Raw genomic sequence first — 288,358 nt, forward strand, 5'->3', positions numbered from 1 at the left:
CTTACGATTCACAGATTTTAAAAAAGCAAAATTACAGTACATAAAGAATTGAAGATCCTTCCTTTGACATGTGGAGTAAGCAGCCTCAGGGACAGTGTATTTGCAACCACCCAGTTCCCGAGATAGTCAAGATGAGTATCTAAAAGTGTGAATAGCAGTGTGGACTGAAAGCACAAGATAAATCAATTTTTCTGATAAAGTATCTTGTGAAAAGTAAAAGCCTCTTTTAAAGACTTGATGAGCAGTTATAAAACTTGATGTGTGAATCACTCTGACAGACCTATTTATATGGTAGCTCACACAGTTCGACATGCTGTGGTTTTGCAATCTCCAGCCGTTTCCCCCATGTTGGTGACTATTGCACCATATGGGAAAACAGATTTTCCCCTCCATGATTTAGTGAGGAAACAAGCAGGGATGGTTCGTATTTGTGAGTCTGTTCCTCACCTGAAGCGATTTGTGTGAAACTAACACAACATTGCAGTGTTCAGCAATCCCAGAGCAAGCCATCATCTTAACTCTTCATAGAGTAGCATGAGGCAGTACTTCACTGCTCCCAGTATACTGTCTCTCCCAGTACAGTGTCTCTCCCAGTATACAGTCTGTTCTAGTACATTGTCCTTCCCAGTACACTGTCTTTCCCAGTACATTGTTTCTTTCAGGACACTATTCCGCCCAATATACTGTCTCTCCCAGTGCATTGTCCCTCCCAGTACTGTCCTTCCCAATACAGTGTTTCTCCCAGTACACTATCCCTCTCAGTACACTGTCCCTCCCAGTACAGTGTCTTTCCCAGTACACTATCCCTCCCAGTACACTGTGTCTCCCAGTACAATATCCCACCCAGTACAGTGTCTCCCCGGTACACTGTCCCTCCCAGTACACTATCTTCCTGAGTACACGGTCTCTCCCAGTACAGTGCCCCTCCCAATACAATGTCTCTCCCAGTACACTGTCCCTCCCAGTATAGTCTCCCTCCCAATACACTGTCTCTCCCAGCGCAGTTTCCCTCCCAGTATACTATCTCTCCCTGTAGATAGTTTCTCGCAGGACACTGTCTCTCCCAGTACAATGTCTCTCCCAGTACAGTCTCTCCCAGTACAGTGTCCCTCCCAGTCCACTGTCTCTCCTAGCACAGTGTCCCTCCCAGAATGCCATCCCTCCCTGTAGATAGTCTCTCCCAATATAGTGTCCCTCCCAGTTGACAGTCCCTCTCAGTTTACAGTCTCCCCCAGTACACAGTCCCTCCCAGTACACAGTCCCTCCCAGTACACAGTCCCTCCCAGTACACAATCCCTTCTAGTAGGCAGTCCCTCACAGTATGCCTTTCTTGGGAGTTTCCTGTTCATGAATGGTGGTAAGTGAATTTTTTATAGTATCAACCTTGCCACGGTCGAGAGTGAATCTCATGCATAATCTTCTGCGTTTACCTCAATCATTTGCAACCATGATGCAGGTCTCATTACTCAATGAATATCGAGGTGAGTGAAATGTAAGGTCTCACCATTTCTGCACTTTCCTAGCTTTGTTTCTGGTACTATACATAAGCAGAGCCGTGGAGCACTTCAGATAGCCACTAATCCCCAAACCACCCTCACACCCCAACATCCACACCCTATACCCCATCAATTGTAATTTTGGACATTTAGTTTATAACATTTGGACTTTCTGTGTGTCTGAAAATAATGACTGTAAGCGTTCTGTAGCATTGGTGTTTTCTTTTGAAGCAGTTTTCGAGGACTTGCCTTTAAATGGATGGGTTTGTGTATACATAGGACTTCACAATAAAGTGAGATAAAAAAGTTCCAATTTGGAGTGTTGCTAGAGGTGTTGTCCAAAGCACAAAGGAAACACCCATAGCTTCGAGAAGGAGAGTGATTTTTCCTTCTTGCTGTGTTTTAAGCATTTGATTAGATTCCCTACAGTGTGAAAACAGGCCATTTAGCCCAACAAGTCCACACCGACCTCCGAAGAGTAACCCACCCAGACCCATTCCCCTACCCTGTATTTACCCCTGACTAATACTCCTAACACTATGGGTAATTTAGCATGCCCAATTCACCTGACCTGCACATCTTTGGATCACGGGAGGAAACCGAGGCACCTAGAGGAAACCAGCAGACACAGGGAGAATGTGCAACCTCCACACAGACAGTCTCCCGAGGCTGGAATCAAACCCGGGTCCCTGTCACTGTGAGGCAGCAGTGTTAACCACTGAGTCACCGTGCTGCCCCAAATAGCCCTGTGAAGACTTTGGTTGAAGATTGCTGTATAGCTCAGTCCTCCTGAAAAGAAACAATCAGAGTGAAACTAGATGACCTTATAGTGGTAGCGACAATCTCAGACCAGAAATAAGAAAATTAGTTTATTCAACCCATCAAGTGTGTTCAGCCATTCGATCGTGACTGATATGTTTCTGAACACCATTCTCCTGCCTTCTCCCCATAACTTTTGTTCCCTTTACTAATCAAGAACCTAACTATCTCTGTCTTAGAGACCCTCAATGACTCAGCCTCCACAGCCCTCTGTGGCAATGCGTTCCACAGACTTACCACCCTCTAGCTGAACAAATTCCTCCTCATTGCAAGTCTAAAAGGTCATTCCTTCATTCTGAGGCTAAGGTCCTAGTGTCGCCTACTAGTGGAACAATCTTCTCAATGATACACTCTACCCAGGCCTTTCAGTATTCTGTACTCAATCAGATCCCCTCCCCATCCTTTTAAATTCCTTGTATGACTAGCTCTTCATCCCCGGGATCATTCTTGAAAATCTCCTGTGGAGCACCCCCCCCCCTCTCCAATGCCAGCGCATCCTTCCTTAAATATGGAGCCCCAAACTACTCATAATATTCCAAAAAAATGAAAAACTGCGGATGCTAGAAATCTTAAACACAAACATAAATTGCTGGAAAATCTCAGCAGGTCTGGCAGCATCTGTTGAGAGAAAGCAGAGTTAATATTTAGGTCTAGTGACCCCCATCTTGAGAACTGATATTAGCTTGGAAAAGGTTTGTATAAATATTAGAGAAGGGTGGGGGGAGTGGTGGGGGGGTGGGGGGAGGAAGAATAAATGATAGGTGGAGATGGAGCCCAGAGAGTGTAAGAGAGAGGGAAACGGAGTTGGGCAAAGATGTGGGTAAAAGACAGCCTGCAAAAATGAATAGCTACTAATTCTCCAAATGCAGTCTGACCAGAGACTTATACAGCTTCAGCAGTACATCTCTGCTCTTTCATTCTAGCCCACTTGAAATGAATGCTAACATTGCATTTGCCTCCTTAACTGCCACCTGAACCTGCATGTTAACTTTAAGAGAATCCCAAACTGGGACTCCCAAGTTCCTTTGGGTTTCAGATTTCCAAAGCCTTTCTCTGTTTAGAAAATAGTCTGTGCCTCTACTCTTCCTACCAAAGTGCATAAACTCACACTTTCCCACATTTTGCTCCATCTGTTACTTCTTTGCCCACTCTCCCAGCCTGCCCAAGTCCTTCTGCAGCCTCCCTGCTTCCTCAACACTACCTGTCCCTTTTTGTTAGGAGAAAGTGAGGACTGCAGATGCTGGAGATCAGAGCTTAAAAATGTGTTGCTGGAAAAGCGCAGCAGGTCAGGCAGCATCTAAGGAGCAGGAGAATTGACGTTTCGGGCATAAGCCCTTCTTCAGGAATGAGGAGGGTGTGCCAAGCAGGGTAAGATAAAAGGTAGGGAGGAGGGACTTGGGGGAGGGGCGTTGGGAATACGATAGATGGAAGGAGGTTAAGGTGAGGGTGATAGGCCGGAGAGGGGGCGGAGGCGGAGAGGTCGGAGAAATCTGCAGATTTCTCCAGCTTTCTCATTTCCCCTCCCCCCACCTTTTCTCAGTCCCAACCCTCAGACTCAGATCGCCTTCTTGACCTGCAATCTTCTTCCCGACCTCTCCGCCCCCATCCGCTCTCCGGCCTATCACCCTCACCTTAACCTCCTTCCACCTATCGTATTCCCAACGCCTCTCCCCCAAGTCCCTCCTCCCTATCTGTCCCTTTTTGTTCCCTTGCAAACTTAGCAACACTGCCTTCAGTACCTTCGTAATGCACATTGTGGTCCCAATACTAGTCACCAGCTGTCATCCTGAAAAATACCCCATTATTCCTACTCTCCGCCTTCTGCTAGTCAGCCAATCCTTTATCAATGCCAGTATCTTGTCCCTAACACAATGGACTCTGATCTTATTTGACAGCTTCCTGTGCAACATCTTGTCACAGGCCTTCTAGAAATCCAAATAGATCACGTCCTCTGGATCTCTTTTGTCTCACTTTTTCATTACCTTCTCAAGGAATTAGAATGTAGAACATAGAATATAGAACAGTCCAGCACAGGAATGAGTCCTTCGGCCCATGATGTTGTGCCAAACATGAAACCAAATGAACATGATCCTTTCTGCCTGCCCTTGGTCAATACCTACCAATCTCTGGTAAAAAGCTTGCCCATCACGTCTGCTTTGAACATTTCCCCCTCACCTAAAATGTATGCCCCCCCTAATATTAGACATTTCAACTCTGGGGAAAAGATACTGACTGTCAACTCTATCTGTGCATCTCGTCATTTTGTAGACTTCTATCAAGATCCCCTCTGCTGCTCCAGAGAAAACAACCCGAATGTTTCTAGCCTCTCTTTCTAGCTCATACCCTCCTATTCAGGCAGCATCCTGGTAAACCTCTTCCTGATCCTCTGTAAAGCCTCCACATCCTTCCTGTAATGAGATGATCAGAATTGAATGTAGTACTCTAAGTGTGGCCTAATCAGAGTCTTATAAATCTGCAGCATGACACCCTGACTTTTGTACTCAGTTCCCTGACCAATGAAGACAATCATGCCATGCACTTTCTTTACCATCCTATCTACTTGTGTGGTCATTTTCAGGGAATTATGGTCTTGAACCCCAAGATCCCTCTGTATATCAATTGCCACTAATTGTTTACTTTTCCTTAACATTTGATCTCCCAAAGTGCAGCACCTTACATTTACCCAGGTTAAACCCCACCTGCCATTTCTCCGCCCATATCTACAATTGATCTATATCCCGCTGTATCCTTTGACAACCTATTCTAACAGATTAGTCAGGCATGACCATCCTTTGATGAAGCCAATCCCTATTTTACCATTCTCTTCCAAGCACTCCACAAACTCATTTTTAATAGTGGATTCTAAAATCTTACCCATGACTGAGGTCAGACCAACAGGCCTGTGTTCTATCTCTCTTCCTTCTTAAACAGGGGTGTCACATTTGCCATCTTCCAGTTGTCTGGGACCCTCCCTTACTCCTGTGATTCCTGAAAGATCACCACCAATCCCTCTACAATCTTCTCAGCTATCTCCTTCAGAACTCTGAGGTGTAGTCCATCCTGTCCACCTTCAGAGCTTTCAGCTTCCCCAGCTCCTTCTCCTTAGTCATGGCCACTGCACTCACTTCTGTCTCGATTCACTTGAAGTTCTGGTATGCGCTGGTGTTTACCTCTGTGAAAACTGATGCAAAGTATTATTCAGTACCTCTCGCTATTTCTTTGTTCCTGCTTACTACTTCTCCAGCATCTTTTTCCAGTGGTCTACTCTTGTCTCTTTACAATCACCAAATCAAGAATTGCCTCTTCCCTCGTGGGCTGGACCACAAACTGCTCCAAAAAAACCTTCTCGTAGACATTTAACAAATTCCCTTTCTTGAGATCCATTACCAACCAGATGTTCCAGTCTACCTGCATATTGATGTCGCCCATTATGATTGTGGTAGTACCTTTATTGGATACCTGTAGTATCTCCTGATTTAGTTTCTTTGTCACATCCTGACTACTGCTAGAAGGCCTGTGGATAAATCCCATCAGCGTCTTTTTTCCTTTGCGATTCCTCAACTCTACCCACACAGATTCCGTGCCTTCCGACTCTATATCATTTCCTGCTATCAATGTAATCTAATTTCTTACCAACAAGGCAACCTGCTCCCCCTGCCCATCTTCCTGTCCTTTCGATGGGATGTGTATCCTTAGATATTTAGCTGCCAGCCCTGATCCCCTTGCAGCCATGTCTCTGTGATACCCACAACATCGTACCTGACAATTTTAGTCTGTGATACAAGCTCATTTAGCTTGTTTTCTATACTGTGTGCATTCAAGTAGAAGACCTTCAGTCCTGCATTGACTGATCCCCTTCTCACATGTCCCCTTACCTGCTGTGCCTGAGGTTAGTTTCTTGACCCTTTCTATGCTCTCTACCCCATTACTTGTTCTGGAACCTTTAATGGCCTCTGCTGTATCTTCCACCCCTTCTTCCATAATTTTCCATGCTTCTGATCCCAGCCTGCCATTATTCCACTTAAAGCCCTATCCACAGCCCTAGTTATGTACTTCACTAGGCCTTTGATCCCAGTATGATTCAGGTGAAGTCTGTCCCATCAGAGCATTCCCCTCCTTTCCCAGTACCGGTACCAATGACCCACCGTGGCTCAGTGGTTAGCAGTGTTGCCTCACAGCGCCAGGGACCTGGATTCGATTCCAACCTTGGGTGACTGTTGGCTGTGTGGACTTTACACATTCCCCCCATGTCTGTGTGGGGTTGCTCCGGTATCTTCCCACAATCCAAAGATGTGCATGTTAGGTGAATTGACCAACCTACATTTCCCATATTGTTCAGGGATATGTAGGTCAGGTGCATTAATTGGGGGAAATGTAGAGTAATAGGGTCAGGGAATGGGTCTGGGTGGGATGCTCTTTGAAGGGTCAGTGTGGACTTGTTGGGCCTATTGGCCTGTTTCCACACTGTAGGGATTCTATGAATTCAAACCCATTTCTCCCGATCCAATCTTTGAGCTATGTGTTTACCTCTTTAATTTTGTTGACTCTGTGCCAATGAGCTTGTGGCTCAGTTCGTAATCCCTTTTTGATTCTGCTTTGTAATTTGGCCCCTCACAGCTCATGTTCATTGAGGAGAAATTCTTTCCTCTTTCAACCTATGTCATTGGCACCAATGTGGACCATGACAACTGGATCTTTCCCCTCCTCACCCCACATTCCCTCTGCAACCCAGATGAGAGATCCTGAACCCGGGCACTAGGCGGGCAACACAGCCTTCGGAACTCTAAATCCTGGTGACAGAGAACAGTGTCTTTTCCCCTGACTATACTATCCCCAACATTCCTCTTTACCCCCCCTCTTGAATGGCTTCCTGTACCACAGTGACATGGTCAGTTTGCTCATCCTCCCTACTCTTATCCAGACGTGAAGAAAGAATCTCAAACCAACAATTTTTGAGGAGCTTTGTAGCTCAGGTTGAAGTTCAGGTTGTAAGTTTGCTCACTGAGTTGGCAGGTTTGTTTTCATATGTTTTGTCAACATGTTAGGTAACATTATCAGTGAGTCTCTCACTGGTGTTCTGTCCATCTTTCTATTTATGTGTCTTCATCTCTAAAGGCGGGTGATATCATTTCCAGACCTTTTTCTCAGAGTTTGGTAAATGGGGTCAAAATCGATGTGCTTATTGATGGAGTTCCGGTTTTAATGCTAGGCCTCTAGGAATTCCCATGCATGACTCTGTTTAGCCTGTCGTAGAATGGATGTGTCATCCCAGTTGAAGTGGTATCCTTGTTAGTCTGTGTGTAAGGATATTAGTGATAGTGGGTCATGTCTTTTGGTGGCTAGTTGATGTTCGTGTATCCTGGTGGCTAGTTTTCTGCCTGTCTGTCTGATGTAGTGTTTGTTACAGTTCTTGCATGGTATTTTCTAAATGATATTTGTTTAGCTGTTTGCTGGTATACAGTCCTTTAGCTTCATCAGTAGCTGTTTCAGTGTGTTGGTATGTTTGTACGCTACCATGATACCACCCGAATCTCAAACCTGTTAGACAAGCTCAAGGGCTGAGGCTCCTACAGCACAACCTCCTGGATCCCTCTACCTTTCTCGCTCATAGTCATACCTGTCCCTGACCAATGACTCAAAGGTGGTTAATCTAAGGGGTGTGACTGCCTCCTGAAACATAGTGTCCAGGTAACTCTGTCCTCCCTGATGTGTTGCAATGTTCGATGCCTAGACTCCAGTTTAGCAACTCTGACCCTGAGTTTATCAAGCAACTGACATTTGCTACAGATCTCCCATTGGTGTTATCTCAGATACATTAATGACTGGAGGATTGAGAAATGCCGCTGAGCTCCCTGGTTGCTACTTGGATAAAGACATGAATAATGGCAGCTGTAACCTTAATGGTCACTAAGATGGGATTGCCACCTAGTCATAGAGTCATAGAGATGTACAGCACGGAAATAGACCCTTCGGTCCAACCCGTCCATGCCGACCAGATATCCCAACCCAATCTAGTCCCACCTGCCAGCACCCGGCCCATATCCCTCCAAACCCTCCCTATTCATATACCCATCCGAATGCCTCTTAAATGTTGCAATTGAACCAGCCTCCACCACTTCCTTTGGCAGCTCATTCCATACACGTACCACCCTCTGCGTGAAAAAGTTGCCCCTTAGGTCTCTTTTATATCTTTCCCCTCTCACCCTAAACCTATGCCCTCTAGTTCTGGACTGCCCAACCCCAGGGAAAAGACTTTGCCTATTTATCCTATCCATGGCCCTTATAATTTTGTAAACCTCTATAAGGTCACCCCTCAGCCTCGACACTCCAGATAAAACAGCCCCAGCCTGTTCAGCTTCTCCCTGTAGCTCAGATCCTCCAACCCTGGCAACATCCTTGTAAATCTTTTCTGAACCCTTTCAAGTTTCACAACATCTTTCCGATAGGAAGGAGACCAGAATTGCACGCAATATTCCAACAGTGGCCTAACCAATGTCTTGTACAGCCGCAACATGACCTCCCACCTCCTGTATTCAATACTCTGACCAATAAAGGAAAGCATACCAAACGCCTTCTTCACTATTCTATCTACCTGCGACTCCACTTTCAAGGAACTACGAACCTGCACTCCAAGGTCTCTTTGTTCAGCAACACTCCCTAGGACCTTACCATTAAGTGTATAAGTCCTGCTAAGATTTGCTTTCCCAAAATGCAGCACCTCGCATTCATTTGAATTAAACTCCATCTGCCACTTCTCAGCCCATTGGCCCATCTGGTCCAGATCCTGTTGTAATCTGAGGTAACCCTCTTCGCTGTCCACTACACCTCCAATTTTGGTGTCATCTGCAAACTTACTAACTATACCTCTTATGCTCACATCCAAATCATTGGATGTAAATGTCTTATGGGCATGGATGCACATCCAATAGCTGGCATAGCCCTGAGATAATGGAGCAGGTAACTTCTACCTGTGCTAGCATTGGCGCTCAGACACTTACAGGTAACAGAGCCTATAAACTCTGTGTCTCACCATTCTCCTTCTCAGGATTGCAGAACTTGTTATCTCAATTCTACATCAACCTCCGGATGAACTGAGAATTGAAGGCAGAGCAGAGACGATGTTCCCCCAGTGAGAGCATGGTTCCTGCCATTGCACCAATCATGGCCACAAAAAAATACAAAGCTGTTTGACCCCACCCTCACAACTTCCGAATCTCCAGGTCCGTTTCCATTCACTTTGAATGCCACTCGATGATCTGCTATAGCCTCCATCATGGTGACCACTTCCTTCAGAGACCCTGTGTATACCCAGACTCGACTTGACTTGAAGGTGCTTGTGTTGGACCGGGGTGGACAAAGTTAAAAATCACACAACATCAGGTTATAGACCAACAGGTTTGTTTGGAAGCATTAGCTTCTGGAGCGCCGCTCCTTCATCAGGTGATTGTGGAGATTAAAATCATGTTCGCAGAGTGTATAGCCAAAGGAGTCCAGTGTCATGGAGGTGTGATACAGTAAACAATCTTCGATAAAAACTTTCATCTTTTATAATGGGACATGCTGGTTTCTGTTCTTTGATATGTAATGATATGATAATGAAGTATATTAATGAAGTTACCTGCTTGACTTGCCTGCTTTCTCAAGGATTATCCCTTGGTAGGTCTTCTGATGATTAGTGAACAAAACCACATGACTGGCCATGACCCACGCCCCTCTCCTGGACTGGTTGGAAATCTGGGGACCACCCTCAGTCTGAATCTCAGCAGCAGCTCCCCCGCGTACACCGGCCCATTTATTTGGATAGAAGTTGTGTGCAGGGAAATGCCAGGAGATTTGCCCTAGGGACTGCTGCTAGCACAATGTGCTGAACGGCAGTGTAACAACTCTGTGAGTTTGTGAACCTGCCCAAGATTGCTCATATTTGGCTTTGATAGAGTCATAGAGTCATTCAGCAAGGAAATACTCCCTTCGGTCCAATTGGTCCATGCCGGACATAATCCCAAGCTAAACTGATCCCAGCTGTCTGCTCCTGGCCCATATCCCTCCAAACCTTTCTCATTCATGCACTGATTTAAGTGTCTTTTAAACGCATCCACCACTTCCTCAGCAAGTTCATTCCACACATGAACCACCCTCGAGAAAAAATAATTTGCCCCTCATGTTTTTATAAATCTGTCTCCTACAGCACCTGTCACTAACTCTATCTATACTCCTCATGATTTTATAAACCTCTATATGGTCACTTCTCAACATCCTACGCTCCAGTGAAAAAAGTCTCAGCCAACATCGCCTCTGTTTATAATGCAAACCTTCCATACCCAGCAACATCCTGGTTAAATCTCTCCTGGACACTCTCCAGGTTGGTAATACCCTTCCTATAACAGGGCAACCAGAACTGGACACAGAATTCCAAAAGAAGCCTCAATGACTTCCTGTACAACCTCAACATGACGTCCCAACTCTTAGACTTAAAGGACTGAACAATGAAGGCAAACGTACTAACCACCCTGTCTATCTGTGATGTAAACCTCAAAGCATTATGTACCTGAACCCCACAGGTTCCTCTGTTCTACAACATGACCCAAGGGCCTGCCATAAATTACATGAGTCAAGTTCCTGTTTGTTATACCAAAACGCAATACCTCGCAATTATCCAAATTGAACTCGATCTGCCACTTTTCAGCCCATTGACCATTTCATCAAGATCCCAATGTGTGACCATGGCCTTATGCCCAAACTGAAAGGCATGGGTCCCATGCCTAATGGGACCAACTTGCGTCTAATGGGACCAACTTGCTCTCTTGACCTGGGCCAGCCCCTTGCCTGTGGAGGTATTCTAAAACAGCAGCTAATGAACTTGGAAGTCCCTATGCAGACAACAAGCAAAAGTAATGTCATTTACAAAATACATTGCAAGAACTGTAACAAACACTACATTGGACAAACAGGCAAAAAACTAGCCACCAGGATGTATGAACATCAACTAGCCACAAAAAGACATGACCCACTCTCACTAGTATCTTTACATACGGATGATGAAGGATACCACTTCGACTGGGACAACACATCCATCCTAGGACAAGCCAAACAAAGACACGCATGAGAATTCCTAGAAGCATGGCATCCCAACCAGAACTCTATCGACAAACATATTTACCACCCCCTGAGAAAAAGACTTGGATCCCATTTACCCCCCCCCCACAGGAAATTAGATCACCACAGGAAATGAGATCATCAACCCAAGGAAACCTAAACACATAAATAAAAAGTGGGCCATACCACCAGTGCTTCACTGGAGCTCACTGATGATCTTATCGAGTATGGTGACGATACGTCTGAAAATGAACCTTCCAGCTCAGCGAGCAAACTTTACATCCAGAACCTCAACCTGAGCTATAAATCTTCTCAAAACTCAGTAGGTACTCTGAGACTGACTGGAGTCCAGCTTTATGCCACTGACCGGCCCCCCCAGACTTTCTTTCATCGCCTTTTATTTCAAGTGCATGCATTAGGTAGGCTGCTGCAGCTCTGAAGTTGATGTAACACCATGCTGACTACCCCCTCTCTGACTGAGACACTCACACCTCTGATTGATGTCTGCAAAGCTTTGATGGAGGTGATCGGGAACATGCAAGATATATCAAATGGAAGCAACTAACCCCAGTTAAGAGCAAGAGGAATGGGCAGGACTCCAAAATATCACCTACTGTGCTGAAACAACTAAATATGCATGTAAATATATTGATTTTTCCAACCTGTTGCAATTTACACTTTGCTGTGAAGAATTTCAGACTGATTGCCAAGAGGATTGAAATGATGGACTTGAGACCCATAATTTCTGAGTAAAGAGAACTGTTGGCTGAAAATCACAATGACAGCCTTGGCTTATTGTCCAGAAAGCAAATCCCAATGGATATGAAATCTGAAGTGACGACTGATGATGTATAATGCTGACAGGTTGCAGAGGTAAGGAAACAAGGCCTGCAAACTAACACCTTCCGAACATCCCTCAAACCACATGGTAATCAAGAGCAGAATCTGCCAAGTAAATCCCTATTAACAGTTCTATCTGCAAGGGTTTTCATGGAGAATTACTCACAATTGGAGCAGGATCACTTTGGGAAAGTGACCTAATTTGGTAGTCTTGTGTCTGAACCAGTTTAAGTACCACACCATGACATGACAGCACTCATCAAAACTGGCCCTCCAGTGCAGGGCTGAGGAAGTGATGCATTGCTGGAGGCGCTATCACTGGGGTGAGTTATTCAAACTTATTCCATCCGTCCTTGTGGGCACATGTGTAAGATCCCAGAACATTATTTCAAAGAGCAGGGGCTGAAGTCCCTGGCAAATACTCACAATCAATGGTAAGGTCCTAGGGAGTGTTGCTGAACAAAGAGACCTTGGAGTCACAGAGAGATAGGATAGTGAAGAAGGCTTTTGGTATGCTTTCCTTTATTGGTCAGAGTGTTGAGTACAGGAGTTGGGAGGTCATGTTGCGGCTGTACAGGACATTGGTTAGGCCACTGTTGGAATATTGCATGCAAATCTGGTGTCCTTCCTATCGGAAAGATGTTGTGAAACTTGAAAGGGTTCAGAAAAGATTTACAAGAATGTTGCCATGGTTGGAGGATCTGAGCTATAGGGAGAGGCTGAACAGGCTGGGGCTGTTTTCCCTGGAGTGTCAGAGGCTGAGGGGTGACCTTATAGAAGTTTACAAAATTATGAGGGGCGTGGATAGGATAAATAGACAAAGTCTTTTCCCTGGGGTTGGGCAGTCCAGAACTAGAGGGCATAGGTTTAGGGTGAGAGGGGAAAGATATAAAAGAGACCTAAGGGGCAACATTTTCACTCAGAGGGTGGTACGTGTATGGAATGAGCTGCCAGAGGATGTGGTGGAGGCTGGTACAATTGCAACATTGAAGAGGCATTTGGATGGGTATATGGGATATCTGGGTGGCATGGATGAGTTAGACTGAAGGGTCTGTTTCCGTGCTGTACATCTCTATGACTCTATGACTCTGTCTAATTATCTGGCCACGTAGATGTCATATACATGGACTTTGGTAAGGCTTTTGATAAGGTTCCCCATGGTAAACTAATAGAGAAGGTGAAGTCACATGGTGTGCAGGGTGTTCTAGCTAGGTGAATAAAGAACTGGTTGAGCAACAGGAGACAGAGAGTAGTAGTTGAAGGGAGTTTCTCGAAATGGAGAAAGGTGACCAGTGGTGTCCCACAGGGATCAGTGTTGGGGCCAGTGTTGTTTGTAATATACATAAATGATCTGGAAGAGGGCACTGTGATCAGCAAGTTTGCCAATGACACGAAGATTGGTGGAGTAGCAGAAAGCATAAGGGACTGTCAAAGAATACAGGAAAACGTAGATAGACTGGAGAGTTGTGCAGAAAAGTGGCAGATGGTTTTCAGTCTAGGCAAATTTGAGATGATACATTTAGGCAAGTCTAATTCTAGAACGAATTATACAATGAATGGAAGAGCCTTGGGAAAAGTTGATGGGCAGAGAGATCTGGGAGTGCAGGTCCATTGTACCCTGAAGGTTGCTGCACAGGTGGATAGAGTGGTCAAGAAGGCATATGGTATGCCTGCCTTCATTGGATGGGTATTGAGTATAAGAGCTGGCAAGTCATGTTAAAATTGGACAAGACATTGGTTCGGTCGTATTTAGAATACTGTGTACAGTTCTGGTCGCCACATTACCAAAAGGATGTGGACGCTTTGGAGAGGGTCCAGAGAAGGTTTACGAGGATGTTGCCTGGTATGGAAGGTGCTAACTATGAAGAGAGGTTGAGTAGGTTATGTTTGTTTTCATTAGAAAAAAGGAGATTGAGGAGGGGACCTGATTGAGGTTTACAAAATCATGAAGGGTATAGACAGGGTGGATAGAGACAAGCTTTTTCCCAGGGTGAAAGATTCAATAACGAGAGGTCACACTTTCAAGGTGAGAGGTGGAAAGTTTAAGGGGGATACACGCGGCAAGTACTTCACACAGAGGGTGGTGGGTGTCTGGAATGCATTGCCCGCAGTGGAGGTAGAGGCAGGCATGGTAGATTCAATTAAGATGACTCTGGATAGATGTATGAGTAGGTGGGGAGCAGAGGGATACAGATGCTTAGGAATTCACCGACAGATTTAGACAGTACATTTGGATCAGCTCAGGCTTGAAGGGCTGAAGGGTATGTTCCTGGGTTGTAAATTTTCTTTGTTCTTTGTTCTTCTTTATCCCAATGCTGCTTATGGGATTTTCCTGCTTGCAGTGTTTCCTACATTACCGGCATGACTGCATTCAAAAGTGCCCCATTGATTGTTAGTGTGCTTTGCAATGTCTGGTTGCTATACAAAGCACTACATGAGCACAACTCTATCTTATTTCTGGATGTTGGTTTGCTCACTGAGCTGCAAGGTTCATTTTCAGACACTTCATCACCAAACTAGGTAACATCATCATGGTGCTTTCAATTTATGTGTTTAGGTTTCCTTGGGTTGGTGATGCCATTTCCCATGGTGGGTCATTTCCTGTGGTGATGTCATTTCCTGTTCTTTTTCTCCGGGGGTGGTAAATGGGATCAAAGTCAATGTGTTTGTTGATAAAGTTCTGGTTGGCAATCTTTCCTGGAAAAGACCAGCAACAATTTCTAAGCTTTTTTTTAAACTTATGCATTTAAAATAAGAGAGAAAGCACAATAATGAAACCCGAAAGTGCTAAAGCAGGGGTGGGGAACCTGCTTAAGGCTGCATGTGGCCTTCTAGGGCATTGTGTGTGGCCTTTTGAATGAATCCAAATTTTGCAGAACAAATCTTTTATTTTTTATTAATATGCTTTTTCTCGTCCTTTATTATTTTTATTTTAATCTTAAAATAAATGACACTGAGAAAGATCTGATTGAAATATGGAAAAATGCAATAGAATACTCATGCCTTCGGCAACATGTACGAAAAATGCCTTCTTGCTTTTCAACCACTTATTGCTGCGAATCTACATTCTCCTACTTAACCAAAATCAAGACGCCCTTAAGGTCACAAATGATGGATACCCATCTAGAGGATTAGCTAAAACTGCAGACCTCCATGCTGCAATCAAATATTCAAATGCTTTCCTACAAAAAGCAGTCACAACCATGTCATTAAAAGGTTAGTTAACTTTAGAATTAACATTTTTTTTAGTTAGTTAATACATAGTAGTTAGATTTTTACAAAATAATGTGAATTTTGAAGAATATATAATTGAAGTTTCTTGGATGCGGCCTTATTAGATTACAACTAACATAATGCGGCCTTCCAACATGAAAAAGTTCCCCACCTCTGTGCTAGAGAAACTCAACAGGTCTAAGGAGAACAGGCCATTTATGACAGAGACAAAGAGAAATGTCTTCATCCAGAGAAAGGTGGGCCTGTGGAAATCTCTGCTACAGAAAGCAGCTGAGGCCAAGATACAATGTGTTCAAGAAGATACAATTCTTGGGACTAATTGGGTTTTATAATGTGTGGGGAGAACTGAGCTGGATGATCATATTGATTGGCAGAACAGGCTTGACTGGCTAAGTGGCCTGCTTCTACTTTCTGTGTTTCTCTGAGTGGTAGCGTCTGTGGAGAGAGAAACTGGTGAATGTTTAGAATCCAATGAGTCTTCCTTGAAACTCAAATGGTACAGTGGCTGACACAGAAACGTACTTATAATGTCTGCCAGCTAGGGCCAACAAACTTAAACAAAGTGTACTCACACTGCTTCTATATGGGCTCACTCTGACTGCATTGGAGATTGGGTACATGACTATAGTAGGGAGCTGTGTTTCCCTGCTAGTGTCCAGAGGATGTGATGGGGAGTAACAAAAGCCTGCTGTTGGGAAGGCATGTTGTGACCTCGTGTGCCCTGATTTTGGTTTCTCTTGCACCTCCCCCTTGCCCTCCCTGCTAAAAAGCTGCTTTCCCTTCAACTTACACTCGTCAATCCATGCCTGTAATCCCCTTAGTTTTTCCTAGTGTGCACTCCAGTTTCCTATCCTTTCTGGGGTGAGTAGATTGCAAGGTGTGTCATAGAGTCATAGAGCTGTACAGCACAGAAACAGACCCTTCAGTCCAACTCGTCCATGCTGACCAGATATCCAAAATGAATCTAGTCCCATTTGCCAGCACTTGACCCATAACCCCTCTAAACCCTTCCCGTTCATATTCGCATTCAGATGCTTTTTAAATGTAATTGTACCAGCCTCTACCACTTCATCTGGAAGCTCATTCCATATACGCACCATCCTTTGCGTGAAAAAGTTACCCATTAGATCCCTTTTATTATCTTTCCCCTCTCATCTTAAACCCATGCCCTCTAGTTTTGGACTCCCCTACCCCGGGGAAAAGACCTTGTCTATTCACCCTATTCATGTCCCTCATGATTTTATAAACCTCTAAAGGTCACCCCTCAGCCTCCGATGCTCCAGGGAATATAACCCCAGTCTATGAGTGAGTAGGCATTGGCACCAAGATCTCCAAACTGAGGGAGGCTTTTGATAGCATTGACCTCTCCCACTACCCAGCTGTTGTGGAAGGAGTCAAGACCTAGCAGCAGATATCCTAATTAACATCCTTTTAGCTAATTGTCAAGCTGGTGATTGTTCTGGAAATTTTTTATATAAAAGAAAAAGTTTGAAAATAAGAAGGAAAACCACTTGCAGAGCAGAAGCAGATTGAGAGTTTATTTTGGATTGTAACATTGTTTCTCAATCAATCAGAATTTACTACCCATAATCTGTACCTTAGAAAACTTCTAAAACTCCCACTGATCAAGCCTCAAGGCAAAGAAGGAAAAAGATGTTAGGAAATTGAAAATATAACCATTTCAAGCCCAAAATACACAAAATACTCCACATTGTAGAATGTACATTTCAATGTCTGATACATATATGTTGAATAGATATTATACATATGCACAACTGACAGTGATGTAGAGATGTGATGTTGGACTGGTCTGGACAAAGTCAGAAGTCTCACGACACCACATTATAATGTAACATGTTTATTTAAAATCACAAGCTTTCAGAGTGCTGTTCCTTTGTCATGAAGATTATGATTTTAAATAACCTGTTGGACCTGGTGTCGTGAGACTTCTGACCTTGACAAATGGCAATAACAGAGGTCGCATCAAGGAATTCTGGTACAGAAACATGGGACAAACAGGGGTTGGAGGGGGGAAGCGGGTCTTGAATATTTTGGTTTAGAGTCAATCAGGAAATGCACAAGAGTAGCAAACCTAAGCATGAATGGAGCATCGCGAATCTTCAATTTCATGAGGGCTTCATAGATTGCTGCAGTACAGTCTGACCACCTCCTGCCACTGAGCCAACAGGACAGCTCTGACAAAGTGTCATTTCGACTCGAAACGTTACCTAGCTCTCTCTCCATGAATGCTGGCTGACCTGCTGTGACCTCCAGCGTTTGGTATTTTCAGTACAGATTGCAGCACCTGCAGTAGTTTGCTCCGACAGGGTGGGGTTGGGGAGTGATGGGTCCATGAGGAATTAAGCAGAAGACATGGAGAAGGGACTCCATTGTGATGAAGACAGTGTTCAAGGACAGGCCGGTTTCAAGCAAAGTACCTTCCCCTGGACCTGTTGGCAAATGCAGTCTGCGCATTTGGGAATTACATTTGGGAATTGTTGTTCCTCCATGCAACCTAAAACACTATCTGCACATAAAAGAAAATGAAAGGCTTAGATTTATATGAATTTGGATGTCCTAAAGCGCTTGGCAGTTAATTAAGTCATTTTGAAGTCGAATCAATGTTTCAATGAGACAGTCCAATTTGCTCTCAGTAAACTCTCAGGTCAACAACTCAGTTGGAAGTCAGGACCCCCTCCCCCCAACAGTTCAGTACTCCCAGATCAATGTACCAGCGGGCCAGGCCTGATTTTTGCATACAAGGTTTGGAGTGGGACATTAACACAGAACCTTGGAAGTTCAAGTGGAATTTGCTATCAATTGAATCACATCTAACAGTCAAGTAATCCCATTGTGCCAGTCTGTAACCTTCTCCTCAGAGGATGTAGACAACTGGAACTTAAGGATGTAAAGCTCACACCCCAGAATGATGCTGAGGGAGAGTTGTTAAAGCAGTGAATCATAGAATCTCCAGAGTGCAGAAAGAAGCCATTCGGCTCATCAAATCGCAGAAGAGCATCCCACCCTGTCTCATAACCTCGCATTTCCCATGGCTAATCCACCTAACCTGCACATCCCTAAGTTCCCTGGGCAATTTAGCATGGCCAGTCCACCCAAGCTGCACGTCCCTAAACTCTCTGGGCAATTTAGCATGGCCAGTCCACCCAAGCTGCACGTCCCTAAACTCTCTGGGCAATTTAGCATGGCCAGTCCACCTAACCTGCACATCCCTAAGTTCCCTGGGCAATTTAGCATGGCCAGTTCACCTAACCTGCACATCCCTAAGCTCCCTGGGCAATTTAGCATGGCCAGTCCACCCAAGCTGCACGTCCCTAAACTCTCTGGGCAATTTAGCATGGCCAGTCCACCTAACCTGCACACCCCTAAGCTCTCTGGGCAATTTAGCTTGGCCAGTCCACCTAACCAGCACAGCTTTAGACTATTGGAGGAAACCAGAACACCCAGAGAAAACCCACACAGACACAGGAAGAACATGCAAACTCCACACAAACACCAAAACTGGAGTTGAACCTGGGTCACTGGCACTGTGAGGCAGCAGTGCTAACCATTGTGTCACCCATACAGGATGCGATTGTTAGGATTTATTTCAGTAGCTCAGGACGTTATTAAAAAAAAATTGCTTGGTGTTCATCCAGGAGGGAATTTCTCCTTGGTTAACAATCCCTTAATCAAAACTACCATTCATTAATGCCTGACCAGAGTTAGAAATTGCAGAGAAGCAGGATAAAATATTGGGATTAGTCCATGTTTCATCGGAAATAAAACACCACTATGGACAGGGTTGCATTGAATGACTGATCGGTTTCCATGTTGTAACATCTATGCCAAAAAAAACAATACAAATTTGAATTTGGAAACAACTCTTCCAAACTAAAAGAGGAGGTGATAGCCTTAGTGGCAATATTGCTGGACTGTTAATCTAGCGATCCAGCTAATGTTCTGTGGAGACAGTAGATGGTGAAATTTGAATTCAATAAAAATCTGGAATTAAGTGTCTAATGATGACCGTGAATCCAATGTCAATTGCTGGAAAAACCCACATGGTTCACTAATGTCCTTCAGCGAAGGAAATCTACCATCTTCACCTGGTCTTGACTACATGTGACTCCAGACCCACAGCAATGTGGTTGACTCTTTACCTGTTCTGGGCAAATAGAGTTGGGCTATAAATGCTGACCTAACCAGTGAGGTCCTCATCCTCTTTAAGTTCTGATCTGACGTATTCTTAAGTTTACCTGGTTTCTTCAATCACTAATTCTGGTCAGGTAGTTTTGATTAAGGTATTGTTAACCAGGAGGTCAGGAGAAATTTCATCTTGGATGAACACCAGGACATCTTTTAATATTGTCCTGAGGTACTGAAACAGGTCCTCACCATATAAATAGCAAAATATGAAAGACAAGTGGCATTGGCATGATTCTTTTTCTTCTGTAGTCCTCAGATATAGAGTAAACTAAAAAATTGATCACTTCATCTTTGACAACAATATCTTTCCACTTATACATCAATATGATTGCCTACTTGTTCTGTTCACTACCAACCCCAATGGAATAGCTGTGGCCTCTGATGTTTGTGCTGGGCTGGACTCACAATCATTGCCCGTGTAACCAGGACCAGAGATGTCAACCAATTCACGTAACTCTAGGTGTCTGCCAGAGAGGGGCGAGGGCCATATGTATCGTCTAGATTTGGAGATGCCGGTGTTGGACTGGAGTGTACAAAGTTAAAAATCACACAACACTAGGTTATAAATCTGTGGTGTGAACTTATATGTTGTTTTGCTCAAAAACTGCAAGAATCCATGTAAGATTCTATAAATCCCTTTTTTAGATAAGAATCAGTCTGAACATTGGGGCACAGACAGCCTCACACAGGGCACCTCACACCTTCAATGCATTATCTGCGCTGACATGGCATCTATTGTTAAAGTTCACTTGCGAACGTAATTTTTAAAAAAGTTCTGAGATTTACATTTGAAAGAACTGAAACCATCATGGTTATTCTAAAAGATGAGCAATTTAACAAACAATCCAGGTCTTTTTCAATATATCATTTCAGTTACATCACACTGTAAACTTATGCTATAAATTCTGTGTCTTATAATTGTCTCCTCTACAACCACCTGATGAAGGAGCAGTGCTCCAAAAGCTAGTGCTTCCAAATAAACCTGTTGGACTATAACCTGGTGTTGTGTGATTTTTAACGATATATATTCCAGATGTTTCCTAATCAACCTGTTCAGAGATGTTATTACACACCTCTGGAGCAATTGGGACGTGAACCCGAGTCTCCTGGCTCAGACCCAGGGACATTACCACTGTGCCACAAGATCCCAAAGTCACCGATGTAAGTCAACTCTTCCAGATCGGTTGGTCATGATTTTATAAACCTCGACAAGGTCACGCCTCAACCTCCTATGCTCCCGATAAAAAGTTCCAGCCTATCCAGCCTCTTCCCGTAACTCAAACCCTCATTCCTGACACCAACCTGGCAAGCCTTTTCTGAACTGTCTCCAGCTTAAATCAAACCCTGCCTGTAACACGGCGACCAGAACTGGATACAATACTCCAGAAGAGACCAACTTCCTGCATAACCTCAACATGACATCCCAACTCCTATACTCAATGGTTTGAGCAATGCAGGTAAGCCTGTTAAATGTCTTCTTAACCACTGTGTCTACATGTGATGCAAACTTCAAAGAATTATGTTCATGAACCTTTTTTTTCTGTTTTGGTTTATTTTTGTTGAACGCATTTTTAGATCCTGGATCCATGTGAAAAAGGTTTTCCTCATGTTGTCAATGCTTCTTTTTAATCAATTAACTTACCTTGCAAATCAATCTCGACTCCTCTGTTGCCTAGTTGTTATCTGTTATTTGCAGATTCTCCTTTCAGGTATCATGAGGAAACTGGTTTTTCTTCAGTTCTTACTTCCAAAGTGATTCTGTGCAACATAAACTATACTGGCGAGTTGTTCATAATCTTCCATGCCCCCTGACTGAGTAGCCATTTATATTTATTCTCTTGCAGCTCCATGGGAACATCAACCCATTTTAAACCCTTTACCCCAACCCAGGCAGACGTGCACCTTCGCTTTTCAACCAAGTTCCTGCTCTCTGATATAAGCTTTGCCAAAAATCAGGGTATTCATGAAAAGCCATTGTTGACAGGGCATGAGTTTGGAGACATACCCTATTGTGTTTACTGAGCAGTTCTTGTCCATTAGGCACAAAATTCCCAGGATTAATTCATCAAGCAAGATCCCTCAACAACTTGAAGTGCTCTTACTGTTTCATATTTCTCTGTGTTTTCATATTCTCTGTTCCCTTTTAGGATGCTCCCTCATAAATGTCAGAGGGCACGATTTACAAATGGGTGAAATGATTTGCCTTTCTCAAACCGCTGAGCACTGTGTGGAACAAAATCCCTAATAATATTTGGCAGATGTGACCAATGGCTTTCATGATTATTTGACTGTGTGGGTGGTCAGGTTCTTTCTGTTACCTAAGAAGTTATGACATCCTCATTCGTATTTGTCATTTAGTTAAGTGTATTGTCATGTCAGTATATAAAATAACTCATAAGATCATATTAGTAGGAGTTGGCAATTCTGCCCCTCGAGCCAGCTTTGCCATTTGATACAATCATGGCTGCTCTCATCTCGAACCTCAACTCCACTTTCCTGCCTGCCCTCCATCACCTCTCAACCCACTGCTCATTCAAAATCTGCCTATCTCCTCTTTAAATAGATTCAATGTCCCAGCATCCATTGCATTCTGCGGTGTTGACTTTCATGGATTCATGATGCTTTGAAACAAGTAATTTCTACTGATAGATGTTTATGAGATTGTGAATGGCATGGATAGTTTGGTAAGTATGAGGCTTTTTCCCAGGGTGGAGAGGACCATTACTAGGGGACACAGGTTCAAGGTGCAGAGGGGCGATGTATAAAAGAGATGTGCGACGCAGGTTTTCCACACAAAAGGTGATGAGTGCCTGGAACGTGCTGCCAGGGGAGGTGGTGGAACCAGACGCAATAGCAGCATTCAAGAAGCATTTGGACGGATACAAGAATAGGAGGGGAACGGAGGGATACAGATCCTGTAAGTGAAACCAGTTTTAGTATGGAAGGGCAAAATATGTCAGTGCAGGCTTGAAGGGCCGAAGGGCCTGTTCTGTGCTATATTGTTCTTTGTTCTTTCTCATGTCTTTTAAATCTGTTAGCCCTTATCCTAAAACAATTACCTCTCATTCTTCTAACCAATGTTAAGTGCATTATTTTTCAATCTCATTACAGTAGCGCCTCAACTTACGAACTTAATCCGTTCCGGGACCCGGTTCGCAAACCGAAAAGTTCGCGAACTGAATCAATTTTTCCCATTGCTTGGATAGCGTAAGAATGCTTGGATGGCTGTTCACAGCGCACGCGCCAAAGACGAACTGAATGAGATCACGCGGGGCCCGAGAGCTTTTGCGTTCAAAGCACATGTAGCAAAGCAGAACAATGAAACCACGTAGTCGCACACGGGCTTTTTGCGTTCGTACCTTCGTTTGTACCTTGAATTTTGTACATTGAAGCAAAATTTTACGTACAATCCTGTTCGTAAACCGATTTGTTCATGAACGGGGTCGTTCATATGTCGAGGCGCGACTGTATATTGCCTTTCCTTTTGGATGAAATGTACTTTTCCCTTTGATGTAGTAAACTGAACTATTCCTTTTTGTGCTGAAGCTCTCATAACTCCTGACGGTAAGAATGGAATGGATTTGTGGATTTATAAGCTCAACTCCATCCTTTGTCTGGTGGAATCCTTGTTAATGCTGTCATCGGCGTACAATCTTGTGTCTGTTGACATTTCACCGACTCTCAGCTTCTTGGTAAAGCTGACGTTGATGTTAAGCAAATGTCAGAAAGGACCAATATAACCCAGCTAAACCATACTCCTTTCTCATTAACTCACATCAATCAAAAGAAAACAAAGCTTCAAATACAGAGGGATCCACTGACTGTGGTGATGGGTTACTGTGCAATTTCAAGTGGAGAGGAACTAAATAGGAACGTAAGAACAAGGTAAACCCAATCAGTGTCCATGATGGGGAAGGAATGATGAATGATGAAACAGATATTTCTTATTAGCTCGACCCTGAAGGTCACAAAGTGGTGTACTCGCGGTTTGTCATGTCTGAGTGTTTGATGTGTAGGCTGATAATAGTAAAGGCATGATATTAGCTTTGGATGAAATCAGATTTCAGTTTTAAAAAGTCACATTTAATTTTCAGAATGTTTTTGACTTCCACAAAATAAAACAGTATGATTGTACATTTATAATGGGATCCAGGCCTTTTTATGTCACACAGCATTTCGAACAGACCGAGCATAATCAAAGAGGTAGCCTTTATGACACAGCTACATTAACATTAAACAGCTAATTATGGCATAATTGGCTTATTGAGAGAGAATGACCCAGGGCATAGTTTGCTTAGCAACAGCAAATGGCCTATTTCCATAACATTGGCTTATCCACTCTTGCCCTAGACCAGTTATTTACATTTGTACAGAATTATTTCCTGTCCCCTCGCCTTAATCTCCTTCTGCTTTGGCATTTTCTGCTCTACCTGCTTCCTTTAAGCCATCGGAAGAGGGAAGATGAGGCCACCTTTTTTCTCCCCCACCTGCAGCACCGTCTCCAATTGATTATGTGTTAGCTCAACAGGGTGAGATGGCAATGATAGGGTTTCTCTCAATCCCACTTCCCTTTCATAGTAAAGTGCTCTGTTTCTTCCAAGGCATCTCACATGGCTGTCCAGTCCAGGACTGAGGAGACACTAATGGACTCGAGACTTGGCTACTGTTACCACTCAAAAGCTCCCAGTGCAGAGGTATGAAGCAAGCACCTTAGCCCTCCTCATTACCACATAGCACACATTCCCTCCATCCAAAATGGTCATACAATGAAAAATACACACAAGTTACTCAATTAACGGGGCAATAAAATTGGATAATCAAACAGCTGAAGAACCATCACTTCGAAGACCAGTTTGGAGTTCAACACTATACATGTCCTGGCTTTGACAAGTATGCAATGAGTGCCACAATGACCCCCACATACACTCCTGTTCCAATGGTGATTGAGAGTGCTGCTAGGAATAGGGCTCTTCGTGATGCTGAGGTTGCACGCTGATAATCTCCTTTCGCAATAGCCTTGCTTGTCTGAAAAACAAGAAATCATTATTTAGCACCAAAATTAATCACTCTTTTCACGAAGGTCTCAATGCACTCTAGTCCGTGGTGGCTGATGGTGTGTTGGTCAGCCAGCAGAAAATAGAAGGATGAACTCCAGCTAACCATCTCACACAATCTTTCACGTAAACAATTGATCACATTGCCACTCATGGATCACTCCAGTTCACACAGCCCCTCACACTGTCAGTACACAATTCACTGGCAGCCACGTCTTATCTCTTTGACAGGACTTGCTGTTGACCTAATTCCAATAATTACAGTCTCCTCCCATCATCCCCTGTTCTGATTCCATCAACAGTACCAATAAATAGGCAAGGGGACCAATTCCTTTGGTCACGTATTTGCCAGTTGTTTTAAGCTTCCTTTGTCACTGGATGAATGTTGCCATTTGTACAAAAAACAGTAGCAACATCAAAGTTGGACCCCGATTTATACTTTGGAACAAACTCCCACCTGGAAAAGGCAATGTGCTATTGCTATTTGAAATGGTGACAGAAACTGCCCCATCACTGTGCTATCTGAACCCAATAGTGACAGGGATATACCCCATCACTGTGCTATCTGAACCCAATAGTGACAGGGATATACCCCATCACTGTGCTATCTGAACCCAATAGTGACAGAGAATTGCCCCATCACTGTGTTATCTGAACCTGATCAGCATCATTTGGTGCATTTCCAGGATTAGTGTGGGGAGCTTCCAGCTCTTGAGAGTGCCTTGTTAAGGCTGAATAAACGGGGACTGAAAAGAACCAGGCTTAAAATAAAGTTAACGATTGGAGCACCCAACACCACACACTGTTTGGTAACTGTCAAGATTAGAGTGGTGCTAGAAAAGCACAGCAGGTCAGGCAGCATCAGAGGAGCAGGAAAATTGATGTTTCGGGCAAAAGCCCTTAATCAGGAAGGGCTTTGCCCGAAATGTCGATTTTCCTGCTCCTCAGATGCAGACTGACCTGCTGTGCTTTTCCAGCACCACTCTAATCTTGGCTCTAATCTCCAGTATCTGCAGTACCCACTTCCACTGTTTGGTAACTGCCAAAGCCGCACTATGAGATATTTTCAAGGAAACACTTCCAAGGTCTAGTCTTTATTGGACTCAGCATTACTGCTCATGTAAAACCATCCAGGTCAATATTAATTGCAGTTATCACTGCCTATTATAGTCCCTCTACAGCAGAAAAGCTGCAGGAATCCTTGAACACAAGAGAAGATTTGGCAACAGTTGATTTTGGGATAAGAACAGTCCATAGAATCGGAATGTGAAGATCAAAGCTACAAATGTCTTTGGAGCTGCTTCTGTTTTGCTGTTGTAACATTTCCCAGAGCCTGGAAATAAAGCTTTTGCCAGGGTACAGTCTCTTTTGAGCTAGAGATCTATTGGAGCAATTACAGCTCTGAGCTGTGCATTTAATTTGCAATGCGATCATTGACATCACCTTACCTGTCAACAAAGTGAAGCTAGATTGGAACTTGGAACAGAGTCTATTTTACAGCAAGCAGAGTGATTTAAACAGCCTTTACACATCACAGAAGGTCAGATCTACATACACCACAGCAAACATTCCTCATGACTGATACTACAGCATAGCCTCCCAATAAAAGATTAACTCTCCAGCAAAATGCACTGAGTGGATGATAGTTATATAAGTTATTTGCACAAACCAATCTAGTCATCTCATTCATCCTCATTCTGGCCAGGACTGTGTTGCCAATATTTGCAGCCATTTCAAAATGTTTTCCTACTCTAATATCAGTGGCAGAGACAGTCGTTTCAACTTTTAAACTTTAAAGACAATTAATGCTTATTTAATTTGCAAATCACAAAGGAACGATGCTAACACTAATGTGGAGATTAATTTAATAACACCCTTCCCTTATAAAGCATTGATGGGACATTCTAATGTGAGATGTGAGGACTGTGACTTTTACTTTTTGCATTTTACAAAAGCTGTGGATAGAAATTAGAAAGAACCATTTTAAAACCATTGTTTGAAAGGCTCGATGTATGTTTTGAAAGCAAGCAACATTGAAGGCTTTCTGCAAACAACTGTGAGACCAAGCAGTAATCGAAGTTTGACTTGCAGATGATTTGGAGCCAAAAGAGTCGAACAGATCCAGCATTTTCTGGCAATGAGAAGCTAATTGGTCTAAGGACTAGTGACCAGTTAACAATGACAGAGACCTTGCTTTCTGCAAACAACTGCATAAATGAATCTCAGGCAATATTCATGATTTGGAGATACCGGTGTTGGACTGGGGTGTACAAAGTTAAAAATCTCACCACACCAGGTTATAGTCCAATCGGTTTATTTGGAAGCATTGGCTTTCGGAGCGTTGCTCCTTCATCAGGTGGTTCATCAGGAAGGAGCAGCACTCTGAAAGCTAGTACTTTCAAATAAACCTGTAGGATTATAACCTGGTGCTATCAGGCAACAGAACAGCTTGCAGCTAGGAATACATTGCAGAGAGAGAGAGAGAGAGGGAGGTGTTCTGTTCTTTCCCAGATTGGGAGAGGTTTCCCTGTTCTCTGTCATCAGAGCTCACTGTAATACTGAAGAAAATCAGATTATCACTCCTGCAACAGTTGTTATGAGCTCTAACTTTGAACTTATAAATCTGAGACTCGTTATTAATGAGCCGGTCACTTTGTGTTTCTTACTGACCAGAGGAGGCGTCTGGGGGAAAGACAACTGAAGCAACATGCTGAAGAGTCTTAAAGATCAACCTGGGGGTGGTGTGTGTGTGTGTGTCACGCTACCTGCAGCTTGAGTCAAACCACATGGAATCAATGTGGATTTCACCAGTTTCCTCATTTCCCCTCCCCTCACATTATCCAACCTTCCAACTTGGCACCACCCTCTTGAACTGTCCTACCTGTCCATGTTCCTTCCCACCTATGAGCTCCAACCTCCTCTCCGACCTATCACCAATGCTCTCACCTCCATCTACCTATTGCATTCTAAGCTATCTCCTCCACCCCAGCCCCCTCCCATGTATCTCTCTACCCCCTTGGCTCACAAGCCTCATTCCTGATGAAGAGTGTATGCCCCGAAAAGTCGATTCTCCTGGTCCTTGGATGCTGCCTGACTGACTGGCACCACATTCTTCGACTTGCTACTGAGGGCAATGTTCTATTCTCTTCCTCAAAAAAATGATATGGAAATTTTCTGCAGTTTCTATGACAACACACAACGTGTATAAAAACCTAAAAACACAAAGTTAAGATTGACCGGGCTGAACATTGCTGACCAGAGATGTAAGAGGTCAGTGAGCCCATCCTGACCTCATCAGAAACACTATTTTTAAAGGCTGTCTCTCCCTTTGTCTATATAGATAACTTAATCTCATCCACCAGTCACTTGTATCGTCAATGGTCAATGAAGATACATACTATCAGCTGCGGTTAATGGTACTTCAGATATTATCAACTGTTCTGATCTTGGTGGAGTACATCACCACATGGCATAGCTGAAGCTGTTAGGTTTCAGACCATTGCTGTTAACATCCAGCCAAACACTTTTTGTCCTTTGATGTTCTAACACCTTTAGAGGATTCCTATTGTAAAATAATTTATGTTCATGGAGAGTCGCAGACGAAAAGTGTGGCGCTGGAAAAGTACAGCAGGTCAGGCAGCATCTGAGGAGCAGGACAGTCAACATTTCGGGCATAAGCCCTTCATCAGGAATGTACTCCAAGTGGGGTCTAACCAGAGCTTTGAACTCTGTATTGGGCTCTATCACGCCACGCCCCTTCCAATCGATTGGAATCAAGTTTTGTGTTTAACTGTTCAATCCTGACACTGTAGAACAAAGCTCAGAAATGTTCTCCACACTAATACAATTGATTGACAAAATAGAAAAAGAAGGTGAGCCTTCCTCAGACAGTCCATCAACCTATCGAGGATAGATTTGAGAAAATTGCTGTAATGTTGAAAGATATCACTTGAACATTTCAAACAAACCTACTCTCAAGACTCAGTGCTTTCACAACAGTCTGTCAAGGACCCTATAGTAGGTCTTGTCACAGCAACCCTTGATTAATAGTAGCTGACAGCTCTGCATTGCCAGTCCTCGCGGTGGCGCAGTGGTTAGCAGTGCCTCACAGCGCTAGGGAACTGGGTTCAATTCCAGTGTTGGACAACTGTCCGTATGGAGTTTGCACATTTTCCCAGTGTCTGCGGGGGGTTCCTCTGGGTGCTTCAGTTTCCTCCCACAGTCCAAAGATGTACAGGTTAGGTGGATTGGCCATAGTGTTTGGGGATGTGTGGGTTCGATGCATTAGTCAGGGGAAATGTAAAATCTTCATCTCAGTCCTAAATGATCGGCCTTGGAATTGTGCCCTTGTATTGAGATTGTTCAGCCAGGAGAAGCAACCTCTCAGCGCCCACCCTGTCAAGCCCCTTCTGAATTCTACACGGTTCAATGTCATCATCTCGCCAAGGAATTAAGGTGCAATTTACTCAGCATCTCATATTGGGGACAAGTCTCACATTCCAATAATCAATCTAGTAAACCTTCACCATCAGAAAATGTCTGCTCCTTTCAAAATTCAGCCATTAATTGTACACTATCCTTGCATAAGGGCTGATACAGTGAAGGAGAAAGTGAGGACTGCAGATGCTGGAGATCAGAGTCAAAAGGTATGGTGCTGGAAAAGCACAGCCGGTCAGGCAGCATTGAGGAGCAGGAGAGTTGATGTTTCATCAGGAATGTTGAAGATCTTATGTTCAAACGTCGATCCTCCTGCTCTTCCGCCTGACTGACTGTGCTCTTCCAGCACCATGCCTTTTGACTCTGATCTCCAGTATCTGCAGTCCTCACTTTCTCCTTCACTGTAACAGCCCCTACTCAAAGGTAGTGTACAATAAATGGCTCAGGTTTGAAAAGAGCAGACAAATAGAGATGCCAGCTCAGCACTGTCCTCATGACCTGTCCTACCTGCCAATCTCCCCTCCCATCTATCCGCTCCATCCTCCTCTCTGACCTATCACCTCCATCCCCACCCCCATTCACCTATTGTACTCTCTGCTACCTTCTCCCCAGCCCCAACCCCCCTATTTATCTCTCCACCCTGGAGGCTCCCTGCCTCTATTGCTGATGAAGGGCTTTTGCCCAAAACATCTCTTTTCCTGCACCTTGGATGCTGCCTGACCTGCTGTGCTTTTCCAGCACCACTCTAATCTAGACTCTAGTTTCCAGCATCTGCAGTCCTCACTTTTGCCAAATAGAGGTGCCACACAGGCACTAATCCTTAAACACAGGAGAACAAGTTAATAAGGTGACTGAGGATGTTAAAGGAAGTAGGGGATGACATTGTAGACACCCTAACTATAATCTTTCAAAGTTCTGTAGATACAGAAAACATCTCTGTGGATTGGAACATTGCACGTGTCACCTGCCTTTTAAGAAAGGCGAAATAGGAAAACTGGACTGTATCACTGGTCTGGTGTTACAGACCAGTCAGCTTAACATCTGTGGTGGAGGCATGGTTGGAGTCTATAATTGACGTTGGGGTAACTGAATACCTTGAAAATTTTCAGTTAATCGGAGAGAGCCATTCCTTCATAAACAGGTATGTTACATTAACAACTTACTGGTCCTCTGGGTTTCTCCCTGACTCCAGTGATTCCTGAAAGATCACCACCAACGCCTCTACAATCTCTACAGCTACCTCCTTCAGAACTCTGGTGATGTTTATCTGGTCCAGGTGAGTTATCCACCTTCAGACCTTTCAGCATTCATGAAGGGTAGGCCATGTCTGACAAGTCTCATAAACGATCACCACCAATGTCTCTACAATCTCCACAGCTATGTCCTTCAGAACGCTGGTGTAGTCCATCTGGTCTGGGTGGTTTATACACCTCCAGACCTTTCAGCAACCTCCGCACGCATTCCTTAGTGATGGCCACCACACTCACCCCTGACCCTGACTCTCTTGAAGTTCTGGTATGTTGCTGGTGCCTTCCATCATGATGCCTGATGCAAAATACCCATTCAGACCCTGCACCATTTCTTTGTTCCCCATTACTACTTCTCCCTCAGCCTCATTTTCCAGCGATCCAATATCTAGTCTTGCCTTTCTCTTAACTTTTAGATATCTAATAAAAACTCTTATATTACTCACTAGTTTCCCTTCAAAATTCTTCCCCCATTATTAGTGTTACATCAACAATGCATACAAGTTCTAATTCAAGCAAACTTCATTCAGAGTCAGTTTCTTGTATCATTGTCCAATCCATAATATAAGTACTTGCTCTGTTGCCTTCTAGGGGTCAGTACAAATCACACTGTTCATATTCCAGCAGAGGCAGTCATCGTTGTATCAAACTATAACAGCCAGGGGATATGCAACTGCGCAAATGACCTCTTTATTTTATCAGCCTTGTAACAGTGATATTCGCTGAGGCATAGGCTGTAAATTTTAATTCACTGAAATTGCTTTTTAGACAGGGTCATCCTGGATCAGTAATTACGACTCCCATCTCTGCATCAGGCAGTTATGTGTTTCTGGTGTGCAAGACTAAGGGAGTACAGTTGGAGGTTTGGTCATTTCTGTAAGTTTCAGGAACAAGACGCGCTGATTTCAGGAGGCCACAGAATGTTCTGACACTTCTGAAAAATGTTCTCTGCCTCTCAGTATTGCCCATTAGCAGACCAATGTAGTTACTGTGACTGCTGGCACGGGATGGCTGTTTGAATTTTGAAGCTCTGATCAGAAACATTGGAAGAGCATGCAATTCTGTAAGAGTGTCAGAACATTCCAAAACGTACTTTATGGTCCATGACATACTTTTCCAAAGTGTAGTCACTGCGACAAAGTGGCAGTGAATGTTTACATGGTATGATCCCACATGGTCATGGCCAGGTTTGTTTTATTCATTGATGGGATGAGGGCGTCACTGGCTTGGCTAGCATTTATTGCCCATCCCCAATTACCCAGAGGGAAGTTATGAGTCAACTGTATTGCTGTAGGTGTAGAGTCACATGTATGCCCAGACCAGGTAAGGATGACAGTTTCCTTCACCATTAATAAACCAGATGGGCTTTTCTAACGATCGACAATGGTTTCATGGTCATCATCAGATCTTAACAGATTTTTGTTATTGAATTAAAATTCTACATCTGCTGTGGCAGGATTTGTACCCAAGTGCCTGGAACATTACCTGTGTCTCTGGATTAACTGTCCAGTGATAATACCAATAAGCCATCCCTTTCCATCATTTGTTATATTCTGAAGGACTGGCTGAAGGACAAAAAGATGGCCAAGATATTGACAGGAACTATCTTACTCTTCTTCAAATCTGAGCTATGTAAAGCTCTATCATCATTCCAGAGGGTAAATAGAGACTCAGGGTATCCAAGCGTCGTTACACTCCCACTCTGTCATTAGAGGGAGATGACTGGTGGTGGTCTAACCTGAGGGTCATGATGCTTCAAGCAAATGGGGAAGTTGAGAAGCAGAGTCCCTCTTGGTCACATTACCCAGTGCAGGAATTGAACCTTGCAGTTATCAACCAACCATCCAGCCAACTGAGCAAACTAACCGTCATATTACAGTCTCGAGCTGCTGCACTGAAGTGTCATCCTGGTTTATATATGATGAACGACAGAGCGGCTCTCAAACCCTCAATCTTTGCTATGAGTGCTAACTAATGAGCCGCACTTGACTTATTCTCGGCTGTGTGGGATTTCTAACCAATAAAGTACTACATAAAGGTAAATATTGTTTCCCACATCATTTTGTTAAATAAGGAATTGTAACAAAGGCCTTTGTAACAAAAGCATCATCGAATTGATGCTCGGCTTGAACATTTGCCCACTCTGAGGTTGCTCCATGTCTGAGCCTAATGTCCACAGAAATATGGAGCAAACCTTTGATCAGAAAGCTTCATCAGAAGACTGGAGTATCAGGGAGAAGATTGGACACAACTCTCTTTTACAACACGAGCTGGCAAAAGGCAAAGTTCCAGCGTGAGGTACAGTTAGTAAGTTTGCAGATGCCACCAAAATTGGAGGTGTAGTGGACAGCGAAGAGGGTTGCCTCAGATTACAACAGGATCTGGACCAGATGGGCCAATGGGCTAGAAGTGGTAGATGGAGTTTAATTCAGATAAATGCGAGGTGCTGTATTTTGGGAAAGCAAATCTTAGCAGGACTTATACACATAATGGTAAGCTGCTAGGGAGTGTTGCTGAACAAAGAGAGCTTGGAGTGCAGGTTCATAGCTCCTTGAAAGTGGAGCCACAGGTAGATAGGATAGTGAAGAAGGCATTTGGTATGCTTTCCTTTATTGGTCAGGGTATTGAGTATAGGAGATGGGAGATCATGTTGTGGCTGTATAGGACATTGGTTAGGCCACTGTTGGAATATTGCATGCAATTCTGGTCTCCTTCCTATCGGAAAGATGTTGTGAAACTTGAAAGGGTTCAGAAAAGATTTACAAGGATGTTGTCAGGGTTGGAGGATCTGAGCTATAGGGAGAGGCTGAACAGGCTGGGGCTGTTTTCCCTGGAGCGTCGGAGGCTGAGGGGTGACCTTATAGAGGTTTACAAAATTATGAGGGGCATGGATAGGATAAATATGCAAAGTCTTTTCCCTGGAGTCGGGGAGTCCAGAACTAGAGGGCATAGGTTTAGGGTGAGAGGGGAACGATATAAAAGAGACCTAAGGGGCAACTTTTTCACGCAGATGGTAGTGCATGTATGGAATGAGCTGCCAGAGGATGTGGTGGAGGCTGGTACAATTGCGACATTTAAGAGGCATTTGGATGGGTATATGAATAGGAAGGGCTTTGGAGGGATATGGGCCGGGTGCTGGCAGGTGGGACTAGATTGGGTTGGGATGTCTAGTCGGCAAAGTCCATCATCCAAAAGGCACATGTCAGGAGTGTGATGGAACATTCCCCACTTGTCTGGATAGGTACAGTTCCAACAACACTCAAAAAGCTCAACATCTTTGAAATCTGTGTTGCAGGCAGACAGGGTAGTTAAGAAGACATTTTGCATGCTTGCCTTCATTGCTCAGACCATTGAGTAGTGGAGTTGGGATGTGATGTTGAAGTTGTACAGGACGTTTTTGAGGCCACTTCTGCAGTATTATGCACAGATGTGGTTTCCCTGCTAATAGGAAAGATATTATTAAATTGGAAAGGTTTCAGAAAAGGTATACAAGGATGTTGCTGGGTCTGGTGGATTGAGTTATAAGGAGAGGCTGGATAGGCTGGGAATATTTTCTGTGGAGCAGAGGAGGTTGATGTGTCACAGGGTTCAGTGCTGGGTCTCAAACCACTTACAAATTAAATAAATGACTCAGAGGTAGGTATGGTAACCATATTTACTAATGACACATGGAACATCGAACATAAAACAGCACCTCACAGTAACAGATCCTTCGGCCCACGATGTTGTGTCGAACATGATGCTAATCCCTTCTGCCTGCCCAGGGTCCATATCCCTCCATTCTTTGCTTATCCCTGTGCTTATCTAAAAGGCCCTTAAATGCCCCTGTCAGTTCTGCATGCCCCTATTCTATCCTGACACATAAGTAGAATAGGTAAATTGGGAAGATGACATAATGAGGCTGAAAAGGATATAAATACCTTAAATCAGTGAACACAGATCTGCCAGATCTGCGTATAATGAGGGAAAAAAAACACAAATATGTCCATTCTGGCAGGAAGAGTAATAAAGTAGCATTTCATCTAAGTGTTGGGAGATTTTTGAGCTCTGAGATTGCAGAGGGATCTGGGTGTCCTCCTTCATGAATTGTAAAAAAATGCAATGCAGGTGCACCATGTAATCAGGAAAACTCATAGAATATTTATTATCATTTACTGTGGGGAGAATTGAATACAAGAGTCAGGAGCATAATCCTCAATTATACAGGGCATAGAATGTCATACCTAAAGATGCAAAGGGAGCTGCAAACGATAGCCAAAAGAAATAACCAGCCATGTCAAACAAGACTGGATTTTTATGGTTACAATGATAATGAGGAGTTGAGTTGTCATTGGTCAACAACAGGTATCCCTGATGGGCAATGTACCAAACTGCAGACATAATTTATGTATTCCCACAAAGCACGTACAAAGACAATGGTAAAAAAAGCCAGTTTCAACTCTACAGGAGTGTGCTTCGGGACTGAATGTTGTCATGTGAGCCAACTGGCAAAGGTACCCATGTGCCCTAGCCTGGCTGCAAGTACTAGCCTGCTTTGAAGCTGACAGTCAAAGAGCCATTCTCTGGCCACTCCTGCGTTGCAGGTAAGTGGGTACTAGAAGTCAGATAGCTAGTAAACCAGACAAAAGGAAACAGGACATCTAATGAGCTTGAATGCACCCTGAATGTTGATGAAAGGTATCAGTGTAACAAAATCTCAACCAATCTGCAAAACTAATGATTGCGTTATTGACAATTCCATTAACACCATCAAAGCTACCAATAATCTCCACTGAAATGGCTGCAATATTCAACTATCTGCACTTTAGGAATGATTCAGAGATTGATCTGCAAACCTTTAACTTTTCATTTTTAACTTCAGGAGTCAAGTCTTATTTCTAACCTGTGTGCTGTGTCAGAACATAATTAGAAATTAACACAGTCCCCTTTTTGTTAACTCAAGAAACCCTGAATAAATTGGCACTTTTTAAAATACAATTCAATTTGGATCCAGGATCCACAATGGAAGTGATCAGTTTTTAAATTGATCCGGCCGGGAAAATTAAAGAAGATTATATAAATATCGGTTGCAACATGATTAAGGCAACACCTTACAAGCTAATACTATAAGGCACATCTTAACAGGCATGAACCTTGAACACTCTAAATATTCACATCAGCAAAAATAACCGTCGAGGAACCTGTGTTGGCCTTGACAGTGTCTCAGGAGTATAGACAGGATATGAGAAAGACCGAGGAAGGAAGATTTTTGTTCATTGCAAAAGAATGAAAGAAACATAATGTAGCAAGCACTTAGTATGTTTGCCTTTATTGGTTAGAGCATTGAGTACAGGAGTTTGGAGGTCATATTGCAGCTGTACAGGACATTGGTTAGGCCACTGTTGGAATATTGCATGCAATTCTGGTCTCCTTCCTATTGGAAGGATGTTATGAAACTTGAAAGGGTTCAGAAAAGATTTACAAGGATGTTGCCAGGATTGGAGGATTTGAGCTATAGGGATAGGCTGAACAGGCTGGGGCTGTTTTCGCTGGAGCCTCGGAGCTGAGTTGTGACCTTATAGAGATTTATAAAATCATGAGCATGGATAGGGTAAATAGATAAGATATTTTCCTTGGGGTGGGGGAGTTCGGAACTAGAGGGCATACATTTAAGGTGAGCGGGGAAAGATTTAAAAGGGAGCTAAGGAGCAACTTTTTCACTCAGAGGGTGGTGTGTATATGGAATGAGCTGCCAGAGGAAGTGGTGGAAGTTGGTACAACTACAGCATTTGAAAGGCATCTGTATGGGTACATGAATAGGAAGGGCTTGGATGGATAGGGGCCAAATGATGGCAAATGGGACTAGATTTATTAAGGATATCTGGTCGGCATGGACAAGTTGGACCGAAGAGCCTCTTTCTGTGCTGTACATCTTGATGACTCTTATCAGTGTAGAATAGTTGATGATTTTCTGTACGTATCAGATGTGAGACAGAGACTGGACAGACTTCGGACCGAGATAGGTCAGATATGGGATAGATCTGGGACCGAATATCAGACAGATTTCTGTTTAGCCAGTCTAGTTTTGAGGTCATTTGAGTGAGGCCAAAGTGAGCCTGCCCGCAGGAAACCTATGGTCTGTTACAGCCAATCGGGGGGGTGTGGTTGAAAGGAGCGAGGAGCCAGTTCATCCCTCTGCACTCAGCAGCTGAATGACTTTGGGTTATCCGGTCTGGAGAATAAATTGGGGAGGTTTTGCCCAGGATCTGAGTGAAACAACATCCACTTTCTGATGGTCTGGACCTCAGCAAATGTTTGTCATTGAGAGCCCAGCACAATTGTTTTGGAGCATATTGGAAATGAATATGCTCTTCACATGGTTCCTTCTGCTAATTGGAACTGGAACATTCTTCAAGCATTTAGAACAGTTGGCTCAATCTAAAGCCTTAGTAAACATTTCTCACAGAGAAATCAAACTGAGCTTGCATTAAATGTCAATAAATCTATTCTGTAGATTTCCTTTTACCAAAACACCAGAATAAGAAGGCGAGAGTTGAGGGTTCTGCACTCCCTAATGGAATTCCTGATGGATTTATATTGCACCAATTGCTCCACTTTTGATCCTATTTAATCATCTCCCAAGGAGAAACTCCAACAGCAGATGTATTAAATGCCGTACTCTGTAGTTGCTGACACCTTACCGAGACGAGAACGCATGCATGTCTCATCAGGGTAGCTCACATAGTTAAAGATCTCTGCCTCAATAAAAGATGCTTGTCAAAAATATTTTCATTTGATGTGATGGACAGTGAACTGACACTGAAGGTCATGTTTGCTAAGCTGCAGCAAAGACACAACTGTGCATTTTGGTAAAAAATGGTCTCGTTATTTACTTGGCTGTGATTAGGTTAATCTCATTTTGAAAAGATGCTGCATGGCTCCTTCACACTATGTGATCATTTAGAAATAGACTCTGCTTCTGCCAAAGGAGCTGAAAAGTTAATGACAGTCAGATGTCTGTTGAATAACAAGTTCTCCAGATGAAGCCCAATAGTGAAGGTGGCCTACTAGACCGATGTGAAATTCTGTATATCAGGGGTTGGGGAGGGGGGTGGTGTTAACATCTTCTCATCACTGAAATAATGTGGGATTGGTGTGGATTAGAGACATGTCACTTTCCACGGTTGCTCAATGGTTAGCACTGCTGCCAGAGATCTGGGTTCAATTCCAGCCTCGGGTGACTGTCTGTGTGGTGTTTGCATATTCTCCCCGTGTCTGCATGGGTTTCCTCCGGGTGCTCTGGATCCCTCCCACAGTCTAAAGATGTGCAGGTCGGGTGAATCGGCCATGCTAAATTACCCCAGGGATGTGCAGTCTGGGTGGGTTAGCCTTGGGAATTGCAGGGATCTGGGAGGAGGGTGGGATGCGTTTCGGAGGAATGTCGTGGATTCGATGGGCTGAATGGCCTGCTTCCATACTGTAGGGATTCTATGATTCCTGATGTGGAAATGCTGGTGTTGGACTAGGTGGATGAAGTCACATGACACCAGATCATAGTTCAACAGGTTTATTTGAAATCACAAGCTTTTGAAGTGCTGCTCCTTCATCACCTGGCGAAAGAGCTGTGCTCTGACAGCTTGTGATTTCAAATAAACCTGTTGGACTATTACCTGGTGCCATGTGACTACTTGTCCTGTCAGTGCTTCGCACCATTACATGCAACAAAACATGGGTTCTATTCTCCAGCAACATTGCCTCTTGCCGACACAAGCAGTCAAACGCACAGCGAGAAAAGTAAACGAGTAATCTGCAATTTGTAACGCAGTAATAGCTCAAAGCATTTGCAAAGAATCTTCAGCCTCCAGCCTCCCAGTTCTTTTGATGCTTTCATATCACCCGATAAATATATTTATGATTGCTGAAGATTCCCTTGCTTATATGGTCTTTACACACACACTCGCGCGGGCACTTCTCTTAAAGTGAATGCCTGTTGTTCAAATAATTCATAATGCACAGAAGAAACAAGTTTTCTCAATGGTTGAGTGTGCAGATACACTGAGCAATGTTTACCTGAGCAAGTTAGATCCATAACAACAAAACAGAAATTGCAGGAAAAGCTCAGCAGGTCCTGCAGCATCTGTGAAGGGTCACTGGACCCGAAATGTTAACTCTAATTTCTCTTCACGGATGCTGCCGGACCTGCTGAGCTTTTCCAGCAATTTCCATCTTTGTTTCTGATTTCTGGCATCAACCGTTACTTTGTTTCTTTAAAATTTAAGTCCCTGTTTGCTTGAGGTGATTTACTGCAAAAGTGATGTGACAGGGAGGAGAGTGTCTCATGGGGTGGGGTGAGGGCTGGAGGGTATTGGCTGTCGTAATGGACATCGGTCGCCGTTGGCCTGTGAAGCACAAAATTACTCCATTACTACTCAGTGACTAAGTGTGTTTCCATGGATACCAACCAGAGGTCGGACACTTTTACAGAATCGACCACAGGCAATCATCCTTTGCTTTCACTGGAGGGCGGGAGGTTCAGAGGTGACCTGATAGAAGTTTATAAAATATTGAGAGGTATAGATAAAGTTAATGTTAGTTGCCTTTACCATAAGATGGGAAATTTCAAGACTTTGGGGGCACATTTTTAAGGTGAGAGGAAAGAGATTTTAAAAAGACTTAAGAGGAAAATATTTTACACAGAAGGTGGTTCATGTGTGGAATGGATTTCCTGAGGAAGTGGTGGATGTTGGTATAATACAACGTTTAAAAGACGCTTGGATGGATTAATGAAGAGGAAAAGTTTGGAGGGAAAAGGGCCAGGAACAGGCAGGTGGGACTAATTTAGCTTGGGATTATGTTCGGTGTGGACCGAAGGGTCTGTTTCCATCCTGTATGACTCTATGACTCTATGTGCACATTGAGAAATGTAATTCAATTGGCTGAGGTACTGGAATTCGATGGAGGATTGTGAGAGGGTGGACACTGGGGGAAACAAAATTTGTGGCAGTCCATTGTCTCTACAGTAAATTGGGAGTTCGCATTTGACTGACAGGAGCTATTTGCATCTTACAGTCGGACCTGTGAGAATTTCAGTCCATTCCTGGCTCAACCGAAGTGTTCTACTTTCTCCTGAGGAGAGAGAAAGAGGAAAGGGAGAAGGTTTTTGTGGGGGAAGGAGAGAAGGTTCCAGGCTTCATAGGAATACGTTGCAGCAGATAACCAAGTACAGAGGCGGCCTCCGGACAGGGCTTCTGAATGAATGGAAAGAGAACGGTTAAAAGAAGGTTGGTGAAATTCCAGCACAGAGCCTGGTATCCAATCACCAAGGCACCTTTATGCACAGTACACAGGCTGTGGTCTGTCAGTCCCTGAACTGAGGAGATTCTGAATCCCCTGGTTATATTTGATGAATGAAATTTACAAACACACAGTGAACAGTCAACAATGAACAATGAGTGGTTTTCAATAAGTAGCAGTTTACAGGGGAAAGGGGAGGCAAGGCCAAACCCCCAAACCCCACCGGATAACCAATTCACAGGGAGATGCAGACAGACTCCAAATCCCACAGTAACACACCAAAGAGGAAACAGTAGACACAAACGCATACAAAACCGTCTGATCAACTGAACGATTAAACAGTGCATGTTACACATTCAGCCCTGGTAAACCAGGAAATGGCCAATCCCTCCCACCTTCTGGGCACTAAAAGGCAACCACCTCCATGCCCCCTTTTGGCTCTTGTTCCGCCCCCATGTCGCCTTTGGGCTCTCAGTCTGCCCCATGCCCCCTTCCACCTCTCAGTCTGCCCCATGCCCCCTTCCACCTCTCAGTCTGCCCCATGCCCCCTTCCAGCTCTCAGTCTGCCCCATGCCCCCTTCCAGCTCTCAGTCTGCCCCATGCCCCCTTCCACCTTTCAGTCTGCCCCATGCCCCCTTCCATCTCTCAGTCTGCCCCATGCTCCCTTCCACCTTTCAGTCTGCCCCATGCCCCCTTCCACCTTTCAGTCTGCCCCATGCCCCCTTCCATCTCTCAGTCTGCCCGATGCCCCCTTCCATCTCTCAGTCTGCCCCATGCCCCCTTCCACCTTTCAGTCTGCCCCATGCCCCCTTCCACCTTTCAGTCTGTCCCATGCCCCCTCCCATCTCTCAGTCTGCCCCATGCTCCCTTCCACCTCTCAGTCTGCCCCATGCTCCCTTCCACCTCTCAGTCTGCCCGATGCCCCCTTCCACCTTTCAGTCTGCCCTATGCCCCCTTCCGTCTCTCAGCCTGCCCCATGCCCCCCTTCCACCTCTCAGTTTGTCCCATGCCCCCTTCCATCTCTGTCTGCCTCCATGCCCCCTTCTATCTCTCAGTCTGCCCTATGCCCCCTTCCGTCTCTCAGTCTGCCCCATGCCCCCTTCCATCTTTCAGTCTGCCCCATGTCCCCTTCCACCTCTCAGTCTGCCCCATGCCCCCTTCCATCTCTCAGTCTGCCCTATGCCCCCTTCCGTCTCTCAGTCTGCCCCATGCCCCCTTCCATCTTTCAGTCTGCCCCATGTCCCCTTCTATCTCTCAGTCTGCCCTATGCCCCCTTCCGTCTCTCAGTCTGCCCTATGCCCCCTTCCGTCTCTCAGCGTGCCCCATGCCCCCCTTCCACCTCTCAGTCTGCCACATGCCCCCATCTATCTCTGTCTGCCCCATGCCCCTTCCATCTCTCAGTCTGCCCCATGCCCTCTTCCACCTCTCAGTCTGCCCCATGCCCCCTTCCACCTCTCAGTCTGCCACATGCCCCCATCCATCTCTGTCTGCCCCATGCCCCTTCCATCTCTCAGTCTGCCCCATGCCCTCTTCCACCTCTCAGTCTGCCCCATGCCCCCTTCCACCTCTCAGTCTGCCACATGCCCCCATCCATCTCTGTCTGCCCCATGCCCCTTCCATCTCTCAGTCTGCCCCATGCCCTCTTCCACCTCTCAGTCTGCCCCATGCCCCCTTCCATCTCTCAGTCTGCCCCATGCCCCCTTTCATCTCTCAGTCTGCCCCATGCCCCCTTTCATCTCTGAGTCTGCCCCATGCCCCCTTCCAGCTGTCGATCCACAATGACACAACTTCCTCTAGGACAGCGTATCCCGTTACCACCCCAGGACGATGGCGACCAGGACAGGTACCCACCTTTCGGCTTCCCGGACTGCCCCTATGCGCCATCCGGTTTCCCCTGGTTACATCAGTCAGCCAGAGCTCCCTGATTGGCCCAGGCTAACAACCCAATCAAGGGTCTCAAAGTCAATGAGCTCCATCTGGTTCCAATCACTACAGACAGAAAGGAATGAATGAAAGAAAGGGAAGAAGAGGAGAATGAAGGTAAAGAACACGGATAAGAGAAAAGAGGACAGAACAGAATGAACGAATGTAAGAAATAGGGACAGAAAAAGGAATGAATGAAAGAAATGGAAAATATAGTGATTGAGCAAGCGGAAGGAAATGGAAAGGAGAAAAGACTTAAAGACAGCCAAAGGAAATAAAGGCATAGAAAGGAAAGAGGAGAATTAAGTTGAAGAAAGGAATGAGAAAGTGGGACAAAGGATAAGTGAAAATGTATATATTATGCCACACACCCTGGGGACATTGCAAAGCTTCACAGGAATGAAGAGCTTTTGACACCCAGGTGTCTCCTCATGCAGCAATGCTAGATGGGAAACAGGTGAAAGAAGTGAGTCAAAATTAATTTCCACTGACTGCTCCTTCAACACCTCTTCATCCAGATGAGACAGAAAGCCCTGCTGTGACTTTCTGACCTTACTACAATTCTATAATAATGCTGTTTCAAATGGCCTTCAGACTGAATGGTCCCCTGGGGACAGAGGTCTGCAGACTGACCACGATATAATATTGACTCCAGGAGTCACAGAGTATTTATTGAGGTTACGTTGTGTCAGTGAAGGTTAAATACTGACTATTTCTCTTGATAGCTGTGTGATAAAAATTAAGCTGTGCAACGTAATGATGAAAAACCGGAGAATGTTCCACTTGAGAGCAATCCCCTAAACCAAACTATTTTCTCTCTGGTAAGAAGGTGGCATTCAAAGGGAGACCCAGAAGTATCAAAACATTTGTCACGAACGATGACAGATTCTGAGAGATCACGATAGAAAATCAAAGGATTCTTCATGCTCCTGATGATTCCTGTGGCTGGAATTAAATATTATCATAATTTCCCATTAGTTTCTCTCCCTTGAAACACACGCCTTCATGTCAGATTTTGTTTTAATTACCTGCTTACATTTCTGAAGATTGAAATGTCTCCACGGACCAGACTTCGCAGAACCACATCTGTTGCGAATGAAGTGAGTTATCCACCTAATGAGTTTTTTGCAGCCAGTCACGAATGATATTAATGGCACATAACAGGCCATCTTTTACATTCAAGTGAGTGGTTCTAGTAAAAACTGGAACTGTTGGTCAAACAAAAGAAACAAATGCGCTTCCAAATCTATTAGTACTCATTCATCACCAAGGAAACTGCCAGGAAGGAGAGTGAATACTTTTGAAATATGTCCAGAATATTCCAAACAAGCATCAGCGATGGAATTGCTTGCATTCAGTGAAAAAATGAGATAACCCTATTTCATGTACAAGCCTTTGGAACAATAATGACAGCATAAAGATCGCTGGTGTGACAGGTACAGAGGAGGATTAGAATGAGATAGAAGGTGGTTATCAAAACTAAAGAAGCTAATGTATTAATCATGGGGGACTGGGGACTGGGGACCATGGACTGGGGAGTGGGGAGTGGGGACTGGGAACTGGGGACTGGGGAGTGGGGACTGGGAACTGGGAACTGGGAACTGGGGACTGGGGACTGGGAACTAGGGACTGGGGACTGGGGACTGGGAACTAGGGACTGGGGACTGGGAACTAGGAACTGGGAACTGGGGACTGGGGACTGGGGACTGGGGAGTGGGAACTGGGGACTGGGGACTGGGGACTGGGGACTGGGAACTGGGAACTGGGAACTGGGGACTGGGGAGTGGGGACTGGGAACTGGGGACTGGGGATTGGGGACTGGGGACTGGGGACTGGGGGCTGGGAGCTGGGGACTGGGAACTGGGAGCTGGGAATTGGGGACTGGGGACTGGGAAGTGGGTCTTGACAGGGCCTGGGGTGTGGGTAAACGACATGGAAGGAAGCTGTTCAGGCCTTAAAATTATTGCACTCTATATTGAGCTCTGAAAGCTGCAGGGTCCACAAGCAGAAAATGAGATGCTGTTATGCTGGGAATGTATTGAGGGGACCTGTGACCAGGTCAGAATCTTGGAACTGTCTTCCTGACAGGATTGTACAGCTTGAGGATTGCCACAGCTTAAGAAGGCAGCTCACCAGGCCAATTAGCAACAGGCAATCAAAGCTCTGCCAGCGATGGTCACATCCTGCGACTTTCTTAAAAGAAACACTTGTGGCTTCAGATTGGAAACGAGACTGAAAGGGCCAGATTTCTCTCTCCTTGTTGTTGTTGTCTTGTTGTCTCTCTATCTTCAGGAAGTGATGAATCTGCCTCAGTAAGTTACTGGCGTCCGTAATGAAACAAAGGTTTTAAAATATCCCCCCTGAGATATCTGGCAGAAGGAGTAGCAGAAAGCCTTGCATGGGACTCAGGCTACAACTTGGGAGAATTTGACAGAATGCAATTTTTTTTAAAGAAACAAGTGAAAATACAGAATTCTCCCTTTGAAATGCGAAAGAGTCTTCCAGCTAAGATTCCCCGTGCCATATTTTAACACTCCTGATAATTCTGCATCTAGAAATAATTTCCACTGACATGAAAAGGTTTCATGAAATCCTGATAGATGCCAGGAGCCCATGTGTCTGACCAACTGTAGAATGTGGGCATTGCATCTGTACCCAACAGATGGCAGAATAAATCAGGAGAGGGGAACTTTCTGAAAATCAGCGCCATTAAAATAACCATGAATCTTCAATGATTTTAACAGCAACTTGGAATTTCCTACTCCAGTGACAAACTTTCCTCACAATTGCTTCAATTAAGTAAGAAAATGAGGGAAAGTAAAGGGCTGTGGACTAATGGGAGTGAGAATTGGTTTCACAACTCCTCCACAGAGATTGTCAGGCAATCTGGCTCATGAACGGGAGATTTTCTCATTAATGTTAATTGCTAACCTAATGGGTGGATGCCAAACGGAATCTTTTGTTTATTCTTGGGATATGGGGATCACTGGCTCGGCAAGCATCTATTACCCTTCCCAACTGCCCAGAGAGCAGTTATGAATCAACCACATTGCTGTGGACCTGGAGGAAGTGAGGATTGCAGATGCTGGAGATCAGAGTCCCAGCAACATCCTCTCGACTGCTGTGGATCTGGAGTCACATGTAGGCCAGCACGAGATAAGGACAGCAATTTCCTTCCCTTAAGGACATTAGGGAACTAGATAGGGTTATCCCAACAGTTTTATAGTCACTGTTAGACTCTGATTTAACAGCACAGAGGCCAGTATTCTGTCACCAAGTCACTCTTTATTTACTTGTGCTAGGCACACCGGCTGTGACCAGCCAGCTCAGAGTCAGTCTCTGAAGTGAGAAGACTCTCTGAATCTCCTGTTTATATGTGTCACCCAGGGCTCCCTGACTGGCCCAGGTTATCAGGATCTTATAAGTCACTGGGATCCGTCTGGTTCAAATCCCGACAGCCTCTCAGTTCCAGATCATTATTGAATTCAAATTGCACCAGCTGCCATCGCGTGAATGAGTTCAGGTCCCCAGAATGTTACCTGGGCCCCCGGATTAATGATATAGCAATAACACCACTAGGGGGCATCACCACCCCAACTCAAAATATGTCAATATCTTCATTTAATTTTTAAGCATGCGCTTAGAAACAGAAGCTTTTTTAAGATCCCAGAATGGAAAAAGACAGATGTTAGGAGTCTAAAAATTGAACTGGAGCAGTTTATTGCAAATGCAATTTTTTGGATAAAACAGTGGATGGAACATGAGAGAATTTCAAAAGGGAGATGAATAGGGTGGAACTCAGTGCATAGGCATAAGAAATAAACACGGAGCTAGGCAACCCTGGATGACTCAGGATATTGATCAGAAAATAGGGAAGAAAAAGAAGGCATTTTATGCATACCAGAGTAATAACGGTGGTAGACATCAGGAAGAGTATCTCAAGCACAGGAGAGAGGCTAGGGTTGGAAGAAGGAAGGCTAAGAGGAAGCATGAGGAAAGGATGGCAGGCTGTGCTAAAACAAATAGTCAAATGTTCTTCAAACATATTAATACTAAAAGATTGGTGAAGGATAGTGTGGGGCCCATAAGGAAGAAGTGGGGTAAACTGCTCATGAAGCAACGGATATGGCGGAGATGCTGCATGAATACTTTGCTTCTATTTTAGCAAATGAGAAAATGGTGACAAATAGCCCAGTTGAAACTATGGGTGTTGAGCGACTGAGTAGTGTAATGGGAGATAAAGAAGAGGTGCTAAAAATGCTGGCATCACAGACACACACACACACATATACGTTTGTGGGATGAATTTATACTTTGCTCAAAAACTGTATGAATCTGTGTAAGACTCTGTGAACTCACTTTTTAGATTAGAATCAGTCTAAACATTATGGCACAGACAGGGAACATAGGGGGCTAACACCTTCAACATCTTACCTGCGCTGACACCAATTGTTACAATTAACCTGAGAATGTAACTTTTAAAAAAGGTTTTGTGATTTACATATGAAAGAACTATCATGGTCATTCTAACAGATGAGAGACTCAACAAACAATCAAGGTATTATTCAATGTATAATTTCAGTTACATCACACTGTAAACTTTTGCTATAAATCCTGTGCCTTACAATTGTGTCCTTCACAACCACCTGATGAAGGAGCGTCGCTCCGAAAGCTAGTGCTTCCAATTAAACCTGTTGGACTATAACCTGGTGTTGTGTGATTTTTAACTTTGTACACCCCAGTCCAACACCGGCATCTCCTACCCCCTAGGTAGGATGTTTGCTAAAGGGGGAAAGGATAACCCTGTAAATTACAGGCCTGTCAGCTTGACATCAACTGTGGGAAAACTGATGGAGGCCATAATATAAGATAAATGTACACTCAGAGAAAAATAAGTTAATGCGAGACAGTCAACATGGCTTTGTCAAGGCAGGTCAAGTCTGACAAATTTCATTGAGTTCTTTGATGAGATTACACAGAAGTGAATGAGGGGAGTGCTATAAATGTTGTATGTTTGAGCTTTCACATGGCAAGTTGGTTAGCAAATTAGAAATGTTTGAGATCAATGGGTCCTTGGCAGCATTGATTAGAAATTGGCTAAACGATAGGTCACTGATGGTAGGTGTAGATGGTTATTTTTCAGATTGGAGATGATTTGAAAATGGCGTTCCCCAGGGAATGGTGTTGGGTCTATTGTCTTTTCTGATTTATATAAATGATTTGAGATGGGTATTGAGGGCAAAATCTCTAAATTTGCAGATAATACTAAGCTAGGGAGAATAGTGAATTGAGGATGACACTAAGTGACTTCAGAAGGATATTGACAAGTTGGTCAAATGGAGAGACACCCATGCAGATGAATTTCCATGCAGAGCAATGCAAGGTAATGCAATTTTGTAGAAGAAATATCGAGAGATAATGTAGGCTCATTGGTACAACCCTGAGGGGAGTGCATGAGCAGAGGGACCTCAGGGTTCACCTGCATGATTGTCTGAAGATGGCCAATTGTTAGGAAGGTTTATAGGATCCTTGGGTTTAGAAATAGATGCACAGAGTATAAGAGCAAGGAAATCAGGCTATGCCTGTACAAATCATTGGTCAGACCACATGGATGTCGGTGTTGGACTGGGGTGTACAAAGTTAAAAATCAGGGTCTAGATTAGAGTGGTGCTGGAAAAGCACAGCAGGTCAGGCAGCATCCAAGGAGCAGGAAAATCGATGCTTCTGGCAAAAGCCCTTCACCAGGAATGGAGGCAGGGTGCCTACAGAGTGGAAAGTTAAAAATCACACAACACCAGGTTATAGTCCAACAGGTTTAATTGGAAGCACTAGCTTTCGGAGCACCGCTCCTTCATCAGGTGGTTGTGGAGGATACAATTGAAAGGCACAGAATTTATAGCAAAATTCATCACACTGTAAAGTTTTGCTATAAATTCTGTGTCTTACAACTGTGTCCTCCACAACCACCTGATGAAGGAGCAGCATTCTGAAAGCTAGTGAGGTTAGATTCCCTACAGTGTGGAAACAGGCCCTTTGGCCCAACCAGTCCACACTGACCCTCTCAAGAGTAACCCACCCAGACCCATCCCCCTCTGACTAATGCACCTAACACTATGAGCAATTTAGCATGGCCAATTCACCTGACCTGCACATCTTTGGACTGTGGGAGGAAACTAGAGCACCCAGAGGAAACACAGGGAGAATGTGCAAACTCCACACAGACAGTCACCTGAGGATAGAATCGAACCTGGGACCCTGGTGCTGTGAGGCAGCAGTGCTAACCACTGAGCCACCGTGCCACCCCAACTGCTTCCAATTAAACCTGTTGGACTATAACCTGGTGTTGTGTGATTTTTAACTGTGTTCAGTTTTGGTCACCTTACTTAAGGAAGGATATTAAAGCCCAGGAGAGAGTTCCAAGGGGATTTACTAGAATGATAGCAGGAATGAGAGGTTTAGATACAAGCTCTCAGGAAGATGAAAGGCTCTGGCCCGAAACGTCGACTCTCCTGCTTCTCGGATGCGGCCTGACCTGCTGTGCTTTTCCAGCACCACACTCTCAGCTTTTAGAGCTGAAAAATGTGTTGCTGGAAAAGCACAGCAGGTCAGGCAACATCCAAGGAGCAGGAGAATCAACGTTTTGGGCATAAGCCCTTCTTCAGGATTCTCCTGCTCCTTGGATGCTGCCTGACCTGCTGCGCTTTTCCAGCAACACATTTTTCAGCTCTGATCTCCAGCATCTGCAGGCCTAACTTACTTCCCTCTCAGCTTTTAGACACAAGGTAAGATTAGAGAAATTGGGCTTCTTCTCCCTGGACCTGGAGAAGAGAAGATTAAGAAGTAATGTTATTCAGCTGTTCAAAATTATGAACAATCTTGACAGAGTAAAGAAGGATATTATGTTTCCACTAGTCGGTATATCAGTAACTGGGGAGTCACAATTTGAAAATTGTCACCAAGGCAGCTAGGTGTGAGATGAGGAGAAACTTCTCTCTCAGGGAGTTGTTAGGATTTAGAATGTGTTGCCTGGGAGAGCGGCAGAGGCATACTCTCCAGGAGGTTTCAAAATAGAGCTGGAGATATGTTTGAAAGGGATGAAGTTCGAGGACTATGGAGATAGGACTGGGGAATGGGATTAGCTGGGGAGCTCTTTCAGCAGCTGGTACAGTCATAGAGTCATAGAGATGTACAGCATGGAAACAGACCCTTCAGTCCACGCTGACCAGACATCCCAACCCAATCTAGTCCCACCTGCCAGCACCAGGCCCATATCCCTCCAAACCCTTCCTATTCATATACCCATCCAAATGCCTCGTAAATGTTGCAATTGTACCAGCCTCCACCACTTCCTCTGGCAGCTCATTCCATACCCGTACCACCCTCTGTGTGAAAATGTTGCCCTTTAGGTCTTTGTTATATCTTTCCCCCTCTCACCCTAAACCTATGCCCTCTAATTCTGGACTTCTCCACACTAGGGAAAAGACTTTGTCTACTTATCCTAACCATGCCCTCATAATTTTGTAAACCTCTATAAAGTCACCCCTCAACCTCCGCGCTCCAAGGAAAACAGCCCCAGCCTGTTCAGCCTCTCCCTGTAGCTCAAATCCTCAACCCTGGCAACATTCTTACAAATCTTTTCTGAACCCTTTCAAGTTTCACAACATCTTTCCAATAGGAAGGAGACCAGAATTGCACGCAATATTCCAACAGTGGTCTAACCAATGTCCTGTAAAGCCGCAACATGACTTCCCAACTCCTGTACTCAATACTCTGACCAATAAAGGAAAGCATACCAAACGCCTTCTTCACTATCTTTTCTACCTGCGACTCCACTTTCAAGGAGCTATCAACCTGCACTCCAAGGTCTCTTTGTTCAGCAACACTCCCTAGCAGCTTACCATTAAGTGTATAAGTCCTGCTAAGATTTGCTTTCCCAAAATGCAGCACCTCGCATTTAACTGAATTAAACTCCATCTGCCACTCCTCAGCCCATTGGCCCATCTGATCTGGGTTATATTGTGAAATTCTATGATTTATTGGGCGAGACAGGACTAGTGGGCTCAATGCTAATGTCTGGATCAGAAAGTCTGGGTTCAAGTCCCGCTTATCCCCAGAGCTATGTCATAACATGTTTGAATTAATTGACTTAGAATACATTTACAACTCAGTCTGTTCCAATGCTGTAGGGATTCTATGATTCTATGATTGAGGATGAGCATCTTTCACTTGGGACCATCATTAAGATTGGGTTGCATGTGTCCAGAGCTCCTAAGCCAGAAGAAGGCCTTATTAAGAAGTTCTTTATCCAGTCTTGTTTTGCACTAATCTCCATTTTCAGGTGAATTCCATTTAAACTAATGGGGCTGGAATCACGTTATAGCCAATACAGGTAAGGAAAGTTCGGGTTCTACAAATAATGGACTCAATTCTTCAATTGTGTTATAGCCAATTCACGTTGAAGAAACATGTGTTATAGCAGAACCAACTGTATTATGATGCAGTTCTGAGACAGGAGGGACCTGAGCATGGACCTCCTGTCTCAGAGATAGGGACACAAAGGCCCCAACTGCTGGGCATAGTCTGCAATTACATCGAGTAATGGCCAGCCACATTTGTAAATTAATGGGTAACGTATCTATGGCTAGAAAATCCCAAACGTTTTAAGGGACATCAGCAGAGATTGGAGATTTGCTCACCTTGAGGTCTCGCCATGGTTATTGCTAGATAGCAAACTGATGCATACAGTAAGCATTGGCCAACGGTTCCACAGATATTGGTGTGCACGTGGCCCTATGTCAGCTCAGTAATTATTGGTGCCCATAGATATTGACATAGAAGAGGTGTCTGAATGCACCAGCAGTATATGGATCTGACTTGCCTGTGTTGGCATCAGTACAATGTTCAGTGGGAAGACTGTTCGACACAGATGGTTGTGGGTAATGGCAGCGTAAAATGAAAATGTGTAAATCCTGAACCCCACCTCTTTAAACTTTTCTTACACTTATGACAGTTCCCTACCAACTGAGATGAATTCTGGAGGTCTGGCTTGCGGACCATCTAGTTAATTTGATGGCGAAGGATAGGTGATTAAGAGCAGAAGCTTTGCTGTCTTTGCCAACATCTCTCATTATTCGTGCCCTGTTCTCCCCAAGGCGTGTATGAAATGAGGCATCCCATTGGACTGTTCTGATTAAGTCGGTTTATGGCCCTCATCATTTGCAGCGTAAGCAATAAACAGCAGCTCCATAGAGCAGACCAGGCAATATGAATTGGTCTCTGTGTGTCTGGCACTGGTTTGGAAATGTTCTTATAGGGCGCTCATACTGATTAAAGTACAAATGTTTCCCTGAGGGATTGAGAGCAGACTCAATGTACCCTAATGCCATTGTGACAAATTTACTTCATGTTTTCCATGGTACTTGTCTGTAATTATGTTTGTTGTTGATGGTGACAGCTGATTAATCACATTCCCCTCAGGGTGAAAGAGCAGGTCTGGAGGTTGCATGCCAGTGGGATACCTAATGTCTCCCTTTTCATCTCCTCTTCAATTACGTTTATTATTGGGAGGGGCATATTACTGCAGATGCTGGAATCTCTACTGAAAACAACAAATGCTGGAGATCACAGCGGGTCAGGCAGCATCCATGCAGAGAGAGCAAGCTAACTTATCTACTCGACATGACACTTTATCAGAGCTGATATGATGTGTGGAGGAGGACTGATTAGGAGATTTGACAACCATCTGATGAAGGAGCGTCGCTCCGAAAGCTAGTGCTTCCAATTAAACCTGTTGGACTATAACCTGGTGTGGTGTGATTTGTAATTTTGTGGAGGAGGAAGCATTAATGCGACAGCTAGGGGGTGCTGGGATGTGGAGTGCTTGGGGGTAAAAAAGATGTTGATTGTTCAAATTAAGTTGATTAGGCCACTTTTGGAATGCTGCATTCAGTTCTGGACCCCCTGCTTTTGGAAGGATGTTGCGAAGCCTGAAAGAGTTCAGAAAAGATTTACAAGGGTGTTGCCAGGGTTGGAGGGTTTGAGCTATTGGGAGAGGCTGAAACAGGCTGGGGCTGTTTTCCCTGGAGTAGAGGCTGAGGGGTGGCCTTATAGAGATTTATAAAATCATGAGGGGCATGGATAGGGTGAGTAGAGAAGGCCTTTCCCTTGGGGTGGGGGAGTCCAAAACTAGAGGGCATAGGTATAAGGTGAGAGGGGAAAGATCTAAAAGGGACCCAAGGGGCAACTTTTTCACACAGAGAGTGGTGCATGTTTGGAATGAGCTGCCAGAGGAGGTGCATTTGGATGGGTATATAAATAGGAAGGATTAGAGGGATAAGGGCTAAATGCTGGAGGATGGGACTAGATTGATTTAGGATATCTGGTCAGCATGGAATAGTTGGACTAAAGTACCTGTTTTAATGCTGCACATCTCTGATAACTCTGAGTGATTGGAATGGCAGTACAGTGGTGTGTCTAACTGCCAGACTGGGAAGAATGGGCAGGGTAAGGGGAGGGAGGGGGTAGGGGGAGGGGTATTGTGACAGAGAATGTAACAAGTAAAGCTAAAAGAAAGGGAAGGAATGGGAGTTGGTTCATAATTTTAACATGTTGAGCTCAATGTTAAGTCCAGAAGGCTGCAAAGTGCCTGGTCTGAAGATGAGATGTTGTCCCTCCAGTTTGTGCTGTGAGTCACCGGAACACCGCAGCATGCCGAGGACAGACACGCGGGCAAATGAGCAGGACGCTGTGTTATAAAGACCGGCTATGGGAAGGTCGGGGTCCTGCTTTCGCACAGATCAGAGGTGTTCTGCAAAGCAGTCACCCCAGTCTGTGTTTGGTTGGTGAAACAGAGTAGACCCTTCGGTGCAGTGAATACAATATACAAGATTAGTCTGCCTTTATTCTACACCAGAGTAGGTTTCTTGCTTCATTGTAGAATGTAAAATTTAGGAATTAAGGAGATTGAAACTTTTCACTCGTGTAAATGAGGTAGTACTGACTTTAATATAAGGGGAAAAAAACGATAAGAGAGAAAATACTGGAATTAAAGATGAAACCGTGGTCAGGTGTAAATTGCAGTGATAAATATCCCAAGCTCTCCATTTCAAGTTCTCTGGCTGTGGATTCAGCAGTGGCAAATCTTTAAAAGGGAGGCAGAGGCAATGTGGGCAACTGTTGACCGGTCACTGTGAACTTCATTTGTGGAGTTTAATTCAGATAAATATGAGGTGCTGCATTTTGGGAAAGCAAATCTTAGCAGGACTTATACACTTAATGGTAAGGTCCTAGGGAGTATTGCTGAACAAAGAGACCTGGGAGTGCAGGTTCATAGCTCCTTGAAAGTGGAGTCGCAGGTAGATAGGATAGTGAAGAAGGTGTTTGGTATGCTTTCCTTCATTGGTCAGAGTATTGAGTACAGGATTTGGGAGGTCATGTTGCGGCTGTACAGAACATTGGTTAGGCCACTGTTGGAATATTGTGTGCAATTCTGGTCTCCTTCCTATTGGAAAGATGTTGTGAAACTTGAAAGGGTTCAGAAAAGATCTAAAAGGATGTTGACAGGGTTGGAGGATTTGAGCTATAGGGAGAGGCTGAACAGGCTGGGGCTGTTTTCCCTGGAGCGTCGGAGGCTAAGGAGTGACCTTATAGAGGTTTACAAAATTATGAGGGGTATGGATAGGATAAACAGACAAAGTCTTTTCCCTGGGGTTGGGGAGTCCAGAACTAGAGGGCATAGGTTTAGGGTGGGAGGGGAAAGATATAAAAGAGACCTAAGGGGCAACTTTTTCACGCAGAGGGTGGATAGTGTATGGAATGAGCTGCCAGAGGAAGTAGTGGAGGCTGGTACAATGGCAACATTTAAGAGGCATTTGGATGGGTATATGAATAGGAAGGGTTTGGAGGGATATGGGCCGGGTGCTGGCAGGTGGGACTAGATTGGGTTGGGGTATCTGGTTGGCATGGACGGGTTGGACCGAAGAGTCTGTTTCCATGCTGTACATCTCTATGACTCTATGACTCTAAGTGTTACAGTCAGATCTCAGGTGAGATTCACTAAGTTGATGTGGTGGAACAGGCAGAGAACAAATCGTAAAACCCCAGGTGAGGAGGGGTGACCTAGCTCCCAAACACACACACAAACACACACACATGGACACACACACACACTCTCGCACAGACACACACACACACAGACACACACACACACAGACACACACACACGGACACACACACACATACACACACACACACTCACACACAGACGCACACACGGACACACACACACACATACATACACACACACTCACACACAGACACACACACAGACACACACATGGACACACACACACAGACACACACACACACACACACACACAGACACACACACAGACACACACAGACACACACACACAGACACAGACACACACACGGACACACACACACAGACACACACATGGACACACACACACAGACACACACACACAGACAGACACACACACAGACACACACACACAGACACAGACACACACACACAGACACACACAGACAGACACTGACACACACAGACACAGACACAGACACACACACACAGACACACACACACAGATACAGACACACAGAGCACCCAGAGTAAACCCAAGCAGACACGGGGAGAATGTGCAAACTCCACTCTGGAAGATCAACCTCCCCAGATCCATTCTCATGTCCTTTATTTACCCTTGACTAATGCACCTAACACTATGGGGTAATTTAGCATAGCCAATTCACCTGACCTGCACATCTTTGGATTGTGGGAGGAAACCGGAGCACCCAGAGGAAACCCACGCAGACAGTCGCCCGAGGTTGGAATTGAACACGGGCTTTTGGCGCTATGAGGCAGCAGTGCTAACCACTGAGGCACCGTGCCACCCTGGCACAGATACAAAGTTGGTTCCTGCAGGAAAGCTGACCTGTCTGAATTTGTGACTCTTGCCCAATTAAGAACTCCAGCCACCCATCTCAAAGCTCCAGACAGGCCCAGAAAATTTTACACATCACCACAATCGCTGACAAAAGCATCTCCAATTACTTCTTTGAGGTTTCACTGACTCCTTTCAACTCCATTTCCTGCACGGTGGCTCAGTGGTTAGCACTCCTGCCTCACAGCACTAAGGACATGGGGTTCAATTCCCGCCTCAGGTGACTGTCTGTGTGGAGTTTACCACACATCTTGCCCATGTCAGTGTGCGTTTCCTCCAGGTGCTCCAGTTTCCTCTGACACACCAAATATGTGTCGGTTAGATGGATTGGCCAAGCTAAATTGCCCTGTAGTGACCAGAGATGTGCAGGTTCAGTTGATTAGTCATAGGAAATGTGGGGTTATGGGGATAGGGTAGGGTCAGAAGGTCTTCAGAAGGCTGGTGTACAATAGATGGGCAGAATGGCTTCTTTCCACATTGTAGGGATTCTATGATCATTTGTCTCCGGAAAATCCTCTCCTCCACAACTGTGCTGTCATACTCCCAACTACTGAGTTTCAAACCTTCCATTTACCACAGTATCAACATTCTGGGGGTTACCATTGACCAGAACTTGAACTGGACCTAACACAGTGGCTATAAGAGCAGATCAGAGGTTAGGAGTACTGCAGTGAGTAACTCACCTTTTGACTCCCCACATCATGTTCACCATCTACAAGGCACAAGTCAGGAGTGTGATGGAATACTCCCCACTTGCCTGGATGAATACAGCTCCAACAACACTCAAGAAGCTCGACACCATCCAGGAAAAAGCAGCCCACTTGATTGGCACCACATCTGCAAACTTTTTTGTTCCCTCCATCCCCAGTGCTCAGTTGCAGCAGAGTGTACTATCTATAAGATGAATTGCAGAAATTCACAAAGCGTTCTTAGACAACGCCTTCCAAACCCATGATGGCTTCCATCCAGAAGGACAAGGGCAGCAGATACATGGGAACACCACCACCTTCAAGTGCCCTTCCAACCCACTCACCGTCCTGATGCAGAAATATTCTTGCAGTGTTCCTAGATCAAAATCTTGGAAGTTACTCCCTAAGGGAGATTGTGACCCAATAGATTGCAGTGGTTCAAGAACACAACTCACTGCCAATTTTCAAAGGCAACTAGGGATAGGTTTGAAATGCTGGCCCAGTAATAAAATATTATTGGGAAGAACAGCTGTTGTTGCCCATTCCTATTAATCCTGGAGAAGATACAATAATTTGCTCAACTATGTGCTCAAGCCCCAGCCTCATCCATTTTTGCTGTGGACTTTAGAAAAACCGTCACTTTTCTTGCCAGCTCATTCCACACCAGGACTCATCATTAGTTCTGCACGTCAAAGGAGAGACAGATTTGAACATATTACATTTGGTGCCCAACAGATTTAGTTGTTATTCATTCAATGTGCTTGGCCTTCATCTAGTGCTTTTGGGCTTCATTCACACTCTGCCTGTACTGCCTACTTCAACAGGACTATCCAGTTTACTTTAGCTCCTTTTCTCTGCTGCTAACCCACTCCTTGGTGGGTAATCTCCCACCTCCTCCACCTTGTATTTTCAAGGTAAAAGAATGTCATGGGCATCTTTGTTATTAAGAGAAAGAAAATCAATTCAGCTGCCTCTTGGCTTCTGTTCTTCGCTTTGACAACATCCAGTCAAAACTTTACATGCTCTGGACCTGCACCTGTTTCTCCAGATTCTCTACCATTTAATACCAAATTCATCTTGACCACCTAGTAATCTCCCAGTCTGGCATGGCAGTCTCCTGGCCTGGCCTGGTGATCTCCCAGTCTGGCATGACCGTCTCCTGGCCTGGCCTGGTGGTCTCCCAGTCTGGCGTGACCGTCTCCTGGCCTGGCCTGGTAATCTCCCAGTCTGGTGTGACCGTCTCCTGGCCTGGCCTGGTGGTCTCCCAGTCTGGCATGACCATCTCCTGGCCTGGCCTGGTGGTCTCCCAGTCTGGCGTGACCGTCTCCTGGCCTGGCCTGGTAATCTCACAGTCTGGTGTGACCGTCTCCTGGCCTGGCCTGGTCATCTCCCAGTCTGGTGTGGCCGTCTCCTGGCCTGGCCTGGTGGTCTCCCAGTCTGGTGTGACCGTCTCCTGGCCTGGCCTGGCCTGGTGGTCTCCCAGTCTGGTGTGGCAGTTTCCTGGCCTGGCCTTGTGGTCTCCCAGTCTGGTGTGACCATCTCCTGGCCTGGCCTGGTGGTCTCTCAGTCTGATGTGGCCGTCTCCTGACCTGGCCTGGTGGTCTCCCAGTCTGGTGTGGCAGTCTCCTGACCTGGCCTGGTGGTGGCCTGGCCTGGCGAGGCAGTCTCCTGACCTGTGATGGTGGCTTTCAGCAGTATGTTGCAGTCTCTCAGCCCAGCGCGGTGTTTCTTCAACGGCCCATGATGGTCTTTCGGCCCAGTGAGGCCTCAGTGTGGACCTCCGGCCTCGAAGTAATTCCAGAGTGGTCTCCCAGCCTTGAGAGCCTCAGGGTGAAGTTTGGTAGTCTGCAGTCAAGGCCTATTGCAGTCTGGGGGCTTAGTGCCATGTGGAAAGGGTTGGAAGAATTGTTATTCTGAACTTTTCATTTCTTGATTTTCGAATTTTTTTCCCAAATAACTTGTACTGAAGTATCTATACCTTGGTACCTTGTACCTGAGATGAGCCGTAAGTGGCGACTTGTGAACTTTTCACTGTACTCATGTGAGTACATGTGACAATAAAGCAAATTCAATTCAATTTAATTCATCTTATCTCTAAGACTCCTCTGCCATTAACCTATTAAACCATTGTCTCTTCTATTCTGTCCCCAATGCTGCCTGACTGTAAAATGTTGCTTTGCCCCCTTCTGTGGGCTAGTCTAGAATGAGAGGTCAGGGTAAGAGATCAGGATAGTTTCAGGATAAGGGGTGACAGATTTAAAACAGAAGTGAGAAGATTGTGAGAAGATTTGTAGCTCGGGTGCTCGTTGCTGTGGTTCTGTTCGCCGAGCTGGAAGTTTTTGTTGCAAACGTTTCGTCCCCTGTCTAGGTGACATCCTCAGTGCTTGGGAGCCTCCTGTGAAGCGCTTCTGTGGTGTTATAGGGCAGGCGAAACAAAGAACAGCCAGGGAATTCCTAGAAGCTTGGCACTCATCCACAAACTCCATCAACAAACACATAGACCTGGACCCAATATACCGGCCACTACAGCGGACAGCTGAAACTGACAATCGGAAGCGGCAGGGACAGGCTACTATAAATGCCGGAGGAAACACCACAGAAGCGCTTCACAGGAGGCTCCCAAGCACTGAGGATGTCACCTAGACAGGGGACGAAACGTTTGCAACAAAAACTTCCAGCCAGGCGAACAGAACCACAGCAGAAGTGAGAAGAAATTATTTCTCTCAAATTCTCTCAATCAGTGCATTTCACAATCCCAGAGTGCAGTGAATGCTGGGTAAATTTAAGGGGGAGGTAGACAGAGCTTTAATGAGCCAAGGGTTGAAGTGTTATGGACAATGGGTAGGAAAGTGGAGTTGAGGCTGAGATGATGATTGCATTAAATGGCAGATCAGGCTCAAGGGGTTGAACTGCCTCATTCTGCCCCTCTTTCAGTTGTTGTTAGCATTACTCTCCACGGTTTCATACATCTCCAAAAATTAACAAACCCATGTAAGCTTGTTAAATTCTGGCAAATTCTTCTCCAATCTCCTCAAAGTCCTTGAACCTGTTAAGTTTTAATTTCATGTTCTTTTTCCCAAGTGAATCTCTAGGCCTAACCTCACAAAGGGCACTCTCCATCCTTCTGAACCTCTCCGCAATCTTTGGTGCAGTGAACCACATCGAATCCAGAAACGAAACTAGCTTTCTGATCAATTTGCCACCAAGGCGTGTTTACTTGGAGGCATGAGTGAAGTGTTAGTGTATGTGCACATCATGACCTTTCCATTCACATTGTGAATGACTGGAGGAGCTGTGGTTTAAAGAAAGGAATCCCTTGTCATACGATAGAGCTCACAAGATCTCCAAGGAAGTGAAAATCTTTAACCTTTTGCGAAATATATTGGATTGATTGACTCTGAAAAAAAAACAAGCCTTCCCTTCATTTTCTGCAGGTGTGACATTTGCCTTCAAGTTAAGCGCACCCCTTTATCACCAGAACAAGCCTGTCTTTTTTGCAGGAGGGTTTAATAAAGTTGGACTGGATGACCGAAGCTACGGTAGGCTGAAGCTGACAAAATGCATCAAAGTTATTGCATTTTACTTCAAGCAGAAATAAACAAAAAGGAATGAAACCAGCATCCGGCTGTCTGGAAGTTGAGGAACTACTACGGACGAAAACTTCAGTCTCTGAAACACAGAGCTGAAGAACCTTCAACCATAAACCGATCAGAAAGATCAGATGTACCATGGCCTGGTGACAGGGAAATCCTACTGGGGTAAACAACTTGATCATGGGGTTGCGACTGGAATTCCTCGGCCCCTTTTCTGCATTCATATTTTTTAGATTAGATTCCCTACAGTGTGGAAACAGGCCCTTCAGCCCAACACGTCCACACCAACCCCCTGAAGAGCAACCCACCCAGACCCATTTCCCTCTGACTGATGCACCCAACACTTATGGGCAATTTTCCATGGCCAATTCACCTGACCTGCACATCTTTGGACTGTGGGAGGAAACCAGAGCATCCGGAGGAAACACGAGCAGACACGGGGAGAATGTGCAAACTCCACACAGACAGTCACCCAAGGTGGGAATTGAACCTGGGACCCTGGTGCTGTGAGGCAGCAGTGCTAACCACTGAGTCATCATGCCACCCTATGTCTCTGGAAAGTCTACAACATTCATTCCTGTTGAGAGTGTGGTGCTGGAAAAGCACAGCCAGTCATGCAGCATCCAAGGAGCGGGAGAATCAGTCTCCTGCTCCTTGGATGCTGTCTAACTGGCTGTGCTTTTCCAATGTCTGCAGTCCTCACTTTCTCCAACATTCACTCCTGTGCTGACTAGTTAAAAGTCAATACTCCAGTTCAGTTATGCGTTATCAACTTTTTTTGTGCTTTCCAGGGATTCGAACATTTCTTTTGAGAAGCTCTAAACATGACTATTTGCTGCAGGCAAACTCTGACTGTTCCAGCAGATTTCATGACCTGTTGACATCACATGGGTAGATATGACCATTTTTCCATTGACTAGTTTATTGAGTGAATTTCTGAGCTTGTGGGAAAATGCTGATAAATAGCTTTGACCTTTGGTGAACAAGAAGAAGATTAAAAAAAATTCTGACTGTCACACTGGGTAATCTAGTGAACTAGTCACTGGAACGTGAAAATTAACACAACTTTCAATAGACAAAGGCATGAGGGATGATAGAAATTTCACATCTATACTACATCTTGTTCTGTCTTTGAAAGCATCTCGAAACATGTCACGTCTAACAAATTGTGTCGAAGTGGCCTTGTCATTGTAGCCAAACACATTTGCACACAGCATGAACTTGTGTAATTGGCTCCGGGAAAACAGGAGGGTATTGGCACTGGGCCAGCCAGCAGTGAGGTAGCTGAGTTGGAGAAAATTGTAGAGGCACAATCTGTTCTTTTTGTGCTAAGGTAATCATAATCCTTTGCCTGGATCTGTACTCCAGCCATGGTATACTCTATACACTAATGTCAACAAATGCAGTTCACTTATGAGCAATGAAGGTAGCTCAGTGGTTAGCACTGCTGCTTCACAGTGCTAGGGACCTTTTCTTTAGATTCTCTACAGTATGGAAACAGGCCTTTCAGCCCAACAAGTCCACACCGACCCTCTGAAGGGTAACCTACCCAGACCCATTCCTTTATTTACCTCTGACTAATGCACCTCACACTTATGGGCAATTTAGCGTGGCCAATTAATCTGACCTGCACATCTTTGGATTGTGGGAGGAAACCGGAGCACCTGGAGGAAACCCACGCAGACACGGGGAGAATGTGCAAACTCCACACAGACAGTCACCCGAGGTTGGAATCGAACCGGGGTCCCTGGCGCTGTGAGGCAGCAGTGCCGACATAAGGCTGACTTTGCGAATGCTTCAACAGTTGATGAACTGGACTAGGTGGCAAGGTGGAAGATATAATAAATATAGTTTTTCTGATAAAAAGGCTCCATTTTAGAAACTTGGTTCAAAGTTGAATAGACAATAGCATTATTTTCATTCATCCATGGGGTGAGGGCGTTACTGGCTAGGCCAGCATTTATTACCCATCCCTAATTGCCCAGGGGCAGATAAGTGTCAACTGGGTTTCTGTGGGTCTGGAGTCACGAGTGGGCCACACCGGGTAAAGACGGCAGTTTCCTTCTTGTAATGATTAGAATGAGGGCCAGGTAGATCTTATTGACTATGGGATCCCTGATTGGTTCACGTTAACAATCCCATTCAGGAATCTCATGGTCAATAAGATCCACCTGGTCTTCATTCCATTCACTGCACTTCTCTTAAAGACATGAGTGAACCAGATGAGTCTTTCTGACAATTGACAGTGGTAAGATGATCACCATGAAACCAGCTTTTCTCTTCTGCGGATGGGGCAGTGGGAGGGGAGAATGAGATTAGATTAGATTTAGATTAGATTACATTACAGTGTGGAAACAGGCCCTTCGGCCCAACAAGTCCACACCGACCCGCAACCCACCCATACCCCTACATTTACCCCTTACCTAACACTGCAGCAATTTAGCATGGCCAATTCACCTGATCTGCACATCTTTGGACTGTGGGAGGAAACCGGAGCACCCGGAGGAAACCCACGCAGACACGGGGAGAACGTGCAAACTCCACACAGTCAGTCGCCTGAGGCGGGAATTGAACCCGGGTCTCTGGCGCTGTGAGGCAGCAGTGCTAACCACTGTGCCACCATGCCACCCTCAAACACTGATCGCTGATGAGTGATCAGTGTTTGAGCTAGAGCTGAAAACCATGGCTTCAGTTGCCTTGATGTCTGATAATTGTGGATCTTATAAAATTTCTGTCCTGACAAACAGTGGATCCACTGATCCATTAAGACAGGTATCAGGATTTGCACAGTATATAACCATGAAATCAAATACTTAGCCAATATATTGGTGAGTATTCAATATAAATATAATTGAATGTAGTGCAATAGCGCTGACTGTATTCCTATTTTATTCCTGAGGTATTTCAGTAACAGTGCCCATAATTGGATAAGCAAAAGCAAGATTGGGAGATAGATGTAACAGGAAATTTCACTTTATTGCTATATGCTGATCACATCTATCGGTTTTACAATTTGAAAGCTTACCTCTCCATTATAAGGTGAAAAAGACATGTTACACAACTGGGGTTCAACAGTATTCTCAGAGATAAGCTTTGTACAGGTTAAAGTAGCAAGAAAGTCAATAGTCAAGGTCTTTTCCCCCGGGTGGTCAAGTCCAAAACTGGAAGGCATAGATTTAAGGTGAGAGTGGAAAGATATAAAAAAGACCTGAGGGGCAACTCTTTCACACAAACGGTGGTGTGTGTATGGTATGAGCAGCAAGAGTGCGTTTAACCACACCATTTAAAAGACATTAGGACAGGTACACGGATAGGAAAGGTTTAGAGATTGTGAATTTCTTGGCCAGTGAGGCAGTTGATGCTATCATTGAATGTTTTAAAGGCAAAGCTAGATTGAGTTTTGAACAATAAAGGAATTAAGGGTAGGTAAGTGGAGGTGAGTCCATGGAAGGATTTGCCATGATCTGATTGAACGGCTCGATGGGCCAGATGGCCTACTCCCACTCCTATTTTTTTATGTTCTTATACGGGCTAAATGCAGACAAATGGGACTAGTTCAGTTAAGAAAACATTGTTGTCATAGACTTGTTGAGCTCAAGAATTTGTTTTCATGCTGTATGAGTCTATGACTCAATAATAGGACCAATCAACTTTGTCAAAAGATAATTTCTTCATTTCTTGCTATTTTTCACCACTGTTTTCCAATAGGTATTCCTATCCCAAACTCCTTAGTCTGTGAACCAGCAGTGAGGTCTGAGCTACTTTGGAATGTGTTGGACACTGCCCCAAGGAGACGCTCTGTCTAACTTTGGTGAGCTCTCCAGAGTTTCTTTTAGTTCCTATTGTTGGACTGGGAGATATTCTGCAGATCATCCCAATTTATTCATTCAGGGGATGAGGGTATCACTGGCCAGGCAGCATTTATTGCCCATCCCATCACCAAGTTAGCCTTTATTTACACGAGGAAGGTATTATGGACTCTGACTGGCTAGCTCAGTACCAATCCCTAGAGTGAGGAGGCTCTCTGAGACTCCTGTTTATATCTGTCAGCCAGGGCTCCTTGATTAACCAAAGTTAACAGCCCCAATCAGGGATCTCATACTCAATGAGAGCCACGTGGCCAACCTCGTTCCAATCATCACAGTTGGCTTGGCCAAATTATTCAAACATTTCAGAGTGAGAATGCTCAAAGAGGGCCTGTCCACTCTGAAGCTAGTTGAGGCCCTTAGTTAGTCCCATGGGCCTACTGAGAGCAGGAAGTAGGTGGTTGGGTCTGGGGCCTGAAAGTGATGCACTTCTACTTGACAAGCACCTGTGCGGGATGAAGAAAGCCGTTGGTGACAATGAACCGATGCTCCTCTGGCCTTCGCGTGGATCTCACTTCCCTATTATGCTGTCTGACTTCCCAGAATCCATCCCATTCACCTATTTCCTCTTGTTCCAGGTCAAACCCTGGTGTAGGAACCACTGCGGCTGTGACACTGCCTACCATTCCTGGGGGGGGACCTGCTGGGCAGCCAACCTGGCCAGCACCAGGATTCCTGGGGGGAAGACCCCCTTGAGGAGCAAGAATGCAATGGCGTGAAGGATAAGTGTCCAAGTGGGGCTTAAACTCTTGAATTTGCCAAAATGGGCAGTGACAGAATTGTTACAGGTTTCCCATCCTGTTACAATCATTATATTAGACCCATTCAGTGGACCAGTGACAAGCTTCCTGTTTTCGCTGAGGCTGAGGGGTGAGTTTATAGAGGTTTATAAAATCATGAGGGGTAAATAGCTAAGGTATTTTCTCTGGAGTGGGGGAGTCTCAAACTAGAGGGCATAGATTTAGGATGAGAGGTGAAAGATTTCAGAAGGACTTAAAGGACAACTTTTTCATACAGAGGATGGTGTGTGTGTGTGTATGGAATGAGTTGCCAGAAGAAATGGTGGAGACAGGCAGGAGGCTGGAAGAACACAGCAAGCCAGGCAGTATCAGGAGGTAGAGAAGTCGATGTTTCGGGGGTAACGTTTCTTCAGGACTTTGGGTGGGTGTAGGGGGAGCTGCAGATATAGGGGGTGGAAGGGGGAAGGTGGTGAAGTGGGGATAGGTGAAGACAGGTAGAGGGTATGACCTGGTTGGTCAATGGGAGGAATGAAACTGGTTGGTGGGAAGAGTAGAAGGGAGAGAGAGGGGCTGGGAGGGGAGTTGGTGGATGGGAAGAGAGGTTAATTGAAAACAGAGAACTTAGTGTTGAGTCCTCTCGGCCGTAGGCTGCCTAGGTGGAAGATGAGGTGTTGTTCCTTCAACTTGCGGTTTGCTTTGTTGTGGTAATGGAGGAGGCCAAGGATGGTCATGTCGGAAAGGGAGTGGGAAAGGGAATTAAAATGGGTGCTGACTGGAAGGTCCGGTCAGCCTCTGTGGGCCCAGCTGAGATGCTCCGCAAACAGTTCCCTATGTTCACGTTCGGTCTCCCTGATGTAGAGAAGACCACATTGGGAGCACCTGATGCAGTGACCTAGGTTGGCAGGTGAACTTCTGTCTCACCTGGAAGGACCATTTGCAGCTCTGGATGGGGGTGAGGGGGGTGGTGTACTGGCAGGTTTTGCTTCTTTGAACCCCTAGGCACCTTATCCTGCAACCGGAAAAGATACAAAACCTGTTGGCATGCCACCAACCAGGGCCCCAAACAATCCTTCCAGGTGAGACAGAGGTTCACCTGTCTCTCCTCCAGCCTAGTTTATTGTATCTGGTGCTCCCGATGAGGTCATGAAACATCGACCTCTCTACCTCCACAGGACGTGGTGGAGACTGGTACAATGACAACATTTAAAAGGCATCTGGATGAGTATGTGAATAGGAAGGGTTTGGAGGGCTCTGGGCCAGATGCTGGCAAATGGGACTAGATTAGTTTAAGATACCTGGTCGGCATGGACGGGTTAGAGCAAAGGGTCTGTTTCTGTGCTGTACATCTCTATGACTCTAATGGAATGGTAGGTAATAGAGGGTGGGCAAAATGATTTGAAATATAAAATAATTCTCGTTGCCTTAGTGTTAACAAAGCTCACTGCTAGTCTCCAAGTTGTCTTTCCTTACACCTCTTTTTTTTTTAAGAAGACTGACCCCATTGTTTATGATCCACCTCTGTTCCCTAACTATTAACTCTGTCCCTTTCATGGAGTCATGGAGATCGACTGCACAGAAAAAGGCTCTTCAGCCCATCACATTCACACTGGTCAAAATCAAACACCTAATTATTCTAATCCCATGTCTAAGCACTTGAGCTAAAGCCTTGACATTCACATGTAGATCTGAATACAGAACAAGCTCTGTTATCCAAACATCAATTATCTGAATTTCGGATTATCCGAACAAGATCTCAAGGTTCCCGTAAAAACATTATCTGTTATCTGAACAATCAGTTAACCGAATAATCAGTTATCTGAACAGAACACTCTCTGCCTGTCTTGTTTGGATAATTGAGGTTGTTGGTACTGCTTAAAAGTTCTGAGTATTTCTGCCTCTATCACCCTTATAGGTCGTGAGTTCTAAATTCCCACCATCCTCTGGGTGAAAACGGTTTACCTCACATCTCCTCCTTTTAACTCTCTGTCCCTTACTTTAATCTGTAACCTCGGCCATTGATTCCTCCACAAAGGGGAAAAGTTCCTTCCTGTCTACACTATCTGTGCCCCTCATAATTTTATACATCTCAGTCACTCTCCCCCTCCCCATCTCCTCTGCTCCCCAGTCTGTCCAATTTCCCTTCACAACTGAAACACTCCAGCCCAGCTACTATCCTGGGAAATCTCCTCTGCAGTGCTATCACATCCCTCCTATCATATGGATTCCTGAAATGCACATTCTAGCAGTGGTCTAACTAATATTTCATACAAGGAGAAAGTGAGGACTGCTGATGCTGGGGATCAGAGTTGAGAGTGTGGTGCTGGAAAAGCACAGCCGGTCAGGCAGCATCTGAGGACCTGGACAGTCAACGTTTCTAGCATAAGCTCTTCATCGGGAATAAGGCTAAAGGACTGAGAGATAAATGGGAGGGGGTTGCGGCTGGGGGGGAAGGTAGCTGAGAATGAGAGAGTGACTGAGATCCTTGTAGAAAGAGGAGGAGAACTTCGTCAAGGTATGATTCGGAGATGCCGGTGTTGGACTGGGGTGTACAAAGTTAAAAATCACACAACAGCAGGTTATAGTCCAACAGGTTTAATTGGAAGCACACTAGCTCTCGGAGCGACGCTCCTTCATCAGGCGATCCTGTGCTTTTCCGGCACCACACTCTTGACTCTGATCTCCGACATCTGCAGTCCTCACTTTCCCCCAGTTGATTACTGCGAAGCCTCTTCCAAGGATGTCTACCTTGAAGAAGTTCTCCTCCTCTCTCTACAAGGATCTCAGTGCGTCCAATATTTAAACAGTTCCAGCGTAACTTTCCTGATCTTGACTAATAAAGGCAAGTGTCCAAATGCCTTCTTAATTATTTTATCCACCTGCACTAATACAGCGCACATGCACAGCAAGATCCCTCTGATCCTGGGTGCTTCCCAGGGTCATACTGTTCATCATACTGTTTATTTTGTCCTGTCCAAGTGGATTACCTCACATTTATCCAGATGGAATTTCAATGGCAGCTGTCTGAAACAATTCACAACCTTGACAGTCAACTTGAAGAGAGCTTCCAACCACATGATCTCACTGCCACTATTCTGACCCATTTCCACCTCAATAACTTCCAAATCTCGGAGCAAATTACTGATGATACAGGAACCTGCACTGAAAACAAAAGAAGTGCTGGAGATCACAAGGGGACTGGCACCATCTGAGGCGTGAGAGCAAGCTAACATTCCAAGTCTAGCTGATGCGTCATCAGAGCTGACTTGAAACGCCGAGAGACACCATATATGTAATAGTTGGGGGGGGGTGTCTAATCACAGCGCAACTGGAGGAACAACATCTCATCTTCAGACTAGGCATTTTACAACCTTCTGGAGTTAATACTGAATTCAGTACCTTCAGATTGTGGAGCGACTCCCATTCCTTTAGCTTTACTTATTGCATTCTCCATCACCATGTCCTCTCTCCCCTCCCCCCACTCCAATGGGACTGTCCATTCTTTCCAGTCTCTCTGTTGGACACACCATTGTTCTGCTATTCTCACATTCCGATCACTAAATCTGTACTGCCGCCATCCAAATCTACAACTGCTTCAGCCCATATTTGCTGAAACCTCCATTTATGCCTTTGCTACCTTTATGTTTGACTATTCTAATACCGTTGGATAGTGTGGACCAGTGGTAGCATCCCTACCTCTGGGCTAGAGTCTCTGGGTCCAAGGCTCATACCAGGATTTGTTAATGGAACATTCATGCGAAACCTGGCCAAACAGGTGAATCCTTCCAATCCACCTGGTGGCAGGTGGTAAAAGTGAGAGGGCTTCCTGCTCAGCACTCTTGGAAATGAACATGGAAAACATTACGATACTTTATCCTTAAGTACTGGGCATTCCGATAGGAATTCATGGAACCATGAGGATGGCACAAAGACAGATGGACATTCCCATGCACCCCTGGCTGGTTTCCCACATTCTACCCTCCTTAAACTTTAAATCATCCGAAACTCTGCTGCCCATGTCTTCACTTGCATAACGCCCTGTCCACCTAGCATCCAGTGTTTGATCAAGATTAAGCAATATCTTGATTTTAACATTTCCATTCTTTGTTTTCAACCCCTTTGTGGCCTTTCCCCTACCTATCATTGTAATCCCTTCTAGCCCAATAACCCTCCAGGACATTTGAGCCTGTCTAATTCTGGCATTCTGATCATTCTGATGGTCATCACTCCACCTTTAATGGCCAATAGTTGCCTTGGCCCTGGGCTTTGAAATATACTTCCTAAATTTCTTCATCTCATTATCTTGCCTTCCTCCATGAAGGCATTTCCATAAACTGCATCTTTCTGACTCAGCTCCCAGTTGGCTGTGCTAATATCACCTTCTGTGATTCAGTGTCGTATTCTGTTGTTGCGAAGGTGAAGGATGGATGTTTTGGGATATTGGAGCATTTGGATGAAAAACAAATTGCCCACCTCATGATCACTGTTAGCCCACTGTTTCTTGAATGATATCCCTAAAAGAACATCTGGAGAAGAGAAGATGGTGAGAGTGCTTCATTACACAGAGTTTGCACACCAGGATACACAACTGAACAATGAATTTAAAAGGAACTCTCTGCGGAACAGTTTGTGCCTAAGGACAATAGAGTTTTGGAGTTCTTTGCCAGGATAGGTTAATGAGTCACTACACATAGAAATAATGAGTTTTGGAGAAAGAAAGACTCATTCTCCTTTTAATTAATGACATATCATAGTCAAACTCTGCCCTTTTAAACACACTTCCAGAATCATGTATTTATGCAGCTGCAGACTACAAGCAAGCACTTCCTAATCCAAGATCCACTATTTGTAGTCTGTATATACTGATTCTTCTTTCGATCCAATAGAAGCTGCCCAATACTGAGGAACTAAGTGCTTCCTTGTCTTGTACGTAAAAGCAGGACAAATCCAACCCGGCTAATTACCGCTCCATCAGGCTACTCTTGACCATCAGTAAAGTGATGGAAGTTGGCATCAACAGTGCTATCTAGCAGCACCTGCTCAGCAATAACCTGCTCAGTGATGCCAAATTTGGGTTCTGCCAGGGCCACAGGCTCCTGACCCCATTACAGACTTGGTTCAAACCTGGGCAAACGAGCTGAATTCCAGAGGGTAAGGGGAGAGTGATAGCTCCTGACATCAAGGCCACATTTGACTCAGTGTGGCATCAATAAGCCCTAGTAAACTGGAGTCAATGGCTATCGGGGCAAACTCTCTGGTAGTTGGAATCATACGTTGCATACCTAGGAAGATGGTTGTGGTTATTGGAGGTCAGTGATCTCAGCTCCAGTGCATCCCTGCAGGAGTACTTCAGGTTAGTGTCCTAGGCCCAACCACCTTCAACTGCTTCATCAATGACCTTCTCTCCATCATATGGTCAGAAGTGGGGATGTTTGTTGATGATTGCACAATGTTCAGCAACATTCACGACTCTTCCAATACAAGCAGTCCATGCTCAAATGCAATGCGATCCGGACAACATCCAGGCTTGGGTTGACAAGTGGCAAGTAAAATTTGTGCCATGCAAATGCCAGGCAATGATCATTTCCAGTGAGACAATCTAATCACTGCCCCTTGACATCCAATGGCCTTAGCCATCATAATCCCCTACTATCAATGTCCTTTGGGTGATGAGTGAGTGGAAATCCAACAGGACTCACCACATAAACACAGTGGAGAAGGTGAGGACTGCAGATGCTGGATATCAGATTGACAAGAGTGGTACTGGAAAACCATAGCAGGTCAGGCAGCATCTGAGGAGCAGGACAGACAACGTTTCAGGCATAAGCCCTTCATTAGGAATTCCTGATGAAGGGCTTATGCCTGAAATGTTGATTCTACTGCCTCTTGGATGGTGCCTGACAGGCTGTGCTTTTCCAGGACCACACTTTTTGATATACACAATGGCTACAAGACATGATCAGAAGCTAAGAATATTGCATCGAGTAATTCACCTCCAAAGCATATGCATCATCAACAAAGCACATGACAGGAATGTGTTGCAATATTCCCACAACACTCAAAACTCTTGGCACCACATCCAAAAACATCCACTCCCTTCACCACTGGAGCTCAGTAGCAGCACTGCGTACTATCTACAAGATACACTATAGAAATTCACTAATGATCCTCAGACAACACCTTCAAAATCCATGACCATTTCCATCTCAAGGACAAGAGCAGCACATACATGGGAAAACCACAATCTGCAAGTTGCCCTCCAAGCCACTCACCATCCTGAGTTGGAAATATATCACTGTTCCTTCACTGTTTCTGGGTCAAAATCCTGGAATTCCCTCTCTAATGGCATTGTGGGTCAACCCACAGCACATGGACTGCGGGGGTCGAAGAAAGCGGCTCACCACCACCTTTTCATGGGCAACTAGGGATGGGCTATCAATGCTGGCCCAGCCAGCCACACCCACATCCCACTAATGAAGTAAAAAAATTAATACACTGTTATACTCACTGAACATTAAAGGGAATTTAGCAAATCAGATTAATGTGACATTCCTGGAGGTGATAGTGCACTTCAGTAATGTCCCATCTCCCATCTCCCTTGATGCCCACTGCTCTGAAAGTTTTGTACTGGGCCCATTCCTTTTTCCTTGGCTTTGTTGGCAGCAGTGTCCTGATGATTAGTTTTTGGAGATTCCAAGCCAATTCTGAAAGATTGGCAACCCCATCCAGACAGAGTCTCAAAGGAGACAGGGTGGTATCGTATGCTAACCAAAGGGAGGTGGCATCTAATGGTAAATCAGGAACCCAGGCTAATGCTCTAGGGCCACAGGGGGCCAAATCCCACCAATGGCAGCTGAGTGGGTTTCAATTAAATTCAAGTTGGAATAGAAAGTGAGTCAGTAATGGTGATTGCGAAACTGCTATTGATGGGTTTAAAAAAATAGCCAGCACCAGAAGGAAATCTGCTGTCCTTACCCAGTCTGTCCAACGTGTTCTCCAGATGCACAGCAATGTGGTTGACTCTTAGTTCACCTCTGAATTGGCCTAGCAAGTCACTCAGTTCAAGGGCAACTCGAGACTGGTGACAGTTGCTGGCCTTGGCAATGATATCCACATCCCATTCAGAAGTTTTTTAGAAGTCATTGCATATCACTAGCAACGGGAGCAGAATTTTCCTTCCTGTGTCGGCAGATTATCAATCAGTCAGCCACAGATTGAAGAGTGAGTTCAGAAGCAGGGGCATCTTTAAAAAAAAATATATTAATGGGATGTGGATATCATAAGGTCATCATTTGTTGGCCATCACAAAACGTTGATGTGTGGGTGCAGCAGGTATTTAAGAAGGCAAAATGGAATATTGTTCTTCATTGCTAGAGAGATAGATTTTAAAAGCAGGGAGGTTACGGTGTAGCTGTATAGGGGGCTGGTGGGGCCACACCTGGTGTGCTGTGTCACAAAGCTTTTTTCCTAAAAGCTGTTCCTTGACTCAAGGTGACTCTGTCCTTGATTTTCCTCAGAGGGGTAATAAACCAGGCCAGGCTCCGATCAGTCTGGTTTGGTACAGAGATGAAAAGGATCTTGAGAGGCCTTTTGTTTATATGCAAACAGATGAGACTTCAGATCAAAGTGGTCATGTTTTTAGAAGTGACCTGTATAATGAAAGGGGAGTGGTCAGCTCTCTAGATGTCAGTTTTAGTTCAGTCCTGACCTGATGAGAGGTTCAACAGCGATCTGTTGTCTCTCTTTTTTCTCTCTCTTTTCTCTGCCTCTTAACTTCAACCTGTAAGCATGTGTTCCATTTATACTGGTTTTTAAAAGGAGTTTGCTTATTGGGACTGTTGTGTATATTTGGAACAGCATAATTAAATCTTGTTTGAATAGACTGAGTTCTGTAGGGGTGTCTTATTTTGTTCTTTGTATCTCCTTGTATAATTTTGGAATAAAGTTTTGTCTGTTTTAAAATCTAGTAGTTAACCTAGCTAACTTAATCCGGGTAATTTTCACTGTACACTTACAAATTGCAAAGTTGATCGGGTCTGAGCTGCATGTTTAAGAATGTTTTGAGTGGTCTGACTTAGTTCATAACAACTGTGTGCAGTTTGGGTCTCCTTAATTGAGAAAGGATGTACTGACACTAGAGGGGGTGTAGAGGAGGTTCATTAGATTGATTCTGGAGCTGGGATGATTGGCTTATGAGGAGAGATTGAGCTACGACTATACTCTTTGGAATTTTGAAGAATTTGGCGGGGGTGGGGGACCGTACAGAAACATATAAAATTCCAAAGGGAATTTATTTGATAGAAGCAGGGACATTCTTTTCACTGGCGGGTGAGACAAGAACTAGGGGGCATAGCCTCAAAAGAAAAGGGAGCAGATTTAGGACTGAGTTAAGGAGAAGCATCTTCTCCTAAAGGGTTGTGAGTCTGTGGAATTCCCTGCCCAGGGAAGCAGATGAGGTTACCTTCTCGGATGAGTTGAAGGCAAAGACAGATAGAGTTTTGAACAGTAAAGGTATTAAGGGTTATGGTGAGTGGGCGGGTAAGTGGAGCTGAGTCCATAAAAAGCTCAGCCATGATCTTATTGAATGACGGAGTCGGCTCAATGGGCCAGTAGACTCGATGGGCCAGATGGCCTCCTCCTGCTCCTAATTCTTATGTTCCTATGTTCATGCCTATTTGCTGAATGCTCTTGGATGCTACCCAATTGTAAAATGAAAACTGTACAAACAAACACATCCTTCAAATTCATTCCTCCCTCCTTTCCCCAACAGACTCCCCATGTCAGTTCATGCCATCTCATGCCCTTCTCCCCAACCTCATGGCCTGTGTTTCCTCCATGTTAACTCATGTTAATGTTGCTTGATCCTTACACCACACCCTCCTCTATTCCTGATGAAGGGCTTTTTCCCGAAACATCGATTTCCCTGCTCCTCAGATGCTGCCTGACCTGCTATGCTTTTCCAATACCACTCTAATCTAGACTCTGGTTTCAGCATCTGCAGTCCTTGTTTTTACCTTACACTCTCTATGCCAACTCACCCAGTTCATGGTCAGACCTCAGTATTTTATTTCACTTCACAATTGCTAAATTTTAAATATCTATTCCTGACTTCACTATACATTAAAAATTGTATTATTGATGAAAAGATTAAATCCCTTTAAGTACTGAATCCCTTGTAAAAATGTTTCCTTCCAAACAAATATTTGCATTTGTAGCTCCACATCAAAGACTGCTAATCTTTTTATAATCATGTGGATCTGTCCACAAGTGTCTAAATTTCCAGCTTCCCCCACTGTGATGATGATAGGTTTTAAAAGCAATCAAATAGCTTCCTTGTGTCAAAGATCAGTGAAAGCGCAGGGGAGGCAATGGTGAAGGTAGTGATATTATGACTGGCCAGTTAATCCAGAGTAGACAGGCTGAAGGCTGGAAGAACACAGCAAGCCAGGCAGCATCAGGAGCTGGAGAAGTTGACGTTTCAGGTGCTGATGTAGGGTTACGCTCAAAACGTCAACTTCTCCAGCTCCTGCTGCTACCTGGCTTGCTGTGTTCTTCCAGCCTTCTGCCTGTCTACTCTGGATTCCAGCATTTGCAGTTTTTTGTCTCTGTTAATCGAGAGACCCAGTTAATGTGCTGGGAGCATGGGTTTGAATCCTGCCATGGCAGATGGTGGAATTTGAATTCAATAAAACAAAACCTGGAGTTAAGAGTCAAATGATAACCATGAATCCATTACTGATTGTTGGGAAAAACCCATCTGGGTCACTAAACCTTTTTAGGGAAGGAAACAGCCATCATCATTCAGTCTGGTCTGCATGTGACTCCAGACCCACAGCAATGTGGCCAATTCTCAACTACCTGCTGGTCAGTTAGAGATGGGTAATGAGTGTTGGCCTAGCCAGTGATGCCCACATCCCCAGGAATGAATAAAAAAACAAACAAGCACCATTTTTCTAACTTAAATAACTTTGGGATTGAATGAATGGACAGCTTGACCGTTTCACAATGCTCATTCACTTTTGTTTAGGCACATTGTGCCTACACTTAACAAGTGCAACAGATTTACCTCACCCCTCTAGGATCCTTTGCCTCTTCAAAGAACTCTGTTAACAACGCAGCCTTTCCTCAGAGTTTTAAAGACAATGAGCCTTCTTTTGGAGACCCAAGGAACGTAAATTGCTTCCGTCTGATGTTGCTTGACTGGAAGGCAACTTTGGATGTTGGGTGGACAGGATATGATGCAAGTTAAGGCACAGTCTGCACAGTTTTGGTTAACGTCCATCTTTAAATGTGTCACTGCCTCCACACACGAAGCATGTATGTGTGAACCATGTCCAGTGCCAGCTTCCTTCGGCCATCCCCTGGCAAAAAGTGGTGGGTGCCAGAGTTTGGGGAGGATCTCTGGAATTATGGCCATTTTGGCCAAGCGAATGAGCTCCTTCAACATCCATGACAATTCACACCAGGGCCGCTCAGGAGGAAGAACTTCCACGAATAACGCATCCTCCATGATGGGGAACTCGTACATATTGCAAAAGGCGAGGCTGAAGCATTCACGAGAATGGGCCGACAGAATTGCCAAGTAGTTGGGCCTTGCCCATGCTCCAGCGTGGTTCCATTGTTTACTGGAAGGTCGGAGGCTGGCCTTATAGAGGTTTATAAAATCATGAGGATAAGGTGAATAGCCAAGGTCTTTTTCCTGGGGTAGGGGAGTCCAAACCGAGAAGGGAAAGATTTAAAAAGGTGAGGGGCAACTTTTTCATGCAGAGGGTGGTGTGTGTATGGAACGAGTTGCCAGGGGGAGTCGCGGAGGCTGGTACAACTACAGCATTTAAAAGGCATCTGGATGGGTATGTGAATGGGAAGGGTTTAGAGGGATATGGGCCAAGTGCTGACAAATGGGACTGGGTTAGATTAGAATATGTGGTGAGCACAGATGACTTGGCCCGAGAGGGGTCCATTTCCATGCTGTATTACTCAGCCCCACCAGAGCAGCTAACAACCTTGCTATGTAGCCAACCCTCTCCAGAATGCCAAGAAACACCACACCTATACGGGTTTAACTAATAATCACATCAATCATTTTAATCAGCAGAACAAACATCAGAACGCCTGCAATTGCATTAATAACCAAGGAAGTGCTACGGAAGGGAAATAGTTTTCTTCAACATCCTCCATGTCTTGTACAAAATTAGCAGACCCTGGACACAGTCCTAAACGCAATAAAGCTTCCAACACCTTTTTCTGCAGTGCCGGAATATTAATCGGTGCTGTTTGCACTCAATGAGGTGGAGAATTGATTTTTTTTTCTCTGCCCCCCAGTATTAGTCAGTCAGCTCCGACTTCTTTTCCCATCAGCCTTTGCCAGGTTAGCGAGATTAGATATTGCTTGAAGCTCTCTCTGTTCTGCCCAGCAACATGCTGTAACCTATTCTTCAGACAAGCATTCCCTGTTATCTCAGTACGACAGGTCCATTTTCCACAGCACTGGTCCCTTGACAACACTGCCAATTTATTGTGGTTTGTGTTCAGCGGACATGGGCTTGGAACTGGCGGGGGAGTGCTCAAAGTAACGCTACTTACAATGTCCTGAGGAGAGCGTATTTTTACTGGCATTTGCAGTTAACCACAAAGATGCGATATAAAAAAAATCAGAATGCAAGCTGTCCATTTCCCCCAATTATCCCACTTTGCAGAGCTCGAAGTATTGTCAGGAGGGAGAATAATTTGAGTCGAATACACATCAATCAGCTTTTGTTGTTTTGTATTTTGTCTGACAAAGTGCCACAAATTCAATCGTGTCACAAGCGACCACTCTGCTGCAGGCATTTCTCAGTTTTATTTTTACAGCGTGTTCTGAAGGCACCTCCATTATTTTGAGGAGTCGTGTCTGATAGGTTGCGAAAATGGGTTGATTTGAAATGGTGAGCTGATGACTGGACCTGTTTTTGTTTTGAAGGTCACTGAAAGGACACCGTGGAACATTTAACAAAGAAGACTCACTTACTGGAAGTCACTCTCACACTGCGAGTGCAGTGATTGTAACGGGATCAGCCAGGTGGACCTCACAGAATATGAGTTCCCTGACTGGGGCTGTTAACCTGGTCCCTGGCTGACAGATTTAAACAGGAGTGCCAGAGGCTCTGTTCACTCTGAGAGCTGGCTCTGAGCGAGTTGGATCAGTGATTAAGCACTGTGCATATGTATATAAAGGTTGACTAGATGACAGGATACCAACCTCTGTAGAATTATTTCAGTGACTTTGATATTAATTTAGAGTTCAGTCAGATAACAGCATATGAGGAGATAACAGACACAGTTTAGTCTTTACATACTTATGAGGAGCTAAGTTTAAACATTGTAAAATATTCAGGGAAAAGGATAGACCTGGTCCACAAGTTAAGGGTCCACACTGGGGCAAGGCCAGTTTTGATGGATTGGACAGGAAGCTTTCAAAAGTTGATTGGGAGAGGCTGTTCACAAGCAAAGGGATGTCTGGAAAGTGGAAGGCTTTTGAACATGAGATCACAAAGGTTAAGAGCCAGCATGTTCCTGTTAGTGTGAAGGGCAAGGCTGGCAGGAGGAGGGAACACTGGATGACTGGAGATATTGAGGCTCTGGACATAGAGTCATAGAGATGTACAGCATGGAAACAGACCCTTCAGTCCAACCCGTCAGTGCCGACCAGATAGGCCAACCCAATCTAGTCCCACCTGCCAGCACCCAGCCCAAATCCCTCCAAACCCTTCCTATTCATATACCCTTCCAAATGCCTCTTAAATGTTGCAATTGTACCAGCCTCCACCACTTCCTCTGGCAGCTCATTCCATACCCATACCGCCCTCTGTGTGAAAAGGTTGCCCCTTAGGTCTCTTTTATATCTTTCCCCTCTCATCCTAAACTATGCCCTCTAGTTCCGGACTCCCCGACACCAGGGAAAAGACTTTGCCTACTTACCCTATCCATGCCCCTCATAATTTTGTAAACCTCTATAAGGTCACCCCTCAGCGTCCGACGCTCCAGGAAAAACAGCCCCAGCCTGTTCAGCCTCTCCCTATAGCTCAAATTAAGAGACATATGTCAGGTATTGGCAGCTGGGATCAAGTGACTCCTTGAGGAGTATGGGAATAAAGGAATACACTTAACAGGGAAATCAGGACAGTAACAGGAGGACATGAGATAGCTTTGGCAGGTAAGATTATGGAGAATCTAAAGAAATTTGAAAAGTATATTCAGAGCAAAAGAATAACTAGGAAGGGAATAGGATCTCTTACAGGTCAATGGGGCCATATTTTGCATCAGTTTTTACTGTGGAGAAAGATATGGAAGCTAGGGAACTCAGGGAAATAAATAGTGATGTCTGAAAAGAGTCCACATTTCAAACAAGGAAGTGCGGGAGGTCTTAAAACACAGATAGACAGATAAATCTCAGGGCCTGACCAAGTGTATGCCAAGACATTGCAGGAAGCTAGGGAAGAAATTGCGGGGCCCCTAACAGAGATATTTATATCATCGACAGCCATGGGTGAGGTGTCCGAATACTGGATGGTGGTTAATGTTGTGCCATTACTGAAGAAAGGCAACAAGAAGTCAGGCATCTACAGACCGGTGAGCCTGACATCAATGGTAGGTAAGTTGTTGGAGGGGATTTTGAGAGACATGATTTACATACACTTAGAAAGGCAAGGACTGATTAGGGATAGTCAGCTTGGGCTTTGTGCGTGGGAAATCATATCTCACGAACTTGACTGAGTTTTTTGAAGAGGTGACCAAGAGGACGGATGAAGTCAGAGTGTTAGATGTCTACATGGACTTTAGCAAGGCCTTCAACAATGTTCTGCATAGTAGACTGGTTAGTAAGATTAGATCACATAGGATCCAGGGAGAGCTGGCCAATTGGATACAAAATTGGCTTGACAGTAGGGACAGAAGGTGGTGGCAGCGGATTGTTGTTCACACTGGAGGCTGATGACCAGTGGTGTGCCGACAGGATCAGTGCTGGGTCCACTATTCTTTATCATTTATATAAATGATTTGGATGAGTATATAGGAGGTACGGTTAGTAAGTTTGTGGATCACACCAAATTTAGTGGTACAGTGGACAGTGAAAAAGGTTATCCGAGAGTACAACGGGATCTTGATCAAGTGGGCCAGTGGGCCAAGGAATGGCTGAGGGAGTTTAGATTAATGCGAGCAGTTGCATTTTGGTAAGACAAACTGGGGAGGACTTACACAGTTATTGGTACAGCCCCTGGGAGTGTTGTCAAACAGAGAAATCTAAGGGTGCAGGTACACTGTTCCTTGAAAGTGGTGTCACAGGTAGATAGGGTGGTGAAGTAGGTGTTTGACACAGTTGCCTTTATCGGTTAGTGCATTGAGAGTGCAGGAGTTAGGATGTCAGCTCTACAAGACAACCACTTTTGAGTACTACATACAATTCTGGTCATCCTGCTATAGGAAGGATGTTATTAAACTGGAAAGGGTGGAAAAGAGATTTGCAAGAATGTGACCGAGGGTTTGAGGCTGAATAGGTTGAGATGTTTTTCCCTGGAGTGTAGGAGGCTGGGGAGGTGACCTTACAGAGGTTTATAAAATCATGAGAGATGTAGATATGTCAAGGTATTTTCCCCAGGATGGGGGAGCTCAAAACTAGGGGGCATAGATTTAAGGTGAGAGGAGACGGCTATAAAGGGGACCTCAGGGGCAACTTTTCCACACAGAAGGTGGTGTGTATATAGAAGGAGCTGCCAGAGGAAGTGATAGAGGTAGGTACAAATACAACATATGGACAGGTACATGGATGGGAAAGATTTGTAGGGATACCGGCCAAATGGGATTAGTCCAGTTTAGGAAAACTGATTGGCATGGACAGGTTGGACCAAAGAGACTGTTTCCCTGCTGTATGGCTCTATGTTGAGGATCCCACGTGTGAGTTAACAATGGAAAACAGCTATTCTATCTGAAAGGCTTGTCAAAGATATTCTCTTAACATCCTGAATGAGCTGGGTCTAAACAAATCACTGTGGGATAACTAAATATGCATCCACTTGTACATGAAAGTCTGAGTGAAAGCAATCTAAAATATTTCATATCATATTCTCTAATTCCCAGAAAATTAACAACTATTTGGGACAAACTTTTTCACCAATGTGAATTTTCAGAGGAAGTTCCCTTATTTTTCACTATCTTGCATTTGTGTGTGTGTTGAGGTTTTTTAGAGGGTAATTTAGACTGTCACAACTCACTGGGGTAATCTACTGGAAATGAAGTCCCACTGTTCCCACAGTCATCACATATGTGAAAGATTTCATCCAACTTTTCAATGTACCCAACTTGTCTGATTGACTGATGCAGGTTAAAAGAAAACACTCATTAGGTTTTAGTAATAAACAAGAACACAGTTCTGTATTGCAAACTGTTGGTTTATAACCAATTGTAGAAATGAAAGATGAATTATTAACTTATTAATTTCTCTAACTTACTAAACCCCCTTTATAGATAAAACCACTCAAACAGAGGCACAGGAAAAGAGACAAGACACTAATGTTACCGCGAGGAAAAAACAAAATAAGGAGCCAGTGAAATACACATCTGCCATCAGTCTGGACTAAAGGCGATGAAATGTTTTCTTTCAGTTCTGTTCCTCTTCCTTTCGACTCTTTGGTGGGGATTTGCTTTGAGTGATAGTTAGAGAGGACCGCACGTTTCTGAATCAGTACAAGAAAGAATGAGACAGCTACTTCACGAAGAGCAAGAGAGGCAGCAATTTCAGCAGATAAAACCTGTTAACAGACAGTTCTTTTCAACACACTTGTAACAGCCAAAGTGTGACATGGACATGAAAACAGGTGGGTGATTCCTGGTTATTTCTTCTGTCTCTCTTGATTGGCCAAGCATCTTAAATCAGAAGGTGTTGCTGCAGTTGAAGTGTGCAGTTAAGAAGCTCACCTTTGAAACTGTTAACCTGCAAACTAATTCATAAGCATACAGATGGCTGCGAAGGTGATGTGTTGCAGCTGTAGCATGTGAGAGCGAGTGGATCCCAATATGGCCACATTTGCAGCAAGTGCAGGCAGCTCCAGAAACTCAGGCTCGGAGTTGATGAGCTGGAGTCCGAGCTGTACACTGCAGAAGGGAGGGAGGTACCCGGACACTGGGTTTCAGGAGATACTCACACCCCTTTGATTAATCACATCAAATATGGCCCATGATCAGGAAAGGAGGGTGTGACTGTAGGTTAGGCATGCATGGCGATCCAGAATGTAGCTTTAAGGACCTTCAGTATGTATGAGGCTCCAGTTCCCAGTGTCGATGAGTCCACAGTCGGCAAGCAGAATGAGCGAACTGACTAGAGCACTGTGCTGAAGTGGGGACAGGCAGAGAAATGCAGGAGCTCTCGTGGAAAACATACTTAGGGGAATCAATCTTGTTCTGTGCAGCAAGGCGTAGAGTCCTGAAGGTTGTGTTGCCAAGGCTCAGGACTTTTTTCTAATTGGATTTGCTTTTGTTATTGTCAAATGTGCCTTTTGTGTGCAGTACAGGCGGATCATGCCATACAAAGGTGCTGGTGTTGGACTGGGGTGGACAAAGTTAAAAATCACACAACATCAGGTTATAGCCCCCAACAGGTTTATTTGGAAGGAAAAGCTTTCAGAGTGCTGCTCCTTTGTCACGTAGCCAGTGCTGGAATAACTCCCTGATGAAGGAGCAGCGCTACGAAAGACAGTCCTTCCAACTAAACCTGTTGGACTATAACCTGGTCATAGAGTCATAGAGATGTACAGCATGGAAACAGACCCTTCGGTCCAACTCGTCCATGCCGACCAGATATCCCAACCCAATCTCGTCCCACCTGCCAGCACCCAGCCCATATCCCTCCAAACCCTTCCTGTTCATATACCCATCCAAATGTGTGATGTTTAACTTATACCATACAAAGTGCATTAGAGTAAGAGAACAGAGTGAGGAATACAATGTTATGGCTGCAGAGAAAGTGCACAGAGAACAGGGTCAACATTAAATGCAAAATTTATGATATCCATTCATAAGTCTAATAACAGTGGGGAAGAAATTGTTTTTGAATATGTTGGCATGTATGTTTAAGCTTTTTGTGTCCGATGGAAGAGTTTGGAAGAGATTATAACTGGGGTGGGAGGGGTCTTGGAGGAGGCAGCAAGTATAGATGGAGTCAGTGGGTGGAATGCTTTTGAACTGCAGATGAACTTAGAGCAGGAGGAAGCATCCAGACGCTGTGGTTCACGTATGCAGCAACATTAAGGAATGAGGTTCTGCTGAGGGATATGAGCAGTTAGTAGCTAAATTACAAAGCAGGCCCATTCAGGCAATAATCTGAGTCACGTGAAAGTTGGCATAGGGTAAATAAGATGAGAGAGATAAAAGCCTGACATAAAGATTGGTTTTGAGGACAATGGGCATCTGCTTCATGGGACAAGTGACACCAAAACTTGGGAAACAGAGAGCTGTTTTACCTGTGTGGGCTTCATGTGAACCATGCTGGTAGCCCACTCCTATGGAGTCATATAACTGGGGTGGGACAAACAGCTTTAAACTCAGTTGTGGGGTAGGAGTGGGGAATAATGAGGGAAGGGAAGTTTAAAAATAAAAAAAAAGAAATGACAGAGGAGAGGTCACGAAGAGGTGAGTGGTAAAATGTGACAGGAAATGGTGGAAAATATAAGCAAGAAAAGTGCAGCAGAAATTAATGTAAAACATTTAAGGCTTTTTATTTGACTGCATGTAGCATTTGTAGCAAGGCAGGTGAGTTGATGGCACAATAGGAAATAACCGAAATGGCTGGAAAGTTATTTGTGGAGACGTGGTTGCAGGGTGACCAAGACTGGCAATTTAACAGCCAAGTGCATTCGATGTTCTGAGAAAATAGGCAAAACAGAAGAAAAGGTGGTGGGGTAGCTTTGTTAAAAAGGAGTGTATCAGCGAGATGTTGAGTAGTGATATGGGTGCAATTAGCAGACCTCATGCCCCAGTGGAACCAGTAGTCATGTTCCCTTAGTATATCAGTCAGGAAACTACTCCCGTTCTCATCTGCAGGTACAACAGTGAACTGGGGCGATTGTTAGTCCAGGCACTTAAGTGTCCATTAATCAACAACTTAAGAGACTTATTTATTGGTGGGTTAGGAAATACCTAAGAGACCCTCTCACTCTTCGGAGGGGCTGTGAGAACAAGGCAAGTATCTCACCAAGGCTGACTTTCCCAATTATTTCCGTTTCTTCTCCTTATCTTCAGGAAGGGGAAATTCCACCTATAGTGTGTAATAAAAATATAAATGCATAGGTGTGGACGGAGAAAAGGGTGTGGTGTTCAGGATATCTGCCCCTGCTGATGCCAGGGGAACGCCACAGTCTATTTACTCCCTGAGGGAGGGTGTAGGAGATCTTGTGGTGCAGTGGGTAGTGCCCATGCCTCTCAGCCTAAAGCTCCGTGTTGGCCTGGAAATCACATTCATACCACATGTTGAGTCCATTCAGCTCACTCTAAGAGCAGGAGGTAAGATTGGGAGAAACTCTGGTTGGCAACATGAGCCTCTACCAACACCAAACATAGCTCCACGCTACATTACCCAAATGCCCTTCCCATATACAATCCCAAAATGTATGTCACCATAGCAGCTTAGACCCCATGGGTGGACCGGTTGGCTGGACAGCTAATGTAAATCAGATTGGCATCTATAACTGATGAGTTGAACCTCTCTTTTTTTTATTATTCATTCACAAGATGAAGGTTTCACGGGCTGGGCAGCATTTATTGTCCATCCCTAATTGCCCAGAGGGCAGTTAAAAGTCAAATCACATTGCTGTGGGTCTGGAGTCACGTGTAGGCCAGACCAGGCAAGCTTGGGAGAAAGTATGGACTGCAGATTAGAATTGAAAAGTGCGGTGCTGAAAAAGCACAGCTGGTCAGGCAGCATCCGAGGAGCAGGAGGGTCGATGTTTTGAGCATGAGCTTTTCATCAGGAACGTGTGGGAATGGGGTGGGGGTGGGGGGTTGGCAAGGGGGCTGAGAGATAAATGGCAGAGGGGTGGGGCTGGAGGAAGGTAGCTGGAAATGTGATAGGTGGATGAAGGTGGGGGGGTGATGGTGATAGGTGGGAAGGGAGGGTAGAGCAGATAGGTGGGAATGAAGATGGACAGGTAGGACAGGTCACGAGGGCGGTGCCGAGTTGGAGGTTTGGATCAGGGATAAGGTGGGGGAAGGGGAGATGAGGAATCTGGTGAAATCAACATGGATTCCGTGTGAATGGAAGGTCCCCAAGTGGAAGATGAGGGATGAGGCATTCTTCCTCCAGTTGGCGGGTGGCTAGGATTTAGTGGTGCAGGAGGCCCAGGACTTGCACGTCCTTGGTGGAGTTGACTGGGTAAGGATGGCAGCTTCCTTCCTTAAAGGACATTAGTGAATCAGATAGGTTTTTCCAACAATTGACAACAGATTCATGCTTAACATGAAACTCTTAATTCCAGATATTTACTGAACTCAAACTCCACCATCTGGCGTGGCAGGATTTGAACCTGTGAACATTATCTGGGTCTCTAGTTTAACAGTCCAGCAATAATACCACTAGGCCATTGCCTCTACTATCTAGGCAGCTTCAGGATCTGCCTACTTGCCCCTTGCCCTTGGTAGAGGTCATTAGGTTTTGGGTCGGATCTGCCTTCACACAGGGAACTGAAGGAAGGTTGAATATTTCCAATAAAAATGGCTGGAAGACAACACAGTGGACATTGGCTCTTACAAATAAATAAGCTAAAACGGATAGTGAGAAATCAATTGAATGCTGACCACCACCATCATTGAACACCATCAAATTACATTCCATGCACACAGACTTCAGAACAGGAAGCACCATTACTCAGCTGTAGGTGATCATCAGTGCCACCACTTTCCCTATAATAATTGCAGGTCTGAGCAGAAGCAGTGATTGTAGAAGTCATTGACACGCCTACATCTCTTTCCCTCTCAGCATTTCGTTCCTCTTCAGAAATTGCTAGGTTGCTCTTGGTAATTCTGTCATCAAGCAGGTAAAATACATTCATAGGTGCCATTTGAGAGGAGCATGTCTTTTTATTTTGTCCTGTTTTTTTATAAAAAACTCATGTGGACTGAAATGAGAAAGAACTGCTGTAAAACCAATGTTTGAATGCATAGCGGTATTTTTTTTTAAAGTAAGTGAACTCACACCCATTGCAACCATTGTCTAAACAATTGTTTGAACATGTAGTCATTGAAATTAGAGTTGTAGGTGATTGGGAGCTGAGGGGAGTATGGATGCAGTGTTTGCTGGCAACAAAACGTTATTTGGTCAATGTGCTAGTGACCAGTTATCAATGACAGACACCTTTTTATCTGCTGACAGCTGTGTGATTGGCTCTGAGGTAACTGAACAGTTTGGAGCTGGGAACATGTGGCAGAGAGAAAGAAAGAGAAAGAAGTATTCAATTCTTCTCTAGCTCAAGAGTGACCTCTCTGTTCTCTGCAGTCAAAACTCACTGTCAAGCTGCAGAAAACTAGTTTGTCTTCCCTGTAATATTTGTTGCAAGCTGTGACTTTGAACTCATAAATCAATGGCATTTTATTAGTGAACCAGCCACCTTGTCTCCCTCACCAACCAGTGGAAGCATCTAGAGAAAGATAACTGAAGCAACAGCAGGAGAGTCATAAAGATCACCTCAACATCAGAACCTGGGAACAATGACAACTGGTCTGTCTTTCCAGTTTTACCCCTCTGTCCAGAGCCACTTTACTCTGTCTGTGTGTGGAAGGGCAAGTTTATAAAGGGATTAACATTTTAATTAGTAGTGTCTTATGTTAATTCTTTTTAAAACTGTTTACCTGTAGCTGGAGTCTAATTGCTTGTAATAAATAATGATCCTTGTTCATGCATTCAACCTGGATCTGAAAGTCAGGTAAATTGGGGAACTTTTCATAGTTTGTAAAAGTTTTAACTTCTGTGATGTCTTGGAATCTAATGCACACTACCCCAGTGATTTTGTAAAACGTTTAAAAGAAGCATTGCACTGCATGAAACGTCCAATACTAAGGAAATATGACCTGGTGTTATTTCATTCCACCCATTGTACAGTGAGGTTAGTGAAGACAGATCCCCCTATTGAAATACCCCTGAACTGCTGTTAGGTATCAAGGCAGAGGCAGAGTGGGCCCAAGGTCAGGTATTGTAGCTCACAGCTCTTACTTGTGGAGATGCTGGTGTGAACAAAGTCAGAAGTCACATGACAATAGGCTAAAGTCTAACATGTTTATAAATCCCTACAGTATGGACATAGGCCATTCAGCCAACAATTCCACACCAGCCTTCCAAGAAGGTTCTCACCCAGACCCACTGGTGGTGGGGTCCGTTTGGAGGTAGCGGAAATGACGATGGATGATACAATGTATATGGAGGTTGGTGGGGTGGTAGGTCAGGATTCAGTATCCTATAATCCTGAATTTCCGATGACCAATCCACCTAACCTGCACATCTTTGGACTCTGAGAGGAAACCAGAGCACCCGGTGGAAACCCACACAAACACAGAGAGAATGTGCAAACACAGACAGTCAACCAAGGCTGGAATAGAACCCATCTCCCTGGTGCTGTGAGGCAATGGTGCTAACCACTGTACCACTGTGCCAGCTGATTTAAAATCACAAGCTTTCAGAGCACTGCTTCTTCATCGGGTGATTTTAAACAAGCCTGTTGGACGATAACTGGGTATTGTAGTTTTTCTGACTTTATTAAGACAGTGAAACTGCTGTGAATCTTGGGTTCCCTCTGTATGTATCAGATCTCTACAGATGCCTTCATTTATGAAGTTACTCAGTTATTCATTTCATGTCTTTTTCTGGAAGAACATTAATTCCTGTTACAACGTTTAATAGTCTTTAGATGTTGTGTTGCAATCAGAGTTTATTAATTTCATTTCGGAAATGGACAGGATTGAAGCAGGACATTCAAACAGAGCTTTGATAGTTCAGTCAGTTATTCATATGAAGGACAGAACTGTGCATGCAAACATTTTAAAAATTTCACAAATACTCTGCTTAATGAATATTTCATGGTTAACAAAACAAAGTATTTTCTATCTTGAGACATCTCTCCCACGAGGAGGTTGAACAGTTCATCCACTTTACTAACACCTTCCAGCCTGACCTCAAATTGGGCACTTGCATGGGCCCCAGCTGTGCCTGCCTCTTCGTAGGATATGTGGAAAAGTCCATCTTCCGCAGCTACACTGGCACCAACCCCCACCTTTTCCTCCGCTACATCGATGACTGTATCAGCGCTGCCTCGTGCTCCCACGTGGAGGTTGAACAGTTCATCCACTTTACTAACACCTTCCACCCCGACCTCAAATTTACTGGACCATCTCAGACTCCTCCCTCTCCTTCCTAGACCTCTCCATTTCTATCTCGGGGGACCGAATCAACACGGACATTTACTATAAACCAACCGACTCCCACAGCTACCTAGACTACACCCCCACCCACCCTGCCCCATGTAAAAATGCCATCCCATATTCCCAATTCCTTCGTCTCCGCCGCATCTGCTCCCAGGAGGACCAGTTCCAATACCGAACAATCCAGATGGCCTCCTTCTTCAAAGACTGCAATTTCCCCCCAGATGTGGTCGACGATGCTCTCCACCGCATCTCCTCCACTTCCCGCTCCTCCGCCCTTGAGCCCCACCCCTCCAATTGCCACCAGGCCAGAACCCCACTGGTCCTCACCTACCACCCCACCAACCTCCATATACATTGTATCATCCATCGTCATTTCCGCTACCTCCAAACGGACCCCACCACCAGGGATATATTTCCCTCCCCTCCCCTATCAGCATTCCGAAAAGACCACTCCCTCCGTGACTCCCTTGTCAGGTCCACATCCCCCACCAACCCAACCTCCACTCCTAGCACCTTCCCCTGCAACCGCAAGAAATGCAAAACTTGCGCCCACACCTCCCCCCTTACTTTTCTCCAAGGCCCCAAGGGATCCTTCCATATCTGCCACAAATTCACCTGCACCTCCACACACATCATTTACTGCATCCGCTGCACCCGATGTGGCCTCCTCTATATTGGGGAGACAGGCCGCCTACTTGCGGAACGTTTCAGAGAACACCTCTGGGACACCCGGACCAACCAACTCAACCACCCCGTGGTTCAACACTTCAACTCCCCCTCCCACTCCACCAAGGACATGCAGGTCCTTGGACCCCTCCATCGCCAGACCATAGCAACACGATGTTTGGAGGAAGAGCGCCTCATCTTCCGCCTAGGAACCCTCCAACCACAAGGGATGAACTCAGATTTCTCCAGTTTCCTCATTTCCCCTCCCCCCCACCTTGTCTCAGTCAAATCCCTCGAACTCAGCACCGCCTTCCTAACCTGCAATCTTCTTCCTGACCTCTCCGCCCCCACTCCAGCCTATCACCCTCACCTTGACCTTCTTCCACCTATCGCATTTCCAACGCCCCTCCCCCAAGTCCCTCCTCCCTACCTTTTATCTTAGCCTGCTTGGCACACTTTCCTCATTTCTGAAGAAGGGCTCATGCCCGAAACGTCGATTCTCCTGCTCCTTGGATGCTGCCTGACCTGCTGCGCTTTTCCAGCAACACATTTTCAGCCCTATCTTGAGATAAAACCTATTGTTATTCACTGTTGCCTACCTGCCCCAGTCTGGTCATCTGGCTTCTCCAGTCAACTGTTTTAGTTTCAATTTTAATTTTCTTGTCGTGTTTTAGAAAGGACCATTTATGCATTTTTCTTGCCTTTTCTCCCCACTCCCCCACAACAAAAAGGAAGTTAGAAAGGTAATAATCAGTGACGACGTTACTTGCGGGCTTCAGTAGGATATACATAGAGTAATGAAATGGGCAGGCAAATGTCAGATCAAATTTAATTAAAACATTATAAAATATAACAAACCTGGAAATTCTTGACCACAGAAGGCTGTGGAGGCCAAGTCACTGAATACATTTAAGAGAGGGAATAGATACAATTTTAGATTTTAAAGGCATCAAGGGATGGGAGCGACAGCAGGAAATTTCATTGAGACAGAGATTCAGCCATGATCATGATGAATAGCACAGCAGGCGTGAAGTGCTGAATGGTCTTTTCCTGCTCCTAGCTTCTTTGTTTCCAATGTGCATACTTATGAAATTGTCCATTCTGGGAGCTGGAGCAATATAAACAAACTGGTATAATATTAATGTTATGATCTGGAATGTATAACTTGAAAGATTGGCAGAAACTGATTCAATAATGAGTATTTAGAATCCTAGAAACATAAAAAACAGCAGGGGTAGGCCATTTGACCCATCAAATCTGCTCCACCATTCAATATGATCATGGCTGACCATCCAACTCACTCCCCTATTTTAGCTTGCTACCCCAAATCTTTTGACACCTTTAGCCCTAACAAGTATATCTAACTCTCTAGTGAAAACCTTCAATGTTTTGACCACAACTGCTTTCAGTGGCAGAGAATTTCCGAGACTCACCGCGGTGAAGAAATTTCTCCGAAATAGTCAACCCTGCAACTGTAGACTGTGGCTGTACTTAAAGAGAATTGGATAGATGGATAGATTGGAGAAATGGGCAGAATGAATGGTTTTAAAAAGGTCTAGTACAGGCATGATAGGCCAAATGGCCACCTTCTGGGCTGTAAGACCTGATTATTGTAGGAGTCAAAGCTGAATAGGCCCCGAACAATCTTTGTCATGGAGGTGAAAGTGAGGACTGAGGATGCTGGAGATTGGAGTTGAGAGTGTGGTGCTGGAAAAGCACAGTAGGTCAGGCAGCATCCGAGGAGCAGGAGAATCAACGTTTTGGGGATAAGCTCTTCATCAGGAATTCCTGATGAAGGGCTTTTGCCTGAAATGTCAAATCTTTCTCACATGCCAATTATTCATGTGAGTGCCTGAATGCCAGGTGTTGGATGGCTGTTCAAATCCACTGCAGAGGGATCAGCCCAATTCTGCTTTCAGTGATAGCATTAACAGGAGGAGAGGCCCGATATTAATTAAGAGCAAGAATGCTGTTGGAAAGACTTCTCCCCAACTCAGAAACAATGAATGCCATTTGTTGCCTGTCTAACCCTCTGCTGTCCAGACTATCTGGCACCAATTCAACTCAGTTACAATGAAATATGATGTAATCTTAGGAGATAGGCTCACTCCCAAGATTTAATCAAATTTGTCCAGCTTATCTTCCCTTCACAAATCCATGTTGACTACTCTGGATTAATTGTGTGTCTCCAAGTATAGCTATGTTCCTTCAGTATGAGATCGCTGTAATAACTTCCCAGCGACTGGAATTAGGCTGAGTGGGCTGTTATTTCCCAATCTACCTCTTCCTTCCTTTTTTGAATATGTGGACAATGCTGAAGTCCTCTGACCCTCAGGCACCTCATCAGCAGCCAGAGAGGATTCGAAGATTGCTGCCAGGATGTCCAGTATCTCCTCCCTTGTCTCCTGGGATACATCTCACCCCCACCCTGCTTTTAGTTGCATTAATTTTTCCAGCGCTATTATTTCACTCATACCAATTTCCTTTAATTTCTCCTTCCAAAGGATATTTGCTAACATTTTGGGGAAGGTTTTTGTGTCTTCTCCTCTGAAGACAGAATAAAGTAGCTGTCTAATTGTCCTGCCATTTGTATTCCCTAAAGGCATTGTGGGTAAACCCACAGCTGGTGGACAGCATTGGTTTACGAAGACAGCTCACAACCACCTTCTCAAGGGCAATGAGGGATGGACAATAAAGGATGGAATAGTACAATGAGCTATTTACAGAGCCTGGCTGTCATAAGTGTGTAACGTACTCTCGTAACCATGGGCCTCAGTCAAAGAGTGTGCTGCTGGAAAAGCACAGCCAGTCAGGCAGCATCTGAGGAGCAGGACAGTTAACATTTTGAGCATAAGCTCTTCTTCAGGAATACAACAGGCCGATTAACGATGCCATAGTCCCTCATCCGTCCTAGAAGTTGCTTTTTTAAAGATCTTGTGCAGTGAGGTTTCAACTTGCTTCTTCTGGATTATTAATTACCATGGCGACAGAGGAACCTCAAATATCTCACAAACACGGCCACCTTTTTTTTAAAGAAAGAGCTTACAGCTGTGGATGTAATTTTAATGACTGCCTGGAGAGAGGGATGATGTGGAGGAGCCGATGTTGGACTGGGGTGGACAAAGTTAAAAATCACACAATACCAGGTTATAGTCTAACAGGTTTATTTGGAAGCACTAGCTTTCGGAGCGCTGCTCTCTCAGCATGTAGCTGTGGAGCAGGATCATAATACACAGAGAGAGAGAGAGAGAGAGAGAGAGACTAGAATGTCACATGATGAATTGTCAGTGATGTCCCAAAGGGTTGGACTTAAAACAGGGAAATACAAATTAAACTGAAACTGCCTGAAAGTTATTTCAGATTATGAACATAATGGGGGAAAAGACTGCAGTCTGAGTGAGAGACATGTTTTATGTTTTCTCCTTTCAAGAAAACTGAAAAACAACCACATCAATGTAATTGACTCTGAAGTGACCCAGCAAGCTGCTTCGTTTATCAATCACGACAAAGTCTCAAAAAAGGCATGGAACTGGACTGACCATCTGACATTGACCTTGACAATGGCAGAAACAGCTTTGAGATACATCTGCACCTATCATTTATTCGTCCGCCCATCCTAAGCATATATACTCATCTTTTCCTCGCTACACTCAGTTCTGAAGAAGGATCACTAGATCCTAAATGTTAACTCTGCTTTTTCTCCCCAGATGCTGCCAGGTCTGTTGAGTTTTCCCAGCAATTTCTGTTTCTGTTTCTGATTTCCAGCATTGGCAGGGTTTTGGGTTTTTATTTACACCTTGTAGATCCTTACCTGAACAGAGGATGGTTGCAGCAAATCGACCCCAATACTAATAATTCCCATTAGTGCAGGCAGCCTCTTGCAGCAGAGTGGTATGCAGTGAGGATTGCTCATACAACACCACCCTCTAAGTGGGACTGCTGTTTAGGTGAGTATTGAAGTGCTGCCTATCTCTGTGTATTTGAATAACAGCAATAAAATTAGGCTACATGGAAGAGGTGCAAGAACATTTCTGATAGGATCTGTACTGTTTAATCTCATGCTAATGTGCCAATTCTTCCATTTACACATCTCCTTCCATCAATACTCAGCAAACAACATGACTGTTGCAACTTGTTCATCGTGACATAAATGCATGCTCAAGAATGACGTACACACACAGAGATACACACATAGACTCTATCTCTCTCTCTCACACACACAGACACAGATACACACACACATATGCACACATACACAAACACATACACAGATATACACAGACACACGCACACACACACATAGACACATAAAAATATAAACACAAACACACACAAATACACAAACAGACACATACACACAAACACGCACAGGTACACAAACACACACACAGATACACAGAGAAAGACACGCACACACACACACACACACAGGTACACAGACACACATACACAGATACACACACAGATACACACAGACACATAAACACAAACAAATACAGGTACACAGACACAAAGACACACACACACATATATGCACACATACACACAATACACATCTGTGAACATAGACATGTGCATGCACACACACATGCCTATATCATCCTGCCTGATGGTCATATGAAGAAACAAAACCGTACACGTCTTACCCCTTGGGAGAAGTAGAAAGCAGCAATACCCAGAGGCCAGAAACAGCACAGCATGGAGAAGATGGCCAGACCCAGGTGGTCACGTGGAGGGATCATAATAAAGTTGTCTTCACTATCGCTGTCACTTGAGCAGTCACTCTAGAGAGAAACAGGAGAAGAATGATTGAGTCCATCAGCGGCAGCTCAACACTGATTTTCATTAATAGCACACAAGTAGATAAAAGACTGAATTACCAAAGCCATTAGGAAAACATTCCGAGTAATCTCATCAGATCACACAATGAAGAGAAATACTAGCTAGGAAGAAAATATAGGTCATGGCCTTGGGGAAAAGCATGTAGAACACTGTGTGTAAATCTCTGCCTCTGTGTGTGTGTGTGTGTATCTGCATGTGAATTTATATATACATGTCTTTCTACGCTTGTGCATGGGTCATTTGTGTGTCTCTGTGTCTTGTAGTATGCCTGTGTACTGTATGTCTGTATCTGTATGTGTGTTGCTATGAATGTTTATATATGTATGCCTGTATTGGTGCTTGTACGTGTATGTGTGCGCGTGTTTCAGTGTTTGTGTGCTTGTGTGTGTGTGTGTGAATATGAGTGTGCATGTCTGTAAGAGACAGTGTTTATGTGTATTAGTATGTGTGATTGAGTGAGTGTGTGTGTGTGAGTGAGAGTATGAGAGAGCGTGGGTGTGTGTGATTGTGTGTGTATATGTGGTGAGAGAGTGTGTGAGAATGAGTGTGTGTGTGAAAATGTATGTGTGAGTGTGAGTCTGTGTGAGAATGAGTGCATGAGAGAGTGTGAGAAAGTGTGTCAGTGTGGGTGTTTGTGCTAGAGTAAGGGAGAGTATGGTGTATATGTGTAAATGAGAGAGAGTAGGAGGGAGAGAGAGAGGGAGTGTGTGTGTGTATGAGAGAGAGAGAGGGAGACAGAGTGTGCATCTGTCTGTGTGTCTACATGTGTGTATGTAAACATCAGTGAATTAAAAGTTCTTTTCTGCATATTATCTCTCAATCATCGTACATAATTATTTCTGGGTATCTCTCGATTGTATACTGCAATGACTCTCCATATCATGGTGAGATGTGTGAGTATAAAACTAGCAAAGCTGCAGCTAAAAAGCAGAGAGAGACAGTGAGAGCCTATGGAATCACTCTTTCAAAGAGGTTTGACAGGTCAAATGGCCTTTTCCTGTGGAACAGAGTCCTATGAATCTGAAACCAGAAAAAGTAGCGACAGGACAGCAGGAGAGAAAGTGAATCAAGGGCCAGAATGCAAGCTCCTACCATTTCCAGGGGGACAGCTTCTTATGAAAGTTCCACATGTGCAAGCAGCAATCTAGTGGCTGGAGCAGGTAAGAATCATAGAATCATCCAGTACAGAAAAAGTCCTTCTGCCCATCGTGTGTATACTGCCAAAAATACACAACAGCCCCACATTCCTGCAGTCAGCACTTAGCCTTATCTGTTATGACACTTCAAGTGTTCATCTAAATACTTTTTAAAGGTTGTGAGGTTTCCTAGTATTCTCTGGGTGAAAGCATTTTTCCTCAAATCCCCTACCTTTCACTTTGAAAGGGTGCCCCCTTGTTCTTGATCTTTCGTCTAAGGGAACAACTGCTTTCTATCCTGTCCATGCCTCTCGTAACCTTGTACACCTCGATCAGATGTCCCCCCTCAAGCTTCTGTTGCTGATAAAGTTAAATTGAAAGGAATGGGGAACCTAGGGGGACTAAAATACTCTTTGAAAGGTCAGCTGAATCCATCAGCAGCTTCCGCCAAGCTGAACAATTGGGGAACTATGAAGAGACACACACAAACATTGAAGAGTAAAGTTCGCATGAGTTCCAAAATATTATCCTTGTGGTGCCGAGTTTCTGGTGGCTGGCCCAGCAAATTGCATATCAGAATCGATTTCCAGTCTATATCCCCCTGTTATTTATGATGCATTTGGTGTGAAATGAGGAGAATGGTTTCACACATTCGCCCCATTGAAAGAAATCTCCCAACAGTCCAACTCCGCTGTTTTCTTGCCATCAGTCCTGTTGATCCCTTCCCGAGTGAATATCCAACGCTCTTTTGAAAGTTACCATTGAACACAATCTTATTAAGCTCAAACTTCACCATCTTGTCTGGAGGGACTTGAACCCGTGACCCCAGAATTTTAGCAGGAGGGGTCTAGATTGCTAGCCCAGTGATATTACCACTACCTACTCACTTATTGCAACTAGGCAAAAGTGAGGACTGCAGATGCTGGAAACCAGATTTTAGATCAGAGTGGTGCTGGAAAAGCACAGCAGGTCAGGCAGCATCCGAGGAGCAGGGAAATCTGCATTTCAGGCAAAAGCCCTTCATCAGGAATAGAGGCAGGAAGCCTCCAGAGTGGAGAGATAAATGGGAGGAGGGAGGGGGGTGGGGGAGCTGGGGAGAAGGTAGCAAAGAGTACAATAGGTGAATGGGGGTGGGGATGGAGGCGATAGGTCAGAGAGGAGGTTGGACCGGATAGGTGGGAAGGGACCAGTCCTACCTGCCAATCTCCCTTCCCACCTATCCGGTCCACCCTCCTCTCTGACCTATCACCTCCATCCCCACCCCCATTCACCTATTGTACTCTTTGCTACCTTCTCCCCAGCCCCACCCTTCCCCCCACCCCCATTTTTCTCTCCACCCTGGAGGCTCCCTGCCTCTTTGCCCGAAATGTCGATTTTCCTGCTCCTCGGATGCTGCCTGACCTGCTGTGCTTTTCCAGCACCACTCTGATCTAAACTCACTTATTGCAGTTGTATCCTCCATTGTTACTCTGACTGAAGGTCAACAATTACATTCAAGGCTGTGAACAGAGGAATGCTGCACACATGCAATACCTATGTATCTGCCAAACTACAAACAGTTTTCCGAACATATTATGTAGGCATTTACTCATACTGGTGGTTCAACAATGGCTTTGAGCTACCATTTTGACAGCTGAAGATTACAATGACAGGTCAATTCAGCTGTCAGGCTTGTTCACAGTGATACCCACGAGGTGTGTTCATGATAGCAGCACGGGTCTGCCTTTGTAATCTGGGGTTTTCATTGTCAGGCTCGTCCCTGTCACTCTTTTCGAAAAGCCAGCTTTGAATATCCGCCAAAGGGATTAACTGTCTTCCACATTTTAACTGGATGGAAGGAGTCAACAGAATTACAAAGTTCAAAGATCAGTAGATGTAATCTCAAAGATAGAATTTGATGTCATTCATTTCAGGCTACATAAGAATAAAACTAAATCTGAATATTGCTGCAGTAAGTTTGAGTTCAGGTGTATTGAACGACAGGAGAGGCTGATTCTTCCCGACAGTCTGGCTGGCCCAGGAGTGTCTGATACAAGAATAGAGAAAACCTACTTCATTCACTACCAATGGCATCCCTCATTTTGATGAGAAAAACCACCCCACTTCACGATTTATTGATGCTGGAAACCATGAAACAGCTTATAATGTCGCATGAACCTTCTCCAATGGAATGAATATTCATTGGGTTAACTCTCCTCGCACAGTAGGGGTACAGGATTGAGCTAATTTATCAAATTAAGTGCCAGCGAGTCAGTGCAATTGCAAGACTTTATGTTGTGATGAGTCTAATGACTGACTGAGATAACAGGCAGACAACCTCAAATTAACCCATTCACTCAGGCAGTTGCAACCAATGGACTTTGTCCAATATTTAGATTTTGGATCCAAATGCCTTTTCATTTTATTTTTTTGCCTGTCATCTCATGAGCAACATGTTGCTGGCAGGAAAGATTAATCTTAAATGGAACTTCAAAGTGTAGCAATGATAATATAAAGAATGTTGCTTTTCTTTCTACTTCTCTGTTCCTACAAAGCAGTTTCAGATTTGGTCTGCAATTCGTGCTGTCACAAGAAGTCAGCTGTTTCCCGATCTATCAATACAATTTAATTTATAAAAGTACTTCTCATGGTCCCATTATCAACATGATCTTGTGGGATGGTAAAACTGGGAGACACAGGCAAAGGATGAAAACATAACATAAGAACATAAGAACCAGGAGGAGGCCTCGAGCCTGCTCCACCATTCAATTAGATCATGGTTGATCTTTTTTGTGTCCTCATCTCCACTTACCCACCCTCTCACCATATCCCTTAATTCCTTTACTGTTCAAAAATTTACCCGTCTTTACCTTGAAAACATCCAACAATGTAGCCTCAACTGCTTCACTGGGCAGGGAATTCCACAGGTTCACAACCCTTTGGGTGGAGAAGTTCCTCCTCAACTCAGTCCTGAATCTGATCCCCTTATTTGAGGCAATGCCCCATCGTTCTAGTTTCACCCACCAGTGGAAACATCTCTCTACTTCTATCTTATCCATTCCCTTCATAATTTTATATGTTTCAATAAGACCCCCCCTCGTTCTTCTAAATTCCAATGAGTATAGTCTCAGTCTACTCAATCTCTCTACCTAAGGCAACCATTTCAATTCTGGAATCAACCTAGTGAACCTCCCCCTGCACCCCCTCCAGTGCCAGTATATCCTTTCTCAATCATGGAGACCAAAACTGTGCACAGTATTCCAGGTGTGGCCAAACCAGCACCCTATACAACTGCAACATAACCTCCCTGTGTTTAATGTCCTTCTAGCAACTAAGGACAATGTTCAATTTACCTTCTCAATTATCTGCTGTACCTGCAAATCAACCTTCTATGATTCTTGCACGAGGTCAGCCAGGTCCCTCTGCACAGCAGCTTTTCACAATTTAAATAATAGTCCATTTTGCTGTCATTCTGACCAAAATGGATGACCTTGCATTTATCAACATTGTACTCTATCTGCCAGATCGTTGCCCACTCACTTAACCTATTTACAGAGGAACCTCGATTATCCAAACGAGATGGGTGGGCACCATTTCGTTCACATAAGTGATTATTCGGTTAATTGATTCAATGCCTCTCCTCAGGGGTTTGGCATTTTCTGAACTTTCCTTTTCCCTTGCTCTGCCTGCCTTGCTCCCTCTCTCTGTCTCAGGGTTTGTTTCTGAGCAGAGACATACACTTGTGTGTAAGGGACCTGCAGCATTGCTGAATGCTTCACTTCAATGGTATTTGACACAGCGAGCACTTTCTAAGTCCGCTTCCCATTCAATAGACTAGACAGCAGTACACCGTGCACGGGCCCCTGCCCCCAGTCCGCACCCCCAACCCTGTCCAACACCACCCCCTGTCTGCCCCAATCCCTGCCCCGTGTGCCCCATCTCACCATGCGCCACCACCTCTGCCCCCCATGTGCACCTCTAACCATGACCAACCCCATTGCCTTCTGCACCCCCAACTCCATCCCGCATCCAACCCCATCCCACCCCAGTCCACCTCCATTCCGCCCCCATTCACTCCCAATCCCCTCCAATCTCACCCTCCCGTCCACCCCCACCCACCTTCCGCCTTGTCCGCCCCGTCTGCCCCTCTGGCAGACTGGACACCAACAGCAAGACTGCTGCTGCCTTTAGGGGGGTGAGTCTCCAAATAGCACACACACACACAGACACACAGACACACACACACACACAGACACACACACAGACACACAGACACACACACACACTGACACACACACAGACACACACACACAGGCACACACAGACATACACAGACACAAAGACACACACACACAGCCACTTACACAACATTTTATTGCAACCTTTTGAGAAGTTTCCACTCTGCCCTGTACTTGACAATGTTGGAGAGATTATTTGGGGGAAGGGGGGTTTAGGATACACCTCTGTGTAGAACTCCAGGGAAAGTGTGGGAAGAGAGAGAGGGCGGATGGTCATTCATCTGGAGACGGTGCCTGGGCTCCCATCAATGTCCAGGAGGTTCTCAGCAGCATTTCAGTAAGTGTTGAATCATTGCAAACAAATGGCATGATCAGTGTTGGAAACACCTCTTTGATGTAATGTTTCTATCAGGACCTCAAGATCTCCTTCAGATAATCCGATATTTGGATAATTGATATTCGGATGATTGAGGTTCCTCTGTATATCCCCTCCAGAGATTTTCAGTGTCCTCTGCACACTTGCTCTACCACTCATCTTAGTGTCATCTGTGAACATTGACACACTACACTTGGTCCCCAATTCTAAAACATCTATGTCAATTGTAAACACCTTTAGGACACCTTTAGATACAAGGAAAAGTTTTTTTCTCTCTCAGAGAGTCACTCGAGTATGGAATCTTCCTATCAGAAGGACATGGAGGCTGGACTGTTGAACTTATTTTGGCTAAATTCCATTGATTTTTGATAGATGAGAGGTCAAGTGTCTTGAGAGTTGAGGCCATAACCAAATCTGCCATATTGATTGGTTAAATAATGGGCAGAAACTGGGAAAATGAAGTATAAAGTGGGAAAATGGGAAGCTGTTCAGTTTGGAAGGGGGAACAAAAGAGCAGGGTATTATTTAAATGGCGGAAAACTGTGGAAAGCTGCAAGAAACTTGTTCATCAAACATAGAAAGCGAGCACACGGGTGCAGCAGGTAATCAGGAAGGCTAAGGGAATGTTGGCCCTTATTTCAAGAGGGTTACAGTATAATAGTGGGGAAGTCTTGCTGAAACTGTACAAGGTAGGGCACGCTTAAACAGGCGAACAGAGTAACCCTGCTCCAACGTTCCTCTCTTTGTATCCTCAAGAATTAAGCACACGTCAACCCTGAATTTCCTCAGCATACACAGATCCCAAATTTCCTTGTGAATTATAGAAATTCTGAATTTCCTCATGGATCATTGACAGTGATCCTGAATGCCCTCAGAGATGATACAAACGGTGAATCTTGAATAACACTGTACCTCCCTATGAAGGCAAATCTGTGATGTTGCCAGTGAGCCAATCTCAAGCTGAAGAAAGTTCCCATTCATTTCAGAATCAGCCATTTTCTATTTTGGGACAGTTTGGTCTTTTCTAAGTTAGATGGCTCTGATGCCCAGAGAATGAATTTGCACAGTAACTTGCAAATTGCGAGTACATACGTGGTGGTGGAATATCCCAACGGTCCAGCAATAAAGGGAATGGAAATATTACCAGGTAAAATAACAGGGAGAGACCCAATATCAACATCTCCGGTCCCAATCTCCATAAATATCTCTCACGAGCAGCGAGACATCGCACTGAAGACGTGAAAATGCTCACATTCAGAGATTCCTGCTACTGCCTCCTATCTCTACACATCATCTGTGAGCTGGGGTCTAGAGTTTCCTCCATCCACTCAACACTGACCATGCCTTCCTTGAAACAGACTTCTATAGTGTGCTGTCAAAAAGTGTGGTGCTGGAAAAGCACAGCTGGTCAGGCAGCATCCGAGGAGCAGGAGAGTCGACGTTTCAAGCATAAGCTCTTCAAAGAACAAAGAGCAAAGATTATCACAGCACAAGAACAGGTCCTTTGGCCTTCCAAGCCTGCGCTGATCCAGATCCTCTATCTAAACCTGCCGCCTATTTTCTAAGGATCTGTATCCCTCTGCTCCCTGACCATTCATGTATCTGTCTAGGATACATCTTAGATGACGCTATTGTTGCCAATCGTACCACCTCAGCTGCCAACACATTCCAGGCACCTACCACCCTCTGCGCAAAGAACTTTCCATGCATATCTCCCCTTAACTTTTCCCCTCTCACTCTGAACTCATGACACCCTGAGTAATTGAGTCCTAGGCTCTGGGACAAAGTTTCTAGCTATCCACCCTGTCTACAGCTCTCACGATTTTGTAGGCCTCAATCGGGTCCCCCCTCAACTGCCTTCTTTCCAATGAAAACAATACTAGTCTACTCAACCTCTCCTCCTAGCTAGCATCCTCCATACCAGGGAACATCTTGGCAAACCTCCTCTGCACCCTCTCCAAAGCATTCACATCCTTTTAGTAATGTGGCGACCAAAACTGTACGCAGTATTCCAAATGTGGCCAAACCAAAGTCTTATGCAATTGTAACATGACCTGCCAATTCTTGTACTCAATACCTCGTCCAATGAAGGAAAGCATGCCGCATGCCTTCTTGACGATCCTACTGACCTGCGTTGCCACCTTCAGGGAATAATGGGCCTGAACGCCCAGATCTCTCTGTATATCAGTTTTCCCCAGGACTTCTCCATTTACTGTATAGTTTGCTCTGGAATTGCATCTTTCAAAATGCATCACCTCTCATTTGTCCGGATTGAACTCCATCTGCCATCTCTCTGCCCAACTCTCCAATCTATCTATATTCTGCTGTATTCTCTGACAGTCCCCTTCACTATCTGCTACTGCAAACTTGCTAATGAGGCAGCCTACACCTTCCTCCAAATCATTTATGTATATCACAAACAACAGTGGTCCCAGCACGGATCCGCGTGGGACACAACTGGTCACAGGTCTTCATTTAGCGGAGCTCCCTTCCATGACTACTCTCTGTGTACTGTTGCCCAACCTGTTCTCTATCCATCTAGCTAGAACACCCTAGATCCCAGGTGACTACACCTCTTATTCAGGAATATGCCGTTTCATTCATTTGATTGACAAAATTCCTGAAATATATTCAGTTCCTGTCCTCAGATTAGTTACTCTCCTGTGTATCAGGCATTGAGGGACATGACACAGAGCAGTTTTTAACACAGAGATACAGTCATAAATTTGGTGCAAGTGGGAATTTCAATTTGAAAATTATTTTAACACCAAGAATTTGACCTGTAAATTCGAAACTGAAAGGGACTCCTGCAGAGTTGACTGGCAATCAGTAGAAATCAGTTGTTTAAATTCATATTTGCTTGCATTTGATGAAACTGATTTAGGAGCTCTAACCTACTAGGAAGGCAATGGTGTTGACAAAAGTAAGCTGTGTGACCTATTTCACAAACTGTGAATTGGTGAATGTGTGAATGGGTCAGTCCAGAACAGAATGCAATGATAATGAAAGAGTAAACCAGTAACAGAGTGCAGTGAGACTGAATGAGTGAATCAGTAACAGTCTGCAGTGAGAGTGAATCAGTGAATCAGTGAAAGTGTGCAGTGAGTGTGAATGAGTGAATCAGTAACAGTGTGCAGTGAGTGTGAATGAGTAAATGAGTGAGACCGTGCAGAGAGTGAAAGAGTAAATCAGTAACAGAGCACAGTGACTGTCAATGAGCAAATCAGTAACAGAGTGCAGTGAGAGTGAAAGAGTGAATCAGTAGCAGAGCGAAGTGATTATGAATGTGCAAATCAGTAACAGATGCTGTGGATGTGAATGAGTGAATCGGTAAAAGTGCGCAGTGATTGTAAATGAGTAAATCAGTAACAGTGTGCTGTGGATGTGAATGAGTATATAATTAATACAGTGCAGTGATTGTGATTGATTAAATGAGTAACAGTGTGCTGTGGATGTGAATGAGTAAATCAGTAACAATGTGCAGTGACTGTTAATGAGTAAATCAGTAACAGAGTGCAGTGATTGTGAATGAGTAAATCAGTAACAGTGTGCAGTGGCTGTGAATGAGTGAATCAGTAACAGAGTGCAGTGATTGTTAATGAGTGAATCAGTAACAGAGTGCAGTGAGCACGAATGAGTGAATCAGTAACAGAGAGCAGAGATTGTGAATGAGTAAATCAGTAACAGTGTGCAGTGGCTGTGAATGAGTATATAAGTAATACAGTGCAGTGATTGTGAATGAGTAAATCAGTAACAGTGTGCTGTGGATGTGAATGAGTATATAAGTAATACAGTGCAGTGATTGTGAATGAGTACATCAGTAACAATGTGCTGTGGATGTGAATGAGTATATAAGTAATACAGTGCAGTGATTGTGAATGAGTAAATCAGTAACAGTGTGCTGTGGATGTGAATGAGTATATAAGTAATACAGTGCAGTGATTGTGAATGAGTAAATCAGTAACAGTGTACTGTGGAGGTGAATGAGTAAATCAGTAACAATGTGCAGTGACTGTGAATGGGTACATCAGTAACAATCACTGCACTCTGTTATAGACTTAGTCATTCATTCTCACTGCACCCTGATAATGATTCACTAATCGACAATCACTGCACTCTGTTACTGATTCACTCATTCACAATCACTGCACTCTGTTACTGTTTCACTCATTCACTCTCTCTGCACACTGTTAATGATTCACTCATTCACAATCGCTGCACTCTGTTACTGATTCACTTATTCACTTTTACTGCACACTGTTAATGATTAACTCATTCACAATCACAGCACTCTGTTACTGATTCACTGATTCACAATAGCTGCACTCTGTTACTGATTCACTCATTCACAATCGCTGCACACTGTTACTGATTCACTCATTCACTCTCACTGCACACTGTTACTGATTCACTCAGTCACACTCACTGCACATTGTTACTGATTCACTCAGTCACACTCACTGCACACTGTTACTGATTCACTCATTCACAATCACTGCACTCTGTTACTGATACACTCAGTCACAATCACTGCACTCTGTTACTGATTCACTCATTCACGCTCACTGCACTCTGTTAATGATTCACTCATTCACAATCACTGCACTGTGTTACTGATTCACTGATTCACACTCACTGCCCACTGTTACTGATTCACTCATTCACTCTCACTGCACTCTGTTACTGATTCACTCATTCACAGTCACTGCAAATGTTACTGATTTTCTCATTCAGTGTACAGTGAGAGTGAATGAGTACAAGTGTGGCGAGATTGTAAATGAGTGAATCATTAAAACAGTGCAGTGAGAGTGAATGAGTAAATAAGTAACAGAGTGCTTTGATGGTGAATGAGTAAATCGGTAACTGTGTGCTCTGAGAGTGAATGCGTGAGTGAGTACCAGTGTAGTGAGAGTGAATGAGTGAATCAGTAAAAGGATACAGTGATTGAAAATGAGTAAATCAGTAACAGCATGTAGTGATTGTGAGTGAATAAATCAGTACCAAACTGCAGTGATTGTCCATGAGAAAAGCAGTAACAGAGTTCAGTGAGAATGAATGACTAAATCAGGAACAGAGTGCAGTCATGGTGAAGAAGTAAACCAGGAACAGTGAGCAGTGAGAGTGAATCAGTGAATCAGCAACAGTGTGCAGTTATTGTGAATGACTGAATCAGTAACAGTGTGCAGTGAGTGTGAATGAGTGAATCAGTAACAGTGTGCAGTAAGTGCGAATGAGTGAATCAGTAACAGTGAGCAGTGAGAGTGAATCAGTGAATCAGTAACAGTGTGCAGTTATTGTGAATGAGTGAATCAGTAACAGAGTCCAGTGAGTGTGAATGAGTGAATCAGTGAAAGTGTGAATGAGTGAATCAGTAACAGTGTGCAGTGAGTATGAATGAGTGAATCAGTAACAGAGTCCAGTGAGTGTGAATGAGTGAATCAGTGAAAGTGTGAATGAGTGAATCAGTAACAGTGTGCAGTGAGTGTGAATGAGCGAATCAGTGAAAGTGTGAATGAGTGAATCAGTGACAGTGTGCAGTGAGTGTGAATGAGTGAAGCAGTAACAGTGTGCAGTGAGTGTGAATGACTAAATGAGTGAGACCGTGCAGTGAGAGTGAGAGTAAATCAATAACAGAGCACAGTGACCGTGAATGAGCAAATCAGTAACATTACAGTGACTGTGAGTGAGCAAATCAGTAACACAGTGCAGTGATTGTGAATGAGTGAATCAGTAACACAGTGCAGTCATTGTGATTGAGTGAATCAGTAACAGAGTGCAGTGATTGTGAATGAGTGAATCAGTAAAAGTGTGCAGTGATTGTGAGTGAGTGAATCCGTAACGGAGTGCAATGATTGTGAATGAGGGAATCAGTAACAGAACAGTGATGGAATGAATGAATCATTAACTGATGCTGTGATTGTGAATGAGTGAATCAGTAACAGAGTGTAGTGATTGTGAATGAGTGAATCAGTAACAGTGTGCTGTTAGTGTGAATGAGTGAATCAGTAACAGTGTGCAGTGAGTGTGAATGAGTGAATCAGAAACAATGTGCAGTGATTGTGAATGAGTGAATCAGTAACAGAGTGCAGTGAGTGTGAATGAATGAATCAGTGAATGTGTGAATGAGTGAATCAGTAACAGTGCACAGTGATTGTGAATGAGTGAATCAGTAACAGAGTGCAGTGATAGTGAATGAGCGAATCAGTAACAGTGTGCTGTGATTACGAATGAGTGAATCAGTAACAGTGAGCAGTGATTGTGAATGAGTGAATCAGTAACAGAGTGCAGTGAGTGTGAATGAGTGAATCAGTGAAAGTGTGAATGAGTGAATCAGTAACAGTGCACAGTGATTGTGAATGAGTGAATCAGTAACAGAGTACAGTGATAGTGAATGAGCGAATCAGTAACAGTGTGCTGTGATTGCGAATGAGTGAATCAGTAACAGAGTGCTGTGATTGTGAATGTGTTAATCAGTAACAGAGTGCAGCAATTGTGAATGAGTGAATCAGTAACAGTGTGCAGGGATTGTGAATGAGTGAATCAGTAACAGAGCGCAGTAATTGTGAATGAGTGAATCAGTAACAGAGTGCAGTGATTGTGAATGAGTGAATCAGTAACAGAGTGCAGTGATTGTGAATGAGTGAATCAGTAACAGAGTGCAGCGATTGTGAATGAGTGAATCAGTAACAGAGCGCAGTAATTGTGAATGAGTGAATCAGTAACAGAGTGCAGTGATTGTGAATGAACGAATCAGTAACAGATTGCAGTGATTGCGAAAGAGTGAATTAGTAACAGGGTGCAGTGATTATGAATGAGTGAATCAGTAACAGAGTGCAGTGATTGCGAATGAGTGAATCAGTAACAGAGTGCTGTGATTGTGAATGTGTTAATCAGTAACAGAGTGCAGCAATTGTGAATGAGTGAATCAGTAACAGAGTGCAGTGATTGTGAATGAGTGAATCAGTAACAGAGTGCTGTGATTGTGAATGTGTTAATCAGTAACAGAGTGCAGCAATTGTGAATGAGTGAATCAGTAACAGAGTGCAGTGATTGTGAATGAGTGAATCAGTAACAGAGTACAGCGATTGTGAATGAGTGAATCAGTAACAGAGTGCTGATTGTGAATGAGTGAATCAGTAATAGAGTGTAGTGAGTGTGAATGATTGAATCAGTGAAAGTGTGAATAAGTGAATCAGTGACAGTGTGCAATGTGTGTGAATGAGTGAAGCAGTAACAGTGTGCAGTGAGTGTGAATGACTAAATGAGTGAGACCGTGCAGTGAGAGTGAGAGTAAATCAGTAACAGAGCACAGTGACTGCGAGTGAGCAAATCAGCAACACAGTCCAGTGATTGTGAATGAGTGAATCAGTAGCACAGTGCAATGATTGTGAATGAATAAATCAGTAACAGAACAGTGATGGAATGAATGAATCATTAACTGATGCTGTGATTGTGACAGAGTGAATCAGTAACAGAGTGCAGCGATTGTGAATGAGTGAATCAGTAACAGAGTGCTGTGAGTGTGAATGAGTGAATCAGTAACAGTGTGCAGTGAGTGTGAATGAAAGAATCAGTAAAAGAGTGCAGTGATTGTGAATGAGTGAATCATTAACAGTGTGCAGTGAGAGTGAATGAGTGAATCAGTAACAGCGTGCAGTGAGCGCGAATGAGTGAATCAGTAACAGAGAGCAGAGATTGTGAATGAGTAAATCAGTAACAGTGTGCAGTGGCTGTGAATGAGTATATAAGTAATACAGTGCAGTGATTGTGAATGAGTACATCAGTAACAATGTGCTGTGGATGTGAATGAGTATATAAGTAATACAGTGCAGTGATTGTGAATGAGTAAATCAGTAACAGTGTACTGTGGAGGTGAATGAGTAAATCAGTAACAATGTGCAGTGACTGTGAATGGGCACATCAGTAACAATCACTGCACTCTGTTATAGACTTAGTCATTCATTCTCACTGCACCCTGATAATGATTCACTAATCGACAATCACTGCACTCTGTTACTGATTCACTCATTCACAATCACTGCACTCTGTTACTGTTTCACTCATTCACTCTCTCTGCACACTGTTAATGATTCACTCATTCACAATCACTGCACTCTGTTACTGATTCACTTATTCACTTTTACTGCACACTGTTAATGATTAACTCATTCACAATCACAGCACTCTGTTACTGATTCACTGATTCACAATAGCTGCACTCTGTTACTGATTCACTCATTCACAATCGCTGCACACTGTTACTGATTCACTCATTCACTCTCACTGCACACTGTTACTGATTCACTCATTCGCAATCACTGCACACTGTTACTGATTCACTCAGTCACACTCACTGCACATTGTTACTGATTCACTCATTCACTCTCACTGCACTCTGTTACTGATTCACTCATTCACAATCACTGCACTCTGTTACTGATTCACTCATTCACAATCACTGCACTGTGTTACTGATTCACACTCACTGCCCACTGTTACTGATTCACTCATTCACTCTCACTGCACACTGTTACTGATTCACTCATTCACAGTCACTGCAAATGTTACTGATTTTCTCATTCAGTGTACAGTGAGAGTGAATGAGTACAAGTGTGGCGAGATTGTAAATGAGTGAATCATTAAAACAGTGCAGTGAGAGTGAATGAGTAAATAAGTAACAGAGTGCTTTGATGGTGAATGAGTAAATTGGTAACTGTGTGCTCTGAGAGTGAATGCGTGAGTGAGTACCAGTGTAGTGAGAGTGAATGAGTGAATCAGTAAAAGGATACAGTGATTGAAAATGAGTAAATCAGTAACAGCATGTAGTGATTGTGAGTGAATAAATCAGTACCAAACTGCAGTGATTGTCCATGAGAAAAGCAGTAACAGAGTTAAGTGAGAATGAATGACTAAATCAGGAACAGAGTGCAGTCATTGTGAAGAAGTAAACCAGGAACAGTGAGCAGTGAGAGTGAATCAGTGAATCAGTAACAGTGTGCAGTTATTGTGAATAACTGAATCAGTAACAGTGTGCAGTGAGTGTGAATGAGTGAATCAGTAACAGAGTCCAGTGAGTGTGAATGAGTGAATCAGTAACAGAGTCCAGTGAGTGCGAATGAGTGAATCAGTGAAAGTGTGAATGAGTGAATCAGTAACAGTGTGCAGTGAGTGTGAATGAGCGAATCAGTGAAAGTGTGAATGAGTGAATCAGTGACAGTGTGCAGTGAGTGTGAATGAGTGAAGCAGTAACAGTGTGCAGTGAGTGTGAATGACTAAATGAGTGAGACCGTGCAGTGAGAGTGAGAGTAAATCAATAACAGAGCACAGTGACCGTGAATGAGCAAATCAGTAACAGTACAGTGACTGTGAGTGAGCAAATCACTAACACAGTGCAGTGATTGTGAATGAGTGAATCAGTAACACAGTGCAGTGATTGTGAATGAGTGAATCAGTAACAGAGTGCAGTGATTGTGAATGAGTGAATCAGTAACAATGTGCAGTGATTGTGAATGAGTGTATCAGTAACAGAGTGCAGTGAGTGTGAATGAATGAATCAGTGAAAGTGTGAATGAGAGAATCAGTAACAGTGCGCAGTGATTGTGAATGAGTGAATCAGTAACAGAGTGCAGTGATAGTGAATGAGCGAATCAGTAACAGAGTGCTGTGATTGTGAATGAGTTAATCAGTAACAGAGTGCAGTGATAGTGAATGAGTGAATCAGTAACAGAGTGCTGTGATTGTGAATGAGTAAATCAGTAATAGAGTGCAGTGAGTGTGAATGAGTGAGTCAGTGAAAGTGTGAATGAGTGAATCAGTGACAGTGTGCAGTGAGTGTGAATGAGTGAAGCAGTAACAGTGTGCAGTGAGTGTGAATGACTAAATGAGTGAGACCGTGCAGTGAGAGTGAGAGTAAATCAGTAACAGAGCACAGTGACTGTGAATGAGCAAATGAGTAACATTACAGTGACTGTGAGTGAGCAAATCAGTAACACAGTGCAGTGATTGTGAATGAGTGAATCAGTAACACAGTGCAGTGATTGTGAATGAGTGAATCAGTAAAAGTATGCAGTGATTGTGAATGAGTGAATCAGTAACAGTACAGTGATGGAAAGAATGAATCATTAACTGATGATGTGATTGTGAATGAGTGAATCAGTAACAGTGTGCTGTGAGTGTGAATGAGTGAATCAGTAACAGTGTGCAGTGATTGTGAATGAGTGAATCAGTAACAGAGTGCAGTGATAGTGAATGAGTGAATCAGTAACAGTGTGCTGTGACTGCAAATGAGTGAATCAGCAACAGTGTGCAGTGAGTGTGATTCAGTGAATCAGTAACAGTGTGTAGTGAGAGTGAATGAGTGAATCAGTGAAAGTGTGAATGAGTGAATCAGTGACATTGTGCAGTGATTGTGAATGAGTGAATCAGTAACAGTGTGCAGTGAGTGTGAATGAGTGAATCAGTAAGAGAGTGCCGTGATTGTGAATGAGTGCATCAGTAACAATGTGCAGTGAGTATGACTGAGTGAATCAGTGAAAGTGTGAATGAGTGAATCAGCGACAGTGTGCAGCGATTGTGAATGAGTGAATTAGTAACAGAGTGCTATGATTGTGAATGAATGAATCAGTAACAGAGTGCACTGAGTGTGAATGAGTGAATCAGTAACAATGTGTAGTGAGTGTGAATGAGTAAATGAGTGAGACTGTGCAGCGAGAGTGAGAGTAAATCAGTAACAGAGCACAGTGAATGTGAATGAGAAAATCAGTAACATTACAGTGACTGTGAATGAGCAAATCAGTAACAGAGTGCAGTGCGACTGCAAGAGTGAATCAGTAGCAGAGCGCAGTGATTATGAATGTGCAAATCAGTAACAGATGCTGGGAATGTGAATGTGCAAATCAGTAACAGTGTGCAGCGATTTTGAATGAGTGAATCAGTAACAGAGTGCAGTGATTGTGAATGAGTGAATCAGTAACAGTGTGCAGTGAGTGTGACTGAGTGGATCAGTAACAGAGTACTGTGATCGTGAATGAGTGAATCAGTAATAGTGCAGCGATTGTGAATGAGTGAATCAGTAACAGAGTGCAGCGATTGTGAATGAGTGAATCATTAACAGTGTGCAGTGAGAGTGAATGTGTGAATCAGTAACAGAGTGCAGTGAGACTGAATGAGTGAATCACTAACAGTGTGCAGTGAGTGTGAATGAGTGAATCAGTAACAGTGTGCAGTGAGTGTGAATGAGTGAATCAGTAACAGTGTGCAGTGAGTGTGACTGAGTGGATCAGTAACAGAGTGCAGTGAGAGTGAATGAGTGATTCAGTAACAGTGTGCAGTGATTGTGAATGAGTGAATCAGTAACAGAGTGCAGCGATTGTGAATGAGTGAATCATTAACAGTGTGCAGTGAGAGTAAATGAGTGAATCAGTAACACAGTGCAGTGAGACTGAATGAGTGAATCAGTTACAGAGTGCTGTGATTGTGAATGCACATCCACAGCACACTGTTACTGATTTACTCATTCACAATCACTGCACACTGTTACTGATTCACTCATTCACTATCACTGCACACTGTTACTGATTCACTCATTCACACTCACTGCACACTGTTACTGATTCACTCATTCAGTCTCACTGCACTCTGTTACTGATTCACTCATTCACACTCACTGCACACTGTTAATGATTCACTCATTCACAATCGCTGCACTCTGTTACTGATTCACTCATTCACAATCACTGCACTCTGTTACTGATTCACTCATTCAGTCTCACTGCACTCTGTTACTGATTCACTCATTCACGATCACAGCACTCTGTTACTGATCCACTCAGTCACACTCACTGCACACTGTTACTGATTCACTCATTCACAATCACTGCACTCTGCTACTGATTCACTCATTCAAAATCGCTGCACAATGTTACTGATTCACTCATTCACACTCACTGCACGCTGTTACTGATTCACTCATTCACTCTCACTGCACACTGTTAATGATTCACTCATTCACAATCACTGCACTCTGTTACTGATTCACTCATTCACAATCACTGCACTCTGTTACTGATTCACTCATTCACTCTCACAGCACACAGTTACTGATTCACTCATTCACAATCACTGCACTCTGTTACTGATTCACTCATTCAGTCTCACTGCACACTGTTAATGATTCGCTCATTCACAATCGCTGCACTCTGGTACTGATTCACTCATTCACAATCGCTGCACTCTGTTACTGATTCACTTATTCACTTTTACTGCACACTGTTAATGATTAACTCATTCACAATCACAGCACTCTGTTACTGACTCACTGATTCACAATAGCTGCACTCTTTTACTGATTCACTCATTCACAATCGCTGCACACTGTTACTGATTCACTCATTCACTCTCACTGCACACTGTTACTGATTCACTCATTCGCAATCACTGCACACTGTTACTGATTCACTCAGTCACACTCACTGCACATTGTTACTGATTCACTCATTCACACTCACTGTACACTGTTACTGACTCACTCATTTACAATCAATGCACTCTGTTACTGATTCACTCATTCACTCTCACTGCACTGTGTTACTGATTCACTCGTTCACTCTCACTGCACTCTGTTACTGATTCAATCATTCACAGTCACTGCAATCTGTTACTAATTTTCTCATTCAGTGTACAGTGAGAGTGAATGAGTACAAGTGTGAAGAGATTGTGAATGAGTGAATCATTAAAACAGTGCAGTGAGAGTGAATGAGTACAAGTGTGGCATGATTGTAAATGAGTGAATCAGTAACACAGTGCAGTAAGAGTGAATGAGTAAATCAGTAACAGAGTGCTTTGATGGTGAATGAGTAAATCACCATCAAAGCACTCTGTTTGCAGTGTGAATCATTAACAGTGTGCAGTGATTGTGAATGAGTGAATCAGTAACACTGTGCAGTGGGAGTGAATGAGTGAATCAGAAACAGAGTGCAGTGAGAGTGAATGACGGAATCCGTAACAGAGCGCACTGAGAGTGAATGAGAGAATCATTAACAGTGTGAATGAGAGTGAAAAAGTGAATCAGTAACAGAGTGCCGTGAGAGTGAGAGAGTGAATCAGTAAATGAGTGCAGTGAGAGTTAATGAGTGAATCAGTAACAGAGTGCAGTGAGAGTGAATGAGTGAAGCAGTAACAGTGCGCAGGGATTGTGAATGAGTGAATCAGTAACAGAGTGCAGTAAGAGTGAATGAGTGAAGCAGTAACAGTGTGCAGGGATTGTGAATGAGTGTATCAGTAACATTGTGCAGTGAGAGTCAATGAGTGAATCAGTAATACTGCGCTGTGTTTGTGAATGAGTGAATCATTAACAGAGTGCCATGACTGTGACTGAGTGAAAGAATTACAGTGTGCAGTGATTGTGAATGTGTGAATAAGTAACCGAGTGCTGTGATTGTGAATCAGTGAATCAATAACAGAGTGCAGCGATTGTGAATGAGTGAATCAGTAACAGTGTGCAGTGATTGTGAATGAGTGTTTCAGTAAGAGTGGGCAGTGAGAGTGAATGAGTGAAGTAGTAACAGAGTGCAGTGAGTGTGAATGAGAGAATCATTAACAGTGGGCAGTGAGAGTGAATAAGTGAATCAGCAACAGAGTGCCATGAGAGTGAATGAGTGAATCAGCAATAGAGTGCCATTAGAGTGAATGAGTGAATCAGTAAGTGAGTGCAGTGATTGTGAATGAGTGAATTAGTAAAGAGTGCAGTGAGAGTGAATGTGTGAATCATTTACAGACTACAGTGATTGTGAATGAGTGAATCAGTAACAGAGCGCAGTGAGAGTGAATGAGTGAAACAGTAACAGAGTGCAGTGATTGTGAATGAGTGAATCAGTAACAGAGTGCAGTGAGAGTGAATGAGTGAATCAGTAACAGAGTGCAGTGAGAGTGAATAAGTGAATCAGTAACAGAGTGCAGTGAGAGTGAATGAGTGAATCAGTAACAGAGTGCAGTGAGAGTGAATGAGTGAATCAGTAACAGAGTGCAGTGAGAGTGAATGAGTGAATCAGTAACAGAGGGCAGTGAGAGTGATTGAGTGAATCAGTAACAGAGTGCAGTGATTGTGAATGAGTGATTCAGTAACAGAGTGCAGTGAGAGTGAATGAGTGAATCAGTAACAGAGTGCAGTGAGTGTGAATGAGTGAATCAGTAACAGAGTGCAGTGAGAGTGAATGAGTGAATCAGTAACAGAGTGCAGTGATTGTGAATGAGTGATTCAGTAACAGAGTGCAGTGAGAGTGAATAAGTGAATCAGTAACAGAGTGCAGTGAGAGTGAAAGAGTGAATCAGTAACAGAGTGCAGTGAGAGTGAATGAGTGAATCAGTAACAGAGTGCAGTGATTGTGAATGAGTGAATCAGTAACAGAGTGCAGTGAGAGTGAATGAGTGAATCAGTAAGAGTGCAGTGATTGAATCAGTGAATCAGTAACAGATTGCAGTGATTGTGAATGAGAGAATCAGTAACAGAGTGCAGTGAGAGTGAATGAGTGAATCAGGAACAGAGTCCAGTGATTGTGAATGAGTGAATCAGTAACAGAGTGCAGTGATTGTGAATGAGTGAATCAGTAAAAGTGTGCAGTGATTGTGAGTGAGTGAATCAGTAACAGAGTGCAATGATTGTGAATGAATAAATCAGTCACAGAACAGTGATGGAATGAATGAATCATTAACTGATGCTGTGATTGTGAATAAGTGAATCAGTAACAGTGTGCAGTGATTGTGAATGAGTACATCAGTAACAGTGTGCAGTGATTGTTAATGAGTAAATCAGTAACAGTGTGCTGTGGATGTGAATGAGTATATAAGTAATACAGTGCAGTGATTGTGAATGAGTAAATCAGTAACCGTGTGCTGTGGATGTGAATGAGTGAATCAGTAACAGTGTGCAGTGATTGTGAATGAGTGATTCAGTAACAGAGTGCAGTGAGAGTGAATGAGTGAATCAGTAACAGAGTGCAGTGAGAGTGAAAGAATGAATCAGTAAGAGTGCAGTGAGAGTGAATGAGTGAATCAGTAACAGAGTGCAGTGATTGTGAATGAGTGAATCAGTAACAGAGTGCAGTGAGAGTGAATGAGTGAATCAGTAAGAGTGCAGTGATTGAATCAGTGAATCAGTAACAGTGTGCAGTGATTGTGAATGAGAGAATCAGTAGCAGAGTGCAGTGAGAGTGAATGAGTGAATCAGGAACAGAGTCCAGTGATTGTGAATGAGTGAATCAGTGACAGAGTGCAACGATTGTGAATGTGTGATTCAGTAACAGAGTGCAGTGATTGTGAATGAGAGAATCAGTAACAGAGTGCAGTGAGAGTGAATGAGTGAATCAGTAACAGAGTGCAGTGAGTGTGAATGAGTGAATCAGTAAGAGTGCAGTGATTGAATCAGTGAATCAGTAACAGAGTGCAGTTATTGTGAATGAGTGAATCAGTAACAGTGTGCAGTGAGTGTGAATGAGTGAATCAGTAACAGAGTGCAGTGATTGTGAATGAGTGAATCAGTAAAAGTATGCAGTGATTGTGAGTGAGTGAATCAGTAACAGAGTGCAATGATTGTAAATGAATAAATCAGTCACAGAACAGTGATGGAATGAATGAATCATTAACTGATGCTGTGATTGTGAATGAGTGAAACAGTAACAGTGTGCAGTGATTGTGATTGATTAAATCAGTAACAGTGTGCTGTGGATATGAATGAGTATATAAGTAATACAGTGCAGTGATTGTGAATGAGTAAATCAGTAACAGTGTGCAGTGATTGTTAATGAGTAAATCAGTAACAGTGTGCTATGATTGTGAATGAGTGAATCAGTAACAGAGTGCAGTGAGAGTGAATGAGTGAATCAGTAACAGAGCGCTGTGATTGTTAATGAGTAAATCAGTAACAGAGTGCAGTGATTGTGAATGAGTGAATCAGTAACAGAGTGCAGTGAGAGTGAATGAGTGAATCAGTAACAGAGTGCAGTGAGAGTGAATGAGTGAATCAGTAACAGAGTGCAGTGAGAGTGAATGAGTGAATCAGTAACAGAGTGCAGTGATTGTGAATGAGTGATTCAGTAACAGAGTGCAGTGAGAGTGAATGAGTGAATCAGTAACAGAGTGCATTGAGAATGAATGAGTGAATCAGTAACAGAGTGCAGTGAGAGTGAATTAGTGAATCAGTAAGAGTGCAGTGATTGAATCAGTGAATCAGTAACAGAGTGCAGTTATTGTGAATGACTGAATCAGTAACAGTGTGCAGTGAGTGTGAATGAGCGAATCAGTAACAGAGTCCAGTGATTGTGAATGAGTGAATCAGTAACAGAGTGCAGTGATTGTGAATGAGTTAATCAGTAACAGAGTGCAGCAATTGTGAATGAGTGAATCAGTAACAGAGTGCAGCGATTGTGAGTGAGTGAATCAGTAACAGAGTGCAATGATTGTGAATGAATAAATCAGTCACAGAACAGTGATGTAATGAATGAATCATTAACTGATGCTGTGATTGTGAATGAGTGAATCAGTAACAGTGTGCAGTGATTGTGAATGAGTACATCAGTAACAGTGTGCTGTGGATATGAATGAGTATATAAGTAATACAGTGCAGTGATTGTGAATGAGTAAATCAGTAACAGTGTGCAGTGATTGTTAATGAGTAAATCAGTAACAGTGTGCTGTGGATGTGAATGAGTATATAAGTAATACAGTGCAGTGATTGTGAATGAGTAAATCAGTAACCGTGTCCTGTGGATGTGAATGAGTGAATCAGTAACGGTGTGCAGTGATTGTGAATGAGTAAATCAGTAACAGTGTACTGTGGAGGTGAATGAGTAAATCAGTAACAGTGTGCAGTGACTGTGATTGGGTACATCAGTAACAATCACTGCACTCTGTTATAGACTTAGTCATTCATTCTCGCTGCACCCTGATAATGATTCACTAATCGACAATCACTGCACTCTGTTACTGATTCACTCATTCACGATCACAGCACTCTGTTACTGAATCACTCATTCACAATTGCTGCACTCTGTTACTGATTCACTCATTCACAATTGCTGCACTCTGTTACTGATTAACTCATTCACAATCACAGCACTCTGTTACTGATGAACTCATTCACAATCACAGCACACTGTTACTGATTCACTCATTCACAATCACTGGACTCTGTTACTGATTCACTCATTCACACTCACTGCACACTGTTACTGATTCACTCATTCAGAATAACTGCACTCTGTTACTGATTCACTGATTCAATCACTGCACTCTTACTGATTCACTCATTCACACTCACTGCACTCTGTTACTGATTCACTCATTCACTCTCACTGCACTCTGTTACTGATTCTCTCATTCACAATCACTGCACTCTGTTACTGAATCACACATTCACAATCACTGCACTCTGTTACTGATTCACTCATTCACAATCACTGGACTCTGTTCCTGATTCACTCATTCACTCTCACTGCACACTGTTACTGATTTACTCATTCACAATCACTGCACTCTGGTACTGATTCACTCATTCACTCTCACTGCACACTGTTAATGATTCACTCATTCACAATCGCTGCACTCTGTTACTGATTCACTCATTCACAATCACTGCACTCTGTTACTGATTCACTCATTCACAATCACTGCACTCTGTTACTGATTCACTCATTCACAATCACTGCACACTGTTACTGATTCACTCATTCTCAATCGCTGCACTCTGTTACTGATTCACTCATTCACAATCACTGCACACTGTTACTGATTCACTCATTCACAATCGCTGCACTCTGTTACTGATTCACTCATTCACAATAGCTGTACTCTGTTACTGATTCACTCATTCACAATCGCTGCTCACTGTTACTGATTCACTCATTCACTCTCACTGCACACTGTTACTGATTCACTCATTCGCAATCACTCTCACTGTTACTGATTCACTCAGTCACACTCACTGCACATTGTTACTGATTCACTCATTCGCAATCACTGCACACTGTTACTGATTCACTCATTCACACTCACTGTACACTGTTACTGATTCACTCATTTACAATCACTGCACTCTGTTACTGATTCACTCATTCACTCTCACTGCGCTCTGTTACTCATTCACTCATTCACTCTCACTGCACTCTGTTACTGATTCACTCATTCACACTCACTGCACTCTGTTACTGATTCAATCATTCACAGTCACTGCAATCTGTTACTAATTTTCTCATTCAGTGTACAGTGAGCGTGAATGAGTACAAGTGTGGAGAGATTGTGAATGAGTGAATCAGTAACACAGTGCAGTAAGAGTAATTGAGTACAAGTGTGGCGAGATTGAGAATGAGTGAATCATTAACACAGTGCAGTGAGAGTGAATGAGTAAATCAGTAACAGAGAGCTTTGATGGTGAATGAGTAAATCACCATCAAAGCACTCTGTTTGCAGTGTGAATCATTAACAGTGTGCAGTGATTGTGAATGAGTGAATCAGTAACACTGTGCAGTGAGAGTGAATGAGTGAATCAGTAACAGAGGGCAGTGAGAGTGAATGACGGAATCCGTAACAGAGCGCAGTGAGAGTGAATGAGAGAATCATTAACAGTGTGCAGTGAGAGTGAATAAGTGAATCAGTAACAGAGTGCCGTGAGAGTGAGAGAGTGAATCAGTAAATGAGTGCAGTGAGAGTGAATGAGTGAAGCAGTAACAGTGTGCAGTGAGTGTGAATGGGTGAATCAGTAACTGAGTGCAGTGATTGTGAATGAGTGAATCAGTAACAGAGTGCAGTGAGAGTGAATGAGTGACTCAGTAACAGAGTGCAAATAATGTGAATGAGTGAATCAGTAACAGCGTGCAGTGATTGTGAATGAGTAAATCAGTAACAGAGTGGAGTGGGAGTGAATGAGTAAATCAGTAACAGAGTGCAGTGAGAGTGAATGAGTGAATCAGTAACAGAGTGCAGTGATTGTGAATGAGTGAATCATTAACAGAGTGATGTGATTGTGAATGATTGAACCAGTAACAGAGTGCAGTGAGAGTGAATGAGTGAATCAGTAACAGAATGCAGTGATTGTGAATGAGTGAATCAGTAACAGAGTGGAGTGAGAGTGAATGAGTGAATCAGTAACAGAATGCAGTGATTGTGAATGAGTGAATCAGTAACAGAGTGCTGTGATTGTGAATGAGTGAATCAGGAACAGAGTGCAGTGATTGTAAATGAGTGAATTAGTAACAGTGTGCAGTGATTGTGAATGAGTGAATCAGTCACACAGTGCAGTGGTTCTAAACGAGTGAATCAGTAACAGAGTGCAGCGATTGTGAATGAGTGACTCAGGAACACAGTGCAAAGAATGTGAATGAGTGAATCAGTAACAGCGTGCAGTGATTGTGAATGAGTAAATCAGTAACAGAGTGGAGTGAGAGTGAATGAGTAAATCAGTAACAGAGTGCAGTGAGAGTGAATGAGTGAATCAGTAACAGAATGCAGTGATTGTGAATGAGTGAATCAGTAACAGAGTGCTGTGATTGTGAATGAGTGAATCAGTAACATTGTGCAATGAGAGACAATGAGTGAATCAGTAATAAAGTGCTTTGATTGTGAATGAGTGAATCAGGAACAGAGTGCAGTGATTGTAAATGAGTAAATTAGTAACAGTGTGCAGTGATTGTGAATGAGTAAATCAGGAACAGAGTGCAGTGATTGTAAATGAGTGAATCAGTAACAGTGTGCAGTGATTGTGAATGAGTGAATCAGTAACAGAGTGCAGCGATTGTGAATGAGTGAATCAGTAACAGAGTGCAGTGACGGTGAATGTGTGAATCAGTTACAGACTACAGGGATTGTGAATGGGTAAATCAGAAACAGATTGCAGTGACTGTGAATGAATTAATCAGTAACAGTACAATGACGGAATGAATGACGCTGTGATTGTGACTGATTGATTCAGTAACAGTGTGCAGCGATTGTGAATGAGTGAATCAGTAACAGAGTGCAGTGATTGTGAATGAGTGAATCAGTAACATTGTGCAATGAGAGACAATGAGTGAATCACTAATAAAGTGCTGTGATTGTGAATGAGTGAATCAGGAACAGAGTGCAGTGATTGTAAATGAGTGAATTAGTAACAGTGTGCAGTGATTGTGAATGAGTGAATCAGTCACACAGTGCAGTGGTTCTAAACGAGTGAATCAGTAACAGAGTGCAGCGATTGTGAATGAGTGACTCAGTAACAGAGTGCAAAGAATGTGAATGAGTGAATCAGTAACAGCGTGCAGTGATTGTGAATGAGTAAATCAGTAACAGAGTGGAGTGAGAGTGAATGAGTAAATCAGTAACAGAGTGCAGTGAGAGTGAATGAGTGAATCAGTAACAGAATGCAGTGATTGTGAATGAGTGAATCAGTAACAGAGTGCTGTGATTGTGAATGAGTGAATCAGTAACATTGTGCAATGAGAGACAATGAGTGAATCAGTAATAAAGTGCTTTGATTGTGAATGAGTGAATCAGGAACAGAGTGCAGTGATTGTAAATGAGTAAATTAGTAACAGTGTGCAGTGATTGTGAATGAGTAAATCAGGAACAGAGTGCAGTGATTGTAAATGAGTGAATCAGTAACAGTGTGCAGTGATTGTGAATGAGTGAATCAGTAACAGAGTGCAGCGATTGTGAATGAGTGAATCAGTAACAGAGTGCAGTGACGGTGAATGTGTGAATCAGTTACAGACTACAGTGATTGTGAATGGGTAAATCAGTAACAGATTGCAGTGACTGTGAATCAATTAATCAGTAACAGTACAATGACGGAATGAATGACGCTGTGATTGTGACTGATTGAATCAGTAACAGTGTGCAGCGATTGTGAATGAGCGAATCAGTAACAGAGTGCAGTGATTGTGAATGAGTGAATCAGTAATAGTGTGCTGTGATTGTGAATGAGTGAATCAGTAACAGAGTGCAGTGATTGTGAATGAGTGAATCAGTAATAGGGTGCTGTGATTGTGAATGAGTGAATCAGTAACAGAGTGCAGTGATTGTGAATGAGTGAATCAGTAACAGAGTGCAGTGATTGTGAATGAGTGAATCAGTAACAGTGTGCAGCAATTGTGAATGAGTGAATCAGTAACAGAGTGCAGTGATTGTGAATGAGTAAATCAGTAATAGTGTACTGTGATTGTGAATGAGTGAATCAGTAACAGAGTGCAGTGATTGTGAATGAGTGAATCAGTAATAGTGTGCAGCGATTGTGAATGAGTGAATCAGTAACAGAGTGCAGTGATTGTGAATGAGTAAATCCGTAATAGTGTGCTGTGATTGTGAATGAGTGAATCAGTAACAGAGTGCAGTGATTGTGAATGAGTGAATCAGTAACAGAGTGCAGTGATTGTGAATGAGTGAATCAGTAATAGTGTGCAGCGATTGTGAATGAGTGAATCAGTAACACAGTGCTGTGATTGTGAATGAGTGAATCAGTAACAGAGTGCAGTGAATGTGAATGAGTGAATCATTAACAGTGTTCTGTGATTGTGAATGTGTGACTCAGTAACAGAGTGCAGTGATTGTAAATGAATGAATCAGTAACAGACGCTGTGATTGTGAATGAGTGAAGCAGTAAAAGAGTGCAGTGATTGTAAATGAGTGAATCAGTAACAGAGTGCAGTGATTGTGAATGAGTGAATCAGTAACAGAGTGCAGTGATTGTGAATCAGTGAATCAGTAACAGATTGCAGTGAGAGGGAATTAGTGAATCAGTAACAGAGTCCAGTGATTGTGAATGAGTCAATCAGTAACAGTGTGCTGTGATTGTGAATGAGTGAATCAGTAACAGAATGCAGTGATCGTGAACGTGTGAATCAGTAACAGAGTGCAGCGGTTGTGAATGAGTGAATCTGTAACAGTGTGCAGTGATCGTGAATGAGTGAATCAGTAACAGTGTGCAGTGATTGTGAATGAGTGAATCAGTAACAGTGTGCAGTGATTGTGAATGAGTGAATCAGTAACAGTGTGCAGTGATCGTGAATGAGTGAATCAGTAACAGAGTGCAGTGATCGTGAATGTGTGAATCAGTAACAGAGTGCAGTGAGTGTGAATGAGTGAATCAGTAACAGAGTGCAGTGATTGTGATTGAGTGAATCAGTAACAGAGTGCAGTGACGGTGAATGTGTGAATCAGTTACAGACTACAGTGACTGTGAATGAATTAATCAGTAACAGTACAGTGACGGAATGAATGAATCAGTAAAAGACGCTGTGCTTGTGAATGAGTGAAGCTGTAACAGAGTGCAGTGATTGTGAATGAGTGAACCAGTAATAGTGTGCTGTGATTGTGAATGAGTGAATCAGTAACAGAGTGCAGTGATTGTGAATGAGTGAACCAGTAATAGTGTGCTGTGATTGTGAATGAGTGAATCAGTAACAGTTTGCTGTGATTGTGAATGCGTGAATCAGTAACAGTTTGCTGTGATTGTGAATGATTGAATCAATAACAGAGTGCAGTGATTGTGAATGAGTGAATCAGTAACAGAATGCGATGAGAGTAAATGAGTGAATCAACAACAGAGTGCAGTGATTGTGAATGAGTGATTCAGTAACAGAATGCGATGAGAGTGAATGAGTGAATCACCAACAGAGTGCAGTGAGTGTGAATGAGTGAATCAGTAACAGAGTGCAGAGCGTGTGAATGTGTGAATCAGTAACAGTGTGCAGTGATCGTGAATGAGTGAATCAGTAACAGAGTGCAGTGATTGTGAATGAGTGAATCAGTAACAGAGTACCGTGATTCTGAATGAGTGAATCAGTAAAAGTGTGCAGTGAGTGTGAATGAGCGAATCAGTAACAGAGTGCAGTGATTGTGAATGAGTGAATCAGTAACAGAGTGCAGTGATTGTGAATGAGTGAATCAGTAACAGTGTGCTGTGATTGTGAATGAGTGAATCAGTAATAGAGTGCTGTGATTGTTTTGGATTTACTCATATCAGAGCACTCGTTACTGAATTTCTCATTCACAGTCACTGCACACTGTTACTGATTAACTCATTCACAATCCCTGCACTATGTTACTGAGTCACTCATTCACAATTGCTTCACTCTGTTACTGTGCTCAATCACTTGTACGCATTCACTCTAAATGAACACTGAACGTGACAATCATTAACAGTTTTCAGCGATTGTGAATGAGTGAATCAGTAACAGAGTGCAGAGATTGTGAATGAGTGAATCAGTAACAGTGTGCAGTGAGTGTGAATGAGTGAATCAGTAAGAGTGCAGTGATTGAATCAGTGAATCAGTAACAGAGTGCAGTGATTGTGAATGAGAGAATCAGTAACAGAGTGCAGTGAGAGTGAATGAGTGAATCAGGAACAGAGTCCAGTGATTATGAATGAGTGAATCAGTAACAGAGTGCAGTGATTGTGAATGAGTGAATCAGTAACAGTGTGCAGTGAGTGTGAATGAGTGAATCAGTAACAGAGTGCAGTGATTGTGAATGACTGAATCAGTCACAGTGTGCTGTGATTGTGAATAATTGAATCAGTAACAGTTTGCTGTGATTGTGAATGCGTGAATCAGTAACAGTTTGCTGTGATTGTGATTGAGTGAAACACTAACAGAGTTTAGCGATTGTGATTGAGTGAATCAGTAACAGAATGCAGTGATCGTGAGTGAGTGAATCAGTAACAGAGTGCAGTGATTTTGAATGAGTGAATCAGTAACAGAGTGCAGTGATTGTGAATGAGTGAATCAGTAACAGTGTGCTGTGATTGTGAATGAGTGAATCAGTAACAGAATGCGATGAGAGTAAATGAGTGAATCAACAACAGAGTGCAGTGATTGTGAATAAGTGAATCAGTAACAGAATGCGAGGAGAGTGAATGAGTGAATCAACAACAGAGTGCAGTGATTGTGAATGAGTGAATCATTAACAGAGTGCAGTGATTGTTAATGAGTGTATCAGTAATAGAATGCGATGAGAGTAAATGAGTGAATCAGGAACAGAGTGCAGTGAGAGTGAATGAGTGAATCAGTAACAGTGTGTAGTGATCGTTAATGAGTGAATCAGTAACAGAGTGCAGTGATTGTGAATGAGTGAATCAGTCACAGTGTGCTGTGATTGTGAATGAGTGAATCAGTAATAGAGTGCTGTGATTGTTTTGGATTTACTCATATCAGAGCACTCGTTACTGAATTTCTCATTCACAGTCACTGCACACTGTTACTGATTAACCCATTCACAATCCCTGCACTATGTTACTGAGTCACTCATTCACAATCGCTTCACTCTATTACTGTGCTCAATCACTTGTACGCATTCACTCTAAATGAACACTGAACGTGACAATCATTAACAGTTTTCAGCGATTGTGAATGAGTGAATCAGTAACAGAGTGCAGAGATTGTGAATGAGTGAATCAGTAACAGAGTGCAGAGATTGTGAATGAGTGAATCAGTAACAGTGTGCAGTGAGTGTGAATGAGTGAATCAGTAACAGCGTGCAGTAATTGTGAATGAGTGAATCAGTAACGGAGTGCAGTGTTTGTAAATGAGTGAATCAGTAACAGAGTGCAGCGATTGTGAATGAGTGAATCAGAAACAGAGTGCAGCGATTGTGAATGAGTGAATAAGTAACAGAGTGCAGTGAGTGTGAATGAGTGAATCGGTAACAGAGTGCAGTTATTGTGAATGGGTGAATCAGTAGCAGAGTGCAATGATTGTGAATGAGAGAATCAGTAACAGTGTGTTGTGATTGTGAATGAGTGAATCAGTAACAGTGTGCAGTGATTGTGAATGAGTGAATCAGTAACAGTGTACTGTGATTGTGAATGAGTGAATCAGTAACAGAGTGCAGTGATTGTAAATGAGTGAATCAGTAACAGAGTGCAGCGATTGTGAATGAATGAATCAGTAACAGAGTGCAGTGACGGTGAATTTGTGAATCAGTTACAGACTACAATGATTGTGAATGGGTAAATCAGTAACAGACTGCAGTAACAGTGTGCAGCGATTGTGAATGAGTGAATCAGTACCAGTGTGTAGTGAGACTGAATAAGTGAATCAGTAACAGAGTGCTGTGATTGTGAATGAGTGAATCAGTAATAGATTGCTGTGATTGTAAATGAGTGAATCAGTAACACAATGCTGTGATTGTGAATGGGTGAATCAGTAACAGAGTGCAGTGATTGTGAATGAGTGAATCATTAACAGAGTGCAGTGATTGTAAATGAGTGAATCAGTAAAGAGTGCTGTGACTGTGAATGAATTAATCAGTAACAGTACAGTGATGGAATGAATGAATCAGTAACAGACGCTGTGATTGTGAATGAGTGAAGCTGTAACAGAGTGCAGCGATTGTGAATGAGTGAATCAGTAACAGTGTGCAGTGATTGTGAATGAGTGAATCAGTAACGGATTGCAGTGATTGTGAATGAGTGAATCAGTAACAGATTGCAGTGATTGTGAATGAGTGAATCAGTAACAGAGTGCAGCGATTGTGAATGAGTGAATCAGTAACAGTGTGCAGTGATTGTGAATGAGTGAATCAGTAACAGATTGCAGTGGTTGTGAATGAGTGAATCAGTAACAGATTGCAGTGAGAGGGAATGAGTGAATCAGTTACAGAGTGCAGCGATTGTGATTGAGTGAAACATTAAAAGTGTGCTGTGATTGTGAATGAGTGACTCAGTAACAGAGTGCAGTGATTGTCAATGAGTGAATCAGTAACAGAGTGGGTGGCACTGTGGCACAGTGGTTAGCACTGCTGCCTCACAGCGCCAGAGACGCGGGTTCAATTCCCGACTCAGGCGACTGACTGTGTGGAGTTTGCACATTCTCCCCGTGTCTGCGTGGGTTTCCTCCGGGTGCTCCGGTTTGGTCCCACAGTCACAAAGATGTGCGGGTTAGGTGAATTGGCCTTGCTAAATTGCCCGTAGTGTTAGGTTAAAAGGGGTAAATGTAGGGGTATGGGTGGGTTGCGCTTCGGCGGGCTGGTGTGGACTTGCTGGGCCGAAGGGCCTGTTTCCACACTGTAAGTAATCTAATCTAATCTAATCTAATATACCGTGATTGTGAATGAGTGAATCAGTAAAAGTGTGCAGTGAGTGTGAATGAGTACATCAGTAACAGTGTGCTGTGATTGTTTCGGATTTGCTCTTTTTAGCGCATTTGTTACTGAATTTCTCATTCACAATCACTGCACACTTACTGATTCACTCATTCACAATCGCTGCACTCTGTTACTGTACTCATTCACTTGTACTCATTCACTCTCAGTTTAAACTGAACGCGAAAATCATAAACATTGTGCAGTGAGAGTGATTGAGTGAATTAGTAACGGAGTGCAGCGAATGTTAATGAGTGAATCAGTAACAGTGTGCAGTGATTGTGAATGAGTGAATCAGTATCAGAGTGCAGTGATTGTGAATGAGTGAATCAGTAATAGTGTGATGTGATTGTGAACGGGTGGATCAGTAACAGAGTGCAGTGATTGTGAATGAGTGAATCAGTAACAGTGTGCAGTGATTGTGAATGAGTGAATCAGTAACAGTGTGCTGTGATTGTGAATGAGTGAATCAGGAACAGTGCAGTGAGAGTGAATGAGTGAATCAGTAAGAGAGTGCAGTGATTGTGAATGAGCAAATCATTAACAGAGTGCAGTGATTGTAAATGAGTGAATCAGTAGCAGAGTGCAGCGATTGTGAATAAGTGAATCAGTAACAGAGTGCAGTGAAAGTTAATGAGTGAATCAGTAACAGAGTGCAGTGAAAGTTAATGAGTGAATCAGTAACAGAGTGTAGCGATTGTGAATGAGTGAATCAGTAAGAGTGCAGTAATTGTGAATGAGGGAATCATTAACAGTGGGCAGTGATTGTGAATGAGTGAATCAGTAACCATGTGCCGTGATTGTGAATGACTGAATCAGGAACAGAGTGCAGTGTGAATAAATGAGTGAATCAGTGACCGTGTGCAGCGATTGTGAAAGAGCGAATCAGTAACAGAATGCAATGAGAGTGAATGAGTGAATCATTAACAGAGTGCTGTGATTTTGAATGAGTGAATCAGTAACAGAGTGCAGTGATTGTGAATGAGTGAATCAATAACACAGTGCTGTGATTGTGAATGAGTGAATCAGTAACACAGTGCTGTGATTGTGAATGAGTGAGTCAGTAAAACAGTGCAGTGAGAGTGAATGAGTGAATCAGTAACAGAATGTAGCGATTGTGATTGAGTGAATCAGTAACAGAATGCAGTGCAAATGAATGAGCGAATCATTAACAGTGTGCTGTGATTTAGAATGAGTGAATCAGTAAGAGAGTGCAGTGAGAGTGAATGAGTGAATCAGTAAAAGAGTGCAGTGAGATTGAATGAGTGAATCAGTAACAGTGTGCAGTGATTGTGAATGAGTGGATCAGAAACATAGTGCTGTGATCGTGAATGAGTAAATCAGTATCAGAGTGCAGTGATTGTGAATGAGTGAATCAGTAACAGTGTGCTGTGATTGTGAATGAGTGAATCAGTAACAGAGTGCAGTGATAGTGAATGAGTGAATCAGTAACAGAGTGCAGTGATTGTGAATGAGTGAATCAGTAACAGAGTGCAGCGATTGTGAATGAGTGAATCAGTAACAGTGTGCAGTGATTGTGAATGAGTGAATCAGTATCAGAGTGCAGTGATTGTTAATGAGTGAATCAGTAACAGAGTGCAGCGATTGTGAATGAGTGAATCAGTAACAGAGTGCAGTGAGAGTGAATGAGTGAATCAGTAACAGAGTGTAGCGATTGTGATTGAGTGAATCAGTAACAGAGTGCAGTGATTGTAAATGAGTGAATCAGTAACAGAATGCAGTGAAAATGAATGAGCGAATCATTAACAGTGTGCTGTGATTTTGAATGAGTGAATCAATAAGAGAGTGCAGTGATTGTGAATGAGTGAATCAGTAACAGTGTGCTGTGATTGTGAATGAGTGAATCAGTAACAGAGTGCAGTGATTGTGAATGACTGAATCAATCACAGTGTGCTGTGATTGTGAATGAGTGAAACAGTAACAGAGTGCAGTGATTGTGAATGAATGAATCAGTAACAGAATGCGATGAGAGTGAATGAGTGAATCAACAACAGAGTGCAGTGATTGTGAATGAGTGAATCAGTAACAGAATGCGATGAGAGTGAATGAGTGAATCAACAACAGAGTGCAGTTATTGTGAATGAGTGAATCATTAACAGAGTGCAGTGATTGTGAATGAGTGAATCAGTAACAGAATGCGATGAGAGTAAATGAGAGAATCAACAACATAGTGCAGTGATTGTGAATGAGTGAATCGGTTACAGTGTGCTGTGATTGTGAATGAGTGAATCAGTAACAGAGTGCAGTGATTGTGAATGAATGAATTAGTAACAGAATGCGATGAGAGTAAATGAGTGAATCAACAACAGAGTGCAGTGATTCTGAATGAGTGAATCAGTAACAGAATGCGATGAGAGTGAATGAGTGAATCAACAACAGAGTGCAGTGATTGTTAATGAGTGAATCAGTAACTGTGTGCAGTGATTGTGAATGAGTGAATCAGTAATAGAGTGCTGTGATTGTTTTGGATTTACTCATATCAGAGCACTCGTTACTGAATTTCTCATTCACAGTCACTGCACACTGTTACTGATTAACTCATTCACAATCGCTGCACTATGTTACTGAGTCACTCATTCACAATCGCTGCACTATGTTACTGAGTCACTCATTCACAATCGCTGCATTCTGTTACTGTACTCAATCACTTGTACGCATTCACTCTAAATGAACACTGAACGTGAAAATCATTAACAGTTTTCAGCGATTGTGAATGAGTGAATCAGTAACAGAGTGCAGCGATTGTGAATGAGTGAATCAGTAACAGTGTGCAGTGAGTGTAAATGAGTGAATCAGTAACAGAGTGCAGTAATTGTGAATAGGTGAATCAGTAACAGAGTGCAGTGTTTGTAAATGAGTGCATCAGTAACAGAGTGCAGCGATTGTGAATGAGTGAATCAGAAACGGAGTGCAGCGATTGTGAATGAGTGAATCAGTAACAGAGTGCAGTGAGTGTGAATGAGTGAATCAGTAACAGAGTGCAGTTATTGTGAATGGGTGAATCAGTAGCAGAGTGCAATGATTGTGAATGAGAGAATCAGTAACAGTGTGTTGTGATTGTGAATGAGTGAATCAGTAACAGAGTGCAGCGATTGTGCATGAGTGAATCAGTAACAGAGTGCCGCGATTGTGAATGAGTGAATCAGTAACAGAGTGCAGTGACGGTGAATTTGTGAATCAGTTACAGACTACAGTGATTGTGAATGGGTAAATCAGTACCAGATTGCAGTAACAGTGTGCAGCGATTGTGAATGAGTGAATCAGTAACAGAGTGCAGTGATTGTAAATGAGTCAATCAGTAAAGAGGGCAGTGACTATGAATGAATTAATCAGTAACAGTACAGTGATGGAATGAATGAATCAGTAACAGACGCTGTGATTGTGAATGAGTGAAGCAGTAACAGAGTGCAGCGATTGTGAATGAGTGAATCAGTAACAGTGTGCAGTGATTGTGAATGAGTGAATCAGTAACAGATTGCAGTGATTGTGAATGAGTGAATCAGTAACAGATTGCAGTGATTGTGAATGAGTGAATCAGTAACAGAGTGCCGCGATTGTGAATGAGTGAATCAGTAACAGATTGCAGTGATTGTGAATGAGTGAATCAGTAACAGAGTGCAGCGATTGTGAATGAGTGAATCAGTAACAGATTGCAGTGATTGTGAATGAGTGAATCAGTAACAGATTGCAGTGAGAGGGAATGAGTGAATCAGTAACAGAGTGCAGCGATTGTGAATGAGTGAACCAGTAACAGTGTGCAGTGATTGTGAGTGAGTGAATCAGTAACAGAGTGCAGTGATTGTGAATGAGTGAATCAGTAACAGTGTGCTGTGATTGTGAATGAGTGAATCAGTAACAGAGTGCAGTGATTGTCAATGACTGAATCAGTAACAGAGTGGGTGGCACTGTGGCACAGTGGTTAGCACTGCTGCCTCACAGCGCCAGAGACGCGGGTTCAATTCCCGACTCAGGCGACTGACTGTGTGGAGTTTGCACATTCTCCCCATGTCGGCTTTCCTCCGGGTGCTCCGGTTTCATCCCACAGTCACAAAGATGTGCGGGTTAGGTGAATTGGCCTTGCTAAATTGCTCGTAGTGTTAGGTTAAAAGGGGTAAATGTAGGGGTATGGGTGGGTTGCGCTTCGGCGGGTTGGTGTGGACTTGTTGGGCCGAAGGGCCTGTTTCCACACTGTAAGTAATCTAATCTAACCTAATCTACCGTGATTGTGAATGAGTGAATCAGTAAAAGTGTGCAGTGAGTGTGAATGAGTACATCAGTAACAGTGTGCTGTGATTGTTTCGGATTTGCTCTTTTTAGTGCATTGGTTACTGAATTTCGCATTCACAATCACTGCATACTTACTGATTCACTCATTCACAATCGCTGCACTCTGTTACTGTACTCATTCACTTGTACTCATTCACTCTCAGTTTAAACTGAACGCGAAAATCATAAACATTGTGCAGTGAGAGTGATTGAGTGAATCAGTAACAGAGTGCAGCGAATGTGAATGAGTGAATCAGTAATAGTGTGATGTGATTGTGAACGGGTGAATCAGTAACAGAGTGCTGTGATTGTGAATGAGTGAATCAGTAACAGTGCAGTGAGAGTGAATGAGTGAATCAGAAAGAGAGTGCAGTGATTGTGAATGAGCAAATCATTAACAGAGTGCAGTGAGTGTAAATGAGTGAATCAGTAACAGAGTGCAGTGAGAGTGAATGAGTGAATCAGTAACAGTGTGTTGTGATTGTGAATGAGTGAATCAGTAACAGTGTGCAGTAATTGTGAATAGGTGAATCAGTAACAGAGTGCAGTGTCTGTAAATGAGTGAATCAGTAACAGAGTGCAGCGATTGTGAATGAGTGAATCAGAAACGGAGTGCAGCGATTGTGAATGAGTGAATCAGTAACAGAGTGCAGTGAGTGTGAATGAGTGAATCAGTGACAGAGTGCAGTTATTGTGAATGGGTGAATCAGTAGCAGAGTGCAATGATTGTGAATGAGAGAATCAGTAACAGTGTATTGTGATTGTGAATGAGTGAATCAGTAACAGAGTGCAGTGTTTGTAAATGAGTGAATCAGTAACAGTGTGCTGTGATTGTGAATGAGTGAATCAGTAACAGAGTGATGTGATTGTGAACGGGTGATTAGTAACAGAGTGCAGTGATTGTGAATGAGTGAATCAGTAACAGTGTGCAGTGATTGTGAATGAGTGAATCAGTAACAGTGTGCAGTGAGTGTGAATGAGTGAATCAGTAAGAGAGTGCAATGATTGTGAATGAGCAAATCATTAACAGAGTGCAGTGATTGTAAATGAGTGAATCAGTAGCAGAGTGCAGCGATTGTGAATGAGTGAATCAGTAACAGAGTGCAGTGAAAGTTAATGGGTGAATCAGTAACAGAGTGCAGTGAAAGTTAATGAGTGAATCAGTAACAGAGTGTAGCGATTGTGAATGAGTGAATCAGTAAGAGTGCAGTAATTGTGAATGAGGGAATCATTAACAGTGGGCAGTGATTGTGAATGAGTGAATCAGTAACCATGTGCCGTGATTGTGAATGACTGAATCAGGAACAGAGTGCAGTGTGAATAAATGAGTGAAACAGTGACCGTGTGCAGCGATTGTGAAAGAGCGAATCAGTAACAGAATGCAATGAGAGTGAATGAGTGAATCATTAACAGAGTGCAGTGATTGTGAATGAGTGAATCAATAACACAGTGCTGTGATTGTGAATGAGTGAATCAGTAACACAGTGCTGTGATTGTGAATGAGTGAATCAGTAAAACAGTGCAGTGAGAGTGAATGAGTGAATCAGTAACAGAATGTAGCGATTGTGATTGAGTGAATCAGTAACAGAATGCAGTGCAAATGAATGAGCGAATCATTAACAGTGTGCTGTGATTTAGAATGAGTGAATCAGTAAGAGAGTGCAGTGAGAGTGAATGAGTGAATCAGTAAAAGAGTGCAGTGAAATTGAATGAGTGAATCAGTAACAGTGTGCAGTGATTGTGAATGAGTGGATCAGAAACATAGTGCTGTGATCGTGAATGAGTAAATCAGTATCAGAGTGCAGTGATTGTGAATGAGTGAATCAGTAACAGTGTGCTGTGATTGTGAATGAGTGAATCAGTAACAGACTGCAGTGATAGTGAATGAGTGAATCAGTAACAGAGTGCCGTGATTGTGAATGAGTGAATCATTAACAGAGTGCAGTGAGTGTGAATGAGTGAATCAGTAACAGAGCGCAGTAATTGTGAATGAGTCAATCAATAAAAGAGTACCGTGATTGTGAATGAATGAATCAGTAACAGTGTGCAGTGAGAATGAATGAGTGAATCAGTAACAGAGTGCAGCGATTGTGAATGAGTGAATCAGTAACAGTGTGCAGTGCTTGTGAATGAGTGAATCAGTAACAGAGTGCAGTGAGTGTGAATGAGTGAATCATTAACAGAGTGCAGTGATTGTGAATGAGTGAATCAGTAACAGAGTGCAATGATTGTGAATGAGTTATTCATTAACAGAGTGCAGTGATTGTGAATGAGTGAATCAGTAACAGTGTGCTGTGATTGTGAATGAGTGAATCAGTAACAGTGTGCAGCGATTGTGAATGAGTGAATAAGTAACAGAATGCAATGAGAGTGAATGAGTGAATCAATAACCGTGTGCAGTGATTGTGAATGAGTAGAGCAGAAAGAGAGTGCTGTGATTGTGAATGATCGAATCAGTAACACTGTGCAGTGAGAATGAATGAGTGAATCAGTAACAGAGTGCAGTGATTGTAAAAGAGTGAATCAGTAACAGAGTGCAGCGATTGTGAATGAGTGAATCAGTAACAGAGTGCAGTAATTGTGAATGAATGAATCAGTAACAGTGTGTAGTGCTTGTGAATGAGTGAATCAGTATCGGAGTGCAGTGAAAGTGAAAGAGTGAATCAGTAACAGAGTGCAGTGAGTGTGAATGAGTGAATCATTAACAGAGTGCAGTGATTGTGAATGAGTGAATCAGTAACAGTGTGCAGTGAGAATGAATGAGTGAATCAGTAACAGAGAGCAGCGATTGTGAATGAGTGAATCAGTAACAGTGTGCTGTGATTGTGAATGAATGAATCAGTAACCATGTGCAGTGATAGTGAATGAGTGGATCAGAAACATAGTGCTGTGATTGTGAATGAGTGAATCATAAACAGAGTGCAGTGATTGTGAATGAGTGAATCAGTAACAGTGTGCTGTGATCGTGAATGAGTGAATCAGTAACACAGTGCTGTGATTGTGAATGAACAAATCAGTAACACTGTGCAGTGAGAATGAATGAATGAATCAGTATCAGAGTGCAGTGAAAGTGAATGAGTGAATCAGTAACAGAGTGCAGTGAGTGTGAATGAGTGAATCATTAACAGAGTGCAGTGATTGTGAAGGAGTGAATCAGTAACAGAGTGTAGTAAGAGTGAATGAGTGAATCAGTAACAGAGTGCAGCGATTGTGAATGAGTGAATCAGCAACAGAATGCAATGAGAGTGAATGAGTGAATCAGTAACAGTGTGCTGTGATTGTGAATGAGTGAATCAGTAACCGTGCGCAGTGATAGTGAATGAGTGGATCAGAAACATAGTGCTGTGATTGTGAATGACTGAATCAGTAACAGAGGGCAGTGATCGTGAATGGGTGAATCAGTAAAAGAGTGCTGTGATGGTGAATGAACGAATCAGTAACACTGTGCAGTGAGAATGAATGAATGAATCAGTAACAGAGTCCAGTGATTGTCAATGAGTGAATCTGTAACAGAGTGCAGGGATTGTGAATGAGTGAATCTGTAACAGAGCGCAGTGATTGTGAATGAGTGAATCAGTATCAGAGTGCAGTGAAAGTGAATGAGTGAATCAGTAACAGAGAGCAGTGAGTGTGAATGAGTGAATCAGTAAGAGAGTGCAGTGATTGTGAATGAGGGAATCAGTAACAGAGTGCAGTGATTGTGAATGAGTGAATCAGTAACAGAGAGCAGTGAGTGTGAATGAGTGAATCAGTAACAGAGTGCAGTGATTGTGAATGAGGGAATCAGTAACAGAGTACCGTGATTGTGAATGAATGAATCAGTAACAGAGTGCAGTGAAAGTGAATGAGTGAATCAGTAACAGAGAGCAGTGAGTGTGAATGAGTGAATCAGTAACAGAGTGCAGTGATTGTGAATGAGGGAATCAGTAACAGAGTGCAGTGATTGTGAATGAGTGAATCAGTAACAGTGTGCAGTGAGTGTGAATGAGTGAATCATTAACAGAGTGCAGTGATTGTCAATGAGTGAATCAGTAACAGAGTGCAATGATTGTGAATGAGTTATTCATTAACAGAGTGCAGTGATTGTGAATGAGTGAATCAGTAGCAGAGTGCAGCGATTGTGAATGAGTGAATCAGTAACAGTGTGCAGCAATTGTGAATGAGTGAATAAGTAACAGAATGCAATGAGAGTGAATGAGTGAATCAGTAACCATGTGCAGTGATTGTGAATGAGTGGATCAGAAACAGAGTGCAATGATTGTGAATGAGTTTATCATGAACAGAGTGCAGTGATTGTGAATGAGGGAATCAGTAAATGAGTGCAGTGATTGTGAAAGAGTGAATCAGTAACAGAATGCAATGAGATTGAATGAGTGAATCAGAAACCGTGTGCAGTGATTGTGAATGAGTGAATCAGTAACAGAGTGCAGTGATTGTGAATGAGTGAAACAGTAACAGAATGCAATGATTGTGAATGAGTTATTCATTAACAGAGTGCAGTGATTGTGAATGAGTGAATCAGTAACAGAGTGCAGCGATTGTGAATGAGTGAATCAGTAACAGTGTGCAGCGATTGTGAATGAGTGAACAAGTAAGAGAAAGCAATGAGAGTGAATGAGTGAATCAATAACCGTGTGCAGTGATTGTGAATGAGTGGATCAGAAACAGAGTGCTGTGATTGTGAATGAGTGAATCAGTAACAGTGTGTAGTGCTTGTGAATGAGTGAATCAGTATCAGAGTGCAGTGAAAGTGAAAGAGTGAATCAGTAACAGAGTGCAGTGAGTGTGTATGAGTGAATCATTAACAGAGTGCCGTGATTGTGAATGAGTGAATCAGTAACAGTGTGCAGTGAGAATGAATGAGTGAATCAGTAACAGAGTGCAGCGATTGTGAATGAGTGAATCAGTACCAGAGGGCAATGATTGTGAAGGAGTGAATCAGTAACAGTGTGCTGTGATTGTGAATGAATGAATCAGTAATAGTGTGCAGTCATAGTGAATGAGTGGATCAGAAACATAGTGCTGTGATTGTGAATGAGTGAATCATAAACAGAGTGCAGTGATTGTGAATGAGTGAATCAGTAACAGAGTGCTGTGATCGTGAATGAGTGAATCAGTAACAGAGTGCTGTGATTGTGAATGAACAAATCAGTAACACTGTGCAGTGAGAATGAATGAATGAATCAGTATCAGAGTGCAGTGAAAGTGAATGAGTGAATCAGTAACAGAGTGCAGTGAGTGTGAATGAGTGAATCATTAACAGAGTGCAGTGATTGTGAAGGAGTGAATCAGTAACAGAGTGTAGTAAGAGTGAATGAGTGAATCAGTAACAGAATGCAATGAAAGTGAATGAGTGAATCAGTAACAGTGTGCTGTGATTGTGAATGAGTGAATCAGTAACCATGCGCAGTGATAGTGAATGAGTGGATCAGAAACATAGTGCTGTGATTGTGAATGACTGAATCAGTAACAGAGGGCAGTGATCGTGAATGGGTGAATCAGTAAAAGAGTGCTGTGATGGTGAATGAACGAATCAGTAACACTGTGCAGTGAGAATGAATGAATGAATCAGTAACAGAGTGCAGTGATTGTCAATGAGTGAATCTGTAACAGAGTGCAGGGATTGTGAATGAGTGAATCTGTAACAGAGCGCAGTGATTGTGAATGAGTGAATCAGTATCAGAGTGCAGTGAAAGTGAATGAGTGAATCAGTAACAGAGAGCAGTGAGTGTGAATGAGTGAATCAGTAACAGAGTGCAGTGATTGTGAATAAGGGAATCAGTAACAGAGTGCCGTGATTGTGAATGAGTGAATCTGTAACAGAGTGCAGCGATTTTGAGTGAGTGAATCAGTAACAGAGCGCAGTAATTGTGAATGAGTCAATCAAGAACAGCTTACCGTGATTGTGAATGAATGAATCAGTAACAGTATGCAGTGAGAATGAATGAGTGAATCAGTAACAGAGTGCAGCGATTGTGAATGAGGGAATCAGTAAATGAGTGCAGTGATTGTGAAAGAGTGAATCAGTAACAGAATGCAATGAGATTGAATGAGTGAATCAGAAACCGTGTGCAGTGATTGTGAATGAGTGAATCAGTAACAGAGTGCAGTGATTGTGAATGAGTGAATCATTAACAGAGTGCAATGATTGTGAATGAGTTATTCATTAACAGAGTGCAGTGATTGTGAATGAGTGAATCAGTAACAGAGTGCAGCGATTGTGAATGAGTGAATCAGTAACAGTGTGCAGCGATTGTGAATGAGTGAACAAGTAAGAGAATGCAATGAGAGTGAATGAGTGAATCAATAACCGTGTGCAGTGATTGTGAATGAGTGGATCAGAAACAGAGTACTGTGATTGTGAATGAGTGAATCAGTAACAGTGTGTAGTGCTTGTGAATGAGTGAATCAGTATCAGAGTGCAGTGAAAGTGAAAGAGTGAATCAGTAACAGAGTGCAGTGAGTGTGAATGAGTGAATCATTAACAGAGTGCCGTGATTGTGAATGAGTGAATCAGTAACAGTGTGCAGTGAGAATGAATGAGTGAATCAGTAACAGAGTGCAGCGATTGTGAATGAGTGAATCAGTACCAGAGTGCAATGATTGTGAAGGAGTGAATCAGTAACAGTGTGCTGTGATTGTGAATGAATGAATCAGTAACCGTGTGCAGTGATAGTGAATGAGTGGATCAGAAACATAGTGCTGTGATTGTGAATGAGTGAATCATAAACAGAGTGCAGCGATTGTGAATGAGTGAAGTAGTAAGAGTGTGCAGTGCTTGTGAATGAGTGAATCAGTAACAGAGTGCAGTGAGTGTGAATGAGTGAATCATTAACAGAGTGCTGTGATTGTGAATGAGTTATTCATTAACAGAGTGCTGTGATTGTGAATGAGTTATTCATTAACAGAGTGCAGTGATTGTGAATGAGTGAATCAGTAGCAGAGTGCAGCGATTGTGAATGAGTGAATCAGTAACAGTGTGCAGCGATTGTGAATGAGTGAATAAGTAACAGAATGCAATGAGAGTGAATGAGTGAATCAGTAACCATGTGCAGTGATTGTGAATGAGTGGATCAGAAACAGAGTGCAGTGATTGTGAATGAGTGAATCAGTAACAGAGTGCAGCGATTGTGAATGAGTGAATCAGTAACAGTGTGCAGCGATTGTGAATGAGTGAATCAGTAACAGAATGCAATGAGAGTGAATGAGTGAATCAGTTACAGAGTGCAATGATTGTGAATGAGTTTATCATTAACAGAGTGCAGTGATTGTGAATGAGTGAATCAGTAACAGAGTGTAGTGAGAGTGAATGGTTGAATCAGTTACAGAGTGCAATGATTGTGAATCAGTAACAGAAAGCAATGAGAGTGAATGAGTGAATCAGTAACAGTGTGTAGTGATTGTGAATGAGTGAATCAGTAACAGTGTGTAGTGATTGTGAATGAGTGAATCAGTAACATAGTGCTGTGATTGTGAATGAGTGAATCATTAACAGAGTGCAGTGATCGTGAATGAGTGAATCTGTAACAGAGCGCTGTGATTGTGAATGAGTGATTCAGTAACAGAGTGCAGAGATTGTGAATGAGTGAATCTGTAACTGGAGCGCAGTGATTGTGAATGAGTGAATCAGTATCAGAGTGCACTGAAAGTGAATGAGTGAATCAGTAACAGAGTGCAGTGAGTGTGAATGAGTGAATGAGTAACAGAGTGCAGTGATTGTGAATGAGTGAATCAGGAACAGAGTGCAGCGATTGTGAATGAGTGAATCAGTGATAGAACGCAGTAATTGTGAATGAGTGAATCAGTAACAGAGTGCCGTAATTGTGAATGAGTGAATCAGTAACAGTGTGCAGTGAGAATGAATGAGTGAATCAGTAACAGAGAGCAGCGATTGTGAATGAGTGAATCAGTAACAGTGTGCAGTGCTTGTGAATGAGTGAATCAGTATCAGAGTGCACTGAAAGTGAATGAGTGAATCAGTAACAGAGTGCAGTGAGTGTGAATTAGTGAATCATTAACAGAGTGCAGTGATTGTGAATGAAAGAATCAGTAAAAGAGTGCAGTGATTGTGAATGAGTGAATCAGTAACAGAGTGTAGTGCTTGTGATTGAGTGAATCAGTATCAGAGTGAAGTGAGTGTGAATGAGTGAATCATTAACAGAGTGCAGTGATTGTGAATGAGTGAATCAGTAACAGAGTGCAATGATTGTGAAAGAGTAAATCATTAACAGAGTGCAGTGATTGTGAATGAGTGAATCAGTAACAGAATGCAACGATTGTGAATGAGTGAATCAGTAACAGTGTGCAGCGATTGTGAATGAGTGAATCATTAACAGAATGCAATGAGAATGAATGAGTGATTCAGTAACAGAGTGCAATGATTGTGAATGAGTAAATCATTAACAGACTGCAGTGATTGTGAATGCGTGAATAAGTAACAGAGTGCAGCGATTGTGAATGAGTGAATCAGTAACAGTGTGCAGCGATTGTGAATTAGTGAATCAGTAACAGAATGCAATGAGAGTGAATGAGTGAATCAGTGACAGAGTGCAGTGATTGTGAATGAGTGAATCAGTAACAGAGTGCAGTGATTGTGAATGAGAGAACCATTAAAACTGTGCTGTCATTGTGAAAGAGTGAATCAGTAACAGAATGCAATGAGATTGAATGAGTGAATCAGTAACCGTGTGCAGTGAAAGTGAATGAGTGGATCAGAAACATAGTGCTGTGATTGTGAATGACTGAATCAGTAACAGAGTGCTGTGATTGTGAATGAACGAATCAGTAACACTGTGCAGTGAGAATGAATGAGTGAATCAGTAACAGAGTGCAGTGATTGTGAATGAGTGAATCAGTAACAGAGTGCAGCGATTGTGAATGAGTGAATCAGTAACAGTGTGTAGTGATTGTGAATGAGTGAATCAGTAACTGTGTGCAGTGCTTGTGAATGAGTGAATCAGTATCAGAATGCAGTGAAAGTGAATGAGTGAATCAGTAACAGAGTGCAGTGAGTGTGAATGAGTGAATCATTAACGAAGAGCAGAGATTGTGAATGAAAGAATCAGTAAAAGAGTGCAGTGATTGTGAATGAGTGAATCAGTAACAGAGTGCAGCGATTGTGAATGAGTGAATCAGTAACAGAAAGCAATGAGAGTGAATGAGTGAATCAGTAACAGTGTGTAGTGATTGTGAATGAGTGAATCAGTAACAGTGTGTAGTGATTGTGAATGAGTGAATCAGTAACATAGTGCTGTGATTGTGAATGAGTGAATCATTAACAGAGTGCAGTGATCGTGAATGAGTGAATCTGTAACAGAGCGCTGTGATTGTGAATGAGTGATTCAGTAACAGAGTGCAGAGATTGTGAATGAGTGAATCAGTAACAGAGTGCAGTGATTGCGAAAGAGTGAATTAGTAACAGGGTGCAGTGATTATGAATGAGTCAATCAGTAACAGAGTGCAGTGATTGCGAATGAGTGAATCGGTAACAGTGTGCAGCGACTGTGAATGAGTGATTCAGTAACAGTGTGCAGCGATTGTGAATGAGTGAATCAGTGATAGAACGCAGTAATTGTGAATGAGTGAATCAGTAACAGAGTGCCGTAATTGTGAATGAGTGAATCAGTAACAGTGTGCAGTGAGAATGAATGAGTGAATCAGTAACAGAGAGCAGCGATTGTGAATGAGTGAATCAGTAACAGTGTGCAGTGCTTGTGAATGAGTGAATCAGTATCAGAGTGCACTGAAAGTGAATGAGTGAATCAGTAACAGAGTGCAGTGAGTGTGAATTAGTGAATCATTAACAGAGTGCAGTGATTGTGAATGAAAGAATCAGTAAAAGAGTGCAGTGATTGTGAATGAGTGAATCAGTAACAGAGTGTAGTGCTTGTGATTGAGTGAATCAGTATCAGAGTGAAGTGAGTGTGAATGAGTGAATCATTAACAGAGTGCAGTGATTGTGAATGAGTGAATCAGTAACAGAGTGCAATGATTGTGAAAGAGTAAATCATTAACAGAGTGCAGTGATTGTGAATGAGTGAATCAGTAACAGAATGCAACGATTGTGAATGAGTGAATCAGTAACAGTGTGCAGCGATTGTGAATGAGTGAATCATTAACAGAATGCAATGAGAATGAATGAGTGATTCAGTAACAGAGTGCAATGATTGTGAATGAGTAAATCATTAACAGACTGCAGTGATTGTGAATGCGTGAATAAGTAACAGAGTGCAGCGATTGTGAATGAGTGAATCAGTAACAGTGTGCAGCGATTGTGAATTAGTGAATCAGTAACAGAATGCAATGACAGTGAATGAGTGAATCAGTGACAGAGTGCAGTGATTGTGAATGAGTGAATCAGTAACAGAGTGCAGTGATTGTGAATGAGAGAACCATTAAAACTGTGCTGTCATTGTGAAAGAGTGAATCAGTAACAGAATGCAATGAGATTGAATGAGTGAATCAGTAACCGTGTGCAGTGAAAGTGAATGAGTGGATCAGAAACATAGTGCTGTGATTGTGAATGACTGAATCAGTAACAGAGTGCTGTGATTGTGAATGAACGAATCAGTAACACTGTGCAGTGAGAATGAATGAGTGAATCAGTAACAGAGTGCAGTGATTGTGAATGAGTGAATCAGGAACAGAGTGCAGCGATTGTGAATGAGTGAATCAGTAACAGTGTGTAGTGATTGTGAATGAGTGAATCAGTAACAGTGTGTAGTGATTGTGAATGAGTGAATCATTAACAGAGTGCAGTGATTGTGAATGAGTGAATCAGTAACAGAGTGCAGCGATTGTGAATGAGTGAATCAGTAACAGAATGCAATGAGATTGAATGAGTGAATCAGTAACAGTGTGCTGTGATTGTGAATGAGTGAATCAGTAACTGTGCGCAGAGATCGTGAATGAGTGGATCAGAAACATAGTGCTGTGATTGTGAATGAGTGAATCATTAACAGAGTGCTGTGATTGTGAATGAGTGAATCAGTAACAGAGTGCAGTGATTGTGAATGAGTGAATCAGTAACAGAGTGCAGTAATTGTGAATGAATGAATCAGTAACAGAGTGCAGCGATTGTGAATGAGTGAATCAGTAACAGTGTGCAGGGATTGTGAATGAGTGAATCAGTAACAGAGCGCAGTAATTGTGAATGAGTGAATCAGTAACAGAGTGCAGTGATTGTGAATGAGTGAATCAGTAACAGAGTGCAGTGATTGTGAATGAGTGAATCAGTAACAGAGTGCAGCGATTGTGAATGAGTGAATCAGTAACAGAGCGCAGTAATTGTGAATGAGTGAATCAGTAACAGAGTGCAGTGATTGTGAATGAACGAATCAGTAACAGATTGCAGTGATTGCGAAAGAGTGAATTAGTAACAGGGTGCAGTGATTATGAATGAGTGAATCAGTAACAGAGTGCAGTGATTGCGAAAGAGTGAATTAGTAACAGGGTGCAGTGATTATGAATGAGTCAATCAGTAACAGAGTGCAGTGATTGCGAATGAGTGAATCGGTAATAGTGTGCAGCGACTGTGAATGAGTGATTCAGTAACAGTGTGCAGTGATTGTAAATGAGTGAATCAGTAATAGAGTGCAGTGATTGTGAATGTGTGAATCAGTAACAGAGTGCAGTCATTGTAAATGAGTGAATCATTAACAGTGTGCAGCGATTGTGAATGAGTGAATCAGTAACAATGTGCAGTGATTGTGAAGTAGTGAATCAGTACCAGAGTGCAGCGATTGTGAATGAGTGAATCAGCAACAGTGTGCAGTGATTGTGAATGAGAGAATCAGTATCAGAGTGCAGTAATTGTGAATGTGTGAATCAGTAACAATGTGCAGCGATTGTGAATGAGTGAATCAGTAACAGAGTGCAGCGATTGTGAATGTGTGAATCAGTAACAGAGTGCAGTCATTGTAACTGAGTGAATCATTAACAGTGTGCAGCGATTGTGAATGACTGATTCAGTAACAGAGTGCAGTGATTGTGAATGAGTGAATCAGTAACAGTGTGCAGTGATTGTGAATGAGTAAATCAGTAACAGTGTGCAGTGAGAGTGAATGAGTGAATCAGTAACAGAGTGCAGTGAGAATGAATGAGTGAATCAGTAACAGAATGCAGTGATTATGAATGAGTGAATCAATAACAGAGTGCAGTGATTGTGAATGAGTAAATCAGTAACAGTGTGCAGTGATTGTGAATGAGTGAATCAGTAACAGAGTGCAATGATTGTGAAAGAGTAAATCATTAACAGAGTGCAGTGATTGTGAATGAGTGAATCAGTAACAGAATGCAACGATTGTGAATGAGTGAATCAGTAACAGTGTGCAGCGATTGTGAATGAGTGAATCATTAACAGAATGCAATGAGAATGAATGAGTGATTCAGTAACAGAGTGCAATGATTGTGAATGAGTAAATCATTAACAGACTGCAGTGATTGTGAATGCGTGAATAAGTAACAGAGTGCAGCGATTGTGAATGAGTGAATCAGTAACAGTGTGCAGCGATTGTGAATTAGTGAATCAGTAACAGAATGCAATGAGAGTGAATGAGTGAATCAGTGACAGAGTGCAGTGATTGTGAATGAGTGAATCAGTAACAGAGTGCAGTGATTGTGAATGAGAGAACCATTAAAACTGTGCTGTCATTGTGAAAGAGTGAATCAGTAACAGAATGCAATGAGATTGAATGAGTGAATCAGTAACCGTGTGCAGTGAAAGTGAATGAGTGGATCAGAAACATAGTGCTGTGATTGTGAATGACTGAATCAGTAACAGAGTGCTGTGATTGTGAATGAACGAATCAGTGACACTGTGCAGTGAGAATGAATGAGTGAATCAGTAACAGAGTGCAATGATTGTGAATGAGTGAATCAGTAACAGAGTGCAGCGATTGTGAATGAGTGAATCAGTAACAGTGTGTAGTGATTGTGAATGAGTGAATCAGTAACAGTGTGTAGTGATTGTGAATGAGTGAATCATTAACAGAGTGCAGTGATTGTGAATGAGTGAATCAGTAACAGAGTGCAGCGATTGTGAATGAGTGAATCAGTAACAGAATGCAATGAGATTGAATGAGTGAATCAGTAACAGTGTGCTGTGATTGTGAATGAGTGAATCAGTAACTGTGCGCAGAGATCGTGAATGAGTGGATCAGAAACATAGTGCTGTGATTGTGAATGAGTGAATCATTAACAGAGTGCTGTGATTGTGAATGAGTGAATCAGTAACAGAGTGCAGTGATTGTGAATGAGTGAATCAGTAACAGAGTGCAGTAATTGTGAATGAATGAATCAGTAACAGAGTGCAGCGATTGTGAATGAGTGAATCAGTAACAGTGTGCAGGGATTGTGAATGAGTGAATCAGTAACAGAGCGCAGTAATTGTGAATGAGTGAATCAGTAACAGAGTGCAGTGATTGTGAATGAGTGAATCAGTAACAGAGTGCAGTGATTGTGAATGAGTGAATCAGTAACAGAGTGCAGCGATTGTGAATGAGTGAATCAGTAACAGAGCGCAGTAATTGTGAATGAGTGAATCAGTAACAGAGTGCAGTGATTGTGAATGAACGAATCAGTAACAGATTGCAGTGATTGCGAAAGAGTGAATTAGTAACAGGGTGCAGTGATTATGAATGAGTGAATCAGTAACAGAGTGCAGTGATTGCGAAAGAGTGAATTAGTAACAGGGTGCAGTGATTATGAATGAGTCAATCAGTAACAGAGTGCAGTGATTGCGAATGAGTGAATCGGTAATAGTGTGCAGCGACTGTGAATGAGTGATTCAGTAACAGTGTGCAGTGATTGTAAATGAGTGAATCAGTAATAGAGTGCAGTGATTGTGAATGTGTGAATCAGTAACAGAGTGCAGTCATTGTAAATGAGTGAATCATTAACAGTGTGCAGCGATTGTGAATGAGTGAATCAGTAACAATGTGCAGTGATTGTGAAGTAGTGAATCAGTACCAGAGTGCAGCGATTGTGAATGAGTGAATCAGCAACAGTGTGCAGTGATTGTGAATGAGAGAATCAGTATCAGAGTGCAGTAATTGTGAATGTGTGAATCAGTAACAATGTGCAGCGATTGTGAATGAGTGAATCAGTAACAGAGTGCAGCGATTGTGAATGTGTGAATCAGTAACAGAGTGCAGTCATTGTAACTGAGTGAATCATTAACAGTGTGCAGCGATTGTGAATGACTGATTCAGTAACAGAGTGCAGTGATTGTGAATGAGTGAATCAGTAACAGTGTGCAGTGATTGTGAATGAGTAAATCAGTAACAGTGTGCAGTGAGAGTGAATGAGTGAATCAGTAACAGAGTGCAGTGAGAATGAATGAGTGAATCAGTAACAGAATGCAGTGATTATGAATGAGTGAATCAATAACAGAGTGCAGTGATTGTGAATGAGTAAATCAGTAACAGTGTGCAGTGATTGTGAATGAGTGAATCAGTAACAGAGTGCAATGATTGTGAAAGAGTAAATCATTAACAGAGTGCAGTGATTGTGAATGAGTGAATCAGTAACAGAATGCAACGATTGTGAATGAGTGAATCAGTAACAGTGTGCAGCGATTGTGAATGAGTGAATCATTAACAGAATGCAATGAGAATGAATGAGTGATTCAGTAACAGAGTGCAATGATTGTGAATGAGTAAATCATTAACAGACTGCAGTGATTGTGAATGCGTGAATAAGTAACAGAGTGCAGCGATTGTGAATGAGTGAATCAGTAACAGTGTGCAGCGATTGTGAATTAGTGAATCAGTAACAGAATGCAATGAGAGTGAATGAGTGAATCAGTGACAGAGTGCAGTGATTGTGAATGAGTGAATCAGTAACAGAGTGCAGTGATTGTGAATGAGAGAACCATTAAAACTGTGCTGTCATTGTGAAAGAGTGAATCAGTAACAGAATGCAATGAGATTGAATGAGTGAATCAGTAACCATGTGCAGTGAAAGTGAATGAGTGGATCAGAAACATAGTGCTGTGATTGTGAATGACTGAATCAGTAACAGAGTGCTGTGATTGTGAATGAACGAATCAGTAACACTGTGCAGTGAGAATGAATGAGTGAATCAGTAACAGAGTGCAGTGATTGTGAATGAGTGAATCAGTAACAGAGTGCAGCGATTGTGAATGAGTGAATCAGTAACAGTGTGTAGTGATTGTGAATGAGTGAATCAGTAACAGTGTGTAGTGATTGTGAATGAGTGAATCATTAACAGAGTGCAGTGATTGTGAATGAGTGAATCAGTAACAGAGTGCAGCGATTGTGAATGAGTGAATCAGTAACAGAATGCAATGAGATTGAATGAGTGAATCAGTAACAGTGTGCTGTGATTGTGAATGAGTGAGTCAGTAACTGTGCGCAGAGATCGTGAATGAGTGGATCAGAAACATAGTGCTGTGATTGTGAATGAGTGAATCATTAACAGAGTGCTGTGATTGTGAATGAGTGAATCAGTAACAGAGTGCAGTGATTGTGAATGAGTGAATCAGTAACAGAGTGCAGTAATTGTGAATGAATGAATCAGTAACAGAGTGCAGCGATTGTGAATGAGTGAATCAGTAACAGTGTGCAGGGATTGTGAATGAGTGAATCAGTAACAGAGCGCAGTAATTGTGAATGAGTGAATCAGTAACAGAGTGCAGTGATTGTGAATGAGTGAATCAGTAACAGAGTGCAGTGATTGTGAATGAGTGAATCAGTAACAGAGTGCAGCGATTGTGAATGAGTGAATCAGTAACAGAGCGCAGTAATTGTGAATGAGTGAATCAGTAACAGAGTGCAGTGATTGTGAATGAACGAATCAGTAACAGCGTGCAGTGAGAATGAATGCGTGAATCAGTAACAGAGTGCAGTGATTGTGAATGAGTGAATCAGTAACAGATTGCAGTGATTGCGACAGAGTGAATCAGTAACAGAGTGCAGTGATTGCGAATGAGTGAATCGGTAACAGTGTGCAGCGACTGTGAATGAGTGATTCAGTAACAGTGTGCAGTGATTGTAAATGAGTGAATCAGTAATAGAGTGCAGTGATTGTGAATGTGTGAATCAGTAACAGAGTGCAGTCATTGTAAATGAGTGAATCATTAACAGTGTGCAGCGATTGTGAATGAGTGAATCAGTAACAATGTGCAGTGATTGTGAAGTAGTGAATCAGTACCAGAGTGCAGCGATTGTGAATGAGTGAATCAGCAACAGTGTGCAGTGATTGTGAATGAGAGAATCAGTATCAGAGTGCAGTAATTGTGAATGTGTGAATCAGTAACAATGTGCAGCGATTGTGAATGAGTGAATCAGTAACAGAGTGCAGCGATTGTGAATGTGTGAATCAGTAACAGAGTGCAGTCATTGCAAATGAGTGAATCATTAACAGTGTGCAGCGATTGTGAATGACTGATTCAGTAACAGAGTGCAGTGATTGTGAATGAGTGAATCAGTAACAGTGTGCAGTGATTGTGAATGAGTAAATCAGTAACAGTGTGCAGTGAGAGTGAATGAGTGAATCAGTAACAGAGTGCAGTGAGAATGAATGAGTGAATCAGTAACAGAATGCAGTGATTATGAATGAGTGAATCAATAACAGAGTGCAGTGATTGTGAATGAGTAAATCAGTAACAGTGTGCAGTGATTGTGAATGAGTGAATCAGTAACAGAGTGCAGTAATTGTGAATGTGTGAATCAGTAACAACGTGCAGCGATTGTGAATGAGTGAATCAGTAACAGAGTGCAGTGATTGTGAATGAGTAAATCAGTAACAGTGTGCAGTGAGAGTGAATGAGTGAATCAGTAACAGAGTGCAGTGAGAATGAATGAGTGAATCAGTAACAGAATGCAGTGATTGTGAATGAGTGAATCAATAACAGAGTGCTGTGATTGTGAATGAGTAAATCAGTAACAGTGTGCAGTGATTGTGAATGAGTGAATCAGTAACAGAATGCAGTGATTGTGAATGAGTGAATCAATAACAGAGTGCAGTGATTGTGAATGAGTAAATCAGTAACAGTGTGCAGTGATTGTGAATGAGTGAATCAGTAACAGAGTGCAGTGATTGTGAATTAGTGAATCAGTAATAGTGTGATGTGATTGTGAACGGGTTAATCAGTAACAGAGTGCAGTGATTGTGAATGAGTGAATCAGTGACAGAGTGCAGCGATTGTGAATGAGAGAATCAGTATCAGAGTGCAGTAATTGTGAATGTGTGAATCAGTAACAGTGTGCAGCGATTGTGAATGAGTGAATCAGTAACAGAGTGCAGTGATTGTGAATGAGTAAATCAGTAACAGTGTGCAGTGATTGTGAATGAGTGGATCAGTAACAGAGTGCAGTGAGTGTGAATGAGTGAATCAGTAACAGAATGCAGTGATTGTGAATGAGTGAATCAGTGACAGAGTGCAGTGATTGTGAATGAGTGAATCAGTGACAGAGTGCAGTGATTGTGAATGAGTGAATCAGTAACAGAGTGCAGCGATAGTGAATGAGTGAATCAGTAACAGAATGCAATGTGAGTGAATGAGTGAATCAGAAACAGAGTGCAGCGATTTTGAATGAGTGAATCAGTAACAGTGTGCAGTGATTGTGAATGACTGAATAAGTAACAGTGTGTAGTGAGTGTGTGTGTGTGAATCAGCAACCGAGTGCAGTGTTTTTGAATGACTAAATCAGTAACTGACTTCGGGGATAGTGATTAAGTAATTCAGTACCAGAGCGCAGTGAGACTGAATCAGTTTATCAGTAACAGTGTGCAGTGATTGTGAATGAGTAACTCATTAACAGCATTGTGATAGCTAATGAGTAAATCAGTAACATAGTTCTGTGTGATCGTGAATGAGTAAATCAGTAACAGAGTCCAGTGACTGTGAATGAGTGAATCAGCGACAAAATGCAGTAATTGTAGATGTGCAATTCAGAACCAGAGTGCTATGATTCTAAATGTGTACATTAGTAACAGAGCTGAGTGACTGTTAATGAGTACATTAGTTGTGTGCACCTTGGCTCTTACAGGATATTCGTAGCTTATGCGGCAATGCACTTGTTAGTTCCAAGAATATGGTATCAAAAGGTGCAACAAACATTCATTGCAATCCTCGGAAATATACAGGTACTAGGGGGACCCCTTATGTGGTGCATTGGTTGTGTCCCTATCCCTGGCCCTGGAGGCCTGAGTTGAAGTCCCACCAACTCTAGAGGTGTGTTATAACATCTCTGATCAGGATTATTCCAAAACTAGGCAGACGTGTTTCAGCGTATGCACTTCGTTTCTGATCTGAAATGAAACGTTCTGTTGAAAACAAGCTGCTCTTTCTAACTGTGTTGTTTCTTCAAGTAACCCCCAGTTAAATTTAGTTTGATAACTCAATATCATAATGCATCATTCTATAATGTAGTGATGTCATCATGAGCATTTCTCTTAAAGATATACCAACTGTGAAACATAACAGCTTAATTTTTCCAAAGATGAAAACTTACAGAAACTCATAAAATTCCAACAGGCTTAGAGAGGTGAGCTGGATTAGTGGTGCTGAAAGAGCACAGCAGTTCAGGCAGCATCCGAGGAGCAGTAAAATCGACGTTTCGGGCAAAAGCCCTGCTGTGCTCTTCCAGCAACTGATGAAGGGCTTTTGCCCGAAACGTCGATTTTACTGCTCCTTCGATGCTGCCTGAACTGCTGTGCTCTTCCAGCACCACTAATCCAGAATCTGGTTTCCAGCATCTGCAGTCATTGTTTTTACCTCGTTGATTTTAACCCTACTGCGAATCCTCTTGCAAGGATGCCTGCCTTGAAGAAGTTTTCCTCCTCTCTCTACAAGAATCTCAGGGAGTCCCTCTCCCACTGCAACTCCCAGGTATGCTACTTTCTCCCCACCCCCACCCTCCTCTAGCGTATCTCTCCATGCTTCAGGCTCTCTGCCTTTATTCCTGATGAAGGGCTTTTGCCCGAAACGTCGATTTTGCTGCTCCTCTGATGCTGCCTGAACTGCTGTGCTCTTCCAGCACCACTAATCCAGAATCTGGTTTCCAGCATCTGGAGTCATTGTTTTTACTTTAGAGAGGTGAGCTGCAGGAAATATGTACCTGTTGACTTGGGGTGTCCAGAGCCAGGGTTCACAGTGTAAAGTGGCACAGTGGCTCAGTGGTTAATACTATTGCCTCACAGCTCCAGTGACACGAGTTCATTTCCAGACTCGGATGACTGTCTGTGTGGAGTTTACCCATTCTCCCTGTGTCTGCGTGGATTTCCTCCGGGTACTCTGATTATCTCCCATAATCTAAAGGTGTGTAGGTTCGGTGGATCAGCCTGGGAAATGCAGAGTTACAGGGATAGGGTGGGATGCTCTTCAGCGAGCTTGAAGGGCTGAATGGGCCGGCTTCGATACTGTTAAAGTTCTGTGATATAGTACAAACTATTTAGGACTGAGATGAGGAGAAACCTCTTCATTCAAAGAGGAATGAGCCTGTGGAATTCACTACCACAGAAAGGGCCAAAACATTGAATAATTTCACAAAGGAGTTGGAAATCACACGTGGGGTTAAAGGGATCAAAGGGTTTAGGGGGAAAGTGGGAAGTTGCTATTGAGTTGCATGATCTGAATGAATGGACGAACAGGCTCAAATGGCCTACTTCTGTTCCTATTTTCGATGTTTTTATGAGTGCTATCCTCCCCATTGTTGGACTCTTCACCCTCTATAAGCGATATGGTTGAGTACTGGCATTTACTCTCATAATCAATTCTAGAGAAACGTTGATCACCAACGCAAATAGAACTGCTCGATGTCGAGTGAAGTGTGTGATGTGATTGAGAGATTGTGATGTTGGTAGCTCACACTACACTCCAGCCAGAGACGAGTGGGTTGGAATTTAAATATTCATTCTTCAGAATGATTCAATTGAACTGTAAGTAGTGTGGTAGCACAGTGGAGACCTCTCAAAGCTGTTTTTATCCTAACTTGGTAATTACCCATTACCTTTTCAACTCCCTCCCTCTCTGAAATTGGATGAAATGTAAAGTACTTTTTGGAATTTAGCATGACGAGGCTGAATAGGCTGGGACTGTTTTCCCTGGAACATCGGAGGCTGAGGGGTGGCCATATAGAGGTTTATAAAATCATGGGGTGCGTAAATAGGTAAATAGACAAGGTCTTTTCCCTGGAGTGGGGGAGTCCAGAACTAGAGGGCATTGGGGTGAGAGGAGGAAGATTTAAAAGGGACCTAAGGAGCAACTTTTTCACACAGAAGGTGGTGCGTGTATGGAATGAGCTGCCAGAGAAAGCGGTGGAGGCTGGTACAGTTACCAACATTTAAAAGGCATATGAATAGGAAGGGTTTGGCGGGATATGGGCCAAGTGCTGGCAAATGGGACTAGATTGGGTTGGGATATCTGGTGGGCATGGACAAGTTGGACCGAAGGGTCTGTTTCTGTGCTGTACATCTCTGAGACTCTATGATCCCAGTTGTAGAGCACAATCAACGACACTTCAACAGCACAAGAGAAGATTTTTTTCCAGTTATTGCCCCTTGAAGTCTGAACACAGAATGCAGATGTTTACTGCCCACTTCGGGGTTTTGGGGTTTTTATTTCAGTGTCTGTGCCCTTGTCCTGTAAGTACACTCTGGGGTGGGATTATTGGGTTGTAATTCTTTGCCCCCAAGGGTAATGGAGACTCAGTTGTTGAGTGTGTTCAAGTCTGAGATCCATAAGTTTCTACATATGAAACAAAACCAAGTGATCTGGAGATAGTTTGGGAAACTGGTGGAAGATCAATTGTGATTGTATGGAATAGCAGAGGCTGAATGGCCTATATCAGCCCTAATTGTATGTTCCTGCATATCCAGTGTGCAGTTATCTTCCAGAGCCTACACCCTACTAAATCCGATCCAATAATTTGCTTTATCCTGAGCATCAAAAGGTTACCTTCAGACACCAGGTTCCAGAAGATTCTCATCTCTTTTTACTGAAGAAATTTCTTAACATTTCAGTTCTAAATAATCAACCCTTTTCTCTCAGCCTTTTAGCCCCCTGTTCTCGATTTCATAGCTTTGGGGAAAAATGTTATCTCCACAGTTAATGCTTTTAAGGTTTTGCTATGTTTCTACCAAGTTAAAAATCACACAACACCAGGTTACAGTCTAACAGGTTTATGTGGAAGCACTAGCTTTCATAGCACTGCTCCTTCATCAGCTACCTGTTGATTTTTAACTTTATCCAGCCCAACACCAGCTCCTCCATACTATGCTTCTACAAGTTTACCTCACATTATTTTAAACACTGAGCATCAATGGCTTAGTCCACTCATGAATTCTGTGAGGTGCTGGAAGGATTGCTATGGGGACAGGAAAGAGTGTGAAGTTAAACTAAAGAACAAGTATAGTGGTTAGTATCCCCGCCTGTCACGCGGGATACCAGGGTTCAATTCCCCGCCCGGGGAGGCTGTGGTATTTGGGCGGCACAGTGGTTAGCACTGCTGCCTCACAGCGCCAGAGACTCGAGTTCAATTCCAGCGTCGGGCAACTGTCTGTGTGGAGTTTGCACATTCTCCCTGCATCTGTGTGGGTTTCCTCCGTGTGCTCTGGTTTCCTCCCACAGTCCAAAGATGTGCAGGTCAGGTGAATTGGCCATGCTAAATCGCCTGTAGTGTTAGGAGAAGGGGTAAATGTAGGGGAATGGGTCTGGGTGGGTTGCTCTTTGAAGGGTTGTTGTGGACTTGTTGGGCTGAAGGGCCTGTTTCCACACTGTAAGTAATCTAATCAAACAATTCGCATTTATACTGTTCCTTTAATGGGCCAAAACACTCCAGAGGAGAGTTATCTAATGAAATTTGACAATGAGGGCATTATTGGTCAGGCCAGTATTCGTAAACATCTAGAAGTGAAAAGTGTTTTGTTGCCACAAGCTGCTGCCATTTTGAGTTACGGTGGCACAGTGGTTAGCACTGCTGCCTCACAGTGCCAGAGACCCGGGTTCAATTCCCGCCTCAGGCGACTGACTGTGTGGAGTTTGCACGTTCTCCCCGTGTCTGCGTGGGTTTCCTCCGGGTGCTCCGGTTTCCTCCCACAGTCCAAAGATGTGCAGGTCAGGTGAATTGGCCATACTAAATTGCCCGTAGTGTTAGGTAAGGGGTAAACGTAGGGGTATGGGTGGATTGCGCTTCGGCGGGTCAGTGTGGACTTGTTGGGCCGAAGGGCCTGTTTCCACACTGTAATCTAATCTACTCTAATAAAATGAAATTCCACAAATACAGTTCATCTTTTGTACAATGGAGAGAGCGGGCAATGGCCTAGTGGTATTATTGCTGGACTGTTAATCCAGAGAACTAGGTATTGCTGTGGGAGCTTAGATTCAAATCCTGCCACAGTAGATGGTGGAATTTGAATTCAATCAAAAAAAAATCTGAAACTAAGTGTCTAACGATGGCCACAAATTGTTCACCAATGCTCCTTCAGGAAAGAAACTGCTGTCCTTACCTGGTCTGGCCTACATGTGACTCCAGACCCACAGCAATGTGGTTGACTTTTAACTGCCCTCTGGGCAATTAGGGAAGGACAATAAATGCTGGCCTAGCCAGTAACATGAATGAATTATAAAAAGAAAGGGGTCTTCAAACACAGCTCCAAGGCTTCTGCAAGGTGTCCTTGGCCTCAAGAAGTCCCCGCTCAACAACAACCCCACCAAGAGTTCCTGTTCCTGTCACTGTCACAGCAAAAGACCTGTAGGTCCCCAGGTCCATGTGCTAGGCCTACCACAGTTGCGAGTCCCTGCTCCAGGCACCTCCTCCACCGCAGTAAATCACCGCTGCCAAGAGCCCAAATTCTGCCACAGCCAAAGACCCATTGAATCCCCAAGTCCAGGTTTCAGGCCTACTATACCCAGGAGTTCTCACTCCGGGCACTGCCGAAGCCAATGACCCACTGACCCTGCACTAGAGAGAGAGAGAAGGATGAGGCTAGCCTGGAGTGGACAGGCTCAGGAGTCCAAACACTACGTACAATGCTGGCATCACCATATTGTGAGTAAAAGATTAATTGTTTTCAGGAAGGTCATGACGAGTGCCTTCAAGAACCGTAGGGACACCTACAGTCTTTGTTCTGTGGGGACACCTATGGTACTTGTTGTTAGGGACACGTAATGTGCTTGTTGTGTAGGGACACGTAATGTGCTTGTTGTGTAGGGACACCTACAGTCCTTGTTCCGTATGGACACCTACACTCCTTGTTGTGTAGGGATAGCTACAGATCTTGTTCCGTATGGACACCTACAGTACTTGTTTGTACGGACACCTACAGTCCTTGTTCCGTATGGACACCCACAGTCCCTGTTTTGTAGGGACACCTACAGTCCTTGTTGCTGAGGGACACCTACAGTCGTATTATGGAGAGAATTCCAGGATTTCGAACCAGTGATGCTGAAAAATGACATATTTTCAAGTCAGGCTGGTGGGAGTGTTGGAGAGGAACTTATAGGTGGTGGTGTTATGTGTTGGATCACATCTAGGCCAGATCACATTATAGACTTCTTTCCCTAAAGGATTTGGGGAACCAGTTAAGTTTTTATGGCAGTATAATCCAGAGTTTTACATTTTTATCATCTGCTATGGTGGGATTCAAACTCCTGTCCTCTGAACATTAACTCAGGATTCTGAATTACTAGCCCAATGATAATAACCCCATGCTAAACCTCTCTAATGGGATACAACCCGGTAAGTGACTTTGTATTAGATGGTATCCGAGATGATTATTTGAGAGTGTAATTGGAGCTGTACTCATTCAAACTAGTGGGGAGTATTCCAATACACTCCTTACTTATGTCTTGTGGATGGTGGACAGACATTTTGGAGGCAGGAAGTCAGTTACTCACTGCATAATTCACAGCGCCCAAACTGCTTTTGTAGTCACAGTATTTACAGGACTAATCCAGGGTGTTAATACTAGAGGATTTAATGACAAGCATAAAGAGGCTTTGGTTAGATTTTTTCTTGATGGACATGGTCACTGCACAGCACTTGTGTAATATTAATGTTACTTGCCACTTATCATTTCAAGCATGGAGGTTGCCCAGTTCTTGCTGCGTATGGACACCTCTTGCTGAGGTGTTACAGATGGTCTTTAACATTGTGCAATAGTCAGACTATTTCTCATTTATAGAGTCAAAGAGTCATCGAGATGTACAGCACAGTAACAGACCCTTCAGTCCAACTCATCCATGCTGACCAGATATCCTAACCTAATCCAGTCCCATTTGCCAGCACTTGGCCCATATCCATCCATCCAAACCCTTCCTATTCGTCCAGATGCCTTTTAAATGCTGTAATTTTACCAGCCTCCACCACATTCTCTGGTAGCTCATTCCATACACGTACCACCCTCTGCGTGAAAAAGTTACCCCTGAGGTCCCTTTTATATCTTTCCCCTCTCACCTTAAACCTTATGCCCTTTAGTTCTGAACTCCTGATCCTGTGATGGAGGGAATGTCACTGATGAAGCAATTGAAGATGGTTGGGCCTAGAACACCACACTGAGGAACTCTCCAATCCTGCATGTTGTGTTATATCACATGGGTGATATGCAGCATGACTTTAATAGACATCCTTGTGATATCATCACCAGGCAATAGCATGTGACCTGAGGATATAGAGTTCTCCATCTTAACTGGAGACACCTGAAACATGATATGTTGATACAGGCATGTCACTGTTGGTATCTGAATAACGTAATATGGGCCCTTATCTTGGAGTAGTTTCATTCATAAGATTCAAACCATACCCACTGTGGTGGACCGATGTGGTGCGATAAACCAGTCAACAATCCCAAACAGCGTTAGCTACACCATTTTGACATGCTCAGCAGTTTCAGGGAAGATACAATATCACATCTCAAGGTCAATGATATTTATTGATCTTCCAGTGTGCAAATTCAGGAGAAGCTTTGAGTGAAACAGAATGAAATGGAGTGCAAAGCTACAATTCTGAAAGTTGACTATCACACAGACTGGTGTAGCTCCAACACGTGTATCTCGAAGTAAGGTGTCACGATAGAAGTAGGCCTAGATCTGAGATGCTTCAACCCTTCATTCCAAAGGCCTCCACATAAAGTATCAAGAAGAGCTAAATCCTATTGGTAGATGAATCTCAAGAGCTCAGAACATTTAGGATACCATTTGGATGATCCTATTTCTCATAGTTAGGCTATCGATAAGCCAAGGTCTATTCCGACAGGACATTGGAATAGACTTCTTCGAGGAGAAAGTGAGGTCTGCAGACGCTGGAGATCAAAGCTGAAACTTTATTGCTGGAACAGCACAGCAGGTCAGGCAGCATCTAGGGAACAGAAGATTCGACGTTTCGGGCACATGCCCTTCTTCAGGCATGAGCAGAGAGTGTTCAGCAGGAGAAGATAAAAGGTAGGGAGGAGGGACTTGGAGGAGGGGCGTTGGAAATGTGATAGGTGGAAAGAGGTCAAGGTGAAGGTGATAGGTCGGAGTAGGGTGGAGGCGGAGAGGTCAAGAAGAAGACTGCAGGTCAGGAAGGCGGTGCTGGGCTGGAGGGAATCGGCTGAGACAAGGTGGGGGGAGGGGGGATGAAGAAACTGGTGAAGTCCAAGTTCATCCCCTGTGGTTGGAGGGTTCCCAGTCGGAAGATAAGACGCTCCTCCTCCGACCGTCGCGTTGTTGTGGTTTGGCGGTGGATGAGTCCAATGACCTGCATATCCTCGGTGGAGTGGGAGGGGGAGTTGAAATGCTGTGCTACAGGGTGATTGGGTTGGTTCGTCCGGGTGGTCCAGAGGTGCTCTCTGAATCGCTCCGCAAGTAGGCGGCCTGTCTCCCCAATATAGAGGAGGCCACACCGGCTGCAGCGGATGCAGTAGATAATGTGGGTGGAGGTGCAGGTGAATCTGTGGCGGATATGGAAGTTTCCTTTGGGGCCTTGGAGAGAAGTGAGGGGGGAGGTGTGGGCGCAAGTGTTGCACCTCCTGCGGTTGCAAGGGAAGGTGCCGGGAGTGGAGGTTGGGTTGGTGGGGGGTATGGATCTGACAAGGGAGTCGCGGAGGGAGTGGTCTCTACGGAAAGCTGATAGAGGAGGGGAGGGAAATATATCCTTGGTGGTGGGGTCCGTTTGGAGGTGGCGGAAGTGACGGCGGATGATGCGCTGTACATGGAGATTGGTGGGGTGGTAGGTGAGGACCAGTGGGGTTCTGTCCTGGTGGCGGTTGGAGGGGCGGGGCTCAAGGGCGGAGGAGCGGGAAGTGGAGGAGAAGATGCTGCCTGACCTGCTGTGCTGTTCCAGCAATAAAGTTTCAGCATTGGAATAGACTTTGCAAGAATGCAGCTGACTGTGTTGGCATAGTTGGCAATATTTGAGTTATGGTTACAACCACAGCCTTCGCACAGTGATGCTAGCAGTATAAAACCAAGAATTAGTATTTAACCAGCATTACGCCCTGCTTCAACATCAGCCAGATAAACATTTCTGTGTTCATTCTCTCCGCAAACGGAATCTGGCCTGATGCAAATGAGATCAAGGATGTTAACCAAGTGACCAACCCCCAGAATAAAGGGGATCTCTGATGTCGCCTTGAATCTTCCAACCTCTTCTCGCTAAATATTCTCATCTCTGTGGAAAAGGTGAGAGAACTGCGTAAGTAGGATGTCCCCTGTGTGTAGCAAAACACAACCACCAAAACGTCTTTGCTTCCCTTGTGCGAGTTCTGCAATACTGCAATCACAGGGAAAACAATTCTGGAAGTGGACATATCATCAAATGGTCCAAGCTTGTGTCTTCTACAAGATATAGCTTCTAATTTTACTGAGGAGCTTGGTGCATGATACCTTCCCAAATACTTTCTGGAAATCTAATACATTACATCCATGGATTCTTCTTTATCTATTCTGCTTGTTACCTCCTCAAAAAATTCTGTTAAATTTGTCAGGCATGGTTTCTCCTTCATAAAGCCAAGCTGTCTCTACATGATATATTCTGAATGCTCTGCTATTACATCCTTTATAATAGACAGTAAGTAACATTTTCCCAATAACAGATGATAAGCTAACTGACCTATAGTTACTGCTTTATTGTCTTCTTTCTTTTTGAATATATGTGTTACATTAAGAGTTTTCTAATCTTCAGACACTTTTTCAGAATCTAAGAATTCTTGGAAGATTGCTACCATTACACTCTATCTCTGTAGCTACTTCCTTTAATATTCCAGGATACAGAGTGCCATTGAGTCACATAGCAACGAAACAGACCCTTGGGTCCAACCAGTCCACGCCAAACATAATCCCAAACTAAACTAGTCCCACCTGCCTGCTCTAAGCCCATATCCCTCCAAATCTTTCTTATTCATGTGCATATCCAATTGTCTTTTTTTTAAATGTATTTTTGTTGAAAAGTTGATTTTTTAATCTTACAACAAATGCAAAACAATACAAAGAAAGAACCAAAATAAAACTGTAAAAAACCCAAACCGCCCTCAGGTACAAATGTATAAATATGTATAAAAAATATATATTAAAAAAAACTCAACTAACTACTTAACTAAATGAACAACAAACTAATAAATAATAATAATACAACTCAGCTAAACAAAACATTAGCTCTTGAATATCAAGGGCATTAATTTTCACATATTCATGCGTTCACAGTTTCCCTCTCTGGATATTCTGGATATTGGACTCATAAAGCATAATCGTTATGGTTATATAAAAGCCCTTATTAATGTGGCAAACAAATCTGTGTCCGTATCTTCCCATGCCTCTGAGAAGACCTCAATGCCTAGCTCTCTCTCCCACACCCTGCAGAGTCAATCAAACTCATCTGAGGGGCCGCACCCCCCCAATTGATGATATAAAGTGCTGACAGAAAATGTACTCTTAGCACTGAGCACCCTCCTCTCTATGTTGGATTTGTAGGGATCAGTCAAAAGTATAGTCTTTTATTGAATAAAATCCATAAATTGAAAAAAAAACGAAAGAGGTCCCTGCTAGATAGCTCATACTTCCATGCTAACTAACCAAAAGACATCATTGTGCTTCCCTCAAATAAATCCTCCATGCAAGATACACCCCTAGCTGCCCAATGTTTGAATCCTGAATCCTGAATCCCCGGTTGAAAACCCGGCAGACCCACTATGTGACCACTTAAATGGAAATTGAGATTCACCCTCAAACCTAGCACCTCCATAAGACAACCCATAAATATAGCCTCTGATTTTGCAAAATTAATCTTGTACCCCAAAAAGGTGCCAAACGAGCTGATGCATTGTATCAGGCGAGACACTGAAACGGCTGGATTTAACAATGAGGACATTGTCACGTACAACAAAACCTTCTGTAATTTTGATCCCACTTCTGGAGCCAATGAATTAGGATCCCTCTGGATGGCCTCCGCCAACGGTTCAATCACCAATGTAAAAAACAATGGTGAAAGGGGACAGCCCTGCCGACTGCCCCTAAAAAGTATTAAAATGGCTGGGTCATACCCCATTGGTGATGACTGCAGCAAGAGGGTCACTATAGAGAACCTTTACCCATCTTATAAAGGCTTTACCCAAGGCAGACTGCTCCAGAATATAAAAAAGGTATGGCCCCTCAACTCGGTCAAATGCCTTCTCTGCATCTGCAGAAAACACCAATCCCTATATTGACTGTTGTTGACACGCTTGAATTACATTAAGCAGCCTCCTAACGTTATTGGAGGATCTGCAGCCTCTCTGAAGCCTGTCTGGTCCTCTTTAACAATAGAAGGTACACAGTCTCCAGTCTTAATGCAAGAATCTTAGAGAGGATTTTAAAAGTCCACATTTAAGAGTGAAGTGGGCCTGTAAGAAGCACAGTCCTCCAAAACCATCCTTTTTTTTAAGAATGAGTGAAATATTGGCCTCTCTTAGAGATGGTGATCCAGACTGTTCGAGTCATTGAACATGTTGAGCATCGGGCCTGACAGCATGTTTATAAATTCCTTATAGAATTCACTGGGAAGTCCATCAGGACCGGGCGCCTTTCCACTTTGAAGCTGCTTCACAGCCTCCGGCACCTCTCGCTCTGATAAGGGGAGCATTGAGAAAGGACTGTTGTTCAGGGGTCACACCCAGGAGCTTCAGATCCTTGAAAAAAGACTCCATCTTGGCCCGCCCCTCCTCACAACCCTCAGATTGGTGCAATTCAGAGTAAAATCTCTGGAATGCTACTTTAATCTTTTTTGGAATTGCATGTTAGTTTCCCAGACCCTTCCCTAATTGACGTAGTGGCTTGAGTGGTGAGTACACTCGGTACCTGCCTGGTTTGTCACCATGCTCATATAACCTTTGCTTTGCAAAAGTAAGCTCCTTCTTTGCTGTCTGCGTGAGCATGGAATTCAATGCAGACCGCAGCACCATAATCCTCTGTAGCTTGGCCAACGAGGGTCTGTCAAAGTAAACCTCCTCAGCTGCTTTCAACCATGCTTCGAGGAGACGTTGCAGCTCGCCCTTCTGCCACTTCCTACTGGCAGAGTAGGAAATAACTAACGCCTGGCATAGGCTTTGGCAGTTTCCCAAAGGATGGATGGGCGACCAACTGAGCCTGAATTAATGTCTATGAACTCCCTAAATTCCTTAGAGAAGTACTCCACAAAGTTATCATCCCTAAAGATAAAGGGATCCATTCGCCAGTGCCTCGGGCCCGCTATAGGTAAACTGGAGCGTGATCGGAGATGGTACTATTACCAATCGTACAAGATGCCACTAAGTCCAGGTTGCCATGGGGGTCAAACAAAAATCAATCCTATGTGACATCTGTGTGAATTGGAAAAATACTGTAAAATCCCTGCCTGTAGGGTGGAGACCCCTGCAGATGTCCACCAACCCTATCTCCACACATAGATCCACTACAGAAAATAATCAGCCTGGAGTCCAGTTACTAGTGGTGTGCCACAAGGATCTGTTTTGGGACCATTGCTGTTTGTCATTTTTATAAATGACTTAAACGCAGGCATAGGTGGATGGATTAGTAAATTTGCAGGCGACACTAAAGTCGGTGGAGTAGTGGACAGTTTGGAAGAATGTTACAGGTTGCAGGGGTCTTGGATAAACTGCAGAATTGGGGTGAGAGGTGGCAAATGGAGTTCAGTGCAGCTAAATGTGAGGTGATGCACTTTGGGAAGAATAACAGGAATGGGTCAATGGAAAGATTCTTGGTAGTGTGGATGTGCAGAAGGATCTTGGAGTCCATGTGCATAGATCTCTGAAAGTTGCCACCCAGGTGGATAGTGCTGTTAAGAATGCATATGGTGTGTTAGGTTCCATTGGTAGAGGGATTGAGTTCCGGAACCGCAATATCATGCTGCAACTGTACAAAACACTGGTGCGGCCGCACTTGGAATATTGTGTACAGTTCTGGTCACCCCATTACAGGAAGGCTGTAGAAGCATTGGAAAAGGTGCAGAGGAGATTTGATAGGTGCAGAGGAGGTGCAGACCAGGATGTTGCCTGGTCTGGAGGGAAGGTCTTATGAGGAAAGGCTGAGAGACTTGGGTCTGTTCTCATTGGAAAGAAGAAGGCTAAGAGGGGATTTGATATAGACATACAAGATGATCAGAGGATTAGATAGGGTAGACAGTGCAAGACTTTTTCCTAGGATGATGACGTCACCTTGTACGAGAGGGCATAACTACAAATTGATGGGTGATAGATTTAAGACTGATGTCAGAGGCAGGTTCTTTACACAGAGAGTGGTAAGGGTGTGGAATGCCCTACCTGCTAATGTAGTCAACTCAACCACATTAGGGAGATTTATATAATCCTTAGATAAGCACATGGATGATTTTGGGATAGTGTAGGGGGACGAGCTGAGAATAGTTCACAGGTCGGCGCAACATCAAGGGCTGAAGGGCCTGTTCTGCGCTGTATTGTTCTATGTTCTATGTTCTAATTGTTTAGTTTATACAGAGGGTATTGGGGGGCCTTTGGGCAACCTGTCTACTGTGGGATCCATGAAACAATTGAAGTCCCCCCCTGAAATGATAAGCCAGGACTCAAAACCTTTCAGCTTAGAGAACCCATCTACCAGAAATTTGAGGGGATAGGCCGGAGGGCAGCAAACATTTAAAACACTATATTCTTCCCCTTTTATCAAGGTTTTTAGGATTACAAACCTCTCAAGTGTGTCTGAAACACAGTCTAATAATTTAAATGAGTCCTCTTAACCAATATAGCTGCTCCCCTACTTCGGGTACTAAAAGATGAAAAGTAAACCCGATCAAAGCCATCCTGGTGTAGTTTCAAATGCTCCCTATTATCCAAGTATGTCTCCTGTAATAAAGTAATATCCACCTTTTCCTTTCTAAGACTAGAAAGTACCTTCTTCCACTTAATTGGTGAGTGACTCTCCTTGATGTTCCAGGTACATCATTTAATCAAGTCATTAGCCATAACCTTCTGCAGTAACAGTTAGATTCCAGAGAGGAGGAACTCGAATTACAAATCGCCGAGTCTTAGTGTCGCAAGATCCATCGAACATAAAAACTACATCAACTACAACCATGATAGTTAACAAACCAACAAAGCTATTAAAGACTATATACAACAAAAACCAAGACACAAACCAACATATAAAGTGTCAACAGCACTCAATAGGAGAACCCATCCCCTGCCCAAAGGGGGCATCTACATATCCCAGAACCCTTTTCCCATCCCCCTGCCAATACAGCAGCCAGGGCATTTAAATACCTGAACTGGGCATAAACTGCCCATAAGTAGGCATCTAGCCATCCCAATCGTTTTCCCTCCTCCGAGCTAGAGCCGCACCACAAACACAAGCAGAAAAGAAAGAAAATATATCATGGAATAGCAATGTGAATAAAGACATTTTGAAAAAAAAGGGTAAGTACCCCACCGATCATTTGGTGCAACTTAACTGAGAAACTGAAAGTACACATCCCTACTGTTCCCAAGCATAGTTTAGACCAGATTATTACCAATAATAAAAATAAGGAAAAGAAAGCCCCAACTGGACTTCTTCTGTTTTAAAAGAAAAGTTGAGACATACCCAAACTACACTACTATTTGTACATACTATTGTTCAGATTAAGTTAATTTGTCCACAAAGTCTCTTGCCTTCTCTGATGTGTCAAAGAGATGTATGGATCTATCTAAGGTGATCCAAAACACTGCCGGATACCTCTGAGTACTGGATCCCAAGCTCCCTCAGTCTTCTCTTGACGCCGTCATAGGATTTTCCTTTTTGGATCACGGCCGCTGAGGAGTCCAGGAAGAACACGATCATAGAGCCCTCATAAAGTAGGGCCTTTGGATCCTTGCCCTGGATTCTGGAAGCTTCCATGATTCTCTCCTTATCTCTATAGTAATGAAACCGCACCAAGATACAATGAGGACGTTGATCCAGACCCGATCTCCGCGCAGTGACCTGGTGAGCCGTCTCAATCTTCAAGCTTCCCACTCCAGCCTCCAAGTTAAGAAATTTTGGGAACCAGTCCTCAAGTTCCACCAGCCGCTCACTCTCCTTACCCTCTGGCAGACCAACAATCTGAATATTTTTTCTCCTGTCTCTGTTGTCAAGGTCATCAACCTGGTCAAGCAAATTATGGACCTGTGTCTCCAGGGCTTGGTTCCTATCCTTGGAGGAATCAGTATCACCTTCCACCACTGTGACTCTGTGTTATACCTCACCCGTCCTTTTCTCCAGATCTCCCAGTGGCTGTTCATGCTTCTGCAGCATGAGAGAGATCGGGGCCAGCTTCTCCTCTACTTGCTTGCCCAACATCTTGTGAGATTTCGCGAGCTCCTTCACCAGGATGTGGTAGGAAATCGAGTCTGAGGATCCTGCATTCTGGGCCGCAGGCCCGGCCTCAGATGTACCTCCTCCTTTCTTTGGCATCCCTGGACAATGAAAACCAAAGTAAGTTGATCCCTGACCATTTCCTATGACTCCACGATCTTTCCAGAGTCCCAGGATATCACAGTGGTCTGGGAAGGGTGGGCTAGGACTTCATCCCCCTTGAGATGTGGTGCGGAGCTCTGCAATGCGATTTTCCTGGATCGCTGCCATCTTGGATTCCCCTCAATGTCTTTTAAACTTTGTAACTGTGCCCACGTCCACCATTTCCTCAGGAAGTTCATTCCACACATGAACCACCCTCTGTGTAAAATCTTTGCCCCCATGCCTTTTTAAAATCTCTCTCCTCTCACCTTAAATATGAGTCCCCTGGTCTTGAAATCCCTCATCCTAGAGAAAAGGCAACTAAGCCTATCTATACCTCTCATTATTTTATAAACTTCTCTAAGGTCGTCTCTCAACCTCCTATGCTCCAGTGGAAAAAGTCCCATCTAATCCAGCCTGTCTTTATAACTCAAACCTCTCCTACTGGACAACATCCTGTAAATCCGTTCTTAACCCTCTCCAGTTTAATAATATCCTTTGTGTAACTGGATGACCCCCAACTGCACACAGTATTCCAGAAGAGGCCTCACCAATCTTCTATACAGCGTCAAGCATTTTAGGCCCAGTGTGTGTATATCTGTCTTTAGCCCCATTATTTTCCCCATTACTTTTTAATCCAGTGACAGCTAATGTATTTATTTCCTTTCCCTTGATTCAGTATGTTTGGAATGCTGTTAGTATTTATTCAACTGCCTGTTCCTGGTTCCCCATTATTATTTCCTCATCCCGATTCTCTAAGGGGCCTATTTTCACTTGTCTCAAGAAGAAACACACTCGACAAGAAATATTAACTCTCTCTCGACAGATGCTGCCAGATGCTCCTCTACATGGCGGCTGCTCCCATCAAAGGCCCCAGCCCCTTTCCAGGTGTAACCACCCTTCAGTCAATCTCACACCCCCCTGGCCTTTCTTCTTGAACCCCCACCCCGTCCCCTCACGTCCACCCACAACAAACCACTCCTCCTCCCTGGGGCCAGTTTATTTGATACATGACTGAATTGTTGGCCCAGATCCAGTACAGCATGTCTCCTTAAACCCCAAGTGCAGTACCAGCTGTGGCCACCATACATGGTGTCACTATGGGACAGTCATCATTCTGCTGGCATGATCACCTTGACATATCCACTGACACCACAGGAACTAGGTATTCTGTTAAGACCAGCCAATTGGAGGAAAAAAACTTCATTTACATAGCACTTTTCATAATTGCAGGCTGTCCCAACGGTTCTACCTTCCTATTCATATACCCATTCAGATGTTTTTTAAATGTTGTAACTGTCCCATCTTCCACTATTTCCTCTGACAGCTCACTCCATTCACACACTGTCCTTTGCGTGAAAAAAGTTGCCCCTCTTACCCTAAACCTATTACCTATACCCTCTAGGTTTGGACTCCCCGACCCCAGGGAAAAGACCTTGTTTATTTATCTTATCCATGCCCCTCATGGTTTTATAAACCTCTGTAAGATAACCGCTCAACCTCTGACGCTCCAGGGAAAACAGCCCCAGCCTACTTAGCCTCTCCCTTTAGCTCAAACCCTCCAACTCTGGCAACATCCTTGCAAATCTTTTCTGAACCCTTACAAGTTTCACAACATCTTTCCGATAGGAAGGAGACCAGAATTGCACGCAATATTCCAACAATGGCCTAACCAATGTCCTGTACAGCTGCAACATGACCTCCCAACTCCTATACTCAATACTCTGACCAATAAAGGAAAGCATATCAAACGCCTTCTTCACTATTCTATCTACTTGTCATTTTACTTTCAAGGAGCTATGAACCTGCACTCCAAGGTCTCTTTGTTCAGCAACACTCCCCAGGACCTTACCATTAAGTGTATAAGTCCTGCTCTGATTTGTTTTCCAAAATGCAGCACTTCGTATTTATCTGAATTAAACTCCATCTGGCACTCATCAGACAATTGGCCCATCTGATCAAGATCCCATTGTAATCTGAAGTAACCTTCTTCACTGTTCATCACACTTTCAATTTGTTGTCATCTGCAAACTTACTAACTATACCTCCTATGTTCATATCCAAATCATTTATATAAATGACGAAATGCGGCAGACCCAGCACCGATCCCTGTGGCACACCACTGATCACAGACTTACATCCCTGCTCTTCCTCAAAATAAGAGCATGGGATTTTTCACATATATCTAAGAAGTGAATGGGGCTTTGATTTAATGTCTCATCCAGAATACAGGACTTCCAGCAATGCACAGAAGTGCCAACCCTTAATTTCTCTCCTCCAGTCCCTAGAGTGGGATTTCAAACCTGAGTCATATTCTGAGTCGTGAGAGCGGCCATTGAAGACAAAAGTAGCATCCAGTTCCCAGAAACAAGCTGCATGTCAGTGACCATGCTCTACAGGCAAGTCACCTTAAGCACTCTGGTGATCTTCCTTGCACTTGCATTCAATAATAATCTGGAAAAGGCAAAAAAGCAAAACAAAGGATGGAAGAGGAACAAAATTCTCTATTTAAAACGAAAGGAATGTAACTTGATGATGTCTAGAGTGATTCAGATACTTTTTGTGTCATTGCATTATACTATTCATAATTTTGATGGAGAGGTGCTGGTGTTGGACTGAAGTGGACAGAGTCAGAGGTCACATGACACCAGGTTTTAGTCCAACAGGACTCAATCACAAGCTTATTTAAAATCACAAGCTTTTTGAGCGCTGGTTCTTCGTCAGGTGAAGTGACTTCTGACTACATGGTACAAGGGCACTGATTGGGTGTCTACTTGATGACAGTTTTTAAAATTAATTTATGGGATAAGGGCTGGCTGGCTAGACAGCATTTATTGCCCATCCCTAATTGCCCAGAGAGCAGTTAAGACTCAATCACATTGCTGTGGGTGTGGAGTCACATGTAAGGATGGCAGCTTCTCTCCTTAAAACACATTAGTGATCCAGATGGGTTTTTCCAACAATCAGCAATAAATTGATGGTTATCATTTGGCTCTTTTATCCACATAACTATTCGATTTCCACCATCTGCAATGGCAAGATTTGAACACAAATCTCCAGAGCATTATCTTGGTCTGGATTAGCAGTCCAGTGGTAATACCACTTGTCCAAGGTATCAAGGTATCTGCTCCACCTATGGAGCCTGGGGCAGTTGTCCCCCAATGTTTGGTTAAGTTAACAAAGACACAATGTTTGTTTTGTGTTTTCACATGTTGCTTATTTTTGCAGAGGACAGGTCCTTGTGTAAGAATTTATTTCACTTCTAAAAGTGCACATAATCTAAAATTGGCTGTTCATGTAATTCTTGGCACAATCTTTCCAACAACTATCCTTTCTCAACCAGAATATGTTGAGATTTATCTCCGAGGAGTTTAGTTCCTTACTTTATTAACTCATTCCCCAGGGGGATATTGTTTATTTCTGCCCCTTATGGAGTCATAGAGATGTAAAGCATGGAACCAGACCCTTCAGTCCAACCCGTCCATATCCCAATCCAATCTAGTCTCACCTGCCAGCACCCGGCCCATATCCCTCCAAACCCTTCCTATTCATATATCCATCCAAATGCCTCTTAAATGTTGCAATTGTACCAGCCTCCACCACACCCTCTGGCAGCTCATTCCATACATGTACCACCTTCTGAATGAAAACGTTGCCCCTTAGGTCTCTTTTATATCTTTTGCCTCTCACCCTAAACCTATGGCCTCCAATTCTGTACTCCCCGACCCCAGGGAAAAGACTTTGCCTATTTACCCTATCCATGCCCCTCATAATTTTGTACACCTCTATAAGGTCACCCCTCAGCCTCTGACGCTCCAGGGAAAACAGCCCTAGCCTGTTCAGCCTCTCCCTATAGCTCAAATCCTCCCACCCTGGCAACCAGTGGGTGGCACGGTGGCACAGTGGCTAGCACTGCTGCCTCACAGCACCAGAGACCCGGGTTCAATACCCGCCTCAGGTGACTCTCTGTGTGGAGTTTGCACGTTCTCCCCGTGTCTGTGTGGGTTCCCTCCGGGTGCTCCGGTTTCCTCCCACAATCAAAAAAAAATGTGCGGGTTAGGTGTATTGGCCAGGCTAGTAGTTTTAGGTGAAGGGGTAAATGTAGGGTGGGGGTCGGTTGTGTGTCGGTGTTGACTTGTTGAGCCGAAGGGCCTGTTTCCACACTGTAAGTAATCTTCTGACACTGATTTTGCCTCAATATGTTCACCTCCTTAAGAGTTTAGTTCTAATCACTGTCTGTGCACCAACTTCTCAAATATCAAAATTCAAGCTTCTTCAGGTATCTCATCCCTCTTCCTTTTAATACCTAAGCATAGCATCATAGAATAGCTACAGAGTGAGGAATTTATCAGGGTGAGGGATTTTTGATTCCCTGGTGATGCCACTTTTGATTCTCTGGTGATCTTCCTTACACTTGCATGCAACATATTTCTGGCAAACATCCAAAGATAAGACCAAACCAATGGATGGAAGAGGAAGATAATTCTCTAATATAAAAAATGAATATAATTCAATGATGTCCAGAATGATCTGGGAAATTTCGTTTTGTCTAATTGTGTTCCATGCCATTCATAATTTTGTGAAAAGAACTGAGATAAATCCAACTGACAGGGTCATTAAATCTGAAATAGCACTGGATAAATTGAGGTGGGAATGCTCAATGATTAGAATTTTAATTTGTAAGTAATGGATATTGTTATTGAGTTTACACTTAAGTGAATATACACAGTGAGTGCCTTGCAATATACTTCTCTCAATGCAAACATAACAGTGAAATTAAATCTCCTTATGCAATGAACCTCACGCTTCCTTCAATCTCATCAAATTGCCAAAGGTCTACTTCCACACCAGTTATGCAGCAGGACATACCATTCCGTTTAACTTCCCAGCTATATCTTTCACTGGGCCAAGAAATCACTCTCTTCCGGTCCAACATACAAAATTGAAAACAAACTTGAGTGAAGCCTGCTTTATCACAGTCAGAATCAGAATTGAAGGAGTGAACAACAAAGAGATCAAAGAACAAAGAACAACACTGCACAGGAATAGCCTTCAAAGCCTGTACCACCACATTTTGCCCTTCCATATTTAAAACTGTCTTCACTTACAGAATCCATATCCCTCTCTCCCTTCCTATTCGTCCAGGTACTTAGACTATAAGACAAAGGAGCAGAAATTAGGCCATTCAACCCATTAAGTCTGCTCCATCATTCATTCATGGCTGATAAGTTTCTCAACCCCATTCTCCTGCTTTCTCCCCGTAACCCATGATCCCCTTTACAATCAAGAACCTATCTACCTCAGTCTTAAAAGCACTCAATGACCTGGCCTCCACAACCTTCTGTGTCAATGAATTCCATAGATTCACCATTCTCTGAAGATGTTTCTCCTTACCTCCATTTTAAAACGTCTTCCCTTTACTCTAAGGCTGTGCCCTCAGGTCCTAGCCTCTCCTGCCAATGGAAACATCTTCCCAACATCTACTCTGTCCAGGCCATTCATATTCTGTAGGTCGCACACCCCCTCCCATCCTGTTTCTTGAATTTTGTCTGCTTCCACCACTTCCTCTGGAAGCATGTTCCAGGCACTCACCACTCTTTGTGTGAAAAACATGCCTCGCACATCTCTTTTAAACATTCCCCGTTGCATCTTGAACCTGTGTCCCCTAGTAATTGACCCCTCCATCCTGGGAAAAAGCCTCATAATTTCTACTTTATCCATGTCATTCACAATCTCATAAAATTCTATCAGATTGCCCCTCAGCCTCCAGTGAAAACAATCCCAGTATATCCAATCTTCCTTCATAGCTGAAAATCCTGTACTAGGCAACATCCTGGTAAACCTTTTCTGTACTCTCTCCAAAGCATCCACATCCTTCTGGTACTGAGGTGACCAGACTGTACACAATATTCCAAGCCTGGCCCAATTAAAATTCTATAAAGCTGCATCATAACTTGTCTATCCTCATATTCAATTACGTTTCCAATGAAGGCAAGTATGCCATAAGCCTTTTTTACTCCCTTATCTACCTGCACTGCCTCATTCAGTGGTCTGTGGACCTGCACACCCAGATCTCTCTGTATATCAATACTTCTCCAAATCAGTTATGCAGACCACGAACAGCAAAGGTCCCAACACTGATCTTTGTGGAATGCCATTCAGCACAGCCCTTCATTCTGAAAAGTATCCTTCCACCGCTACCCTCTGCCTCCGATAACTAAGCCAGTTCTGTATCTATCTTGCCAGTTCACCCGTGATACCATGTGATACCTTTTATACCAGTCTGCCATGAGGGACCTTGTCAAAGGCTTTATGGAAGTCCATGTAGTCAACATCAACCACTTTTCCCTCATCAATCATCTTTGTCACCTCCTCAAAAAGCTCGATCAAGTTAGTGAGGCACAATCTCCCTCACACAAAACTGTGCTGCTAATCGCTAATGAGTCCATTTGTTCTAAATGGACAGAGATCTGGGTCCTTGAGAATCTTTTCTAATAATTTCCCTACTCATCTTGAGGGACGAGAAGGTTGGATCGAATGGAAAAAAGTGTTTCCCCAGTTGGAAATATTCAGAGTTTTATAAAATATTTTCACTTGCACTATCTTGAAGCATGCAGTTATAGGAAATGACAGTCACACTGTCGACTCTCCTGGGTATGTTCTCCAGTCAGTAAACGGGAGTGAAGAGTTGGCACCAGCATTAATGCGTCCTCAATTTATTGGGGCTCTGTAACTTGCTGAACCAAGCCAGTGTCTCAGTCTCGAAATTGGCTTCAAGCTTTTTGATTGCATCAGCTACCTTCTAGTGACCAGGGAAATAAAGATGTGATCTATGAATGTAATACGCAATTTAATACAAAAACCACTTAAGAAAATGCTCCATCGTATAGTAAACTGAAAAAATAACTATTTCCCAAGTGTTCTTCCGTTCCCATTGCAAGCCTGAAACCATTTGACAAGTCAGTTAGATGCAGAAGGACACCCTTACTGAATGTTAATAAGATATACCATGACCCTTGACTAAGGGGAAAGACGGACATGGGTCTGAAGGACAGCAGATTTTTTCAGCTCCAGGCAATTCTGTTGATGTCACCTTGGCTAAGTAAGAGCATCTTGTTTCTAAGTTAGGGGTGGCTTGGTGGCTCAGTGGTTAGCACTGCTGCCTCGCATCACCAACATCCCAGGTTCGTTTCCAGCCTCAGGCACCTGTCTGTGTGGAGTTTGCACTTTCTCCCCATGTCTGCATGGGTTTCCTCTGGGTGCTCCGGTTTCCTCCCACAATCCAAAGATGTGCAGGTCAGGTGAATTGCCCATAGTGTTAGGTGCATTAGTCAGAGGGAAATGGGTCTGGATGGGTTACTCTTCAGAGGGTCGGTGTGGACTTGTTGGGCCGAAGGGCCTGTATCCACACTGTAGGGAATCTAATCTTAGAAAGTTGGGGGTTCAAGTTCCAATAAGAATGGAGGAGTGGCAGATGGAGTTTAATTTAGATAAATATAAGGTGCTACATTCTGGAAAGGCAAATTTGACCAGGATTTATACACTTAATGGTAAGGTCTTAGGGAGTGTTCCCGAACAAAAACACCTTGAGGTGCAGGTTCATAGTCCCTTGAAGGTGGAGTCACAGATAGACAGGATAGTGATGAAGGCATTTGGTATGCTTGCCTTTATTGGCCAGTGCATTGAGTTTAGGAGTTGGAAGGTCATGTTACGACTGTTAGGCCACTTTTGGAATATTGCATTCAATTCTGGTCTTCCTGCTATAGGAAAGATGTTGTGAAGCTTGAAAGGCTTCAGAGAAGATTTACAAGGATGTTGCCAGGGTTTGAGGATTTGAACTATAGGGAGAGGCTGACTAGGCTGGGGCTGTTTTCCCTGGAGTGTCGGAGGTTGAGGGGTGACCTTGTAGAGGTTTATAAAATCACAAGGGACATGGATAGGATAAATAGATAAGGTATTTTTCCTGGGGTGGGGTGTCCAAAACTAGAGGGCATTCATTTAAGCTGAAAGGGGAAGGATTTAACAGGGACCTAAAGGGAGACTTTTTCACACAGAGGGTGGTGCGGTTATGGAATGAGCTGCCAGAAGAAGTGATGAAGGCTGGTACAATTACAGCATTTAAAAAATATCTGGGTGGGTACATGAATAGGAAGTATTTAGAGGAACATGGGCTGAGTGCTGGCAAGTGGGACTACATTTATATGGGATATCTGGTTAGCATGGATGATTTGGACCGAAGGGCCTGTTTCTGTGCTGTACATCTCTATGCCTGTATTACAAAGCCTGAGAATAGGGTTCTGAACTAAGGGAATGCACAAACGGTTGGAAGCTTTTTTACAACTTCTTGTGTGGGATTTCGGTGTCCCTGGCAAGGCTGGCATTTAAAGCCTCCCCTAGTTGCCTTTGAATATTAACCTTGGGTTGCTGGATTACGAGCGCAATGGTGTTACGACCATATCATTATCTCATCTTACCAACTTTCAAGTCACATGCTAAGCTAACATTCCAACAGCTGTATAGCCGGATAGAAAACATCCCATGACAATGTTTAAAGAGTAACGATGAAGTCCTCTGTAGCCATCCCCACCAACCAAACTAACTGGTTGGCTGCCATTCGTGCAATGCTGCTTGTGGGATCTTGCTGTGTGTGCAAATGCTGTTTGTGGGCGGCACGGTGGCACAGTGGTTAGCACTGCTGCCTCACAGCGCCAGAGACCCGGGTTCAATTCCCGCCTCAGGCGACTGACTGTGTGGAGTTTGCACATTCTCCCCGTGTCTGCGTGGGTTTCCTCCGGGTGCTCCGGTTTCCTCCCACAATCACAAAGATGTGCAGGTCAGGTGAATTGGCCATGCTAAATTGCCCGTAGTATTAGGTAAGGGGTAAATGTAGGGGTATGGGTGGGTTGCGCTTCGGCGGGGCGGTGTGGACTTGTTGGGCCGAAGGGTCTGCTTCCACACTGTAATCTAATCTAATCTAATCTAATCAAATGTGGTTGCCACGCTTGTCCTGAAAGCAATTACTACACACCAAAACATTACCTGTTGCAGGTAAAACACTTTGTGCACTGAGGATGTGAAAGGGGACTGCATAAACGCAAGTCATTCTTTGTTACATCTACAAATTGTGCAGAGTGCAAGATTTCTTCATACAGTTACCTGTTGTCTTTGTTTTCTATTCGTTCACTGGATGAGGCATTGACAATCCCTAATTGCCCAGAGGGCAGTTAAGAGTCAAATACATTGCTATGGGTCTGGAGTCACGTGTAGGCTAAACCAGGTAAAGGATGACAGCTTCCTTCCCTAAAGGACATTAATGAACCAGATGGGTTTTTCAGAACAACTGATAATGGATTCATGATCATCACTAGACTCTTAATTCTATTTTTTTATTGAATTCAAATTCTACTATCTGCAATAGCGGGAATCGAGCTCAGGTCACTACTTCAGTCTCTGGATTAACAGTCCTGTGATAATACCACTCGGCCATCACCTCCTCCACTAGTCTCCCGGTAGCTTTGGTTTCTCAGGTCCAATTAACCTTGGGTGCAACTTCCTTTCTTTTGAGAATATGTGTGGTGCAGGAGAGACTTCCATTTTTGAGGGGTGGTGATGGGTCAGGTATATCTACTCGCTAATGTTCTTCTGAGCCCAATATACCATCATGCACAGGTAAGATGGACCAAAGGGCCTCTTTTTGATTGCCTTATTCTATGATTCTATTATCTGGTAGTTTTTCACTGAAGGCTTGAATGGAACAAGCACATTTCTGTAAAAGATAACCATTTGATTTCAGATCCCTGGTCTATTCCGGTCAGGTTTCTCAGTGTGGCTGCTTTTATTGGACAGCCTTGTTGGCTTGATCAGGCATCACCCCGGGCAGTTAGTAACAATGCTCCAGATTGCATATGGCTGAGACTTCTAATGAGCTGATTAACATGGAAAGGCTTCACCTCAAATACTGTGCTGTAAGTTTTAGCACAAGGAAATGCCTTATTTATGAAGGAACCAAGTAACTGAAGATGATTGTACTCACAGGAGGGAGAAGTTGATCCCATTAAGAACACACTTTAGATATTAGCTGTGTTTGTGAACATACATGTTATCTGTTTTTACCTCAGAGGATTGCCTCCATGAATGTAAATCCAGCAGACTGGTATTTTAGCAAGAATTTATGACATACTGATGAACAGAAAACAGGTTTCCAACAAAGTATGCAATGCCAACCTCCATGAAACATCCTGAGAATTTAGTTGCAAAATGTTTACCCCCTGCCTGGGAACAGGACCTTTTGCTTCCCCATCAATTAAGTTCCCTCACCTGTCCTTCTAAAAGCCTGGAAATTTCCATCCTTTATATCTCTCGTGCATCACTTTAGGTGTACTGAAGGCTTCTATTGAAGAGTTGCCTCCCAGTTTTCTCTCCTTGAGATGCTGTGCTACTAGGCAGAGGGAGCCCTCTACTCAACATGTGTGAGTTCAGATATTCAGGGTCTGCAGTGTATTCTATCACATACCACCTCAGCATTTAGTGGGTGGCGTGTTGTCTCACAGCACCAGGGACCCAGGTTCGATTCCAACTTCGGGCGACTGTGTGTCTGGAGTTTGGGCTTTCTCCCAGTGTCTATGTAGATTTCCTCCCACAGTACAAAAATGTGCAGGTCAGATGGATTGGCCATGCTAAATTGCCCATAGCATCCTGGGATGTGCGGGCTAGGTGTGTTAGCCATGGGAAATGCAGGGTTATTGAGTTAGAATGGGTCTGGGTGCGATGTTCTTTAGAGGGTTGGTTTGGCCTGGGCAAGCTGAATGGCCTGCTTCCACACTGTAGGGATTCTATGATTCAATACCAAGCCTAATCCCATGCAATTAACATAGGCACACTATTCCAGAAGGGGAGAGGTGGACTAGAAAGCAGTTGGGAATGAAACTAATTTTTCCCTTCCCCAAACTAAGAAACAAGGAGATTTACTGGAACTCCAGAATATTACAGTTACTGAGGTGGACTGATTTTAAGAAAGATTTGGAATTAAATCAGGGCCTTCTGCTCTTGGAGTTATCAACATGCACTAAGTAGTACATTTATCACTAGACCGATTAGTATTGATCTCTTGTCTCATCATTTTAATCAACATTAATATCTTGCTGATCTGTGGTTTATACATGGGCTTTGGCAGAGCAGATAAAAAAAGGAACTGTTCCCACTGGCAGGAGTGCTGATTACAACAGAAGATGCAGGTTTAAGACAAATAGGCAAAAAAAATCGAAACGTTGAGGAGAATTTTTTTAATGCAGGTAGGAATGACGATTATGACTCACCTGGGTGGTAGAAACGGATTCCAGAAAAAAAATTCCAAAGGGAATTGGTGTACATGGAAATGATGAAAATATACAGGACCTTGGGAAAGAATATAACTCTTTCAAAGCACTGACACAAATTCAGTGGATTGAATGGCCTCTTGTATTTTCATTCATGGGAGTGTGGGCTAGGCCAAAGTTTATTGCCCAGAGGGCAGTTAAGAGTCAACCACATTGCTGTAGGTCTGGAGTCACATGTAGGCCAGATGAGGTAAGCATGGCCGATTCCATCCGTATAGGGCATTGGTTAGTTTTTCTAACAATCTACTACTTCCAGATTTTTACTGAGTTCAAATTACACCATCTGCCGTGGCAGGATTTGAACTCAGGACCCTAGAACATTACCTGGGTCTCTGGAATAACAATCTAGCGATTATACCATTAAGCTATTGCCTCCCCAGAGTTAAAAATCACACAACACCAGGTTATAGTCCAACAGGTTTAACTGAAAGCACTAGCTTTCGGAGCGCCGCCCTTTCATCAGCCCTCCCCAGAGGGTAGTTAAGAGTCAACTACATCACTGTAAGTCTGCAGTCACATGTAGGGGCTTTTGTCCGAAGCTTCGAATTTCCTGCTCCTCGGATGCTGCCTCTCCTGCTGTGCTTTTCCAGCATCACTCTAATCTAGACTCTGATCTCCAGTATCTGCAGTCCTCACTTTCGCCTAGTCACATGTAGGCCCCATCAGGTAAGGGCAGCAGTTGCTTTCCCTAAGGGACATTAGTGAACTAGATATATATCCCCCACTCACAATATCAGACTTGCATTCTTAATTCCAGACTATTTTTACTGATTTCAAATTCCACCATGGTAGGGTTTGAAGGCGGGTCCCCAGGACATTACCTGAGTCTCTGGATGATTAATCTAATGATAATATCACAAGGCCCTTGCCTCCCCTTTCTGTCTATGAGAGTACGTCAATGTTGATGTTTGAGGTTCTAACTCATATTCAAGTTTAGTCTAGAATAAAAGGTTTACAAAATAGGAGCACAATAGACTATTTGAGCCTGTTCCACTAATCAGGGCAATCATTATTGATTTTGAGATCCAACTCTATTTTCCTGCTTGCTCCCCATTCACAGACATAGTCATAGATGTCTATAGCACAGAAAAAGGTCCTTCAGCCCTGCAAGTCTGTGCTGGGTGAAAACAATCATCTAACTACTTTAATCCCAGTCGCCAGCACTTGGTCCGTAGTCTCGTATGCCTGAGCATCGCAAGTGCATATCAAAATACTTCTCCAATGCTTCCATCACCCTTGTAGGCAGCGAGTTCCAGATTCCTACCATCCTCTGGGTGAAGAAGTTTTTCCCCACATCTCCTCTCAACCTGATGTTGATGTGGTGTCGAGCTGCCTTCTTGAACCATTGCAGTCCATTTGGTACAGGTAGACATGCAATGCCATTAGAGAATTACTTCCAGATTTTGTTTGTCAAAATACTAGAAATCAATCCATGATACTTTGGGTCTACCTATACCAAATGCATTGCAGTGGTTCAACAAGGCATCTTCTTGAGGGCAACGAGGAATAAGTGATACATGATGGTCCAGCTAGCAATACTGTTATTCCTGTGAGGGAATAAAAATTTCCTTGATGATTTCTTCTGACTTACCTTCCACTTTAGCTACTCTCTTCCTTTTTATTTGCTTATGAGTGCTCTTAAATTTGTTTTTACATTCCTGGCTAGAGTTACACTGGATTGATGCCAGAGATGAGGGGTTTGTCTTCTGGAGAGATTGAACAGTTTAGGCCTGTGCTCTCTGAAGTTTAGGAGATTGAGAGGAGATCTAATTGAGATATATAAGATGCTAAAATGGGTTGACAAAGTTGACATGGAAAGGTGCTTTCTCAGTGGGCTAGTCTAATCTAGCCCACTGAGACTCTATAAGGAATTAAGTGAAAAATCACACAACACCAGTTTATAGTCCAACAGATTTATTTGGAAATAAACTGCTCCTTTGTCAGGTAGCTAGTGGGGCAGGATCATAGGACCCAGAGTGTATAGCAAAAGATCATATTTGCTAGATCTTCTTTGGGCTGTATGTATGACACAATGATCTTTGGACTATAACCTGGTTTCACATGATTTTTAACTTTGTCCACCCCAGTCCAACGTCGGCACCTCCACATCTATAAGAGATAACTGATTTAAATCTGACCTGATGAGAAATTGCTTCTTTCAAAGAGTTGTGAATCTGTCAAATTCATTACCCCAGAGTGCAGTAGTGGTCAGGACATTGAATAAAGGTAAGTTAGAGATAGAGTTTTAATTAGTAATGGAGAGTGACCAGGAAAGAGGAGTTGAGGCTGAGAGGAGACCAACCATGATGATATCAAATGGCAGAGTAGGCTCAAGGGCTGAATTACCAACTCCTGATCCTAGTTCTTATGTTCTCCTTATATTTTACTTCTTTATAAATGTTTCGGTGGCTGTTCACTGATTTCTAAAGCACCCCAATCCTCAGGCTTACTTCTGTGCCTTGCAACCTTACAAATCTCTTATAATTTAAACTTATCCTCGACCTTCTTCATAAGCCATGTATTTCACTTGTTTTTTTTGTTGAAATGTATTTCTTATTAAGCACATTGAGTCATTTAAATATTTCCCACTTCATGTTTACTGCAATAAATTTTAGCTGAAAATGTGTTGCTGGAAAAGCGCAGCAGGTCAGGCAGCATCCAAGGAACAGGAGAATCGACGTTTCGGGCATAAGCCCTTCTTCAGGAATCAGCCCAACATTCCTGAAGAAGGGCTTATGCCCGAAACATCGATTCTCCTGTTCCTTGGATGCTGCCTGACCTGCTGCGCTTTTCCAGCAACACATTTGCAGCTCTGATCTCCAGTATCTGCAGACCTCACTTTCTCCTGCAATAAACTTTAGTCTACTTACCCAATCAGCCTTAGCCAGCTCTCAACTTGTATTGATGTAATTGACTTTGTTTGGAACTTGGTTGTGTTTGGAATATGCCATTTTCAAAGTTAAGTGTGGAATTCAATTCTGTTATGATCACTATTTTCCCCGTGGATCTTTTACAACGATTATTGCATGGTAGTAGGCCTACAATAACTTTATCTTCAGTTGGTTCCATAATACATTGCTGCAGCAAACTACTCTAAAAGCATGCTACAATTACATCTTTCATATCACCTTTGCCAATCAGTCAAGAAATCAGAATATGGAAAGAGAGTTGATGTTTTGTTGTAATCGGTGTTTCTCTGGTCAAAACCCTGTATGTCCAAGCTCAGTGTCTCAAGCAGGGAATGGGCCACCCTGGCTTTGTGTGGAGCAATTTATTCACTGGCTTTTACAGCTCACATCTAACACAAGCAGTGAAACGTACCCAAAGAAGATAATGCCATAGAAGCACTAGATTTGCCCTTGTCATGTTCCTTATTTCATAACAAGTTTATGTCAGTAAGATTTGAAAGGTGCTGCTTTGTATGCTATCAACAGTTCTGATATGCACTGACAGACAAGATTAAGAGATTACTTTGCCCTTGAAGCCTTTTTGGAAAACAAGGACATTTATATGGTAATTCTTTTTTATCTTTCCCGATCATAAGCAAAAACACAACAGCGTCTTTTGATGGCTGTTGAGTCTGCTTTTCATTCCACTGACGGTACCCTGACATTTGACTCAATCCATTTGCAAGACTGCTTCCCCAGCAATTTTGTGCCAGGAAATGAGTTAAGAATCCCCTTAAAAGTCAGAGAGTTAGAGTCATAGAGTCATACAGCATAGACACAGGCCCTTCAGCCCACTACGTCCATGCTGACCAACAAATACAAAAATACACTAATCCCATTTACCTGCACTTGGTCAAAATTCCCTGTTCATCCAAATGCTTCTTAAATGTAGCTAGAGTATGCGCCTCCACCACCCTCTCAGGCAGCATGTTCCATATTTTTACCACCCTCTGGGTGATTTTTTTTTTCCTCAGATCTCCTCTAAACCACTGACTACTTATCTTAAACGTATGCCCTCTGGTCTTAGACATGTCAGGAATGAGGAGTCGCTTCTCATGAACGACTCTGTCTATGCCTCTGACAATTCGGGATACCTCAAAGAGGTTTTGAGAATATAAGACAAGTCCCTGTTCATCGGAAATTAGAAGGGGATTTACTAGCATTCAAATGTTCACTAAAAAGCAGGAGAAAAGACACTTTCTCAAAAATTAATGAACCTCTAAATGAAACTGCTGGAATGCATGACTCTCAAAAGTACCATTCCGGAGAATGGTGTTTTAATTAGCAGCGATGGGGAAAGCTGCAGCAGGTCATGGTACACGTGCAATGATGATCTTATAACTTTCCTCAAAACAGCTAATGAGTCACTTAATTGGTACAAATGTCGAAAAGGTTCAGCAATCCAGCTGTGAGGTGCACGGTCGCCGAGGACAGGGTCTTAATGCTAGTGAAAGGAAACAAAAAAGAAATCAATGGGGCCTCACAATTGCTGCTACCCGCTGCATGTTATGAATGAAAGAACACAGCCAGTTTCTGATGAGAGCCACTATCATAATGAATGGTGGTGCTGGCTCGAAGGGCAGAATGGCCTACTCCTGCACCTATTGTCTATTGTCTCTTGAAAGGGAATTAAACTCTTTGTGTGCACAAAGACAGCAATGCCTGATAGCATCATTCTGAACCCACTGATGAGGAGGGTTTCTACTGAAGGCCAGAAGAGGTGGTAGAGCACCTGTAATGTTTATTGCAAAGGAAAAGCACATAATTTAGAATGACAGAATCCCTATAGTGTGGAAGCAGGCCATTCGGTCTATCGATCCACACGAACCCTCCAAAAAGCATCTCACCCAGCCCCCTACCTTGTCCCTACAATGCTGCATTTCCCATGGCTAACTCACCTACCCTGCACATCCCTGGACACTACAGACAACTTTGCATGGCTAAGCCACTTAAGCTGCACATCTTTAGATTGTGGGAGGAACCGGGATACCCAAAGGAATGGGGAGAATGTGCACACAGACAGTAACCCCAGGCTGGAAGCGAACCTGGGTCTCTGGCACTGTGAGGCAGCAGTGCTAACCACTGAGCCCTTGATCTATGTAAGAAAATATGCTTAGTTAACAATACAGACAAATCACATGATTTTACAACTGAAGTGATTAGCATAGAAGTTCTTTTCAATGTACAATGTAGTTTGAGCAGGCAAATGGAAAGGTCCCCACAACCTGCCTGGAGAAGTCAAGACAAATCATGGGAGATTCCGACTGGTGACTGCTCCGAAAGGGGAAAGCTCACCTGAGAAGGCAAATATCGAGGGACTTTAGGCAAAAGTGAGGACTACAGATGCTGGAAACCAGAGTCTAGATTAGAGTGGTGCTGGAAAAGCACAGCAAGTCAGGCAGCATCCGAGGAGCAGGAAAATTGATGTTTCGGGCAGGAGCACTTCATCAGGAATGAAGGGCTTTTGCCCGAAACGTCGATTTTCCTGCTCTTCAGATGCTGCCTGACCTGCTATGCTATTCCAGCACCACTCTAATCTATCGAGAGACTTTGTCAGGAATGTCTGGATAGAGCGTTGACAATGTTTAGATTAGATTCCCTACAGAGTGGAAACAGGCCCTTTGGCCCAACAATCCACACCAACCTTCCGGAGAGTAACCCACCCAGACCTATTTCCCTCTGACTGATGCACTTAACACTACGGGCAATTTAGCCTGGCCAATTCACCGGGCCTGCACATCTTTGGACTATGGGAGGAAACCAGAGCATCCGGAGGAAATCCACGCAGACACGAGGAGAATGTGCAAACTCCACACAGACAGTCACCCGAGGCTGGAATCGAACCTGGGACGCTGGTGCCATGAGGCAGCAGTGCTAACCACTGACCCACTGTGCCAGCCACGTTGTGCCAACATGATGCCAAATTAAACGAATCCCTTTGGCCTGCCCTTGGTCCACATCCCTCCATTCCTTGCATATTCATGTACTGATCTAAAAGTCTCTTAAACACTCCTAAGTATCTGCCTCTACCACCACCCTTGGCAGTGCGTTCCAGACTCCTACCACTCTCTGGGTAACAGACTTGCCCCTCACCTCTCCTTTGAACTTTTCCCCTCTATCCTTAAATTCATGTCCCGAGCATTAGACATTTCAACTCAGGGGAAAAAAAATGCTGATCGTCAACCCTATCTATGCATTTCAATATTTTACAGATTTCTATCGACTTTCTCCTCAGCCTCCGTCGCTCCCAAGAAAACAACCCTAGTTTGTCCAGTCTCTGCTTCTAGCTCATACCCTCTACTCCAGGCAGCATTCTGGTAAACCTCTCCTGCACTCTGTCCAAAACCTCCATATCCTTCCTGTAATGTGGCGACCAGAATTGAATGCAATACTCCAAGTGTGGCCTAACCGGAGTCTTATAAAGCTGCAACACCATACCCTGACTCTTGTACTCAGTTCCCTGACCAATGAAGACAAGCATGCCAAATGCCTTCTTTACTACCCTATCTATTTGCATGGCTGCTTTCAGGGAGCTATAGACTTGAACCCCAAGATTCCTCCTCTTTATGTAACCATATCTGAAATCATTGAGACGTGAGTGGGAGTGTGTTTCCCTCATCCGAAGGGAATGCCTAGGGGAGAGTGCAGGAAGCAGGGGAGAAAGTGATCTGACAGCAGGACTGTGAGATTTCAGGAAAACCCTGCTGGGATGCACGTTGGGCAGAGTTGAGGAGACTTGACCCATTTCCCAGGGTCATGTATGCATTAGTGGAAAACCTACATCAGATAGAGAGGGAGAGATTTAATTGTGGGACCTTGTAACAGCATGGGGGGGGGGGGGGGGGGGGGGGGGGAAGGGAACTTAATGTTAAAGGGAGCAAGTAAAACATCTTTTTCCCTGTTGTGTCAGTTTTGAAAGGAATTTATGAATTTAAATTGTATGCCTACCTTTAGCACTTCTGCTCTCACCAGGGGCATACAGGCAATCTTCCAAACTAGCTGGAGTTTATGTTGTATACTATATGTCTTTGACTTTTTTTTGATGTTCATTCACAAGATGAGAGTGTCACTGGCTTGGTCAGCATTTATTGCCCATCCAATGGGGCAGTTAAGAGTCAACCACATTGCTTTGGGTCTGGAGTCCCATGTAAGCCAGACCAGGTAAAGATGGCAGATTTCCTTCCCTTAAGGACATTAATGAAACAGATGGGCTTTTCCTGACAATTGATAATGGCTTTGCATCTTCTTTAGACTCTTAATTCCAGACTTTTTATTGAACTCAAATTCTGGATTCGAACCTGGGTCCTCTAGATTAACAGGCTATGATAGTGCCACTAGACCATTGTCTCCCCTATGCCTATAAAACATAGACAATATTCAGCTGGGTGTAATGTGTAACCTGATGATGTTTGGCAGTTGTTGGAAATGCAATCAGGGTCTGTGTTAGCCAGCACACTGCCTGGTCCTCCTTTTATTGCCCAGTGGAAACCTCTAGGTCAACCACCTGGGAGGGTGGGGTGGGGGGGAATGGAGAAGGAGGATCTAGTACATCCAGCCTCAGTGTGAATCAACCTGCTTCCCAGCCAACTATGAAATGAGTCTGAAATAATGACACCAACATATGTTCCAATTTCGTGCTGAACATTCCACAGATAGCATACAAGGCAACAAACACTTTGGATAAGAGAGCCATGTTAACCAAATACTGTGCTCTTTCTCATTTCGTCCCAGGATATATTGTCATTCATTAGATGGCGTCCCATTTCTTCCTTCAGTTAACAACGCAATGCCCTTTTCAGTGTGGCAGAGAGTGTCTTCTTGTATAAATTACTGAATCTCAGAATGGGGCTTGAGTCTCTGCGTGTTTTGACCTCTGGTTTTGAGCTGCCTACCACTTGGAGAACAGTCTGGAGTCTCCTCACATGTATCTCGCTGCTGCTGTAACATGTTCGGGAGTGTGAGGCACTCACATCTCGAGGACATTTACTGCAGAGGACCATATAACCAATGTCATAAAAACCTGTCTGGTTCCCTAATGTCCTTGGGGTGGAAATCAGAGCCTATGTGACTCCAGATCCACATCAATGTGGTTGACCTGCTATCTGCCCACTGAAATGGCTCTATCGAACCACCTAGAGCAAGGGGCAATTAGGGATATGATCACGTTAGAATAAATGCTGGCCCAGCCAGTGACATCCACATCCCGTGAATCAATTCAATAAAATTGGCGGCACGGTGGCACAGTGGTTAGCACTGCTGCCTCACAGCGCCAGAGACCCGGGTTCAATTCCCACCTCAGGCGACTGTCTGTGTGGAGTTTGCACATTCTCCCCGTGTCTGCGTGGGTTTCCTCTGGGTGCTCCAGTTTCCTCCCACAGTCCAAAGATGTGCAGATTAGGTGAATTGGCCATGCTAAATTAGGTGAAGGGGTAAATGTAGGAGAATGGAGTCTGGGTGGGTTCCGCTCCGATGGGTTGGTGTGGACTTGTTGGGCTGAAGGGCCTGTTTCCACACTGTAAGTAAACTAATCTAAAAAAAATTTCCTTTCAACCAGTTCAAAGTTCAGGCAGTGGGCTCTGCATCTGATAAGCCGAATTGCTCATAAAATCCATGAAAGAATTCACTTAGATTACTAAAGCACCTTTCACAACCTTAAGCTGCCCCAAGGGGTTTTTACAGTTAATTAGGCCTTTACCAAAGTATAGTTGCTGTTTCAATGTCAGATGCACAGCAGTCAATTTGTGCAGAATACAAACAGCAATGAGATAACAAACAGATCACCCACTCTTTTAATGATGCTGTTTTGAGGAATAAATGGTAACCCAGACACTATGGGCTCGTTATCATCTCCACTACACAAGATCTCCTGTTCATAATTGTATTCTACTCATTCTCCCTTTTAAAGAAACAGTCTAGGGTGTTAAATACATCTCTTCTCAACTCTGTTACCCTCTCCATTCTGAAAAGTCCAATTTTGATAAGTACAGCATGTTAACATTTCACAACAGTATTATGACAGGGTTTGTCTGGTCAGATAAATTCAGTGGTTAGCACTGCTGCCCCCTAGCACCAGGGGCCTGGGTTCAATTCCAACCTTGGGTGACTGTCTGTATGGTGTCTGCACCTTATCCCTGTGACACCTTATCCTCCCACTGTCCAGTTATTGCAGGTTAGCTGGATTGGTCATGCTAAATTGTCTGTGGTATCCAGTGATGTGTAGGCTAGGTGGGTTCGCCATGGTGAAAGCTGGGCTACAGAGAAAGCTGGGGGGGGTGGTGGGGGGGGCAGTGTTGGGTCTAGGTTCGTGTAGGACATTCTTCTGAGAGTCAGTGCTCAATAGGCTGAAGAACCTATTTCCAAATTGTAGGGATTCCAGTTGTCGGAGCCTGGATTTTGGTTTGCATATCCTTCCAGATTCTTCTAGTGTCTCCCAGACTGAAAGACGCATCCATTTTGAGCACTGCTGCTTGCAAACTGGGACAAAGTGGAATTCACACTGTTGTGAAAGGGAATGGTTTTGAAAGAGTTAATATTCTTGTTGATCTCTTCAGATCATGTCGCACAATGGGTGGAAATAGTGAATTGGCCACTTGCCTTTCTAAGGAACAGATGTATTCTGCACAGCTCCTAGGAGTCCTTAGCAATTATTCTGGAATAGAAATGTGGCTGTTCTTATTGCTATCATACAATTAACAATCTTGTTAACAAATAACAGTGCTACTGTTATTTAAATTTAGGGGGTTCAGTTCTGTTTTAAGGCTTAGTTGAGGAGGTTTTTTTTCTTTCTCAGAGTGTAGTATGTCCTCCAGCAATGATCTTGTGACAGGCTGCAGAAAAAGTACAGGCAAAATAGGATTGGTGGCATTGAGCTGCCTCAAAACAAAAACCTTACTCTGAAGCATGTATTGGCAGCAGATACCACGGGGTGTCAGGAGTGGCAGTTAGAATAATACCACGTTGGCCTTTGCCATCTGTACCGGTATAGTTTCTTCACCTGCTCATTGATGGTCTTCTGAATCTGTGAAATCTTACACCACGACTGTGACCAGAGGTACTCAACTGTTGGGATCTGACCTTTTATAAAAGTCTAGGCGCTCGCATCTGGACATTGCAGCCTCACAAGGGAGTCACACTCACAAAGAGTTGTGCCGTGGGGTGGAGCAGGTACATCCCAGCTTGCCCCTGACTCCAGGAGAGAAGACATATGAGGTGCTAGTTAAGAAAATAAAGCTTCTTGTTGAGCTGCCGTTTCAAAGAAACTCAGTCAAACAATTGGTTGGTCAGGCAAAGGGGTTCAGTTAGTTCAGTTGGCTGGATGGCTGGTTTGCAATGCAAAGTAATGCCAACAGAGGGATAGGGTTCAATTCCTAAACTGACTGAAGTTACCTCGAGCGTCTCTCTTTCTCAACCTCTCCCCTTGCCTGTGACATGGTGACCCTCAAGTTAAACCACCACCAATTGTCTCTATCTCCCTCTCTCTCTCGCTCTCTCTCTCTCTAATGAGAGACCAGCCCTCTGGACTTTACCTTTTACTTTGTGTTTGGTCAGTGTGCAATATTTGAGAGGAGCAAAATTCACGTTGTACCAGACTAGGGGATTTTGATGAGCAGTCAATGCTGGTCAAAAGGAGAGGGAAAGACAAGGGTGGAGTTATTCATAACAACGAAGAACAAAGAACAGGCAGGAACAGACCCTTTGGCCCACCAGGCCTGTGCTGACACATGATGCGTTTCTAAACTAAAAGCCTTTTGCTTCTACACACTCCTTTTCCTTCTGTTCCCTGCTTATCCATGTATTTGTGAAGATGCTTCTTAAATGTTGCTTTTGGATATGCTTGTATCACCAGCACATTTCAGGCACTTACCATCCTCTGTGTGAAAAACCCAGCTCTGACATCTCCTTTAAACTTTCTACTTAGACCTACGTCTCCTAGTAATTGACATTTCTACCTTGGGAAAAGGACTCAGACTATCCATTCTATCCAGGCCTCTCATAACTTGGTAAACTTCTGCCAGGTTGTTCCTTGTCCTTCGACATTCAAGTGAAAGCAAACAAGTTTGTCCAATCTGTCCTGATAGTTAATTCCCTCTAAACCAACCAATATCCCAGTAAACTGCTTCTGTACTCTCTCTAAAGACTGTACATCCTTCTTCTAGTGTGGCAACCAGAACTGTATACAATATTCCAAATGTGGCTTAACTAAAGTCCAAACAGCTGCTACATGACTTGCCGATTTTTATACTCTGTGCCCTGACCAATAAAGGTAACATGCCATATGCCTACTTGACCACTTTATCCACTTGTGTTTCAGTGAACAGTGAACCTGTATGCTTGGATTCCTCTGTACGTTATCGTTTCTAAGGGGTCTGCTAATTGGTGTACACTTCCCTTTTGCATTAGCTCTTCCAAAATGCATCAACTTGGATTTGTCTGGATTAAATTCCACCTGTTATTTCTCCAAACAAGTTTCCAGGCTATCTATATCCTGCTGTATCCTTTGGCAATCCTCCTCACTACCCACAGCTCCCCCATGTCATCAGACCATCTACATTCTCCTTCAAACCATTTATATACATTACAGACACCAAGGGTCCCAGCACTGATCCCTGTGGAACACAGCACTGATCCCTGAGAGTTGGTGCTGACTCAATGGGCCAATTGCCCTTTTCCACGTGGCAGGTATTCTCTTTTCACAGTTTGTCTTCTCCCATTTTGTACTTTCACCCAAGGAGCACTCTTGTTCTTATCCATAAGTAACTTAATTTACAGAATTATGGTCGCTATTCCCAAACTGCTCCCCACTGGAACTTCGATCACTTGGCCAGGCTCCTTCCCTCATACCAGGTCTCGTATAGCCTCTTTCCTGGTTCGACTATTTACATATGCTTCAAGAAATCCTCTAGATACACCGAACAAATTCACCCTGATCCAGGCCCCGGGCATGAAGGGAGTCCCAGTCAATAGAGAAGTTAAAATCATTCACCAGACCAACCCTGTTGTGTTTACATTTTGTTATAATCTGTCCACATACGGTGGCACAGTCGTTAGCACTGCTGCCTCACAGCACCAGAGACCTGGGTTCAATTCCCGACTCAGGCGACTGACTGTGTGGAGTTTGCACGTTCTCCCCGTGTCTGCGTGGGTTTCCTCCGGGTGCTCCGATTTCCTCCCACAGTCCAAAGGTGTGCAGGTCAGGTGAATTGGCCATGCTAAATTGCCCGTAGTGTTAGGTAAGGGGTATGGGTGGGTTTCGCTTCGGCGGGTCAGTGTTGGGCCGAAGGGCCTGTTTCCACACTGTAATGTAATGTAATCTAATCTAAGCACGGCAGGTACGAGAGGCTATAAAAGAGCCTCCTGGACAAAGCACCCTGGCCACAACTCTCCTGGCAAAGGCCATTGCTTTTAACATAAAACTGACTGAGGATACAAAATTTAAATTTCACTTGCAAATACTTCACATTGCCTTTGTTTTATGCTATTCGTGAGGGCTCCATGGTGATTCCAGATGAGCTTAATCCAAAAGCTATGCTGTCATGTCAAAGAGTCATAGAGATGTACAGCATGGAAACAGACCTTTTGGTCCAACCTGTCCATGCTGACTAGATATCCCAACCCAATCTAGTCCCACCTGCCAGTACCCAGCCCATATCCCTCCAAACCCTTCCTATTCATATACCCATCCAAATGCCTCTTAAACGTTGCAATTGTACCAGCCTCCACCACTTCCTCTGGCAGCTCATTCCATACACGTACCACCCTCTGTGTTAAAAGGTTGCCCCTTAGGTCTCTTTTATATCTTTCCCCTCTCACTCTAAACCTATGCCCTCTAGTTCTGGACTCCCCGACCCCAGGGAAAAGACTTTGTCTATTTACCCTATCCATGCCCCTCATAATTTTGTAAACCTCTATAAGGTCACCCCTCAGCCTCTGACGCTCCAGGGAAAACAGCCCCAGCCTGTTCAGCCTCTCCCTATAGCTCAAATCCTCCAACCCTGGCAACATCCTTGTAAATCTTTTCTGAACCCTTTCAACTTTCACAACATCTTTCCAATAGGAAGGAGACCAGAATTGCATACAATATTCCAACAGTGGCCTAACCAATCTCCTGTACAGCCGCAACATGACCTCTCAACTCCTGTATGCATTGATGGTTAGAGGGGAATTAATGACATTTTGTTTATTGTGGATGAAAGTATGATGCATATTTGCACTCCCACCTTCCTGAATGTTCAGGTTTGTGCCCAGTGTTGTACTCACTGCTCCATGGTACGGAATACCTGGGAACTACATTTGCTGATGGCTCAATGAAAGAAAGTAAGCCATCAACAGCAGACAAAGAGTCTACAAAAGAATTTATTCAAGTTAAGTAAGTTGACAGATGAAGTATAAAATGGGTGAATGGGAACTTGTCCACTTTGTATCAGCAAGATAGAAAAGCAGTGTATTGTTGAATTGGAACTAGACCACAGATCTCTACAGTACAGAGCCAGCTGTTAGTATGCAGCTGCAGCAAGTGATTAGTAGGCAAGTGGAATGTTGTCACTTATTGCAAGGGGAAATTGAGGATTAGGGAAACAAAGTGTTGCTCCAGTACACAAGGCTAAATAGGACAGCATCAGGAGTGCTCTATATACTTCTAGTTTCTTTGTTTATGAATTCAAAATAATTAAATTAGAAGCAGGCCAGAAAAGGTACGCTCAAATAATTCCTAGGGTGAAGGGTTTAACGTATAAGGAAAAGGTGAGCAGGTTGGGCTTCTATCTAATGGAGTTTAGAAAAATGAGACGCGATTTATTGAAAGATATAAAGAGGAAACCTGACAGGGTGGATGCTTTCCCTTGTTGGACTTTATAGAACCTGTGGGCACCATTTAAAGATTAGAGAGTCTAGATCCGATTTAAGATGGAGACGAGGAGATTTTCTTCTCTCAGAAAGCTATTTAATTAGAATCTCGTCCCCCAGAGAGGTGAAGGGTTAGTCTACACACTCGGGACTTGATCAAGGCAATGTTGGGAAAGCAGTGTGATTCGCTGTCCTGTCTGATTAAATTTCCCCATTGCCAAAGAAAATCTCCCTCTCTACCCAAGCTTTTAGTCACAAAATATCTTAGAGTAGAATATTCTTGATGAATCAAGAGAAATAGTTATTGGAAGGATAGACGGTTCCTCCAATTCTGTGGCTGTTGTCCTGATCCCTGTCACCATCTCTGCAACTGTCCATCTACAACCACAATAAATCAATGTCCATTCCCTACATGCAATTGAACATTCACAAATATGTAACGTGATACACTTGAGTGTTCCAACATTAAGAAAAATTAATTAGAACGGGAACGCCTTTACCTCACAGTCATGAAACTCCTCTTCCTCCACCTCATAGGAGACAGTTTGAATTTTGACATCGTTCTCTGTGTAGTCCACGTGTTTAGATTCTGAATGGTCAGGGGAGTCAATCGTCAAGTTCTTCCTCTCAGTGAATGTCGTCTCACTGCTGTCGTTCCTGTAATCCTTGACACCCTCTTTCATCTCGTCCTTATACAAAATAAAGTTTGGCCGGTAAAAGGCCTCGACAGCCAGATGCAGGGAGCTGGCGTCCAGGAGCTGATGTGTGAAGTTGGCTTTGGGTTTGTTCTTGGCAGAACCATTGCTCATAAAGTAGTTCAAAATCTTCTCTTTATAGTGCTGCTGCTCGCTGTAATCGTCCTGGTAACCATAATCATGCTTATTGTTTTTCTCGAGCAGAGGATTCTGAAGTTCTGTCAGGTTTTCCATTGTTTTCTCAGGGCAGGGTGGACGATGAAAGGGAGGGGTCGGGACGGTTTCCGGGGGCAGCTAGTCAGGTGATCAATTGACTGTTAGGCCACGAGGATGATCATTGGCCCAAGGCCTATAGAGAAGAAGAAGGAGAGAAATTATGTTTGGTATCTTCACTCCAACATCTTAGAATTCAATAAACAAATACTTTTTATTTGCTGTTCAGGTTATCACTTGAATTACCCACTATCAACATCCTGTGGGTTATCATTGATCAGAAACTTAACTGGACTCAGCACATAAGCACAGTGGCTACAAGAGCAGGTCAGAGGTGAGGAATACTGTGGCGAGTGACTCACCCCCTGACTCCCCCAAAGCCTCTCCACCATCTACAAGGCATAAGCCAGGAGTGTGATGGAATGCGCCCCACTTGCCTGGATGAGTGCAGCTCCAAAAACACTCAAGAAGCTATACATAGCAGCCCACTTAACTGGCACTGCATCTACTCCCTCCACTACCGATGCTCCGTAGCAGCAGTGTGTAATTTCTGCAAGATGAACTGTAGAAATTCACCAAAGATCCTCAGTCAGCGCCTTCAAACCCACAACCAGTTCCGTTTAGGACAAAAGCAACAGGTATATGGGAACACCCCACTTCTTTCAAGTTGCCCTCCAAGCCACTCACCATTCTGACTTAGAAATATATCATCATTCCTTCACTGTTGCTGGGTCAAAATCCTGGAATTCCCTCCTTAATGGAATTGTGGGTCAACCTACAGCAGGTGGACTGCAGGGGTTTAAGAAGGCAGCTCACCCACACCTTCTCAAGGGCAACTAGGGATGGACAATAAATGCTGGGCCCAGCCAGCGACACCCACATCCCACAAAATGAATTTTTAAAAATCTGATTGAGGAAGCAATGGTGTTCTGCCATCACAGTCTTCATCATTGGCTGGCACATTCCTCTTAAAATGCATGAACTTGATTGAAGGCTGTTTCAGACCATCGAGAACTGAATTGAGAAGAAACCTCCTCACCCAGAGGGTTTTAAAATCTACAGAATTCCTTGCCCAGTGAATTAGTTGACGCTACTCCCCAGTAAATATTTTTAGAGCTAAGATAGATTTTTTTTTGAACAGTGACGCAGGAGTCACTAAATGCCAATTTATCTCCTAACATTTGCACCAATTTGTCGGGCTGAGTAATTTTATGATGGAGTGGACACCTGGGCGAGAATAGAATCAATCTGATTTAGAATAAGCCATGTCTGTAATCAACTGTAGATTATTTATTAATAAAGCTGAAGTGATAACATCACTGCGGTTACTCCTTGTGTGTGAGAGGAGTCAGATTTAATGCACCAACTGCATCGATATACAGTCGTGCTGACTGCAGGTTCATTAGCAAAGCTACGTGACCATGGCAGGATTTGAATTCATGAATTCTGAGTCACTAATCCTGGGCCGCGACCTCTAGACTACTGAGTGCACAACTTTCCATCCTTTATCACTCAAGTGTTTTCCCATCCAAATAACAAAATTGTCCAAAGTACAAAACACATCAGGTAATGCTTGATCTAAGCTGCTCAATAGCATTGAAACAGATAAATTAGAAATATTGGAGCAGACATATTAGGACCAGAGCAGACTGTTCCAACTGCTTGAGCCTCTCCTGTCATTCAATGGCAGCAGATTTGTTTGTCATAGAGTCACACAGCATGAAAACACAGTCCAACTAATCTATGTTGACCCTGTTCCCAAACAAAACTAGCCCCACTGCCTGCGTTTGGCAAATATCCCTCTAAACCTTAAATAAAATGGAAAGCACTGTGAATGCAGTTAACCAGGAACAAAAAACAGCAATTGCTGGAAAAGCTCAGCAGGTTTGGCAGCATCTGTGGAGAGAAATCAGATATAATGTTTCGGGTCCAGTGACCCTTCCTCAACCTGTCAAACAACATGGCCTCTCGGGTGGGTGTGAATGATTCGGTGGTTCTACTCAAAGAGTAGGGGCATTCTACGTGGCATACCTGATTCTCCAGCCAACACCTAAAACGAAACAATGGATTGGGTCGTTGATGTCATTGCTGTCTGGGAGCCCCATTCCTGATGCAAATGAAGCAGTATCACAGAGATACACCAGCTGGATCAGACCTGAAGGATGAAAGCTGATACAGAGCAGGGAACCAGTCATGCTAGCACAGGGAAGCCACATGACCCTATGAAACAGAGAGTGGCACACAGGAAGGAACCCACACATTGGCAAATGAGTCTAATGGCAGGCAGTGAGCACTTGGGCAGCATAGGGGGCATTGTGGGGACTTAACAGGAAGGAGCAAACACAACTGAAGGCAGCCTCCAGAAATGCTGTAGGAAGTAACATGGAAGGAATTCTTTAAAGTTTTCTGGGAGCAGCCCATGAACTTTAAAAACGTAGTGTTCCTTAAAGACTTCCCTCACTTTCTAAAGCCAAGAACTGCTCTCACAGCTGACCACACCTCAGTGTGATCATTCCCCCTCCTTTACCCTCATGATGGCTTATGACTGAAATTATTTCAAGCTCAGTCTCTGGTCTAACTGAATAATTCTTTATTTATTTACATAATCCTTAATTTTTCATCCAGGTTTAATTATATAAATATATATGTATAGAGTTTGATCACGGCTTGTCATGAATGGGGGCATGGCTCAAACATGGATCTGCTGAGGTAGCAGGGGTATCGAGTTAATAGGAAATGTCAGGGAAACAGTGTCCTAGACTTCACCTTAAATAGACAAATCTTTGATGTGTTTGACAAAGCTGGAGATTGTGTGAAGGGTATTCCATATCACAGAGAGGGATGCTTTCTCACAGATGAAATCATAAAGGTGATTCAGGTGATTGATGTAACTTTAACTGCTTTATTATTTCATTTCTATTGATCAGACTTGGGTGTTCCAAATAAAATAGTACACCTGGAGAATACTAATCAGCTTTAACCCACCCAGGAGTCCAGAAACCTGAATGTTATGAGATGGCAAACTTGCTCTATTGTAGATAGATTTAATTTCAGTTTTGCATCTCTTCAGTCCATATTTCAAAGAAATTCCTTATGGATTTCAATCACTTCTTCGCTTGTTGAAATATGGACTGAAGAGATGCAAAACCAAGGTGGGTATATGACCCCATTAATAGAGCAAGGATGGAACTAAGTGTTGGGAAATACACATGTAGTTTATGTAATTCCAATAGCACACATCTCTTGCTAAGAGGGTAGCTTAATTCACCATCTTCAACATTCATTCCCTCCACCACGCGGACAATGTGCCTTATTGTATACCATCTATAGGATGTAAGATAGTCTCCTGCCAGTATTGCTGGTGAATATGGGCATCATTTCCATTGAGTGTTGGGATCCCTGTTTTGTTCAGAAAAAGCCCACCCAGTGAAAAATCAATGCTACTGCCATTTCATTCTGATGCTGATCCTGCTCACTGTTTCAGTAGCAGCAGGATTCAATACTGCTGAGTTTCAATGGGCTGCACTTTCTTTTTTTTAACATGCCTGAGTGTCTGAGTGCAACTGAAAAGCAATGGAAATATCAGTGCCATATTCATTTATTGTTGTTTTCTTTGGTGGTTGATCTAAAGATACTTAATGTCCTGCTTTAAACGTATAGTGCACGCTGTGCTATACTTCAGCTCCAGAGACAGAGCTTGCCACCAGGTTGTCTCATGTTGTTATGTATTTGACTGACTGGAACATGCTCGAGTTTAATGTATTTCTCATCTCTGAATGAACCACATCTCCTGTATTAATGCCCTTCACAACAGAAGACCATAAGTAATAAGACGTTCAGCCCCTCAGTAGGACCTCATTGGTGAGGACAGATGGGCGAGAGTTACATTTGAGGGGGTGGGGGAAGAGAGACTGGAATAGAAGATCAGAAGTGTTTGAGATGCAATGGCGTCAGGGGTGATATAGGCCAGAAGGAGATGCAAGAGAAATTGGAAGCAAAGTTTCGCTAGTCAGAAACTTCCAGCACTTTCCAATTCCATGACCTCTGACCTAGAGACAGGTGTACAACTATAGCAGCAGGAAGAAGTGAGGACCTTATTGAACTGAGAGTATAATTGCAGAAGATGTTGAAGATGTCATAGCAGCAATTAAATGGAGTTACTTCATGCTGTCTTTACACATGCCACTTTGGCACAGAGCAATCTGAGCAGTAAAGTGGTACAGCTTACAGGGATCAAAATGCCTGTCATGACAAAACAGCATGGGGCTCCATGTGAGTGATACTATGGAGGAATCAAAAACCAAACATAAAAGCAGGCAGGAACCAGGAGCATTGGCTAGGTCATTCAGACCCTAAAGAAAATGAGATGGCATTCAAATCATTAAAGCAAGTAACATTCAGATCACACAATTTTGAATTACCTCCAACAGAGATTCTATGCTAAACTGTAAGAGCGGCACGGTGGGTGGCATGGTGGCACAGTGGTTAGCACTACTGCCTCACAGCGCCAGAGACCCGGGTTCAATTCTCGCCTCAGGTGACTGACTGTGTGGAGTTTGCACGTTGTCTGCGTGGGTTTCCTCTGGGTGCGCCGGTTTCCTCCCACAGTCCAAAGATGTGCACGTCAGGTGAATTGGCCATGCTAAATTGTCTGTAGTGTTAGGTCAGGGGTATGGGTGGGTTGCGCTTCGGCGGGGCGGTGTGGACATTTTGGGCCGAAGGGCCTGTTTCCACACTGTAATGTAATCTAATCTAAAAAAAAACTAATCTAATCTTTGACTTTTATAAATAATAGCTGGGACCAGATTCCCAGATTCCCAACCCCATTCCTCATGTCCCTGTTTTTACTAGCATGGGATTGGGATGTTGACTATTGTGGGTCGCTGCTCTGAATTTAAACAAAAGCTTAGGGAATAATTGTTGTTAGGTACATTCTCCACACAAATGCCTTAGAATCATAGAGTCGTACAGTTTGGAAACAGACCTTTCAGTCCAACTCGCCCATGCTGACCAAGTTTCCTAAACTAAACTAGTCCCATTTGCCTGTGTTTGCCCATATCCCTTTAAACCTGTACTTTTCATGGACATGTCCAAATGTTTTCTAAGTATTGGAACTGTACCTGCATCCACTACTTCCTCAGACAGTTCATTCCACACATGAACCACCCTTTGTTGCCCCTCAGCTCCCTTTTAAATCTTTCTCCTCTCACCTTAAAATTTATGCCCCCTAGTTTTGAACACCCCTATCCTTGGGAAAACACCTTTGCAATTAACCTTATCTGTGTCCCTCATGATTTTAAAACCTCTCTACCTCCTACCCTCCAGTGAAAAAGGTCCCAACCGATTGAGCCTCTACTTATAACTCAAACCCTTCAGTCCCAGCGACATCTTTATAAACCTTTACTGCACCCTTTCCAATGTAGCAGTATCCTTCCCATAGCAGGGTGACCTTGTAAGCTGTACAGTTTTACTGCTAAGATTACTCTGTGCTAAAGTGGCACATGTAAAGACAGCATGAAGTAACCGTTTAACTGCTGTTATGAAATCTTCAAATGATTCAACAAATCCCCAAAAATAATCTTCCTCAATTAGGCATTCATACAAATATTTGCCTGGTTTATTGCCTCTGCAGTTACACAGTGTACAGTGTTCTAAATTTGACTTCACTAATGTTCTTTACAACCCTCAACATGACACCCCAATTCCTGTACTCAATGGTCTGAGCAATGATGGCAAGCATGCCAAACACCTTCTTTACCACCCTGTTTAGCTGTGACGCAACTTTCAAGGAACTATGTACCTGAACCCTGAGGCCTCTCTGTTTGACAACACCGCCCAGGACCCTACCATTAACTGTGTAAATCCTGCCCTTGTTTGTCTTATTAAAATGCAACACCTCAGCAGTTATCAAAATTAAATCTTCTTACAAATGTCTTTGAACTTAAGTCTAAGTCAGCCAGGGGTTTTGAAGCATCCACAAAATCTCCTACCGAGACCTCACTTGGAATAGTGCCATCCGTGCTCTGATGTCAATGAGACAAGAGAGAAGTTGATTATTTAAATGGAGAAAGATTCAGAAAGCCACAGCACAGAGTCCTTGTGCATACATCACAAAACATTAGGATCCAAGTTCAGCAGGTGATAGGGAAGGCAAGAGAAATGGTGCCTTTATTAAAAAGAGAATGGAGTACAAAAAGTAGAGAGGTTTGCTTAAACTGTACAAGACACTAGTCAGACTACAGCTGGAATACTGTGATATGGGCCAAATGCAGTTTGGGTCCCTTTATTGAAGGAAGGATGTACTGGTGATAGAGGCAGTTCAGGGAAGGGTCTGGGGGGACAGTCACATGAGGAGACATTTAGTAGGCTGGGCCTGTACTCAGTCGAGAGTGTGGTGCTGGAAAAGCACAGCAAGTCAGGCAGCATCTGAGGAGCAGGAGAATTGACATTTTGTGCATAAGCCCTTTGTCAGGATTCCTGATGATGGGCTTATGCCCAAAAGGTCGTTTCTCCTGCTCCTCAGATGCTCCTGACCAGCTGTGCTTTTCCAGCACCATAGTCTCGACTCTGATCTGGAGTATCTGCGGTCCTCACTTTCCCCTGGGCCTGTACTCATTAGAGTTTAGAAGAATGAGAGTCAATCTTATTGAAGCGTCTAAGATTCTTAAGAGACTTAGCAGGATAGATGTGGAACGATTATTTCTCTTTATGAGAGTGTCTAAGACCAGAGGGCAAAAGAGATTGTTCATTTCAGACAGAGATGAAGAGGAATCTCTTCTGATAGTAGTGAATCTGCAGAATTCTTCACAGCAGAGAAGCTATGTCATGAAGTATATTCAAGGCTGAGATAGAATTTTAATCAGTAAGACACTGAAGGGTTGTGGTGAAAAGGCAGGCGAGTGGACTTGAGGATTATCTGATCAGCCAAGATCTCATTGAGGGACAGAGCACACTCAATGGGCTGAATGGCCTACTCCTGCCCCTGTGTATTATGATCTAACCCCTGGAAATGGGTGTGTTTCAGAAGAGTTATTAAGAAGCACAACTTAACTTTTTCAAGTGGCTTCTTATCAGTCTTCACTTGATCACCAAACCGAAATTAGTTTAGCTCAGTTGGTTGGATTCTGGTGGCACGGTGGCTCAGTGGTTAGCACTGCTGCCTCACAGCGCCAGGGACCCGGGTTTGATTCCAACCTCGGGCAACTGTCTGTGTGAAGTTTGCCCATTCTCCCTGTGTCTGTATGGGTTTTCACTGGATGCTCCGGTTTCCTCCCATAATCCAAAGATGTGCAGGTTAGGTGAATTAGCCATGCTAAATTACCCATAATGTTCAGGGATATGTAGGCTAGGTGCATTAGGTAGGGGAAGTCTAGAGTAATCAGTGTAGGGGAATGGGTCTGGGTGGGTTACTCTTTGGAGTGTCAGTGTGGACTTGTTAGGTCAAATGGCCTGTTTCAAAACGGTAGGGAATCTAATTCTAATTTTTAATACAGCAGTGTGATGCTAATAGTGTGGGTTCAATTCCCATTACTGGTTTGAGGCTACCATGAAGGACTTTCCTTCTCAACCTTGTCCCTCATCTGAGGTCTGGTGGCCCTCAGGTTAAATCAATACCAGTTGCTTCTCTCTGTAATGAGTGAGCAGCCCCAGTGGTCTGCGAAGACTGTGGCGACACAACCAACCAGAGACCATCCTTTTTGTTGGGCTGTATAAATCATTGTTCATTCTTAAATTCCACTATTCTCAGAGAATTACAGAAAATAGCAACAGGAATAGGCCATTCGGCCCTCATGTCTACTTCATCATTCAATATGATCATGACTGATCAACCAACTCAGTTTTCTCCCCATTCTCTTTGATCCATTTCACTCTAAAACCTATTTCTAACTCCTTTCTGAAAGCATTCAGGAACATTTTTGACTGCAACTGTTATCTGTCGCAGAGACTTCCATAGGCTTACCACCTTCTGGGTGACAAATTTTGCAGTGTCTCACTCGTACTTGGGTTATTCTGTACCCTTAGACTATCACCCCTGGTTTTGAATTCCCCCAGCATTGGTAAGATCCTTACTGTCAAGATTAGAGTGGTGCTGGAAGAGCACAGTAGGTCAGGCAGCATCCGAGGAGCAGGAAAATCGACATTGATTTTCCTGCTCCTTGGATGCTGCCTGACTCGCTGTGCTCTAATCTGGACTCTGATCTCCAGTGTCTGCAGTCCTCACTTTCACCTAACATTCTTCCTGTGGTTGACCCTGTCTAACCCTGTTAGATTTATATAGGTTTCTATGAGATCCACCCTCGTTTTTTAAACTCCAGTGAATATCGTCCTAACCAAACCAGTCTCTCTCTCTTTGTACATCAGTCCTGCCTTCCCAGGGTTCTGTCTGGCGTCATCACTGATTGCAAGATGGAAATCTTCGAGAGCATGTTGTTTGATTAGTAATGTAATTATTTGAGTTTGAAAGGATGATGGGGTTGTCTTAAGAAATGGGAGCAGGAGTAGGCCATCCGCCTGTCGAGTTGCTCTGTCATTTGTGTCTGGACACAAGGGACAATGGATCAAGTCATATTTACCCACGTCATTGCGATTTAGTATGTTGGCCTCCTTGTGGCCAAACAAGGTACTAATCATTTTTCGTCACCCAATACACATTCTTCAAGTTTGGCTTTGACAGCAGATTCTGGATTGGTGGTGCTGGAAGAGCACAGCAGTTCAGGCAGCATCCAAGGAGCTTCGAAATCAACGTTTCGGGCAAAAGCCCTTCATCAGGAATAAAGGCAGTGAGCCTGGAGCGTGGAGAGATAAGCTAGAGGAGGTTGGGGGTGGGGAGAAAGTAGCATAGAGTAAAATGGGGAGTGGGGGAGGGGATGAAGGTTTTTAGATTAGATTACATTACATTACATTACAGTGTGGAAACAGGCCCTTCGGCCCAACAAGTCCACACCGCCCGCCGAAGTGCAACCCACCCATACCCCTACATTTACCCCTTATCTAACACTACGGGCAATTTAGCATGGCCAATTCACCTGACCTGCACATCTTTGGACAGTGGGAGGAAACCGGAGGAAACCCACGCAGACACAGGGAGAACGTGCAAACTTCACACAGTCAGTCGCCTGAGTCAGGAATTGAACCCGGGTCTCTGGCGCTGTGAGGCAGCAGTGCTAACCACTGTGCCACCGTGCCGCCCCAGGTCAGGGAGGAGAGGGTAGAGTGGATAGGTGGAAAAGGAGATAGGCAGGTCGGACAAGTCCGGACAAGTCATGGGGACAGTGCTGAGCTGGAAGTTTATAACTAGGGTGAGGTGGGGGAAGGGGAAATGAGGAAACTGTTGAAGTCCACATTGATGCCCTGGGGTTGAAGTGTTCTGAGGCAGAAGATGAGGCGTTCTTCCTCCAGGCGTTGGGTGGTAAGGGAGCGACGGTGAAGGAAGCCCAGGACCTCCATGTCCTCGAGGTGGATGGCCTGATTTGTTGTTTGAATTTCAAATGTGTTAAGGAAAAAAAATCCAACTACTACAGGAAACCAGAGTAAAACATTGCCTCCAGGAGAGTAAAGGAACAATAGTGGCCTCACTTTGTTTAGGAAATGATGAGTCAGGGGGTCATTTCACTACAACCCAAGCACTGAGAGTGTTCCTTAGTGAGCCAATTTTAGTGCTCAGCTTGTGTATGTAAATATGCAAAACTGTTTTGTTTTCTGAAAAGCGATATGGTTGTCTGTCAGTTTCAGTTTGCTTCAAGGCAACCCACTGAGAATGAAAGGATTCTCAAATGTTCGGCTAATTAAAAGTGTTGGATGGGCTTTTACAGACCTGCTGTTAATGTAAACATCTGAGCACAGGGTATGTGACCAGGACAGCGTCTACCAATGTTGTCAATATGTTCCCACTGCTGCCTAACACATCAACACTGCACTTTGACCTATCCTACTGGCGTTAACATCACACCAATTACTGCCACGGAAGGGACAAAATAAGATGCAACTACTGGAAACCCATATTGGATGTCAGAAGTGTGCATAGTATCAATCAACTAAAACCACTTCTCATTTGATTCCACGTACATTCTCAAGGCAATTCAACAGCACTGTAAAAACTTGCAACAGATCAAACCAATTTTATCCACTAGAACAGTACAGAATTCCAAAGAGAATCAATTACATTCACCAGCTTTGTCCAGAACGTCAAGAGACTGGACTTATCTTTCATTGTTATGAATTCCCGTGGGAGAACAGCCACCTTCATTAAGTAGTGATTGCAGTAAATCAATCACAGGTTCTTTATTTTACACATTCTTAGCAGCGCATAATATTTTCTGTGCATTCCCTCTTCTTAGGAATGCTACATACAATTTGGTCTGCCTGTTATAGAAAAAGTATTGTGCAGCTTGAAAGGGTTCAGAAAATATTTACAAGGATGTTGCCAGCGTTGCAAGGTTTGACTTATGGGGAGGAGCTGAACAGGCTGGGGCTGTTTTCCCTGGAGCGTCGGAGGTTGAGGGGTGACCTTATAGAAGTTTATAAAATCATTTAAAGGGTAGCTGAATGGGTATATGAGTGGGAAGGGTTTGGAGGGATATGGGCCTAATTTTGGCAAATGGGAATTCAGGACGTCTGGTCAGCATTGGCGAGTTGGACCAAAGGGTCTGTTTCAGTGCTGTATAACTCTGCGACTCCTATTTCCATTAGAATGTAGATTCCATTCCCAGGTATGGACAATGGGCCAAACCCCATTCCATTTATTCATTTTCCAGAATCCAGCTCTATTTGCATTTATGGAACAGGTTTTATGCTCCCTACATAACAAGATAAACTCAGAATCCTCACCCAAGCATAAACTGCGCTCCAATTATCCAGTGTTTCTTTTTAAAAATAAACAACATAGCTGATTCCATCAATCTACTTCTGGAATTGACCTAGAGTCAACAACACATGTCAGAGATCTAATTAGTTTTATGTAAAATGAATGCTTTTACTCATAGTGCTTTCTAGTTATCTGTGTTTCGATTGCATTTTGAATAAATGGATTTAATGGTCCATGGTACAAAGATTTGAGAGCTGATTATTTTCGCTTTTGTTTCTTTCCTGCTCCCTTCTCTTCTCTGAAAGGCTTTTGTTTTTTTAAGGATTTGATTCCAGGAAACTATTAAACCCTCTTCCAAGTGGTCACCTAAGCGATACATACAACAGTTGGAAGATGATATTGTACATTAGGAATGTGTGCACGATATCAATCAACTAAAACCATTTTTCATTTAATTCCATGTACAGTCTCAAGATAATTCAGTAGCACTGCAAAACCTTCTAACAGATCAAACCAATTCCTCTTGCTCACGCAGTGACAGCAAGGGTCAGTGGACAATTCTGTCTTTCGAGAAATGCACAGAAGCTGTTTCCTCTTGTGAAAACGGTAGAAATGAATGTGGTGTTTGAAAACTCTGCCTTCAATCTTCATAAGAAACTGAACATGTGCTTGCTGACTCCCCAGCATCAATGATTAGCATTCGATGTTTTAAGTGTAGCACTTCAGCGCTCTCGACACAGCATCCAAAGAAGTGAAAACAGACTTGTGAAAACAAAAGCACAGAACTGTGGATGCTGGAAAACGGAAACAAAACCAGGAATTGCTGGGCAAACTCAGCAGGTCTTTGGAGAGAAAGTGGAGTGAACATTTTGGGCCCAGGGACCCTTCCTTCAGAACTGAACAGGATTGTAGCTGTGCATTAATGTGATGGTTCCCCTGGGTGAGATGGCTTGGATATGTGTTAGAAACAGGAGATTATTTCAGACTGTTATTTGTCAGCAAGATTACAAACAGAAAAGGAGAAGATTCTCTTGAAACTCCTGGTTTGGAATCTGCAAGATTGGCAGGATGAGTACTGTCCATTTTATAACTGTGCTATCTATGAGTGGAACAAATGTTTAATTTACAGTGCTTTAAAATGTTGACTCCTTGCTTCAATTCCCGCTTCCAGCTCTCTTTACAGTTTGGACTTGACAAAGTAGATGCAGAAGGTTGGTTAACTTTGTGTGACAGTGTCAGATGAGAGGGCATATTCTCAGAACAAAATACATTCAAGACAGAGGTAGGGAGAAATTTCTTCCCTCAGAGGATTGTGAGTCTGTGAAATGTTTTACCGCAGAGGGGCATAGAGGCTGGATCATTAAGTATATTTAAGGCAGAGGTAGACAGATTTTTAATCAGTGTGGGGAAAAGGCAGGAAAAGTGGAGTTGAATATTATCACATCAGCCATGATCTCATTGAATGAGGGAGCAGATTCAATGGGCCGAATAGCCTACTTCTGCTCCTTTCTCTTATTGTCTTTGTTTATTTCTTTGTGAGTCCACACGATGCTAAACCAATCAAGCACACTGAGCATGAACAGACTCACAATCAAAAACAGACCAACTGAATTAATGAATATCACAGGAGATCTGTCCCATACCCTTCTTTTCTACATCATCAATTTGACTGCCAAATCTTTTGAACAACACACCAATCCTCTCCTTTCCTCAATATCCTTCATTATAAATAATTAAAATTCATTGCTTTTTCCCTTACTTTTGTTGCCATCTATTTTCTCCCACTCCAACTATTTTCCTCTCCCTCTCAAACCTGCTGACCCATTAATGCTGCTGCCGACTGGGTGTTGGTGGGAGAAAAGAGGCGAAGGAGGATGAGGATTGGGGTGAACCAGGCTACTATCTTTTCCACATGAGTATTCCCATTCTCATGAGAATTTGTCTTTACATTAAGCAGGACCACAGTCGCTTATATTCGCAAACAAATTCGGATTGATGTGATGTTGAGGGACTCAAAGAACAGAGAATAAAGAACAAGACAGCACAGGAACAGGCCCATCGGCCCTCCAAGCCTATGTTGTCACTTTTTGCCCTTCCATAGTAAAACTGTCCTCACTTACAGGATTCGTATCCCTCTATTCCCTTCCTATTCGTGTATTTGCCCAGGTACGTTTTGGAAGCTGCTATTGCGTCTGCTTCCACCTCCTCTGGCAGCACATTCTAGGCACTCACCACCCTTTGTATGAAAAACATGCCTCACACATCTCTTTAAAATATTCCCCCCAACCTGCACCTTGAACCTGTGTCCCCTAGTAATTGACCCCTCCACTCTGGGGAAAAGCCTCATACTTTCCACTCTATCCATGCCACTTGCAATCTTATAAACTTCCATCAGGTAGCCCCTGAACTTCCTGCATTCCAGTGAAAACAAATCCAGTCTATCTAACCTTTCTTCATAGCTAAAATCCCTCATACTAGGAAACACCCTAGTAAACCTTTTCTGTACCATCTGCAAAGCATCCTTCTGGTAATGTGGTGACCAGAACTGTACACAGTATTCCAAACCTGGGCCTAACTAAAGTTGTATAAAGCTGCATCGTGACTTGACTATCCTTACTGAATGCTCCTTCCAATAAAAACACAAATGCTATCAGCCTTTTTTACTACCTCATGGACTGAGTCTACATAGATCATTTGGAGGAAAACATAGTTGGACTAATTAGTAATTTTGCAGACAACACAGAGATTGGTGGAGTTGCGGATAGTGAAGGGGATTGTCAGAGAATCGGTGGACCTGCACACCCAGATCCCTCTGTGTATCAATACTCCTGAGAGTTCTGCCATTCACTGTATAGCTTCCACCTGTACTTGACCTTCCAAAATGTATCTCCTTACATTTGTCTGGATTAAACTCCATCTGCCATTTTTCTGCCCATGCCTCCAACTGATCCGTATCCTGTTGTATTCTCTGACAATCCTCTTCACTATCCACAACGCCACCAGTCTCTGTGTTGTCTGCAAACTTACTAATTAGTCCAACTATGTTTTCCTCCAAATGATTTAAGTAGACTATATTCTTTCTTATAGACCTCTGGAACAGGAATGATAAATTGGCCTTGGAGAGTGTACAATGTATATGACACCCGGACTTCAAGGGAGAGGTTTTATGCATTAGGCCTGTTTTCTCTAGAATTTAGAATGTTAAGGGGTCATCTGATTGAAGTCTTCAAAATATGTCAGTAACTAAGGGTCACAATTTCATGACTGTCAGCAAAAGAGCTAAGAATGAGATGAGGATAAACATCTTTACTCAAAGAGTTGTTAGAATTTGGATGAGTGATGTGGAGATGGATTCCATATGAGGTTTCGAAAGAGAACTGGATATATATTTGAAAGTGATGAAGTTAGAGGGCAACAGAGAGAGGGTTGGAGAGTGGGACGAGCTGGGTAGCTCTCTCAGAAACTGGTACAGACACAGAATACCCTCTTTCTGTACTGTAAAATTCAATGAGTCTATAGTAACAGGCAAGATGAGATAAGTAAAGCTAAATTATTTCTAATCTTTGGGTATTCTAAACTAGGAGGGGTAGTCTGAGAATTATGGCCAGAATGTTTAGGAGAGATGTTAGGAAGCACTTCTACATAGAAAGGGTAGTAGAGGTTTGGAACTCTGTTCCACAAAACGTAGTTAATGCTGGATCAGTTGTTAATTTTAAATCTGAGATAGATTACCCTTTTCCTCTATTCATATGTCAGCAAATGGCAATTGATGTGTATGCAATAAAGGAACACTCCAAAATTACATTAAACAGTTTATTAATGAAGATGAATCCACAGAATTTTCCAAAGATTAATTCCAAAACATATTAAATGGAGTTTTACAGTAATCAGAACATTCTGGTCATTTTTAGCAGTATATTGTGTTCAAGCTCATATGTAATAGAAACCAACTGTTTACTCTCTAGTCGGTTATTATATGGAGAAAATGAGAGAAAGTAGCCCTGTGTGAGGTAACTTAAATGTGGTCAATAAATAGCAGTAGCCATCCTCTGTGAAGATATAATCTTCATGCAATCAAACTTCAGTCTGAGAAATAAGAGAGAAAACCATACTTTGGAGTTCAACTGAGGATTCTGCAGTGTGCTTCTTCATAGCCATGCAAACTCGAACATTCCTCAACAGATTTCTGTTAATAGCGTAATTTACACTGATGCTTTATTCTGCGTGATTTGAAGGACAGAAAGAAGTTGATGGAAAGTTCCCTCCATCCCGCTACTCTATAATAAGTTCACATTACAGTGACTGAATGACAATATAATGGCTATTCAAATAGTCTGAAAGTACTTCATAATGATGAATAGATGCAGTGAGAACACAGTGACCATTCTATAAAGCAACTTCCCATTAATGCTTGGCCAATCAATTTGTACGTGCTTTTTTTGTTGAGGGAGGAGTGTTGGTTAGGATGCTCTCCAGCCTGTTATTGAATCTTCAAGAGATCTTTAAAGCCTATCTGAATATGATTTTCATTTAGATACGTAGCAATATAGTACTTCGACAAAACCACACTTGAGTGTCAGCATAGATTACAAACGCAAATCCTTCAAATTCACTGAACCAGATTGAAGAGTGTTACTAACTGATTCAAGCAGACGGAAGTGGGGCCAAGTCTACTTACTGTTAGAGAAGTAACATCACAAATATTGGCAAATGTGAAGACTTGGAAATTAAAAACCTCGAGAGCTGAACCATAGCATTAGTGATCTTAAATGAATCTGTGCACTCTGTCACCATTTCTTTGATCATCTGAGTGGTCTGTTACTCTCACCTGGTCCAGTAAGGAAGGGAACAAGCGCAGTTTCCCTTCAAATCAGATACAGAACAATGGCAAACATACCGCACATTAATGTTATCTCATTAAAACCAGTTTACTTCTAGATACAGTTGCCTCACATTGCTGGCAAAGACTGGGGCTTAGTCAAGATTTTCTCAACAAGAGAATCCCACAGCTCAGTAGGGATCAGTAAATTCTATCATTCTGCACTCACCAAATGTAACTGAAGCACATCTATTGAGACACCACCATGTCTTGGCTGGGGAAGCAGCAAGTCAGTTTCATTGATCCCAGCCAAAAGCCCAACAAAATAACCCAGTCAGGCTTATCCAGTGAAGCTGCATGATTTGTTGACAGCCAAGAAGGCAGCACACAAGCCAGCAACACACCAGCTCACTGAATCTATTGTCATGTTTCAGTTAACGAAGGGAGAATTTCCCCTCTTTACAAACAGATCTTACCACTGCTTTTCAATAGGAATATATAGGAAGGATGTTATTAAACTGGAACGGGTGCAGAAAAGATTTACAAGGATGTTACTGAGACTGGAAGATTCAATGTATAAGGAGAGGTTGTGATGTTTTTCCCTGGAGCGCGGAGGCTTGAGGGGTGACGTTACAGAGGTTCATATAATCAGCAGGGGCATGCATAAGATGAACAGCAAAAGTCTTTTCCCCACAGTAAGGAATTCAAAACTAGAGGGCATAATGTTGAGCTGAGCGGGGAAAGGTTTAAAAGGAACCTGAGGGGCAACTTTTTCACACAGAGGATGGTTGGCGTGTGGAACGAACTGTCAAAGGAAGTGGTAGGTGCAAGTACAGTATCAACATTTAAAAGACATTTGGACAGGTACATGAATAGGAAAGGCTTAGAGCGATAAGGCCAAATGCAGGTAAATGGCTCCAGTTTAGCTGGAGAAACCTAGTCGGCATGGACGGAAGGGTCTGTTTGCTTGCTGTATTTTGTACTTCTTTTGATCAGGACATGCGCACCGGAGACTGTATTCTACAGCAGCAACAATTGATGGTGGCAGCTTGGCTCAGGGTAAATAAAAATGCTGAGTAAATGCTCGGCTTAAAGATTGCTGTGGGTGGAATGGGTTTCAGTTTGTGGGGCAATAGCACTATTACTAGGTAAAAGGGAGCTTTCTCAGTTAGACACGCTCACTTGGATCTTGCTGGAACTGATGCTCTGATGAACTGAATAACTCAGGTAGTTGTTAGGGCTTTAAACTAATGGGATGAGGATTGGGGGCTATTAGAGATATTGGGAGGTGTGATATGTTGGCTTACAAAAGCAAAGGGATTTGGCATAAACTATTTTGATGATACCCATAGTTGGACAGAAAGGGACAGAGTTTTGTAAGCATATAAAAATGGTAGTAAATAGGGTTGTGGGCAGAGGGAAAATAGTAAAAGAAAAACAAATTAATGGCTTTGTACCTCAATCTACATAGTATTTGACAGAAAATGAAAGGATTAATTGATGCTAATGGGTATGATTGTATATCCCATTATGGAGATATGGTTACAAAGAGATCAAAGCCAGGAACTAAATTTTCACGTGTATGTGATTTTGTGAAAGGGCAGTCAGGAAGGGAAGGGTAGTGGGTTAGCATTTTTAGTATGAGATGAAATAAGTATAATAGCAAGAAATGATCTTGGATCAGATAATATAAATCCACATGAATGGACATAAGAAATAACAAAGGAAGAAGACACTGGTGGGAGTCATCCATAGGCGTCTTAACACCAGCTGTTCTGTAGGCTAGAGAGTAAATAATGGGATAATGAGGAGGACATTTTAAAAAGGCAGTACGCTAATCATGGGTGACATTAATCTTTGTTTAAATTGGGAAAAGTAAATTGACAAAAGGTGGCTTTGAGGGCAAATTCGTATAACGTATTTGGGACAGTTTCCTGAAACAATATGATTGTGGATCCAAACAGGGATCAAGTTATGTTGTATCCGATAATGTGTAATGAGGCAGGTTTAGTAAGTTATTTCAGAGTAAGAGATGTGCTCGGGCACTGTGATCACAACATGGTAGAATTTAGCACTGAGGTTGAGAGTGAGACATAGAGAGTGCGGTGCTGGAAAAGCACAGCAGGCCAGGCAGCATCTGAGGAGCAGGAGAATTGACATTCCGGTCATAAGCCTTCATCAGGAATCTCCTGAAACACTGGTTCTCCTGTTCCTTGGGTGCTGCCTGACCTGCTGTGCTTTTCCAATACTACACTCTCGACTCTGATCTCCAGCATCTGCAGTCCTCACTTTCACCCCAGTGAGAGAGTTAGGTTTGAAACAATAGTGCTAAACCTAAAATAAGGACAGTTACATAGGGATGAAAGAGTTTGGGATAAGATGCAGTTGAAGAACAAAGTTAAGAAAATAGTTTATGACTCACAGTAAAGATAGTCCCAATGAGGAAGAAGCACTACAGAGAAAGGATAGACCGTCAGGATAGCATCAACTTGAAAGAAAATGAACATACAATGTGACAAAGGTTAGTGGTAAACCAGATTTTGGGGAAGATTTAAACGTCTATAGAATATGACCAAAACAGTAATATAGAAGGTAAAAGTAAACCATGAAGGCAACATAGCAAGTGATATGTAAACAGACAGCAAGAGCTTCTTTAAACACACAAAAAAAGGGAAATAGGAGAACAACATGAACATTTCCCCTTTAGAATATGAGGGCAAGGAACTAATAATGGGAACCAGGAAATGGCATTTGTCTCCATGGTAGAAGACACTGATAGTATTCCAAAAATGCTAAACAATTGAGGAATAAAGTGGGAGAGGGAGGAAATAAATGCAATAACCAGAGGAAAAAGTATTAAAGGAGCTAATAGGGCTAAAGGCTAGCAAGTCTCTTGGACTTGATACTAAAGGGAGTAACTATAGAGAACACTGATCGTAATCTTCATAAATCCTTAGATTCTGGAAAAAAAATCCCAGAGAATTGGGAAACCAGCAATGTAGCACTCTTATTCAAAAGGGACATAAACAATAAAACAAGTAACTATAGGCCAATTAGCTTAACGTCTCTCATTGGGAAGATGTCAGAGTGTACGCTAAAGGATTAATAGCACAACATTTAGAAATCCATAGTATTAGCATGGCTTCATGAAGGGGAAATCATGTTTGAAAACATTATTACAGTACCTTGAGAAGGTAACAAGCAGAATATATACAGGAGAACCAGTAGATCTAATATATTTGGACTGCCCACAGAGGTGTTTGATACTGAATTATAAGTAAGGCTACTTAATAAGACAAGAGCACATGGTGTTGGGAATTGTGTATTAGCACGGGTAAAGGATTAGATAACTAATAGACAACAGAGAACTGGGCTAAAGGAGTATTCTCGGGATGGTAACCTATAACTAATGGAATGCCACAGGGATCAGTGCTGGGGTCACAATTACTTACCGTATGTTCAACATTTGAATGATGCAAGTGAAAATACTCTAGCCAAGTTTACGGATAACATGAAAATAATTGGGAAGTCAAATAATGAGAAATGAGTTTACAGAAGGATATAGGCATGTTAAATGAGTGGACAAAACCTTGGCAGATGGAAAATAATGTTGTAAAATGTAAGGCTTTTATTTGGGCAGGAAGAAGAGAGGAGTTGAATATTACTTAAATAGAGAAAGACTGCAGAAAGCTGCAACACAGAGGGATATAGTAATCCTTATGTATGGATTGCAAAGAAGCATCTAAGTTCAGTAAGTAATAAGTAATAAGAAAATGGATTACAAGAACAGTGAGGTCGTGATATTCTATATGAGGTAGTAGTCAGACTATATCTGGAATACTGTGAACAGTTTGAACCCCCTATCTAAAGAAAAGTTAAGTTGGTATTGGAGGCAGGCCAGAGAAGAGTTACCTGACTGCTACCAGTTATGGAGGGACTGTCTTATGAGGAGATGGTAAGTTTAGAGGTGGAGTTTGGAGTTTAGAAGAATAAGAGGCAACTTCATTGAAACATATGAAGATAATTAGTGGGCTTGACAGGGAAGATGTAGAAAGGTTTTTTTTTTCCCTTGGGGGGAGTCTAGGACCAGAGGGCATAATCTCAGAATACGAGATCATCCGTTTTAGATAGAGATTAAGAGAATTTTTTCTCAGAGGGATATGAATCAGTGGAATTCTTCACTGCAGAGAACTATTGTGGCTGAGTCATTAAACATATTCAAGGCTGAGACAAACAGACAGACAGTAAGGGAATCAAGGGTTAGGTGGGAGAGACAGGAAGGTGGATTTTAGGTGTATATGTCAGCCAGGAACTCATTGAATTTTCCTGCTCCTCGGATGCTGCCTGACCTGCTGTGCTTTTCCAGCACCACTCTGATCTAGACTCTGACCTCCAGCATCTGCAGTCCTCACCTTTGCCTTGACTCGATGGGCTGACTGGCCTACTTCTGCTCCTGTTCCTTATGGTCAGGTTTCGGTTTAATAATTACATTGTAAGTAGCTCAACATCATGACAAGTGTGCTGTGACTGATTGCTAAGTGTGCATCAATTAATATCAGGGTGTTATTGGTTTAGTGTGTGGTATACACCAAATGGTGTTTACCAAACAAGAAAAGCTTCTTCTCTTAAACAAGTTGCAGTTTATTGCATGATAGCAACTCGGTGCACATCTTATTGGCATGATAGACACAATCTTAGTGATAGTGAGGGAAACATTGGTTTAGGTCTTACTCCTTCGAGATACAAAGCTGGTTACCAGCCCAAGTTCATCTGACATCACCATATTGGGTGATACACTCCTCAGCATTAAACCTTTGACACCCTTACACAATATCTTCCCATTGATCACCTTCCCACCCCCATCTTTCCTCCCACCCCATATTTAACACTATCTCAGCTCCCTTTGAAGTCTCTGTCTTCAAAATTAAGGTTATAGGGAAGTTTCACTTTTTGTGCCAGAAAGTATCAGACACATTCACCGTGGCTCCTTAGACAGCATCTTCCAAATCCACAACTGCTGCCATCTAGGAGAAGGGCAGCAAATACATGGGAACACCACCAACTGCAGATTCCAAGCCATTCAGCATCCTAACTTGGAAATATATCGCCGTGCCTTCATTGTCACTGGGTCAGGATCCAGGAATTCCCTCCCTAAGGGCATTGTGGGTCTACATACAACACGTGGATTACAGCAGTTCAAGAAGGCAGCTCACCACCACCTTCTCAAGGGCAACAAGGGACAGGCAACAAGTACTAGCCAGCCAGCAACACCCACATCCCACAAATGAATAAGTTGAAAGTTTGATCGGTCTCTTATTGGAAGGCTATTGATATTGATCCCATTCTTGGCAGGGTTAGGTCTTTAAGCCCCTCCACCCTTCTATTGCTTGGATTTTATTAGTGGAGGATGTCTTTTCTGCTGAAAAATGTGCTTGATTTTTTTTTGTAGTATCTTGGACCTCTGGAAGAGGGAGATTCCTCTTGTTGATGGATTCCTAAATCTCTGAGCCAAGCAATTTGCTTCGTCCGTGTGCTGAATCTATGAACATTAGTTGTTCCATCTCAGTGGTGTCTTCCATGGAATTGTACCACAGCTTCCTTCAAATTAGGCAGATTTTCATTCTCTTTCTGAATCTAGTCATATCCATGCTCAAACCCCAGCAGGTACTTTACTTCGACTTGTCACTTAACTTCGATGCTTTCATTTTCTCTCAGTGATTGTAGGTGAAGCCAACACATTCATATGCGCTGTCATTTTACACAAGAATTGTTTCTTGCTTGGCTCTGTCACTGGTACTATTGATTCCTCCTGGGAAGACAAAGACATAAAATGTTTTGCTTGAACTTGCATCTTCTGATGCTGATATCTGACTTCATTCTATCATTAATGAGCTCAAGTGGAACTATTCTGTTAATTAGCTCTCTTGTCATTTGTGTTTCCTTCTCAACTTTGCTGATTCTAGCAGTCTGAAGTCTCTTTAGTGTTGATAAGAGTGTTAAGCATCCATGTCAAACCTTACAGTCTCAGATTTCCATCATGTTGTTGATATAAAACAATTCTCTTATGCCAATATAGCTAATCACAACAGATTCTCAATTCCACTTGCGTTCTGCCATGAGTGTAAGAAAGCCCCATGAACTCCACTAGGGGTTGTCCCTTTGGTTACTTCTTCACCAAAAAGGTATTTGACCTGTTGCTTCATGACTGGTTGTTTCTGGAATGATTGTGGTGGGACTGCTCAACCAGTTTCTTCTTGACTAAGTTTAACTCCTTCAGGCATTTGAAGACGATTTTGGGACAAGACTTGCATTCCTGCTCAAGAGGGGGACTTCTTGATTGTAAAGCCCTTGTGTTGGCTACAATTTAATTTCAAACGATGTACTTCCTAGGCCATGTAACTACATCACCATAGTCTACAAACAGTACTCCCATGGGACACCATCCAATAGTATGGTGACATTAATTTATGTTATGACCCCAGTTGATATTACCACTGGAAAAATCAGATCCCAGAATGAAGTCTGGCTTGATGGTTTTTTTTCTCATTTAATGTATTTTACTAAACAATAGCACACCCTGTTGCAGGTTTGGTTTTAACAATGACAAAGAGGTTTATTGCACAAACAGACAAAGATAAAATCGAATAAACCAAATTGTGTGCATATAATGCAATCTGAATGATTTCAAAACAATAATTTACAATCCCATCTATTCCAACACTATCACTTCACAGTCCTCAAACACCAGAGATCTCTTTTCGGTTGTATCTATAGATTTGATCTGACTGTTTCCTTCAATTCTCTGTCACAAGAGCCTGGTATTCTTTTTTTTATTATTCACAACTGAGTTTAAACATTTTCTAAAGAAATATTTCTTCCCTGGAATTTTCAAAGTAAAACCATTACACTGAGGTAACCCTATTCCGAACTATTCTGAACCTTCTTTCTCCACTAGAAACTGGTCATAGAGTCATAGACATAGAATTGTACAGCACGGAAACAGACCCTTTGGTCCAACTTGTCCATGTTGACCAGATATCTTAAACTGATCTAGTCCCATTTGTCAGCATTTGGCCCATAACCATTTAAACCCTTCCTATTCATATACCCATCCAGATGCCTTTTAAATGTTGTAGTTGTACCCGCCTCCACCACTTCCTGTGACTCATTTTCCATATATGCACCACCATTGTTCCTGAGGTTCCTTTTAAATCTTTTCCCTTCCACTTAAACCTATACCCTTTAGTTTTGGACTGTCCTACCACAGGGAAGAAACCTTGTCTACTTACCCTACGCATGTCCTTCATGGATTTTATAAACCTCTATAAGGTTCTCCCATAGTCTCCGACACTCCAATGAAAATAGCCCCAGCCTATTCAGCCTCTCCCTCCACCTCTGGCCATGATGTGGAGGAACCGGTGTTGGACTGGGGTGGATAAAGTTAAAAATCACAACTCCAGGTTATAGTCCAACAGGTTTATTTGGAAGCCGTAGCTTTCAGAGCGCTGCTCCTTCATCAGGTGGTTGTGGAACATAAGACCATAAGACACATAATTTATAGCAAGAGATTACAGTGTCATGAAACTGTAATGATTTATTGATCAAACCTGGATTGTTGTTAAGTCTTTCATCTTTTAGAATGGGTTGCAGGTTTCGGTTCATTAATATGTAAATCCCAGAACTTCTTTCAGGATGTGTCAGAGTGTCGGCATGGGTGCCACCTTTATCCTTGGGGTCACCATTCACTGTATAGATGACAGGTACTCACTTGGCCAACGTTGTCTATCTCATTTGCTGCAGGCAAGGATGCCCCGAGGCATGGTACATTGGCTAGATCGAGCAGATGCTACGGCACTGGATGGATGGACACCGCATAACAATCAGCAGCCAGGGGTGTCCCCTCCCAGTCAGGGAACATTTCAGCGGTCAGGGGCATTCGGCCTTGAATGTTCGGGTGACCATTCTCCAAGGTGGAGTTGGGACAGGCAACAGCGCAAAGTGGCCGAGCAGAGGGGATGGCCTCAACCGGGACCTTGGGTTCATGTCACACTACAGGTAACCCCACTGCACTATATACTCTCTCTCTCTCTCTGTCTGTCTCTCTCTCTCTCTCACATACGCACACATGTACACACACAAGCACACATTGACACGCACAAGCACACATACACACGCACTCTTAAATACTCACATGCTCATGCAAATCTCTCTCTCATACACGCACACATACAACCCCCACATTCACACCCACACACACACCCTCTCACAGGCTTATACTCCATCAAACCCACACACACACAGTTTACCAAGCTTTCACACATGCAAACACACACTCTCTCACGTGCACTCACACTCACAAGCACACACTCACATGCACACATTCTCTCTCTCTCTCTCACTCTCTCTCTTATATGCATGCACATAAGTCTATGGGATGAATTTGTATTTGCAAAATTCTGTTTGTAGATACATTCTATTTTGTTAAAAAAAATGCACAGTCTGCAGACAGTCAATGCAGGCATCAATTTTGTAAATTCTACTTTAGAAATAGAATCAGTCTGCACAAGATTGGATACAGACAGACTCTGACCTCACATCTTTGATGCATTTTCTGAGCTGAGATGTCAGTTTTGTAATAAAATCTTAAGTTATCTCGAGAAGGTGACCTAAAGGAAATTCTGGGATTTACATATTAATGAACCGAAACCTACAACTCATTCGAAAAGATGAAAGACTTAACAACAATCCAGGTCTGTTCAATATATCATTTCAGTTGCATGACGCTGTAATCTCTTGCTATGAATTCTGTGTCTTATGGTCTTATGCTCCACAGCTACCTGAAGGAGCAGCACTTTGAAAGCTAGTGCTTCCAAGTAAACCTGTTGGACTATAACCTGGTGTTGTGTGATTTTTAACTCTAACTCTGGCAACAGCCTTGTAAATCTTTTCTGCATCCTTTTATATCAGACTATAGCCAGGTCTTCCGTGAACTGCCCAAAAGCTTTCCAATTTATGAGTTTTCCTAAATAACCCTTGATTCTTCTCAATCAAAGTAATGTTTTTCAATGTTTGGTTTCTCTAATTATAAAACTTTCACAATACAAACAGACTCACATTATCACTCCAGACGGGTTCAGTCACCTGGTTTCTGATGCATGCTGCTTTAGAAGTCATGACTCCTAAATGACCGACAAGTTGATTATTATAACCCTATATCTTAAATAAATGATATATAACTAGAGACAAGAACAGAGTGATCTTGGGGGCTTGTCCATTGATCCCAGAAAGCCACATGACTGGTTAATAGGGTAGTTAAGAAGGCATATGGAATATTTGCCTTTATCAGTTGTGGTATAGATTATAACAGCAGGGAGGTTACATCAGAGCAAGACAGAACTTTGGTTTGGTCACAGTTGGAGTATTGTGCAGTAATACTACAGGAAGAACATGATAGCACTGGAGGGAGTGCTGAGAAGATTCACCAGCATGTTCCCTGCAATGGAATGCTTGAGCTATGAAAGGAGGCTGGATAAGCTCAGGATGTTTCCTTCAGAGTAGAGAAAGTAGAGAGGAATTTGATTGTGTAAGATTATTAAGGATAGAGTGAATATAAAAGAAGCTGTTTCTGTTAGGTGGAGGGTCAATATCAAGGGGGCACAATTTTAAAGCAGGAGGTTTAGAGGGGATTTAACGATTTATTTTTACCCAGAGGATGATGGGAAACTGGTAGATACTGCGTGGGAAGATAGTTGAGGCAGGAAACATCGCAACCTTTGGATGAGCATTTGAAATGAACATTCAAAGCTGTAGACCAAGTGCTGGAAATGATATGGAGATGTCGGTGTTGGACTGGGGTGTACAAAGTTAAAAATCACACGATACCAGGTTATAGTCCAACAGGTTTATTTGGAAGTGCTAGCTTTCGGAGCGTCGCTCCTTCATCAGGTGGTTGTGGAGTATAAGATTGTAAGGTACAGAATTTATAGCAAAAGTTTACAGTGTGATGTAACTGAAATGATATATTGAAAAAGACTTGGATTGTTTGTTAAGTCTCTCATCTGTTAGAATGACCATGATAGTTTCAGGTGCAGACTCAATAGGTTGAGGAGCCTCTTCTGTATTGTATGCGTCTATGATGCTATCACATAATTATCTTCTCTCCAAAAAGCTAGTTTTGGGAAACTTACTTATCCTCTGAATATGATTACCTTATTCTGTAGTAACATCTGTTCTATCTCATTAACATCCTTGTGAGAGTGTAACTATTTGTCATTTTGCTGCCCTGACACTGTGTCCTACTCAGTTTTGGAAAGTGACCTATTGCTTTATGGATAAAGCATTTCTTTTAAATAGCTGAGCAGTGCCTGTGCCTGCAAGGTTTCCTTGCTCTATAGCACTACCACTGACTTTTAGTCTCTGTTGTCTGGCTTCTCACATGTATATTTAAGGTGTTTACAAACCTTAAGATTTATTGAATAAATGTTGATAATCTCTTCTCTTACACTTTGCTTCCCGACTTCTGCTTTTTCCAAAGTTAAAGGTCACCCCTGAACCTCTGGCACTCCAGGGAAAACAGCCTATTCAGCCTTTCCCCATAACTCAAACCGTCCAACCCCAGCAACATCCAGATCTCCCTTTTTTTTGTTCCCTCATCAGTCTCATACCTTTAGTCTTCCACTTGACTTTGTTTACTTAGCCTATTAAATTTATCACTTTAATTATGGCTAAAGTGACATCTCCAGGCCTGTGACCCCATTTATAGATACTTCGGTGGTTCTTGATTTGCCTTGCAGTAGCCATACATGATTTCATGTATCTCAGTGGGAGGGAAGGAACAAATGAGGGAATGTTGCATGGGTGCATTGCAATCCTGGTTAACTATGACAAATTACCAACAATTGCCACAGTTGCTACTGCTGGATGAATGGATATTGAGTGTGTAATGTTAACAAATCAAACCCTACTCTCCTTCATATTCTTTCATCCTTACTATCTCTACACATGAAAATTTTGCATTGACAAGTATCCATTATATGCAAGAATTAACTGTACAAGTGTTATTGTTTATTGCCTAAAGCTTTCTAATGAATACAAATTTCATATCAACTTAAACTTATTTAATGTCTGTCCAACAACACTTGTTTATCTCCTAGGAGACCCAACTCAATTCGAGGCTATTAGATTGCAAATTACAGGAACATGCAAAACACTAGACTTCTGAATTGATGCGGGGCTCAGATCAACCCACAGTTTCATAATTATTTTTGATGCTGCTGATGATCACATAAAGAACCTCACTCCTGACTGGACTTTAAGGTCTGTGAGATGTTGTAGCTGCGAGCAACACAGCTGGCTCTGAAGGATCATAACCACATCAAGGCCCAGTGACAGTACAAGCATTCCTTTCACAAGAATACAACACCAGGTTATAGTCCAACAGGTTTATTTGGAAGTATTAGCTTTCGGAGTGCTGTCCACCCCAGTCCAACACCAGTACCTCGACATCATGGCTTTCACAAGAAGACCAACTCTATGTAAGCCTCATGGTGTAGCCAACTAGTTCCTGGATCCCAGCATCTAACCGTGAGGAAGGGACACTCTCCAGGTCTGTCAGTTTGAAAGACAAGTTCAAACTGGTCCCTGTTTTTGAAAGGAAATTAACTGAAGAAGGGGAATAGTTGAGCGAAGTTGTTGTCAATCTCTGGTGAGATTGTTGCGTGACTTTTCTCCAAAATATAGATTCGATTGACAGATGTGTCAAGAGTTCACACAGGCAATACTGTCTTGCCTTAAACAGCATGCCAGTGAGCAGTCTTGCTGAAGGTGAACCATATAACACAAAAGCTAACAGCGACACTTAAGATGGCACACACTTCTGGTGCCCTGGCAACCAACAATCTGTTCAGTTTTTAGACACAGCTCTTCCCAACGTAGAAAGAAACCATGCACTTTCAACATATTTTATAGCAAGCAAATAATAAGGGAGGTGATGTTGTCGTGGCATTAATCCAGAGATCCAGGTAATGCTTGGGAGACCCAGGTTAAAATCTTGTCATGGCAGCTGGAGTGCTTTGCAATAAAATAATAATTACAAATATGGAACTAAGAGACTGTGAAAAATCCATCTGGTTTCACCAATGTCCTTTAGGGAAGGAAACTGCCATCCCTGCCTGGTCTGGACTACAGGTGATTCCAGGTAACGTGGTTGACTCTTAACTGCCCTCTGGGCAATTAGGGTTGGATTTTTCTATATGCTGGCCCAGCTGGTGACATCCACATCCAATGAATGAATAAAAAAAAAATCTAATTTTTGTAGGATTTCAGATCTTTACATGCCCTAAAAATGAAAGCTGACTTCGGGGGAATAAGGCGTGCCAGGATTTTCCAGTGAAAGGTCTCAAACATGAAGTTGGAGTACAAGTGGATTTTCGAATCACTCGTCTACATGTGCCCACCTCACAAAAACTGTCTGTGAACAACATTCACTTTCAGTGGCTTTGTATGTAAGAAGACCCCAGGGATTAGTCTCGATCACAGATTAGTCTAAAGTTCATGAACAGATCTCACTCTATCAGTGCGGTGAAAGAGAAAGCATCACCAAGAAACCACAGAAATTCACCGATAATAATTAGAGTTAAAGTAAGTTTCAAAAAGAAATGTGATTTTGAATTAAAGGGTCACAGTCTGTTCAGCCTGCCCCGTGTTTCTTAAAAATTGGGGAAGCAGTTAGTTATAATTCAATGTCAAGGTGAACATTCACTTGCTCCAGCTCAGAATCCTGAGTGCTTCCATAAGATCACCCCTCCTTCTTTGAAATTATACCAAATAAAAGCCTAACCTGTTTGTCAGCTCGCTTGATAAGTCAATCGCTTCATCCCAGGAGTCAGCCTGAACTGCCTCCAATGTGTCCCACCTGCTTATGCTGTCCATTTTCATGTGTGCAAGAGCTCGACAAGTCAGTCAGCCTGGGAGTAGTCTGTGCGGCTGTTCATACCATCTACTTGCCTTCCCTGCCAGCTACTGTCTTTGGGGCTTGTTAGGAACTATGAGGGACAACAGTTTGAATCGAGCTGTCTTTCAGTTTCAGTAAATGAATCCAATCTTGTCATCTAATGAGTTGTCCTTCATCATGCAGGACTGCTGTTATCATATTTGGGTCTGTACTTTCCCTGTATGCTTCCAGGAGCCAGTAACTTTATGGGATCAAGTTGGGATGCAAGATTTTCCAAAGACAAAGGGGAGCACATTAGGGGTCTATCAGTTTGTACCGTCACATAATGAGCTCATAGATTTCAAGAAAGGGTGGGTCTCAACGAATGATAGTTTCTACATTTCTGATGCAGATGCCTTACTGGAGACCCTGATGTGTCTTCCATTTTGAGATTGCAAATGTAGCAATTGGTCAAAAGGGTGAGTGCTGGGAATGAGGCCAGATGGGAAGCAAAATGCTACCATACTAGCATCTACTTGACAATGTGGAAAATTGTACAGGTATGTCCTCGACACACAAGGCAGAGCCAAACCAACCCAGCCAATGACCAATCCATTAATCTACTCTCAATCACCGAAAGTAAAGCCACCATTGTCCCATTGGGCTGCTCTCTGATCAGAGAGAGATAACTGGCAGGGAGTTTAACCTGAAGGTCATCACACTTCCAGCAAGGGGCAAGGTTGAGAAGGTAGGACTTGATTAATATAGAACCATAGCTAATACAAGAAGTGAACCTATGCTATGTCACTCTGCAATGCCATCCAGCCAACTGAGCTATCCGAAAGAAGATGTCACTAACTGTGTTATCAAACAGCACTTAATAAGCATTAACCTGCTCACAGAAGTTTATTTTGGGTTCTGCTAGGGCCACTTAGTTCTTCATCTCTTCATAGTCTTGGCTCAAACATGAACAAAATATCTGAATTCCAGAGGTGAGGCTGACTATCGTTGTTGTCAAGGCTGCTCTGGGTCCAGTATGGCATTGTTCCCAGTATGGCATTGGTCCCAGTGTGGCATCGGATCCACTGTGGCATTGGACCCAGTGTGGCATTGGACCCAGTGTGGCATCGGATCCACTGTGGCATTGGTCCCACTGTGGCATTGTTCCCAGTATGGCATTGGTCCCAGTGTGGCATCGGATTCACTGTGGCATTGGACCCAGTGTGGCATTGGACCCAGTGTGGCATCGGATCCACTGTGGCATTGGTCCCACTGTGGCATTGGTCCCAGTGTGGCATCGGATCCACTGTGGCATTGGACCCAGTGTGGCATTGGACCCAGTGTGGCATCGGATCCACTGTGGCATTGGTCTCAGTGTGGCATTGGTCCCAGTGTGGCATTGGATCCACTGTGGCATTGGACCCAGTGTGACATTGGATTCAGTCAGCCATAGTATCCAGTGCAGCATTGGATCAAGTGGGGCATTGGTCCCAGTGTGGCATTGGTCCCAGTGTGGCATCGGATCCACTGTGGCATTGGTCCCAGTGTGGCATTGGTCCCAGTGTGGCATCGGATCCACTGTGGCATTGGTCCCAGTGTGGCATCGGATCCACTGTGGCATTGGTCCCAGTGTGGCATTGGTCCCAGTGTGGCATCGGATCCACTGTGGTATTGGACCCAGTGTGACATTGGATTCAGTCAGCCATAGTATCCAGTGCAGCATTGGATCCAGTGGGGCATTGGTCCCAGTGTGGCATTGGTCCCAGTGTGGCATTGGATCCACTGTGGCATTGGATCCAGTGTGGCATTGGATCCACTGTGGTACTGCACCCAGTCTGGCATTTGATCCAATGTGGTATTGGACCCAGTGTGGCATCAAGGTGTCCTCACAAAACTGGAAGCAATGGGTATTAGGGGAAAACCCTCCACTGGTTCGAGTCATAGCGAGTACAAAAAGAGATGGCTGTTGTTGTTAGTAATCTCAGCTTGAGAACGTCTCGTCAGGAGCTTCTCAGTATTGATATTTTAATCAACCTGCTCAGAGATACTATGACATTCGTCCGGAGTAGGTGGTACTCGAACCTAGGCCTCCTAGCCCAGAGATAGGGATACTACACTGCACTATAATAGTCTTCAGTGCCATGTCTTCAGCCCAGCCACCTTCAGCTGCCTTCATCAATGTCTTTCCCTCCATCATAAGGTCATAAGTGAGGATGTTCACTGATGATTGCACAATGTTCCACATCGTTTGCGGCTCTCCAGATAATGAAACAGCCCAGTTTAAAATGAAGGACCAGGACAATATCCAGGCCTGGGTTGACAAGTAGCAATTAACATAAATGCCACCACAGGTGCTATGCAATGATTGTTTTCAATATCAGAGAATACAACTATTGTCCTTGACATACAAAGCATTTACCATGTCTGAATCCACCACTATCAGCATCCTGGAGGTTTCCATTGACCAGAAACTTTACTGGACTAGACCTATAAATACAACTCACCTCCTGATTTCCCAAAGCTTATCCATCATTTACAATATGCAGATAAGGTGTGAAATGGAATACTCCCCACTGGTCTGGATGGGTGCAGCTCCAACAAAACTCAAGAAGCTTGACACCATCTGGGAAAAGCAGTCCATTTGAGAGACACCACATCTACAAACATGCATTCTCTCCCTCAATGATGTTTAGTCACAGCAGTGTGAGCCATCTACAAGACACACTACAAAAATTCTCAAAGTGTCCTTAGACAGCCCTTTCCAAAGCTGTGACCTCTACCAACTAGAAAGACGAAGGATGTGTACATATGCCACATGGACTGAAGCAGTTTAAGAAGGCAGCTCACCACCACCTTCTCAAGGGCACCTACAGATGGGCAATAAATGCTGGCCCAGGCAGTGATGCCCATAGCCCATAAATAAGCAAGCAAAATCACATTTTTACCATCATTAGTTTGCAGGTTTTCAGGTTGTGTAAACCTATATTGACAGGAGTACCACATGATGGTTGCTGTCTCCCTGACTGTACAGATTACAAATAAAACTGTTCCCCAGCCTGCTGCTGATAACATCTGAATTTGAACAAATCTGTGATTAACTGTGATCGTCAGGGTGGAGACTTAACTCCAGATATTGAATAAAAGTTTGACACAAGGGAATATGCAAATAACATTCTTAGATTGTCAGCATAAAAACAGAGGAAAGTCTCAGATCATACATTTATCTTGCATTGCTCAAGAATGCAGTTATCTCAGTGTGGCTGGAGATCTTCAAATGCTGGTCACAGCTGGAGACTTCTTGCTTTACACCAACTACTGTGAAGTGTCTTCGGCATCCCTCCAATGGAACCCCTTACTGCATTCTCTGCTACATTTGTATTTCATGGAATAGTAGATACAGCTAAAGTGCATAAACTAAGGGATTTGAGTAGTTTTGTTAATATTTATTGAAAACCCTCTCTATAAGTAATTGTAATGGATGACTTTGCTGTATTACAATTATGTTTGGAACAGGAATTGTCACATCTAAATTAACTAAAATCTGCAATACCTTAGGCATTGCAGACTTATTTCATATGTATACTGTGCACAGAGTTGGAAGAATCTGATAATTGATTTGGAATAGGAATTTGGTGAGAGTGGGAATTAGCCACTGTGTGGGAATTAGGTGTCAATTAATTAGGGGCAATTCTATTAAATAATAACTGCATCTTAGCTAATTGTTAATTATACTGTCACATTACTTAAGTAGCCAAATATGACAAAATGAAGGTAAGAATGACAAGTAATAAGGTATCACTTTGTCTATTTAGCATCGTTATTGGTGAGTATTAAGAGAAGGTTTGTAAGGATTTAATATTAGAGCAAGTAAATTCAACTCAAACGAAAACACATCAATTAATTAATTAATATTTGCATTTAAAAATATTGATGAATGGTCATGAGATTAATTTCAGAACACATTTCATTTAAAAACAACCCACATCCACCTTTTTAATAAAGTTAGGGCTCCAGCAAGCACTTAGTTAAAAAAAAACTACCTACTTCAAATGCATGAATGAAATCAAAGACAAGGCAGTGTGTCAGGACTGTATTGTGCGGAACTCCAGTAATTGGTCTGTATTTTATCACATGAGTCTTTTCACTGATCAATATATTAGTGCTTGATTGCTTAAGTTTGTAAGTCATGCTGCAGTCAAGAGACTGACTCATTGCAGCTGAAGAAGATTTTAGAAACCTGGATCTCCCTGCAAAAACCATATGTTTTGGAACAGCTGAAAATTGTAAAATATTCAGGTATGATGGTATCAAATGGTGAAACAGGTTCAATGGGTCAAATTACCAACTTCTGCTTCTCGTCTTTATGTTCTTAATTCCTGCAAATAAACTGTTTGCTCCTCTCTGCAATGCTCGAAGGTAAGTCAGATAAAATAAAGTACACAAAAAAACACAAAATTAATGCAAAATAATTGAAGGAATGAACATAGACTCCAAGATATTGTCCAAGCGGTGTTGATGCATTCAAGGATTAGTGGTGCTGGAAGAGCACAGCAGTTCAGGCAGCATCCAAGGAGCAGCGAAATCGACATTTCGGGCAAAAGTCCTTCATCAGGAATAAAGGCAGAGAGCCTGAAGCGTGGAGAGATAAGCTAGAGGAGGGTGGGGGTGGGGAGAGAGTAGCATAGAGTACAATGGGTGAGTGGGGGAGGGGATGAAGGTGATAGGTCGGGGGTGGGGGGTGGGGTGGATTTGTGGAAAAGGAGATAGGCAGGTAGGACAAGTCATGGGGACAGTGCTGAGCTGGAAGTTTGGAACTGGGGTGAGATGGGGGAAGGGGAAATGAGGAAACGGTTGATGCCACATTGATGCCCTGGGGTTGAAGTGTTCCGAGGCAGAAGATGAGGCGTTCTTCCTCCAGGCATCTGATGGTGAAGGAAGCCCAGGACCTCCATGTCCTTGGCAGAGTGGGAGGGGGAGTTGAAATGTTGGGCCACGGGGCAGTGTGGTTGATTGGTGCGGGTGTCCCGGAGATGTTCCCTAAAGCGCTCTGCTAGGAGGCACCCAGTCTCCCCAATGTAGAGGAGACCACATCGGGAGAAACAGATACAATAAAGGATATTCGTGGATGTGCAGGTAAAACTTTGATGGATGTGGAAGGCTCCTTTAGGGCCTTGGATGGAAGTGAGGGAGGTGGTGTGGGCGCAGGTTTTGCAGTTCCTGCGGTGGCAGGGAAAGGTGCCAGGATGGGAGGGTGGGTTGTGGGGGGGGGGGGGGGGTAGTCACTGTGGGAACGTTCTTTGCGGAAGGCAGAAAGGGATGGGCAGGGAAATATATCCCTGGTGGTGGGGTCTTTTTGGAGGTGGCGGAAATGTCGGCGGATGATTTGGTTTATGCAAAGGTTGGTAGAGTGGAAGGTGAGCACCAGGGGCGTTCTGTCCTTGTTACGATTGAAGGGGTGGGGTCTGAGGGCGGAGGTGTGGGATGTGGACAGGATGCGTTGGAGGGCATCTTTAACCATGTGGGAAGGGAAATTGCGGTCTCTAAAGAAGGAGGCCATCTGGTGTGTTCTGTGGTGGAACTGGTCCTCCTGGGAGCAGATACAGCGGAGGTGGAGGAATTGGGAATACGGGATGGCATTTTTGCAAGAGGTAGGGTGGGAAGAGATGTAATCCAGGTAGCTGTGGGAGTCGGTGGGTTTGTAAAAAATGTCAGTGTCAAGTCGGTCGTCATTAGTGGAGATGGAGAGGTCCAGGAAGGGGAGGGAGGTGTCAGAGATGGTCCAGGTAAATTTAAAGTCAGGCTGGAATGTGTTGGTGAAGTTGATGAATTGCTCAACCTCCTCGCGGGAGCACGAGGTGGTGCCAATGCAGTCATCAATGTAGCGGAGGAAGAGGTGGGGAGGGTGCCGGTGTAATTACGGAAAATCAACTGTTCTACATAGCCAACAAAGAGACAGGCATAGCTGGGGCCCATACGGGTGCCCATGGCTACGCCTTTGGTCTGGAGGAAGTGGGAGGATTCGAAGGAGAAATTGTTAAGGGTGAGGACCAGTTCGGCCAAACGAATGAGATTGTCAGTGGAAGAGTACTGTTGGGGACGTCTGGAGAGGAAAAAACAGAGGGCTTGGATGCCCTGGTCATGGTGGATGGAGGTGTAGAGGGATTGGATATCCATGGTGAAGATGAAGCGTTGGGGGCCGGGGAAATGGAAGTCTTGGAGGAGGTGGAGGGCGTGGGTGGTGTCTTGAACGTATGTGGGAAGTTCCTGGACTAGGGGGGATAGGACAGTGTCGAGGTAGGTAGAGATGAGTTCAGTGGGGCAGGAGCATGCTGAGACAATGGGTTGGCCAGGGTGGTCAGGCTTGTGGATCTTGGGAAGGAGGTAGAACCGGGAAGTGCGGGGTTCCCGGACTATGAGGTTGGAAGCTGTGGGTGGGAGATCTCCTGAGGTGATGAGGTTCTGTATGGTCTGGGAGAAGATGGTTTGGTGATGGGGGGATGGGGTCATGATCGAGGGGGCAGTAGGAAGAGGTGTCCTCGAGTTGGTGTTTGGCTTCAGCAGTGTAGAGGTCAGTCTACCACTGCGCCCCCTTTATCCACTAGCTTGATGGTGAGGTTGGGATTAGAGCAGAGGGATTGGAGGGCAGCGCGTTGTGAGGGTGAGAGGTTGGAATTCGGGAGGGGGGTAGACAGGTTGAGGCGGTTAATGTCCCAGTGGCAGTTGGAAATGGAGAGGTCAAGGGCAGGTAATAGGCCAGTGTGGGGTGTCCAGGTGGATGCAGTGTGTTGGAGGTGGGCGAAGGGGTCCTCAGAAGGTGGATGGGACTCCTGATTGTGAAAGTAAGCTCAGAGGCGGAGGCGACGGAAGAATTGTTCGACATCACAACGTGCATTAAATTCATTGATGCGTGGATGGAGGGGGATGAAGGTGAGTCCTTTGCTGAGGATTAATCGTTCGTCCTCAGTGAGGGGGAGGTCTGGAGGGATGGTGAAAACTCGGCAGGGCTGGGAGCTGGGATCTGGTGTGGATGTGGAGCTGGGAGTGGGGGCGGAACCTGTAAGTGGAGTGGGTGTGGTGGTGGGGGGAATGGGGGTGGAGTCATGAGCAGGGGTAGTGTTCCCCTTGGGGTTCTGGAGGGTGGGGATTGTGACAGTGGGGTCTGTGGGGGGCGTGTCAGCAGAATGCAGGTGAGTGGCACTGGTGGGGGCTGAAGTGGGGGTGACCACGGCAGTAGGGGTGGCGGAAGTCACTGAGCGTATGGCATCAGTGATGATGTGAGGGACGGAAGTGATGTCACGTGTGATGCATGAGGAATTGTGAGGGGTGGAAGTGGTTGTGGGAGTGGCCATGATGGGGCGGAAGTGACATCATAATCAACGTGGGGGTGGCAGCTGCATCAGCCGCATGGCTAATGGTATCTGTGTAGTTTCCGAAGCCAGGGGAATCTTCTGGAATGTTTGAGGAGCGCTGGTTATGGAGGTAGGTAGATAAAAGTTTGTTGTACTTACTGTTTTTGGTGTTTGAGATGGAATTGAAATACTGATTTTTGAGAGTATGAATTCTCCTGAGGATGTAGTACAGAGTGGGTCCTTTGCAATTCTGAGAGAGTGTGGCCCTCAGCTGAGGCAGGGATGACTGTAGAGAGGTTAGGTGCCGGCGCATTGCTGCGAGCGTGGAGCGGAGGATCTTGAAGGAGAACCGTTGCTGGTGTTTTTGAATCTGTAGTTTGTCCTGTTCCTGCATGGTTTAGAAAGAGTTGATGCTGGAAATTTGTTTCTGTTAAGCAGGGAGACTAGGACGCGTGGGCACAGCCTTAGAATTAGAGGGGGTCAGTTTAGAACAGAAATGAGAAGACATTTCTTCTGCCAGAGACTGTCAGGCCTGTGGAATTTATTGCCACGGAGCACAGTGGAGGCCGGAACTTGATAAAGTATTGATCGTGCAAGGAATTAAGGGCTAGGGGAAGAGTGTGGGTAAGTGGAGTTGAAATGCCCATCAGCCATGACTGAATGGCAGACTGGACTCGATGGGCCGAATGGCCTTACTTCCACTCCTATGTCTTATGGTCTTATGGTCTAATATGGACTGCTTCAGTATTTGAGGAGTTGTGGATAATGCTGAACATTGTGCAATCATCAGCAAACATCCCAGCTTATGGCATTACGATGGAGAGAAGGCCATTGGTGAAGCAGCTGAAGGTGTTTGGACCAAGCACCCCACCCTGAGGAACTCCTGCAGAGATCTGAGATGACTGACCTTCAACAGCCACAACTGTCTTCCCCTGTGTCAGATATGACTCCAACTAGCAGAGTCTTTGCCCCAGACCCCCAGTGACTCCATCATTGCTTGGCTCCTTGATGCCACATTCAATGAAATACAGTCTTGATGTCAAGGGCAATCACTCACCAAATCCTGGACTTTATCTTCTTTGTCCAAGCTCAAACCTGTAATGAGGTTAGGAAATGCATGACCCTGCCAGACCCTGTGCATCGACAAATACACTATTGCTGAGTATGTGCTGTTTGATAGCACTATTCCATCACATTACTGATGATTGACAGTGGACTGATTGGCCGGATTGAATTGTCCTGCTTTGTGCAGCTAAGACATACTGGGGCAATTTTCCACACTGTCGGTTAGATGCCAGTGATGTAACTGTAGTGGACCAGCTCATCTAGGGGTGCTGCAAGTTTAGAAATATGTGGCTTCAGTACTATTACTGGAATGTTGACAGGGCTCATTGCCCTGTCAGTATTCAGTGCCTCTAACCATTTCCTAATATGATGTGGAGTGAATCAGATTGGTAAATGTGGTGCTGGCGACATCTGAAGGAGGCTGAGATGGATCATCCACTTGGTCATTCTGGCAGAAGATCGTTTTGAATGCTTCAGCATGACTTTCTCTGCACTGGTGTGTTGGGGTCTTCCATCATTGAGAACGGGGATGTTTGTGGAGCCTCCTCTACGAGTGAGTTGTTTGATTACCCACCACCATTCATAGCTAGATGTGGCAGGATTGAGAACTTAGATCTGACCTGTTGGCTATGGAATCACTTAACTCTGTCTATCACTTGCTGCTTCTGCTGAATGGTATGCGAGTAGTCCTGTGTTGTAGCTTCACCAGGTTGGTACCTGATCTTTAGGAATGCCTGTTGCTGCTCCAGCATGTGCTCCCACACTCTTCATTGAACCGAGCATTAATTTTTAAGGCACAAAGCTTAGACAGCTGAAGGTTCAGCCACCATTGTTGAAGACATTTAGGGATACACCAGCCAGCAGAGTTGGAGAAGTGTAGAGCTCAGCATTGCAGAACTGGAAAGGAGAGATAGGGAGAGGCTAGGCCAGGGCAGCTGGAACAGGGATCAATGTTGGTCAATAGGCCCAAGGCTAATAGTCAAATTGGACTTGGCACAAATTAGAACATTATTAATTTAGTTTTAGATGGACTTAAGTTTTTGTGGGGTAGGAAGTGAAAGGTAACCAGAAGAATATTGGAATAGTAAATTATAGAGATAACAAAATACAAAATGAAGGAAGAAATAAGGGTAACATGAATGGCTAAAGATTGAATAATATCACACAGCATAAACGTAATGTAATTACCTAAACAAAGAGATCAGTGGTGCTCACATCCCGCATCATGAAGATACTGAGGGGTAACCTTATAGAACATACAACATAGAACATAGAAAAGTACAGCACAGAACAGGCCCTTTGGCCCACGATGTTGTGCCGAGGATTAATCCTAATGTAAAATAAAATAACTTAACCTATGCACCCCTCAATTCACTGCTATCCATGTGCATGTCCAGCAGTCACTTAAATGTCTCTAATGACTCTGCTTCCACCACCACCGCTGGCAACGCATTCCATGCATTCACAACTCTCTGCGTAAAGAACCTACCTCTACGTCCCCTCTATACCTTTCTCCTAATATCTGAAAACTATGACACCTCGTGCCAGTCAATTCTGCCCTGGGGAAAAATCTCTGGCTATTAAGTTTATAAAACGTGACGGGCATAGATAGGGTGGACAGCCAAGACCTTTTCCCCAGGGTAGGGGAGTCTAAAATTAGATGGAATAGGTTTAAGGTGAGAGGGGAAAGATATCAAAGGGAGGTAAGGAGCAATGCTTCCACGCAGAGGGTGGTGAGTATGTGGAATGGGCTGCCAGATGAAGTGGTGGAGGCTGGTACAATTACAACATTTAAAAGACATCAGGATGGGTATATGAATAGGAAGGGTTTAGGGAGATATGGGTCAAATGCTGGCAAATGGGACTGGATGAATGTAGGATATCTTGTTGACATCGATGAGTTGGACCAAAGGGTCTGTTCTGTGCTGCACAACTTTACGACGCTAAATAGTGTAAAACCAATTTAAATTTCTGGTAAAATGATCCACCTGATATTCAAAAAAGATGGTTGAACTTCAGTCAATAATTGGCAGAGATCTTATGAACATAGAAGGAGTGGATGAAATGTGACTACATGGAAAATCAAATCATCAACTAAACTGTTGTAAGATATTGCACATTTGGGAATAAAGGAGGGAAAACAGAAAAGCAGAATGAGAGCAGTGAGGAAAGTAGAGGTAATTGGCAGTTGTAGATACAGAATCTCTTTAGGGTGAGTCAAAGATAAAACGTGTCCTCATTACAGCACACCGAAGACCAACAATAACAGGAGACTAGATTCCCCACAGCGGGGAAACAGGCCCTTCAGCCCAAGCCAACCCTCTGAAGAGCAACCCACCCAGACCCACCATCCCTAACTAATGCACCTAACTCCACGGGCAATTTAGCATGACCAACTCACCTAACCTGCACATCTTTGCACTGTGGGAGGAAACTCATGCAGACTCTGGGAGAGTGTGCAAACTCCACACAAACAGTCGTCCGAGGCTGGAATTGAGCCTGGGTCCCTGGTGCTGTGAGGCAGCAGTGCTAACCACTGAGCAGCCTGTGCCGCTGAAGAGAATTGGAGGAAGGATTATTTGCATAATCTTACAAGGTGAACAGTAGACATTAAATAATCATCACGGGGATAACTACCATCAAATAAGGTGGTGGGAAGTAACAGCAAAAGGACAAGAGGAATTTCAGGTTTTACAGCCCATTCAGGAGTACATGCTCATACAGTAATGCAAGTATGACAAGGGGGAAAAGAAAACTGACTGTTAGGTTTTATTATGGGTAATATAGCAGAATAGGTAAAAGAGGGTGGGAGCATTTCACTAATAGTGATCACAAAATAATAAAGTTAAAGATTAGGATTGATAGGATCATAAATAGGACAAAGTAGATCAGACTGACATAGAACATAGAACGTAGAAAGTACAGTACAGAACAGGCCAATGATGTTGTGCTGAGGTTTAATCCTAATATAAAATATAATAACTTAATCTATGCACCCCTCAACTCACTGCATGTGCATGTCCAGCAGTCCAGCTTAAATATCCCTAATGACTCTGCTTCCACCACCACCAGAGGGAACACACTCCATGCATTCACAACTCTCTGCGTAAAGAACCTTCCTCTTGTCTCCTCTATCCCTTTCTCCTAATATCTTCAAACTATGACCCCTCATACCAGTCAATCCTGCCCTGGGGAAAGGTCTCTGGCGATTGACTCTATCTATTTCTCTCATTATCTTGTATACCTCGATAAGGTCACCTCTCTTCCTCCTTCTCTCCAGAGAGAAAAGTCCAAGTTTATTCAACCTTTCTTCATACGGCAAGCCCTCCAGTCCAGGCAGCATCCTGGTAAACCTTTGCACCCTCTCCAAAGTCTCTGTATCTTTCCTATAGTAGGGCGACCAGAACTGGACACGATATTCCAAGTGTGGTCTCACCAGGGACTTGTAGTGTTGTAGTGAAACCTCACGGCTCTTAAACTCGATCCCCCTGTTAATGAAAGCCAAAACACCATATGCTTTCTTAACAACCCTATCCACTTGGGTAGCAACTTTGAGGGATCTATGTACTTACACACCCAGATCCCTCTGTTCCTCCACACCGTCAAGAATCCTATCTTTAATCCTATATTCAGCATTCGAGTTCGATCTTCCAAAATGCATCACTTCGCATTTATCCAGGTTGAACTCCATCTGCCATTTCTCAGCCCAGTTCTGCATCCTGTCTATGTCGCGCTGCAGCCTGCAATAACCCTCAATACTATCGACGACACCTCCAAACTTAGTGCCATCTGCAAATTTACTAACCCATCCCTCAACCTCCTCATCCAAGTCATTTCTAAAAACTACAAAGAGCAGAGGCCCAATAACAGAGCCCTGTGGGACCCCACTCAACACTGTCCTCCAGGCAGAATACTTTCCATCTACAACCACTCTCTGTCTTCTCTCAGCCAACCAATTCTGAATCCAGATAGTCAAATCGCCCTGTATCCCATACTTCCTGACTTTATGAATGAGCCGACCATGGGGTAAGAGCAAATTGTGAGAAAATTAGAGCGGGGTTAAACTTGGCAAATGGGGGCAAATATATTGGTAAAGAGACTGAAAGCCATGAGGAAGTCTTTACAAATCATTCCATTGGCATCGCAGGAAATAATTAATTATGGGGTTTATGGATAATGAAAGAACTGAAGGAAAACTTCAAACTAAAGAATAAAACATGTTAAAACTAAAGGAGAGAAAAAGAAATATGTAGAATTTAGAATAAAAGAACCAGGAATCCAGAGAAATTGGAAAATTAATTGATTTAGGATTGTTATCACACAAATATCAAAACTTTGACAGGATAAAGAAAATTCCCAATGTTAAGATAGAAAAGGAAAACATAGTTGACAGATTAGAGAACCTTGCCATATCCAAATGATATTCACCAACTTATAATCACAGACAATAAAATGAACAAGACAACTCACAAGTTACAAAGAAAGTTATAAGAAAAAGGATAGTGGCAGAAAATAGCTGGGCAGCACAGACATGCAGAACATTTTCATACTTCAATGAAGTAGATTAGTTGTTCATTGTATTTCTTTAAACTGTTACCACCTTAAATGCAATATGCTTGTGTGCATTATAGATGAACAATAATTGACCCTAAACCTCAAAGTTGAATAGAGGCTCATTTTTATCTTATGATGCATTTTCAGAAAGAAAAGAAGGCTTACATTTATAGAGTGCTTTTCATGGCCACCAGATGTCCCAAAATGCTTTCCAGCCAATTAAGTTAACACTGACTATATTTCACAGGTAATGTAGTGAACACAATCACCAATGAATTTAACAAACTCTCATAAACAGATAATCTTTTCTTTGTATGTGATGTGAAGTAACTATATTTCTCTTTGTTCTTCTATCTCATTGACTGGCTGGAGCGAGAGACTGACTTCTAATTTAGGTATTGTGATCTGTAGCTAATTTACATGCAAGGTCAGTCAGCAAGGAGAGGTAGAAAGTAATAAAGATATCTGTAAGGGTTTTGATGGAAAATGGCTTGAGAAAGGGCTGAAGTTTGCACTGAGCAGAAATAAGCAGTGCTGTTATAAAAGCACATATGAATTACAACTCAGTTTTGGATCAATTAAGACAGCTTGGTTAGGATGGAAGATGACAAAGAGGTGACAGTGACAATGAAAGCCAAATGTTGATGGCCATGATCTTTCGTGAGTTGGACTGGAGAGATTGTGACTCATTCAGAACTGGATGTCAGACAAGGGGGCTGATGGTTCAGGGATGGCGGTGTGAAGTGGAGATGAGAGATCACCAAAGGTGCTCATGTGCAGCAGCATTTAATTGAGGAAGATGGTTTGCCGAAGGGTAGACTTTCAGGTGGCTTGAAGGTGACAATCATGAGGCAAAAAAAGTGAATCTATTGTTATATACGCTCTGTCTGTGACTGGGTAAGTAGAACTGGATCCATCCAAGGACAGTCCCATGAAAGTGTTGGAGGAAAATGGCTTGGTTTAATATCTCAAAGATATAAGAGTCGAGTAAGATCAGACACAGGCAAAGATCCAGTTACACACAAAAAAGATGTATTTTGTTGTAAACATTGTGTATTATAACATGCTTTACATGGCATAACTTTGTTGCCATTATAAAAGGCTTATCTCCCAATACATTGTGATTAACACCACTGGAGATCCGTTACTAATATCAATGTAACAGAGCTTGCATTTACTCAACACTTGATGTTGTTAAGACACTTCAACTCATTTTACACAATGGATTGCCTTCAGTGTGTGGATGCTGTTGTGTAGGTAAATGAATTCGGGGCAAGGGTCAGAAATTGTAGAAATAGAAAAACCGGTCATTTCTTAACAAAGAGAATGCTGGTAATGTCACAATCTATTTGTGCCATTCTGTAAATACCATTTTGATTAGGAATTCACCAATTCAATTATAAATAATGGCTTTACCTCTCATTGTGAGAGGAGTGGGGGAACTGGGTCGAAAACATATCAATGGAATTTTGAATAAACTGACCTCAAGTATATTTACGTGATTCAACTCCACAGCCAACATGTGAAAGAAACATGAAACAGGATCCTTTTTCCATTTGTTGTGTGTGCATTCAAATATCATGGCCCACTTTAATATGGCCCTGCAGTAGCGATCTGCACAGGGGTGGTTAGATTCTGGGGCAAGGCAACACTGTAGCACAACCTGGCCTCTTGCCCTACAGAAAGTTTAAAAGGAGTTTGGATACAGAATATGACAAAGACGTGGTTGCATTACCATACTTGCCAGGGTATGAGATATATGATAAAACATGCTGCAGCAATTCTAGATGAAAGGATACTAGATTGTGACAAACAGCTAGAGTTCTCAGTGACCCTTCAACAAGGTGCAAAATAAAAAGGGAAGATTCGGTCATAAGAGTTTGTAACTTAAATCCCACATTAACCATCTGCAAACATCCAGAATTCCAGTGAGACATAAGGCCATTTCCACTGGGCAGGTCGAGGTCTGCATCATCCAAGATCAAACCCAAAATGGATTCACCAGAATTTCTCAATCCACATTTTCTGCAACCCAATTTCAGACCACAATGGAAATGGTGCCCTATTGAGGTGTAAAATGTAACTTCATATATTGTTGTGACAATAGATGAGAGTTATGAAATACATGGGTATTTTTAAACATTTGGTTCCGTGATGTGTTGTGCTTAAAAAGGGGACTGCCACAGAAAATGCAGTGGAATTAAATTTAATGACTGTAGCAAAGTCCTGTGTGGAGCCCATGAAATGTCACACATATAAATTATCTGGGAAACTTTAAACAGGTAGAGATGTAACATGTAGCAAGAATGAGGGGGGAGCTGACTGTCTACCATTCCCTCATACAAAGCCAGCTCTTGCTGACATTTCTGTTTTATCCTCCAGGAATATACAATAAAAGATAAAAAGCCAGTTTCAACTCTACTAGAAGAGACTAGTGGTCTGAATACTCTCATATGTTCCAGCTTGTGTCTGAGTTTTAGCGTGCTGTTAAAGTCACAGTTGAAGAACTATCCCCTACTTACCGATGTTTATAGGAGAAGGATGACCCTCTCTCTCCCTGAGTGCTAGGAACCAGTTACAAAAAAGAAATTAGGATGAAGAAGCCTCAATCAGTCTGCAAAACCAAACATCTCAAAAACAAAACAACTGCTCAAAGTCAATGGTGCCTGTAACCTCTAAAGCAAAAGTTGTAATGTTCAATGCTCATCATGAACAATTCAAAGACTGATCAGTTCATTTGGTTTTTAAAACACTTATCCTTTTGAACTTACCTCTTATTGCTAATCTATGTATATTTGTGATGCATTGCTAATTCTCGCATTTAATTATTAATCAACTCTCATGAGCATAATTCAAAAAAGCTTGCTTAAATTGGCTCCTTTTACAATGCTAGTTCATTTTGCACCTGGGAGAAAGATATCAACAAGGGAAATGATCCTTTCGAAATTAAGCATGTTCCAACCAACCTACAGCATAGGCGAATAAAGAAAAGGAGACATGTTGCTCACATCTTTCACAAATTTGGATATCACACCTAAAACCGTAACTTCTCTGGGGCCTGGTCATCACAATATTAGGTTTGGTAGGGATCTGTGACATTTATTATATTTCTAGGTGGCAACAGGTGTTTTGAATGTCAATGATACCATGCTCACTGTCCCAGAATCTCTTGATTTTGAATCACGCATTAGCTCCTATTTTTAAGAGAGAATGCCACCTTGGAATTATTCAGCACGGCCACTAGATTCATAAATATTGTCCAAAATGCTTTCTGAAAATGTTTTCACTTTTGACAGAATTTAAAAAGTCCAAAACAAGTATTTACACCTAAAAAAACAGACTCCTCCAAAACAATTTCTCAGTTGGATAAGTTCAATGGCGTTTCTTGGTTTAATTAAAAGCTGTAGCCTTTCCTAAGCACCTAGACTTGTAACTAGCTGAGGTGTTTGTGGATTATTCAGTCTGAACATACACAATGCAGTTAATTTTCCCATCATGTACCATTCAGTTGTGCAGAATACCAACAAGGCAAGAGTTATTGTTTACCTTTGACAGGGACAATTTGGTGTAGAACCAGAGAGTTGTATATGGGCCTTTTAATCACATGCTAATCTTTTTGTTTCTCGTCCACAAATAATCAGACTGCTTTTACAAATTTTCATGAGCTTCTGGATTGTTATCTTAATACTGGTAAAATATTTTTATTGAGCCTCTAGTATTTTCTATCCAATAAATAGTATTGCAAATGGACAATTCAAAATTACATAGCATTTAAAAATACAGGGGCAGACAAAAGAGAGTGGAAGATTATATAGCAATTTTCCTTTTAATTTTTGAACTATTAGAAAGTACATTAAGTGGAGGGGAGATAATTACAGAGAAAGGTCAAGGGAGAGAGCGCCGGAAGGAATATGAGATGAAGGGGTAGAGACAGGAGACAATGGTAATGTTCGATCATTTTTCACAGAAAACACTAGCAGAATGTTAAAGCCAATTATCTCTTTTAGGATTAATTCAAAAAGTTAATTGTTAATTATTACTTACACATTCCAGTTGCTAACCTCTGTGAGACAAAGTAGGCGAGAGATAAACAAATAAGTAGACACCTTTTTGCAAACTGATTTAATTTCTGCAAATTGAATTATGACAGCAAAAAAAAGTGAATAAACCAGGAAGGAATGGCGCAATGGGGAGAGAGAAGAATGGAACAGCTTACGAGAAAAGAAACTTCTAGCTACCCAATCTTTGGAGAACCAAATAGGAATAGGAATAGTGATGGGGTCTGCTCACACACAAAAAAAAATGAGGTTGAGATGATCTATGCAGAGCAAAGACAGGTGGAGGCTGGTTATAGTGATTTAAAAGAGAAAAGGAAGGGGGAAAGGAAGAAGTAGTGAAGGGATGGTGGGAATTGGAGAAAGTACTGGAAAGGTGAAGGGGATGTGATGGGAAAGGGAGGCAAAAATGAATATGCAGAGTCAATGTGAGGAGAGCCAATGGAACCACATTTTCTCTTCAGTTCCTCCACAAATGGCCCATTTCATCCCTATTACATTGAAGCCAACAGGAAGGAAGAAAGAGAAGCTGAAAATGATAGAAAGGGAAGCAAGGAACAGAATTATAGGGAAAGAGGTAAAAGAGAAAAACAAAGAAACAAAAACAAAGAAGTGAGACAGCAACATAAAGAAGCAGTGATTGTTAATACAAAGTCCATATTCTTTAACTCACCATATGCACCAGCCTAGGAGTCGATCCAGCATGCGCAATATGTAGTACATTGATTTCAATAGAGAAGCCATCAGAATTTTTTCATTAGGTTCTGATTTGTAAATCCTAGGTGTCTACTGCATAAATTTTCCAGTTGATGGTCCTGTCTAACTTTTTATGTCTTGAATATAATTTTCAAAGCTATTTTGTGAAGTACACAGCCACATTTCTTCCTTGTTTGTTTTATCATAATTTTGATTTGAATTAATCATATGGAACATGACGGGTTTTGCAGTACCGCTAAATGGCAGCTCTGGTATCTTTCCAAAACCAACTCAGTTACACACTCACTGCACTTTGGTGAAATCTGCAATTGTACAGCTCTTAGGTTTCAAGTGTGACTAAATATACTGATCTATTTAAATTGAACACTTTAGATGAGAAAAAGGTCATCAGACTTATGTGTGTTTACCAGGCTTTTAATTGCACCTCTTCCAATATTCCCAATCTTTCCTTTTCCTCTCCTCCAGAGAAGGAACGTGTCAAAAATGTATTGTGGATTCCTCAAAAGGTGACCAACCATGTCTCAGGAAGTTCAAACTTATTACTGGAATTCTTCATTCCACAATAATGTTGTGGATACACAAGCAGGTCAGAGGCTAGGAATAAATTGTTATTTATTTGTTAAATATATCAGTTTACTTGCACAACACTGTATTCTTTTGCTATAAATTCTGGGTCTTATGGTCCTACTCCACAACCACCTGATGAAGGAGCAGCGCTCCGAAAGCTAGTGCTTCCAAATAAACCTGTTGGACTATAACCTGGTGTTGTGTGATTTTTATCTTTGAGATACACTGTAGTAACTTCTCAGATACTAATTTCCAAATCTGCGATCTCTACCATCTAGGAGAACAAGGGCAATTGTTCCATGGGAATGCCACCATGGTCAAGTGCGCTTCCAAGATGCTCATCATACTGACTTGCTATTTCTTTATTGCCGTTAGGCTGAAATCCTGGAATGCACTCCCAGATAGTATTGTGGATCTACCTACAGCCCCATGAACTGCAGAGGTTCAAGAAGCTAGTACACCACTCCATTCCCCAGACTAATTAAGGATGGGCTAATTAAGGAATCCTGGTTCCTTTAGTGATGCATACATCCCATGAAAGAATAGATAGGTTACGTAGGATATTTTATGTAGCAACAGGTCATTTGGCACAATCAGTCCATATCTGAGTTTATGTTCCACTCTACCTAACCATCCGCAGAGAAGATAATGGCCCTAGTGACATTATTGCTTTACCAATAAACCAAAGATTCCCAGGTAATGTTTTGGGGAAACTAAAAGAACTATAGATGCTGTAAATCAGAGACAAAAATAGAAATTGCTGGTAAAGTTCTACAGGTCTGGCAGTATCTGTGGAGAGAAATCAAAATTAACGTTTTGGGTTCAATGAGTTCTGAGGAAGGGCCACTCCACCTGAAATGTTAACTCTGATTTCTGTTCACTGATGCTACCAGACATGCTGAGCTTTTCCAGCAGTCTCTACTTATGTCTAATGTTTTGGAGACTTGGAGTCAAATCTGCCAAGGCAGATGGTGGAGTTTGAATCCAATTAAAATCTGGAATTAAGAGTCCAATTAATTCCAGATTGAAATAAGAGTCTAATAGTGACAATGAATCCATTGTTGAGGGGATAGAAACATCTGGTTCACTAATGTTTAGGGAGAGATACTGCCTTCCTTAATTGGTCTGGCCTTCATATGACCCACAGCAATGTGGTTGTCTCTTAACCACCCTCTGGGCAATAAATGCTGGCTTAGCCAGTGATACCCACATCCTGTGCATGAATAACTAAGCTGTCCAGAAGAAAAATCATTGGGAAAGCAAATCTTAGCAGGACTTATACACATAATGGTAATGTCCTAGGGAGTGTTGCTGAATAAAGAGACCTTGGAGTGCAGGTTCATAGCTCCTTGAAAGTGGAGTCACAGGTAGATAGGATAGTGAAGAAGGCGTTTGGCATGCTTTCCTTTATTGGTCAGAGTATTGAGTACAGGAGTTGGGAGGTCATGTTGCGGCTGTACAGGACATTGGTTAGGCCACTGTTGGAATATTGCATGCAATTCTGGTCTCCTTCCTATCGGAAAGATGTTGTGAAACTTGAAAGGGTTCAGAAAAGATTTACAAGGATGTTGCCAGGGTTGGAGGATTTGAGCTATAGAGAGACTCTGAACAGGCTGGGGCTGTTTTCCCTGGAGCATCAGAGGCTGAGGGGTGAACTTATAGAGGTTTACAAAATTATAGGGACATGGATATGATAAATCGACAAAGTCTTTTCCCTGGGATCGGAGAGTCCAGAAATAGGTTTAGGGTGAGAGGGGAAAGATATAAAAGAAACCTAAGGGGCAGCTTTTTAACGCAGAGAGTGTTACGTTTATGGAATGAGCTGCCAGAGGAAGTGGTGGAGGCTGGTACAATTGCAACATTTAAGAGGCATTTGGATGGGTATATGAATAGGAAGGGTTTGGAGGGATATGGGCCGGGTGCTGGCAGGTGGGACTAGATTGGGTTGGGATATCTGGTCGGCATGGACGGGTTGGACCGAAGGGTTTGTTTCCGTGCTGTACATCTCTGTGACTCTATGACTCTAACTGAAAAAAAAATCAGTTCTTGTTATTACCTCCAGAATCCTGTAGCTTTGAGAAAACTAAAACATCTGTATTTCTAATCACAGTACCCATTTCCTCGGTTAGAAATAAATGATCCCTAATTCCACACTCGTCCAACATATCACCTACGTCCATTGCCTTCTGGAATGGAAAGACCCGAAGCAGATACACACTGAGTCTATACCTCTCCAGGTAATGAAGTGTTCACAATGTTTGATCATTCTCATTGTCCATTCCGTTCATCTTGTCTACAGTCACGATGCAGCTCATGAAGGAGGTGGAATAAAATGGTAAACAATGCTCCAGGTTTTAGCTGAATGCTCATTTATATTTACATGGACAGTCTCAATATGCCAGAACAGCTCTAGTAAATGATTGGTTGAATATAAGTTGTGGTGATGCATTGGTTATCTTCACTAATGGTGACTTGAATTGGGCAGTCTGGCACAGCAGAGGAGTGAGCAGTTTGAGCTGGTAAGAGAGGTATTTACATTTATTTTTGTTCTGTAGAATCCCTACAGTGTGGAAACAGGCCCTTCGGCCCAGCAAGTCCACACTCACCCTCTCAATTTTCCCAAAGCTGGCAAAGCAACACCCTCTATAAAACACATCTTCATAGAATGACAAAGTTACAACACATAATGAGGCCATTTAGCCTGTCATGTGCTCTCTACAGGAGCAACTGATCCCATCTCATTTCCACTTTACTTCCCTGTAGCCCATTTTTCTGACATCCAGGGTTTAACCAATTTCCTGTCTCTTCTCAAGTGCGGCCTTGTCCTAGTCTCACCTTTAACCCAGTGTATATATAGATTAATTGCAGCTCAGTCTGAAGTTAACCTATCCTCCTGGAAGTAGAACAAAATAATTGGGACTGGCAAAAAGGTTTATATATATATATATATATATATATAACTGCTGCATTGCATCAGCTTTGAGAAAAGTAATTCAGAAGCAGTCTCTACAGTTAGTGTTAGAGGTCTCACACATCAGTGAGGGCTCAGATGGTTTATATATAGAACATAAAGGATAACTGGAAGTGAATCTCAGACTTGGAACTAGCTGCAGAGCTCCCATACTTTATGCATGGGATAATGAGCCAACGTCTTGGATTATTTATATAATTGTTAAATTTCAAACCGTTAAATTGCCATCATACTAACAGTTCGAGCAGATTTATTACTCGCAATATTAATAGAACATAAAAAATGCATTTAGATAGCACCTCATTATGATTACACGTTCAAAATGATTCACAGAATGAATTTCATTCTGAAATAGTCTGTCGTTACGAAAGCAAAATCAGCAGCTGTCTGACAAACACCTGATGTGCAATTTTAATGACAATTAGTAAACTTTAACGGCTTGTTCTCATTTCTGAAAGGGCTGGGCCTTCCAGACTTTGAGGCTCACAATGCAGTACAGAGTTCCACTTTCTCTATTTTCACCCACACTCTGCCTGATCCTATCACCTCACTCAACTCCTTGAAATAGGCCCCGGGATCTCATCTCCCTGACCCTCGTGGGGCCAGAGTTCACTTCGGGAGCGGCTGCCAATCAAAGGCAGGGGTTGAGCATCTGAAAGGCTGGAACAAAACCAGCGAGAGAGACACGCAGCAGGACCAGGGGTATCTCTTGACCCGACATTCTCTCTCTCTCTCTCTGTGTAACAGATGCTGCTCGGTTTCTCCCGCGCTCTCTGGTCCTCCTTGTAGGAAATCCTTTAAGAAGCCTGCAACTGTCAGGATTACCGTGTCCATCTCACGGATGTAATTGGGTCAGATTTGACATACACACTCTGATGTTACAGCAGGGTTCCCATGGAATTGGCCATTGCAGGTGAACTAACTCACATCCTCAATGTGCCGTAATACTGTACTCCCCCCCCCCCCCATCTGCCACTGGCTTCCCACTTGTTGTACCTTGAGGTCGGCGCACTAACTAACTGTAGACCCAGTACATCCCACGACAAAGCGGCCTGGTCTCCTTCTCGCTGCATTAACACTGCCTGAGTTGCAGTGCTCAGCTCCCAGCTGGGACTGAGAGACTCTCTCGTCAGAATGGTCATAGTCCAAAGGGACTCGGAGCTAAGAGCAAGTCGCCTGTTCCCCTGGCTCCACACCAGCAATGCCACGGAGGGGGTCGCAGTGCCTTAGGAATAGAAAGTTCTTAGTCCATTTATTGTTACTTTCTTCTGCACACCACCCTCGGTTAGGGCAGAGAGGCTTGCACCCTCTGGCTGTGCCGAGTTGTGATGCCCCATGCAGTCAAACAGCGCGGTTGGAGTGTTGGTCGGAGGTTAACAGAGGATGGCGGGTGTCAGTGGGAATGAGGCGGTAAAGTCTTTGGGAGTGGGATGGGGTGGGGGCGAGGAGAAAGTTACTGAACAGGGGTAACGTTAACTATGACCTTCCCAAAGAATAATGCTAGCTGATTTCTCCCATCCCCGCCAGCTCCTCTCTCTCCCACCCCTCTCCCTTGTATTTACAATACCCGCGCTTCTACTAACCTTGAGCGATGTGATTAAATAATTTCTTAACAATCTCTAGTTTCTGAGAGGGAAGAGGGGCACAGGGCAAGCGCTCAGAAACCATATTGGTGCAAAACTGTCAACTCACTTTCTAATCATTGAAACAGAGTAATGTGTTGGTTCAAACACTCTGATAAATATCTGAACACACGGAATCATTATCAACCTGCAAGTGTAGTTTTCAGACAGGGAGAGAGAGAATTGCTCCTCAAATAAACCTGAACTGGCTTTGCTTCAATCCCCATTCGTTTCTCAGGACTTTATGAAGGGCTTTGGAACAGGTCTGAACTATGTGAGTGTGTATGTGAGAGAGTCTAGAATTCTCTTACTCACCTGTGTGCCTCACTTCACTGCCCGCACTGAACATGCACAATCCGAGAGCTCACACTCAATATGACATTTTTAAATCTCTCTCTCTCTCTCTGTATACAACAGATCCAATTCACTCAACTTCTGACCCTCGGAGAGCTGCAGGGATACAGCAAGTGGCTTGCCCCGCTTATTGTACATCACGAACAATAACCTTCCAACACACCCAACAATGAAATGGAAAGTCGGAGAAATGACAGGGAGCACTTCCTCCCCACCACCCCACCCCCCCTCCCCATCACCAGGTCGGTGCTGGGGTCACTTTGGCTCCCAGTGTTAGTCCATTTCTTACCGCAGCGCAGGAAAGTTGAGTGAGACATTCCGTTCTGCGGAGGGGAAGAGTCGAACAGGCTGCAAATTATTCCCCCTTCCTCCAGGAAAACGGTGGGGGATGTTCCCTTCAGGAGCCGGAGCCTCGAGAACGATCCCAACAAATGCTAACGAAAAGAAAGCGTTGGAAGGTGCTCCTTTTCCCAATCAATCGATGACTTTGTAGATCCTGCCGCACTCTCACGGTTAGTTGGCTCACTCTCTCTCTCACACACACACGGCGCTATTGATGTTCACCACTGTGCCCTTTTAACAGTGATCAGGATCGAGCTCAGTCATCTGAAATGCTGCAGGTTAGTAGCTGTTTGTGGATGTTCAGACTGTGTGTGTGTGTGTGTGTGTGAGTGTGTGGTTAGTAGCACTGGGCTAGCCTTCTGTCTACTTGTCCCTTGCCAGCTGCAGTTCTGGCGCTTGTCTCAGGCTCACTGCCTGCCGCTCACTGTACTCTGCTCATCCCAGGAGCTCTCTGTGAGCTGAATACTAATCAGACCCTGCACAATACTTTGCTTCCTTGCTCCTCCGCGATTTCCCCACTTTTGATGGGTTTCTGGGTCGAACCCGCGACTTGTGCTCGCTCTAACCCCACTTCTCCTTGTTTACAATCCACTGCTACCTGTTTCTAGTGTGCAGTTTTTGATTTGATTTATTAATGTCACACTCCTCTGAATTTCTGCTTATTAGTTTCCATGCCCTTTTCATCTCCCTCATTTACCTTCTCTGCTGTTTCTCGCTCCCTCACTTGATTCTTTCACTGGCATGTTCTTAGCAAACATGTTACAAACCAACTGTCTGCATATTTCCTTCAGGATTAGTGGTGCTGGAAGAGCACAGCAGTTCAGGCAGCATCCAAGGAGCTTCACATATTTCCTTTGCCTTCTCCTCCCTATGTCTCAGCCCTAGAGTTAAATATCACACAACACCAAGTTATAGACCAACAGATTCATTTGGAAGCATAAGCTTTCAGAGAGCTGCTCTTTCATCAACTACCTGGTGTGTGATTTTTAACTCTAGGACTGAGACATGGAAGGTATTAGAGAACAGGGAAACTGCTTCCAAGACTGTTTCATTTAACCTGTCCTCTTCATGATGGAGAAAGTGAGGACTGCAGATGCTGGATATCAGAGCTGAAAATGTGTTGCTGGAAAAGCGCAGCAGGTCAGGCAGCATCCAAGGAGCAGAAGAATCGATGTTTCGGGCATGAGCCTTCCTGAAGAAGGGCTCATGCCCGAAATGTCGATTCTCCTGCTCCTTGGATGCTGCCTGACCTGCTGTGCTTTTCCAGCAACACATTTTCAGCTCTTCATGATGGCTAATGGACAAGCCATGTGCCATTATCCCAATGGAATTGAAATATTCCAATGTATTTCATTCATTGCCACTGTTTCAATGAATGAAGCCAATGTTCACTTACTCAAGCTTAATTGGACAATTAGATTGTGTCTATTCGTTCCTAGTTGACAAAATTCTAACTTATGATGCAGTATCAATGTCCTGACCTCTGGGTCAGAAACTTCAAGTTCAATTCTCAATTGGCTCAGTGGTGTGCCATAGCTGAATAGATTGGTTAAAAAGGGTCTGGGTCAGAAGGTCTAGGTTTGAGCCTCATCTGTTCTGGAGGGGGTGTCATAAAATGTTTACAAATTTCTAACTTAAATGTGAAGTTTCCATATTTGAAGCACTCAGGTTAATCTTTGATGTAATATTTTCTGTTGGTCATGTATTGTGAAGCAGTGACTTATATGTTTGAAGCTGATAGCTAAGGTTTACATTGAAGTTTACTCTAAGAACTTGCGACAATGTGTGGATTTTCAGATAGAATCTGAGGTCTGGAAGTATCTGAGGGTCAGTAACTATGTCCCCTGGTTTCATCGACTGTTTGTTTAAAATATTTTTCATCAAACTGTTCAGATACGTTATCATACCTATGGGGTGGCATGGTGGCTCAGTGGTTAGCACTGCTGCCTTACAGTGCCAGGGACCTGGGTTCAATTCCTGCCTCAGGCAACTGTCTGTGTGGAGTTTGCACATACTCCCTGTGTCTGCGTGGGTGTGCTCCGGTTTCCTCCCATAGTCCAAAGATGTGCAGGTTAAGTGAATTGGCCTTGGTTATTTAACCTATAGTATTAGGTGCATGAGTCAGGGGTGAATGTAGGGAATGGGTCTGGGTGGGTTGCTCTTTGGAGGGCTGAAGGGCCTGTTTCCACACTGTAGGGAATCTAATCTAATCATTCTAGGGCAAGTGGCAAAGAAGGTTCACTGGACTCAAAACGTTGACTTTACTTTTGTCTCCCCAGATACTTCCAAACCTGCTGACTTTCTCCAGCATTTTCTGTTTTTCTTTCAGGTTTGCAGCAATTCTTTGTGATTACATCAGAGATCAAATGGTAATTAGACTATACGTAATGTATAAAAAACAAAAAATATGGGTAATTATATAGAAGGTAAATCTTCATATTGTGTACAATTAGAATTCCACGTTAAATATTATATCAAGATTTTTTTAATATTGCAATATTCATTGAAAATATAAATAGTTTCAGTAACTGATTAGAATTTCATCAACACCTCTCCAGTGCTTTCTGCTTTTATATTTGATCTCCTCTGAAGTTACTCATGGAGAAGTCAGATGATGTAATTCTTTTTAGTCATTTATGGGATATAGGCATTGCTGGCTTGGCTGGCATTAACTGTTCGTTCTTAAATGTCCTGGAGAAGTGATGGTGAGCTGCCTTTGTGAACGGCTGCAGTCCTTGAAGTGTAGGTACTGCCACAACACTGTTATGCAGGGAGTTCCAGGATGTTGATCCAGTGATACTGAAGGATAAGTGATATATTTCTGAGTGAGAAGGAAGTGGGGCTTGATGGGAACTTGCAGGTGGGTGCTGTTCCCATTTATCTGCTGCCCTTGTCCTCTCCAGTGGTCGAAGGTGTTGGATTGTGATGTGCTTCTGAAGAAACTTTATTGCTGGAACAGCACAGCAGGCCTTGGTGAGTTAATGCACAATGTCACTTCTAGATAGTACACATTGCTCGCACTCTGTGTCAGTGCTGAAGGGAGTGAATGTTGAAGTCAATACATGGGGTACCGTCAAGCAAGCTGCTGTGTCTTGGATGCTGGTGAATTGTTGAAGCTGTACTCTTCCAAGCAACTGGAGTGTATTCCTTTACACTCCTGGCTTGTGCCTTGTAGATGCTTATCGGGCATTCAGGAGACAGATAGTAAGTAACTTGCTAGTCCCTGCATTGCTCTTGTTGCCACAGTATTTATATAGACAGTCCAGTGTTGCTTCTGGTCAGTGGTAACCTCCATGATGTGGATAATAGCTGATTCAGCAATAGTTATCCCATTAACCATCAAAATGATGATGGTTAGAGTCTATCTTGTTGGAGGTGGTGGTCAGTACCTGTCAGTCTGTGGACAAATCATATTTGCCACTTGCCAGCCTAAGCTCTTGCTGCGTATGGCCACAGTCTGCTTCAGTATCTCAGGGAGTCACAAAAGACCATTGGATAATCCAATCGAGCTGAAAAGCTGACAGAACAAACTGAAGTCCCATTCTGAAGAAAGGTCACTGGACTCAAAGCGATAACTCTGTTTCTTTCTCTGCGGATGCTGCCAGAACCACTGAGTTTCTCCAGCAATTGGTGTGTTGTTTCAGAAGAAGTCGAACATTGTGCAATCATAAATGAGCATTCCCACGTCCAATGAACGATGGAAGAAACATCATTGATGAAGCAGCGAAGGTGGTTGGGCTCAGGAGACGACCCTGAGGAACTCTTGCAAAGATTCCTGGAGTTAAGATAATTGATTTCCACCAAACACAAACATCTTCCTTTGCTCCAGGTTAACTAGTGGAAATATAATGAGAAGATTATTTGAAGTGTTACACTGAGTAGTCTCCACTTTATTATTCTTCTTATAGAGCACTGGTTAAGTTTGTTTGGCCTGGTTTATACTTTGGAGGTTACTTGGCATAATTAATTAAATATTTGCTAAAAAAGCAGAGGGAATAAGAGGGTTTTGTTTTATGCATTAAGTATTGAACCTTAAAGCTGGAATGGAGCAGACTCCATAGGGAACTTTCAAAGGGAAAGGGATATGTACTTGAAATGGAAAAATAAATTTCAGGACTGTGTGTAAAAGCCAGGGGGTTGAATTTTGGACTAAATGGAAAGCTGTTCCAAACAGTTAGTAGAGGCAAGGTGTGCAGATTGGCTTCACTCTGTGCTGGGTGATACTAGGAATTACTGTAAAAAGGATCATCATGAAGCTGATTAGTGCCGAGTTGCCATCATTCAGGGAAATTTGTAGATTGGCAGTTGCTCATAAATTTCTATCTCCATTTTAGAAACTAATACAGTACTAAAATACCATCTTGCTTTCCCTTATAATGACTTGCAGTGTGCAAGCTTCAGTGAGGGAACAAAAGCATACGGCTCATAGATGCAGCTGTAAAATAGCAAAGGTCCCAAGCCTCATCACACAAGCTAAAAATAAGCAGATTCAGAATGGAGTTCCAGTTGAGGATATTCCAACAAATCTGGTAGTTCCAACAGAGGATGGCAGTCATTAGGAATGTATCCAGAGTGTATGCCTTCTGCTACTGGAATTGTGGATTGACTCCTGTACAGGTATCCCCTGCTTTTCGAAAGTTCACTTTACGCCACTGCTTTTACGAAAGACTTACATTAGTACCTGTTTTCGCTAACAGAAAGAAATCCAATGAGGATTTTCACTATTATGAAAAAGGCAAAATTTTTCCCATATAAATGAATGCTTCTTCGCTTTATGCCATTTCGGCTTACAAAACGTTTCACAGGAATGCTTGCTTTTGCATAGCGGGGAATACCTGTAATACCATTTGTTATATATTTTTCTTAGCTATGTATTCTAACAATTGGAGCTTCGGTTGTTCCAAACACCTTTATGGAGATAACACTTAGACTTTAAGATTTGGACGTTTTTCTTACCCTTTGGCTTCCTCTTATTTCAACTGGAGTATTTTTTAAATTCTGGTTTTGTAATCGAGATGGTGCCGGAAAAAGGCGACTTTGGACACTTTTCACTCTACCCATGTATTCCTATACTTAAGTACAGTTGACAATAAAGTCTAAATCTTCATAATTCTTATTTTGATGGAACTGTGATGTGTGAACAAAGTATCCTGCTTTTACGGTTTGTCTGCAGGCAAAGGTTTATATTAGAAATAGAGTAAACAGGTGCAGGAGTAGGCCATTCGGCCCTTCGAGCCTGCACCACCATTCAATACGATCATGGCTGATCATGCAATCTCGGTATCTCAGTGTCACACTCCTGCCCGTACCATTTGATCCCTTTAGCTGTAAGGGTCATGTTCAGCTCCCTCTTGAATATATCTAACAAAATGGCCCCAACAGCTTCCTTTGTGAGAGAATTCCACAGGTTCACATCTCTCTGAGTGACGAAATTCTTCCTTATAGAGTCATAGAGATGTACAGCACGGAAACAGACCCTTCGGTCCAACCTGTCCATGCCGACCAGATATCCTAATCCAATCTAGTCCCATTTACCAGCACTCAGCCCATATCCCTCTAAACCCTCCCTATTCATATATCCATCCAGATGCTTTTTAAATGTTGTAATTGTACCAGCCTCCAACACTTCCTCTGGCAGCTCATTCCATACACACACCACTCTCTGTGTGAAAAAGTTGCCCCTTAAGTTCCTTTTATATCTTTCCCCTCTCACGCTAAACCTATGCCCTCTAGTTCTGGACTCCCCCACCCCAGGGAAAAGACCTTGTCTATTTATCCTATCCATGCCCCTCATGATTTTATAAACCTCTATAAGGTCACCCCTCAGCCTCTGATACTCTAGGGAAAACAGCCCCAGACTATTCAGGCTCTCCTCTCAGTCCTGTAAGACTTACTCCTTATTAGATTGTGGTCGTTAGTTTTGGACTTCCCCAAATTATCATAGAAACTCTACAGTGTGGAAGCAGGCCATTTGGCCCTTCAAGTCCACACTGATCCTCCGAACAACATCCCACCCAAACCCAGTCCCATCACTATAACCCTACATTTCCCATGGCACTCTGAAGGGCAATTTAGCATGCTCAATCCACATAACGTGGACTGTGGGAGGAAACGCACGCAGGCACGGGGAGAGTATGCAAATTCCACACAGACAGTCGCCCGAGAGTGGAATCAAACCCGGGTCCCTTGCGTTGTGAGGCAGCAGTGCTAACCACTGAGCCACTGTGCTACTTGACAGTGCCTTCTGAAGGGTGTAACTTTATTAACAGATGCTTTAGGCGCATTGTGAAGAATCGTCTACCCACTCCTGACTACAGGTAACTCATTAGGAAAACAGCCCCCCCACCCTCACCCCCCAACTGTGATTATCTCCCCATTACCACTAGCATTTGAAGTGGTACGTTCAGTCAGTTTGACAGAAACCATCACTCATTAGCAATGCCACAGGAGATCGACGCATGGGGAACAGAATCCACTGTCAAAGCAGGGAGGAGCAGTAACAGAGGTAGGAACCTTGCAGGATGCTGAACTCTGATGGTTCAGTCACAAACAAGGTGCCCAGTGAAATGTTTCCTGTGTTGCTAACACCTGTCCTTCATTTAGTGAAGAATTATTTTGGTATGGTTCTCTAGTCATGGGAGTAAAGTTAGTCCATTCAGCCCATCAATCTTCTCTGACATTCAATGAGATCCTATAATACTCAACGCCACTTTCCAGCCTTTTTCCTACATCCCTTCCCAATTAAAGTCTATCTCGGTCTTCTATATACTTAATTACCCACCCTCACAGCCTTCTGCAGTAAAGAACTCAGTGGGATTGTTGCTGAACAAAGAAACCTTGGAGTGCAGGTTCATAGCTCCTTGAAAGTGGAGTCGCAGGTAGATAGGATAGTGAAGGAGGCGTTTGGTATGCTTTCCTTTATTGGTCAGAGTATTGAGTACAGACGTTGGCAGGTCATGTTGTGGATGTACAGGACATTGGTTAGGCCACTGTTGGAATATTGTGTGCAATTCTGGTCTACTTCCTATCGGAAAGATGTTGTGAAACTTGAAAGGGTTTCGAAAACATTTACAAGGATGTTGCCAGGGTTGGAGGATTTGAGCTGAACAGGCTGGGGCTGTTTTCTCTCGAGCGCCGGAAGCTGAGGGGTGACCTTATAGAGGTTTACAAAATTATGAGGGGCATGGATAGGATAAATAGACAAAGTCTTTTCCCTGGGTTTGGGGAGTCCAGAACTAGAGGGCATAGGTTTAGGGTGAGAGGGGAAAGATATAAAAGAGACCTAAGGGGCAACTTTTTCACGCAGAGAGTGGTACGTTTATGGAATGAGCTGCCAGAGGAAGTGGTGGAGGCTGGTACAATTACAACATTTAAGAGGCATTTGGATGGGTATATGAATAGGAAAGGTTTGGAGGGATATGGGCCAGGTGCTGGCAGATGGGACTAGATTGGGTTGGGATATCTGGTCGGCATGGACGGGTTGGACCGAAGGGTCTGTTTCCATGCTGTCCGTCTCTATGACTCTATAACTCTACAGATTCACTACCATCTCAGAGAAGAAATCTCACCTCATCTCTGTTTTAAGTGGCCGGAGTATTTGTTGGGGTTGGTGTGAGTGTGTCATTCCTTTCTTTATATCCTTCCTGGTTCAGGGTCCTCACACTACTCACGGTGGAGATGCCGTGCTAACCGGTTGCCAGTCTCTTGTTAACTCTCCAGCAGGAGGCAGTCTAGAGCAGTCTCCCAGAACAAGCCGTGGTCTCTTGCTTTCCCCCTGCGTGGTGCCCGCGTTATGACTGAATGTGCACAAAGCCATCCACCCCGCTGTTCTCACTCCGTTTCTCTTAAAGTTGACCTCGCTATCTCTGGAAGCCTCACATTGCCTTGCTTATTGATGTTTACTGGGAGTCTCCCCCTGTCTGTTTCTCCATTCCTTCTTTCTTTCTCAGTACTGCCTTTATCTTCCTCTCTACCCACGCTCCCAATCTGTGTTCCTTTGTGTCTTTCTGTGTGGATCGGTCCCCATTATAACCTGGACTCCTCAGTGCAGAGGCTGCGCTGACCAGCGGCGCTATGTCCACCGTGATCGATAGAGGGAACCTGTGTACCGAGCACACCCTGCACAGCAGAAACAAACTTAAACTTTCTCCTGCTCCTCGGATGAATTGCACTTTCATGCGAGACTGTTTGCCGTATAATTCTGTCTCCGTGCCTCCATTTTCATGCAATCAGTTACAGTGGATAGCCTGTGACCAGGGACTGAGTAGCTCCTCTTGAGAACTGAAAAATAGGATGTGACAGGCAGGCTGTGATTACAGTGTGTGCTGTGCATAGCAGCAACAGATAGCATTGTTGGAAATGAGCACCAATCGCCACTGAGTCACCCATCAGTTGGTTAGGAAACATTCAACCTACAAGGGGCTCTTGCGTATCAGTGGTAGTGTCCCTACCTCTCACAAGGAGACCTTGACAGGTTGAGTTAAGGAATAACCACATTGCAGAAGATCAGACCAGGTAAGGAAGGCAGTTTTCCTTCCAAATGAGGAGTGAACCCGATAGTCTTTTCTCCCAACAATGGGGTGGTGGTCACCATTAGGACTCTTAATTCAGTCTAAAATTAATTAGACTCTTCATCCCAAATTTTAGTTGAATTCAAATTCCACCTTCTGCCATGGTGGATTTGACTCCAAGGTCCCCAAACATTAGACAAAAGTAGAGAATGCTGGAAATGGTCAACAGATCTGGGAGTATCTGGGGAGAGAAATCAAAGTTCACATCTCCTTGCTCAGAACTGAGCAAAAGTGAGGACTGCAGACGCTGGAAATCAGAGTCTAGATTAGAGTGGTGCTGGAGAAGCGCAGCAGGTCAGGGAGCATCCGAGGAGCAGGAAAATCGACGTTTCGGGTAAAAGCCTTTCATCAGGAACCTCGGATGCTACCTGACCCGCTGTGCTTTTCCAGCGCCATTCTAATCTTGCTCAGAACTGAGTTGAGCTTTTCCAGCGATTTCTGTTTTTGTTTCTGACTCACAGCAGCTGCAGGTTTTTTTTTGGGTTTCCTCCAGAAGGGGGTGTGTGAGCAAATCTGAAGGGCTTTTCTTAAAGAGTCGAGTCCTTATTAACATCAAATAAAGCTGGAGATCTGAAGGAAAACTGAAGAGTTTGGAGATCTGAAGCAAAGAAAAGTGCCGGAGAAACTCAGCAGGTCTGTCAGCTTCTGTAAGGAGAAAAGCAGAATTAACATTTGGAATCCAGCGAGCTTGAGTCAGAGCAGGTGTCTTGGTGGAGGTTTCGATAGAAAACAAAGCTGCGTTTCAAATTTCCAGCAAGCACCAGTATTTTCCTTGCATTTTTCCCAAGATGATATGTTGCAAAGGACTTTTGAAGTGTGGTGACTTCAGCATGAAGGCAGCATTTCCAACGGTTTAGGACTTACTTAATTGTGCTCTGAATTTTCCGCCGACATGTCTAACACAAAGGAGTTGGTGGAGTCCTGAGTACATCGCAAGACAAGTATGCAGTCTCAGAGATAAGGCTGAAATAGGGAGCCTCATTCATGTTGAGGAACAGAAGTAAAATTGACTACATCAGCTTTGACTAAAATACCCAGTAACAGGCTGCAAGATGGAATGTTCCCCAGAGCTGTTACAGAATGTACTCCAGAGCCTATCTCATGTAAATTTATGACTCCATAGATATTTCCTTGGGACATAGCATACATCTTGTTGATGTGTTACCATTGTCTCCACATGTCGCCGTCTTCTTACTCCAGGCTTTTTCTTTCGTGTATCTCTGTACACAGCTTATCAGCACAATGTGAGGTTTTCACTCCATGCAGCCTGGTGCAGCACAAACACTCAATATTACATCAAAGTGTGAAGTGAATGAACATTTTGGCTACTTGACGTGCTCTTTGAAGCAAGCATCTGATTTAAATCAGGTGACAGCCCATTTGCCCCAGGTTATTTTGAGATCTGCTTTTCTGAAAGAGATGAGTATAAAGGTTGCAGATACTAACTGACTAATTTATTTGAGCACATATTTAAAACCATGCTAAATTGCCCCATAGTGTCCAGGAATGTGCAGGTGAGATGGATTGGCCATGGTAAATCAAGGTGATAGGGATTGAGTGGGGTGCTCTTTGGAGGGCCGGTATGGACTTGATGAGCTGAATGGCCTGCCTCTACAATGTAGGTATTCTAAGGTTCTAACTATCTGGAAAGACACTGCTTGATTAGGGACAGCCAGCACGGATTTGTGAAGGGTAGGTCTTGCCTTACAAGTCTTATTGAATTCTTTGAGGAGGTGACCAAGCATGTGGGTGAGGGTAGAGCAGTGGATGTAGTATACATGGATTTTAGTAAGGCATTTGATAAGGTTCCCCATGGTAGGCTTATGCGGAAAGTCAGGAGGCATGGGATAGAGGGAAATTTGGCCAATTGGATAGAAAACTGGCTAACCGGTCGAAGTCAGAGAGTGGTGGTAGATGGCAAATATTCAGCCTGGAGCCCAGTTACAAGTGGAGTTCCGCAGGGATCAGTTCTGGGTCCCCTGCTGTTTGTAATTTTTATTAATGACTTGGATGAGGGAGTCGAAGGGTGGGTCAGTAAATTTGCAGATGATACAAAGATTGGTGGAGTTGTGGATAGTGAGGAGGGCTGTTGTCGGCTGCAAAGACACTTAGATATGATGCAGACCTGGGCTGAGGAGTGGCAGATGGAGTTCAACCCTGCCAAGTGTGAGGTTGTCCATTTTGGAAAGACAAATAAGAATGCGGAATACAGGGTTAACGGTAGGGTTCATAGTGAGGTGGAGGAACAGAGGGATCTTGGGGTCTATGTTCATAGATCTTTGAAAGTTGCCACTCAGGTGGATAGAGCTTGTAAGAAGGCCTATGGTGTATTAGTGTTCATTAGCAGAGGGATTGAATTCAAGAGTCGTGAAGTGATGTTGCAACTGTACAGGACTTTGGTTAGGCCACATTTGGAGTACTGTGTGCAGTTCTGGTCGCCTCACTTTAGGAAAGATGTGGAAGCTTTGGAGAGGGTGCAGAGAAGATTTACCAGGATGTTGCCTGGAATGGAGAATAGGTTGTACGAGGATAGGTTGAGAGTGCTAGGCCTTTTCTCGTTGGAACGGCGAAGGATGAGGGGTGACTTGATAGAGGTTTATAAGATGATCAGAGGAATAGATAGAGTAGACAGTCAGAAACTTTTTCCCCGGGTACAACAGAGTGTTACAAGGGGACATAAATTTAAGGTGTGGGGTAGAGGGTATAGGGGAGATGTCAGGGGTGGGTTCTTTACCCAGAGTGGTGGGGGCATGGAATGCGCTGCCTGTGGGAGTGGTAGAGTCAGAATCTTTGGTGACCTTTAAGCGGCAATTGGATAGGTACATGGATGGGTGCTTAAGCTAGGACAAATGTTCGGCACAACATCGTGGGCCGAAGGGCCTGTTCTGTGCTGTATTGTTCTATGTTCTATGTTCTATGTTCTATGTTCTATCAGTCACTGCCTGCCCTATACCACTCTCTGCCTATCACACCCTACCTTGTTATACATCACATACCATCGAACATATGCCACTCCTATATCACACTTTGCTTGTCACATCCTCTCCTTGTTTTATATCACACTCTGCCTGGAACATCCTCTGCTTGTCGTATATCTCACTCTGTCTGCCACATCCCCTCTTTGTCGTGTAGTACACCCATTCCTTGTTATATATTACACCCTGCCTGATAGATTGCATTCCTTTTTATATCTCACACTCTGTCTGATGTATCCCACTGGAGGAGAAAGTGAGGTCTGCAGATGCTGGAGATCAGAGCTGAAAATGTGTTGCTGGAAAAGCGCAGCAGGTCAGGCAGCATCCAGGGAACAGGAGAATCGACTTCGGGCATAAGCTCTTCTTCAGGAAGTATCCCACTCCTTAGCTATCACGCTGTAACTTACCAATGTGATCAGAAAAGAGAAAGAGGAAGGTCACTTTTTTTCAAAGGTAAGGACAGAAGCGAAGATGAGGGAAGAAGTGTATAGCTGAGTTCCGAATATGTGAAGATGGAGAACAGCAGGTTGAAGCAGACACACTTCCTGGGGAGAAATTGTTTCCTTTGACCTTAATTTTTGACTTAACTAACTTCCAGCCTTAATATTCCTGATGAGAGCTATACAGTGTTGCGTTATTGTTTTTGAGTGGTGAAGGGATTGGATGTTAAGTTACAGAATAGAGTTTGAGATGAGCACAATGGAGGAACCAGTTACTGCAGATGCTGGAATCTGTACTGAAAACAACATGCTGGAGATCACAGCAGGTTAACAGCATCCTGCTCTGATGAAGAGTCATTTATACTCGAAACGTTAGCTTGCTCTCTCTCCATGGATGCTGCCTGACCCGCTGTGATCTCCAGCATTTGTTGGCCTCAGTTTGAGATAAACACCTTTGTCACCAACCAGCACAGGTAGGTTTGTCTATCCTTTCATGCTGTTGACACATGTCAATGTCATTGAAACCTTCTTTTCTCTGCACATTTCATATGCGTGTGTGTTTGTATGTATCTTTTTGTGTTTGTGTGTGTGTCTTTTTGTGTTTGTGTGGGTGTCTTTTTGTGTTTGTGTGTGGGTGTCTTTTTGTGTGTGTTTGTGTGCGAGTGTGTGTGTGATTGTGTGCGTGTATGTGTGTGTTTGGGTGTATGTGTGTTTGTGTGTGTGTGTGTATATGTGTGTGTTTGGGTGTTTGTGTGTGTGTGTTTGTGTTTGTGTGTGTTTGTGTGTGTGTGTTTCTGTGTGTGTTTATGTGTGTGTTTATGTGTGTGTTTATGTGTGGGTGTTTGTGTGGGTGTTTGTGTGGGTGTTTGTGTGTGTTGGTGTGTGTGTATATTTGTGTGTGTGTATTTGTGTGTTTGTGTGTGTGAGTGTTTGTGTGTGTGTGTTTGTGTGTGTGAGTGTGTGTGTGTGTTTGTGTGTGTTGGTGTGTGTGTGAGTGTGTGTGTGTGTTTGTGTGGGTGTTTGTGTGTGTTGGTGTGTGTATGTATTTGTGTGTTTGGGTGTGTGTGTGCGTGTGCGTGTGTGTGTGTTTGTGTGTGAGTGTTTGTGTGTTTGTGTGTGTGTGTTTGCGTGAGAGTGTTTGTGTGTGCGTGTTTGTGTGTGTGTATTTGTGTCTGTGTGTTTGTGTGTGTTTGTTTGTGTGTGTGTGTGTTTGTTTGTGTGTGTGTGTTTGTTTGTGTGTGTGTGTGAGTGTTCGTGTGTGTGTGTTTCAGTTTGTGTGTGTGAGTGTTTCAGTTTGTGTGTGTGAGTATTTGTTTGTGTGTGTGTTTGTGTCAGTTTTTGTATATGTGTGTTTGTGTGTGTGTTTGTGTGTGAGAGTGTTTGTGTGTGTGTTTGGGTGTTTGTGTCTGTGTGTGTGTGAGTGTTTGTGTGTGTGTTTGGGTGTTTGTGTCTGTGTTTGTGTGTGTGTGTGTTTGTGTGTGTGTTTGTGTCAGTTTTTGTGTGTGTGTGTTTGTGTGTGTGTTTGTGTGTGTGTGAGTGTGAGTGTGTGTTTGTGTGTGAGTAAGTGTGTGTGTGTGTGTGTTTGTGTGTATGTGTTTGTGTGTAGTGTTTGTGTGTGTGTTTGGGTGTGTTTGTGTGTGTGTGTGTTTGTGTGTGTGAGAGACATTTTGTGTGTGTGTTTGATTGTGTGTATGTTTGCTTGATTGTATGTGTGTGTGAGAGTGTTTTTGTATGTGTATGAGAGAGAGTTTGTGTGTGTTTGATTGTATGTGTGTGTGTGTTTGATTGTATGTGTGTGTGTGTTTGATTGTATGTATGTGTGTGTTTGATTGTATGTGTGTGTGTGTTTGATTGTATGTGTGTGTGTGTTTGATTGTATGTATGTGTGTGTTTGATTGTATGTGTGTGTGTGTTTGATTGTATGTGTGTGTGTGTTTGATTGTATGTATGTGTGTGTGTAAAGCTTTCCCCTCCCCATTGCAATGATCCATTTTAAATGCTGGAGGTTTGTAGTCTTTCTCGATACTGCTGAAGGGCCCATAACTGACACCTGTGTGCAACCACAAGGAAGGTGCTAGTGAACCTTGCCAAGACAAATTTCACTGTCCTCCATACATTTCTGCATTGTCTCAACAGGTGCTGACAGAGCATTTCCAGCACTTTCTGTGTATAACTTTGTGTAGCATTTGAAATGGGGCTCATCTGAAGATTTAGGAAGATCCTGACGTTAGATGGTGTTGTTTATATGTCCTTAGGGTATTCCAAACTGCTGTACAGTCAATGAGGAACAGCACATTTATGTAAGTAAGCGTACTTTATCGGCTGTTAAGTGCACGAAAGATATTTTGAGGTTCTGAAAGGTGTTATTAAAATGCACATCGTTCTTTGTTAGTGGAACATCACACCGGGCACGTTTTGAATTGCTGATTAGGGTTGGTACTCTTTCCCTTTATGGGCCTTGTGACATGATCTGAATTACTGCAATTTTCACACGAGGAGCCTTTAGTAATGCTGCTGCATGTTCAGTGCTGCTTGAGGTCACCCTGCAGGGCCATTTGTAATCTCCTCCAGTGAATCTCAGCATTTACCCAGCAGCCATTGTGGAACTGCCTGGGGAGGCAGCACATAGGAGTACTCTGACAGGTGAAGCCATAGGAGCATGAGAACTACGGGCAGGAGTAGGCCATTCGGCCCCTCAAGTCTGCCCCTGTCATTTAGTACGATCATGGCTGATCTCGTCTTGGCCTCAACTGTACTTTCCTGTCTGCTCTACCACAGGCTGTTACTAATTAAAAATTTGTCAAACGCCTCCTTAAATTAACTCAATGCCCCAACATCCAACGCACTGGGGGACAGTAATTCCCTCAGGTTCCTGACCCTTTGAGAGAATGAATTCCCCTTTATCTCTGTTTGAAATCTGCCATCCCTTAGCCTAAACTATGATCTCTAAACTATGACCTCTTGTTCGAGATTTCTCCACAAGGAGAAACATTCCCTCTACATCTACTTTGGTAAATCCCCTTTAGCATCTCATATACCTCAATTAGATCTCCCCTCATTCTTCTAAACTCGAACAAATATAGAGCTGAAAATGTGTTGCTGGAAAAGCGCAGCAGGTCCGGCAGCATCCAAGGAACAGGAGAATCGACGTTTCGGGCATAAGCCCTTCTTCAGGAATGAGGAAAGTGTGTCCAGCAGGCTAAGATAAAAGGTAGGGAGGAGGGACATGGGGGAGGGGCTTTGGAAATGCGATAGGTGGAGGGAGGTCAAGGTGAGGGTGATAGGCCGGAGTGGGGTGGGGGCGGAGAGGTCAGGAAGAAGATTGCAGGTTAGGAAGGCGGTGCTGAGTTCAAGGGATTTGACTGAGACAAGGTGGGGGGAGGGGAAATGAGGAAACTGGAGAAGTCTGAGTTCATCCCCTGTGGTTGGAGGGTACCCAGGCAGAAGATGAGGCGCTCTTCCTCCAACCGTCGTGTTGCCATGGTCTGGCGATGGAGGAGTCCAAGGACCTGCATGTCCTTGGTGGAGTGGGAGGGGGAATTAAAGTGTTGAGCCACGGGGTGGTTGGGTTGGTTGGTCCGGGTGTCCCAGAGGTGTTCTCTGAAACGTTCCGCAAGTAGGCGGCCTGTCTCCCCAATATAGAGGAGGGCACATTGGGTGCAGCGGATGCAATAGATGATGTGTGTGGAGGTGCAGATGAATTTGTGGCGGATATGGAAGTGTCCCTTGGGGCCTTGGAGGGAAGTGAGGGGGGAGGTGTGGGCACAAATTTTGCATTTCTTGCGGTTGCAGGGGAAGGTGCCGGGAGTGGAAGTTGGGTTGGTGGGGGGTGTGGACTTGACGAGGGAGTCACAGAGGGAGTGGTCTTTTCGGAATGCTGATAGGGGAGGGGAGGGAAATATATCACTGGTGGTGGGGTCCGTTTGGAGGTGGCGGAAATGACGTCGGATGATACGCTGTACATGGAGGTTGGTGGGATGGTAGGTGAGGACCTGTGGGGTTCTGTCCTGGTGGCAGTTGGAGGGGCGGGGCTCAAGGGCGGAGGAGCGGGAAGTGGAGGAGATGTGGTGGAGGGCATCGTCGACTACGTCTGGCGGGAAATTGCGGTCCTTGAAGAAGGAGGCCATCTGGGTTGTACGGTTTTGGAATTGGTCCTCCTGGGAGCAGATGCGGCGGAGACGAAGGAATTGGGAATATGGTATGGCGTTTTTACAGGGGGCAGGGTGGGAGGGGGTGTAGTCTAGGTAGCCGTGGGATTCGGTCGGTTTATAGTAAATGTCCGTGTTGATTCGGTCACCCGAGATAGAAATGGAAAGGTCTAGGAAGGGGAGGGAGGAGTCTGAGATGGTCCAGGTGAATTTGAGGTCGGGGTGGAAGGTGTTGGTAAAGTGGATGAACTGTTCAACCTCCTCGTGGGAGCACGAGGCAGCGCCGATACAGTCATCGATGTAGCGGAGGAAAAGGTGGGGGGTGGTGCCAGTGTAGCTGCGGAAGAAGTCTGTTCAATCGCTTTTAATAAGACAAACATTTCACCTCTGGAACCAAACTAAAGACCTTTCTCTGAACTACTTCCAATGCACTTCCATCCTTCCTCTTCTCAGGGGACATGGTACCCCAGGTGTAGCTTCACCAATGCTTTGTGCACTTGCAACAACATTGCTCATTCTTTTTCCTCCATTCCTTTGGCAATCAATTTCAAGATCCCATTTGCCGTGCCCTTCCCCAACTACCTGCTGTACCAATATACTTGTGGAAATATAAGAACTTGGCATACTTCTGCATGATGAGATGCATGACCAAGGTAAAAGCACTCAGCCTCTTGCTTTAGTGGGAAAATGCTGATAGAGATAAAGACTGTGGTTGTGTAATTATAATTTGATGAAATTTAGAGAGTATATTATATGCTCATTAGTAGGGATGCTTCCTGAGCTATTGGCTTTCCTGTCCTTGCACTGTGCTTATCGTTATCTTAAATTATTGTAAAGTGCGGAATGTAAGCAAAGTTGTTTGTATCATTGTATAAGTATAAGCTGACTGTTCAGCTTGAGAGAGTGCTATTCATCAGTGGAGACGGTCTCAACCTCTCCATGAATTCATGAAAAATAAAGCTTCTTGAAACAAGACTCGAAGTCTCCGACTAAGTCATTTCCTCAACAATGCTACACGCAAATGAACAAAGAACTGCAAACGCTGGAAATCAGAAAACAAAAACAGAAATTGCTGGAAAAACTCAGCAGGTCTGTCAGCATCTGTGGAGAGAAGTGAGACTTAACATTTCTTTTGAAAGAGGGTCACTGGACCCGAGAAGTTAACTCTGATTTCTCTCCACAGATGCTGACAGACCTGCTGAGTTTTTCCAGCAATTTCTGTTTTTGTACCCTGTATAGTTTTCTGCAATTTATGCTTGAGGGCACCCACATCCCTCTGCGTGAAAGTGTTTTGCAGTTTCTTTGCATTTAGGTAATAAGTTGTCCTTTTATCCTTCTGACCAAAATAAATAGTCTCGCATTTATGCAAATTAAACTCCATCTGCTGAATTTTGGCCCATTCAGCTAACCTATCACTAACCATTTGCAAATTTCTAATTTTAGATTTAGATTAGATTACTTTACAGTGTGGAAACAGGCCCTTCGGCCCAACAAGTCCACACCGACCCGCCGAAGCGTAACCCACCCATACCCCTACATTTACCCCTTACCTAACACTGCGGGCAATTTAGCATGGCCAATTCACCTGACCTGCACATCTTTGTACTGTGGGAGGAAACCGGAGCACCCGGAGGAAACCCACGCAGACACTGGGAGAACGTGCAAACTCCACACAGTCAGTTGCCTGAGGCGGGAATTGAACCCGGGTCTCAGGCGCTGTGAGGCAGCAGTGCTAACCACTGTGCCACCGTGCCGCCCACAACTTACTTTCCCACCTATTTTGCAAAGTTGGCTGGAGTATGTTCTGCTCTGACATCCTAATCACTAACACAGATTGTACATTGGGAAAAGATTAAGGATCAGTAAAGGATTAGGGATTGCACAATGGGCGAATGGTTCATTTCACTTTGTGTAAGTCGATTGGTGTTTTCCAATAGGTGGCTTTTATTGTTGGATCTTGGCCAAGGGAATGCAATGGATCAGCTATCCCAGCTGGATGGGAAAGATAGAGCCAATGTGCTGAAGGGAGGTTCTCCAATAAGAATGAGTCAGGTTAGTTGGACAGCTTGTATCGACTGAAGTAATTCCAGACCCACCCTCTCAGTCTCCTCTCGCACCCTAACCCCGTCCAAGGTGGTCTCTAGATGCCACCCGGCGATGTTTGAGCCCTCAAGATTGCTATGCTGTGAAGGACAAGGCAGAAACATGGAGAAAAGCATCAGTGTATACCAGAGGACACTCGTCTGTCCATCTCCAAACTCCGAGCAGTCCAGGCCAGACAGGGGGAGTTGAAGCTCACTTGAACATGCTCCTGATAGTTCCATGGTTTTTCTTATACGCCTTCTGTCCTCACATGGTCAGGTCAGAAATTGGGGTCATCAACCAATGGCTACCTTTGTTCCTTGAGCAGCTGAACTTTAGGCCTTCAAGACCTGAAGATGGTAGAAATGCCCGACAACCCCAGAATGAACAAGGAGAAAGTGAGGACTGCAGATGCTGGAGATCAGAGCTGAAAATGTGTTGCTGGAAAAGCGCAGCAGGTCAGGCAGCATCCAAGGAGCAGGAGAATCGACGTTTCGGGCATAAGCCCTTCTTCAGGAATGAGACTTTCTTCATTCCTGAAGAAGGGCTTATGCCCGAAACGTCGATTTTCCTGCTCCTTGGATGCTGCCTGACCTGCTGCACTTTTCCAGCAACACATTTTCAACCCAGAATGAAGACAGAGTGGCAGCTACTAGGGCCATGGGCATTCCCAGGTACCGTGGTATACAGATGGTCACACAAACTTCACATTGTTGGATTGGGTTGCTCTTTGTGATTCCCTTATGTCTCTTTGTTGACATAGGGGATACTCAGAACAAGGTCATGCTTATTGGGAAAACACTTCCTGCTGCCCAAGCCGTGATCCATCTGAACCTGCTTCTCCCTGTTGTGAGAGGCTTGACGTGGAAGAGCCAGTGTTGAATTGGGGTGGACAAAATTAAAAGTCCCACAACACCAGGTTATAGTCCAGCAGGTTAACAAGGACGGCATGGTAGCTCAGTGGTTAGCACTGCTGCCTCGGGTCCCAGGTTCGATTCCAGCCTTGGGTGACTGTCCCTGTGGAGTTTGCATGTTCTCCCCATGTCTGCGTGGGTTTCCTTCCAAAGATGTGCAGATGTGTTGAATTGGCCATGCTAAATTGCCCATAGTGTTAGGTGCATTAGTCAGAGGGGAATGGGTCTGGGTTACACTTCGGAGGGTTGGTGTGGACTGGTTGGGCCGAAGGGCCTGTTTCCACACTGTAGGGAACCTAATCTAATTTGGAAGTACTAGCTTTTGGAACACTGTTGCTTCATCAGGTAGCTGTGGAGCAGGATCATAAGACACAGAATTTATAGCAAAAGGTTACAATGCCATGCAACTGAAATGATATGTTGAACAAACTCATGCAATGTAATATTGCTCAATATATCATTTCAGTTGCATGACACTGTCATGACACTCTTTAATGAACACCGGGAGAGCTGGGGATTGTGATGAGGGTGGGGTAGGGTGTGGGGGAAGATCGAGTTCTGAGCCATTGGGAATGCATATCTCTGCCAAGGTATAGGAACAGAAATAGGCCATTCAGCCCATTATAAATTCACTGAGACCATGGCTGGTCTGATAATCCTCAACTCTACTTCCTTGCCTTTTCCCCATAACGCTTGATTCCTAGACTGATTTAAATCCATCTATCGCTGCCTTGAATGTACTTGAAAATCACACAACACCAGGGCTATAGTCTGACAGGTTTATTTGGAAATACAAGCTTTCAGAGCGCTGCCCCTTCATCAGGTAGTTAGTGGGGCTACTGGGATTAACTAACTACCTGGTAAAGGAGCAGCGCTCTGAAAGCTTGTCTTTCCAAATAAACCTGTCAGACTATACCCCTGGTGTTGTGTGATTTTTAATTTTGTCCACCCCAGTCCAACACTGGCACATCAACATCTTGAATACACTTAATGACTCAACCTCAACAGCCCTCTGAGATGAAGAATTCCACAGATTGACCACTGAGCCACCATTCCACCCCCAGTTTTGAGGTTATGTCCTCTGAAATTAGACTGTTCAACATGGGGAAAGAAATCTTTCCATATCTACAGTCATGTCCCCTAATTCTGCCTTTAAATAAGATTCATTCTTCTGTATTCCAATGATTACAAGCCCAACCTATTTAATATCTCCTCATAAAACAATCCTTCCATATCTCGTATCAATGTGGTGAATCTTCTCTGGACTGTCTTCAATGTCAGTACATTTTTTTTCTTAGATAACGAGCCTAAAACTATCCATGGTATTGTAGCTACCAGCAAGCTGTTCCTAGTCAAGAGTGTGGTGCTGGAAAAGCACGGCAGGTCAGGCAGCATCTGAGGTGCAGGAGAATCGACGTTTTGAGCATAAGCCCTGCCTGAAACGTCGATTCTCCTGCACCTTGGATGTTGCCTGACCTGCTGGGCTTTTCCAACACCACACTCTCGGCTCTGATCTCCAGCGTCTGCAGTCCTCACTTTCTCCTATTCCTAGTTATGGTCTGATTAGTGCTTTGTGTAGTTGCAGCAAAACCTCACTATCTTAGAGCAACCTCAGTTATCCAAACATTAATGATCTGAATTTTGGATTATCCGAACAAGATCTCAAGGTCCCGTAATGCTTCCTTTGTTTACGATCAGATCCGTTATCCAAACAATCCGTTATCCGAACAATCAGTTATCCGAGCAAAATTCTCCCTCCCGTCTAGTTCGGATAATTGAGGTTGTTTTGTACCTCATATCCACGCATAGTGTACCCATGTTGGCACCCTTCCCAGCACAAGGTAGCACGGGATTGGCTGAGAGTGCCCCCCTCCCCCTCCCCCCACCCATACTATTTGATGCCTTTGGGAATTTCCATAGCAACGGCAGTGGTACTGCACCCAAACCCAATTTATCTGCCTCTGTCTTTTATGTTGTTAATTAAGGTGTATGCCAGGTTTTACACTGATTTGTGACCTTTTAAAACATTGCTGATTGGATGACTGCGAGGTGAGTCTTAATTATGTTCCTGGCATCAACCAGTCTCAATTATTTTGATGAACAGCGCAGCTGCTGCTCCAGATGTTCCAGCTCGGAATGCCATCCAAATCGAGATCTACGTTCCTACATAAGGAGCGCAATTGGCAATTGCCTAGCTTGTGAAAGTTATCCAGCTGCAGAAATCTAGAGAGTTCTGCTTTTGTTGACTGCAACTTAATTGTCATAGAGTCATAGAGTCATAGAGTCATAGAGTATGGAAACAGAACCTTCGGTCCAACTCGTCCAAGCTAACCAGGTTTCTAGACTAAACCAGTCCCATTTGCCTGTATTTAGTCCTTATCCCTCTAAACCTTTCCTATTCATCTACCTGTCCAAATGTCTTTTAAACACTGTTACTGTACCTGCATCTTTCTCTGGCAGTTCACTTCATACATGAGCCCTTCTTCAGGAATGAGGAGAGTGTGCCCAGCAGGCTAAGATAAAAGGTAGGGAGGAGGGACTTGGGGGTGGGGCATTGGAAATGCGATAGGTGGAAGGAGGTTAAGGTGAGGGTGATAGGCCGGAGTGGGGGTGGGGGCGGGGGCAGAGAGGTTGGGAAGAAGATTGCAGGTTAGGAAGGCGGTGCTGAGTTTGAGGGTTGGGACTGAGACAAGGTGGGAGGAGGGGAAATGAGGCCGAGTGGTTGAATTCAGATTTCTCCAGTTTCCTCATTTCCCCTCCCCCACCTTGTCTCAGTTCCAACCCTCGAACTCAGCACCACCTTCCTAACCTGCAATCTTCTTCCTGACCTCTCCGCCCCCACCCCCACTCCAGCCTATCACCCTCCCCTTAACCTCCTTCCACCTATCGCATTTCCAACGCCCCTCCCCCAAGTCCCTCTCCCTATCTTTTATCTTAGCCTGCTTGGCACCCTGAAGAAGGGCTCATGCCTGAAACATCGATTCTCCTGCTCCTTGGATGCTGCCTGACCTGCTGCGCTTTTCCAGCAACAAATTTTCAGCTCTGATCTCCAGCATCTGCAGTCCTCACTTTCTCCCAGTTCACTTCATATACTCATCACCCTCTGTGTGAAAAAGTTGCCCCTCAGGTCCCTTTAAAATCTTTCCCCTCGCACCTTATATCTGTTTCCTTTAGTTTTGAACTCCCCTACCCTGGGGAATATACCTTTATTATTCAGCTTGTCTATACCTCTCATGATTTTATAAACCTCTATAAGGTCACCCCTCAACCTCTGACTCTTCATGAAAAAAAAGGTCTCGTTTATCCGGTCTTTCCTTATAACTCAAGCCATCCAGTCTCTTGCATCCTTGTAAATCTTTTCTGCACCCTTTCCAATTTAATAATATCCTTTCTACAACAGGGCGACCAGAACTGTACAATCTATTCCAAATGTGGCCTCAGCAATGTCCTGTGTAACTGCAATGTGACGTCCCAACACCTATACTCAATGATCTGACCCATGAAGGCTAGCGTACTTTCTACATCACCTTATCCAGAACACCACTGATGCTCAAAACTAATGTTACAATTAACGCCTGGTTTGCAGGGCGTAAAGGGGAAAGGGAGATGCTAACAAGCCAGAGAGAAGGCATTCATGGACAATTATACCATTCTCTATTCAAAGCAAAGTGCTCACTTCCTGCTCCATTTATGTGTAGAGCCTGTCCCAGTTATTTATGAATAGGCTTTCTGATGAGGAGCTTTACTCTAGCCTGATTTCAGATCAATAAATCTGTCCTTCCATGAGGTTTGTCATGAAGATATGTTATATTTTAATCAAAACAAATGATGCTAGCAGGAAGTATGCTCATATATAATGTATGTTCATAACGAAAGGAAAAACTTGTATTGGTATTGTGCTATTAATATGGTGCAGTCACACCCAGCCAGAATGGCAGTGGAGAGGCGTTGGAAGACGTTGCTGTGATTAACTATATCAAAGGCAGGTGGGGGAGAACGAAGATAGAAAATTCACAGCCACAAAGCATGTGATTTGTCACATTTATAAAAGTTACTTTGAAAATGCACTGGCTGAGGTTACCCCCTTTCTCACTCTTGCCCCTTGTCTGAGGCGTGGTGACCCTCAGATTAAACTATCACCAGTCCTCTCTCTCTCTCTCTAATGAGATAGCAGCCAGGTGGTCCTCAGGGACTGTGGTGGCTTTACCATTAATACTATAGTGGGCGGGGTGGGTGGTTGTGGAAAGCTGTTGAGAGGAATTTGAACATGAGTTCTGGGGAAGATGGGTATCAATTCAGGAGGCGGGAACAGACTTCAAGAGTCTCATAGAAAACAGAGACTGGTGGCAATATTTGCAAAGATGTTGGGATTAATGTTTATTTGTTTTGATGGAGGATTTCAGGGCGAGAGGGCCATCATGCCCTGAGATGCTGAGAATCCTGGAGGCTCCTCACTGACAATAATGAGTTACATGTCACCAGGCATCTGTGTTGGTTTCCATGTCTGGATTTCTTGACGTCCAGCTTGTTCAGTGCACTATGTAAGATTGGAAGATGAATATGAATGGGGTCATTTGGGCCATTACTAAGGCATTTAATTGAATCATAGAATCCTGATAACGTGGAAGCAGGCCATTCAGCCCACCTCCATACCCTACCCCTATAACATTGCATTTCCCATGGCTAACCCACCTAGCCTGCATATCACAGAACACTATGGGCAATTTAGCATGGCCAATCCACCTAACCTGCACATCTTTGGACTGTGTGAGGAAATCAGAGCACCCGGAGGAAATCCAAGCAGACAAGGGTAGAATGTGCAAACTCCACACAGACAGTTGCCTGAGGCTGGGTTTGAACTCAGGTCACACTACTGCTCTGAGGCAGTAGTGCTAACTAACCACTGAGCCACCATGCCACCCCAAACTGCATTTCACAAGCTGTAATCCCCTTTAATTGGCAATTTACTGTTGCCTAGTGAGAAATTCGCCTCCTGCTTTCAAAAGCAGAATAGACAAAACAAGGTGCTTCTGACATTGAGATGGGTCTCCCTGGAGGTTTTGTTCAGTTCTGCCACAAATCTCACCATTGCCCACATTTGCTCAGACTCCTATAACATTCAGACCCTGAATTCCATCACGTGATCATCAACATTGTCCTCACAAATGGTATTTGACAGCTTTAACTGCTGGCATGCAATAGTGTTTGAGTTTGGTTCATTTGCATATTTTCATGGCAGATTTTGCCTCACATCCATAGTTTGGGATTCTGTTCTGAAGGCAAGTCTATTGTGATCCAGTTTCTGTAATTATTGGATAATAGCAGCCATTAATCCATCAGGAAAGGTTTGTTGCATTTCAACGACTTGTCCAGTCATGCAGGCAAACTTCCATGGCCTTGTGTCGTTCCATTTACAATGAGAGGAAAGGAATAAGTCACCTGAACTTTCACCTCCATTTTATTTCAAAAGGCAAATGCCTATTCTGTGTTGGTTATTACAAATTGAGCATAAGTTTTATTTGCAAAGCAATGAATCTAATTGTGTCCGCGTGAGTTTTCTCCAGGTGCTCCAGTTTCCTCTCATAGTTCAAAGATGTGCAGGTTAGGTGAATTGGCCATTCTAAATTGCCCATAGTGTTAGGTGCATTAGTCAGAGGGAAACGGGTCTGGATGGGTTACTCTTCAGAGGGTCGGTGTGGACTTGTTGGGCCGAAGGGCCTGTTTCCACACTGTAGGGAATCTAATGTAATCTAATCTAAATGGCAGGTTAACCTTGTGCTCAGCGATGAACTGCAAATTCTATCAGCCGAAGGAGCTCCCTATGATCCAAAGCTGTGTCGTAACTTCACTCTGGGAATATCACACCTAGCTTTCATAATGAGTACCTGCTCACCGTGCGTAGAAGAAAATAAGGAATAGGAACAGAATAGGCCATTTGGCTCCTACAGCTTGTTTCGCTCACCAACATTTGGGGAGGCAAGGGCCTAATGGTATTATTGCTAGACTATTAATCCAGAAATCTTCCGCCTCAGAACCCTTCGACCCCATTGCATCAATGTGGACTTCACCAGTTTCCTCATTTCCCCTCCCCCCACTTTACACCAGTTCCAACCGTCCAGCTCAGCACAATCTTCATGACCTGTCCCATCTGTCCATCTTCCTTCCCATCTATCCGCTTGACACTCCCCTCCGACCTATCACCTTCATCCCCACCTCCATCCACCTATTGCACTCCCAGCTACCTTCCCCCAACTCCACCCCCCTCCCATTTATCTCAGCCTCATTCCTGATGAAGGGCTTTTGCCTGAAACATCGATTTTCCTGCTGCTCGGCTGCTGCCTGACCTGTTGTGTTTTTCCAGCACCACTCTAATCTTGGCTATTAATCTAGAAACTCAGCTAATGTTCTGGGGGCTTGGGTTCAGATCCTGCCATGGTAGATGGTGCAATTTGAACTCAATCAAAAGAAGCTGGAATTAAGGGCCTAATGATGACCATGAATCTATTGTTGGAAAAACCCACATGGTTCACTAACATCCTTAATGATCTGCCATTATTACCTGGTCTGGCCTACACGCGACTCCAGATTCTTAACTGTCCTCTGGGGCAATTAGGGATGGGCAATTAATGCAGGTGCAGTCAGTGATGCCCACATCCCTTGAGCTAACAAAATAAAATTATAATGCCTGATCTGCTGTAGCTTTATCTCCAATGCTCTGCCTGTTACCCATAACTCTTTCCTCCCTTTTCAATGAATCTGTCTAACTTACTCTTGAATACATTCAGCACCACTCCCTGTGGGAGAGAATTCCAAATGTCAATGAGCCTGTGAGAAAAGGAATTCCTGCTTGGCTGGATTCTTCTGAGGGCCTAAATAACCTGAGCTCCGGCATGGTTTGTGGCTGGATTGTGTGAGGAGTCAAGTGAGGCCTAGCTTGACGCTGGGGGCAACCCGCTGTGTCTTTTATGCTTTTGCCAAGTGGTGAGGTGACTTTCTCACTAGGCAATGGCAGTTTGCCTATTAAGGGGGATTATAGCTTGTTCAATGCCTTGTTAATGCCAAACTCACCTCGTTAATGTGCAGCTTCCAATCTTACCCAACACCCTGAATAAACCGGATGCCAAGGAGTCAGAGAGGCTGCCTGGCATTCTTAGCTTGCCAATGTCTGTGAGGCAGGTTGCTCAGTGCCAAATGGCACCTGAGGGCATCAACCCTCGTCCATGGACATTGGCATGGCCATCGTGCCAACACTCTGATGCAGTTTCAGGCTACTCAGAGAGCACGGTCCTGGAGTACAGAGCAGCACCAGCAGCCAGCATTGAAAGGCTGCTAGAGGGACTCTCCATTCACAAGGACAGGTGCCGACCTCACAGACAGGACCAGGCACACTGAGACGCCAGTCTAATACCCACAGCACATGCCAACTGCCTGCGAAGCAAGCACACTGCAGGGGGTCCTGGTACTATTACCCATGGGCATAATCCACATGCATTTCGAGGGCTTGGTAAGGGTCAGTCGTTCTCTTGGCTGCTCACAGGCATTGCATCAGCCTGGATGCACTGGAGAGGGGTGTGGGTGGGGAGTTAGCAGTCTGTGTTGTAAGGCCGGCAACAGGCAGACAGGAGACTGGTGTATCATCTGTCGGTGTGATGCTGGTGAAAGGGAACTCAGGGGAAACCTTTTCACGCAGAGGGTGGTGTGTGTATGGACTGAGCTGCCGGAGGAAGTGGTGGAGGGTACGTGAACGGAGGTTTGAGTTAAAAAGAAAGGGTGAATAGGCTAGGACGTTTTTCACTGGAGCGTAGGAGATTGAGAGGTGACCTGATAGATGTTTATAAAATTACGAGAGGTATGGATAGAGTTGATGGTAGTTGTCTTTTCCCTAAGATGGGGAATTTCAAGACTGGGGGCTACTTTTTTAAGGTGAGAGGAAAGAGATTTAAAAAACACATACGAGGCAAATGTTTTACACAGAGGATGGTTCGTGTGTGGAATGAACGTCCTGAGGAAGTGGTGGATGTGGGTACAAGTATAACGTTTAAAAGACGTTTGGATGGATATATGAATTGGAAGAGTTTGGAGGGATATGGGCCAGGAGCAGACAGGTGGGACTAGTTTACTTTGGGATTATGTTTAGCGCAGACTAGTTGGACCGAAAGGTCTTTTTCCGTGTTGTATGACTCTATGACTGCATGAATCAAAAGGATTTAGAGAGAAATGGACCAAATGCTGGCAAATGGGACTAGAATAATGTTGGATATCTGGTCGGCATGGATGAATTAGATTGAAGGATCTGTTTCCATGCTGTACTACTCTATGACTCTATGTTGTCGTGGGTCCAAGCATGATGAAGGGGGAAACTTAAGGAGGAAGCGGGGTGCGGGGTGGGTATGGCAAAAGACATTGGAGGGCATAGTATACCACAGTCAAGGGACTGATTGGCAGTGACAACCACCATGGTCTCCACACAGGGGCAGAGAGGAGCAGGGTATACATCATTATGTTGTAATGTCAAGGAGCAGAGAGGGCAGTTGTAGGAGATGTTTAATATGGCGGGCCTCCACACTGTGAGGGTGGATTGTCAGGATCCAACAAAGTAATAGCAGACAGGGATGCCCTGCAAGCATGTTGCCCTAGCAACCAGGTGGAGCCTCATGCAGACAGTGCCCATGGTGAGCTGTGCCCTTGGCATCACTTGCCTTTCTCTGGATGTGAAATGCAACTGGAAAAATGGCTGGGTCAATGCCAGGATGAATGGAGCCAGTGTCACATTGATGGGAAAGAATGGTGGCATCCATGTTTGCTTGGCACTAGGAGATTGAAGGGTCAAATACATGAAACATGGGCTTACCAACTCCAGCTATATTTTCTTTGCAATCATTTTTTTGTCCATTTACAAAGCATATAAGAGTGAACGTGATCAGGCTTCAAATACTGGTCAAAGTTGAATTGTATCATGCCATTAGTGTTTACAGATATAGCATTGCCAGTACGGTGATGCAAAAGTTCGTGATGAAAACTTAAAAGGAGGTGAATGCTCGTCAAAAGTGTCCCATCACTTGTGAAACTTCTGTAGGTGCTATGAGAGGAATCATAGAAACCCTGCAATGTAGAAGCAGGCCATTCAGCCCATCATATCCATACTGGCCCTCTGAAGAGCCTCCCACCCAGACCTACCCCACTCCCCCAGTCCTATTACCCTGCATTTCCCATGGTTAATCCACCTGATTCACACACCCCTAGACAATTTAGCAAGGCCAATCCATCTAATCTGCACACCCTTAGACTGTGGGAGGAAACCAGAGCACCCAAAGGGAACGCACATAGACACAGGGAGAATGTGCAAACTCCACACTGACAGTCACCCAAGGCTGGAATCAAACCCAGGTCCCTGGCTGTGTGAGATAGTAGTGCTAACCACTGAGCCATATCCCCTTATCATGTGGCAGGTGAGCATACTAAGGTAGATCAAATACAGTCATTCTCAATGGGGGGCCTTGGCCCATTTGAAGGGGGCCACAGACTGAAAACTGTGAGAAGGGGACCCCCAAGTGTTTATGGGTGCCCTGGTAACTGAACCGATGAAATACCCAAGCAACAACCTTCATTGGAGTCAATAGTTTCCCTCCTATTTATCATATCTTTCCAACACACCGTGTGAACTTGGCGCACCTGGTCAATTAATTGCTGAAGCTCCTCCCACACAGCCTCACTTCAGAGTCAGTCATGAGTCAGACTGCACTGGGTCAATGTCATACAGTCTTTTTTTACGTTTTGTCCAGTATGTCAGAATGTTCAAGTTTTCTTGTTGTTCAATAATAAATGATTTTCTGTCGATCTGCTCATGTTCTGTCCCTGTTTGAAAAGGTCGGGGGGGGGGGAACTCTGGAACCTGAGAAGAGCTCCTTGGGGGCCGGCGGGGGGGGGGGGTGGGGGGAAGGCGTGGTGAAAGAACGGTTGAGAATCACTAGTTTAATCAATATACTAGAAAGAGGAATGTTTGGTATAGGTCTGCGATGGGGAAGTGGGCACTCCCTTTCACGTGTACTATGTGAATTGTTCAGCAGCACAATCCATAGAGATGCTACAAGTACTTTAAGAGCAAAAGAGCAACTAGGGAGAGAATAGGGCCCCTTAAAGATCAATGAGACCATCTATGTGTGGAGTTGACAGAGATACTAAATTAATATTTCACGTCAGTTTTTACTGTGGAGAAAGAAATGGAGGTGAGGTAACTCAGGGAGATAAATATTGATATTCTGAAAACAGTCCACATTACAGAAAAGGAAATGTGAGAGGTCTTAAAATACATAACGGTGGATAAATCTTCAGACCTGATCAACTGTATCATAGGACATTGTGGGAAGCTAGGGAAGAAATTGCAGGGCCCCGCAGAGATATATGCATCGTCTACAGCCACGGGGGAGATGCTGGAAGACTGGAGATTGGCTAATGTTGTGCCTATAAGGAGAAACCTGGAAACTAGACTGGTGAGTCTGATGTCAATGCTGGATAAATTGTTGGAGGGGATTCTGGGAGATAGGATTTACATGCATTTAGAGAGGCAAGGACTAATTTGGGATAATCAGCATGGCTTTGTGCATGGGAAATCATGTCTTACGCACTTAATTAAATTTTTTGATGAATAATCAAAAGGATAGATGAGGGCAGAGCAGTAGATATTGTCTCCGTGGACTTTAGTAAGTCCTTTGACAAGGTAACACATGTAGACTGATTAGTAAGGTTAGATCATACGGGATCCAGGGAGAGCTTGCCAATTGGATACAAAATTGGTTTGAAGGTAGGAGACAGAGGGTGGTGGCAGACGATTGTTTCCACTGTTGCTTGTCATTTATATAAACGATTTGGATAAGAATTTAGGACGCATGGCTAATAGGTTTGCGGATGACACCAGGATTTGTGGTAGAGTTCACATCGGTGAAGGTTATCAAGAATACAAAAGGATCTTGATCAATTGGGACAATAGGTCAAGGAGTAGCAGATGGAGATAAATTTAGACAAATGCAAGATGTTGCATTTAGTACAATGAACAAAGGCAGGACTTAGAAAGTTCATGGTTGGACCCTGGGTAGTGTTGTTGATCAGAGAGACCTAGGGTTTCAGGTCTCTGAAAGTTATTGTCGCAGGTAGACAGGATGGTTAAGAATGTATTTAGCACATTTGCCTTTGTTGCTCAGAACATTGAGTATATGAGTTGGGGCATCATGTTGTGGCTGTACAGGATGTAGGTGACTTTTGGAGTGTTGTGCATAGTTCTGGTCACCCTGTTATAAGAAGGATATTATTAAATTGGAGAAGGTGCTGAAAAGATTTACAAGGATGTTGCTAGGATTGGAGGGTTTGAGTTGTAAGAAGAGGCTCTGGATGTAGGCTTGCTCGCTGAGGTGGAAGGTTCGTTTTCAGACATTTCGTCACCATACTAGGTAACATCATCAGTGAGCCTCCAGATGAAGCACTGGTGGCATGGCCTGCTTTCTATTTATGTGTTTATGTTTCCTTGGGTTGGTGATGTCATTTCCTGTGGTATGGAGAGGCTGGATAGGCTGGGACTTTTCTCACTGAAGTGTATGAGATTGAATGTCACCTTATAGAGGTTTATAAAATCATGAGGGGCATAGATAAGGTGAACAGTTCAAAACTAGAGAACTTAGTTTTAAGGTGAGAGCAGAAAGAGTTAAAAAGAACCTAAGGGGCAACTTTTTCACACAGAGGCTGGTTCATATTTAGAATGGACTGCCAGAGGACATGTTAAACGCAGGTACAGTTACAACATGTAAAAGACATTTGGACATATACATAAATAGGAAAGGCTTAAAGGGATATGGGCCATTCAGTCTTTCAGCCAAGCATTCAACTCTCAGACAGTAACCCCGAAATTGCCGCCATTGTAGGTCTGCTTGTTCACTTAGCCTCTAGCTGGTCATACTCTCAAAGAAGTATGTGTGTCTTAGTTCCTGTGGTATTGTTGATGTCAAAATGGACCATGACAATTGGGTCCTTCCATGCTATTCTTCAGCACTGAGCCTCAGCATCAGGTAGGCAACACGACCTTTGCGCTCTTAATCTTAGCTGCAAAAGTGTTATCTGTTCAATCCTTTCGAGCGACATTCTTTTTAACTCTTTCCAATCGAATGTCCCTGACACCATGCTGCCATGATTAGTTTCCTTCTGAGACTGGTATCCATTTCCAGACATTTAAAAACAAAATTTGAATGTAAATACCACCCGTGACAACGATGGGATTTGAATCGGCTCCCCATGACGTCACTGAAGGCCAGTCTGGCGTTATTGCCCCAACCACACAGCCCCCTAATGGAGGTTGACTTGATTGACTGGCATAAGTAGGTTGTTTTATCAGGTGGACTGGGATAGTTTTCGCTGCCGGTTAGAGGAGTGAAGGTGCCTTCAATTTTCTTCTCATTCATTCATGTGATGAGGGTGTCGCTGACTAGGCCAGGAATTATTGCCCATCCCTCATTTCTCAGGGGGCCGTTAAGAGTCAACAATGTGAGTGGGTCTGGAGTCACATAGGGGCCAGACAGGGTAAGGAAGGCAGTTTCCTTCCCTAAACAGCATTAATGAACCAATGGGTTTTTCTGACAACAGTTTCATGGTCATCATTAGACTCTTAACTCCAGAATTTAAAAAAAAACTTGAATACAATTCCAGCATGGTAGGATTTGAACTCAGGCCTCTCCAGCAATAAAGAACCTTGGTTACTGAATTGTTAATACCAGTAGGCCATCACTTCCACATGAGAGCCTGAACAGTCTATTCAAGGTGGATGTTGAAAGAATGTTTCCCATTGTGGGTCAGTCTGGAATGTCAACTCTCCTGCTTGGATGCTGTCTGACCTGCTGTGCTTTTCCAGCACCACACACTTTGACTCTGATCTCCAGCATCTGCAGCCCTCACTTTCTCCCCATAGAATCCCTTTGGTTCCTCCTGGGCCTGGCCATGGAGGGGATCATTATGGCCAACTGCCTTCCCCTGTTTCATAGTTACATTCGGGCCCGGGTGTCCCTGCAGATGGAGCATGCGGTGTCGACCAATATTCTTGGTCTCTTTAGAGAGAGCTGGGCACTGCGGGGAATGGAGTGCTTTATTTCCCCCTCCAATTCTATTTTGATTTAGTCCCTACCCTCCCCTTCACCATTTTCACGTAAACATTGCTCGCTCTGGGCTTTGCTTGTCTATGGTTCATTGGCCACACAGGTGTCTTTTCAGGTGATGGAATGTTACTAAAGTTATTTTCACTTGGTGTTTTTCACATTATTTTGCACCTACACACACATACAAACATAGATGCTGAGGGATACTGCAGTATGGCAGTAGTGTGGAGGGAAACAAAAGAAAGAATCCCCACAGTATGAATGCAGGCCATTCAGCCCATCCTGACTCACCCTCCTACATAGCCCATGCTTTTTCCATGACTAACCCACCGAGCCTGCACATTTAGCATGGTCAATCCAGCCATCCTGCACATTTTTGTACGTTGGGAAGAAACCAGAGCACCAGGGGGAAAATCCGTTTAGACATGGGAGAATGTGCAAATTCCAGACAGTCAGCTGCCCAATGCTGGAATTGAACCCAGGCACTAGGAGACATGGTGTTAATCACTGTGCCACCCAGAAAAGCAGTCAAGGTCAGATCTATACACAGTCTCTCAGTTAACACTTTCCATATCCAGTCTTATCTTCAAATAAATAAGTGATTTTATTGTTTACCATCCTTTTCACACTTTTGATATGTTTAAAGTGAATAGAATTGTAACTCATCCGGCAATCTCTGCATCGTTACCTCTGTCACAAAGCTAATCCCTCTTTTTTTCTCAAAGCTGTTCCTTGGCTCAAGGTGACTCTGTCCTTGATTTTTTTTCAGAGGGGTAATAAACCAGGCCAGGCTCCGATCAGTCTGGTTTGGTACAGAGATAAAAAGGATCTTGAGAGGCCTTTTGTTTATATGCAAACAGATGAGACTTCAGATCAAAGTGGTCATGTTTTTAGAAGTGACCTGTATAATGAAAGGGGCGTGGTCAGCTCTTTAGCTGAGCTGAGCGGTTTTAGTTCAGTCTTGAACGGGTTGGAAATTCAACAGGGAGCTGTGTGGAAACTCCCTCTCTCTTACTGCCTCTCAACTTCAACCTGTAAACATGTGTTCCATTTATACTCCTTTTTAAAGGGAGTTTGCTCATTGGGACTGTTGTGCGTATTTGTAACCGCATAATTAAGTCTCGTTGGATAAGTTGAGTTCTGTAGGGATTCTTTATTCTGTTCTTTTTGTTTCATGTGCAATTTTGTGAATAAATTTTGTCTGTTTTAAAATCTAGTAGTTAACCTAGCTAACTTAATCCGGGTAATGTTCACGGTACACTTACCAAAACAAATTGCAAAGTTATGGCCTGGGGCTGCCTGCTTAAGAATGTCTGGCCTAGTCTATAACACCTCCTTACCACATCAACTCCAATTGCTTCTCCTGCAATGAGAGGGATTTGATTTGTATTCAGTGTTGGGCCGGATGTTCCTGGGAGGGACAAACTCATACACGCAGCCCCTGTTCCCGAAAGGAACAGCTGCACCTTTTCCGATAGGGCCCTTCTGATGGGGGGTCCCTCAGGAATGTGGAGGCCTGCTTTCATTTTGATGGTTCTTTGGTAGCACAGACCTGTCAGAGGAAAGTCAACCACACCCTGTTCCCTCAGCCCTCGGCTGTTGTTTTCTGGAGTTTAGAGATACAGACAGCCGCTTTGACAGCTGGTGTCAGACTGTAAACATGTATAGTGCATGTGAGGCTAGGAATCCAGCTGGGCAGGATGCCAGGTAAAACCTGCCAGACAGGTAGGTTTCTACTTGGAAGGGGGTTAGTGTGCCTAGGGTACAGGATGGGAAGGGAGGACAGGGAAATGATACAGTGCTTAGCTTAAAATCACGCAACATATCAAGTCTTATCTTCAAATAAAGAAGTGATTTTATTGTTTACCAATCCTTTTCACACTATTGATATATTTAAAGAGATATTGATATATGTAACATGTCTGGCAATCTTGGCATCGTTACCTCCTTACCACATCAACTCCAATTGCCTCTTCTGTAATGAGAGGGATTTGATTCGTGTTCAGTGTTGGGCAGATGTTCCTGGGAGGGGCAATTTCATACAGGCAGCTTGTGCTTCCAAATTAACCTGTTGGACTATAACCTGGTATTGTGTGATTTTTAACTTTGTCCATCCCGGTCCAACACCGGGCCCTCCAAATCAGTTTAGACCAAGGTGGGTGGAGTGATGCTAAGGAACTGGAGTATCCCAAGGGTGGGAGATGGAGACAGATCAGGGCGTGAGGAGGGCAAGGGAAGAGGGCAGGAGGATCAGGAATGGTGGAAGTAGGATTTTGGGGGGAACGGGGAAGAGTGTGCACGGTGGCATTGACTCCCAGGGGTTGGCGTGGAGTGTTGGTGCGGTGGAAGGTGTCGGGTCTGGAGCAGGGATGGGCATCAGGTGCGGAGCTGGTAAAGTGGGTACCAGTCCCAGGGGCAACAAGCCCAGAGCCAATGAAGGGAAATCAAAAGCAAGGAAGGGGTGTGCCAGACCCAGAGGTTTGAATGGGAGGTTGGGTCTGGATTTGGGGATGCACGGGGTAGTGGTGGAGGTTGGGCTTATGTCTCGGATCTGTCAGGTCAGGGTATTGGAGGAATGTAGAAAGTCTCTCAGAGCTCTGATTGGAAGGTGTGATGCAAATGTAGAGTCACTTGAACTGTTACTCCGGAGTTAGACTCTGTATTTAATAGTCTAACTTTTTTCAAGTGACAAGTTACTTAACGTTATTCTAAATTCTCTACTTTAACTGAAGTCTTTTGGGGTTCGAGGTGTGAAGGAATTGATCAATAGAATCTTTATTTTCCTGGGTAATGCTATTAGAGTATGCTGCAGCATCGTAGCTCAGTGGTTAGCACTGCTGCCTCACAGCGCTAGGGATATGGGTTCAATTCCAACCTCGGGCAACTGTCTGTGTGGAGTTTGCATGTTCTCCCTGTGTCTGTGTGGGTTTCTTCCCACAATCCAAAGATGTGCAAGTTAGGCAAATTGGCTATGCTAAATTGTCCATAGTGTTCAGGGATGTGTAGGTCAGGGGTAAATGTAAAGTAAGAGGGTGGGGGAAGGGGTCTGGCTGCATTACACTTCAGAGGGTCAGTGTGGACTTGTTGGGCCAAATGGCCTGTTTCCACACTGTGTGGATTCTATGATTAATTGTATGTAATGGTGATTCCATAGGAACTCATATCTAACCTGGTATAATGGCTGCCTGGTTATCAGAAAAATTGGCAATTATTTCTAGAGTTTAAAATAGTAATGTATGGGATTGGTTAATTTATGAAGTTTATTTTTTTAAAAAACTAGGTTAGACAGTCTTTCCAGCTTTACAAGGATGTTGCCAGGTTGAAGGATTTGAGCTATAGGGAGAGGCTGAACAGGCTGGGGTTGTTTTCCCTGGAGCGTTGGAGGCTGAGGGGGTGACCTTATAGAAGTTTATAAAATCATGAAGGGCGTGGATAGGATAAATAGACAAGGTCTTTTCCTTGGGGTGGGGCAGTCCAGAACTAAAGGGCATAGGCTTAGGGTGAGAGGGGAAAGATATGAAAGAGATCTAAGGGGCAACATTTTCATGCAGAGGGTGGTGTGTGTATGGAATGAGTTGCCAGAGAATGTGGTGGAGGCTAGTACATTGTCAACATTTAAAAGGCATCTGGATGGATATATGAATAGGAAGGGATTGGAGGGATATAGGCCGGGTACTGGCACGTGGGACGAGATTGGTTTGGGATATTTTGTCAGCATGGACGAGTTGGACTGAAGCGTCTGTTTCCCTGCTGGACATCTCTATGACTCTATGTGTTCGAGAGCAAGGACCCCTGTCGTATTAATGGAAGATTGCCTGTAGTGTGCTAGTTTACAAAAAGGGATTGTAAACATTTTGGTTCTAAATAATCAAAAATTGATCTTAGTTTAGAAAAACCAGAGATGGAAAGATTTTGGGCAGTTTGGAGGACACCTCACTGGGGTCAGAAGCAATGCTGTTTTCTCTCCAAATAAAAATATGGAATAAAACACAGTATGGGGAAAACCCAATTACCTCAGTTGAAAAGTTTTGTTTGTGGATCTTCCAGACCAAGAGTGTCCAGTTAGAAGTCTGCAGGTTATTAGAAGCTGAGAAAGTCCAATTTTGTAAACACATTTGGGGTGGAATGTTGGCTTAGTGGTTAGCACTGCTGCCTCACAGTGCCAGGGACTTGGGCTCAATTCCATCGTTGGGCAACTGGGTGGAGTTGGCACTTTTCCCCTGTGTCTGTGTGGGTTTCCTTTCCTTCTGCGGTCCAAAGATGTGCAGGTTAAGTGGATTGGCCATGCTGAATTATCCATTGTGTCCAGGGATATGCATGCTAGATTAGCCGTGGGAAATGCAGGATTACAGGGATACGGTAGGGGGTTTGGTTCTGGGTGGGATGCTCTTCAGGGGGTTAGTGTGGGCCAAACGTCCTGCTTTTCCACTGTAGGGATTCTATGGAAAGTTCACAGGAAAGCACTGGGGAAAATCATCCAGGGTGAACTTAAAATTTTACACAGTGGATAATTCTCTGCTGTTAAATGAATATAAAATGATCTTGTTGGGGAATAGATTAAAGCCTTGTTCTGCTGGATATTTTAAGATATTTTGTAGCTGTGTTCTACATCTGTATGTTATTTTTATTTGGTGCAATAAACTGCTTTTACAGAAACACCTCAGCCTTATGCGACGACGTTTCAGTGAATGGCCACCGTGTTGATTAAATGTTTTCGTGATCGAACCAGCCAGATTACATGTCAAGTCTTACCATCAGCAAGAACCTTTACACTTCCACCTGTTCCATTTCTTCTTGAATTTCCTTGTTCTCTATAATCCACACAAAACTCCTACCTGGGATTCTCACTGAGAAATACTTACTACTTTCCACCTCAGTCCTTAAGGTGAGTGTCTCGACACCTTCAGTGACTTCAATCTGCACTTCAGTTCATCACTTCTGTTCTGGTTTCAAACATGGCCAAGCTCCTCCAATGCCTCTCCTCTTTATCCAACCTTACTTGGTTCTGCTGTTATCTAATTTTTAGCCAGCACATCTCCAGCAATCGTGTTTCTTCCAGACACAATTACCTCCTAAATACCTCTCCTTAGCCTTCTCTCCTTCCTTCTCCATAAATAGCCCTTTAATGACATCACCCAAAGAGATGAGGTCCAGTTCCCTATGTAAGGTGGTGTCAGCCAACTCTCCCTATACTCTACCCCCTCCCTCGACCTCTCTATGACCTCTGTGTTGCTGAACTGAAATCATGGAAAAGGCCAAAGCCATCACTTCCATTCTGTGGCCCAACATTTCAACTCCCCCTCCCACTCTGCTGAGGCCATGGAGGTCCTTGGCCTCCTTCACCGCCGCTCCCTCACCACCAGACGCCTGGAGGAAGAACGCCTCATCTTCCGCCTCGGAACACTTCAACTCCAGGGCATCAATGTGGACTTCAAAAGTTTCCTCATTTCCCCTTCCCCCACCTCACCCCAGTTCCAAACTTCCAGCTCAGAACTGTCCCCATGACTTGTCCTACCTGACTATCTTCTTTCCCACCTATCCACTCCACCCCCCTCCTCCTGACCTATCACCTTGATCCCCTCCCCCACTCACCTATTGTACTCTATGCTACTTTCTCCCCACTCCCACCTTACTCTCATTTATCTCTCCTCCTTCAGGCTCTCTGCCTGTATTTCTGATAAAGGGTTTTGCCCGAAACGTCAATTTTCCTGCTCCTCGGATGCTGCCTGAACTGCTGTGCTCATCCAGCACCACTCTAATCCAGAATCTGGTTTCCAGCATCTGCAGTCATTGTTTTTACCTCGTTGATTTTAACCCTACAGCGAATCCTCTTGCAAGGATGCCTGCCTTGAAGAAGTTTTCCTCCTCTCTCTACAAGAATCTCAGGGAGTCCCTCTCCCACTGCAACTCCCAGGTCATTTCCTCTGCCCTGAAGCTCTTCAACCATGTCGTGAAACAAACTCGTTACCACAGCCACATTTGCTTCCTCAGTGCCTGTCTCCGTAACCAACTCACCCCACACGGACTCCGGACCACCTTTAAACCAGCAGAGTTCGGACCCGAACAGGACAAACAGTACAGACTACAGATTCAAAAACACCAGCAACAGTTCTCCTTCAAGATCCTCCGCTCCACGCTTGCAGCAATGCGCCGGCACCTAACCTCTCTACAGTCTGCCCTGCCTCAGCTGAGGGCCACACTCTCTCAGAATTGCAAAGGACCCACTCTGTACTACATCCTCAGGAGAATCCATACTCTCAACAAACAGTATTTCAATTCCATCTCAAACATCAAAAACTGTAAGTACAACAAACTACCCACCCCCATAACCAGTGCTCCTCAAACATTCCAGAAGATTCCCCTGGCTTCTGGAACTGCTCGGACGCCATTAGCCATGCGGCTCGTGCAGCCACCATCCCCACACTGATTGATGATGTCACTTCCGCCCCCATCATGGCCACTTCCACAGCCACTTCCACCCCTCACAATTCCTCATGCACCACACGTGACATCACTTCCGTCCCTCACATCATCGCTGATGCCATACGCTCAGTAATTTCCACACTCCCCACTGCCGTGTTTGCTGCCACTTCCGCCCCCACCAACGCCACTCACCTGCATTCTGCTGACACGCCCCCCACAGATCCCACTGTCACCATCCCCGCCCCCCAGAACCCTGAGGGGAACACCACCCCTGCTCATGACTCCACCCCCATTCCCCACACTATCACACCCACTCCAGTTACTGGCTCCGCCCCCACTCCCAACTCCACACCCACACCAGATCCCAGCTCCCAGCCCTGCCGAGTTTTCATCATCCCTCCAGACCTTCCACTCACTGAAGACAAACGATCAGTCCTCAGCAAAGGACTCACCTTCATCCCCCTCCGTCCACGCATCAATGAATTTAATACACGCCGTGACGTCGAACAATTCTTCTGTCACCTCCGCCTCCGAGCTTACTTTCACAATCAGGATTCCCGCCCACCTTCCGAGGACCCCTTCGCCCACCTCCAACACACTGCATCCACCTGGACACCCCGCGCTGGCCTATTACCTGCCCTCGACCTCTTCATTTCCAACTGCCGCCGGGACATTAACCGCCTCAACCTGTCTACCCCCTCCCCCACTCCAACCTCCCACCCTCACAACGAGCAGCCCTCCAATCCCTCTGTTCCAATCCCAACCTCACCATCAAGCCAGCGGATAAAGGGGGCGCAGTGGTAGTCTGGCACACTGACCTCTACACCACTGAAGCCAAACGCCAACTCGAAGACACCTCTCCTACTGCCCCCTCAACCATGACCCCACGCCCCCATCACCAAACCATCATCTCCCAGACCATACAGAACCTCATCACCTCAGGAGATCTCCCACCCACAGCTTCCAACCTCATAGTCCGGGAACCCCGCACTGCCCGGTTCTACCTCCTTCCCAAGATCCACAAGCCTGACCACCCTGGCCGACCCATTGTCTCAGCATGCCCCTGCCCCACTGAACTTATCTCTACCTACCTCGACACTGTCCTATCCCCCCAAGTCCAGGAACTCCCCACATACGTTCGAGACACCACCCATGCCCTCCACCTCCTCCAAGACTTCCGTTTCCCTGGCCCCCAACGCCTCATCTTCACCATGGATATTCATTCCCTCTACGCCGCCATCCACCATGACCAGGGCCTCCAAGCCCTCCGTTTTTTCCTCTCCAGACGTCCCCAACAGTACCCTTCCACCGACACTCTCATTCGTTTGGCCGAACCGGTCCTCACCCTTAACAATTTCTCCTTCGAATCCTCCCACTTCCTCCAGACCAAAGGGGTAGCCATGGGCACCCGCATGGGCCCCAGCTATGCCTGTCTCTTTGTTGGCTACGTAGAACAGTCCATCTTCCGTAATTACACCGGCACCACTCCCCACCTCTTCCTCCGCTACATTGATGACTGCATTGGCGCCACCTCGTGCTCCCGCGAGGAGGTTGAGCAATTCATCAACTTCACCAACACATTCCACCCTGACCTTAAATTTACCTGGGCCATCTCTGACACCTCCCTCCCCTTCCTGGACCTCTCCATCTCCATTAATGACGACCGACTTGACACTAACATTTTTTACGAACTCACCGACTCCCATAGCTACCTGGATTACACCTCTTCCCACCCTACTTCCTGCAAAAATGCCATCCCGTATTCCCAATTCCTCAGCCTCCGCCGTATCTGCTCCCAGGAGGACCAGTTCCACCACAGAACACACCAGATGGCCTCTTTCTTTAGAGACCGCAATTTCCCTTCCCACGTGGTTAAAGATGCCCTCCAATGCATCTTGTCCACATCCTGCACCTCCGTCCTCAGACCCCACCCCTCCAACTGTAACAAGGACTGAACGCCCCTGGTGCTCACCTTCCACCCTACCAACCTTCACATAAACCAAATCATCCGCCGACATTTCCGCCACCTCCAAACAGACCCCACCACCAGGATTATATTTCCCTCCCCACCCCTTTCCGCCTTCCGCAAAGACTGTTCCCTCCGTGACTACCTGGTCAGGTCCACGCCCCCCTACAACCCACCCTTCCCTCCTGGTACCTTCCCCTGCCACCGCAGGAATTACAAAACCTGCGCCCACACCTCCTCCCTCACCACCATCCAAGGCCCTAAAGGAGCCTTCCACATCCATCAACGTTTTACCTGCACATCCACCAATATCATTTATTGTATCCGTTGCTCCCAATGCAGTCTCCTCTACATTGGGGAGACTGGGCGCCTCCTCGCAGACGCTTTAGGGAACATCTCCGGGACACCTGCACTAATCAACCACACAGCCCTGTGGCCCAACATTTCAACCCCCCCTCGCACTCTGCCGAGGACATGGAGGTCCTGGGCCTCCTTCACCGCTGCTCCCTCACCACCAGACGCCTGGAGGAAGAACGCCTCATCTTCTGCCTCGGAACACTTCCACCCCAGGGCATCAATGTGGACTTCAACAGTTTCCTCATTTCCCCTTCCCCCACGTCACCTCAGTTCCAAACTTCCAGCTCAGCATTGTCCCCATGACTTGTCCTACATGCCTATCTTCTTTTCCACCTATCCACTCCACCCTCCTCCCTGACCTATCACCTTCACCCCTCCCCCACTCACCTATTGTACTCTATGCTACTTTCTCACCACCCCCACCCTCCTCTCATTTATCTCTCCACCCTTCAGGCTCTCTGCCTGTATTCCTGATGAAGGGCTTTTTCCCAAAACATTGATTTTCCTGCTCCTTGGATGCTGCCTGAACTGCTGTGCTTTTCCAGCACCACTCTAATCTAGACTCTGGTTTCCAGCATCTGCAGTCATTGTTTTTACCTACTTCCATTCCAGAGCCTCACCGTCAATTTCAAAATGCCTCCCTTGCCACTGTCAAACAGAAATAAACTATTTGTGACCTGTCAATCCTAAAGGCTTTCCGTCATAAGGTAACATGCTTGAAGCAGGATGCAATTCAATTGCTGGGATCATAGGATCCAATCACTCAGCATTCAGTGCTGGCCAGAGAGGTGAGGGAAGTGGAGGTGTAAAAACTTCTGGAGGATGAAGAGGTTGCAGTTTTGCACAGATGAGAGGGAGCTGTTCTCTGAGTTATTGCTGATCTCAAAGTGAATATTAAGGAAAATATTTCTTCCATGCATTTTGTGCAATGAAATCATAAGCTTTCTCTTATTGAAATAGATTAATGGCTGCCTTAAACACATTATAGCACACAAAGGAAACCTTCCCTTATAAGGCAAGATGAAAGCTTTCAACTTTCAGCACTGACATCATTCACCGCAACTTACCGAAACCTTAGACAAAATTTGCACATTTAGATACAGAATTTCAGAGTTTCAGACCTGTTTTATATGTGGAGTTTGTTCCTGGGTGTCTCCTGTTCCTATCAACGATATGCAAAGGTTATGACTGACATTTCACTAATGTGGTTACGCTGCCATTTTGTCTTCAGTGTTCTTCCACTGTGAACATCTTCCAACATTGTTAATGCAAATGTAGTTTTAATGATTGTCTGCACACTCAAGGTCAAAGCATACTATGTGCAGAATTTCTGCCTTTGAGATCGAAAGGAAAATTTTTTTCATCAGAGAGTGATTGTTAACAGCAATAGACCGTGAGAAGAACAAGTTAATACCACGTCTGTGAACATAGGTAGAGAAGAATTGAATCAATATTAGACGAGAAATGGGTTTGCGGACTACTGTATTCAGGACAAATAGGGATGATTGTCAACTTAATGCAGCATGTTGCTTCAAATACAAATAATATCTGTATTAGATTTTCTAATGCAATAATATACACTGCTGAAGATGCTGGAAATCTGAAATAAAAGCAGGAGCACCTGAATCTTACCATATGTTGGCTAAGTGTCATTTTCGTCAGGTTGAATGGAAGATTTCTCTCCACGAGGGCTAATAGGTTTTCTCAGGCTATTGTTCCCCATTCTTGTTGCATTAACCCTATACTTCGCCCCTCCCCGGGGTACCCTATCTTGTTTGCTGCAAGCCCGAATCTACTTATCACCGTTCGGTATCCCAGGATCGACCGTCGTCTCTGGCATTGGCGCCATAGCTAAAAGACTGTTGTGTGCTGGGCAAGTGCTGGCAGTGTGGAGTTGCCCTTCGCGGTCAACCCCCTGACTGAGGTGAAACATGGATACAACAGAATCCCAGCGGTCCTGGAGTAGGCGATAAGCTCTCCTGACGGTCATGTTCTGATGCTTATACAGGTCCTGGGAAAACCCCAGTGTGTGCCACATTAGCAGCTGCGAAGCCTCACATCCAACAGCACAGCTGTGACATGGCTGGCACTTCCTTGGGCGTGCAACTGCACATGTCACTAATCCAGAGGGCACGCACATAACGGGACTGCAGGCACTTACTCATCTTACAGCCATCCGCAAGTCACTGTACTCACTTGTCCCCAAGCCCACTATAGCCCAGCATCTTACCACTGCTGTATGTGGGACCATCCATAAAGGAAACTTTATGAAAAGCATGCAGTTCTACTTGCAAGCCCTAAAAGCAAGCAGAATTCAGACAAACGACTGCTGCATCTATCCCCAGGAATACAAGCAAATTGCCTGCATGTTAAGCTGTAAGCATTTTAGACAACGAGGAATCACCGCACACAGTCCCGTTAATTCCTGGCTGACTCGCGTTCTGTCATGAACAAGGTGCTTTCATCCCCCTGCACAATGACCTTCTCCTCCACCTCAGAGAATTCCTCCTGTTCCCCCAGTTCCTCAGCATCCATCACATATCTCCGTTTTTGGCTCGGGCTGTGCAGAGCACATCTCAAAGGCTGAGACACACTGGGGCCTTCCCAGGACCTGTCCAAGCATCAGAACATGACCGTCAGGAGGGCCTATCACCTGCCCCAGGGCTGCTAGGATTCTGTTGTAACCACGTTCCACCTCGGTTGGGGGGGGGGGCGGGGTTGCATCATAAAGTTGTCAGCCATGGTCGCAGCGGGTAAGCTTTGTTCCCTGGTAACCAGCCTTTGCAAGGCATCTGGACCCTCTATCACAGCAGGGAGATGAGCATTTTCAAAGCTATAGGAGTCATGACATCTCCCAGAAAGTGATAGTGGATTACGGAGGGCAATGCAGATCATGTTGGGCACCTTGTGTACTAGGCTAGGCTGGTCCATAATCTTTTCTACCTCACACTCTCCTGATAGAACTCCAACATGTTCTCATCGAACTCTTTGAACTACAATTTCAACTGTCATCCCTATCTCCCTGCCCTCCATCACGGTGCACTGCCAAGGCCACAGTGAGGGTGACTGCTGTTCATCTACCTCTCCTGCAGAATCCCTTGTCCCACAGTGCAATACTAGCTCATCCCCTCCCATCCCCACTTCCCCTCTTGTTCCCCTCTAAATCCCAGCCTCCTGCCTCCTATCCCCAGCATTGATTCCTTCCACCTCCCTACCACTATATAGCCCCTCAGCAGTGCACATTGGACTGATGGACAGGATTGGTACTGACCCATTCCCTCGGCTGAGTTACCCTTCTTCACTTGCGTAAGTGGATAACTGATTGTGCTGAGTCCCTGAACTAGGAGAAGATGCTGCCCATGGCTGACTGAACCAGGACCCCCAACTGACAACAACTCCATTTGACTCCACTTCCCTTTGATTCAGATACATGCCCATTTGGTTGAAGAGAGTCTGAAGAGTTCTGATACATAATTCTTTGAAGTTTGTGCCACATGTAGATACCGTGGTAAAGAAGGCATTTAGTCCGCTTGCCTTCATTGCTCAGACCTTTGAGCAGAGGGGTTGGGATGTCATGTTGAGGTTACTTGGGATGTTGGTGAGGCCTCTTCAGGAGTACTGTGTCCGGTTCTGATCGCCCTGTTATTGGAAGGATATTATCAAGATGGAGAGGGTTCAGGAAAGACTTACCAGGGTGTTGCCGGGAATGGAGAGTTTGAGTTATAAGGACAGGTTGGATAGGCTGGGACCTCTTTTACTGGAGCATAGGAGGTTGAGGGGTGACCTTATGGAGGTTTATAAAATAATGAGGGACATAGATAAGGTTAATGGTTGTTGTCTTTTCCCTAGGGTGGGAGATTTCAAAACTAGGGGGCACATTTTGAAGGTGAGAGCAAAGAGATTTTAAAAAGACATGAGAGGCAAATTTTTTACGCGGGGGTGGTTCATGAGTGGAATGAACTTCCTAAGGAAGCGAGTACAGTTACAACGTTTAAAAGAAATTTGGATAAGTACATGAATAAGAAATGTTGGAGGGATATGGGTCAATGTGCAAGCAGGTGGGACTAGATTAGTTTGGGATTATGGTCGGCATGGACTGGTGGGACCGAAGGGTCTCTTTCTATGCTGTATGTCTCTCGGTAGGTGTGGAGAGTTTGCCAGGCAGTCATTGAGCACAGGCTGAAGGTGTGAGGCTGCTGTAGCCCATTGCCATAGAGCAGCATGTACAGTGTACAATTGCACAATATTCAGCACCACGTTTAACTCCTCAGCTACTGTACCAGGCCAAGTCCAAGATCCAGACAGTATCCAGGCAAGTGGCAAGCAACTTTTGTGCCATACAAATGTCAGGCAATGACCATCTCCAATTAGAGACAGTCTAATCATCGCCCCCTTGACATGCAATAGTTTTACCATCACTGAATCTCACGCTAGCGACATCCTTGGAGTTACCATTGACTCACATCAACTGGACTCACTAAATATAGCAGCTACTAGAGCAGGTCAGAGGTTGGTAATCCTGTAATGAATAATTCACTACCTGACTATCCAAACCCTGTCCACCACCTACGTGGCACAAGTCAGGAATGTGATGGAATACTCCCCATTTGGAGAAATTGAGGACTGCAGATGCTGGAGATCAGAGTCGAGAGTGTGTTGCTGGGAAAGCACAGCCGGTCAGGCAGCATCCGAGGAGCAGGAGAGTCGACGTTTTGAGCACCCCACTTGCCTGATTTCAGCTCCAACAACACCCAAGAAGCAGCCCACTTCTTTGGCACCACGTCCACTAACATTTGCTCCCACCTTCAGTGACACTCATTCACAGCAGAGCATACCATTTACAAGATGCACTGCAGAAATTCACCAAGACTTATTACAGAGCACAGTCCAAACCCATGACCACTTCCATCTCGAAGGACAAGGGCAGCAGATACATGGGATCACCACCTCCTGCGAGTTTCTCTCCAAGCCACCCACCATCATGACGTGGGAGGTATATAATAAATGAATGTCTGGTGTTGGGAATTCATAGAATCCCTACATGTGGAAGCTGGCCATTCAGCCCACACCAATCATCCAACGAGCACCCCACCCAGACACACCCCCCTTACCCAACCCTGCATTTCCCATGGCCAATCCATCTAATCTGCACATGCCTGGACACTACAGGGCAATTTAGCATGGCTAATCCAAACATCTCTGTGATGACAGGAGGGAACTAGAGCACCCCCACACAGACAAAGGAAGATTTTGCAAACTCCACACGGACAGTCACCCAAGGCTGGAATTGAACCTTGGCCCCTAGCGTTGTGAGGCAGCAGTGCTAACCACTGAGCCACCATGCCTTGGCACATTTGCTTTTCTCTGAAGTTATTGAGGAGAAAGTGAGGTCTGCAGATGCTGGAGATCAGAGCTGAAAATGTGTTGCTGGAAAAGTGCAGCAGGTCAGGCAGCATCCAGGGAACAGGAGAATTGACGTCTCGGGCATAAGCCCTTCTTCAGGAATGAGGAAAGTTTGTCCAGCAGGCTAAGATAAAAGGTAAGGAGGAGGGACTTGGGGGAGGGGCATCAGAAATGCGATAGGTGGAAGGAGGTTAAGGTGAGGGTGATAGGTCAGACTGGGGTGGGGGCGGAGAGGTCAGGAAGAAGATTGCAGGTTAGGAAGGTGGTGCTGAGTTCGTTGGATTTGACTGAGACAAGGTGGGGGGAGGGGAAATGAGGAAACTGGTGAAATCCGAGTTCATCCCTTGTGGTTGGAGGGTTCCTAGGCGGAAGATGAGGCGCTCTTCCTCCAACCGTCGTTGTTGTGGTCTGGCGATGGAGGAGTCCAAAGACCTGCATGTCCTTGGTGGAGTGGGAGGGGGAGTTGAAGTGTTGAGCCACAGCGTGGTTGGGTTGGTTGGTCCGGGTGTCCCAGAGGTGTTCTCTGAAACGTTCCGCAAGTAGGCTGCCTGTCTCCCCAATATAGAGGAGGCCACATCGGGTGCAGAGGATGCAATAGATGATGTGTGTGGAGGTGCAGGTGAATCTGTGGCGGATATGGAAGTTTCCTTTGGGGCCTTGGAGGGAGGTGAGGGGGGAGGTGTGGGCGCAAGTCTTGCACCTCCTGCGGTTGCAGGGGAAGGTGCCGGGAGTGGAGGTTGGGTTGGTGGGGGGTGTGGATCTGACGAGGGAGTCACGGAGGGAGTGGTCTTTACGGAATGCTGATAGGGGAGGGGAGGGAAATATATCACTGGTGGTGGGGTCCGTTTGGAGGTGGCGGAAATGACGGCGGATGATGCGCCGTACATGGAAGATGTTTCTCTGAAGTTAGCCAGCCTGCCATCTATTCTGAACTGTGGCCTTTAGTGCTTTGCTGCCACAATTGTTTTTCATGCACACCCATCAAAAAAGAAAGCAGGCAGTCTTTGGCCCTTAGCTGCCATTTGACATTCCTGCCCCTGCCCGAATGCCTTTCTCACTAATTACACCAAAACAGCATGTAATGAGTGTTATGGGGCGAGAGCAGCCGGCTTGTGCAAAGGCACCAGGAGGACCTGAACAGTGCAGTCATTATCAACACCTCATAGCTGGCTGTTTGAAATAGACTCTCCTTTTTCCATAATTGGCTTTGCTTTCTGCCAAGATGTAGCTTGACAGACTTGAAATGTTACAGCTTCAATCACCAGCAGAACAGCTGGATCCAAGCTGCCCCTCCAGTCCAGATAGTGATTTCGCTCAGTGAGTGGCTTTCTTTCATTGGCTGCTGATCTTGGCTCCTGTGGTAGTGCACTTACCTCTGAGGCAGGTGATCATAAGTTTGAATGGTGCTCTGGGGACTCCTGCACTGACATTCCAGTGCTGTACTGAAGGAGTGCTGCGCTGGCTCAAGTGAGGCATTAAATTGACTCTACATCTCGACCTTCAGAAAGAGGTAGAAAATCCCACAATGCCAACTTGAAGAAAAATTATAGCACTTTGCTTCCTCTCCTGGTGACTATTTATCCAAATCGACATCACAATCACAAGATTAACTAATGATTATCTAAATGAATGGGACCTCGCTAAATGCAAATTACAACAATTACTACACTTCTGTGCAGCTTTTTCTGGCATCCTGAGGTTGTGATAGGTGCTATACAAAGGCAAGGCTTTCTTTTCAATTCTACACTATAGATTTATCTATTGTAACAGAGAATTTGATCAAAATGTGATTACAGTTATATCTAACAGAGGGATGCTGAATGTTCTCTCTGAGAGAATGCAATGTAACATTAAAAGTAACAGTAAATCTAAATGAGATATTGGAGAGTTAAAGAATCTTTAACATAAGGGTTAATATTGTGGAGATACGGCAGCAGTATGAGTTACTAGCTCATAGTCATGGATAAATAATGCAGGTATTCAAAAGTGGAGAATCAAATTCTCAAAATACAAGGACTCATACGTCATAAGAAATTAAGATGGATCTCACACCTCATTCCCAATGCAGTGAATTTCTTTGCCTGTGTCACAGTTTAATTTGCACTGTTCAAGATTTGCATAAAACCAATTACACATAAGATGAAGTAGCTGGACAAGTTGCTCTGTTGAACAGTAGGAGCACTGAACTCCGAACCGTGGGTTTAAATTCAAATCCCAGCCCAATTGACATTTTGGGCTCACTGTATATTTTTAGACAAGCCTTGGCAGCTGTAACTTTGCTCCTTCTTGCGATGTTCTGTCGAGTGGGTTGGAAATATTAATAAGGACCAAAGAGTAACTGTAGAATAATCAGTAAGTGGCAGGCGTGAAAATCGTGGGATATAACTAAAAGATGCAAAATATTCCTTTGATAAGAATCTACCCTGAGACAGATGTGCTTCTATCTAGTACAATCTTGCAGGTTCCTCTCCCAATCACCTCCATGTGGCATTATCCATGTATATGTGGTTTTTAGTGAACCTCCCTTCCCACCTTCACTGGGTTTCATGCTGTTTTCTGAGCTGCACTCAAAACGATTATAGTTGGGAACTTCCTCAGAGTTTCTCCTGCTCTGCTGTCATCCGGTCCCTGTGGAAATTCTGTCATTGCATGTAACCAAGATTTCCACTGCTTGAACAAATTTCTAACCTTTATCATTGAAAAGATGGACAATTGACCTAATCCCCAACACATGGACTGTGTTGTTAGAAATATTGAACTGAGTTGAATTAGTTTTAATGATCAACATCAAATGCTGGAGATCACAGCAGGTCAGACAGCATCCATGGAGAGAGAGCAAGCTAATGTTCAAATTAAGAGTCGTTTAAACTCAAAACATTAGTTTGCCCTCTGTCCATGGATGCTGTCTGACCTGCAACAGCCAGGAGTGTTGCCTCCCAGTTGGAGAACACTTCAGCAGTCTAGGACATTTGACCTTGGACCTTTGGGTGACCATCCTCCAAGGAGGACTTCAGGACAGGCAACAACGCAAAGTGGCCGAGCAGAGGCTGATAGCCAAGTTTGGTACCCATGGGGATGGCCTCAACTGGGACCTTGGGTTCATGTCACACTGCACACTGCAGGAGATCCCATTGCACTATATATATACACACACACACTCATGCAGATTCTCTCTTATACGTTCACACATACACTCCAACAATCACACACGGACCCTCTCACAGACTTATATCCCTTTACACTCACACTCACACATATCTCTCTCAAAGACACTCATAACCTC

General features: G+C 43.8%; 1 protein-coding gene across 1 annotated transcript; it reads right to left on the minus strand.

Moving 5' to 3' along the window:
• Positions 1–23,311: 23,311 nt before the first annotated feature.
• Positions 23,312–239,196, minus strand: syndig1l (synapse differentiation inducing 1-like). Its single transcript, XM_043697097.2, has 4 exons — positions 238,612–239,196; positions 186,107–186,650; positions 91,213–91,350; positions 23,312–24,713 (listed from the first exon to the last, which is right to left on the minus strand). The coding sequence occupies exons 2-4, from the start codon at positions 186,533–186,535 to the stop codon at positions 24,555–24,557; spliced, it is 726 nt and encodes a 241-aa protein (XP_043553032.1). The 5' UTR covers positions 186,536–186,650; positions 238,612–239,196; the 3' UTR covers positions 23,312–24,554.
• Positions 239,197–288,358: the final 49,162 nt, after the last annotated feature.

Source organism: Chiloscyllium plagiosum, unplaced genomic scaffold, assembly GCF_037043375.1.
Source record: "Chiloscyllium plagiosum isolate Xiang-an unplaced genomic scaffold, Cpla_swu_hap1 HiC_scaffold_8, whole genome shotgun sequence".
Classification (NCBI taxonomy): Eukaryota; Metazoa; Chordata; class Chondrichthyes; order Orectolobiformes; family Hemiscylliidae; genus Chiloscyllium; species Chiloscyllium plagiosum.

What these genes read in the sequence shown, in the direction of transcription:
- syndig1l (XM_043697097.2), bottom strand. Translation starts at nt 186,535, where the DNA reads ATGGAAAACCTGACAGAACTTCAGAATCCTCTGCTCGAGAAAAACAAT. An exon ending in AGGAGTTTCATGACTGTGAG is followed by an intron (nt 91,351 to 186,106) that starts GTAAAGGCGTTC and finishes GTTTCTCTCTAG; the next exon opens with AGTGACTGCTCAAGTGACAG. An exon ending in CTTTCTACTTCTCCCAAGGG is followed by an intron (nt 24,714 to 91,212) that starts GTAAGACGTGTA and finishes CTTGTTTTTCAG; the next exon opens with ACAAGCAAGGCTATTGCGAA.